Genomic DNA, 288,358 nt, shown 5'->3' with positions numbered 1-288,358 from the left:
GGATCAGTGCTGGGTCCACTGTTATTTGTCATTTATATTAATGATTTGGATGAGAATATAGGAGGCATGGTTAGTAAGTTTGCAGATGACACTAAGATTGGTGGCATCGTGGACAGTGAAGAAAGTTATCTCCAATTGCAATGGGATCTTGATCAATTGGGCCAGTGGGCTGACGAATGGCAGATGGAGTTTAATTTAGACAAATGCGAGGTGATGCATTTTGGTAGATTGAACCAGGGCAGGACTTACTCAGTTAATGGTAGGGCATTGGGGAGAGTTACAGAACAAAGTGGAGTCACAGGTGGACAGAGTGGTGAAGAAGGCATTCAGCATGCTTGGTTTCATCGGTCAGAATATTGAACACAGGAGTTGGAATGTCTTGTTGAAGTTGTACAAAACATTAGTAAGGCCACACTTGGAATACTGTGTGCAATTCTGGTCACCCTATTATAGAAAGGATATTATTAAACTAGAAAGAGTGCAGAAAAGATTTACTAGGATGCAACCGGGACTTGATGGATTGAGTTATAAGGAGAAGCTGGATAGACTGGGACTTCTTTCTCTGGAACGTAGGAGGTTGATGGGTGTTCTTATGGAGGTCTACAAAATAATGAGGGGCACAGATCAACGAGATAGTCAATATCTTTCCCCAAAGGTAGGGGAACCTAAAACTTGTTTCAGACATCTCACCTGTGACATTCGATGATTCAAATATCTCGGCTAGGGGACCCGCAATTTCTTCCCTAGCCTCCCACAAGGTAACCTCCCCCTACCCCTCAAATCTGGAACAGCACTTGGCTCCAGCTCCGACAAGAAACCCATTCCCCTTAAAACAAAGCTCCACTGGATCAGTGGAGGGTGGAGCTAACTGACAATGCTGCAGTTCCCCGTTTAAGATGAGAGGGGAGAGATACAAAAGTGTCCAGAGGGGCAATTTTTTCACACAGAGGGTGGTGAGTGTCTGGAACAAGCTCCCAGAGGTAGTAGTAGAGGCGGGTACAATTTTGTCTTTTAAAAAGCATTTAGACAGTTACATGGGTACAGAGGGATATGGGCCAAATGCGGGCAATTGGGATTAGCTTAGGGGTTTTAAAAAAAAGGGCGGCATGGACAAGTTTGGCCAAAGGGCCTGTTTCCATGCTGTAAACCTCTATGACTCTATGAGGAAAGTCTGGACAGGCTAGGCCTCTATCCACTGGAGTTCAGAAGATTAAAATGTGATCTTATTGAATCATATAATATCCTAAGGGGACTTGGACGGATGGATGTTGAAAGAATGTTTCATGTGGTGAGTGAGGCTAGAATGAGAGGACAGAGTTTATAAATAAGGGGTCTCCCATTGAAGATAAAGATGAGAAGAAATGTTTTTTCTATGAGGGTTGTGAATGCTTGAGACTCTTCCCCACAGAGGAGAGGACAATGAATATTTTTAAGGAAAACGTAGCCAGATTCTTAACTAACAAGGGAGTCAAATGTTACCGGGAATGTGTAGAATATGGAATTGAGGCCACATTCTGATCAGCCATGATCTTACTGAATGATGGTGTCAGCTTGAGGGGCCAAATTCTCCCTCAGTGTACCCGAACAGGCGCCGGCCAGAGTGTGGCGACTAGAGGATTTTCACAGTAACTTCATTCCAGGGTTAATGTAAGCCTACTTGTGACACTAATAAGTAAACAAAACAAATGGCCTACTCCTGTTCCTAATGTTAGCCTGGCATGCTGTTAGGTCCCCTGTTGTAAGTGCGGTTAGCCAAATGCAGAAATGAGGTGGCGCCACAAAGTGGGTGAGCTGACTGCCTCAACGGATGCGGGCATGGGCGGGGCACGGTTCATGACCCCACATCTGAAAAGCAGGTGAGGACCAATTTTTAGCCCAAACTCTCCCGCTCTGTGTTTGCAGAGAACGCTAAAGGAGGAAGAGAATCACAAACATTCTACACTATGATGTGATCCCAAAATAGTAAAACCTAAAAGCGCTAGGTGGCAGCATGGGCCACAAAGTTCCAGCACTTCATTCTGTCGGGGGAGGATGCAGCTGAAGGGGGAGGCTGCGAGCTAAGTGGCTTTCTTTCTTAACAGCACGGTACGTAAATTGTATTCCGGCTGAATATCCGTAACATTTACCGTCACCTCCTGGCCCTCACCTCCACCATAAGTAATTTCTTTCTGAATATGCGACACAGGATTACAAAGACCTCAATATAAATTCCCGAGAATGGAAATGCTTCATTCATTGTCTGCTCCTTTAGTTGTGTGGTAAGATTGTTCAGTGGGTGGGAAATAAGACTGACCAGCTTTCTGAGATTACAGTTTAAATGCACTGCTGGATGAATGTGCACACGGCTGGCGGGGGGGTCAGGGATATGGTTTAGTGGGGAGAGAAAGGGGAAATCTTTATTTATTAGTGTCACGAGTAGGCTTACGTTAACACTGCAGTGAAGTTACTGTGAAAATCCCCTAGTCGCCACACTCCGCGCCTGTTCGGGTACACTGAGGGAGAATTTGACATGGCCAATGCACCTAACGTCTTTCGACTGTGGGAGGCAACCGGAGCACCGGAGGAAACCCAGGCAGACACGGGGAGAATGTGCAGACTCCACACAGTCCCCCAAGCCAGGAATCGAACCCAGGTTCCTGGCGCTGTGAGGAAGCAGTGCTAACCATTCTGTCACCATGTCCAGGCATTGTAAATCTCAGGTCGAGATATACTGAAGGCAAGGGAAGTATTTCTGGATGAGACGTCATTTGTTATGATGTTTGAAATATATAACTATTTCTATAAACAAAAAAACCCTGACAGTAGTGCATATAAGGGATGTTTGTACCCCTCAATGTTCCTAATGGGGCATGGTGCTCACAGGATGTGAATCTCAGGAAATTGTGGCTGTGCCTGCCATTTCCTGACATGCTCTCTCGACACAATACAGTTTCCCTTGGGATACTAATGGTGCAATTACCTCTTTATTATGCTCATTGTGCAAGATTTTTTAAAAACTTACTTTGCTTTAACTTATTATTGAGTGGGCTCGTGATGGAGGGAACCATGGTGGTCGGGCCCACTTAATCGTGGGGGGAGCCTCACTTTAACCTCCTGGTGACATGAGCTGTCCCCTAGGATAGACTGCCCAATTGCATGTGCAAACAGCTGGTAATGTCATCAGGATGTCACTTGATTGGTTCTTTGAATGGCCCTTGTTGAAGCTAGAAACAACATGAATACACAACAGGACCCAACAAGGTACCTGGCATTGGGCAGCCACTGAAAATCATCCCCTTGCCCTTGCTCTTCCTTCTGACCCCACTCTCCCTCTCCCATGACCCTCCACCATGCAATCCCCAACCCATTTGGACTCATTGGTGGCCCGGGTCCCTCTGTGTTCTGGTGGACTCAATGTTACCAGCACCCACCGCTCTTATAAGTGGTGTAGACCAGACGAATAGATAAGTCACTTGGGAGACCTGGAATGCGCATTTCTCCCTTTGTAGGCATATGCCTGCCTTGGAAAATCGACTTAGAACTTCCTCAAGGTTCTCCTGGTGTTCCTTATTTGTTTTTCCTGTTATGAGGATGTCATGCAAATAAACAGCAAGCTGCGGTAGGTCTTGTAAAACGTTTTCCATTATTCTTTGGAAGATTGAGGAGGCTAGTGTATCGATAAAGGTCCTTATGAATACTAATTATTGAATATCTCTGGGAATCCTTATCCAGCTGTAATTATAAAAACGCATGACTCATCTCAAGTTTCGAAAATGGGAGCCCTCCTGCCAATTTCACATACAGGTTCTCGATCCGGGGGATCGGGTATATATCCAGCTGCGAAAAACGCTTTACTGTTTGTTTAAAATCCCCGCAGAGGTGGACTGATCTATTCAGCTTCAAAATTGGTACGACCGGCGCTGCCCTTTCTGCAAATTGGACTGGCTTGATGATCCCTTCACGCTCCAGTCTATGGATTTCAGTTTCAACTTTTTCCCGTAAGGCAAATGCTACTGTGTGCACCTTTCAAAATCGCAGAATCGATCCCTGGTCAACACATAAGGTCACTTTGGCTCCTTTGATAGTCCCTAGGCCTCCCTGGGAAATATCAGGGTATTTAAGCACTTACTAAGGCGGCCATTCTCGAGTTGAAAAATGTTGAACCAATCTAGGTGGATCTCTCGCAACCAATTTTTCTCCATCAGGCTTGGGCCTGAACCCTCCACGACGATCATCAGTAACCAAACCAGTTATCTTTCATGAGCAACAGGGACAGATGTTGTACCCACAATCCACAAAGATTCCCCTGATTAGGTTCTCAGTCTTGCTAAGGTTTTGATTAAAGTTAAGGGTTGGACTCCAGAGCGAATTTTATGAAACACTGACTCTCCAACCACCAATGCGCACCTGCCTCGATCTCTATGAGCACCGAATGTCCGTTTAACCATACGTGTATCTTGATTGGGTCTGATTTGGACATCACTATTTAATATTTAATTGTTCTAAATCAGATGTAGCTGGGCCTTCCAGGGTGTGACTCGCCTGGATATTGGCTGATGGGTTGTTTTTCTAAATCTAGATCTTGTAGGATTCCTTTGCTGTTTTGACTCTACATACCAGCAACAATTACAATGCACTACTGGGCGGGATTCTGAAGAGACTTCTGACTGGTCTCAGTTTAGCTTTGCTTTGGGGTTGGGCTGACCGGGAGTGATGTGTATCTGGATACTTCCTGAATGAGTCTATGTAATTGCCTGCACTCAAGCGGTGCTCTCCAAATTCAGTTGAACGGGCATGGATATCACTTCCATTGGGATACCTTGTGACTCATATGCTCCACTTGCAGCATTTTCCAATAATAAGGCCAGCTGTAGTCCCTGTTTCAAGTCCAATTGAGTTTCAGCTAATAAGCATTTTTGAATAGCTACGTTTAATCCCGCATACCAGACTGTCCCTAAGCATCTCATTAAGGGTTAAACCAAATTCACACGCTTCCGCCACTCATCTTAACCTAGTTAGGAAATCCATAACAGATTCCTTTGGCTCTCGGATTGCTGAGTAAAAGCGATAATGTCTCAGGATTAGAGGTGGCATGGAGTTATAGTATTCTCAAACTAGTTCAGTAAATTCTTGAAAGGTTTTAGTATCTGGTGCCTCAGGGAAAGTTAAACTCCAAAGGACAGCAAATGCTGAATCGCTGAAGGCAGTCAGGGGAATTCCCATTATTTTTCATCTGCCATAATGTTGTTTTCCCAAAAAACACATGCGTTCTTACATATTGGGCCTTTGATGGCAGGGTCGAATGAGCCTAGTATTCCAAATAAAGGCATAACGCATGAGAATGTTGTGAATGAACTCCTTCAGAATCATGCTTTACCACGTTGCCACTGAAATAACTCTCACAATGTTGGTGTCCCTTCATCAAGTCCAGTTTTATTCACAATAATTAGTAATACTCAGACAGGTACTTCCCAGTACAGAGTATACACCCTGAGTGCCAGTAACCTGGACACTCCATATTATATACCCCTGCAGAGCTCCTGGATTAGATAGCATTAACTGCCTCATATTCTAACAGGTCCACCTTGTGGATCTTGGAAAAGTCATTACACACACAGTCACCACTACTGTAACTCACCAGTCACCGCTATTACAACTTTCATTTTGCACACATTTGCAGTATAGCCACATTTTCTAAGCTCCTCATTAGACTGTCACTAACACACTCTCCTTTTCTGCATGAGACTGTCACCCATAGCTTAAGCAGGTGCCCGTCACCCATGGAGGCTAATTGCTTGCATTTCCTTAGAATCCCTACAGTGCAGAAGGGGGCCTTTTGGCCCATTGAATCTGCAACAACCCACTAAAAGAGCATCGTATTCAGGTCAATGACACCACCCTTCCCCCACCCCTGCGTATTTACAATGGCTAATCCATCAAATTCACATATAACTGGACATTAAGGGGCAATTTAGCATGGCCAAGCCACCTAATCTTTGCATCTTTGGACTGTGGGAGGAAACCCACGCAGACACGGGGAGAACAGGCAAACTCCACACTGATTGTCACCCAATGCTGAAATTGAACCTGGGTCCGTGACATTGTGAGGCAGCAGTGCTAACCACTGCGCCACCTTGCCACCTTAAATCTTATCTTAAAGAAAGTGTGCTGCCATCAAGAGTAAACAAAAATTGCCATGGTGATTGGTAAAGGTTGAGGAGATGGTACACAGGATTACTTCACAATCTATCCTCTTTTTCCATTATTACCTCCGTTCACCAGACCCAATGTCAAACTGTGGATTCTTTCACCAGTCACTTCTCTCTTGGTGCTCCTATTTAACACTAAAACCTAATCCTTGTCCTTCTCTTTCATTGGAGCTGTTGAAACTCTAGATGGTCGTCCATCAGTGGAGGGAGGCCAGCCTTCCTTTTGATACAGAATCACTCAATGTCACCATCAACTGCAATCACCTGTACATTGGATAGATTTGAGGTGTAGTCTCTGTGCGTCACTAGTTACAAGTGTTCAGGAAGTAAGGTGGGGGGTGGATATGTCACAGGCGCCAACTCAGCAAAGGGCGAGATCGCATACAAGTCCTGTTGCAGTGGACTCAGATGCTGATTTCGAGAGCCTCAGGCTGCCGGTGGCCATGTATCAGTAAATGCTAGATGCACTGTGTAATCTGCCAAGTGAGCTTGCCCACTGTAACACAGAGCATAGAGAAGTCAAGCTCCAAGTTGACTCAAGGAGTCATGCAAAGTGTGGAGACCTTTTGATCTGACATTTTCACCTTGCCTCACTGACGTGTGCCAATTGGCCATTTTAATTTCTGTGGCTCATTTAAACGTACAAGACCCAACTTTCTGTTCAAAGCTAGTGAGCGCAGCAAAAGTCTTGGTTCCTCCTTTGTTATTCAGAGGTAGCGATATAATGTATTTAACCCTGCAAAGATTGAAAATTGGGAAATATTTCAGATGGCATTCTGCCTGTGTGGTCAGGTTTTACTGTTGTCTTGAAGTTGGCTCGCTTGTTCTGTGAGCAGGAACCACACATTAAGAATACGTGAGTAATGTTTCAGTAGGGAGAAGCTGAAGAATCAGTTGGAGTGATGAATGGAGCCAAGTCTTTTTATTGAGCTGTCACTGCAACCACCCTCAAAGCAGGAGGCCATTTCCCCTGAGGACCAATTCCAGAGGTGCATTTAGGAGGAGGTGGCATTTTTTTTATCCACACGCATGTCCACATGCACATGCCTGCATGATGGTGCAAAGTTAAAACGTATTAATTACACACAAGAAATTCTAGACGCTGAGGGATTGTGCTCACAAACTGCTAAAGCATTTAACCGGTGCCTGTTTTAAATGAACCAACCAGTTGCTTCAACACTGCACATGCCCTTTTAGGAGAACCATCGGTATAATAAAACTGGCCCTCCCTCCAGCAATGTTTCAAAATTGAAAATGTGAGAATGGATTGGAAATCCTGGCAACCTGCCTCTCCTTGCTCCTTCACTCAGTCTGTTTGGCAGTAATGCACAGACACTGGGATTAACATAAGGCCGGTGGTAATTCTACCTGATGGCAGATGTTACTACAGGTGAGATTTGCTTTTAAAATCTGGCTTTAACCTGACGGCCCAGAGTAAAATGCAGGACATCGTACGGCACAGTATCACCGACAATTGGCACGCTGCCAGTCCAAAATGCTGACTGTAACACGCTGCAATATAAAACACATGGAATACATTTCTGTTTGTTTTACCCCCTGATGAAAATGGAAAATTCCAATCTTGTATTGACCCTCGGGTGGGTGGGGGAGAGGCATAGGTGTCTAATAAAATCACTTCAGATAGAAAACAGGTTTCAGAATAATTACTTCAGTACGTCATTTTAAATCCAAGCTTTTAGCTCTGTAGCTAACAAACCTGTGCGCCTGCAACATGATTCCTTTTTCATTAAGAAAAAAATTCCATTCCTCCTGCAAACATTCCATAGGCTGTTTGCTCACTTTTAATCACAAAATTTCCGTCTCGGTTTAAAGGCTGACTTGAGAGACAACAAAAAAGCCCTTCTCTTTGTGGTAGTGAAGGAAAATCTGACCTGCGCCTGCAAACTGGAAGATGTCACGTTGATAAATGTAGTGGAGGAGAACATAATTCATACCAGTATCAGATATCATAAAGATATTACAGAGTGCAGGGTTAGGGCCAAAAGACTTCTATTAGTGCAATGTAGGGTGTGATGATTTGGCTACCATATGGGACATTCAATGCTGCGTAGAATATTAATATACCATGCTCTGTGACAAACAGAAAGGGATTCTGTACATGTACTGTTTTGTTATTCCCATTTTATCATGGGCACTAGGATCCAAAATTACACTTAATTTACACCAGGAGTTTTCAAGAGTGCTCTCACTTTTTAAATTTTGAGTTGGTGCCTGCTTCTGTGACATATGGGGTGGCACAGTGGTTAGCACTGCTGCCTGACAGCGCCAGGGAGCCAGGTTCAATTCCGGCCTTGGATGACTGTCTATGTGGAGTTTACACATTCTCCCCGTGTCTGCGTGGGTTTCCTCCGGGTGCTCCGGTTTCCTCCCACAGTCCAAAGGTGTGTGTGTTAGGTGGATTGGTCATGCTATATTGATCATTAGTGTCAGGGGGATTAGCAGGGTAAATACGTGGGGTTGTGGGGATAGGGCCTGGGTGGGATTGTTGTTGGTGCAGACTCAATGGATCGAATGGCCTTCTTCTGCAATGTAGGGATTCTATAATTGACATTCATCTCGTATTGTCTTATTTACTCCCTCTATTCCTGTTCTAGGCTGTCATTTTTATGCGCACACAACAGTTGTTAATAAAATTTTGATGCAGGAGGGCAGTACTAATCCAGCCTCTGGGTACACAGTGTAGCACTGTCAAATACTAGACATAATATTGGCAGGCCTTCACCTGCCTTGACGTAACGGAGAGGCTTGTGCATTCTGACGATCCCTTGAGCAATGCCCATTGGGACCTCCTTTCTCCTGATGTAGGATTTCAGGGAAAGGTGGCAGACAAAGTTTAGTGTAAAAGGCCTTCAACGGTAGACCAAGTGAAGGAAGGCTGTGCATCTCACCGGCTGTGAAAGCAGATGAAGGCTGTGGTGGCACGATGGCCCTGGTCATTGTGGTTTGATATGTCACCAAAATCTGATCATCAACCCGGCAAGATTGTGTGGACAATGATGGCACCTCCAGGTCCCCATGTTAAATAAAGTCACACGCAGGCTCCTTACAAGGCTGTGTAAGAGCCCCATACTATTTACAATCTACCTGATGGTGGCTATTCACTTCGTCAACTGCCCTTTGGTGTCAATGTTCTTGGATTCTTATTCTTATTCTCAATATTCTCAGATGTTTAATAAGCAAGGGGTGAAAGGCTATCGGGGTAGACTGGAACATGAAGTTGAGGGTACAATCAGATCAACCATGATCTTATTGAATGGCAGATCAGGTTCGAAGGGCCAACTGGTCTATTCCTGCTTCTGCTGGTATTTTTGGATGTCCATATTAAATACCATCCAAATGTAAATCCCTTTAACCTCAGTCGCCTCCATACCAAAACTCAACTGACCACCAAAGAGATGTATGATTTGCAGTTTATGAATGATTGCTGTGTTGTTGCTTACTCTGCACCAGATTCACCAAGCCACTCTTGATCTTTTCAATACCGCATATAAGGAACTTGGCCTGTCTTTGAAGGAGGAGATTTGGCCCCAAAATCTCACATCCTGTATCATTCACACTTAATTCTGGCAAAAACCAATCCTAAGTCAAAAAAACGTGGATAGATGTAGCTAGTGAGTTGCAGGATGGAGATACAGAAGGAGAATTGGCAAAATTGAACCAGGTTTACTATGGGTGAAAGGTTCAAATACAAATTAAAAATAGGAAGGGAAATATGATGGAACATTTTGCTCAAAGTACAATAGAGCCGGGGAATGAGCTAAGGAGGGAACAGGTTGGGGCGCCATGGTGGCACAGTGATTAGCACTGCTGCCTTACAGCGCCAGGGACCTGGGTTCGATTCCGGTCTCAGATCACTGTCTGTGCGGAGTTTGCATGTTCTCCCTTGTCTGCGTGGGTTTCCTCCGGGTGTTCCTGTTTCCTCCCACACTCCATAGATGTGTGGATTAGATGGATTGGCCATGCCATTTGGTGTCAGGGGGATTAGCAGGATAAACATGTGGGGTTATGTGGATAGGGCCTGGGTGGGACTGTTGTGGGTTGCAGGCTTGATGGGCCGAATGGCCTCCTTCTGCACTGTAGGGATTCTATGGGGTGAATTTTCCCGTTCCGCCCACCACGGGAATCGTAGCAGGTGAGGGGTGGACCATGGAAAGATCTGTTGACATTGGGCGAGATTTTTCGGTTTCGGGTGAACGCAAGTGGAAAATCCCACCCTGTGATTCGATGAAACGTTCAATGTGGAGAAAATGGGTAAGTTTAGCTGAGTGACAAAAATGGACCGAGTAGTTGGTGTTTTCCTTTAATTCCTTAAAAGTTCTTCTGTCCTTACTTTATAAAAACTACAATGTGTATTGGAAATGACATCGATCAGGATGTGAGCAGTTTCAACATTGATTTAGTACAAAGTTGCCACACACTTTCGAACTCTATATGTTTCAGCTCGGAGCAATAATGAAGACAATCATAAATATCCACTAATTGACAACCTGGAAGCGTGATAGACTGCCATCACTGTGTTAACTGACAATGAATGTTTTGTGTTAGGAAGATTTGCAGAGAAAAACTGAAGTTGCACAGATTGCTTGTATGGTTTCAGAGCATTATTGAAAGATAAATGACATCCTCAATGCAGTTTTCACTGTTACAAAACTGAGTTAGAAGCCAACACTGATAACTTTCACCAGGCCGCGCAGAGATATTTCATGACAAAAAGTACATGATGAAAGATTAGAGGGAGAAAATGTCCTTTGAAGGATAAAATTCAGGTTATTCAGGGTTTAGCTAGCATTTCTGCTTGAATCCTCAGCTGCAATCTGGCTTGATCTATACCTCTGAACTCCTTCCAATTTATTACTGGGAATGTGTGGACCTTACCAGAGGGCTGTACCCAGTAGTACAGCTTTTCCCAGAGGAAAGCGCGAGGAAAAAGGCAGAAAAATCACTGTAAATATGAGCAAAATGTCATTTTTCTTTTGAAAAAAACCTGAGCTTGGTAACTGTAGATATGAAAAAGAAAATCAGAATCTGTTCTTTTTTTTGTTCCTAATGTAATAAAGTATTATAGATTATATATTCAATTATAAATTATTGTTCTTTTTCTTTTATTCATTCATGAGACGTGGGCCAGCATTTGTTGCCCATCCCTAGTTGCCCTTGGAGGTCAGTCGCATTGCTGTGGCTCTGGAGTCACACGTAGGCCAGACCAGGAAAGGACAGCAGATTTCCTTCCCTAAAGGACATTGGTAAACCAGATGGGTTTTCCGACAATCGAGAATGGTTTCATGGTTAATTGTAGATTTTTAAATCCAGATATTTTTTATTGAATTCAAATTCCACCATCTGCTGTGGTGGGATTCAAATCCAGGTCCCCAGAAAATTAGCTGAGTTTCTGGATTAATAGTCCAATGATAATACCACGAGGCCATTGACTTATCCAGATGCAAAATGTTTAATTTTTTCCCTCTGAATTCCCCTTTCAGGAGTTCAATGCTACTAAAGGTTTCTCACTGATGACTGCAGAGTGGCATGGACATTTTGTTCTGGAAGTCTTCATATTCTATCAGAAATAGTTAGGTTTACTGGCTGGTTCGGGAGAAAAAGTCCCATTCCTTGCTTTCTAAGGATTGGAATGATTGGTTGCAAAAGGGTAACAGTTTACTGTCACGTCCATGCTGTGGATTTGTGAAAATTTAACACAGCTTTTTAAACACAAAATGGAGATTTATGTTCTGACAAAATGGAGTCGAGAGATCAGGTGACCTCCCTTTTCTTCTGCCAATGAAGCTGCCAAAGGCTGGAAGTCAGCCTGCTTTTCTCATCAGGACATTAAAATACAAATACCCTTTGAGACTGAAGACAATGGCTTCTGTCTTCTCAATATCTAGTTGGGGGAATTTCTGATGATCTTGTACTTAATGTCAGGCCAGCAGTGTGATCATTTTTAAATACAATGGAGGAGCTAAGAGAGATGGTGGTAAGGTGGGTATCGTCCATGCACATGTGGAAACAGATGCTGTGTTTTCCAAAGAAGCCAATGAGGGGGAGTGTGTTGATTAGAAATAGGAGGGGATTTGGATAGACACTTTTTTGGTTTGATTTGATTTATTATTGTCACATGTATAAGTATACAGTGAAAAGTATTGTTTCTTGCGCGCTATACAGACAAAGCATACCATACATAGAGAAGGAAAGGAGAGAGTGCAGAATGTAGTGTTACAGTGAGAATCGTAGCGGACATGCCAAATTTCTTTAGCCTCCTGAGAAAGTAGAGGCGTTGGTGGGCTAAGGCATTGGCATGGAGGGATCAGGTCAGATTGTTGGTGATCTGGATATCTAGAAACTTGAAGCTAGTGACCATTTCCACTTCATCCCCATTGATGTAGACAGAGGTATGTCCTCCACTACACTTCCTGAAGTCGATGACTAACTCCTTCATTTTACTGACATTGAGTAAGAGATTACTGTCATTGCACTAGTTCACTAGATTCTCTTTTATCTTTCCTGCACTCCGTCTCATCATTGTTTGAGATCCGACCCACTGCGGTGGTGTCATCAGCAAACTTGAAAATTGAATTGAACGCTTGAAAATCGCGATACCAGAGGTAACAATGCAGAAGCAAATGAGGAGTCACTGCAAATGATTCCCTGGCTATAACTGGACAGATAAGAAATTAAGCATGATGGAGACGTGTTGGAGGAGGATGGTGTGCTGAACCATGTCAAAGGCTGCAGACAGGTTGAGAAGGACGAGGGGGATAGTAAACCATTGTTACTGTCACATTGGCTGTCATTTGTGATTTTTCCAGGAAGGATGAGTATGGATTTGGATGTGTTAGCATATTCAATAACTCTAGAAGAAAGAGGTTGGAGATCGGGTGTAGTTTGCAAAGGCATTTTTTGAGGAGAAGGATGATGACAGGAAATTAGAAGGAGACAGGGACAGTGCCTCAAGAGAGAGACAGGTTATCAATATCAGCTAACATGGGATGTTGGGTGGTCATCAGTTTTTCAGATGAAGTTTGAGGGATCGGGAAGTGGGTCTCAGGACCAGATGAGCTCCAAGAGGACCTAAGGGAAATAACAGAAATATGAGAGAAAAAAATACAAACTCAGGGCTGGAACAAAGGAGAAACCTGAAAGGATGTTTGTCCCGGTGGGCTAGGGGAAAAGAGGGAAGTAAAAGAGGCAGCCGATTGGATGGTCTTAATCAATGAGTTTTTTTAAATTCATGGGTATCGCTGGCTGGCCAGCATTTATTGTCCATCCCTAGTTATCCTTCAGAAGGTGGTGGTGAGCTGCCTTCTTGAATCGCTGCAGTCCATGTGCTGTGGGTTGACCCACAATGCCGTTCGGGAGGGAATTCCAGGATTTTGACCCAGTGACTGCGAAGGAATGGCAATATATTTCCAAGTCAGGATGGTGAGTGGGTTGGAGGGTAACTTGCAGGTGGTGGTCTTCCCATGTATCTGCTGCCCTTGTCCTTCTAGATGGAAGTGGTCGTGGGTTTGGAAGGTGCTGTCTAAGCATCTTTGGTGAATTGCTGCAGTACATCTTGTGGATAGTACACACTGCTACTGCTGTGTCATTGGTGGAGGGATTGAATGTTTGTAGATGTGGTGCCAATCAAGCGGGGCTGCTTTGTCCTGGATAGTGTCAAATTTCTTGAGTGTTGTTGGAGCTGCACCCATCCAGGCAAGCGGGAGTATTCTATCACACTCCTGATTTGTGCCTTGTAGATGGTGGATAGGCTTTGGGGAGTCAGAAGGTGAGTTACTCGCCACAGCATTCCTAGCCTCTGACCTGCTCTTGTAGCCACTATGTTTTTGTAGTGAGTCCAGTTGAGATTCTGGTCAATGGTAACCCCAAAGATGTTGACAGTGGGGATTCAGTGATGGTAACACCATTGCACTTACTACACTTATTCTTTGAGGTGACCTTATCTTGTGTGATGGTGGAGGAATAAGTGCGGAGGAGTGTAAGTAGATGGTTTGCAGTAGATTAAAAAAGCTGAGGATTATTTCTGCACCCCAGGATCATTCTGGAGAAGTGAACCAATGAACTGCCATGTGGTACAGGCAGATTTGGTTGAGAGTGGTTAAACCAATTGTCCACCTTTTCCATGCGGGTTGGGGTGGAGAGCAATTAAGCAATTGATCAGAAACAGCCTTATCTGTGATTGACACAATAGGAGTAGCGAGGCTACGTGAGATGGCAATGTCAAAGGGCAGCTCTGTACAAAAGTAGGAGAGTTTATTTGAAGGGTAAAATTAAGGCAGGGTAGGTGGCCTGTGGACTCAGAGGAAAGAGAGCACAATCATTTGAGATAGTGATTGAAATTGCCCCGGATGAGATGTCCTTCTGTGTTGAGGAATGAGAGCAATGAAGACATCTTGGTGAAGAAATGTTTTGAATACTTGGATGAGTGATGGAGAATGAGGATTTTGAACTGACAAAGGAAAGAGGGGTGGAACAAAGGGATATACAAGTCATCAGGATTGATTTCGCCTTGCTTTAATTCACCTGAATAAGGAATGTGAAATCCTTAAAGAAGTTGCTTGTCTTTCCATCCAATTAACATCAATGATTTGGAAGAAATAATGTAGGGAGGAGTTATACAATAAATGGCAGAGTCATCAGGAGTATAGAAACACAGAGGGACCTAGGTGTGCAAGTCCACAAATCCTTGAAAGTGGCAACACAGGTGGAGAAGGTGGTGAAGAAGGCATATGGTATGCTTGCCTTTATAGGACGGGGTATAGAGTATAAAAGCTGGAGTCTGATGATGCAGCTGTATAGAACGCTGGTTAGGCCACATTTGGAGTACTGCGTCCAGTTCTGGTCGCCGCACTACCAGAAGGACGTGGAGGCGTTAGAGAGAGTGCAGAGAAGGTTTACCAGGATGTTGCCTGGTATGGAGGGTCTTAGCTATGAGGAGAGATTGGGTAGACTGGGGTTGTTCTCCTTGGAAAGACGGAGAATGAGGGGAGATCCAATAGAGGTGTACAAGATTATGAAGGGTATAGATAGGGTGAACAGTGGGAAGCTTTTTCCCAGGTCGGAGGTGACGATCACGAGGGGTCACGGGCTCAAGGTGAGAGGGGCGAAGTATAACTCAGATATCAGAGGGATGTTTTTTACACAGAGGGTGGTGGGGGCCTGGAATGCGCTGCCAAGTAGGGTGGTGGAGGCAGGCACGCTGACATAGTTTAAGACTTACCTGGATAGTCACATGAGCAGCCTGGGAATGGAGGGATACAAACGATTGGTCTAGCTGGACCAAGGAGCGGCACAGGCTTGGAGGGCCGAAGGGCCTGTTTCCTGTGCTGTACTGTTCTTTGTTCTTTGATTGACTCATTAGCACTTTCAAAGGTGTCTGCCTACCTCTTTGGGTCATTGTAGCATTAACCTGTTGAATGATGTAACATGTACACTGGCATTCTATGACCAACAAAAGGGACTGCTTATATTTTAGGATAGAACTGGTTGTTGATGGAGCAGAGAGGACCCTGGAAAGGTAACGATTAAATTATCTTTTGTTGGGTTTTGATGAAAATATGATTGGCTATTTCCATCCTGGATTCCATTTCCCTCCCTTCCCCAATCAGTCCCTACGATTGCATCGCCATCTCTCACCCTCAACCTCTCTGTGCCCCAGACTCACTTTGCAGCCAGCCCAGAAGCTTACAGGAGACTCAATATTGGGTTACCTTGAGTTTGCCAAACTGCAGCATTACCTTAACCTGGCACCTACAGCCCGAAGTCTCACAACACCAGGTTAAAGTCCAACAGGTTTATTTGGTAGCAAATACCATAAGCTTTCGGAGCACTGCTCCTTCGTCAGATGTGAATCAAATAAACCTGTTGGACTTTAACCTGGTGTTGTGAGACTTCTTACTGTGTTTACCCCAGTCCAACGCCGGCATCTTCACATCATACCTACAGCCCACCAGTTCTACTTAAATGAGACCACAACCCTTAAGGTGGCTCTGACATCTTTTACCCTTTGAACTTTATCCTAGCATGAGTTAGACCGGACAGCAAAGGAAGTGGGAAATTGAAAGAGAAACAAGAAGACAATTACTCCTATTAATTGCTTTTTCTCCTGCAGTTTCCTAATTAAAATAGTTTCCATCCTCATCTTACACCCCTAATCCTTCAATTCAGCTCTCAGACCCCTGTGGTGGAGTCAACCGCATTCTGAAAGTTAGATACCGATCAACTTACCCTATGGCATTAAAGTTTATTTATTAGTGTCGCAAGTAGGCGTACATTAACACTGCAATGAAGTTTCTGTGAAAATCCCCTGGTCGCCGCAGTCCAGCGCCCATTCAGGTACACTGAGGGAGAATTTAGCACGGCCAATGCACCCAACCAGCACGTCTTTCAGGCAGTGGGAGGAAACCGGAGCACCCGGAGGAAACCCACGCAGACACGGGGAGAATGTGCAGACTCCACACACAGGCAATGACCCAAGCCGGGAATCGTACCCAGGTCCCTGGTGCTGCGAGGCAGCAGTGCTAACCACCCTCTTATCATTAAAAAAAAGACTGAAATCTTGTTCTTTGCACATCTTGTTTTTTTTCTAAGTATCATTATGTGTTAAGGTTATTTTAGAAAATGACATTACATTAAAGAAGAGGCATCTAGTCTATAATAAGACAGAAAATGCTGAATCATTTGGAATACACTCCATGAAACTTAATACAGTCCATTTTCTTTTCCATTTAAATTATGTGCAGGCTTTAAAGCCCTCAGTTCATTTATTTCCCCATTTGTTAATCAGCAAACTGTGCCAGTAAACATAGAATCATAGAATGACTTAATGCCATGTATTTGATGCTGATACAGGAGCAAGTTAAGGTTAAATGGGAAAATCATTTAAATGCACTGCTGGGAACATTTTGTCATCAAATCTGCCGAAATTTATGATTTCTGCTGCACTAAGACACACTCAGTCTGTCTTTTCCTATATTTTTCCATTGGCAGTCAGCACCATTAATACAATAAAGCTTGTCTCCCTCTCTCTCTCCCTTAACCTTTAAAATAGGAAGCCCTCAGACACTCATCAGAACTGAATCATTGGCTACATTCATTGCAGGAAGTTGTGGACTTTACACGGGAGTTACCTTACGTATTTATTAAAACTTGCTTGCAAAAAGGAAATGGTCTCTGGAGTATAATCTGGAGCATAATCACAGGAGTGGAAGCTTATATCCTGAGATCGTAAACGACATGGCATTCCGGTCTCTGTGTGGCAGGCTGACAATTCAGGCCCTCAGTGGAGGATACACTTCACAATTGTATTTGAACCCTTGGTAATGTTCCTTCTTTTTTCCCCTGACGGAGTGACCCTGTGAAAGCCAGCTGGATATATTTGTGTCCCCGTCTGCATTTGAATCGAGTTATCTCTTCAGCAAACTACACCAGGCCAATGAAAGAGTGGAGATTTGTATCACTGGTGCTGTCACTTGCAGCCCCATTGGGTGTTTAAACCTCTATGCAGTGTTTTCTTGATTTACAATACGGACATAACTGATTGCAGAGAGTGTCAATCATCCAAGCTGAAGTAAGCAATGTCTTTGAATAAACCGGCTGACTGATTCTGTGCGCATGCAGCCAAAGGGTCTTTTAGTTTATTTTTGAAAATCAATGCATGCAGATTTTTCTTTTAATAATCTCCTCTCCCCCACACACAGGGGTTTCATAATTATAGGCTGAAACTCATTTTCCAATTCAGTTGCAGCTGTTGGCTTAATAACTCTTTAGCCTCACAATTCTTATAAGAAAACGCAGTTTTCTATCTGATTTCATAGATCATAGAATCCTACAGTTCAGAAGGAGGCCATTTGGCCCACCGAGTCTGCACTGACCACAGTTCCACCCAGGCCCTATCCCCATAACACCAAGCTAGTTACCCTGACATTAAGGGTGAATTTAGCATGGCCAATCCACCTAACCTGCACATTTTGGAGTGCGGGAGGAAACCGGAGCACCCGGAGGAAACCCACACAGACACGGGGAGAATGTGCAAACTCCACACAGTCACCCAAGCCGGGAATCGAATCCGGGTCCCTAGCACTGTGAGGCAGCAGTGCTAACCACTGTGCCACCGTGATACTTTAGTTCTCATCTCGGGGTGGCACGATGGCACAGTGGTTAGCACTGCTACCTGACAGTGCCAGGGAGCCAGGTTCAATTCTTGGGTGATTGTGTGAAATTTGCACGTTCTCTCTGTGTCTGCGTGGGTTTCCTCCGGATGCTCCGATTTCCTCCCGCACTCCAAAATGTGCAGGTTAGATGGAATGGCCATGGTAAATTGTCCCTTAGTGTCAGGGAGATTAGCAGGGTAAATATGGGGTTACGGGGATGGGGTCTGGGTGGGATTGTTGTCAGTGCAGACTCGATGGGCTGAATGGCCTCCTTCTGCACTGTCGGGACTCTATGACTCTAGTTGCTACTGGTCACAGAAATGACAATATTATTAATGATACCAAAGCATCTGGGGATTTAAATCTTATTGGGATGTCGATGATACTGAAAATGTCAATGTGGAAAATGTTTCTCATAGCTATATGATTTATATGGTTTCTCTGTAACAAGAAGCAATAGCAGAGGCGTATCTTTCTGTCACTACTAATTCAGCAGCAGGCTAGTACAAATGATTTAACATGCAACTGTGTGGCATCAAAGTTTTGCTGCAATTCCCCTGAGTTTTCTTTATGTCATTCTTAGCTTTAAACAGTTCCTGATTCTGGGACAATGTGATGTAACAAGAACTCCCGCCTGGATAATTCTACCACCTACACTCGAAAGGATGTGAATCATTCACTGTGCATGTGAAATGGAGGGAAACATTGCTACCAGGCAAACCATACACAGTTAAAAAAAGATACTTTTTAATTAAAACACAATTGATATTTATTCAAAACATCAAATGAAGTGATACGTGAAAAATGTGATTAATATCATCCACTACCCATTGTCATAACGTATGTACTTTACAATTTGAACTATGTATAGCAGCTTCTATAAAATGTCTCCATTTAAAAAAAAATTCTATAGTTTAGAATTCAAATGCAGTCCAATGTAATCAGATACTTTTTTTTAAACAGAGGTTTACGGTGCAGTACATTGCTAAATTGACCCTAGTGTCAGGGAGTTTAGCAGGGTAAACATGTGGGGTTACGGGAATAGGGCCTGGATGGGATTGTGGTCGGTGCAGACTCGATGGGCTAAATGACCCCCTTCTGCACTGTAGTGATTCTATGAGTCTATTCTATGATTACCAAGGTTGAAAGAATATGATACACTAAAAAGTAATGGCTTTATGATAAAAGCAAATTACTGTGGATGCTGGAATCTGAAGCAAAAACTGAATATGCAGGAAAATCTCAGCAGGCCTGACAGTGTCTGTGGAGGGAGAACAGAGTTAATGTTTCGAGCCTGGATGACTCTTTGTCAGAGCTTTCAAGATATCAGTTAGGATTTTAAGCCCCATTCCGACTGGATGTTAATGTAATTGGCACTTAGAAGGAACATCACGAAAGTGTTAATGTTTGTGTTTTTATAAACATTTCCTAAAATTTAGATGAACTGGTGATATGCTAGTCGGGAGATTAATTAGGTGGGGATTTTCTGGTCTCACCACAGTGGGTTCCCCAGCACAGATGCAGCAAGCCAGTCAAATGTCCGTTGACTTCTGCAGGACCAGAAGATCTTGCTGGGGGGAGGTGCCTGAAAATTCTAGCCTTGATATCGAAGTATTTCCTGTTCTCCTATTACATAATGCATTGCTACAGAAATTCAAACTGCCTCAGGGAGTGCTATTCATGTGTGGTTTTGCCTTTGAAGACTTCTTTGTAAATGGGTAATGAGTTAAGATATCAATTTTGAAAAAAATGTCCATTTGGGACACCAAACCTACTCTTTACACTGATCTTTCACTGTCTCAGCTGAAGAGCAAATCGAGTTTATTTACCTTAAGTCTTATGTTGGAAATCCCACCAAAGGCACTTCCTGGGAGACGTCCATAAAGAACTGGCAGAGCTGCACTCATTTGATAATGAAGGAGCCGTGCTGAAGAGAGGCCCACTCAGTGTGGCGCAATGTACCCGTACAATGTGTTTAGAGCACAATGCAATCCCAGACCCATAAACAAAACTTCTTACAAGTCTGCGCAATCTCTGAAACAGGAAGCGGCAGAGCACAATGAAGCTCTCTCCCACCAGCGTTGATCTTGATTGTATAAAACTCTGCACTCGTGTTTACATTATTCACAATTGATTCTGATTCATGGCTACAGTGTTAATTTTGTGGGTTACAAATCCATTTAAAAGCTTTGTGTCTTTGCTATTACAGCTACCTTCACACAGTGGAATTAAAGCCCCTCATTTTAAGGGTGGAATAGGCTCTCGTTGCTTTACTGGAGTTCTGGGACCCAGCTATAACAGTCAATATTGGAACACCGTGGTCCATTGAAGACTAATTTAAAAAATGCTTAATTGCATTGACTGATTCCTTTTACATGAACTCCAAAAAAGTCCACTTGATTTACCATTTCTGTCCTGACACATGGAGGTAGAGATATGGCCCACCAGAGCACAAATACCTTCTATTCTGACCAGAGAATATGGGCAAAGCTTGTAAATTGGTCTGCTTTTTAAATGTAACGTTCTTCAGTGTGTCTGAGGTGAGCTGATTGTAAAGTAAACAAATAGTACAATTCTGCTCGTAATTTGGCCTGGTTTCAGTATTTTCACAGCTGTGTCAACATACTGAGCAGAATGTGCCAAGTGAGTAAAGGCTGGTTCTCGCACCTCATTACCTTATGGGACCCAGTGATCAGCGTCATGTTTCACCTAATATATTCTTCACCAGCTCAAATATCTGTGGGAAGGATCGAAATCACGCGAAATATGAGTTAGTACCACAGAGATGAATGGGAGAAAGATTAAGGGGGAGACAGGAAATACGATGCATGTGGACAACATGTAGCATCTGGACATTTTCTTTGTGACTTCATTGTCTAATCTATGATCTGCTTTCATCATCTTGCAGTCAATTAATTTGACCTCTTTTACTCCTGCTTTTGCCTTGTAAGGATCTCATCAGTTCACTTCAGGCCAGTCCAGTAATTGATGCTGTGTGGGAGTGTTCTATTGAAAGATTTATGTGGAAAGGGTTTATGATTAACCAGAGAATTCAGTGAACGTGAATCGGACTTTCAGTTTAAAGGAGGAAATCTGGAACATTATCGATGTATGTCAGAACAATTCATCATAATAATATTGGAAAATGTTACCCTCTCTCTCTCTTTCTAAGGTACACCTGGCCTCTGCAGTACTTCATTTTCTGAGTTGCAGAATTTGAAATCTCAGTTAGCATCATAAACAGAATATTACACTGTTGGTTGTGTCTTCATTGCATATTCATTTTTGATCATGACTTTGTGCACTTACTGCCAAACTACCTACCTTATATTAAGTTGGTCTTTCTCTACATCCTAGCTATGACTGTAACACTACAGTCTGCATCCTCACCTTTCCTTCTCTAAGCATGGTATGCGTTGTCTGTATAGCACGCAAGAACATAAGAACATAAGAACTCGGACTAGGAGTAAGCCATCAGGCCCCTCGAGCCTGCTCCGCCATTCAATAAGATCATGGCTGATCTTTTCATGGACTCAGCTCCACTTACCTGCCCGCTCACCATAACTCTTAATTCCTTTACTGTTCAAAAATTTGTCTATTCTTGCCTTAAAAACATTCAATGAGGTAGCCTCAACTGCTTCACTGGGCAGGGAATTCCACAGATTCACAACCCTTTGGGTGAAGAAGTTCCTCCTCCACTCAGTCCAAAATCTGTTCCCCCTTATTATAAAGCCATGTTCTAGTTTCACCTGCCAGTGGAAACAACCTCCCTGCTTCTATCTTATCTATTTCCTTCATAATCTTATATGTTTCTATAAGATCTCCCCTCATTCTTCTGAATTCCAATGAGTATAGTCCCAGTCTACTCAGTCTGTCCTCATAAGCCAACCCTCTCAACTCCAGAATCAACCTAGTGAATCTTTAAAGTTTTTAAAAGTTTATTTATTAGTCACAAGTAAGGCTTACATTAACACTGCAATGAAGTTACTGTGAAATTCCCCTCTGCATCTCCTCTGCACCCCAAAAGAAACAATACTTTTCACTGTATACTAATACATGTGACAATAATAAATCAATCAATTAATCAATCAATCAAATATTATCAGTCTGGCATACTGCAGATTGACAAAGCCAGCACAATCTCACCGGTAAGACACTGCTACTTAAATAGACCAAAGTAAGCCTTAAATAATTATGAATTGCAGTTTATACTGTCCAAAAACAATATTGAACTTCCCGCCGGTGGGATTTTACACTCCTGCCAAGGTCAATGGACTGTCGAATGGTTCACCGCATTTTTCAACCCCGTTGCTTCTGTGACAGGGCCATAAAACTCAGCCCCGTATATCAAATTGTGAACAATGGTTGGGCTTTGAAACAAAAACGGAAAACGCTGGAAACTCTCAGCAGGTCTGACAGCACCTGTGGCGAGGGAATAGTGCTAATGTTTTGAGTCTGGATGACCCTTCGTCAAAATTAAAGAGAATAGAAAATAGGGTGATATTTATACTGTATGGGTGAGGGGGTTTGACAAAGATGTTATCGACAAAGAGACAAAGGGAACATACATGGTGGTGATCATGGTTAAGAAGGGTGCTGATAGCAGCCATTAAGAGATCAGAATGTGCAAACGGCAGAACAAAGGTAAGCAGAGTGCCAAGGACAACCTGAAACATGTAACTAATGGACCTAGTGGGGTGGAGGAGGGGAGAGGGGAGACCATTGTAGGTGGCGATTTTCCAGCATTTTCTGTTTTTGTTTCAGATTCTGGCATCAGCAGTAATTTGCTTTTATATTAACGATTGGGCTTTGTTCTCATTGATTTTCAGGATGCTAGTGTTGTACCCACGCTTAGTTAACCTTGACAAGTTGGCAATGGATCTTTCCTCTTTAATGGCAGCAGTCCATGTGGGCTGTACTCACACAATTCTGTTCTAGGATTTCGAAGGGACAGTGACCTATATCATAGTCAGGGTGGTGTTCGACTTGGAGAAACAGAATTATTTCATGCATATCATGAACATTCATTCTTGCATCATGATTATTGTGGTTAGCTCAGTTGGCTGAATGGCTGATCTGTGATACAGTATGATGCCAACAGCATGGGTTCAATTCCCATACCAGCTGAGGTTATTCATGAAGGCACCCCTTCTCAACCTCGCCTGAGGTGTGGTGATGCTCAGGTTAAATCACCACCAGCCTATGGTTATCTGGGACTATGGTGGCTTTACTGTCTCAGATACGGGAGTTTTCAGGGGATTACTCTTATCTGTGACCAGATATCATCAATGAGATACCTGGTCTCATTTTTCAAACTTAAAAATGATCTAGTAACCGTTCGCAGAATTTCTCTTTATTATTTAGGGCGGCATGGCAGCATAGTGGTTGGCACTGCTGCCTCACAGCGCCAGGGATCCAGGTTCAATTCCTGGTTTGGGTCACTGTGTGGAGTTTGCACATTCTCCCTGTGTCTGCGTGGATTTCCTCCGGGTGCTGCGGTTTCCTCCCATAATCTAAAGATGTGTAGGTTAGGTTGATTGCCCATGCTAAATTGACCCTTAGTGTCAGGGGGACTAGCAGGGTAAATGGGGTTGTGGGTATAGGACCTGGGTGGGATTGTGGTCAGTGCAGACTCGATGGCCCAAATGGCCTCCCTCTGCACTGTAAGGATTCTATGATTCTATTTCACAGGATGTGGATGTCGCTGGTAAGACCAGCATTTGTTACCCATCCCTAATTGCCTTTGATCTGTGTGTCTTGCTAGGCCATTTCAGAGGGCAGTTAAGAGTTGACCACATTGCTGTGGGTTAGCAGTCACATGTAGGTTTCCTTCCCTAAAGGGCATTAGTGAACCTGATGGGCTTTTATGATAATTGACGATAATTTCATGTTGACCATTTCCGAGAATAGTTTTATATTCCAGATTTTATTATCTGAATTCTAATTTCACCAGCTGCCATAGTAGGATTTGAACCCATGTCCCCAGAACATTAACCTGGGGGCCATTGACATGCTATGGCAGAGTGCCAGTGTCTGTGAAGGGGTAGTCTCACTACGTAGCTGAGCACAAGGTTGAAATATTGCAACAGCATCAAGCACAGAGCTGCCCAACTCTGAAAGCAGCTGTCAGACTATCTCTCTTTAGATCGCAATGCGGAATTTCCAATGTAAAACCAGAAACCTCCCCAACCCCCTTTGAGGTGTGGAGCTGAGTGGGCAGAATATCCACCCATTGTGCCCCTACTGGATCCCACTGGTATTGATTTTCAATCCCATAGCTGGATGCTTACATCAGGAACTTAGTTTGATCTGGAATTTGACTGGGACTTGCAGTGTAGCCTATATCAAAGTTACCAATTCAATCGGCCATATGCATCATTTTATAATAAAACCCTTCATATTCCTAAAACAAATGTAATTGTTGAAAACTGCACACAAAGCTCTTACGTGGCTAGGTTAAGAATCAATCTGGAAATAGACCTGCAAACCAGTGGTTATTATAACCATTGCAGCATGTTTTGCGCTGTGGAGCAGGGGATAGAATGCTAATTGAAACATGAGGTTTAATCTGCTGTCTTAATCAGTTCTCAGTCCAAAACATGCTGGAATATTCATTGCACACAATTTCCGAGACAGTCTTAATTCATAACGTTTTGAATAACCTCTAAGGGCAATGTTTTGTTTTCAGTTTTGCTGCTGAAATGTTACTGTGTTCCAACAAATAGCACAGACACACACAAGGGTAATCAAACATAAAATGGAGATCTCTGTCATCTTATTTACATTTCTTTGCAACATGAAATCAAGTCCACTTTGTGTCCCAGTGTATAACTCAATGGACCTCGAGAGCGGGAAAGGCTGTTGCTGGGGCAGATGCGAATTCTTCTTTTTTGTTCTCAGCTGAAATGGGGCAATCACAAATGGAAACTCTGCCTTCCCTCTCAATGCCTAAAAATGGCACTGGGGTGATGGGGGGTGTGGGTGGGGGGTGGGTGAGGGGGTGATGTGACAATGTTCTGCGTCCTCTGAAATCCCACCCAAACACACATTTCAGTGTCTCTTTAATGTGGGGGTTCATAGAAATCATAGAAATCATAGAAACCCTACAGTGCAGAAAGAGGCCATTCGGCCCATCGAGTCTGTACCGACCACAATCCCACCCAGGCCCTACCCCCACATGGGGTTGTATGGGGTTGTAGTTCATCGGAAGCAAAAAGGAACAAGGTCAAGCATTGGAGAGAGAGACATTGTAGCAACCTCCTCCCCTTCCCGTTCATTGTTGTCACTTTTAGGATGCTTCTGCCCTTTTATTCTGTCACTGGGAATTTTCCACCATCCCACTGAATGGCTCCCGCAAAGGGTTTGCCCATTCCTTGGACAATGAAGGCATTGAGTGGGTTAAGCATCCCCTCAATGTCTAAAAAGAATGAAGAAATGATCTTCCAGAACACCTTAGTACTGAACTTAGTCCATAGGCCATCCTGCAGTACGGAACACAGCTTGGTGAGTAATAAAGGCTGTAAGATGAAAGCAAAATACTGCAGATGCTGGAATCCGAAACAAAAACAGAAAATGCTGGAAAATCTCAGCAGGTCTGACAACATTTGTGGGGACAGAATTGAGCCAACGTTTTGAGTCTGGATGATCCTTCACCAGAGCTCAAACGAAGGGTCATCCACACTCGAAACATTGGCTCTATTCTCTGTCAGAAAGGTTGTAAGATATCAGCTTTGCTCTGCTGGTGACTGTAGCTTGAGTGAGAGAAAGTTGCAAAAATAATGATGGTAGAGTTTGTTTCCCAACATAGGTACTTTCATAGTACCATTGATAGAAGCCTGTGCATGCCCGCAATCTCGATTTCACATTCTTTAAAATGACTTGGTGTTTGATACACACTGTACCTCACTCTCAGGGAGAGACCCATAGCCTGCTGAACTTAGGAAGTCCTCTTGTAGGATGGCCTGCACACCTTTGCAAAGTGGTTCCATTATAAGCATGAGTTACATTTTTATTCTGGAGCTAGACATGTTGTTGCGGGCCAAAGAGTACTTCCATGATTTGGACACATTTTGGAGCATGTCTGACAGTGCTGGGCTTTCTTGGGGGAACATACACCATTCAACCATCACAATTTTCTTTGGCCTAACGTATTTTTATGAGATTGCTTACCTTATATCAATCAGAGTCATACCTCCTGTGAGCTGATTGCATATTTATTTGTCTTCTGCTCCGAGACAATGCATGAGAGTTGCTGTTATGTCCAGACTGTCCATCCCTGTAGCAAGCAAGTAAGTCTTGAATCCCTAATTCAATCAATCCCATGGCATGGGTGGATTTCTTGGTGAAGAAATGTGCTGGAGCTGGTCATTTTAAACTACTTGAATTTTAGAATCCCTACAGTGCAAAAGGAGGCCATTCGGTCCATCGAGCCTGCACCGACAATAACCCCACCTAGGCCCTATCCCTGTAACCACACGTATTTACCCTGCTAATCCCCTGACAATAAGCAGCAATTTAACATGGCCAATCCACCTAATCTGCACATCTTTGGACTGTGGGAGGAAACCGGAGCACCCGGAGAGAACATACACACACACACACACACACGGGCAGAGCGTGCAAACTCCACACAGTCACCCAAGGGTGGAGTTGAACCTGAGTCCCTAGTGCTGTGAGACATCAATGCTATGTCCCTTTATTTATAAAAGTATGTTCTTTTTTCAACTTTCAACTGACGGGACATTCTGCAATTTGAACTGAGACAGGTAAAACTGCTTAAAAATGCTATGGCAAATTCCGAGGTGAAGGTGGGAAACAAGCAAATCACCCTTTGGGGAGTGTGAAGAGAGAGATGTTTCCTATAATCCAGACACCCATCAACACTCATAACTGTTTAAGGAAGGGACAAAATGCAAAATAATGGATATTGAAACAATGGCTGTCACAGCCAACACCTCTTGAAAATACATAATGAGTGGGATTTTCCAGCCCCGCTCACCCCAAAACTGGAAAATACTGAGGAAGGTCAACAGATCTTTGCATGGTCTGCCCCCCAGTGCCCGCTCCGACTCCTGTGGCGGGCCGGAGGGGAAAATTCCCCCCAATGGGTGAAATATTTGAAGGCAAGGCTGCCCAGCCACTTGAGAGAGATTGTAAGTGACACAGTGGTGCCAGGAAAGTCTTCAGCAGAGGAAAACAGGCTGGAGGCTGCTCATACCCTCTCTCTCTTTTGGAATAAAATTGTCACCCGTGTCGAGAAGCCAACTCTACCAGAAACTCAGTGATAAACCAAGGTCTCGTAATGATTGTAACATCTTCTACATCTGACCGCTTCCAAGAAATCCCTAAACCAAATCAGTCGCTGTGTTTTAAAATCTACGCCTCAAGATCAATCGAAGGACTTATACTTAACCGTATATTCTTTTACTTGATTTTTAAATTTGGATTCTACCTCTCCTTATTTCTGATCTCACGCAGACATGGGGAGAATGTACAAACTCCGCACAGACAGACACCCAAGGCTGGAATTGAACCTGGATTCCTGGCGCTATGAGGCAGCAGTGCTAACCACTGTGCCACCGTGCCGCCCTAATTCTTGTAGTCAGCTGTTGTGTTTTATGCCTCGGAAAGATGTCGTGATGGCACGCCACATTCTACGTGTGCAGAGGGCTTTATTTGCAACACTTCTAAAAAGTCTGCTCTCATGCTTACAGCTTCTTGCTTTCAGCTTGGCCCCTGTTTCTCATTGTAACTGCACTCAGGCACGACTAACGGAACAGTAAACAGTCAACAGACACACACAACCAAACACCCAGCAATTGAATAATTGAATACTACAGTGTCTGGATCGCTGATCTTTGCATGCAGAAGTTAAAATGCAGAATTCTACGACAGCTATGGTGCAAAATTAGTTCTACTTCAGTCTGTATGTTCCTGCTGTACTTAGTTCAACTTGCTTGGAGCACCAAAGGCTATCCAGTTGGAGGCGGGTGTCGAGGCTGGCCATCAATGAGTGGGGGGTTGGGACTATCCGGGGGGGGGGGGGGGGGGGGGGTGGTTGGGGAGATCGGGGCTGGCAAGGAGGGGTGGGGGGGGTGAGACACGGGGGCTGGTCATTGGGATCGGGGCAGATGGCACCAGGACTATCGAGGGTGGGGGGGGGTTGGGACTGTTGGGGGGGCATGGTGGCTGGCCTGGGGAGATATGGGAGGCCAATGATCAGGTGGTGGGGAGTGGGGGGGGAGTCGGAAGGCCATCAATGGGAGGTTGTGGGGCTGGCCAGCGATCGAGGGGCCGGAAATGCTGGGTCAATGCACACGCGCCGAACTCGGCACTGACAAATCGCATACAGAGTGGCCCGCTCAGCGCTATGCTGCCAGCCTTTCGGGTGGGAATAGGCTCCACTCCTTGCTTTTCAGAGGGAATCCCACCAGGGTACTCTGTGATGCACAGAATGTCAGAGATCCATTCTGGAAATCACGCTTCAAAAACCGACGGGATTTAACCCTAGAAACCCTAGAAACCCTACAGTGCAGAAGGAGGCCATTCGGCCCATCAAGTCTGCACTGACCACAATCCCACCCAGGCCCTACCCCCACATATTTACCCGCTAATCCCTCTAACCTACATATCTCAGGACTCTAAGGGGCAATTTTTAACCTGGCCAATCAACCTAACCCGCACATCTTTGGACTGTGGGAGGAAACCGGAGCACCCGGAGGAAACCCACGCAGAGACGAGGAGAATGTACAAACTCCACACAGACAGTGACCCAAGCCGGGAATCGAACCCAGGTCCCTGGAGCTGTGAAGTAGCAGTGCTAATCACTGCTACCGTGCCGCCCCGTTTACTCCCAGTTTCCCGCATGTTCAGAACTTAAATTTTTTTTGGAAGAATCCCATATGATGAATGGGTCAGAAAAAACACAACAGCCAGGTTATAATCAGATGTGCACAATGGAAGCTGAATATACTTCATGAGACAAAAAGCAGGTATTTCCTAAGATAAATAATTTTGGGGCAGCATGGTGGCACTGCTGCCTCACCGTGGCAGGGACCCGGCTTCAATTCTGACCCCGCGTGACTGTCTGTGTGGAGTTTGCACTTTCTCCCGTGTCTGTGTGCGTTTCCTCCGGGTGCTCCAGTTTCTTCCCACAGTCCAAAGATGTGCGGTTTATGTTGATTGGCCATGGGAAATTGCCCCTTAGTGTCAGGGGGATTAGGACTGTAAATATGTGGGATCATGATGTGGAGATGCCGGCGTTGGACTGGGGAGAACACAGTAAGATATTGAACAACACCAGGTTAAAGTCCAACAGGTTTATTTGGTAGCAAAAGCCACACAAGCATTCGGAGCTTCAAGCCCCTACTTCAGGCCCACTCACCTGAAGAAGGGGCTTGGAGGTCCGAAAGCTTGTGTGGCTTTTGCTACCAAATAAACCTGTTGGACTTTAACCTGGTGTTGTTAAACTTCTTAATATGTGGGATTACAGGGATGGGACCTGGGTGGGATTGTTGTCGATGCAGGCTCGATGGGCCAAATGGCCTCCTTCTGAACTGTAGATTCTATGATTTCAGTCTATTAAATCTGTAAGAGTTTATTCCCTCTCTGAACTGCATTCTCAAGATTCAGGCAAGCTACATGGTCAACAAACTTGGGATTTGCAAGTCTACCTACAACTCGGAGATGACATGTTAGCTCTTCAAAAAAAAGCTGCAAGAGTAACTTGTTTCAGCAAGTGTCAGTCAGATTGGAGGCAGCAATGCTGCCTTTGAACTGTAAGAGATCCACTTAATTATATAGTTTTGAAGAAGTGTCGGGGGGTGGTGCTCTGGCCAAAGGCAAGCCCTTGGCTCTCTGTCTGTTGAGGGTTCATCCTGAGTTCTTTACATGGCAGCTTTTTATTAATGGTGGTTTGCCATTGTCTTCTACTCTCAGAGACAGAACAAGGAGGCAAGTCCCAAACTCACCTCAGCCAGAACAGGAATTAAACCTGCACTGTTGGCATTTTTTCAGACCCACATGCTAACCACCTTAGCCAACTGAGCGAACTAAATTCACTAGAATGGAGTCAGTCTCCTTCCCAGGAGCAGTACATGTTCTGCACAGGAAAACAGTGTCCACTCAGGGTCTGTAGCAATGAAGTGGACACTGCTTTGTCCTCATGCATGGAATGTGGACAACTCAAATTGCCCTTGAGATACAACTGAGAGGCTTGCTTGGCAGTTAAGTCAACCACATTACTGTGGGTCTAGAGTCACACTTAGACCAAACAAGGTAAGCACAGCAGATTTTCTCTCCAAAATGATATGAGTGAGCATATATATATTGTCTTATTTACAGTGCTGTTATTTTTTTGTAGGGAGAAGTACTCAGTTTTGAAATGGATAATGTGTTAGGTGTACAGTGACAGACAATAAATATCTCTTTGTGTCGGAACAAGTCCCAAACATATGCCATCTCCCCATGATGTCGACACACAGCATTACGGAGAAAGACACCATCCATTTAGATGCTGTCCCTTTACATGAGGCATCACGAGCCTCTGTCCTATAGAGAGAAATTTAAGACATGTCCGTTCAAAGTGAGTGGTGTCAGACTGCACTAATCAATACCCTGGAGTCAAATGGCTTTAGGTAAATTGCAACACTGAACGGGAATTACTTATTGCCGTGGACCACATTCGCACAAGATTGAAACCCTAATCCACATCACAAATACATTAGTTATTCAATCAATAAAACAAAAACAGACATCTTCTTCTGAAACAAAACAACCAGCCTCTACAAATAATTTCAGAGATTCAAACTGACATTGCTCAAGCATCAGAAAACCACTTGACACACCAGGTCAAGTCAGTTTTCCAAACCATCTCTGGCTGTTGCACATGTAGCAGAGTGTGCCAACTGTGCGGAACGAGACATGCAGACCTGGCTTGTGCCAGTAGTCTGGGCCCAAGGTAAATCTCAAGAATAGGAGCAGAATTGGCATGCAAGCTGCTGTGTTTTACCTGACATGGGGATGCTTGACACTGACATTAAGTGCCTGAAATGCTCCAATACTTAAACTTGACAACCATTACCTTGAAAGGTTAAAAATAAAATGCAACACTTGATATTAAGGCTTTGAACACTTTGCGTGTTGATGACTCCCAGTGTTATGGTGCTCAGAGGATGAGACCTGAACAAGGACACGTAACACCTGAATATATTATTCAGCTGAATTCTTGTCCGTGTTTCCTCATTTTTATTTTATTCTTTCACAGGATGTGTGTGTCGCTAGAATCATAGATAGAGTCATAGAAGTTTACAACATGGAAACAGGCCCTTCGGCCCAACTTGTCCATGCCGCCCTTTTTTTTTAAACCCTTAAGCTAGTCCCAATTGCCCACATTTGGCCCATATCCTTCCATACCGATCTCACCCATGAAGCTGTCTAAACACTTTTTAAAAGACAAATTTGTACCCGCCTCTACTACTACACCTGGCAGCTTGTTCCAGACACTCACCATCCTCTGTGTGAAATAGTTGCCCCTCTGGACCCTTTTGTATCTCTTCTCTCTCACCTTGAACCTATGCCCTCTAGTTTTAGACTCCCCTACCTTTGGGAAAAGATATTGACTATCTAGCTGATCTATGCCCCTCATTATTTTATAGACCTCTGTAAGATCACCCCTCAGCCTTCTACACTCCAGAGAAAAAAGTCCCAGTCTATCCAGCCTCTCCTTATTACTCAAACCATCAAGTCCCGGTAGCATCCTCGTAAATCTCTTCTGCACTCTTTCTCGTTTAATAATATCCTTTCTATAATATGGTGACCAGAACTGCACACAGTATTCCAGGTGTGGCCTTACCAATGTCTTGTACAACTTCAGCAAGACGTCCCAACTCTTGTATTCAATGTTCTGACTGATTAAACCACGCATGCTGAATGCCTTCTTCACCACTTTGTCCACCTGTGACTCCACTTTCAAGGAGCTATGAGCATGTACCCCTAGATCTCTTTGTTCTGTAACTCTCCTTAACGCCCTACCATTAACTGAGTAAGTCGTGCCCTGGTTCAATCTACCAAAATGCATCACCTTGCATTTATCTAAATTAAACTCCATCTGCCATTCGTCAGTCCACTGGCCCAATTGATCAAGATCCCGTTGCAATCGGAGATAATCTTCTTCACTGTCCACTATGCCACCAATCTTGGTGTCATCTGCAAACTTACTAACCATGCCTCTTATATTCTCATCCAAATCATTAATACAAATGACAAGTAACAGTGGACCCAGCACAAATCCCTGAGGCACACCGCTGGTCACAGGTCTCCAGTTTGAAAAACAACTCTTTACAACCACCCTCTGGCTTCCATCATCAAGTAAGGAGTCTAACAACACCAGGTTAAAGTCCAACAGGTTTATTTGGTAGCAAACACCACTAGCTTTCAGAGCGCTGCTCCTTCGTCAGGTGAGTGGGAGATTTGCTAACAAACAGCAAACAGGGCATATAAAGACACAAACGCAAGTTGCAGAAGAATGAATAATGATTGGAATGTGAGTCTTTACAGTTAATCAAGTCTTAAAGGTACAGACAATGTGTGTGGAGAGAGCATTTAGCACAGGTTAAAGAGATGTATATTGTCTCCAGACAGGCTGTCATGTCTGGAGACAATAGACATCTCTTTAACCTGTGCTAAATGCTCTCTCCACTCACATTGTCTGTACCTTTAAGACTTGATTAGCTGTAAAGACTCACATTCCAATCATTATTCATTATTCTGTAACTTGTGTTTGTGTCTTTATATGCCCTGTTGGCTGTTTGTTAGCAGATCTCCCACTCACCTGACGAAGGAGCAGCGCTCCGAAAGCTAGTGGCATTTGCTACCAAATAAACCTGTTGGACTTTAACCTGGTATCGTTAGACTCCTTACTGTGTTTACCCCAGTCCAACGCCAGCATCTCCACATCATGACTTCCGTCATCAAGCCAATTTTGTATCCATTTGGCTACCTCACCCGGAATCCCGTGAGATTTAACCTTATGCAACAACCTACCATGCGGTACCTTGTCAAAGGCTTGCTAAAGTCCACCTTGTCAAAGGCCTTGCTAAACTAGTTGGACCACTGGCCCGAATATCCCTTGAGAAGGTGGTGCTGAGCCACCTTCTTCAACTGCTGCAGTCCATGTGGTGTAGGTACATGTGCTGTTAAGAAGGGAGTTCCAGAATATTGACCCCGCAACAGTGAAGAAATATAGTTGCAAGTCAACGATATAGTTGCAAGTCAGGATGCCGAGAATGGCTTGGAGGGGATTTTGTAGGTGGTGTTGTTCCCATGTGTCTGCTGCCCTTGTCCTTCTAGGTGGTAGAGGTCACAAGTTTAGAAGGTGCCGTCAAAGGTGCCTCACTTAGTTGCTGCAGTGCACCTTGTAGATGGTACAGTTGCTGCTACTTTGCATCAGTGGTGGAGGGGCTTATGTGGATAGCTTAAAGATTCTTACAGCTAAAGAAGGCTAAGGAAGGATTTAGTATCGGTGTTCAAAATTATAGTTTCAATAAAGTAACTGAGAAACTGAATTCTCCCTGGCAGAGGGTTTGAGAACCAGTGGACACAGATTTAAGGTAATTAGCCAGTCAGAGGTGGGATAAGGATAATTTTTTTTTACAGACAGAGTTGTGTAATGCACTCCTTGAAAGGGTGATGGGTACAGGTTTAATAATAGCTTCTGAAAGGGAATTGAAAAAATATTTGAAGGAAAGAAAATTGCAGGCCTGTGCAGTAAGTGCAAGGGAGTGGGACCAGTTGGATAGCCCTTTCACAGATCTGACAGGTATAATGAACCAAATGGCCTCCTCTTGTGTTGTAAGGTTCTATGATTCAATTATTCTATGACATCATAATTCATGGATTAGAATTATATGTTCTCTCGTTCCTGTACACTTCTCAACAAATATGTTTTGATGTTAAAATGTTATTCAATAAATATATTTTGTCAGACATTTGATAAGCCAACCTTGCTAGTGGAGTCAGTGGATCTGCTGAGACAATGGCTTGCCAAATGCTAGATGCTCAACATAAATGACACCTCTTTCAACAGCTAACCACTGAGATATTATCACTCCTGAAACCAAAGCCAATTCCCGACATCATTTTGGAAGTCATTGTGGAGAAGGAAGGCCACATGACCCAAGCCCCTGGCTTTCTAAAGTTTTAAAGTTTATTTATTAGTGTCACAAGTAGGCTTACATTAACACTGCAAAGAAGTTACTGTGAAAATCCCCTAGTCGCCACACTCCGGCGCCTGTTCAGGTGCATTGAGGGAGAATTTAGCATGGCCAATGCAACTAACCAGCACATCTTTCAGAGTGTGGGAGGAAACCGGAGCACCCAGAGGAAACCCACGCAGACACAGGAAGAACTCTGCACAATGACCCAAGCTGGGAATCAAACCCAGGTCCCTGGTGTTGTGAGGCAGCAGTGCTAACCACTGTGCCACCATGCCGCCATTCTAGACAGTTTAATTGCGTCTTTGGTTTTCCCAGCCAATCTGTCATTTAACATCCAACTGTAAGCGACAAAGAAGCGGGCTCCTCCAGGCAGAACAAGCAAAACATCTAACCTGACTGTTCTGGAGGATTATGTACCCTCATATACAGAACTGATTCAATCTCTGCGTGCCTACCTCACTTTGTGACATTAGCTCCATTGGATAAGCAAACCCCACAATGCTGGTGTTCAGCCAACAGAACATGAACATTTACTTAAAAGAATTCCCCATGGGGCTCTGACTTTGGACTCTGGGACTCATGTGAAGCAATATTCCTTTGTCTGTGGTTCTTGTAATTTAAAACTCATTTTCTCTTTCCCTCCCTTTATTGTTTGAATGTGCATTGCATGTTGCACATTCAAAACCCTTTCATGGGTTTTGAATGTGCAACACAATCTAACCTTCTGAGTTAATCCAGACTCCAGTTTGCTGCGGTTTAGTAGCAAAATTGGGTCACAAAACCCAAGGGGTTGGAAAAACATACCACAGCTTATTCTTGAAAAACAAATTCAAACATTCTCTGCTTATGAACGGGTAGTTAGAGGAAATCAGAGCAATTTAAACTGTCTCTCCTGTCCGTAACGCTACTTAACTTTAATAAGTAACCTTTAATCCAACAGCTCCAATTTACTTTCAAGTAATACTCAGAGTTTACCTCATCAATACTATCCAATATTTTATATCTCACCTTCTGTCTAGCTAATAAAAACTTTCTAATCTTTAAACATATCTAAATCCTTTCCATTGGGACTCACCTTGCACCTGTTCCTTCCACCTTCTGAATTACATGTATCACTTCTATGACACTGGGGCCAGAACCAAAAGCAATAATCTGCCTCAATGTTAACCTTAGCTTAACCCTTGAAGATATAGTGCTCTGGTTAATGCATCCTTGCAATTTGTTTTTAGCTTTTGTAGTTGCTTCATCCACATATTACATTTAAATTATTTTGTCATATTAAGTCAGCTTAATTTCAATATATTTATTGACTTGAATTTTCCGGCCCTTTCCGTTGGCAGGGTCTTCCGGTCCGGCCGATGGTGACCAGCCCCATCCCACGTGGCGGGTTTCCCAACAGCGGAGGGTGCAAACCACACAAAATGCCGTGGGAATCACTAGTACAGAAGATCCCGCTGGCAGCCAATGGTGAACACCCTCTGCCACCAGAAAAAACGTTGCCTTTTCTTAAATATTGTTGTTCAATGAACCAATCAGCCAGAAACAATGCGCTTGATAGCCAAACTCTGATAGCTGCACATTGAAAATAGCCTTTCAAAGACTTACCACTCCTTTCACTTCAACCATTACCTTAACTGTGCCCTTTCATTTAGGCAACTGACTCCATTGTAAATTGGTGTCCTGCGGATCATTCACTGATCAGGGGGTGGGTGTTGTTCATGAAGGCCAACGATTGGGGGAGTCACGGAAGTCAGAGATCAGGGAATGGAGGGTTACGGAGGCCAGCAATTTGGGGGGGTCATGGAGATCAGCGATGGGGGAGGGTGGGGGGGGTGGGTTGGGGATCACGGAGGTTGGCGATCAGGGGGCGGGGGGGTCACGGAAGCCAGCGGTTGGGGGGTTCACAGAGGTCGGCGATCAGTGAGGTGGGGAGTCCAGGGAATCAATTGGGAGGCCGGCAGTCAGGAGGCCGATGATGGGGGATGATGTTGGGGGGGGAGGCAGTGTGAATGCACCGATTGCCGCACTGACAGATCAACATATGCGCACTGGCCCGCTCAACACCCTGATGCTGGCCTCTCAGGCGGGTTCAGTCTCCGTACCCCCCAGCGTGAATCGCATTACAGACTCTGTGATGCACAGAGACCCAGAGATTCATTCCACTCAGTTCAACCAAAAAACAGATGGAAAAACCCCTGTATTCTCATCCTTTGGGGCACTTAGAATCGCCCCATGCTCTCTGAGCCTATGAGACTTTACCACCTACCAACACTTCTTTGTTACTCTACTGATCAGTAAATGTAATCCCTTATGAGTGAAATTTAACTTCACAAATTACACTGAGCTCCTCCTGTGAGGAAGATCCTGAGACAGCGATCGCTATGAAACAAACTGTTGTCAGAGTCTTTAACAAATTCCTGTCAATTGGGGATAATTGAATGGTGCCGAGTAGCAAGTGTTTCATGAGTTTGAATGATGTTTCTGGCTTGAAATGGATCTGGAATTGCATCCCACCCTCTCTGGTGACAGCAGGTGAGGTATTTTCCTCTTTAGTGTTACATTGTACCTGCTCAGTTCGATTTCTGCCCTCACACTGCTTCTACAAGGCATCTTGGACTCTCCCAAAAATACCACACCTGGGTCTATGTCAGAAATAGGTGCAAAGTGGCAGCAGGATGCCTGCGTTTTGTTCATTTTGTGTTTGGCAGCTGGTTTCTGAAGCACAGAGGTACTGAAATAACCTGCTAATGGGATTTATAACTAGAAAGGGTCTTAACATTCTCCCTGCTCTGTGTTCTTTGGGTCCCAGGAACTTGGAGTAGCACGGTGGCACAGTGGTTAACACTGCTACTTCACAGTGCCAGGGACCTGAGTTCAATTCTGGCCCCGGGTCACTGTCTGCGTGGAGTTTGCACATTCTCCCCATGTCTGCGCGGGTTTCCTTCGGGTGCTCTGGTTTCCTCCCACACTCCAAAGATGTGCGGGTTAGGTTGATTGGCCATGCTTAATTGACCCTTAGTGTCAGGGGGGGTTACTTTTGTACCTTTTACCCGATGGAAGAAGGTGGAAGAGAGTATGTCCGGGATGTGTGGGATCCTTGATTGTGCTGGCTGCTTTTCTGAGGCGGGGGAGGTGTAGACAGAGTCAATGGGTGGGAGGCTGTTTTGCGCGATGGACTGGGCTTCGTTCACATCCCTCTGTAGTTTTTTGCGGTCTTGGACGGAGCAGGAGCCATACCAAGCTGTGAAACAACAGAAAGAATGCTTTCTATGGTGCATCTGTAAAAGTTGGTGAGAGTCGTAATGGGCATGCCAAATTTCCTTAGCCTCCTGAGAAAGTAAAGGTGTTAGTGGGCTTTCTTAACTCCAGCATTGACATGGAGGGACCAGGACAGGTTGTTGGTGATCTGGACACCTAGAAACTTAGTAGATGTGGTTTATTTGGACTTTCAGAAGGCTTTCGGCCAAGTCCCACTTAAGAGATTAGCATGTAAAATTAAACTGCAGAGGATTGCAGATAATGTATCGAGATGGATAGAATTCTTTTTGGCAGTCAGGAAATAAAGAGGAGGAATAAACAGATCTTTTTCCGAATGGCAGGCAGTGATGAGTGAGGTACCACAAGGATTTGGATTAGGACTCGAGCTATTCACAATATATATTAATGATTGAGATGGGGAAACTAAATGTAATTTCTCCAAATTTGCAAACAACACAAAGCTGTTTGGGAAGGTGAGCTGTGAGGAGGATGCAGAGAACATTCAGTGTGATTTGGACAAGTCGGGCCCGATTTTACCAACAGGTTGCGCCCATTTTCGGGCACGAAAACTTGGTAAAGTTGGGCGAGAGACGGGTAGCACCCGAAATGGGCGTCCAGACTTAATGGGCTGGACGCCCAAACTGACCTGCATTTCCCCCTTTACCCTCGTGTTCGCCCATCCAGATTCAGCGTGAAACAGACATGGTCCGCAAAAGTCTGTTTCAGGCGCTCCAGCTTCTGAGGAGGTAAGTTCAGAGCTTCCAATGGCTCTCGAACTCAGATCAGTGTGGTGGAAGGGGGGGAAGGAGGTGGGCCAGATGGATCTCTGGTGGGGGGGGGGAGGAGGAGGGAGGCAGGTTGGATTGTTCTCTGGTGGGGAGGGGAGGGGAGGGAGGCGGGCCAGATCATTTTCTGGTGGGGAGGAGGAGGAGGGAGGCGGGAGGCGGGTCAGATGGCTCTCTGGTGGAGGGGGGGGGGGGAGGGGGGGGTTGGGGGGGGGAGGGAAGTGGGTCAGATGGCTCTCTGGTGGGGGGGAGGGAAGCGGGTCAGATGGATCTCTGGTGGGGGGGAGGAGGGATGCGGGTCATATCGTTTGCTGGTGGTGGGGGGGGGGGGGGGGGGGGGGGAGGGGGGGGAGGAGGAGGAGGGATCCGGGTCAGATAGACCTCTGGTGGAGGGGGAAGTGGGGCAGGGAATCGCGATCGGTCTGGGTAGCAGGGAGGGGGTTAGTGGATAAGGGGGACAGTTATGTTGTGGGGGTGGAACAATGTTTGTGGGGGCTATTGCCCCTGGGCCGCTTTATGCAGCCCGGAGCGATGTGGTTGGGGAGCGTTTTTCAAATTTTTGTTTTAACTGCGCATACGCAGTTGAATGTTCCAATCGGAGCAGCAATGTTTTGGGTGCGATAAGCCCAGCCACAGGCTTCTGCAGCGCGATTCAGAATCGCTGATATTTTTTCAGGCAGAGTGCGTTGGGGGCACCGGAGAACGGGTCTAAAAGTCGGATCTGAAACACTCCCAGATTCAGCATTTAGAATCAAAATGGTAAAATCGGGTCCATTGAGTGAGTGGGTAAATGCATGGCAAATGCAGTATAATGTGGATATATGTGTGGTTATCCACTTTGGTAGCAAAAACAGCAAGACAGATTATTAAATAATGGCCATAGATTGAGAGAGGAGAATGTGCAACGAGAGCTGGGTGTCCTTATACACCAGTCACTGAAAGTAAACATGCAGGTGCAGTGTGCGGCAAAGAAGGCAAATGGTATATTGGCCTTCGTAGTGAGAGTATTTGAGTTCAGGAACAGGGATGTCTTGCTGTACTTAGCCAGGGCCTCGGTAAGACCATACCTGGAATATTGTGTGCAGTTCTGGTCTCCTTCTCTGAGGAAGGTTCGTGCTATGCTTACCAGACTGACATCTGGAATGGTGGGACTGGTGTATGCAGAGAGATTGAGTTAGTTAGGATTATATTCACTGAATTTAGAATTATATTCACTGGAATTTAGATGGGGATCTCATAGAAACCTATAAAATTCTAACAGTACGCAACAGGGTAAAAGTTAAAAGTTTATTTATTGGCCACAACTAGGCTTACATTCAGACTGCAGTTAAGCTACTGTGTAAATCCCCTGTTCGGGTACACTGAGGGAGAATTTAGCATGGCCAATTCATCTAACCAGCACGTCTTTCGGACTGTGGGAGGAAACCAGAGCACCCGGAGGAAACTCACGCAGACACAGGGAGAACGTGCAAACTCCACACAGACGGTGACCTACGCAGGAATCGAATCCAGATCCCTGGAGCTCCGAGGCAGTAGTGCTAACCATTATGCCACTGTGCCATTCCCTGTGCCACCGTGCTGCCCCCTTGATGCAGGAAGGAGGTTCCAGATGGTGGGAAGTTCATAACTTGGGGTCACTGTCTGAGGATATGGAAGTAAAACACTTAGGACTGAGATGAGGAGAAATAGTTTCACCCAGAGAGTATTGACCCTCTGGAATGCACTACCACAGAAAGCAGTTGAGGCCAAAACTGTTTTCAAGAAAGAGTTAGATATAGCTCTTAAGGCTAAAGGGATCAAAGAATAAAGAGGGAAAGTAGGAACAGGTTACTGAATTGGATGATCAGCCATGAGCATAATGAATGGAGGAGCAGACTCAAAGGGTAGAATGGGCTACTCCAGCGCTAATTTTTTATGTTTCTAAAAAAAACTCTCTGCTGCTGGCAGTGATTCTCAAAATAACTCTGCTGTACAGCTTTGATTGACAGGTAAGATGGTGTAGCATCTATTCAAGCAGTTTCAATTCAGTTCATTGTTGATATTTCCCTAAGTGCTCTTCATTATGAATGCTTGGGTGAGTTTCAAAAGCTACAATTATCTCAGCAGGGGCCTCTGTGTTCACAGCTTGATTGACAGCATGAAGAGCTATTCAAAGATTATAGGTAGGAACAGAAATTTGCTTGTAATAGCTTTGATGCTTTCATGATGGGACTTTAAAAAAAATCATATTTTATAGTAAAAATTGTATTAGATGTTTAGAAGGTTTTTTCATCTCCACATGGCTCTTAAAGCCTGTCCATGGTGGATACAGAATGTGATGGCATTAAGCGGGCATGAGTGTATGAGGGACTATCCTGGATGTGTGTGGGCTTGAGGGGTGGGGTGTATGAATTGACACTGAATTGGAGGTTAGAGGGTGCAATGGCTGAGGGCAAGAGGGCATTAAAATCTTCTAAAATAGCTGGGACCAAGACCAGAGAAGGGAGACAAACCTTCTAATGAACCCAGGTCCGCCTGGCATTTTCTTCTAATGGGCCTGACTTCACCCTGCACCTGCCTGCAAATGTACCTGCATTAAAACTATCTTGAGTAGGGCACCTTTTACCAAGGTGGGTATGACAAGTCAGGAAACCTCCTGACTTGAACTCCCCACCTCAATTGCCAAAATCCATTCCTTTGCCTCTATTTATAAAGTCAAGGATCCCATGTGTTTTTTTAAGCAACCTTATCAACTTAACCTGCTAACTTTCCCCTGATATGTGCATGCCCCAACCTCAGTCTTTCTGTTCCTGCAGTCCTCTAAAACTGTACCATTTAGTTAAAATTACCTTTCTTCATTCTTCCTTCCAAAATGCACACTTTTCTGCATGAAATTCCATCAGCTCTGTGTCTGCCCATTTCACTGGTCTCTCCACATCCTCCTGAAAGGAGGTACCACCCTCTGTTAGTTACTCCATTTTCAAGTTATATGTTTTGTACAAACTTTGAAAGGATGCTGTTTTATATGTTCATATCATTAACACATATCAACAAGAGGACACTTCCCTCCAGTTGGTAAAGCTGCATAAAAGCAAATTACTGCAAATGCTAGAATCTGAAACCAAAAGAGAAAATGCTGGAAAACCTCAGCAGGTCGGGCAGCATCTGTAAGGAGAGAAAAGAGTTGACGTTTCGAGTCCAGATGATCCTTTGTCAAAGCTAAAAGGCATAGAAAGTGAGAAATATTTATACTGTGGGGTGAGGGAATGAAGGATGAGTCATAGCCACAAAAACAAGGGGAAAGGCTGCTAATGGCAACTCATTGAGAGAATAGAAGGCATGCAAGGCCAAACGGCAGAGAAGCTGAAATCAGAGGTAAGTTATGACAGATGAAGGGGGGGGAAGGGGGGAGATGTGTGGGAGAGAGGTAAAATGGAGAAAAAGGGGGAAAAGGGAAACAAAGGAGGAGAAAAGGTAAGAAAAGGGGGGGATGAAATAGAGGGAAAGAGTGGGGGGAGAAAAATAAAGAAACACAATAAAGAAATAAAAGATAGAGAACAATTAAAAATAAAATAAAATAAAAACAAAGGATTCAAAGTGGGATAGAGCTAATCATCTGAAGTTGTTGAATTCAATGTTGAGACCGGACTGCTGTAACATGCCTGGCCGGGAGATGAGATGCTGTTTCTCCAGTTTGCATTGAGCTTCATGGGAACATTGCAGCAGGCCAAAGACAGACATGTGATTTACTGCTACTCTCTGCTTTCTGCCCCTTAGCCAACTTTGTATCCATGATGCATGGGCTGCACTTTTGCAAACAAATCTATTATGTGATACTTTGTCAAAAGCCTTCTGAAAGTCTATATACACAATATCAACTGTACCGTATCAATCTTCTCTGTTACTTCAGTTAAATCTGTCAGACACAATTTGCCTCAAACAAATCTGTGCTGGCTATTATTTATTAATCCATGTTTTTCTAATTAATTTTATTCCAGATTACTGCCACTAAAGGTTTCCCAGCATTGACCCAAGGCTGGACAGCCTATAGTTACAAGTTTTATTCCTCTCTTATTTTAGAAGTAGGGAGCAAAAGGTGCAATTCTCATTTACTCCTTAAGCTTTTCTCAAAAGCCCAAACTAAGAAATCAAAAGGGAATTGGTGTCAGTTTGTGCAATGTTGTAATAGACCTTTAAGAGATATCAACATGACATCACTAGAAGGGAAATGTGTCATGTCATCCAGTCTTAGTTTTACTTTTACTTTGAGCAGAGCACACACACACCTCTGATGTCTTCAAGCTTTGTCCTCTCTGGATCTGTCCTCATGTGCCTAATCTTAATAGATGACTCCATTATGAACAATTGGTGCCTTGTGTCTTGTACAGTAAATAAGGCCATGGTATTGTATTGAATTGATTTATTATTGTCACATGTACTGGGATACAGTGAAAAGTATTGTTTCTTGTGAGCTATACAGACAAAATGTACCATTCATTCATATACCATAGGGGAGAAGGAAAGGGTAGGGTACAGAATATAGTGTTGCAGTTACCGATAGGGTGAGGAGAAAGATCAGCTTAATTTGTGATAGGATCATTCAAAAGTCTGATGGCAGTGGGGAAGCAATGGTGGTGGCAGTGACAGCAATAGCGGTGTGGCCTGGTGATCTAAGGTGCTGTATTTAAGCCCTAGTCTCTATGGAGCTGTGGGTTCAAATCTCACCACTACCAAAGTTTCAGCTGCTGTGTCTGTGCAATGAGTGGTATCTTGTTAAGAAAATGAGACGGTGTGAAAATTGCAGGGTAACTTCCTCGGGCCGAATGTTTCCTTCAGGACGGTATGGTGGTACAGTGGTTAGCACTGCTTCCTCACAGCACCGGAGACGCGAGTTCAATTCCAGTCTCGGGTGTCTGTCTGTGTGGAGTTTGCACATTCTCTCTGTGTCTGCCTGGGTTTCCTCTGGGTGCTCCTGTTTCCTCCCCTATTTCAAAGATGTGTGGGTTAGGTTGATTGGCCATGCTAAATTGCCCCTTAGTGTCAGGGAGGTTAGCAGGGTATATGTGTGGGGTTACGGGAATAGGGCTTGGGTGGGATTGTGGTCAGTGCAGACTTGATGGGCTGAATGGCCTCCTTTTGCACTGTCGGGATTTTATGATTCTAGTTGCTACTGGCCACAGCAGTGACAATATTATTAATGATACCAAAACATCTGGGGATTTAAATCTTATTGGGATGTCAATGATACTGAAAATGTCAATGTGGAAAATGTTTCTCATAGCTATATGATTTATATGGTTTCTCTGTAACAATAACAGAGGCGTATCTTTCTGTCACTGCTAATTCAGAAGCAGGCTAGTGCAAATGGTTTAACAAGAAACTGTGTGGCATCAGCAGGGCAAATACATGGGATTACAGGGATGGGGCCTGGGTGGGATTGTGGTCGGTGCAGGCTCGATGGGCCGATTGGCCTCCTTTCGCACTGTAGGGATTCTATGATTCTAAGAAGCTGTTCTTGAGTCAGTTGGTAGGTGTTTTCTGCCTTTTGTATCTTTTTCGCAATGGAAGAAGGTGAAATAGAGTGTGTCTTGAGTGTGTGGAGTCCTTGATTATGCTGGCTGCTTTCCCAAGGCAGCGAGAAGTATGGATAGAGCATTGGAGGCTAGTTTGTGTGATAGACAGGGCTTTGTTCACAACCCTTTGTGGTTTCTTGTGGTCTTGGTCAGAAGCAGGAGCCATACCAAGCAATGATGCATCTGGAAAGGGTGCTTTCTATGGTGCATGTGTATAAATGGGTGAGAGTCGTAGTGGACATGCCAAATTTCCTTAGCCTTTTGCGAAAGTTGAGGCGTTGGTGGGCTTTATCGTTATAACATTATAATAACACAGTAGGGAATGAGTGCAAAGGAGAAATGTTGAACCTGAACTTTATTTTTACAGCAGATGTTATGACCAACAAAAATTCTGAGCAACATCGCGGTCCTCTCTATTAGCTATTCTGCAGGTGCGCATTAAGGTAATGCTGGCACATTATTGGACCACTGGCATCATTAGCATATCTGGTATTTTAATATGACAACATGGTTATTATTCACTACGAGAGTGCGCTGGGGTATTCTGAATGGAATTCTGAAAGATGTTTTAACAGGCTGGCTCAGTGAAATTTGCTAATTTATCTCCATGTCATTTTACAAGGAAACGAGTATTTCCACAACAGTCTAATTTATGACTTGCAATATTCCGATGTATGTTCAGAACGTCTTTTTGCAAGATGCTTCACTCTGAATTTGCAATAAATTAGAAATTACTGTATGACAGAGATGTATTTGCACACTATTTCACCATAATGTTCAGGTTAATGTATCTAATAGGAATAGTACATTTGCAGGTACAGTGCAGGTTTTCAAACTGCATAGTGGCACTGACTGACACTCCTACAAATTATGTATTCCTAAGTTTCTGTGTTATCCAGCTTAACTGCATAGTACGAGTGTATTATCATGCTATGTTGTTCGAATGCAACAAAAGGTTCACTGGAAATGTAACTGTAAGACACTGATGTACTTACAGACCACTGTCCTTACTATAAACCATAAATTGATTGATTTACAGGTACAGTAAAATAACCTTTAAATATACTGTTATGTTAGTGTAAACCAACTACATCTACAATTATTTTGCAGTAAAGAACTCCTTGAATACTACCCCTTCCTAGTTAGGTATATTCAAAATATTTTACATTAACATAGCTTGTGGAATCACTGGCACCCCACAATATATCAGGTAGTATCGGGGAAGCAAACGCCTAAGTGGTATTATCCAGAAACTTCGCTAATATTCTGGGGACCTGGGTTCGAATCCGGCCAAGGCAGATGGTGGAATTTGAATTCAGTGAAAAAATATCTGGAATTAAGAATCTACCGATCACCATGGAACCATTGCCAATTGTGGGAAAAACCCATCTGGTTCAGTAATGTCCTTGAGGGGAAGGAAATCTGCCATCCTTATCAGGTCTCGCCTACATGTGACTCCAGAGCCACAGCAATGTGGTTGACTCTAAACTGCCCTCCAAGGGCAATTAGGGATGGGCAATAAATGCTGGTCAGCCAGCGACACCCATGTCCCACGAATGAATTAAAAGAAATGTAAATACCTTGCTATTACGCAGACGAACGCATCAATACATCGGCAAATAAAAGTTACAAGTGCCAATTATGATCTCTTACACTCACATTTTTGCAAATTTACTTAAACCATCACTTTTAGGAATTAAATTGACACCTCAACGTCCTGGCATATGCTATGTCCTGATCAATTAATGAAAGCAGAAATCAAGTTGAAAGTCTGAGCAGAAAGTAAAGACTTGTTTAAGTCAGATGGGAAAAAAAACTGGACTTTCTAATCTCCTTGGAACAAAAGGAAAGAACTTGAATTTATGTCAAGACTTTTACATCCCCGAGGCACCTCTCAGTGCATCACAGCCGGTTAGATCATTTTGAAGTGTAGAGTTTTAATTTGAAGAAACGTGCACAGCGAGAATCGACAAACAGTTAAAGACCATCCCTTTGTTAGTGGTGTGGGTGTGAGTAAAACATTGATGTTGCCGACTGAGCTCACAAGTTACTTGCTTCAAAAGTTGCCTCACGTTAATGCAAGCAGACTTCAAGAATCGTATCAGACAAACTGTACTCACAGCCCGACTGATAGCAGGACAGCAGGGAGCTGAACCAAACAAACTGTAATCAGAATGTACGGAAGGTTGTTCTTCTAATCCTACTTCTTGAAAGTCAAAACTGATTAAACAACATGATTGTCGCCTCGTGGAAAGAAATTCATTTTCACGTTTGTGTTGAAATCAGTCTACTGAGTCCTGGAATAATACATTTCCTATGGTTCCCCATTTGCCAATTTGTTTCCACTTTGTGGCAGTGAGATGGGCCTGGTTACATGAAAATGATATGATTTAGTATGCTTGATTTTTTTTTTATTTTGGAGCACTTAAGTTCTTGAAAATCAAGTAAATCGAGTTCTCTTGCTTGCTTGCTCTATTCACTTGCTTCTCCGCAATTATACCCTTTGTAATTTGACTATCAGCTCCATCTTGCATGGGGGTTGGAATCAAATAGTATGCTACTAACTGTCTTTGAAGTGGACAAGTGTTGTCAACTCATGTTATATTCACTGCAAAATACTGAGACAAGAAGGGTTAATTGCCAATCTTGTCACTTGCTATTCCTATTTGCGTCATATACAAGAGTAGTTGTCTGCTGGTGCAGACACGATGGACCGATTGGCCTCCTTCTGCTCTGTGATTCTGTATGAATCTATAGCCGGAATTTTACCATCCCGCCCGCCACGGGAATCGGAATGGCTGAGGGGCAGACCAGGGAAATGTCCGTTGACCAGAGGCGGGATTTTGCAATTTCAGGATGAGCGAGGCCATAAAATCCCACCCTATGAGTCTGTTAAGGAAATTGCCTCTTTGCTCTGGCCCCAGTATTGAGAGGAGCCTGAATTGTAATACAGGTATTATGACCACTTCTTTCAGATATGATAGAATGAAATTAGTTCAGTGGGGCAAGAACTGGCTGACGTTATGGGCTTACCAGGGCAGTCCTTTTTGTGGAATTTGGGAATAGATTTGGGACCTCTTAATGGATGCTCTTAGCACCATTCTCAGCCTTTATCATCACCGTTTCCATTCCATTTGTCTTTTTGTCCATGTCACTATTATCAATTACAGCACCCTCCCCCTCGGCCTCATAATATAAATCTTGTCTGATTTTCCTTGTCTTCAGCTCTGACAAAGGGTCATCCTGAATTGAAATGCTGGCTCTATTCTCTCTCCACAGATGCTGTCAGACCTGCTGAGATTTTCCAGCCTTTTCTGTGTTTTGATTATGACCACTTAGCGTGTTTCCAAAGACAGACACCCTGGAAAATGTTTAGTCGTGGGAGCAGTTGCGGAGGAATTGTGCAGCATGGCAATCAGACACACCAGAAATTCAGCTGGACTTGGAGCCGAATGCTTACTGGAAATCCTTTGTATTTACCACTACACTGCAATTTTAACTCCAGGGTCTTAATTCTGCTTGGTACTGGTAGGAACATAAATGCTTATTATTGGAGGTGGGCATATTTCTGGCCAAGGTAGGCAAAGTGTGGTGGATGCTGGGACAGTGAGTAAATTTAAGGAGGAGTTAGACAGATTTTCAATTTGTAATGGGTTGAAGGGTTATGGGGAGAAGGCAGGAAAATGGGAATGAGGAGCGTATCAGCCATGATCGAATGGCGGACTCGATGGGCCAAAGACCTAATTCTGCTCCTATATCTTATGAACGGATGAACTGAGCAGCTGAACTCTTCTCTGCCCGGTGGAGTACATTCCCCAGAAAAAAAAGCACCTCCCCCAGGACAGAGTTGCACGTGTACATGTCGGTGGAGAACAAGATCAGATAAGGCTCCTCCCCTGACGAAGAGTCATCCAGACTCGAAACAGGAATCTTACCAAATATTGGTGAGAAAACCAGAGTGTTTCTCTCCAGATTTTATGACACTCTGCCTAAAAAAATCAAGCGGTCGTGTTTCACTCCGTCATGCAGGGGGATGGGGCCTTTACACGCCAACAAAACACGGCTGCACTGAGATTGGGTTGCTATCACTAAAGGGCACTTCGATCATAACCTGAGTAAACCTCCCCTCAGCCCACCATGGAGGTCCCATGGGTTCCTCTCCCCATCCCCGATCGGAGTCGGCACTTCCCTGACCCCTCGATCATCGACCCCTTCCCCCCCGCCCCCCTCCTCTCCAGTCAGAGCTGGAACCATCAACCTCCCGCCAACGGCTAAGGCTAGCATCCTCTGTTCCTCTGTCTGCTCCCGGCCCACGACCACATCTAAATGAACTCTCCCCCCCCATGAGTCTCCCATTGGGACCCTTGACAAGGGTTGGCACTGCCAGGTTAGCCCCATGACCTGTGACAAGGAGCTGTGCCAGGGCATTGCCAGGGCACTGCCTGGCCATCTGCTGCTCTCCTGGGGCTATGCTGACATTATGCCCTTGGGAGACCAACATGACAGGTTCACATCTAGGAAACCTATTGTAAACAGCGCCAATGTGATATCACGGTCAGTGCAGTGTCAATATACAACGGGGGGGATCAATATCTGGTGAGGGGGCGGGTCAATGATATTAAAATCCATTCAAATTCATGTACAACAGGTTCAGGCCCATCGTGGGAGTGAATCTGATGATTCTTTTTGTTCATTCGTGGGACATGGGCGTCACTGGCTGGCCAACATTTATTGCCCATCCCTAGTTGCCCTTGAGAAGGTGGTGATGGTGAGCTGCCTTGAATCGCTGCAGTCCATGTGCTGTGGGTTGACCCACAATGCCATGAGGGAGGGAATTCCAGGATTTTGACCCAGCAACTGCGAAGGAACGGTGATATATTTCCAAGTCAGGATGGTGAGTGGCTTGTAGGGGAAATTGCAGGTGGTGGTGTTCCCATGTATCTGCTGCCCTTGTCCTTTTAGATGGAAGTGGTCATGGGTTTGCAAGGTGCTGCCTAAGGATCTTTGGTGAATTGATCAGCGGATCTTGTAGATAGTACACACTGCTGCTACTGAGCGTCGGTGATAGAAAGAGTGGATGTTTATAGATGTGGTGCCAATCAAGCGGGCAGCTTTGTCCTGGCTGGTGTCAAGCTTCTTGAGCATTGTTGGAGCTGCACCCACCCAGGCAAGTGGGGAGTATTCCATCACACTCCTGACTTGTGCCTTGTAGATGATGGATAGGCTTTGGGGAGTCAGGAGGGTGAGTTACTCGCCGCAGTATTCCTAGCTGCTGCTGGCAACGTGGGTTCAAGATCGCCCCTGCTCCACAGATGCTGTCAGACCTGCCGACATTTTCCAGCATCTCCTATTTTTGTTCAGATTACAGCATCCGCAGTAATGTGCTTTTACCTTAGGGCTCTTTCTACCTTTGGTTCTGTAGAAGGGTCATATGGTTAACTTCTATCTCTCTCTGTCTCTCCACAGATGCTGGACAGGTGTGCAGAGTTTTCCCAGCGTTTTCTGTTCTTATTTCAGATTTCCAGTGTCCCGTAGTATTTTGTTTTTCTCAGATAAGGCTGCGATGCTGGCCACGGTTGAACAGCAACAACAAATGATATTGATATGGCACCTTAAACATAATGTAACCTCAACAGCATGTTGATATCTATTGTTCAGCTTACACACACATAATGGACATTGTAATTAATGACTGCCACTGACAGAATTGAGCCCCCCCCCCACCAAAAAAAGGAGCTGACACACTCCGTGGCGAGGGGAAGCATTGCATTCCATCTGTTAGCATTTCACGCACTTCCCGGGTAACGTCTGTTGAGACAAGAATCAGCCCAGGATTGAAACTTCTCCGCATAGCAACATGCATGGTTGCTCTGATTAGGGTGGCTTATGCACTCATGAGCAAATATAAAAAGCACCCAACTTGGCGAGTAATTACAGCCGCACTTAGCAGCACCGGCTCTGCGAAAGATTTATGGCGCCCAGTCTCTCTATCCAGCCAGTTTGGTGTCAAGTTAATTTCTTAGCTGTCATATTAGTCATTTTTGGTGAGCAGGCAGGCCCCAGTGTTCCATGTCCACTCGGGTGAGGTAACCAGCAGAACTGTTAATCTTATGAATAGTTGCAGTGATACATCAGAGTGTCAGAAATAATTCGAAGCTTATTTGTCTCACTGAGGGGGTTAGAGTTTTGATTTTGTGCAGAAGGGACGACAGCAAGTCACGATTGACTTCAGTAAAACTAAAAATGGGAAGAGATGCAAACGGGCGGCGCGGTGGCACAGTGATTAGCACCGCTGCCCCACAGCGCCAGGGACCCAGGTTCGATTCCCGGCTTGGGTCACTGTCTGTGTGGGGTCTGCATGTTCTCGCTGTGTCTGCGTGAATTTCCTCCGGGTGCTCTGGTTTCCTCCCACAGTCCGAAAGATGTGCTGGTTGCCCATGCTAAATTCTCCCTCAGTGTACCTGAACAGGCGCCAGAGTATGGCAACTAGGGGGATTTTCACAGTAATTTCAGTGCAGTGTTAATGTAAGACTACTTGCGACACTAATAAATTAAGTTTAAAGTCCAAATATGCAGCTCAACGCTGAAGCTTCCTTGTTTCACTTTTGCTTCATCCACCAGTGTTGTTTTCCTATGAAATACACCTGTCACAAACCCATGTAGCCATGATGTGGAGATGCCGGCATTGGACTGGGGTGGTAAATCTCACAACACCAGGTTAAAGTCCAACAGGTTTATTTGGAATCACGGGCTTTTGGAGTCACCTGATGAAGGAGCAGTGCTCTGAAAGCTCGTGATTCCAAATAAACCTGTTGGACTTTAACCTGGTGTTGTGATACTTCTTATTGTATAAACCCATGTAGCGCGGGTTAAATTACTTGTTTGCACTTGTATTTTTGTTGGACTGATCAATTTGCAGAGTGGGATCACCCAAAAACCCCTCTTAAAAAGTCCAGGAATTCTAAAGTGCAAGAATAAAAAGTGGGATTTTAAGCTAGATCATTGCTTTGAGCTAAAAGGTATACATTCAGGGCTGAGTGTTAAAAGTCTGATGTTTCATTGTTCAGTTTTGTTTTTTACTCGATTTCTGGATCGGTGTGTACAGAGTATAAGAGAAAAACTGGCAAGGGAAAAAAGTGCATCAGATGCTGCAGCAACTGCCCAGACATATAAAAGTCGTAGACGACAGCTACAACACCAGGAGCTGCAGCTGCTGTCCCACACAATCGCATTGTGGGGATGTCTGCAATATAAATTCAGCACTTAGTGAAAATCTGTTGTTGATTTTGCCAGCGAAATTAGTACCATTGCGAGCCCATGCCCAGGGCAATTTAGATTCTGTTGACTTCCAAAGCTTTTGTCTTTGTTTTCACACCACCTGCTAATTAGACACAATTAGCAGTCTGTTTGGGAGAGTCAGCAGTTCCCCAGAATTAACAATGAACATCAAACCGACCTTCATCTTTTCAAAGAGTTACTCTCTCTCCCCCCCCCCCCACCCCCCCCCCCCCCCCCCCCCCCCCCACCCCTCTCTTATTATATTCCCTCTATATATTTGGAGTCAGGTTCCCATGACATTGCACAGGGGGCCTCCAGTCAATGTAGAGGGCCAAAAATCCCTCTGGCTCAATCCTTTCACAGTTCTGGTTGGGAGTGTGAGGGGAAGGGCCTATTTCACGTCAAAGAAGGCCATGGTCTGACATCTGCCGTGCCCATTTGAAGTGGCTGCTCTGCTCACCCTCAAGAAAAAAGGCCCCTGATGTTGGGGAGGGGGCCAGGTCAGGGGATGGCACTTGTAAAAAGCCGAGGATCGCGGAATAAGACGTGGAGACTCGGGCTGGATGAGGAGCTGCACCGTTTCCAGGTCCCTGGCAAAGAATGAGTTACCAGATGAGATGCTTCATTGAATCTTAATTTCACAGATTGGTGACAGGCGACAGCATGTAAGGAGGCGTATTTGTTGCTTAGAAGGAACAGAATTCGTAGGAGCACCGACTGTAGTCGAGATAATTAAATAGGTGAAGACTAAGGTGGAGCTGGGAGTTAGAGAAAGGGAAAAATTGGAATTAAGAGTCATATCGCTTCTCAGACTAAGTTTTGTTCTACTCAAAAATGAAGGTTGTTCCCTTGGGCCAATATCTAAGACTCAAACAAACTTAGATTGTCTAGAGAATAAGGTTGGATGGTCAGTGTGCTGTGATTGGGTCATTATTTCTAAGACTGTGGGCATGGGACTAGGTACTTCGACGGTAGACATTCTTAGATATCTGATTAACACTTCTTTAATATCACAACTTCTAAACAGGAAACAGAGCATGCTCATAGTTCCCAGACATGATTCCAACTTCGCTCTCCAGACGCTAGCATCTAACTGACTGGTATGAGTGGTATATCATCATCTGTCATATATTAACAGCACAGAGGTGCACTGGCTAACACTGCTGCCTCACAGCGCCAGGGACCCAGATTCGATTCCGGCCTGAGGTGACTGTGCGCAGTTTGCACCTTCTCCCCGTGGCTGCGTGGGTTTCCTCCGGGTGCTCCAGTTTCCTCCCACAGTCCAAAAATGTGCTGGTTAGGTGGGTTGGCTATGCTAACTTGTCCCTTAGTGCCTTGTCCCAGGATGTGTAGGTTAGCGGGATTAGCGGGGTAAATACTTGGGATTACAAGGATAGGACTGGGTACGATGTTCTGTTCGAGAATTGGTGCAGACTCGATGGGCCGAATGGTCTGTTTCTCCACTGTAAGGATTCTGTGATTCTGTTAACCTTTTACACTATAGTGAGGACATTGTTATGAAATAAACTACATTTTTGACTTCCTTCAATGTATGGTGTGGTTGGAATCCAACCTTCAGGCTCAATTGGAGGCCTGCAGGTGAAAAAGCATCAGTAAAATATGTGGGGGTAGGGCCTGGGTGGGATTGTGGTCGGTGCAGACTCGACGGGCCGAATGGCCTCCTTCTGCACTGTAGGGTTTCTTTCTTTCTTTCTTTCTTTCTTTCTTTCTTTCTTTCTTTCTTTCTTTCTTTCTTTCTTTCTTTCTTTCTTTCTAAGTGTCAGCCTGACTTGCCAGGCAATGGTTCATGGAACAGAAGAGGTTAATAACTAGGAAGGAATATAGGAAAATCATTCAGCTGCTTGAGCCTGCCCCACTGTATTCGATCATAGCTGACCTCTGTTATAACTCCCATTTTCCTGTCTTTGCTTTGTAACACATAGTACCCTGGTTATTAGAAAAATCAACCAGTCTCAGTTTAGAAATTTGAATTGAACTAACGTCAGCAGCATTTTGCTGCTGAGAGTTTCAGATCTCCACTACCCTTTGTGTGGGGATATTCTTCTTGATATGATCCTTCAACTGTTTAGCTCTAACTTCATTATACATCCCTGTTATAGCACGCCTCGCCACCTCTCTGTCTAGTACATTAAATGTTTAATAACTTCAAACAACTTAGTTAGACCATCCCTCAATTTTCCATGCTTAAGAAATACCAGCCTGGGATGGCGTGGTAGCACAGTGGTTAGCACTGTTGCCTCACAGTGCCAGGGACCTGGGTTTGATTCCCGGCTTGGGTCACTGTCTGTGTGGAGTTTGCACGTTCTCCCCGTGTCTGCGTGGGTTTCCTTCGGGTGCTCTGGTTTCCTCCCACATCCTGAAAGACGTGCTGGTTAGGTGCATTGACACGAACAGGCGCCGGACTGTGGCGACCAGGGGAATTTCACAGTAAATTAATTGCAGTGTTGATGTAAGCCTTACTTGTGAGTAATAAATGAACTTTAGTCTGTGCAAACTGACATATTCGTGCCACAATCCCTTCAAGACTACTATATCCTTGCTGAGGCACAGTGCTCAGGACTAAACGCAGTGCTCCAGATGCAGTCCAACCAGAGATTAGGAAACATTACCATTCAAAGATGTGCAGGTTAGGTTGTTTGGCCATGTTAAACTGTCCCTTCGTGTTAGTGGGCCTAGAGGGGTAAATACATGGGGTTATGTGGATAGGGTGGGATTGTTGGTGCAGGCTCAATGGGCTGAATGGCTTCCTTCTGCACTGTATGGATTCTATGATTGATAATCATTTGTATTTCAGCCACTGTGAGACAAATGCCACCATTCCATGACTTTTAAATTATTTTTGTACCTCCCCACTAGCTTTTAGTGATTTCAATGCTTGAAGCCTTAACTCTCTGCTCCTCCTCAGCCCCTAGCTTCACACCATTCAGAAAAGCTCCTTTCAATCGTCTCTAGAGCCCTCTTGCTACTTAAGTTTTCAAGTTTAAGTTTCAAGTTTATTTATTTGTTTGAACCCGGACCCCTGGCTCTGTGAGGCAGCAGTGTTAACCACTGTGCCAGCATGAGGCCCACATGAGACAAAGTGACCTGGAAAGCAAATTAATTTCTGTAAAATCCAACTAATGATCGTTAGGAAAGGGAATCTGTTGTTGGGATCTGGTCTGATGCATGTGTCCCCTACTGGATGGTTGACACTTTTTGTGCCCTTCAGGGCAACCAGTGAAGGGAAATAAATGTTGACGTGCAAACCCCAATGCCATATTTAAAAGAAAACAAACATGAGGATGTTATAAATTTTCAAGCACATGGATTTTAAGGGGGTAGGTAGGCAGGATGCTCACAAAGTGAGCAATGAACCCAGCACAGTGGCAAGCATTACTGCCTCACAGCGCCAGGGACCCGGCCCTGGGTTCGATTCCGGCCTTGGGTAAGTGTGTGGAGTCTGTTTCCTCCGAGTGCTCCAGTTTCCTCCCACAGTGCAAAGATGTGCGAGTTAGACCATAAGACATAGGAGCAGAATTAGGCCACTCGGCCCATCGAGTCTGATCCACCATTCAATCATAGCCGATATTTTTCTCATCCCCATTCTCCTGCCGTTTCCCCATAACCCCTGATCCCCTTATCAATCAAGAACCTATCTTTCTCTGTCTCAAAGACACTCAATGACCTGACCTTCACAGTCTTCTGCGGCAAAGAGTTCCACAGATTCACCACTCTCTGACTGAAGAAATTCCTCCTCATCAGGATGATTGGCCGTGCTAAACTGTCCCTTAGTGTCAGGGGAACTAGCAGGGTAAATACATGGGATTATGGGGATAGGGCCTGGGTGGGATTTCTGTCGGTGCAGGCTCGATAGGCCAAACGGCCTCCTTCTGTACTGTAGGGATTCTTCTAAAACAAATCACCAAATTTATTTCATTCACTTGCTCGACATGGCAGGGTAAGATTTAAGCTCATCCTCTGGGTTACAGTGGGTGATGTAATACGTGTCACATTTTACTAAATCCAGCATTCCTGCTCCAGCCTGTCTTTTGATAACATATCTCAAACAGGGTCGGCACGGTGGCAGAGTGGGTCACTGTCCGTGCGGAGTCTGCACATGACATTCATCCTGTGTCTGTGTGGGCTTCCTCCGGGTGCTCAGGTTTCCTCCCACAGTCCGAAATTCGTGAAGTTACTGTGAAATTCCCCTAGTCGCCACAGTCTGGCGCCTGTTTGACCATGCTAAATTCTCCCTCAGTGTACCCGAACAGGTGCGGGAATGTGGCGACCACGGGATTTTCACAATAACTTCATTGCAGTGTTAATGTAAGCCTACTTGTGACACTAATAAATAAACTTGAAACAAGGTCATTATGTTGATGTAAAATGTGGTAAAGACCACAAATTTCACAACTGAGGCAGCACAGCAATAAATGTTGGAGGAGTGTAAGACCAAGATGGTACAGGAACCACAAACTTCGTACCTTCTCCGGAAGTAACTGGGGGGAAGAAAAGAGATTGAATTTCTGTGGAAGTTCTTGCACACGCTTACCATCAATTAGTTACATATCAGCAAACCTTTGAAAAAACTCTTGCGAGGAGCATGAATCCTGTCTGTTCTACTTTAATCTGTAAAAGAACAAGACAAGGAGGCTCCTCTGTCAGAATTACTCAAAGTGGCCAAAGAAGCATGGAAATTCAAAGGAAATGGATAGTCCCAAATTCCTTTTTGCATGTCTGCACGATCAAGTCTATTCCTTGATGGGTTGGAATTTCGAGGATATTGGGCGGCACGGTAGCACAGTGGTTAGCACTGCTGCTTCACAGCTCCAGGGTCCCGGGTTCGATTCCCGGCTCGGGTCACTGTCTGTGTGGAGTTTGCACATTCTCCTCGTGTCTGCGTGGGTTTCCTCCGGGTGCTCCGGTTTCCTCCCACAGTCCAAAGATGTGCGGGTTAGGTTGATTGGCCGGGTTAAAAATTGTCCCTGAGATGTGTAGTTAGAGGGATTAGCGGGTAAATATGTGGGGGTAGGGCCTGGGTGGGATTGTGGTCGGTGCAGACTCGATGGGCCGAATGGCCTCCTTCTGCACTGTAGGGTTTCTATGTTCTATGTATTTATAATGTGGGCGGCTTGTCAGGTTAATGACTCCGCCCCCAACACCTGAAATTATTTTTGATTCTTGCTAAGGTAATCCTCACTAAAATAATTCATTCTGTGTAGTTCCACTCTGCAGAGAGGGATCTTCTGTATTTGCTTCTGCTGCACACTCTTCATTATCTTCCCAACATCCTTCTCATCCGAGGAGATCTGGCGTTTGCCCAACTCCTCCAGGTCTAGGTTGTTTCCTCTCCGCAGTTGCAGAGAATGCAGCAGACCACAATAATGCGTGAGACCCTTGGGGAGAGACTGTAATTTGGTCCAGGCACTGGAACCGCATCCTCAACAGTCCAATTGCCTACTCCACCAATATGCGCCTTGAAGCATGAGCCTCATTGTATCAATTCGCCGGTGGTGTTTGTGGCCTCCACACTGAAATCATCAGCCACTTTCTGAGTTGACACTCCTTATCCCGGGGAGCCATCCCTCCAGCCGCTGCTCTCCCTCAAACTGGTATATGTGAGCAATCCCAGATATAACTGTCATGGGTGCTCCCTGGAAAATGGGCACACACCTGCGTGAAGTGCGTTGTGTGGTCGTAATCATAGAATCTACAATGCAGAAGGATGCCATTTGGTCGGTCGAGTCCGCACCGACAACAATCCCACCCAGGTCCTATCCCCGTAACCCCATATATTTACCCTCTTAATCCCCCTGACACTAAAGGTCAATTTAGCATGGCCAAACAACTTAACCCACACATCTTTGGACTGTGGGAGGAAACAGGAGCACCCGGAGCAAACCCATGCAGACACGGGGAGAATGTGCAAACTCCACACAGTCAGTGATCCGAGGCCGGAATTGAACCTGTGCTAACCATTGTGCCACCGTGCCGCCTGCAAGTGGGGCGAGCAAGGGCCGGAAAATCCTGCCCCATGTGTCTGTGATTTCCACCTCAGTGCTTCCCATTAGTGGTGCGAATTTCTGCTCTCCTTCACAGCACCCTCTCTGATAGAGTCATAGAGGTTTACAGCATGGAAACAGGCTCTTCGGCCTAACTTGTCCATTACGCTCTTTTTTAAAAAACCCCTAAGCTAATCCCAATTGCCCGCATTTGGCCCAATAGAGATACTACAGCCACATCCCCATATAGCTTCCTCAGCACTTCAGCAGGATGAATAGTGTCGAGCCTCCATTTTCTCATGGCATCTGACCCACACATTCTGCAAATGCCCCACCCACCCCCCATCCCCAACCCTCAGTCAAAGAGCAAAAGTCCCAACCTTGTATCGCACCAAAGTGTATCACAGTAAAAGCATGACAATAAGGTCTGTATCCTGGTGGGGCACCTCAAACATAGTGCCAGTCATGATATGAAACAGAGTGAACGGTGTCTGCTATCATCATCATACCTTGGCTTGGAGTTCTCCACAGTGTGAGCTGTGCATTGCTGAGGCTTGACTTGAAAGATACCTCTACATTCTCGGGACTTGGTGTTCCAAAGTGTTAACCTTTGTCTCCAGACTGTGCAACTAGATCCAACTCTGGCTATTAAACTGGCACGCTGGACTCTTCAAGGAATTGTCAGGTAGTCATTAATGACAACAGCATTCATCTTGACGAGACAGATCTTGAGAGGTATGCAATTAGCTTTTCAATCAATTCCCTAGAGGACAGCCTCATCCTTCCAGGTCTTTCATGCTGTTCAGTTAAATAGCCTTGCATGAGAACAACAAGCACCCTTCTACTGCTCTACCTGACACTCAGAGCTCATAGAGAAGTGGATTTAAACTTCCTGTCCCGTAATCCCCTCTGGCCTCACACTATTGACAGAGTGAGGGTTTTAGGTTTCACTGCATTCACCCTCCCCCATGTTTATACCTCATGAGACAGTGTAGCTCCCCATCACTGATACCCCCACACTGCCCTTGCAGCCTGGTCTCTCACAAAGCAGGATCCCAGAACCTCATAGTCGCCCCCAATAATGCCCTTCTGTAGTGGCCGCCTCCCATTTAGTTTGCAGCTCCCAACAAGGAAGGGCACCCACTCAGCTACTGTTTGAACACTAACCCAGCATGGAGGGACTGGGAAGTGATGCTTGCTAGGCAGCCAGCACATCCACTGGGAGCAAGGGGTGACCCGACATGAAGAGAAAGTAAGGCCTGTAGGCGCCCCACCCACACCTCTCCACCGCACCCCCCCGATGGCAAAAGTGATCCTCACTTGCCCCCAAGCTGCACTTGTGTGCATCCCCAGCATTCTCCCTGGTGCCCCTTGAGAATTGGACTGTCTGAGAAGTCATGACTGCCTGAGCGCTCACCTCCAATATCCCCCTCAGAGGTGAAGTCGCCAGGTTCACGCTTATGTGGACCTGTTGTAAATGGTGCTGGCGTGAATTCACATTGGCGGCAGCTGAATATTTATTGCGGTCCTCAACGTCCGGAGTGAGGGCCTCCTGATGATAGGCCGATGCATTCCAATTAGGTTCCCACACCTATCCTTGGCATGTCCCACATCACTCTGCCGGCAAGGTTAGTTCAAAATTCGAAAACATGACCGAGATTCGTGTTTTTTCAAACTCTCTGCATTTTGCGCCCGTGCTGCCTATCCCGCGCACGGAGCGAGTGGGCTCAGGATCCTGCCCAACTGTTGAGCTGACAGAACGACAATTGTTAATTGGACTAATGTTAGTTTTCTCATGTCCAGCTCTCCCTGCTTTGGGGAATGCTTGTTGTATTTTGGAACCAATCAAGACCTTGGTGAGGGAACATCTATAAATGCCCAAACAACATCATTACCACTTTTCGTCAAAACAAGTTAACATTTGCACTTATTCATGAACAAATGACTCACTCACTGTGCAATTTTCAATCAGAACTTCCCTCCGACTAAACTTTTACAATTAATTTGCAAATTACCTTTGTTTCCCATTCAGTAATCAAAGAAACATTTGGTTGGAATGTCATTATGCTACCATGAAGAGAAGTATAAGACCATCTACCCTTTCACAATATGATTCAGATGGCCAGAACTTAATATTTGTACCCATGTACATAATCACATATCTGAATTCACAAATCATCCTCCCTACCTGTTTCCACACTTGTTGCAATGCTCTGTGATATCGATTGCCCACATACATACTGAGCTGAAGGTAATAGTGATGTATCTTTCAACAGACAGATGAAAAAAATCCCTGACAGAAGTTCAACATTTGTTTTGGAGGCCATTCTATCTATATGATCCAAATAATTTCCAACAAAGTTCAGCCAAGTATTACCACCCAAATGTTTTAAGTTTATTTATTAGTGTCAGAAGTAGGTTACATTAACACTGCAATGAAGTTACTGTGAAAATCCCCTAGTCGCCACACTCCGGTGCCTGTTTGGGTACACTGAGGGAGAATTTAGCACGGCCAATGCACCTAACCAGCACGTCTTTCGGACTGTGGGAGGAAACCGGAGCACCCGGAGGAAACCCACGCAGACATGGGGAGAACGTGCAAACTCCACACAGACAGTGACTTAAGCTGGGAATCGAACCCAGGTCCCTGGCACTGTGAGGCAGCAGTGCTAACCACTGTGCCACCAACACTAATGTCTATGTAAACAGCTGATACAGTGGGCTGAATTTGGGGGACTCGTCGAGGGCAGCAAGAGGCCTAATGATCCCAGCACTGGTCCGTGTGCCAGTCTCTTGACCCAGTTTTCGTCATCCCCAATTTTTGCTGAGGTGGGTTTGGGGTCAGCAGAGCTACCTCAGCCCAATTAGACTCTTTAAGAACTTTGTTAAATAGCCTTAGACGAGGGCTTCTGGAATAACTGCCTGGTGGCGGGCACCCAGTGGCAGGCCTGGATGCCCCCTTGGCCTGGTTGGGTGTAGGTATAGCCAGGGAGGTGGGGTGGGATAGAGTTCATAGAATCATAGAAATCCTACAGTGCAGAAGGAGGCCATTCGGCCCATCGAGTCTGCACCGACCACAATCCCACCCAGGCCCTACCCCCACATATTTACCCGCTAATCCCTCTAACCTGCACATCCCAGGACTCTAAGGGGCAATTTTTAACCTGGCCAATCAACCTAACCCGCACATCTTTGAGTCTGAGCTGCAGCACAGGTCGTCAGGTAGCAAGGTCGACAGGTTAGAACACTCATCCCCATTTACTGGGGCATCACGTATTTGTAATGATGACAGTCAGACTTTCAAACCTTTAACCCTCACTCCCCATCTACCCACATCCATCCACCTTACATGCTCCCTCTGACAACAGTATCAACAAAGGCGGGTTGAACAGGTGGCCACATTATGAATGCTTGGCTGAGTTCCAATAATGGTTAATCCAGTTGCATCATAGCAAGAAATGCAAAGTGGAGTGAAATCTTTGTTAAATTGTCAGCTCTTTGAGGAATTCCCCTTTCCCCTTAGTGATGGACTGGCTGTTGTATCTGTTTTTTACGAACAGGTTTAAAGTCTTCCTGTCGAGTGCCCTCTCTTAGCTACTTAATCCATTGTAGGTGTTCCTCTCCAGCTGAAAGGCTCCTGATTGGCCTTCCTGCTTTGAGAGCTAACCTGCCACCCATTATTGGACAGGAAACCTGTCTCCAAGCCAAGTAAAGGAGCACGGCCATGAAAATCCCAAAGAGTGACCCGGGGTGGGTTTGAGACCCAGAAACAGTCCTGACTATTGTTTCTGTTTTTGTTCTAATAAGCCCTGTAGGTTTTCATACTCTATCATCTCACAAGCCAGTGCACTTAGCAAGGACATAAAAAAATCCAAAATGTTTGTGAGAGTTCTGGTGGGAGGTCGATGAAGCTCCCATGGAAATGGTACAAACGGCTGTTTTTAATCATTGACGTACTTCTGATTGGGCTACCGCAAGTGTCCTGCCAGAGTTATGGTGGGAGAATAGGAATCGCACATGTTGCTCCCGACAACCCACCCTCCACTTCGACCTCCACACCAACAGAATTTCAGGGCTAAAACCTCTTAAGCGACCTCTGTTCATAACAATCTGTACTTAAATTGGTCATCTGAATTGGTAGGTTTCCCTAAAGGCAAACTTCAACAAAAGGATAGGTTCGATCAAGCACAGTAAATGTTAACAGTTGGCGTAATAGATATGATTCAGTGTTTAAATGGGGTGCACCTAACTATGGGCCAAATATTCAGGAAGGAGACTGGTACCGGGAGTTAGGAAAGTTCTCCATCTTGCAAACCCGCCTCTGTTGAGGAGGCCTCCCATCCACCATATTTTCATTTCAGGGAAGCAGGGTGGGATGGAGTTGAGTCTGAGGCTGCAGCAGAGGTAGTCGCGTAGCAAGGTCAACAGGTTGGAACGCTCATCCCCATTTACTGGGGCATCAACTTATTTGTAATAATGACAATCATTCTCTCAAACCTTCACCCCTCACTCCCCACCCCTGCCCATCAACCGCCGCCACATCCATCCATCCTACATGCTCCCTCTGACAACAGTATCAACAAAAGTGGGCTGAACAGGTGGCCACATTATGAATGCTTGGCTGAGCTCCAAGAATGGTTAATCCACTTGCACCTTAGCAAGCAATGCAAAGTGGATTGAAATCTTTGTTCGATTGGCAGCACGATTAACTTGTAAATAAACTGCTGATTCTTTCAGGAGTTTTTCTTTTCACTGTTGTTGTATTTACAGAGGTCTGAAGTGCAGAATAGAATCTGACATTGGTACTATTGTGTTTGATTGGCAACTTTATGAAAAGGTAAGAGGGCCAATGTAATTCAAAGGGAATGTTGAATGGTTGGTTCATGATTGCAGACTAGGAGATTCTCAACTGCTCAGAGAAAATTTAAACCTGATCTAATTACAGAAGGGACTTGATTCCACTAATATTGCAAAGGGGCAGTTGATCGACCCACCTCCGCATTGGCACCAGAAACAGCGGGTGTGAGACTTGGCTATCTGCACTGGCAAAAATTTCCAGAAATGGGAATGGGGGGAGGGGGGAGGGCATGAATTCCAGAATCAGAATCCCTCCCATTTTTAAAGAGCCCCAAGTTACCCTGAATTGGCAACAATGGGAACCATAACTTTTTTCATTTACAAGCAGAAAAATAAGTACGATCATACCTCCAGCACAATGACATTACTTTATATACAAAATTAACTCTGGCTCTGTTTCTACAAAAAGAAAGTGGTTGGCCTGTATATCTACATATACCTTCAGAAAAAAAATGTATCCTGTTTGAATAAATACAAGCCTCTAGCTCATTTTTAAATAATGTATAGAGTCTTTCTAATCGAGTAAATAACCTGGCCCTGAAATACGACAGGGGAGGACGACAGAGAGGGGGGAATTCCTTTGGGTATCTTGCCGTAACGTGGGTGGATGATCAGCAAGAATTCTCCCACTGCCGGAGCAATAGTTTCAACAACTGCATGCACTCAATCTCTGCCAGTCTCCTTCCTGACGAAAGAGCAGAAGAACTCCCCACCGCCGCAGGATTTCAGGGGCACAGAAATGTCCGTGAGTCTTTATTTTTTGTTTTCCAAAGTTTTAGGAAGAAATTAGGGTTCCACTGAAATGGCCAAGCATTTCCTTGACATTTGCAGTCTCACAGCATATTCATAACAATCAGCAGCTTGTGCCAGCAGTGGAGCTAATCAGTCAGCATGTTCCTCTGGTGGCACTACCTCCAGAATGATCTGGGCTGTCGTTGTCATCGAATCTGCCACGACAAAAAGAACAAAAGGTTACAAATGCTTTAGCCATAGACAATTAATCCTAGAAGGAATAAAGAGAAATAAAAGCACGACTGCTGTAGACCTGAAATAAAAGCAGAACATTTTGAACAATATCTACAAGAGAATAAGATAGGTTAACAATTCAGCTGCGAGCTTTCCATAGAAACCCTATGGTGCAGAAGGAGGCCACTCGGCCCATTGAGTCTGCACCGACCACAATCCCACGCAGGCCTTATCCCCATAACCCGACTTATTTTACCCTACGAACACCCAGACGCTAAGGGACAATTTAGCATGGCCAATCAACCCAACCCGCACATCTTGGGAGTGTGGGAGGAACCTGTTACAAAGCAGCACTCAGGCTGCGAATGCCGAACGGAATCAAATTTTTCCAAATGGACCCACAGGCCAGTGCCATCTTCATGAGAACATCTCTGCACTTCATGAATCCCAGAGAGAGAGGACCCATGGGAAGGAGAAAAGAGGATAGTAGGAGCTTGTGTGTTTATAAGTCCTGGGCACATACAACAGAGCCTTGACTCCAGTTGTCTTGGACCCCCTTGCCAGTGGACTAAGGCTTTGCTCCATCAAGTCCATGTGATAGCTGGTGCAAAGCAGCCACCCCACATTAAGGAAGTCACACACCGGCATCTTCCACCCCCTTAAAATGATTTGTGACCGGTAACATGAGGACCCTCATGGGGAACCCCAACTATGACAAACCATAATGGCGTACTGCTACTGTTTCCTGGAAGTTCAGGTTGAGCATTGGACTCCTCAGTCACCTGAGAACTCATTCTTCGTGTAGAAGAAAGTCATTCCCTTAGGGGGATGTGAAGAGAGAGATGTTTCCTATAATCCAGACACCCATCAAAACTCATAACTGTTTAAGGAAGGGACAAAATACGAAATAATGGATATTGAAATAATGACTGTCACAGCCAACACCTCTTGGAAATACTCAATGCGTGGGATTTTTCAGCCCCGCTCACCTCAAAACTGGAAAATACTGAGGAAGGTCAATAGATCTTTGCATGGTCTGCCCCCCAGTGCCCGCTCCGACTCCTGTGGCGGGCAGGATGGGAAAATTTCCCCCAATGGGTGAAATATTTGAAGGCAAGGCTGCCCAGCCACTTGAGAGAGATTGTAAGTGACACAGTGGTGCCAGGAAAGTCTTCAGCAGAGGAAAACAGGCTGGAGGCTGCTCATACCCTCTCTCTCTTTTGGAATAAAATTGTCACCCGTGTCGAGAAGCCAACTCTACCAGAAACTTAGTGATAAACCAAGTCTCGTGATAATTGTAACATAGACTCCTACAGTGCAGAAGAAGGCCATTTGGCCCATCGAGTCTGCTCCGACCACATTCCCACCCAGGCCCTATCCCCATAACCCCATGCATTTACCCCAGCTAGTCCCCTTGACACTAAGAGGCAACTTAGCATGGCCAATCCACCTAACCTGCACAGCTTTGGACTGGGGGAGGAAACCGGAGCACCCGGAGGAAACCCACGTAGACACGGGGAGAACGTGCAAACTCCACACAGACAGTGACCCAAGCCGGGAGCTGAACCTGGGTCCCTGGCGTTTTGAGGCAGCAGTGCTAACCACTGTGCCACTGTGCCGCCCAAGATCTTGCATCCTTTATTTGATTTTTTATTTTCAGATTGAATCTCGCAAAAACATCTCTATAATTGCACTTGCACACACAAGGGAGATTAATATTCCTTGTTATTCCCCCCTGTCCAGATAACAAATTCATCACTATGTTAACAACAATGTGCTGTAGATGCTGGAAATCTAAAAAAACACACAGCAAGTGCTGGAAATACTCAGCAGGACTGGAAGCATCTGTGGAGACAGAGTTAATGTTTCAGGTCAAACATGACTCTTCGTCAGAATGGTTCTGGTGAGTCAGTCTCGGCTTGAAACCTGAAATCCGTTTCTCTCTCCACAGATTCTGCCAGACCTGCTGAGCATGTCCAACATTTTCTATCTTTATTTCACTGACTATTTTGTTGCTACGGACAGCTTGCAAACCTTTTATCAATGAATCATGGCATACTGCAATAAAATAAAGTAACTTTGGCAATTAAGTAAAAAAAAACTCAGCTTTGCATTCCTACCACTGATGCTGTGATTAATAGTTTGAATAGGAGCATCCAGTGGCACACGGGTAACTTCATTACCTCTGAGCCAGAAGCTCTGGGTTCAATTCCCTCTTCAGGACTTGATACCTGTGGAAGGCGTATTCATAATGTGGCCAAAGAGGTCTGATCTGTAAGTTCATTCTGATATGTCTATGGCAGCTCAGTAAGAGTGTGTCAACCAGAACTGTATGGTAGCTCGAGCATAACATCCCATGCTAACAGATTCCACATTCAAGCTCTTGCCACAGACTGTACTTCATGACAAATGTCCTCCTTGTTTTGAGGAACTGCTGGATAGAGGTGTAATAATGACTGAAGATTCAAAATGTATGTTCCCTACTGGCAGACTAGCATCATCATATCCACACTCTATGGATTCCATAACGGTCTTATATCTATAGGCTTGTCCTAATATGTCAAGAAACAGTGAAGAAGTACGATGCAATCTGTCCCCATATTGGAATGCATTTTAGACCATTAACAGTGGGAAACAAATTGAGGATGAAATGGTGGTAAAATGGGGGAGTTTAACAAAAGGTATCCTATGTTAGAAGTGAACTGTTCATGTTTGAAGAGCAGGAATACAGCTGCAACGTTTTAAAGAGGTGGAACACAGAGCGGGAACACAGAGCGGGAACACAGAGTGGCAATAGTTTAAAGATGGATCACAGAGTGGGAATACAGCTTGAGAAGACAGAGCAGCAAACCTGTTACAAAGCAGCACTCAGGCTGCGAATGCCGAACGGAATCAAATTTTTCCAAATGGACCCACAGGCCAGTGCCATCTTCATGAGAACATCTCTGCACTTCATGAATCCCAGAGAGAGAGGGCCCATAGGAAGGAGAAAAGAGGATAGTAGGAGCTTGTGTGTTTATAAGTCCTGGGCACATACAACAGAGCCTTGACTCCAGTTGTCTTGGACCCCCTTGCCAGTGGACTAAGGCTTTACTCCATCAAGTCCGTGTGATAGCTGGTGCAAAACAGCCACCCCACATTAAGGAAGTCACACACCGGCATCTTCCACCCCCTTAAAATGATTTGTGACCGGTAACATGAGGACCCTCATGGGGAACCCCAACTATGACAAACCATAATGGCGTACTGCTACTGTTTCCTGGAAGTTCAGGTTGAGCATTGGACTCCTCAGTCACCTGAGAACTCATTCTTCGTGTAGAAGAAAGTCATCCTCAACTCTGAGAGACTGCCTAAGAAGAGAAGTTCTTGGTAAAAATGAGGGGGGAATGTCAAGAACTATCAGCTGAAAAGTAGGTTGCATGTGTAACAAGGACAGCTGCAGTGCTAGATCTAGTTCTGAGTCTTTTGTATGGTTTGAGGAGCAGAAATTGACATCACAGTTTTAATGTCAAGTTTCCTAACCAATCCAATGCTCTACTGGAGAGCAAATGGAACTCCAGGATTCAAACTGGAGTTGAGGGCCAGATGTGGTTTGGTTAAGGTTTCCGCAGTCGTGGCCTGAGAACATTTCGAAGTACCACTTGTATATCAGGTGACCACAATAGCCGCATCCAGCCGCTATTCTATTAAGCGCTGTCCACATGCTCCGGGGGAACTGAAGCCTGGTTGTAGAGATGTTGAGTAGGTGAAACATTCCCATCCCATTCACGGTGGGTTTGGTGGTGTGTGGGAGCAGAGAATCTAGCGGGAGTAAAAATGGCAGAAACCTGTCGGTGTGAAATCACGCTGTAATTCTCCCATTGACAGGTTAATCGTGGGTTGCTCTTCATTTGCATCTCATGAATGTTCATTAAAATAGCTGTCCCACCAGTATTCCATCTTGCCTTCCAAGCCAGCATGAAATTACATTGGCGTGAAAACCGATTGGTGAAGAATGGCATGCACAAGGCAATCCTCAGTTTGTAAGAGACTTCGAGGTGAGTGCAACAAAGCCTCTCTGCCCTGTTGCTGCACTGACCTTGATGTGCTGTACATCACTATGCCAGGGCACACTGGTTTCTGTCCTCTAGGTCCATACTGAGCGGTCTTCACGGACAGCACCGTGCTGTTGAACCCACGGACCCTCCTGTGTCATCAAGTCAGGTCAGTATAGTGCCTGGGGTGGGGGAGTACAGGTGTCTCCTTCCCCCTGATGGCACACACCGGTGTCTATCTGGACAGCACTGAATCGAAGAACATTTTTCTTCTCGAATCTGCTAGCCTTTTTCCCTTGGGTTGCTGACATCCTGACATCCATTGCATAGTCTGGTGAAGACAGGTGGGCTGGTGAGAGTGATATGAGTGAGCTGGATTGACGTTTAAATATGGTGTCGGGATCTTTGAACCCACCAGCTGACAGAGGCTGGACAAATGGTGATTCAGCGGGCTGCATAATAAATGTGGTTCCAAGAGCCAGTTAATCTCAAAAATGGAGAAATTTTCCCAATGTATTAATTTGGGACGGTGTTTTCTGCCCAAGCTTTCCTCCAGGTTTCATCAATGATGTGGAGTTGGAAAATACTCAATTAAAGTCCAGGGGGTTGCATAGACCCACGTGACAAGTTGGGGGCCTTGAAGATCTTAATGGATGGCGAGGTGCAAGTTGCTGCTGATATGAGTTACTTCCCTGCATGTTGCTGTGTCCAGTCGAATGAAAGGAGGAGAGGTATTTGAGAGGACTGGTAACCATTGAACAGGAGTTGATCTCAAGAATTCCAAAGCTTATCCTCATTACTGAGTGAAGTTTTGTGCCAAGGTGTTTGGTTAAAAAAAAACGTTCTGAGTGTTGAAGAAGGACAAGTAGCAATCTGCAAGTAGGACAGTGCATGGAGAATGGTGACATAACCTAATTAGACTCACTTTGAAAATAAGCAAAGACAAATTGAAGCTTGAAATAAATCTGTTGGGACTGGAAATTAGCTAATTTCAATGATATATGGAAGCAGACCTACCCCAGATTGATGGGTGAAAGAAAGGAAGATCAAATGGCAAAATAAGTAGTTAGAAATATTAAAATGGCAGAGGAGCAAGGTATAGATGAAAAACATTCTGACTAAGAGGACCAAAGGGAATATGTCAATAACAGAGAAATAATGGAAGTAAGTTTGCCTTTGGGTGATTGCGCAAGGTAGATGACATTGGATTCGTTGCACGTTATACACTTCCCCTGATTTTCACTTGAAAAATGTGGCTAATTTACACAAAATCGAAAGCACTCAGGATGAGTTTGAAAAAGAGGCCCAAGATATGTATAGAGGAGTTTAGAAGAAAAATATGGAAAGGGTGAAAGGAAAGAAAGAAAAGGAGAGATTAGGAAAGTTAGAATTGGGAGTATGAATCAGTGCTACAATTCAGCATGTAAGGAAAAAAGCATGAACATATAAAATTGAAGACAGGGTGAGCGGGCAACACGGTGGCACAGTGGTTAGCACTGCTGCCTCAGCGCCAGGGCTCAATTCCCGGCTTGGGCCACTGTCTATGCAGAGTCTGCACGTTCTCTCCGTGTTTGCATGGGTTTCCTTCAGGTGCTCCAGTTTCTTGCCACAGTCCAAAAGATGTGCATTGGCCATGCTAAATTCTCCCTCAGTGTACCCGAACAGGTGCCGGGGTGTGGCAACTCGGGGATTTTCACAATAACTTAATTGCTGTGTTAATATAGCCATGATGTGGAGTTGCTGGCGTTGGACTGGGGTAGGCACAGTAAGTGGTCTCACAACACCAGGTTAAAGTCCAACAGGTTTATTTGGTAACACAAGCTTTCGGAGCACCGCTCCTTCATCAGGTGAGTGCTGATGAAGGAGCGGCACTCTGAAAGCTTGTACTACCAAATAAACCTATTGGACATTAACCTGATGTTGTGAGATTACTTACTGTGTTAATGTAAGCCTACTTGTGACACTAATAAATAAATATCATTTAAAGATGATGTAGCGATTTTGTAAAATGTCAAAAGATGAATTTTGATTTGATTTATTATTGTCACATGTATTAACATACAGTGAAAAGTATTGTTTCTTGTAGACAAAACATATTGAAAGAGGCACAGGAATTTTCACTGGTTGGTGGGGGCAGGATTGGGGCGGTGTACATCTGAAATTTCCCCCACAGTTGGTGTGCTGATTTGCTAGCACGGACCAATCTCCAGCCTTCTTGGAACAGGCTGGGTTGGGGGAGAAATGGCTACCTGCCCTCAAATGTCGGGTAGATAGGAAAAACTATTATGGAGCTTATTAAAGTCCCCCTCCTACGCCAGTCGGTAGATGAGCCCGCAAGAGCTGCCAGCAAATCTGATTGGCCAGCAGCTCTTTGGTCTCAGCAGCACCTGAAATAAGTAGTGGTCACTGCTGGGATTGCAAGTAGAGAAGAAAGAAGATGTCACTCTGGCTCAAAGGTGAAAGTCCAGGGATTTTGTTTGAGGAGAGAGTGGAAACCCTAGCGAGGGGTAGGAGGAAGGGGAGATGGGGAAATGAGTTGGGTTTTAGAGACCTGGCAGGAAGGCATAATGAAGGTGAACCATCCTGTAAGGGGTGCCACTGATGGACACAGATGACTCTCCAAAGGCGGTATCCCCCTGCTTTCCCATGTTTACCTGTGCTTTGAAATTTTCTAGGCTGCCTGTTTTCCTTCCGCCTTCCCCAGCCCCATTTATGGCAGAGGCAGAATAAGGTCCCTATGTGACCATTAATTAAAATTGAACTGCACATGTGGATGCCAGAAGTTGTTGTCAAAGTTACTATAATAAAGGTAATGCTGCGAGCCTCAGTTGTTATGAGAGCAAAGTCCAGGCTATTAAACTAAGCTGCAACTGGAGCAGTAAGTGAAATCCTCTGCTCCACATTACAGCAATAAAGGTAGGCCCACAAAGGGGGTGCAGCAAAGGTTCATTAGGATTTTACTCGGATTGAGAGGTTATACTCATGAAGAAATGTGTAAATAATTGAACCATTTTCTAATGTAATAGGAAAGGTTCTGGATGGATCTAATCAAAAATTTCAAACCATTGAGGGGTTAGCTAGTTAAAGATGAATTAACCATTGTAAAGGAGAACAGGAAAGAGATAGAGAATCTGGTGAACTGGTGCGATGAAAATAATTTCTCCCTCTATGTCAACAAAACGGAGATAGTCATCGACTGCAGGAAGCATAGTGGAGGACATGCCCCTGTCTACATCAATGGGAACGAAGTAGAAATGGTCGAGAGCTTCATGTTTTTAGGTGTCCAGACCACCAACAATTTGTCCTGGTCCCACCATGCCGACGCTATAGTTAAGAAAGCCCACCAATGCCTCTACTTTCTCAGAAGACTAAGAAAATTTGGCATGTCCACAACAACTCTCACCAACTTTTACAGATGCACCATAAAAAGCATTCTTTCTGGTTATATCACAGCTTGGTATGGCTCCTGCTCTATCCAAAGCTGCAAGAAACTCCAAAGGGTCATGAACGAGGCTGAATCCATCACTTAAACCAGCCAGTGACTCTGTCTACACTTCCCACTGCCTCGGAAAAGCAGCCAGCATAATTAAGGACCCCACACACCTGGACATTCTCTCTTCCACCTTTTTCCATCGGGAAAAGATACAAACGTCTGAGGCGACATACCTACCGACTCAAGAACAGCCTCTTCCCTGCTGCCATCAAACTTTTGAATGGACCTACCTTGCATTAAGTTGATCTTTCTCTACACCCTAGCTATGACTGTAACACTACACTCTGCACTCTCTCCTTTCCATAGAAGAAGAACCATAGAAAATTACAGCTCAGAAACAGGCCTTTTGGCCCTTCTTGTCTGTGCCGAACCATTTTTTGCCTAGTCCCACTGACCTGCACTTGGACCATATCCCTCCACACCCCTCTCATCCATGAACCCGTCCAAGTTTTTCTTAAATGTTAAAAGTGACCCCGCATTTACCACTTTATCCGGCAGCTCATTCCACACTCCCACCACTCTCTGCATGAAGAAGCCCCCCCTAATATTCCCTTTAAACTTTTCTCCTTTCACCCTTAACCCATGCCCTCTGTTTTTTTTTCTTCCCGAGCCTCAGTGGAAAATGCCTTATATAACCTTACCATAACACTCCAACTTTTATACTCGATACTCCGATTTATAAAGGCCAATATACCAAAGGCACTCTTTACGACCCTATCCACCTGTGACGTCACTTTTAGGGAATTCTGTACCTGTATTCCCAGATCCCTCTGTTCAACTGCACTCTTCAGAGTCCTACCATTTACCCTGTACGTTCTACTTTGGTTTGTCCTTCCAAAGTGCAATATCTCGCACTTGTCTACGTTAAATTCCATTTGCCATTTTTCAGCCCATTTTTCGAGCTGGTCCAAATCCCTCTGCAAGCTTTGAAAACCTTCCTCACTGTCCACTACACCTCCAATCTTTGTATCATCAGCAAACTTGCAGATCCAATTTACCACATTATCATCCAGATCATTGATATAGATGACAAACAACAATGGACCCAACACCGATCCCTGAGGCACACCACTAGTCACAGGCCTCCACTCAGAGAAGCAATCCTCCACAACCACTCTCTGGCTTCTTCCATTGAGCCAGTGTCTAATCCAATTTACTACCTCCCCATATATACCTAGTGACTGAACCTTCCTAACTAACCTCCCATGAGGGACCTTGTCAAAGGCCTTGCTGAAATCCAAGTAGACAACATCTACTGCCTTCCCTTCATCCACTTTCCTGTTAACCTCCTCGAAAAACTCTAATAGATTGGTCAAACATGACGTTCCATGCACAAAGCCATGTTGACTCTCCCTAATAAGTCCCTGTCTATCCAAATATTTGTAGATCCTATCCCTTATCACACCTTCCAATAACTTGCCCACCACCGACGTCAAACTTACTGGCCTATAATTTCCCGGATTTCTTTTGGAACCTTTTTTAAACAACGGAACCACATGAGCCACCCTCCAATCATCCGGCACCTCCCCCGTGAATACTGACATTTTAAATATGTCTGCCAGGGCCCCTGCAAGTTCAACACTAGCTTCCCTCAAGGTCCGTGGGAATACCCTGTCCGGTCCTGGGGATTTATCCACTCTGATTTGCCTCAAGACAGCGAGCACCTCCTCCCCTTTAATCTGTAACGGTTCCATGACCTCCCTACCTGTTTGCCCTATTTCCGTGGACTCCATGCCCATTTCCTCAGTAAATACGGATGCAAAAAAACCCCCATCTCTTTTGGTTCCATACACAGTCTACCACTCTGGTCTTCAAGAGGACCAATTTTATCCCTCACTATCCTTTTGCTCCTAACATACCTATAGAAGCTCTTTGGAGTTTCCTTCACTCTGTCTGCCAAAGCAACCTCCTGTCTTCTTTTAGCCCTCCTGATTTCCCTCTTAAGTAGCTTCTTGCACTTTTTATATTCCTCGAGCATCTGATCTGCCCCTTGCTGCCTATACATTTCATACAACTCTCTCTTCCTCTTAATCAGTGTTACAATCTCCCTCGAGAACCAAGGTTCCTTATTCCTATTTACTTTGCCTTTAATTCTGACAGGAACATACAAAGGTCCCACCTGCCCCAGAAGAGGTCCCAATGATCCAAGAATCGGAAACCCTGCCCCCTCCACCAGTTCATCAGCCACGTGTTCATCCGCCCAAGCATCCTACTCCTACCCTCACTGGCACGTGGTACAGGTAGCAATCCTGAGATTACTACCCTTTCCTTACTACCCTATTACTTTCCTTCTCTATGTACAATATGCTTTGTCTGTATAGTGTGCACGAAACAATACTTTTCACCGTATACTGATACATGTGATAATAATAAATCAAATCAAATCAAATAAACTATCAGTTACAAGGAGAAAGAGACTCGGGATTTTCCCGTGAAGAATGAAGACTGTGAAGACACTTTTCACAGAAATGGTTAGTAGAACATGTGATGCTTTACTACAGGTGACTGTTGAAGTAGGTACTATCGGAAGTGGACAAGAGTTTGGAAAGGATGTATTCAGAAGGATACAATGAAAAGATGAATAATATTGAAGCAGACAGCTCCATTTGAAGAGTTACATTAGTGATGAAAGAGAAACTGAACGGATACCTACTGTGCCGTAAATTTTATGAATCTGTGGATTCTTCAACAGTTCAGAGGCTGTGTATGTATCCTTAATTTAGAGTCAGTTATCGTGGCTACGCACATGCTCTAATTTGCTGTCTGGTTGCATGATGTCCTTCACAATTACTTAGCAGCCTACAGCCCATGTGTCTGTTGTAATCCCTCCACAATCTATGGTGGCGCCTTGGGAATACAATGGAATCCAATAAGTCATGATTTTGTGGTGGTCTGCTGTGATGTTCAATTGTTTTTTTCAAAATTATTGGCACGCTCGATTCAATTTGTTCAACAAGGAATCATTTTTCTGAAGGATAAAATCAATAAGCCGCAGGACATACCCAAAGTAGTATTTTTAATGGGCTATGATTGCGCGATTAATCATTAAAGAATGATAGATTCTGTAGCCAGTAGCACAGAGTTAAATATGACCAGTGTCGTTAATGTGGGATCCATGCCAGATGTTCCCTGTTCTTGTGCTTCTGTGTTGATGTTCAACTGTATGGAGCACATAATGGAAAATGGAGCATGCAGGTTTTACACCAACACCAGAATCTGACTAATTCATAGATCATAGAGATCATAGGATCCCTACAGTGCAGAAGGAGGCCATTCAGCCCATCGAGCCTGCACTGACAACAATCCCACCCTATCCCATAACCCCATGTATTTACCTTGCTAGTCCCCCTGACACTAAGGGACAATTTAGCATGCCAATCTACATAACCCACATATCTTTGGAATATAGGATGAAACTGCAACACCCGGAGGAAACCCACGTAGACACAGGGAGAATGTGCAAACTCCACAGACAGTGACCCGAGGCCAGAATTGAACCATTTAAATTAATAGCCACAAAATTAGACAGGCTCCATTCTAAGGTGGTCAAGGTGGTTAATAGAAGCCAGTGGTCTCGACCTATTCATTGTTGGTGAAATTGGGAAACCAGCACAAAGTAGGTGCAGTAATGGGCCTGCAGTAAAGATGAAGGCCTGAGGCTCACTGTAAGTTTGGCTACACCCATAAAATACCAGCCAATTGAGCATTCCAATACAGCTTTCTGGTTGGGCATCTTCTCCAAATTTGGGTGGCCCACATGTAGGTAAGAGGTGGGGGAGGGGTGGTGTGTGGAATGAGAGGGAATCGAGAATGATAATGGTCAGTGGCATTGCTGCAGATCCACAATTTAAAAAAATAATAATTTGTGGGGCATGGGTGTCGCTGGCTGGCCAGCATTTATTGCCCATCCCTAGTTGCCCTTGAGAAGGTGGTGGTGAGCTGCCTTCTTGAATCGCTGCTGTCCATGTGCTGTGGGTTGACCCACAATGCCGTTAGGGAGGGAATTCCAGGATTGTGGCCTAGCGACTGCAAAGGAACGGCGATATATTTCCAAGTCAGGGTGGTGAGTGGCTTGGAGGGGAACTTGCAGGTGGTGGTGTTCCCATGTATCTGTTACCCTTGTCCTTCTAGATGGAAGTGGTTGTGTGTTTGGAAGGTGCTGTCTAAAGATCTTTGGTGAATTCCTACAGTGCATTATGTAGATAGTACACACTGCTGCTACTGAGCGTCGGTGGTGGAAGGAGTGGATGTTTGTGGATGTTGTGCCAATCAAGTGGGCTGTCCTGGATAGTGTCAAGCTTCTTGAGTGTTGTTGGAGCTGCACCCATTCAGGCAAGTGGGGAGTATTCCATCACACTCCTAGATGGTGGACAGGCTTTGGGGAGTCAGGAGGTGAGTTACTCGCTGCAGTATTCCTTCGCCTCTGACCTGCTCTTATAGTTACTGTGTTCATTAGGTGAGTCCAGTTGAGCTTCTGGTCAATGGTAAGCCCAAGGATGTTGATGATGAGGGATTCAGTAATGGTAACACCATTGAATGTCAAGAGGTGGTGGTTAGAGTGTCTCTTATTGGTGATGGTCATTGCCTGGCATTTGTGTGCCATGAATGTTACTTGCCACTTGTTAGCACTCCTGCGTCTCTTGGCTCCACATTAAACGATAAAAATTTACCTCAGCTCTGAAGAAGTCTCGTTGGACTATGTTTTTTGCTCCACAAATGCTGTTACACCTGCTGAATTTTTCCAGGATTTTTTTGTTTTTATTTCAGAATTCCAGCATCTGCAGCATTTTGCTTTTATGAAAATTTACCCTTTGTTTTGTGATGCCCGGCCATCCTTTTATGGCCTGTTGGTTAGGCTACTATAAAATAATTAACCTAAATGGAACACGTATTTACTGTGCCCAATTGTTACTGACTTGGTTACCTGAAAATAGCCACTCAATCTTCAACCTCTGATTAGCTTATTCATCAGGCTTTGTGCTTTTGAGTTTTCCCAAGGACTAATTTTTAAAATATGAATAACTCCAGAAAATCTTTCCATTCAAATGTATAATTATTGTAAGGTGATTTCGCAAAACTTTTCCGCACATACTTTTGATGACATTATAATGACTGTAGTCTTGTTGCGATCTCGAAATGGGGCCAAATGGAATGGGCCACATCATAGAAAATGGCCACTGAGTGGCACAATGCAGAAGCTCTGCTTCTGTGTCTTCCAGCAACCAGGTCGCAGGAGACAAGGAAGGGTGTGGGGTAGGAAATCCACTTGCCCTTATTAAAAAGCCCCAGGTCAGACCTTGCAGGATTTTCAGTAGGGGAGGTGGGTTGGAAACTGCAACACTGCCAAGTGAATAGAGGTGTGTATGGCCATGGACGCAATGCACGAGACCAGGAATCTTCTTGACAGTTAAGTTAGAGGAGCATGAGGGGCCTATGGTTGTCATTGGAGGCAGATTATCGCTGAGGTAAGGAAGGACATAGAGAGAGAGGGACAATTCTACATCAGGGCCAGACTTCTCTGTCCATTCACACCAGCAGGCTTCTCTGGTCCCACTGCCATGAACGGAAATTTGGCTGAGCGCCAAATTCTCTTGTCCTCACTTGTAGCGGCAGCAGGTCGTGAACAGCCAGAGAATTCCATCCAGAAGCACCACATTTTGGACAAGCATTGATTTTGACGGGCCAGCTCAAATCTGCATTTTAAAGGGAACCTTAGGTGCAGGCAGACCTCTCGTCAATTCTTACAAGGGATCGTCAGAATCCTTGAAAAAGTAACTGATGAGGCAGGCCCTTCCGCCGACCTGCTCTGAAGACCGTCCTGCCTCAGGTCTGTCGATTGAGTCAGCAGACCTGGCTCCAGCAGAAAGTGACACTTTCATCCAGAAAATTCCTTCTCCCCCATCTCGGCAATGAAGCCGGGATTGCAAAGGCGGGATTAGTCCTATTTTCTGATTCCCAACCCGACATGAAAATCTATCCGGAGATTTTTGTTTTCCCTTCTGTTAATTCCTCATGGCGCTATGATATGACATGAAGCTTTCTTTTCTTCTCTCTTCCTCCCACCTAGCACCACATGCTGATTTCTGGCAATGCTTAGCCAAATGGCCAAATTCGGTGCACTTGTCCGAAGACCTTTTACCACACACTTCCACTACAGTTGAGTGAGGCTGTTCATTCCAGAGCAGCTGGATGTGTGGCAATGTAACTCATTGTCAGGTATGGCAGCAATCTCTAAGTGCTATTTCAAGAACTCTAGTAAGCCTGCGTCTGTCTTCTACTGATACTTTTCTCTGGAATGACTTTCCTTTCAAAGCTCAGACAAAGCAATCCCTTCATGGATCATGGGGAAACCCATCAATGTCATGTTTTGCATAGTTTACTCAGCTTGCCACCAATCCAGCAACATCTTCATTATCTCTTTCCCTCCTCAAATGTAATCTGTTCCACAACTAATTTTAGGCTCTTGATCATTTGGACTAACTGGACATATGTTTGGATTTTGGGCCAGGAATGATCAGATTCATAATCAATGTGGAGGTCTGTAGATTAAAAACACAAATTGTTTTATTTTTGGAATTGATTACATGTTGGTTTACCTCAAAATAAAAATGAATTCTTTCTCCTACTTACGTCAGTTCCACCCCACTTGATGCTCTACATTTTTCCTAACTAATGCCAATATTTGCCGAGCTTGACACCACCCAGGACAAAGCAGCCCACTTGATTGGCACTACATCAACAAATATTCACTCCCTCCACCACCGACGCTCAGTAGCAGCAGTGTGGACAATCTACAAGATGCACTGTAGGAATTCACCAAAAATCCTTCGACAGCACCTTCCAAACCCAGGACCACTTCCATCTAGAAGGACAAGGGCAGCAGATACATGGGAACACCACCACCTGCAAGTTCCCCTCCAAGCCACTCACCATCCTGGCTTGGAAATATATCACCATTCCTTCGCAGTCGCTGGGTCAAAATCCTGGAATTCCCTCCCTAACGGCATTGTGGGCCAACCCACAGAACATGGACTGCAGCGTTTCAAGAAGGCAGCTCACCACCACCTTCTCAAGGGCAACTAGGGATGGGCAATAACTGCTGGCCAGCCAGCGACGCCCATGTCCCACAAATGAATTAAAAAAAAGAAATGGTGACAAAGTAGACCACAACCTATGTCACAACAAGGTCCCATAACTCACTTTTTATCTTTGTGCTGACCTTTACCCTTTTCTCCATTGTTATATCCAAATAATGGTTATCACTAACTGATTTTATTGTCAGACCTTAATAATCCCAATGAAGAATGCTAATGCGTTTACACCATCGATCACCAAGGTGCTCTGGCCTTTACAGGTGCCTCGTATACATTGCCACACAATGGAGGCCCAACCTTGGCAATAGTACAGCAAGGTAAGTGAGTGCAGTCGGCTCCCTCCAGAGATAACAAAACCTAGTCAAAGAGATGCTTTCAGCAGAGCTCATGAGGTAAATACTCTGCGCTGGGAAATCTAAAGAATGCCTTCAGTCTTATTTTATGTTTTCTTTTCCCTCTCTGGTGCTCTGCGTCTGTTCAGTGTTGGCGTCTCTTTCTCCAGCCCAGAATTCACATGGAGGCAAAATGTTTTGTGTGCAAGCCGTACAGACTGCAGTTCCACAGCCCACTACCTGCTCTTGAGCAGAGAGTGCTGTTGAAGCTCCTACTGCAAGAAAGGCAGGCAATCAGCTCATTAGAAGTGTCCTCAGCTATTGAATAAGTGTTCCAGCAGTCAGTGAGGTAACATTTAATAGGGAAGTTCTGTTCTAGTATGAGTGATGCTGTGTTAACGGCATTGAACCCACATGAGAGGAACAGTCATACAGCTGAGGAACAATGAGTCTCCAAAGTGATTTGTATCAGTGGATTACATGTCAGGTTGGAAATTGTGTCTTTATTGTAACTGCAGACCATGGGAGTGCTAGCTGAACCAAAAAGATAAAGTTTCTTCAGCAAACACAATCAGTCATAAAATATTAGACACTCTCATAATATTCCCCTTTTAACCATGTGGCCCTACTTAATATTCCATGAAGAGCTGCGATGTTCTAAGGACTGTGCAGCTTTGCAGAACAATTGGAACTGGTTTCTGGTTATTTTAGTGATGGTACTTGCCGAAATCTTGCTCATTGTATCATTGACAAATCTCTCTCTGTCCTTGTCCGCTTGTCTTTAGATGCAAGATGCTGGGTGATAAAGGCTTGGTGTAGCAGGGCGAGGAAGGAGGTGGTGGGGCTTGTATCATTGAGTGGCTCCCTTCTCATCTGCTCCCCTAAACAGAGGGGGAGGGGGCACATAAAATGGGTTGGATGCCAATCCCACTACCTTTCATTCCTATTACTAATCTATTTGCTACCTTCTCCCCCACCCCATATGGGGGGGGGGGGGGTGGGGGGGGTGGGGGGGGGGCATGCAGGCACGTGTGGAAATCAGCAATCCACCCATCATATTTAAATTAGAAATTAAGAATCAATTAGATTTGTTATCAAGGAAGGAAAAGGGAGTCATTCTTCGGGGGCTGCCCTTTGCCGATTGCAAGTCAGTCCCCCCTTATACTGAAACCCCCCCCTCCTTGCCATCTGCTCCTTCCCTCTCCCCACCCCCCCCCCCCCCCCCCCCTTACCCCCCCTCCCCCTGCCCCCCCCAGCCCACATTGTCCTTCTCCCTAATGCACCCACACCCTCCTGGCCCAAAATCCTGGACTTACCTGCTCTGGAAGCCTATGGGGTCCTCTCTTCAGCTGCAGTCCCGGCAGTCGCCACTGACAATTCCCTGGCGCTGCCGGGACTCATGAAACCGCCAGCCAATCAGCAGCTCCAGAAGGTGGGACCTGCCCAACAACGGGCAGAAGTCTGACTCCAACCTCATTAGTTCCCCCCAAGCACTTTGTGGCTGTGGGATGGGTCAGCATGGAGCATGCTGACCCCTTTGGCCTGTTCCATCACTCATCAAGAATATGACTTATCATGTACCTTCTGCACTATCTCTATATCCCTTAATGCACTCAGTCCCAATAATCCATCAACTTCTGTCCTGAAACTACTCAACTGAGCATCCACAGCTCTTTAGGATAGAGAATTGTCAAGATTTATAACTCCCTGGTGAAGAAGTTTATTTTCATCTCAATCATCTCAATCCTAAATCATCAACCCTTTAATATGAGACTGTGACCCTGCGGTCTACATTCCTCAGCCAGGATAAACATCTTCCCTGTCAAGTCCTTCACAAATTTTTTATGCTCAATTCGGCCACCTCTCTTTCTTCCTAAATAGGCCTGGTCTTCTCAATATCTTACTGTAGGCCAATCCACTTAATCCAGGAACCAGTCCAATGAACTTTTGCACTCCTCCAGAGCCACTATGTTCTTTCTTAGATAAGGAGACTAAAGCAGCCCACTTGATTCTCACCCCTTCCAAAAACATTCACTCCCTCCACCACCGCCGCACAGTAGCAGCAGTGTGTACCATTTAAAAGATACACTGCAGGAGTTCACCAAAGTTCCTTAGGCTTCATCTTCCAAATCATCATCTAGAAGGATGTGTTGTGAAATTGCCTAGCAAACCATTCAGTTGAAGGCAATTAGGGACGGGCAACAAATGCTGGCCAAGCCAGCAATGTCCACATCCTATGAACGAATATAAAAAAAATCAAACCATAGTTGATCTGCACCATTTGATAAGTATCTCTTCATTGCTTCATCCAAATTGGTAATAAATATGGTAAAATGTTGAGCACACAAAACCAATCTCTGGGGAACACCACTTGTTACATGCCATCAATCAGAGTACTGACCCTTTAACCCCACTCTCTTCACTCTCCCAGACAACTTGCAAGAAAGGTTAATCGTCAACCGATAATTCTGTGTATCCTCAATCTTACTAAAGATGTCTGCTTATCAAATCTCCTGACCTAGATTATAAGTGATCTCTTCAAAAGAAACTCAATCCGAGTAGTGGCACGTGAATTATCCTTAACAAAGGCAACCTGGCTCTCTGATCAGTTCAGATTTGTTCAAGTGCTCAGTCACTCTTTCCCTAATGAGGGATCTCAGTGCTTTCCTGTAACTGACATTAAATTGACAGGCCTGCATTTATCTGCTTTCTTTCTCCTACTCTTCTTAGATAATGGAATAGCATTAGCAATTTTACAGTTTCTCACTCAAGAGAGCTTTGAAAGATATAGCTAAGATTTCTACAACTTCCTCACCGACCTCATTCAAAATCCCAGGGTGGAAGCCATCAGATCCTGGGGATTTATCTATCCCAAGCCTAATTTTTCCTCCATTGCCACTTGGTTACTTCTATTGAATGTTCTGATTTATGTTCTAGTTTTCCGACTATTACTGCTATTTTATCTTCACAGTACCGAATTAATTGTGAGGCTTATTGGCAGCTCAACCTTTGAGGTGGCAGGTAATACTCTGGGCAAAGTCAGAAGCATTTTAAAAAGATGTGTGGTTGGGAAATGTAAATGGAACACCATTTCTTTATTCATCCTTATTAATTTTCCCATTTCTGTCCACATTCGTTTTTGTCAATCTTCTCCTCTTTACATATCTATAGAAACTTCTGCAATCAGTAGTTATGTTCCCCACTAGATTACTTTCATACTCTATTTTTCCTTTCAAATCAATGCATTGGTCCTCCTTTGCAGAATTTTAAACTGTTCCCAACCCTCAGGCCTGTTGCTTTTTCTTGCCAATCTGTATGCTTCTTTCTTGGATCTGATACTATTTCTAATTTCCCTTGTGAGCCATGGTTTGGCCACAATTCCCTTATTACTCTTGCACCAAACAAACATAAACAACTTCTCAGGTTCATCTATTCTTTGGACGTACAATCTATATACCTGGCATCCCACTAATGCTGAAATTTATATACCACAATGCTCATTGGTGCAATAGGCAGAATGTCTTTTTGGCTTGGTGGCAGCATCCTGTTCGCCACGAATATCATTTGTATTGCTAGTGCACAGTAGCGACGTGTAACCTGTTGCTTCCAGGGTAATCAGTGGCAGTCTGGGCACTTTTCAGGGCCGAATGTGACAGCCTTAGGCCTGTTCACCACCCTCTTCTCATACAGCGTAAAAGTGTCGTTTACCTGACATTGGTATTATTGCGATTGACCTGATGAGTCCAAGACAAAAAGCTTTGACAAAATATTCTTTTTCAGCAATAGTTAAGTTCGATGCTACAAAAAGGCTCTTTGTATACCTGGGGCAGAAGTTCTCAGAATGCCCTGGCTAACATGTATTCCTCAAACAACATTGTTAAAACAGAAAATAGGCTATTTCTCTCAATGCTATTTGTAGGAGTTTGGAGTCTGATGAATGTAAATTGGTCGCTATGCCTTACTACATTACAGTAAGAAATTTAACAACACCAGGTTAAAGTCCAACAGGTTTATTTGGTAGCAAAAGCCACACAAGCTTTCGGAGCTGCAAGCCCCTTCTTCAGGTGAGTGGGAATCTGGTACTTGGATCTGATACTATTTCTAATTTCCCTTGTGAGCCATGGTTTGGCCACAATTCCCTTATCACTCTTGCACCAAACAAACATAAACAACTTCTAAGGTTCATCTATTCTTTGGGATGTACGGTCTATATACCTGGCATCCCACTAATGCTGAAATTTATATAACACAATGCTCATTGGTGCAATAGGCAGAATGTCTTTTTGGCTTGGTGGCAGCATCCTGTTAGCAGCGAATATCATTTGTGTTGCGTTTTCCCACTCACCTGAAGAAGGGGCTTGCAGCTCCGAAAGTTTGTGTGGCTTTTGCTACCAAATAAACCTGTTGGACTTTAACCTGGTGTTGTTAAACTTCTTACTGTGTTTACCCCAGTCCAACACCGGCATCTCCACATCATGATTACTACATTACAACAGTAAGTACACTTCTAAAGTATCTCCTTGGTTGTAAGACAACATGAAGCATCCTGAAGTCATGAAAGGTGCTAGACAATATTTTCCCTTGTCTCTCTCTTTCTGAATTCAGTCTATTTTTCTCTCTGTCAGTTAATTCTTTTTTACAAGATTTATGTACACAAAACAAAACCAACCTCAGATGTGTCATTAGAACACTTAATTTATCACACACACACACACACACGCTTCCTGTATCATTTATCGAAGAAAACAATTTCTGAACTTTTTTCATGTAGCTTTTCAAAATTATATTAACGGAAACTACTGGGAGGCTGAAGAAAAATCAGCTAATGGATTCATTTGAGAAATTAGGTGAATTCTTTTTTTAATTCATTCGTGGGACATAGGCGTCCCTTTCTGGCTAACATTTATTGTAAGAGCTTTAACAACACCAGGTTAAAGTCCAACAGGTTTATTTGGTAGCAAATACCATTAGCTTTCGGAGCGCTGCTCCTTCGTCAGATGGAGTGGATATCTGCTCTCAAACAGGGCATACAGAGACACAAAATTAAGTTACAGAATACTATTTAGAATGTGAATCTCTGGAGCCAACCAGGTCTTAAAGATACAGACAATGTGAGTGGAGGGAGCATTAAGCACAGGTTAAAGAGATGTGTATTGTCTCCAGACAGGACAGCCAGTGAGATTCTGCAAGTCCAGGAGGCAAGCTGTGGGGGTTACTGATAACTGTGGGGTTTCACACTATCAGTAACCCCCACAGCTTGCCTCCTGGACTTGCAGAATCTCACTGGCTGTCCTGTCTGGAGACAATGCACATCTCTTTGACCTGTGCGTAATGCTCCCTCCACTCACATTGTCTGTATCTTTAAGACCTGGTTCGCTGTAGAGATTCGCATTCTAATCAGTATTCTGTAACTTGATTTTGTGTCTCTGTATGCCCTGTTTGAGAGCAGATATCCACTCCATCTGATGAAGGAGCAGCGCTCCGAACGCTAATGACATTTGCTACCAAATAAACCTGTTGGACTTTAACCTGGTGTTGTTAAAACTCTTACTGTGTTTACCCCAGTCCAATGCCGGCATCTCCACATCATAACATTTATTGCCCATCCTTAGTTGCCCTTGGAGGGTAGTTGAGTCAACCAAATTGCTGTGGATCTGGAGTCACACGTAGGCCAGACCAGGTAAAGATGGCAGATTTCCTTCCCTAGAGGACATTAGTGAACCAGGTGGATTTTCTGACAATCAACGATGGTTTCATAGTCATCAGTAGATTCTTAATAATTAAATATTGAATTCAAATTCCAACGCCTGCCGTGGTGGGATTCGAACGTGGGTCCCCAGAACATTAGCTGAGTTGCTGGATTAATTGTCTAGCGATAATACCACAAGGCCATTGCCTCCCCTTATTGCACATAGGCAGACTGCACAACCTAAATTCAGCTCAGTGTTCTGCGGAAAAATAATCTCCAATTTCATGGAGTGGTAATGTGAAAGTGAAAGGCATTACTCGATACAAAGTTAACAACTATTGTAATTGGAGAGAGAATGCTGGAAAAACTCAGTCTATAAGGAGAGAGAACAGAGCCAAAGGCCCGAGTCTGTTCAACCCTCCAGAACACACAGCATATGGATGTTGCCGTATTGCTGAGTTTTTCCAACATTCTCTGCCTTGTTTCAGATTCCAACATCCGCAATATTTTGATTTTATTTTACCTGATATAATTGGCTTTGCTATTGTAAAGTATTTGGTTTGAAAGTTATTTTGTTTAAACCCTCATATTGGGCAGTAGGAATTTCAGTTACTTAGGGAAGAATTATGGAGAAATAAATTTAGAAAACATTTTGAAGGCTTTATAGAAAGCAAGTGATCACATTTGCATAATCACACAGCGATTTGCTCTGAGGAGGTCAGCTAGTTTGTGCCACGCGGTCTAATGTCTTTAATTTTGTAAATACCAGTTACAGCGTCGCTTACAGGACTAGCATTTAATCGTTCAATGATATTATGCTGAGTTTTCAATGTAGCAATAAATAAAAGTGGACTAAGCAATGCTTTGTTTTCTCCATCCTAGAATCATAGAATCCCTTCAGTGCAGAAAGAGGCCATTTGACCCATCAAGCCTGCACCAACAACATTTCCACCCAGGCCCCATCCCCGTAACCCCATGTCTTTACTCTGCTAATCCCCCTGACACTAAGAGGCAATTGAGCATGGCCAATCCACCTAACCCTCACATCTTTGGATTGTGGGAGGAAACCGGAGCACCCAGAGGAAACCCACGCAGACACGGGGAGAATGTGTAAACTCCACACAGACAGTTACCCAAGGCCAGAATTGAACACGGGTCCCTAGTGCTGTGAGGCAACAGTGCTAACCACTGTGCCACTGTGCTGCCCTTCCTCAAAAATCCTGTTCCCAAAAAAGGGACTGTAAAATGTCCATTTTGCTGAAAATCTTTTCTCTTCAACCTAGGGGTTCAGTGTATCAGCTGTTCTAGGAAACTCTACCCACTTAGCTTCTGGTAGCAGGGATGCTCTTTCTAGAATACTAGGAAATCCAGATGCATAGTTGACCCCTCATTCCAGCAGTTCTCAGAAGCAATCTCTGTTCCAACCTACACCAGATAATGTCCATAGAGCATGCTAACAAGTAAATGACCTTATTAGACAACCAGGGAACTGGGCAAAGGTCACTGTTGGACCAGCTGAGAATTATTGGCCAGAGTTATTCACCAATCCCCCTGACCGATAATGAATATACTGGTAAAACACTGACTCTCAGTAATTGTTCAGCGATTTACCTATATGAATTGAAAAATTACTCCTTATGCAGCTCTCAATGTTGGGTTAATTTCCTCCATTCCATTGTAATTTTGGGTAAACAACTGGTTTTCCCAAGCGAACACTCAAGACTGTTGTATGAAGCTCGGGCCTGAGTAAGTTGCTCAAAGCAGGTCGGTGGCAGCTCGCTGTTGCACAGAATGTGATAATTATTTTTCTTTCAATGCTCATGAATGCGAGCAGTGCACAGATTGACAATGTCTCACTGAACCAAAATACCTGATAACTGAATGTGAACCGAGCAGACAACGCCTGAAAGAGAACGTCAGATACGCCAAATCTGGTGAAGCCCCCAACCAAAACATTAACCACTGGGATCCGTGTGATCCCATTGCCCATTGACCATTTGTATTTCTGATTTCCAGCATGTGCAGTTTGTATCATGACATCTGACTGGGTATCATACACACCATTTTTAATAGTAGCTGGGTAGAGAAAAGTGACCAGAGAATACCATAGAGTTCAACCATAGATCAGGCTCCAAAATACTAAGGGAGGATTTTACCCCTGGATTTTAGGCTCTGATATCAGAGTCAAAATGAAGGTCAGAATTCCAAACCTTGTGGAGAACTAGTCACCCAGCAGGGATTTTCCTTGAATTAGTGAGCAGGGGAATGCCTCTTCAGGCAAGAGAGAAAGGGTGGGGTGGGCACCTCAAGATGGAGGTACCTTCTCTCCAATGCTTTAAATAAAAACAGATTGAGCAGCCGGGCTATCATATTGGAGGGGGAGCCTATCGCTCCACAGGGTGGCAGCTGTGACCAGGGTAGGTGTTGGGGGAATGAGGGTCCTCCAAGCCTGCCTGGAGTGCTGACCCCTCAGTCTGCCACCGGGAGGTCACCTCCATGTAGCTGACATGTTCCCCAACAGCCCCGGAGTCCAAATGCTGACAAGAAAATAGCAGTCGGCCTCTGATAATAGGCCCTTAATTATTTTCTGAGTGGCGATCTGTCACTTGTGGAGGGGGGTAGACCTGCTGCCTATCATCCCAACTCTGGGAAAGTGACCCAGGAGGAGCAAGGGGCCGATGCTGTTTAACAGTATGAATTTTCACGCTCGCTTGCTACATATATGGCCCATAAATATCCTAGCACAGTGGAGGAAGGGGAAATCATGCAGAGGTTTACCTTGTACACCAAAACAGAGAGATATATTTACTTACTCATCAGTCTTTTGAAGCACTTTGGCTTTTTATCCCAAACCACAAACAGATAGTAGGCAGGAATACCGGTCAGAGTGATGAGAAATCCGATGCCAGTGTTGAAGGGGTCGGAGTAGAGTGACAGCGCCACTATGAAGAGACAGGTGAAGGCAAAGAAAGCTGGGATGAACAGAGGAACCTGCAACAACAAAAGAGGAATTATTGGAATGCAACTCGGCAATGTTTCACCTTCACTGTCTGGGCGATGATTTGGTTAGCCCACCCATGAGAAATGTCAACAGGATTAAAGTTGGATGGGTTTTCAAAAAGAGAGATCTGCTCCGCCAGAGTGGCACATAGGTGGGTGAAGATGGATTGACTTCTAATTCATTCTGCCACGCAGTCAGGAATGAGTCAGGTAGCTTTTAATTGAGATATTCTGCTGAGATGCAAGCTCCAATTAAGGCTAAACTTGTTCACACAATTAGAGAATGCTACGCAGAGAAAAGGACAATTTTGCCCATTAACTCAGACTTGATATTTACAAGGTTATTTCTCTATATATGGCTTTAAAGGTATCGCAGTAAGAGTTCACTCAGCTGGCAAAGACTTTTGGGAACAGATATCAGTAGTTCAGCTGTGTCCTTCCTCTGATTTTTTCCATCTAATTTAATCCCATATATTATTGAAACCATAAATTTTCATAATATATTTCCATTTACTTTTCAGCGAGTGAGTGAAGGCGTAAGAAAGGTGAGAATGTAAACGAGTAAAGCACTGAAAGAATGTGAGTGGGACTGAGAGGGAGTGTAAGTGACATAAAATTAAACAGAAAAAGAGAGAAAGAAATAGGAATAGAGAATGGGAGTCAACTGATAGAAAAAATGAAATAATAATCATAGCGCCAAAAATGTTCCAAGCCCAGAAGTAGGCCAATCCGCATGTCATATTTGTACAAGGGACTCCAACAGTGGCCTACCTATTGCCTAGATTTGAGAAACAGCAACAGAGAGCACCAATAAGACAGAGAAGAAGTGAGTGAGGCTACCTAAGACAGAAAGCACAAGGTAGATTCTGACTTTGTGTAAACTGGATGATATTGGGTCACAGACTCATTTTATGATTTTTAGTTTAGGATTTCATTGGAATTAAAAATTGGGAGTTTTACACTATTGTCCATTTTATGTTATCACACGGTGCCAAAATCTACTTCCAGTGAGTCAAGTAGAGTGCAAGTGCAAAAGAGAGTGAAAAGGACACTGACATTATGGGCAGGATTTTGCCAGCTTTCAAGAGGCAGGATCAGGGTGGGGAGGTGGGTTGGGGGGAAGGGTGAAATCGGGGTGAGCCACAGTGGATCAGCTATGTCCCGCCATCGGGAAAGTTTACTGGTGGTGTGATCGGTTTTGAACAGGCTTCCAACCACAAGGAAGTGGGAAGCAAATTTGAATATTTGAATGGCCCATCGATGGCTATTTTGCCAAGCCATAGGCATTCTGTCGAAAGTGGATTGGAGCCCCGATGAGTGGAGAGGCCATCAGTTGAATGTAGATGGCTTCCCAGCAGTAACCCAGAGATGAAGGGCGGGATTTTCTGATCTCGCCTGTGGCTGCCAGAAAGAATGGGGCTGCGTGCAGGGAAGGCAGCTCTTGTCACTGGTTTAGAGGGGTCTCCTTTCTATCATTATCATTTAAATTGTTTTTGTGACATACCTTCGGCCTACCAATATAGGCTCCAGGGCCCCTGCCTGCCTGCCTGCCTCAGCTGCAGCTTCTGATGGTGCTGCTGACCTTGCAGCCCTCTGACTGGGCCAGCAGCTCCAGAGGACAGATGGCCATCCTGCGTAAGCTGGCAGCCCCAACAGCAGTTTGTTCCTGAGCTGCCATCAGTGAAATCAAGGCTAGGTCCAGCCGGTCGGCCCATGCATGCTGAGACATACAGTACCGGCCATTGTCGGGACTCTGACCCTTTAGGGTAAATTCTGCCTTTCATAGAATCATAGAATCCTACAGTGCAGGAGGAGGCCATTCGGCCCATCGAGTCTGCACTGACCACAACACCACCCAGCCCCAATCCCCGTAGCCCCATGTATTTACCCTGCTAATCCCCCTGACACCAAAGGGCAATTTACCATGGCCAATCAATCTAACTTGCACTGTGGGAGGAAACCGGAGCACCCGGAGGAAACCCATGCAGACACGGGGAGAACGTGCAAACTCCACACAGACAGTGACCCAAGCTGGGAATCGAACCCTGGTCCCTGGCCCTGTGAAGCAGCAGTGCTAACCACTTAGCCACTGTGCTGCTTTCATCTGAGTGAGAGACAGTAGCGGACAAAGAGTGAGATCTGGCACACGTGAATGATACAGAAAGAGTGTTGAGCGTGTGAGAAACCAGAGGCGGAAGGGATGTAAACAAGACGGAAGGGCCCCAGAACTCCAGAGCTGGCCTCAGTGAGCGTGGATTTTAGGCAGAAGTTCAGCCTGACATCCCTCACCTTATTGGGAATCACGGGGTCTGGATAATTAAAATCTTATGTCCATTTGCCCACCTCATTTCCACCACATCAAGGACATCTGCCTCAGCTGTTGGTGGAAGGAGGAATTTGTGCAGCAATTTGCCACAATGTTCATGATGCTGCAATGCTCAGAAGGAATAAACAGTTCAGGCCAGTAGTCTTATTTCCCTGTTTTACTGGTGTTCCATTTTAAAGTATACAAGACCAGGTCAGGCCAGTATTCATAAAGTCATAGAGGTTTACAGCATGGAAACAGGCCCTTCAGCCCAACTTGTCCATGCCGCCCAGTTTTTACCACTAAACTAGTCCCAATTGCCCGCATTTCCCTCTAGACCCATCTTACCCATGTAACTGTTTAAATGCTTTTTAAAAGACATAATTGTACTCTCCTCCACTACTACCTCTGGGACTGGCATTGCAGTACCACCCTGCATGCAGTAGGGGAATTCCAGTTGAATAAAGTGTGTAGTGTGTGTACAGAATAAAAACAAATGAGTTTAATTTAAGACAATTATAAATTTTATGGATCAGGCGAGACCAGTACATGACATGAATGTTGCTCTACCGGTCTATGATGTCACCCGAACCGATTGCCATGTTCCTGCCTTTGCAAAGTATCCCCCTGCCACCTGATATTCCAGATTCATAAACAGTCTGAGGCAGCACCAGTAAATCAAATCGGACATTGATCGTCATGTGAATGAAGCTTTTGTTGGACCGTTGCTGCACTCACAACTGGCGGACAAAGTTCAGGAATGAAAAATGTAAACTGAGTGACATTTGGATTTTAAAAAAACATACTGCAATCAAGCAAATTGGTCGTGTGGTGTTTTATAAGATCATCTTTGGAGGGCAGCCGGCGGGGGAGGGGGAAGGGTGGGTGGGAAGAGGAATGGCAGGGAGGGAAAGGGGATGTATTTTTCTGGGAATGCTGCCAGACTTGGGTATTTGCAAATTCTGTGGCCCCGATGAATGCATTTTTTGTTCACTGTATGACTGATTAGCCCAATAATACTTCCACGGAGTCTGACTTAGGGATCTGGTAGTAACGGGGCTGATATGGTTCATGGATTGCAGGTCAGCCACCTCCAGCAATCAGCATTTGTGCGTGTGTTTTTTCCAACTTGTTCTAAATGTAGCCATTCTGCACTCATTTCCTAGCAGTTGGCTGAACATTTTCACCACTCGCCCTCACAAATTCCTTGTTCTAAAGGGAGGAAATGCAGAACTAGAAATGATGAATGTTTACTTCTCAGTTTAAAACAAAAGGCGATCTTTCTGTCTATCTTTTTCATCAACTTAACTAATGAAATCGGTGATAACTAACGAATCGAACCACCTCTCCATCATCAGCACTCTCAATCTTGAAGAACCTCAGTAAGTTACACTTATGGCAGGAAAAGCAACCTGTGTAATTTATAGGACTGCGAGCAAAATGCTAACGTGCATGTAAAATGGAATAAATAAACATAAATACATAATGCAATGCAATATGGGGTGTTATTATTTTTAATGCCCCCATAGTCGAATATGATTTTTAAGATTCAGCCTTTACTGGCGAGAAGTCATGGGATGATAATGACAGTAATTACCACGCTTTAAGCCATGGCCTAATGCTGTTTGTAAAATTTGCTGCGATCTGCTCGTTCAACTGGAGGTGCCGTTAACCCTTTCAGTGCCCCACTGAGTGCTGCTGCTGTTGGATTCTTCTTCAGTATCTGAGACATAAGGAGGGATTTTACCGCCTTGCTCGTCCTGAAACTGTAAAATGCCACCCAAGGTCAACGGACCTTTCAATGTTCCGCCCCTCACCCAATTCCCGCGGTGGGTGGGGGCGGTAAAAGTTCGGCCAAACACAACAAAATTTGACCTGTGGTACAAACTGCTCAATTTGTAGATTCCTGACTATTGACAAGTGAAAGACATTTTTGGCCTTTCAAAATGGATCTCACCTCCCCCCCCCCCCCCCCCCAACGACAGCTCAATTGCCAAGTGGAAGAAGAGAAATGTTAATCTTGCAATTCATTTTTACAATTAGAAAAAGACCAGAAAACAACATTAGATTTGGTTGCTAATAAAAAAAATTCAAGTAAAAAGAATAAGGATAGAACAGAAAGAGAGAGAACGAGGGAAGAATAACAATAAGAACTAAGCCATCAGAAAACTATTTGATTTGTTTAAAGTTTATCTTATTGGTGTCACAAGTCGGCTTACATTAGCACTGCAATGAAGTTACTGTGAAAATACCCTAGTCGCCACACTCCGGCGCCAGTTCGGATACCCTGAGGGAGAACTTAGCACGGCCAGTGCACCTGATCAGCGCGTCTTTCAGACTGTGGAAGGAAATCGGCGCACCCGGAGGAAACCCACGCAGACATGGGGAGAACGTGCAGACTCTGCACAGTCAGTGACCCAAGCCGTGAATGGAACCTGGATCCCTGGCGCTGTGAGGCAGCAGTGCTATCCACTGTGCCACCGTGCCATCCAGTTATGGAATAATACTGGAATAATAAAAGCTACACTTTTGACTAATTCAGTTATTTTAGTTTCTATTATTGGATTGGAATACATGAGGTAAATACGTACAGAACTATTTGATTTAACAATTTGATTTGTTGCCATAGCTACGGGAGTAAATTGCCACTCTTTCTTTTGTTGCAGGTGAGCAAGGATTGAGTCATAAATGGGATTTGTTACTTTAAACCTCCCAAGTTAGCTTTATATATCAGATGCAGTTTGCTAAGTTTAAGAAGGGCTGTAATTTATCTACATTGAGCAAGGCCAATCTCTCAAAATAGTGAGCCCGGAAAAGCGATGGAAATAATGAGGATACTGGCCTGAAAATTGCAGTGTGATATTGAACCCACAAGAGCCTCTGATTTTTGATGATCTACCTAACATTAACTGAGGCGGGAATTAGAATGCAACACATCATATCTGTGCCTGTCGATTTAGATGGGAGAAGGTGATCGTCATTTCTGCTGCTGAGCATTTGTGGGCACTGGGGTCCCTAACGATACAATATCCTTGGACTTTGCGCATGATGGTGTCCCACTTGGGCGAGGTACTGGAAGGTGACAAGGGCTGATTGAACCATACTCCAACATTGAAGTAACATTTCCACATGAGGAAGGAAAAAATAAAACTGGGGGGAAAAATGGGTGGGATTTACCAAACCCTCACTCCCCTCCCCCTCCTCCGTGCAGCGGAGGCGGCCCGCCATTGGCTGGCAGTGAGATCTTCCAGTCCCATCACTGTCAATGGGGTTTCCCATTGTTCGCAAGATCCTGCTGGAAGGAACGGCTGGAAAATCCCAACCAATGAAACCAGGCTGAGGCTGGGAATTAAACCCTCATTGTTATTTGATTTGGAATCGTGAAAAGGATTTCAGCGGCAGGTGAACCTATGTTCAGCCACAATGTTCCATTTTTGATGTTTTCAGAGAATGCCACACATCATTAAATACTAAGCAAGCAAAAAAGACAAGAAAGGTACAGCATCTCAATATTCATCTTTCCAAGTTGAATTGGCCAGTACTGACCTGCAGTGAACATTACCTTAAATGGTCGTGGCATGTCTGGACGCTTGTATCGCAAGTATATCAGCCCAGTTACTGCCAGTCCAATGAAAAGCCACCGGGCGAAGCTTAAGAAATTCAACAGACTGTAAATATCGCTCATAAACAGCATGAGGATAGTTAAAGGGTACTGCAAAAGATGAAAAGTTTAAACAAATGTAAGATTGGAATAAAATTAGCAGGATTTAGGATGGGATCTGACACAATACTGTATTAGTATGTTCCGTTAAGATATTGTTCCAGTCTTAATCTCCTTGTCTTTTCACATATTAAAGATCTGAAATGCTCAAGATTATTATAACTAGTATAGAAGAAGATATGTGAAGCATGTTCTCAGTTTGCAGAACTTCAGGTGTCAAGATTTTACTGCACTGTCTAAGTCAGAAGTTCCAAAGGGCAGAGTGAATATTACTGGGCTGCAGTTTTCTATTATTCTGGTGTGGGATATATTGCCCAACACACAGTTTTAGTAGCAACAATGCAAAACCACTCCTAATGATGGCACTAACCATCAGAGCAGTCACTTTGAATCTAGCTGCAGGTAAACTTCTTCCATTCCTAACCCAGAATGATCCTTCCCTGTGGTAGTTGGTTGCAAGCTTGTGACTCTGTTGCTGAATCTGAATATAATTGAGCCATTTCCAATCCACTTGAATTATGGAGGGTACATTGTTGTTGTTTATCTTCCTGCACATAGTAGCGCACAAGGCAGACTTTCATTTGTTTCCATAGCTTGTTTTTCCTGGAACAGGTAGCTGACCTGTTGCTAGAGGCTTACAGCTTGAGGGGCGCCACTCCACATCAAACAAGACTGACCAGGGAGTTTTTACCGCTCTTATTGACAACCACTGGCGTGTTGGTAAGATTTGCAGGTTGACACACTCAACCTGTTTGACCGGGTTATGGATGCACCTTCTTTGGCCATCAAGTCCTGGGGTGGGACTCGAACCCAGAGCTCCTGGCTCAGAGTCAGGGATACTATCCACTGCAACACAAGACCTCCTATGGGGGTAGGGTGGGGGGGTTCATGGAGCTTTCTATTCCTTAAAAAAAAATTGCCCTGGGTACTTAGATGCTTCAGACATTTCTCTAACCCAGTTTTGCTCAGACAATTGATATTATGTGCAAACTCAGTGAGAAACAATAACTCTCAGTTTGTAACAGGAAGCGAATGGGCTGGATTTTCAAAACAGGGTTTGGAATCCAACATCCAGATGAAGTTCTGGTTCCCAACCCTGTGCCTCAACTCTGACGCTCCCGCTGCACTGTTTTGAAATGCTCGTGCCCTAATCAGGCAGGGGACTAGTTCAGTGTCTAATCAGTGGGGCTCAACATCTCGAGGGGTGGTGGCTGTCTTCAGAACACGAGTGGCAACGTCAGATGGCAGCCATGGTGCCACTGCCTAGCTGAAGACAGCATGTGGCATCTTGGAGGGTTAGCAGCATAAATGTTTAAGCGTCCAAACGACTAGATCAGAGGTAATGTGAATGATGTAGCACAAGATCCCCCCCAGGGCTCAATAATTTTCAATTAATAAAATTAAACGTTCCCCTTGACCCAATTTGAACCTGAGCAGTTGCACACTAACATGTTCCAGATTATTTGGCTTCCCCAAATTCATCGTTGACAATTTCAGTCGCAACATCCCCAGGTCAGCAGCAAGCTCTTCTGGGAGTTTAATTGGTCATTAGTTGGAGGCAAGTGGGTTCCCCATCCCCTCACGCCTGCCCTCACTTTGAAAACTGAAGTGTTTTCCAAAGGCTTTGGAATCCAGGGGCATGATTTTTAAATCCCGCTCTCACCCTTTCCCAACTTCCCAATATTGGAGAGATATTCCTGCCCCAATATCTCGACCTGGAAAGCCTCGTTATGATGTGAAATTGACAACCAAAAGGTTGGAAGTCAGGTGAATATGCACTTAAATGACCGGAGATGCTTTCTTACCAACACAATAACAGCAGGAATAGGTGTATGTTTACGAACATGGATCATGGATAGTATTTCAGGAAGGTGACCCTCTCGTGAAGCAACATAAAACATTCTATTTGATTAAAGAGATACAACAAATTATGTCCCAATTAATGCATGCTCTCTATTAACTAGCAAATGCCAATGCAATATCTACGAGTCTGCGCAGATTCATAGTGACATTCTAAGCTCTCCTTTTAAAGCAATTATTTGTCATCAGACGTTAACGAGTTCAGCTTAAATACGTCTCATTAATCTCCTTCACCTCAGCTTCCCTCATCTCTTTCGGAGTAAAATACAACAAATAACTCAGATCACAATAAATTAACATTTTTAGCTTCAGTTGCTTACAATACGGAGGGATTTTATTGAGTACTTCAGGGGAAATTCTAATGTGGCTCAATTGACTCTCTGAGGGAATAAACACAACTGGTTTCCCCTTGATCTTGCTTCGACTTTGATGACATTATCAGATTGTGTTAAAATAAGAGGTTTCTTCACACGGCGGCAAAAAGGTTGCCAAAAGAAGATAATCAAAGTGCAAGGGATGTTAGAGCTAACTGGTTTAGTCAGATTATTATGCATGGGAAACTACACCAGAAGGACCTAAGCAGAGTGACAGGGAAAATTTTCAGCACTTGGTTGAGAAGCTTAATAGAACGCCTAGTTGCCGTTTTAAACCTGATTTTAAAATAACTTGCCCTTGTCACTTCCCCGGCACCAACTGGTCAGATCAGCACCAGTTGCAATCAAAATTAGAGATCATCCTCTCCAGCGGGTCTACTTACCACAGAAGTGCACCAAATAATCAGAGCAGTGCAAAATACATTCTTGACTGACAGGAAACGTATCAGATACTTCATAAAGAATACTTGATTTATTTCCTTTATTATGTGACTGTTGCTGCTTGATATGCAGATATGTCAAGATATATAAAGACAGATTTCTTTATTTGAATTGAGCAAGCAATGCTTCTTTATTCTAACAAAATCTGCACTGCACTTAAAGTCTCTTCCTGCACAATTTAAAGGGAACATTCGTTGTGTGTGGTCTGTTTGTTGTACCATGTGGTATGTTCTGCACTGGTGCATAGCCATGCATCCACACAACCTAGAGGGAACATTGGAGGAAATCAAAATCTTTGGAAAATCATAGAATCCCTACAGAGCAGATGGAAGCCATTTGGCCCACTGAACCTGCACCGACAACAATTCCACCCAGGCACTATCCCTGCAACCCCACTCATCTACCCTGCTAATCCCCCTGCACACTAAGGGGCAGTTTATCGTGGCTAATCAACCTAACCGCACATCTTTGGGAGGAAACCAGAGCTCCTGGAGGAAACCCGTGAAGATACGGGATGAATGTGCAAACTCCACACTGACAGCTGTGTGAGGCTGGAATTGAACCTAGGTCTTCTAGTGCTGTGAGGCAGCAGTGCTAACCACTGTGCCACCGTGCCGCCCATAGAAGGGAATGTAATATTCGTTTAAGGTAGATTTTGAATTTACGGCAAAAAACATTGTACAGTACTTGCGTCATTTGGTCTGTAATTGATGTAATTAATAAAGAAATGGAGAATTTTTAAATTGACTTATATAGACTTTTCTGCAAAAAGATATCACAGGGAAACACTTGCAGATGTTAATACGTTGTTAAAATATTTAAGTTAAATGAAAAGAAATTAATGTTTGCCAAACAAATCTACTGTGAAAATTGAATGACAATGGCCTAATTGTCGTTGAGATTTCAAGTTGTTTCTCAGCTGAATGTGAAGTGTATCATTGTACCACCCTCACATTGGCTGCATATCTAATTTGAATGCTTTACTGTCTAATGTCCATCAGATACTTGTGGAATCAGCAGAAAAACTATTTTGTAAAAACTCACTCAGAATCTTGATTACTAAAGCACATTTGCGTAACAGTTTGGCTGGTACAGTGGAAATTTTAAACCTTTTAGCTGTGCAAATCAGGGCATTAGTTAGGCATTTTCACATTTGTAGTCCAAAACAATAATTGATATTTTGTAACAAGGGAGCCAGTCAGCTATGAAACAAACTGGTAATAATAAATTTGGATCGTCGCCATTGGAAGGTGCCAGCTCGATAGATAATTCCGTACCTGGAATTGACGCGTGATTCACATTGGGCTACTGCGTTGGAACTTGCAAACTGACAAGGAAGAGTGGCAGAATCACAGCATGGGAGCAAGATATCTTCCCATTCTCTAATCTCAGAATGGTGCCTGACCTGATCGGTAGAGGGGATGGAATGACTGGAGAGGTCGAAGGTTCTGGCAGAAAACGGGCGATTAAGCAAAACATACTATGATGATATGTATCAGTTGTAAACCAGTTAACTGTTAAGTACTGCGACAGTACTGTGCTTTTAAGAAATGTATTTTAATCATGCTTCTCTGCAGGATGTTTCTGCAATCTTTGCCAATTTGTTGGCACTGTGTTGTCTGTCATCGGTGTCCTTTATTGTTGCTGAGGCAGTATAACTGATATCATGTTGATTTTAATCCAGACGAATGCAATGTTCTGTGGTTTTAATGAGTCCCCCGGGGTTGCTAAGTGGAGCTTGATTGGGGTTGATTGACAGTTTATTTCATGTGGCTAAGGACAGCTATGCTTCAAGAAAATGTCCAGTTTTAGTTTCAGTTCAGTTGCTGCCAGAAACTGGCAGAAGAAGGCAATGTCTCTGTCCAGAGGCTTTTTCAAAGTTCCAAGACTGCAGGGCCTTGGAGATTTGAGGCAACCTTCAAAGGACCAATTCACAGTGGGTGTTAAAAATTGCAAATCCAGTATCACGTGAGCATACTTGTTTCTGTGTCAAGTCTGAAGAAGTGTGTATGTCTGTGGGATGATGCTTAACTTGGAACAACAAAGATAGCTAGCTGTTAGGAATCATACTGTGTCATGTTTAAGTCTTGTAATTCGTAAAAGTGATGCTAATTCTTTTTGTTACACTTTAACTGTGTTCTTAAATAAGCTTTGTTTGATAAAAGCTCCCTAGTGGGTCACTTGAGTCATATCTGGAGTGAAACACCTTATGCTTACCATGCCAAAATCAAATGTAAAACTTAGGGCCTAGGCTAACTTAACAAAACACCTTGGAGTTTCTGACCTGGGTTTTAACAGTAGATAGATCCTGACCTTCTGCAGGATTGATCACCAGGTGTCCGACCAGTACTAGGTCGAAAATGGCTATTTACTTTGTGGGTTTTTTGAGGGCTTCTGCTTGGTCTTTTGCATGGTTGAAATGGTAATCCCATAGAATTCCAGGGTTATATAATTTTAAAGAAATGTTATTTTTAGGTATGTTATTGCACAATATACATTGATTCCAATTGCTTCAAGTCCTCACTTAAAGTTGTGGTTATGTTTATAAAAATCGCAACTTTAAATGAAATGACTTTAAGTGAACCATGGGTTTCCATAGGAATCAATGTTAAAGCCAGAGTTAGATTCTTTCAGACATTTCTTGCAAAGAAGGTAGATGAGGACAGTGCAGTTGATGTTGTCTTTAGCAAGGCCTTTGACAAGGTACCCACATGGTAGGTTGTTGCATAAAGTTAAATGTCACGGGATCCAGGGTGGGGTTTCTAAATGGATACAAAACTGGCTCCTTGACAGAAGCCAGAGTGTGGTTGTAGAGAGTTGCTTTTCAAACTGGAGGCCTGTGACCAGCGGTGTGCCTCAGGGATCAGTGCTGGGCCCACTGTTATTTGTCATTTATGTTAATGATTTGGATGAGAATATAGGAGGCATGGTTAGTAAGTTTGCAGATGACACCAAGATTGGTGGCATAGTGGACAGTGAAGAAAGTTATCTCCAATTGCAACGGGATCTTGATCAATTGGGCCAATGGGCTGACGAATGGCAAACGGAGTTTAATTTAGACAAATGCTAGGTGATGCATTTTAGTAGATTGAACTAGGGCAGGACTTACTCAGTTAATGGTAGGGCGTTGGGGAGAGTTACAGAACAAAGAGATCTAGGGGTACATGTTCATAGCTCCTTGAAAGTGGAGTCACAGGTGGACAGAGTGGTGAAGAAGGCATTCGGCATGCTTGGTTTCATCGGTCAGAACATTGAATACAAGAGTTGGGACGTCTTGTTAAAGTTGTACAAGACATTGTTAAGGCCACACTTGGAATACTGTGTGCAATTCTGGTCATCCCATTATAGAAAGGATATTATTAAACTAGAAAGAGTGCAGAAAAGATTTACTAGGATGCTACCGGGACTTGATGGATTGAGTTATAAGGGGAGGCTGGATAGACTGGGACTTTTTTCTCTGGAGCGTAGGAGGCTGAGGGGTGACCTTATAGAGGTCTATAAAATAATGAGGGGCATAGATCAGCTAGATAGTCAATATCTTTTCTCAAAGGTAGGGGAGTCTAAAACTAGAGGGGCATAGGTTTAAGGTGAGAGGGGAGAGATACAAAAGTGTCCAGATGGGCAATTTTTTCACACAGAGGGTGGTAGGTGTCTGGAACCAGCTGCCAGAGGTAGTAGTAGAGGCGGGTACAATTTTATCTTTTAAAAAGCATTTAGATAGTTACATGGGTACGATGGGTATAGAGGGATATGGGCCAAATGCGGGCAATTGGGATTAGCTTAGAGGTTTAAAAAAAAGGGCGGCATAGACAAGTTGGGCCGAAGGGCCCGTTTCCTTGCTGTAAACCTCTATGACTCTAATCTACCACTGTGTGCAGCACTGTGCATTTCCAGCTGGATTAGCTTGCAATATAAAATGTATCACTAAATATAAAAGAAGTACAATACACAATACAATTAAATTCTTTTTTTAAAATTACAGTACTCACCTCAGTATACAGTATTTTGGATTGACTAGGCTTCATCTAGTGGCAGCAGATAGTCGGTGCATGTAGCAGCTGAAGTCCTAACCTTTTTTTTACAGGATGTGGACGTCGCTGCATTTATTGTCCATTCCTAACTGCCCTTGAGAAGGTGATGGTGAGCTAAGTTTTTGAATCAATGCAGTCCATGTGATGGAGGTACACCCACAGTGCTGTTAGGAAGGGGTTTCCAAGATTTTGACCCAGCAACAGCAAAGGAACGGTGATATAGTTCCAAGCCAGGATGGTGTGTGGTTTGGACGATAACTTGCATGTGGTGGTGTTCCCACCCATTTGCTGCCCTTGTCCTTCTTGTTGGTCGAGGGCGCAGGTTTGCAAGTTGCTGCCCAAGGAGCCTCGATGAGTTGCTCTACGCACACTGCTGCTGGTCTGTGTAAGGGTGTGGCTGAAGTGAATGTTGAAGGTGGCAGATGGGGTGCAAGTCAAGTGGGCTGCTTTGTCCTGGATGGTGTCAAGCTTCTTGAGTGTTTTTAAAGCTGCACTCCTCCAGGTAAGCACTTTGTGCAGTCAGGAGGTGAGTTACTCACCACAGAATTCCTACCCTCTGATCTCCTCTTGTCACAGTATTTATAAGGCTGATCCGGTTATGTTTCTGGTCAATGGTAACCCCCCCAAGATGTTGTTTGTGACTACCTGTCATCTCTGCCATGAGATGAAGCTCAGGACTTTAGTGCGAGTTCAGCAGCGAAGCCAGAAGTCGGATGTGGCTGAAGGACAGACCCTGAAGACTAAGCTACGAACAGAGGCCAGAGGCAAGAGTGGGAGTCAGAGATGCTGGGAGCGGGAAGAAGCATGTCTCTATATAAGGACAAAGCACTGCAGGAAAAGTCATGTGAATAGACAGGCTACAGAAGAGGAAGTCTGTGGCAAATGATGTTGAAACAGCACTGGCAACTTTAAATGGATATAGTGACATTAACTATCCGAATTATGTTAAAATGAAACAACTTTAAGTGAGTTGCTGCGGAGAGGGAACTCACTGAATGCATATGAAATTCTTTGAAGGGGCATTTTTGTTTTTGTGAGCATAAATATATCTTCATTCCCAATTTATCTGGTTATATTTGTTCTTTCCCGCTGTTCTGACACATTTTCAAAACCCATAAATGGACTGTTTCCCTACCTGGCAACTGCAAAGATGCCTCCATTCATGGACCCAAAGCAGGAAAGAGCGACAAAGATTGGCACTGCTATAGAGAACTTGCCCATCAGTCGCTCTGCAAAGGTCTAAACAATGAGAGTGCAGTTAAAATCAATCCCGTACAGTAAGCAGTCTCACAACACTAGGTTAAAGTCCAACAGGTTTATTTGGTATCACGAGCTTTCAGAGTGCTGCTCCTTCATCAGGTGAGTGTATCCCGTACAATTAACCGCTAAATCAATTCTATTAATTTTCGGATTTAGATTTAAATTTTCATTTCCATGTAAACAAGAATAAGAAAAATAGCATGTGTATGCAAAAAACCCCAAAAGAAACCATAATGATTCTCCTAATCTGCCATTGGGACTGTGCAGGAGGCCACTAAAACCCACCATCAAATGGCCAAGATCTGAAGGTTCGGATACCTTCAACAAAATGGCCATCCATTCCCTGGCGAGGAGGCAATAATGCTGTCCTATTATTTTTCTGTGGCCTACTTCAGATATGGGAAGCCCCTTTCAGCACCGTTCTGACACCTCAGTGGGTGAGCACCTCTGCTGTGCCACTACAGATGCAGGCATTGCCTTTGAATATTCAAATGATCCCATCCTGGAGGTCAGAGGTAGGACAAAGCAACAGTTCACCTCCTGTCCCCCTGCACTTCCATCCCCTGATCTGAGGAAATGTTTCCCTTTTATCCATGGAAATGAGTGAAGGTCTAAATAAAACTCTATAATAAACAGGCATGCAGGTACATATGCATAATCTCAACAAGTAACAACAGTTATATGCTTAATAAGTATATTCTTCGCCAATACACACTTCAAAAATATAAACTAAGGAACAATATATTTTGCAAATATGCGCCAGGCAAATATTGCTAGCAACCACACACTGAGCTGGTGCATATTTCTTTTCACACATAAACACTTAGTAAGTATATACTTAATAAGTACAGACTTGGCAGTATCAGGGTATGGATATGTTACACCCAACTTGTGAAACTGTCCATTTTGTGACATGGGCAGTCCATTTCTTGAAATACCCAGTCTACCCGCATAATTCATGAAACAGGCAGTTTGAATTAAAGTTTAAGTTTATTTATTCGTCACATGTAAGGCTTACATTAACTTTGCAGCGAAGTTACTGTGAAATTCCCCCAGTCGCCACACTCTGGCACCTGTTCGGGTCAATGCCCCTAACCAGCACGTCTTTCAGACTGATCACCCAGTTCATGAAATGGGCATTGGAAAACTTGCCCAGTTCATGAAATGGCTGACTATTATGAATAAAATATAAAATATCATTCACAAATGCATAATGTGCTTAATTCTGTTTACTCTCCTCTTATGTTTCATCCAGTATTATATCCAAACTATTCAGATACAGCTCATATTCATTAATGATTACAAAAACAAATAAAGAAACAATTCATACATGCATAATGTGCCTTTATTCAATGCACCTTTCAGATTCAGTGTGACATCCAAATATATCAAATTAATTGCTTTATGTTCTATTATATTTCATTCAGGATGATACCCAAACCTTTCAAATAGCTTGCACATCAGTGCTTACAATAACAGCGTGAATACAATTTATACATATTTAATATGCCAGTACTGTCAGCACCGGCCAGCATTGTCACAGGACTTGTGTCAGCGGAGACCTGTTTTCAAGCAGGAACATTGTCTTGATAAGAAGTTACTCCTGCAGTGACATTTCTGGAAGCCTGGCCAACAACAAGCACTTTGAACATGTACAATCTCACAAAGACTGAGTTATTCTGGTTTACTGTCTTTTGCACTCGGTCCATTGTACTGCATAAATTCAAAATGATTACAGGCAAGTTTGCCCATCGCAATCCCCTTAGCCCCTGCAGTGCTGAAGCCAGTCCCATCTGCTGTCAGCACCACACCTTTGGTGGGTCACCTTTGCTGTGGTCAAGACACTGGGACATCTACATTGTCTCCATTGTCTGGCAGCACAGTGGCACAGTGGTTAGCACTGCTGCATCACAGCGCCAGGGACCCGGGTTTGATTCTGGTTTGGATCACTCTCTGTGTGGAGTCTGTAAGTTCTCCCTGTGCCTGCGTGGGTTTCCTCCGGGTGCTCGGGTTTCCTCCCACAGTCTGAAAGATGTGCCGGTTAGGTGCATTGGCCATGCTAAGTTCTCCCTCAGTGTACCTGAACAGGCGCCAGAGTGTGGCGAGTAGGGGATTGTCACAGTAACTTCACTGCAGTGTTAATGTAAGTCTACTTGTGACACTAATAAAATAAACTAAACAACACCCAACAGCCTGAAGTGACCTTGTGCTGCGTGCTATCATCTGCTTATCTTGCCATGTAATGCCCTGGTGTGCCAGCTTCCTTGCATGTCTGTCAGGATGAAGTTCTTCATCAGATTTAGGGTTATTAGTTGATGATCCAGATGCCTGCTCAGAATCATTCACAGAAGATGGTCCCAGCAATGTCTCAGGATTGTCTATATTGAATGACTCAGGGGCTGGCTCAGCCATGTTGGATGATTCAGGAGCCAACTTAAGGTCATCTATGGTGGATAGTCCCAGGACTCATTCAGGATCTTCCATGTCACACGGTCCAGGGACTAACTTGGAGGCATCAGTGGTGAATGGTTCTGGACCAGCTCAGATTGCCCAGAGAGGATGATCCAGGGGCCAATTCAAGACCAGGAGTTTCCATGTTCTCCTCAAGAAGTCTTTCCAGTTCATCTTCAATGGCTATGAAGATTCCATTGAAGAATTCATCTGACAACTTTGATCTGAGGTTGCACCATGGTTTGTTTCCAGTGAGTGCTTGGTAAGGAGCCAGCTTCATGGCGACCACTATTCATTGCCCAATGAACAAAGTGGGCATCCTAGCCCCACTGAGCACAGTAGTTGTCCAGTCCACTAGCTTCAGCTTCATATCACCATGACTTTGTTCCACCAAGCCTTGACTCTGGGGATGCCTGTTGACCAACACCAGTTCTTCCCACAGTGTTGCCAGTTCCTGGATGATTTGTGCTGCGAATCTGCTTCCATTATCTGACTAAAGAATATGTGAAGCTCCAATGTCTAGAAATATGAGAAGCAGCTCATGGGCAACCTTAGCTGCTGTCTTGGATTTCAGAGGATGAATGATGTGGACCTTGGTCAGGTAGTCTATGAAGTACAGTCTGAAACAATAATTTCTGTCCTTCAAAGTCTGCATATCAACCAGGTCTACTTGTCCACATTCATTCAAGTTGTTAACAGACAACATCTGCATGGCTGCACCTTTTTACTTCCCTAATGATCTAGTGGTTAGGATTTGCCACTTTCACCACCGTGGCCTGGGTTCAATTCCCAGTCAGGGCAAAGCATTTTCTGTGTGGAGTTTGCACATTCTTCCCGTGTCTGCGTGGGTTCCTTGCAGGTGCTCCGGTTTGCTCCCACACGCCAAAAGCTTGCAGGTCAGTTGACTTGCCGTGCTAAATTGCCCTTTAGTGTCAGGGGAATTAATGGGGTGAATAGATAGGGTCACGGGGATGGGGTCTTGGTGGGATTGTTGTAGGTGCAGATTCGATGGGGCAAATGGCTTCCTTCTGCATTGGAGTGATTCTACGACAGAAGTCTCACAACCACCCCTGTTGCTATCTCCTGCCTGTGATGCTTTTCTATGCATCTCTCACAATGACGAATGATTACTTTGAGAGACCATGAGCTGTTTGCATATTTTTCAGAAAGTTTCTTGTGAGTTTCCTTTTCACCACCATGGACAATTTGTTGCATGATGTCTCGGATGATTTCCTTGTTAGCCAGGTACTTACCATTGTTTTTAGTAATGTTGCATACACCACCCAGACATGCAAGCATGAAAGGTTTCTGGATGTGATATTAATTTCTTCGGAGTTTCTGTCCAGCTTTCCCATGCTTGATGACAGCAATAACCTTCTGTTCATATTCAGCAAACCACAAACTAGCACAGCTCTCAATACAGTCTTCAGTGTTTGCAAGGGTATGTTGGTTGGTGTAGATTTATATGCTGATATCCTGCTTCTGTAAGAGGTATGAATGCCATCACATTTTCATCTTGATACCACAAAGGAGAGATCAACTTGTCACCAATGAACTGTTAAGTGTTACTTGCCATATGAAGTCAACACAATGAAATAGGCAGTTTGACTGCTCATTTCATGAAATGGCCAGTACTTGGGTGGCATGGTGGCACAGTGGTTAGCACTGCTGCCTCACAGTGCCAGGGATCCAGGTTCGATTTCCGGCTTGGGTCACTCTCTGTGTGGAGTTTGCACATTCTCTCCGTGTCTGCGTGGGTTTCCTCCGGGTGCTCTAGTTTCTTCCCACAGTCCAAAGATGTGTGGGTTAGGTGAATTGGCCATGCTAAATTGACCCTTAGTATTAGGGGGACTAGCTAGGTAAATGCACGAGGTTGTGGGGGTAGGGCGTGGGTAGGATTGTGGTCGGTGCAGACTCGATGGGCCGAATGGCCTCCTTCTGCACTGTAGCATTCTATGATTCTATGATGCTTTCGTTTCCAGTATGGAATTGCACACCTCCCATCAACTGCTTCGAAGTTAGATGTGAACTGGTCCCATTACAACTTTTTATATTAAATTTTACACCTTCCACCAACCACCATCTATGTCTTTGGAGAAAAACCTGCTTTCCCAAACTGACAATATTCATGCTGTTATTTGGCTACTTAGTACATGACATTAAGCTGATAAACTACAACAGGTTTGAGTCACAATTCCACAAATAAGATTTTAAAACTCATACATAACACTGGCCATTCCATGGAATGAGCGGCCAAACTGCCTATTTCATGATCTGCCCCACAGGGTTTGCCCAGTTCATGAAATGGATTCCACCAGCATCCATTTCATGAAATGGGAGATTCATAGAATCCCTACAGTGCAGAAGGAGGCCATTCAGCCCATCAAGTCTGCACCAACCACAATCCCGCCCAGGCCCTATCCTCATAACCCCATGCATTTACCCCAGCTAGTCCCCCTGACACTAAGGAGCAATTTAGCATGGCCATTCCACCTAACCTGCACATCTTTGGAGTGTGGGAAGAAACTGGAGGAAACCCACGCAGACACAGGGAGAATGTGCAAACTCCACATAGACAGTGACCCAAGGCGGGAATTGAACCTGGGTCCCTGGCGCTGTGAGGCAGCAGTGCTAACCACTGTGCCACCGTGCCACAAATTCACAAATCAGGTGCAACACATGTACATTCAGCTTGCTTAACAGGAACACATTTAAATACAAATTACTTCAGAAAGGTTTTACTGGTCTCCTTTGGAACTTTCCCACAATAACAGACCAAAACCTCAAAAAGAAAGTGAAAACTCAACTTTTTCTGCTTAAGTGCACAGATTTGTCGGTGAGCATAATGACCACACAATCTGTTCATCAATGATCACACAGACAGTCCATCAATTGACCCATCTTTATCTTTCCAGATGCTAAGTTATTTCTTTCCTTTTACAATTTTCTTCCCTCCTTCCCCTGAAAGTGCTGATTTGCTGCCAAGGCACTGAGACCAATCCTTAATGCTGTCAAGAAATGTCGTCATCTAACACAGCATAAAGTGGAGATCAAACCTGGACCTTTCCTGATCTTAAATTTTATTTAGTAGTCACAAGTAAGGCTGACATTAACACTGCAATGAAATTACTGTGAAACTCCCCGAGTCGCCACAGTCCGGCGCCTGTTCAGGTCAATGCACCTAACCAGCACGTCTTTCAGAATGTGGGAGGAACTCGGAGCACCCGGAGGAAACCCACGCAGACACGGGGAGAACGTGCAAACTCCACACAGATAGTGACCCAAGCCGGGAATTGGACCCTTGTCCCTGGCGCTGTGAAGCAGCAGTGCTACCATGCGGCCGTGCTGATTTGTAGCATTTAGACAGTCAATGGCAAAACTGGCTGAGCCGCTGCGGAGATTTGCCTACTGGTTGTTTCCACAGATATTCGAGACAAATATTACATTGGCTTCTAGCTAAGTGTCATCCTTTAAAATGTTAAATTTATTATAAACATGTCAATATAATTAGTATATATTTATATCAATAATTAGTCTGTAAAGAACTGTGTAGAATTGATTCCTTAAATGAGAAAGGCCAGATTATCTTGCGTGATGAAATCCCAACTGATTTTAAGGTATTCCTTGTCAGTGCAATAAATTCTGTATTTGGGAGCTATTTAGTTGAGTATTCGCTTCATGCTATTTATGTAGAATATTTCCTTTTCCATCTTGAAGATCCCCTGGGTAGGGACAAAATATTAAATTCACAGGACTGCATTGAGTCAAAATAGAACACAATGCAACACTGAATAATAAACTGGGATGTGTTTTTTTTTCTAAATTGGAGGCTTGTCAGCCATGCCACAGAATATCGAAGTACGTCTGCGGCCAAATGTGTTGTCACCTCAGTGACCAGGCTTCAATCCACCTTCCCGGATATGCAACAGCCATCTCCTCTCTGCGCCGGCTATAAAGATAGAAGATTAGGGCAGTTTCAAACTCAGTCCCAAGTGGGCCTGTGAGCACAGTCAACGCTGTCTGCCTTTCAGCAGCACATAACAAGCAATCTTATTTCGCGAGGCCATAAGTGCTCTGAAAAATGGAAAAGGTCAGGCCAGTGCTCCTTCAGATTGCAGTTAAATTCGTACTTAGAGTAGAGTGGAAGGAGTTTAACTCTGCATCAAGTCCCTGATACGTCTGACCTGGATGAGCTTGAAGCTAATAACAGACAGAAAAAATGGGAAGAGTATGCGCATCTTCCATTTTGATGAGCACATCATTCACAAAAAGGACAAAAAAGGAGTGAAATATGAGTGAAATGGATGAGCTTTATTTCTGGGGAGTAAGTTAAATTGCACCCCCTTTCCCTTTGTTTCCTTAAGTCACTCTATGCTGCATACCAGTCTTTGGGCTGCTCGAGTGAGCAGGGGCTCAATTAGTACCAGACATCTATAATCTGTTGCCTGGAAAGAATGTGGGGAGGTGGTGGCCTAGTGGTATTGTCACTGGACTAGTAATCCGGAGAGCCAAGGTCCTGCTGTGGGCACCCAGGTTCAGATCCCATCGTGGCAGATCATAGAATTTGATTCCAGTAACTACTCCAGGAATTCAAAGACTAATAGAGAACAAAGAAAATTACAGCACAGGAACAGGCCCTTCGGCCCTCCAAGCCTGCACCGACCACGCTGCCCGACTGAACTAAAACCCCCTACCCTTCCGGGGACCATATCCCTCCAGTTCCATCCTATTCATGTATTTGTCAAGACGCCCCTTGAAAGCCACTATTGTATCTGCTTCCGCTACCTCCCCCGTCAGCAAGCTCCAGGCACCCACCACCCTCTGTGTAAAAAACGTGGTCATGTTGACCATGAAACCATTATTGGTTGTTGTAAAAATCCATCTGGTTCACTAATGTCCGATAGGGGCACCAGACCCACAGCAATGTGGTTGTCTGTAAAATAACCTCTGAAATGGCTGAATAAATGAATCAGTTCAAGGGAAGTTGGGGATGGGCATCAAATGATGGTCCCACCAGCGACCCCCTTGTCCCATGAAAGAATAAAGGAAAAAACAATTTAGCGATAATCCTTTCTCTAGCTTGGTGCTTTCCACTAATAATTATAGAATCCCTACGGTGCAGAAAGAGGCTATTCGGCCCATCGGGCTGTACCAACATCAATCTCACCCAGGCCCTATCCCCGTGACCCTATATATTTACCCGGCAAATCTCCCCGAGGGGCAATTTAGCATAGCCAATCCACCTAACCCGTACATCTTTGGGATAATGATGGAGTTGATTTTCGAAATGCAATAGCGTGGACATTATACCCTCTGCGAATCACACTAACACTTTGTAAGCTGCGGTGTGATCTGCACATAAATGAATTGATCCTTTTGGACAGTACATGGAGAGCAGAGGGTGGGATTTTCCGCCTACCCACTCCATTTTTTACAGCAGTGAAGGCATCTTGCCACTGGCTGTCCGCAAGATCTTCGAGTCCCACCGATGTCTATCAGAAGATCCTGCTGGTGGGAAGTGCTGGAAAATCATACCTATTGCCGCTTAATGTGTGCTGGGAAATATTTAGACTGGGTGGGAGACATTTGGCATTTGGAAGGCAAGTGTGCTAAGGGTGTTGGGAGGAGGCTGGAATTTGATTTTAAAAGCGTGTGATCTGACCTTCAGCATCAATCACAATTGCCTGATCAGTGCTCTAGCTGCATTAGGATCATGGGCCTATAGAGCCCAGTGTCCCACAGGTGAGGATAGCCATTGTACTTGCCATTTGCGATAGGTCGGACTTTGCAAGTTATAGACCTCGAGTGGAATCTTCCCAAAATTGGTTGGAGGCCGGGATTCTCCAACCTTGCCGGTGGCTGGGATTCTTCAGTCCCGCTGCTGTAAATGGAGTTTCGGCTGGGCACCAAATTTTCCATTCTCGCTGGCAGCGGTAACGAGATTGGAGAGTCCCGGCCAGAGTGTCAGGCTCTGTGTGAAAACCGGTGTGGTTCTCTCCACAAACTCAGAGGAGTGTTCAGACCAGATTCTGCACTTTGTGCACACAACATCTGGGGGCATGGTTTATGCTGTCATTCTGGTAGGGAGGGGCCAGATACAGCCAGCAAGACCGGCTCCATAGAGATCAGGATCCATCTTAAAAGGGTGCCCCTGATCTGCATTTAAAATGACGTTCCCCCAAACCCCCCTTACTGTGGACATGGAGGACCACCCTGACAAGCATCGGGTGACCCCCCACCCCGAGCCCAGAAAGCACTGGGGACACTCTCCCCTCCTCTCCCCACCCTCCCACACCTCTCTACCACATAAGTATAAGGGGGCACACTCCCCCCCCACCACCATGGCAGTATTGCAGGCACTCCCCCCTTCACAGCCATGCACAAACCACCCCCCCCCCCCCCACCACCCCCCACCACCATGTCAGCTTTAAAGAGCTCTCCCCTCTCTCTAAACCCCCTGCACCCTCACAGGCACCAGGTCTCTCCTATCTCCCCTCACTCTCCACGTCATTACACATAAAGGGAAGCCACCCCTTCTCTGGAGGAGGGTTACCTCCCCCCATGCCAGATCCCCCTTGGCACTACTTCCTTCATGCGCTCTCTGTCCACTTGGCACTGCCTTTCCCTGTGCCCCCTCGGCACTGTACCCTGGCAGTACCCCCCGCAGTGTCCCAGGGTGGGGGGGGGTTGCTAGGGTGCCGGGGGCAATGCCCATACTAGTCCCTCAACTCCCTGTGCCTCCAGGAAGCTCCGTATCCCGGGCATGGTCATCACAGCTGATTGTCACTTGATGAAAACCAGCAGTGAATCGCGCCGGGTGATGTCACACCATCAGGCGGGGGGGTTGGGAGGAGGGGGAGGGATATGTCATGGGTGGAAGCTATGGCATTAAAACATTTAATTATATTCAAATGTATTCAAATTCATGGGAATCAGGTTGACACCCTTTCAGATTTCCCCCATGGTGAATGAGACTGCTAGATGGTGCCCCTCATGTTTCCCCACTTAGGGGTACAGCATACAGATGCCTGTTGTTCGTCAGCTCACTGGGCACCCACTGTTGCAGAATCTAGCTGTAAATGCGACACATATCACCCATTTTGGCTCTGTCAACCAAACTCTATTCTTGCCATCACAATGGGGGCGGGTTATTAACGCATTTGAAATCATCCTTCCAGACAGCCAAGCCTATTTTCAGGGTATTTCCTCCCACCTTATACACAGGGTACCTGCAAGCTGTGTTAGCAATCCATTAGACTGCAGAAAAGATGGAAAATTGAACAATAATATTTTGAATTCCACTAATTCCGCTTTGCTCTGTGTTTGAGAAGGACTGCAGAAGATTGTTGGTAATGTATCGTGTCTGCAACCATTTGTAAACTGAAGCATACTCTCCATTTCAAAAGACCACTGGGTTCTTTCACATAAATTTCAGTCTTTATTACTTACCACAGCGACTGCTTCAGAGGCCAAAAGCTCCTCAGGACTCATCACAGCAAAATAGGCTACATTTGTTAACACATATCCGACTGTTACAACCGCCATTGATATGCAGATAGCAAGAGGTATATTCCTGGAAAAAAACAGAAAAACATTTTTTAATAACAGAGTATTCTAAAGACCTGTAATTCAAGAAATCCACTTTTTTTCGAGCAAGTATTGTTGCATTGTGTTTGATTACATTTTAATAATGTATGGGGTATAGTAAAATGTCCTGTACATCGCAGATGTTTACGCTATTTATCCGTGTCCATTGTATTGTAATTGTAACTTTTTGCATTCAGCTATATTGTAATGAATAATATGCAACAATACACAATATCATATCAGAATTATTTTATAATTAGTTCTGTGCTCAGATACACTGTTATTACTAATCCTGTTCAGTTGTTCTGTAGTAATATAAGACCTATTCAATCATAGTGTAATCATTATGTGAATCCAGCTGTACTGTTATAATTTTAACAGTGCTCAGTTGTATTGCAACCATTGTTACGTGTTAGGTTGTATTATGCATTTAATGTATTCATTTGTATCATACACAATTGCCTTTACTTGCTCTCCAATCATAATGTGTTTTCAATTGTGATGAAGGTATGTCTGCGAGACCAATGGGGGATTGTGTGTGAACTGCTTTCTAAACAAATGACTGTTCAAATGTTCTGTTGGGTGCACTGACCCCGGTTTTAAAGCTTGTGTTTTCTTTTGGACCAGGCCCTACCTGAAAGGAAAACTCAACCTTTGGGCTTCTAGGGAAGATTAAAAACGGAATCTGAAGCTGAGTGAAACTGGGTAAAAGATACAGGGCCTACTGAGCTTGGATCACTCTGTAATACAGTGCATGCAGGCTGAAGAAGAGAAAGGCTGGGTCCAGGAGCTGGCAATAGACAACTACCAGGGTTGCAGCAGCTGTTTCTGTTACTTGAAGTAAGTGATTACCTAGCCGTACAATGCACAGGGTTGTCACAGAGGGTTTGGACAAAGGCAATGCTGCTGGATCGACACCATCAAGATTGTCATGGACAAAGCCAAGGAGGTCCAAAGATGTGCAGGTTAGGTGGAGAAGCCATTTTAAATTGCCCCTTAGTGTCCTAAGATGTGTAGATTCGGGGGATTAATGGGGTAAACGCTTGGGGTTACGAGGATAGGTGGGGGGGGGGGGTGGGCCTGGGTAAAATGCTCTTTTGGAGAGTTGATGCAGGCTCGATGGGCTGAATAGCCTCCTTCTGCACTGTAGGGATTCTATGAGGTTCTGGAAAAGTTCGCCATTGTGGTAAGGTTGGTTGGGAGTTAATGCTGATGAGAATTAGTGGCTAAATCTTCAAAGAAAAGGAGCTGGAATTCCACTTGATGAAGACCAGAGCTTTGGAGGACTTTGTGGCTGATATAAACTGAGTGGAGTGCCCAGTAAATCAATGAAATGTATCCTTGTTGTATCTGCTCTTGAATGTGTAATTTGTAATATATATTTACCATAATTTGCTATTAGTCTGTGTTTGGTTTATGTTGATTTTGGTTTGATTGTTAAAGTAGAAGTTTTAAAAATGAAATCTTGTCCATTGGTAAATTCAGTTATTTTGGGTTTCTTTGGCCTCCACAGGAATGACAACACAGTTGTACAGATAAGCTATATTTGTTGCAATACATTTTAATCATTGAAATGTTTGCTTTAATCAAATGCCTGTTTACTGGTGCTCATACCCACTGTGCAAATCTATTTTGTGATGATAGTAGTGCAATTGATATAGATACATTTTATGTTTAAAGGGAATATTTTAAAAATCAGCTTTATGCTACAGGAATGCAGCCCAGGTTATGGGAGAGCCAGATAATTACTTATTTCAATCTTGCAAGTATTTATTTTTAGAGCTAATGGACTTTTGTTTACCGAAGTCCTTCTGGGATTTCTGATCAGAGGGATTGTCAGGGTCATGTGATGATGTGGTTTATGTGCAGATCTGGGTCTGTGGCAAAAGAAAAGAGCTTTTTTTAGAAAGCAGTTAGTTGCAGCTGAAGTTAGTAGGATGTTGCAGGCTTCGAGAACCTCTCTCTCTGAAAGCTCCAAGAATGTTAACAAATGTTAAAGCGAGTATGCCTGGGTTTGCTAACTGTATTTATTTAAAAATTGGTTTGATCTATGCATGAATGTGGCTTATTTGGAACTGGAACTGGTTTATATGGATTTTAGCAAGGCGTTCGATAAGGTCCCCCATGCAAGGCTTCTAGAAAAAGTGAGAGGACATGGGATCCAAGGGGCTGCCGCCCTGTGGATCCAGAACTGGCTTGCCCAAAGGAGGCAGAGAGTGTGTATAGATGGGTCTTTTTCTAAATGGAGGTCGGTCACCAGTGGTGTGCCCCAGGGATCTGTTCTGGGACCCTTGCTGTTTGTCATTTTCATAAATGACCTGGATGAGGAAGTGGAGGGAAGGGTTGGTAAGTTTGCCGACGACACGAAGGTTGGTGGGGTTGTGGATAGTCTGGAGGGATGTCAGAAGTTACAGAGGGACATAGATAGGATGTAAGACTGGGCGGAGAAGTGGCAGATGGACTTCAACCCAGATAAATGCGTAGTGGTCCATTTTGGCAGGTCAAATGGGATGAAGGAGTACAATATAAAGGGAAAGAATCTTAGTACTATGGAGGATCAGAAGGACCTTGGGGTCCGGGTCCATAGGACTCTAAAATCGGCCCCGCAGGTGGAGGAGGTGGTTAAGAAGGCGTATGATGTGCTGGCCTTTATCAATCGAGGGATTGAGTTCAGGAGTCCGGGGATAATGATGCAGCTATATAAGACCTTCGTCAGACCCCACTTGGAGTACTGTGCTCAGTTCTGGTCGCCTCATTACAGGAAGGATGTGGAAAAGATTGAAAGGGTGCAGAGGAGATTTACAAGAATGTTGCCTGGATTGAGTGGCATGCCTTATCAGGATAGGCTGAGGGAGCTCAGTCTTTTCTCCTTGGAGAGACGTAGGATGAGAGGAGACCTAATAGAGGTATATAAGATGTTGAGAGGCATAGATCGGGTGGACTCTCAGAGGCTTTTTCCCAGGGTGGAAATGGCTGCTACGAGAGGACACAGGTTTAAGGTGCTGGGGTGTAGGTACAGGGGAAATGTTAGGGGGAAGTTTTTCACACAGAGGGTGGTGGGCGATTGGAATCGGCTGCCGTCAGTGGTGGTGGAGGCGAACTCAATAGGGTCTTTTAAGAGACTCCTGGATGAGTACATGGGACTTAATAGGATGGAGGGTTATAGGTAGACTTAAAAGGTTGGGATATGTTCGGCACAACTTGTGGGGCCGAAGGGCCTGTTTTGTGCTGTAGTTTTCTATGTTTCAATGAACAGTCATAAGCTGGAAAGTAAAATTGCTTCCTTTCATTTCTAAATATTGTTCAACTGTTAATGGTTAAGCTGCTTCATTTGTTAGAATTATATGTAAATTGTGTGGTTAAATAAAGTTTGTTTTACTTTAAAAGATCCATACTTTGTCAATGGAATCCCTCCTGGAAATAAATATCCTATCCTCAGAATTATGCCAAAAAGAAAAAATGTTGGGATCTGGTCTGGCTTCCTAATGTAACCTGGGGTCCTGTTTATTTATTAGTGTCACAAGTAGGCTTACATTAACACTGTAATGAAGTTACTGTGAAAATCCCTTAGCTGCCACACTCTGGCACCTGTTCGGGTACATTGAGGGAGAATTTCAGAATCACAAGGGGCAATTTTAACCTGCCTAGTTCACAGAAACCAGCAGGAAGGCAGTGAAAATTCAGCTGACAGGCTCCCTTATCCCTGTCCTGCCACCTACTCGTTAGTTATTAATTTTAAGGGAAGGACATGTGTTGGAAACTAACAGGGTCCCTTCTTTAGATATGAAGATTGGCTCTGATACCACATTTGTCAATGCACAACTGTTGACATTCTGCGGTCACGGGCATTCGGCCTCTGATATTCGGGTAAGCGTTCTCCAAGGCGGCCTTCGCGACACACGACAGCGCAGAGTCGCGGAGCAGAAACTGATAGCCAGGTTCCGCACACACAAGGACGGCCTCAACCGGGATATTGGGTTTATGTCACACTATTTCACATAAATATTTCTGCTTTTTTCCTCCTGAGTCTTTATCATGCGATCCTAGAATCAGAATTTATGTCACACTATTTGTAACTCCCACAGTTGCGTGGACCTGCAGAGTTTCACTGGCTGTCTTGTCTGGAGACAATACACATCTTTTTAGCCTGTCTTGATGCTCTCTCCACTCCCATTGTTTTGTTTCTTAAAGACTGGATTAGTTGTAAGTATTCGCATTCCAACCATTATTCATGTAAATTGAGTCTGTGTCTTATAAGTTCTGTTTGTGAACAGAATTCCCACTCACCTGAAGAAGGGGCTCAGAGCCTCGAAAGCTTGTGTGGCTTTTGCTACCAAATAAACCTGTTGGACTTTAACCTGGTGTTGTTAAACTTCTTACTCTGATACCACACCCAAGCCCCGAATGCTATTTGAAGAAGTGAACTGAAATGGGAAGTTATTTGACTTTCCAGACAGGCAAAGAAATGGCCCAAAAAGGCGATTTAAAAAAAAGTATTTTACATTTTTCTCTGGCACCAGGAAGAGTAAGAGTGCTCCCCCGGGACACACCCACGAAACTTTACACCTCCAGTGTCCCACAACATAACTGCTGTCCTACTCTGTAGCCTCCTGCTGTTTGATATTCTGCTGCCTGCTGTTCAGAAGCAGGCAACTGATCAACAACTTACAGACGCGATTCAAGCATTAAAATCACCCAAGTCTCTCACTGTTAAAGTGGGGGTGGTGGGGGTGTGGGGAGCAGTTCATCACTCACCGAGGCTCCCACCTGACTCAATCCCGACCCAAGTTAAAAATCGAACAATAGAGATTCGATGTCACAAATCAAACCGGAGCTTTTGCTGGCGAGGCTCGGACAGAGAGCCAGTGATTTGTTTACCCTGATTTTTGGATGTGGGTCAGGTCACGATTCATTCTGCGCCCTTGCCTGTCCAGATTGAGGTAGGCAATGCGCAAAGTTTGTGCACCCACCTCAGCCAAATGATCATAGCTACCAGATGGTGTTCCACTGATACTGTTGGCTGCTCCAGAGAGATGTCTTTGAGCTTTGCTCAAGCAGGACGATCCCCACTAACAGATGGAATGCTGGGGGGCATTAGTGACGTCGGTGGAGAGACACCTACACGTACCTCCAGCTATGTCAGGCACTTCAGCCAAACAGAATACTGCACAACTGTTGACATTCTGCTCTCTCTCTCTTTCACAGAATAAGATTGATTGATTTATCACTGTCATATGTATTGGGATACAGTGAAAAGTATTGTTTCTTGTGAGCTATCCAAATAAAACATACTGTTCATAGAGTACATAGGGGAAAAGGAAATGATAAGGTGTAGAATATAGTGTTGCAGTTACTGATAAGGTGAATAGAAGGATCAGCTTAATGCATGATAGGACCGTTCAAAAGTCTGATGGCAGCAGGGAAGAAGCTACTCTTGAGTCGGTTGGCACATGTTTTCAAATTTCTGTATCTTTTACCTGACGGAAGAAGGTGAAAGAGAGAATGTTCGGGGTGCATGGGGTCCTTGATTATGCTGGCTGCTTTCCCGAGGCGGTGGGAAGTGTAGATGGGAGTCAATGGATGGGATGCTGGTTTGCGTGATGGACTGGGCTACATTCACAATCCTTTGTAGCTTCTTGTGGTCTTGGACAGAGCAGGAGCCATACCAAGCTGTGATATAACCAGAAAGAATGCTTTCTACCGTGCATCTGTAGAAGTTGGTGAGAGTCGTAGTGAACATGCCAAATTTCCTTAGCCTTCTGAGAAAGTAGAGGCATTGGTGTGTTTTCTTAACTATGACGTCAGCATAGAGGGACCAGGATAGGTTGTTGGTGAGGTGGTAGAAAATAAAAGAGAGCCAAGTAGATCTGGAGGTGAACAAGGAAGCCTGCATATCCTGAGGCCTACAGAGGAGAAGGCTCTTTGTATCAGGATGCTGGCTATGATGAAATCCACTGCATCCAACATCTCTGAGGACATTGAGGATGATAGCATTTTCCAGCTTGTTCCTCTTCTCAGCTCCCAGCACACATTCATCCTGCGAATTGATATGATGAGCAAACTGTAGATTGTGTGGGTTTGGACCTCCTACTGTCAACACAACCGCAGGCTCTCACGCCAACCTTCCCCTTTTGATTTCTTGCTTTCAGACGCTCACGTCCTGTTGCCTCCCAGCTGTGGAGCCCCAGAAGAGCAACAGTACTGCAATGATGCTATGGCTCCATCACTTAATTTAATGCTCACATCCACCAGCTTAGACACTGGCGCTGCACCTACACTGGAGTTGGTATAGAGCTGTGATCAGTGTACTGTGAATAAATTGGGCATGAGAGAGGCTACAGATAGGTCAGTTTTAAAGTTTATTTATTAGTGTCACAAGTAGGTTTACATTAACATTGCAATGAAGTTACTGTGAAAAACCCCTAGGGAAAATTTTAGCATGGCCAATGCACCTGTTTCAGAAATTGGAGCACCCGGAGGAAACCCATGCAGACTCGGGGAGAACATGCAGACTCTTCACAGACAGTGACCCAAGCCAGGAATTGAACCTGGGTCCCTGGTGCTGTGAGGCAGCAGAGCTAACCACTGTGCCACCATGCCGCCCACGTAAAGCATGGTTCATTTGTCAGCTCACCAGAGGGTGAAGTGGAAGCCTGCCGCATAACATCATCCTGTAAAACGTCAGGATAACACCAACTTCTCACATCCAGGCACACCAATATCCTTCAAAAATGGTGTGTGTGTCATGCTGCTAGCAGGCTCTGCTTTCTCCCAACCCCCTTGGCAAAGCCAGATAGGCTTTTGCACTGAGCGTATGAATTTCACAACCAGATTGCCTCAATAACATTGCAAAGAGCTTCAGTGGGAGGATAGGGCATGGAGCTTAAATTGGGAGGCAAACAGGAAAATGACTAAAGGGGCGGAATTTTACCAGGACGTCCGCCCGAGTTTCGTATGATCCTGCCCGAGGCCAACGGACAATGCCGTTCTCCGGAATCTGGGCGGGCGTGCCGGTAAAATTCCGGCCAAGGTGTGTTTGGCACGATCGCGTGGAGAAATTTGAAGGGGGATGGGAATAAAAAGGAGAGAGACTGTAGGGTCACCATGGCAGCAGAGTCTATCACCGACAATGAAGCAGAGAGTACCACAATGGATGGTGCGAGCTGGGGTACTGAGGTAGAGGAAGCTGCAGAATTAGGATGGAATAAAGCCATGCAGGGATTTGTGAATAAGCATAAGGAGCTTGAAATAGGGATTCACCAGTCGAGCTATGTGTAAACTGGAGTTTACTAAACACAGTGCAAAGCACAACAGATGCACCATAGAAAGCATCCTTTCCGGTTATATATCACAGCTTGAATGGCTCCTGCTCTGTCCAAGACCGCAAAAAACTACAAAGGGTTGTGAACGTAGCCCAGTCCATCACGCAAAGCATCCATTGACACTGTCTACACTTCCCATTGCCTTGGAAAAGCAGCCAGCATAATCAAGGACTCCACGCACCCCGGACATACACCTTCTCCCATTGGGAAAAAGACACAAAAGTCTGAGAACACGTGCCAACCGACTCAAGAACAGCTTCTTCTCTGCTACCATCAGACTTTTGAATGGACCTACCTTATATTAAGCTGATCTTTCTCTGCACACTATCTGTGACTGCAACACCATATTCTGCACCCTCTCCTTTCCTTCCCCCACTATGTCCTCGATGAACAGTATGTTTTGTCTGTATAGCATGCAGGAAACAATACTTTTCACTGTATCCCAATAGATGTGACAATAGTAAATCAAATGAAATGAAATGGAATCAAAATGATCTCACATTACTCTGACTTCAGCACAGTGCCTGAAGAGACACTGCCATTTTTCTTGCCAGTTAACAGCTGAAAATGTTTCAGAAGGTATTGTGGAAGCAGTTTCCAGACTATTGGTTACTGGGTTTAATACTGTAATTCTGCAGCTATTAGTTTTTGTTATTTGAACTACAAACTGATATCAAACACAGATTCATAGTTGTAGATGGAAGGGCAATCTAAAGTAAAAGTTCATTTATTAGTCACAAGTGAGGCTTACATTAACACTGCAATAAAGTTACTGTGAAATTCCCCTAGTCGCCACAGTCTGGTGCCTGTTCGGGTCAATGTACCTAACCAGCACGTATTTCAGAATGTGGGAGGAAACCGGAGCACCCGGAGGAAACCCACGGGGAGAACATACAAACTCCACACAGACAGTGCCTAGCAGGCCAAAGGTTCATCAGATTAGGAGAGGCCCAGACACTGTTCCAAATTACAGAGATGGGGTAACTCACATAAGCAGGACTTGTGCATTCGCCAGTAAGCACACATCAGTGACACCCACCTTGATACTCGACCAGGTTAATGAGAACGACCGCAAAGTTTATTTATTTTATTTATTTATTAATGTCACAGGTAGGCTTACATTAACATTGCAATGAAGTTATTGTGAAAATCCATTTGTCGCCACACTCCGGAGCCTGTTCGGATACACTGAGGGAGAATTTGGAATGGCCAATGCACCTAACCAGCACATCTTTCGGACTGTGGGAGGAAACCGGAGCACCTGGAGGAAACCCACGCAGATACGGGGAGAAGGTGCAGATTCCACACAGGAAGTGACCCAAACTGGGAATCGAACTCGGGTCCCTGGCGCTGTGAGACAGCAGTGCTAACCACTGCCACCGTGCCGCCCAGTAGGATGAGGATAAAGTAGGATAGAGGTTGGATAATAAAGTAACCCTTTGGCTCCCAAACCAACTATTGGGTCACCTTTTAAGTCTGCGCTAATTTCCTGGGTTTTGCAACACTTTTAGCTGGTCAGAATTTGGAGCCTGCAGGGTAGAATTCTGTCGTGGCCCAAGAAATCTGCCTGCCCATGCCCCCTTGCTGCACGGGTGGCAGCTTAAGATTTACTCTCCTCCCCCCTCAACTCCTTGGTTACCAAAAAATGCCAATCACCATCCTATCATTATTTCTGAGTTCAATTAGACTTCCCCCAAAATCTGACCCGACAATCGATCACATAGGTAATGGCAGATTCCTGTGTTTCGCTGCCTATTGGGAGGACGTACAAAAGGAAACAGCTGTAGCTTTTCAATCTCCGAGATCTAAAGGGCATGCATAGGCCTGCCGGCAAAAGATGACAAGGTGTATAATATTCCCTGTTGGACTTTAACTAATTGACAATTAATCACATCTAGTTCCAATTCAATAACCGTATTTTCCAAGCTCCAAATGAATTCTTCATTATCTAAATGTCAACAATTAAGTTGTAACAAACAGTCCCACTGCACAAATTATTCTGTGGCGTACATAGATAATTATATTCAGAGTTGTCATGGCAGCTGGCCCTTTTAAATTTCATTGTAAATGGATCAGACATAATCTCTGCACGTCATGAGTACAAAATCTGGTCAGAACTATGGTCTGGGTTTTTGTCGCAAAGTGAAAATGTTCCTCCTGTTTTGTTAATGTTAACCAAAGGAACATTTTGTCATGAAATCTCTGCTTAAATGGCGGATGGAACCACAGTTATAGGAGGGTAGCGATAGAACAAGGGGGAGAAATAGAGAGAAGAGAAAATACCACATTTGAAAATGTTTGTTCTCCCCATAGATACCGACTAAACTGTTGAGTGTTTCCAGCGTTTTCTCATTTTGTTTTAGAACTGCATTATCCACAGCGTTTTGCCCTTTGATCCAGGCATCAGCTGCCCGCCCAGCAAAGGTTCCACTTATGCTTGTTGTTGTTTCATATCGAATTGGTTCGAAGAAAGGCTCTGATAATAACTGTTGAGGTGGGAAGGAAGTCACAGCAGCAGATTTAGCAGCTGTGAAACACAGAGGTATGGGCTTCCTGACGCTCCTGCAGAGTTCGACCAGCAGGACATGATTTAAATTGGTTTGGAATCAAACCTTGATCCAAACTCAGTCATTTGACACCTGAACCTGGCGGATGCACAATACTCCAGGGCATTGTTGGGTGATGTACAAACATCTCTGCTGAGAAATGGAATGGTAGGCCTATTACTGGGAGCTGAGATCCTTTCTACTCACCTTCAGATTTACTCTGCAAGCCAATGCTCCTGGCACAGTGGTTAGCACTGCTGCCTCACAGCACCAGGGACCCGGGTTCGACTCCCAGCTTGGGTCACTGTCTGTGTGCAGTTTGCACATTCTCCCCTTGTTTGTGTGGGTTTCCTCCCGGTGCTCCGGTTTCCTCCCACAGTGCAAAGATGTGCAGGTTAGGTTGATTGGTCATGTTAAATTGCCCCTTAGTGTCAGGGGGACTAGAAGGGTAAATATGTGGGGTTATGGGGATAGGGCCTGAGTGGGATTGTTGTCAGTGCAGGCTCAATGGGCCGAATGGCCCCCTTCTGCACTGTGGGTTTCCTCCGGGTGCTCCGGTTTCCTCCCACAGTCTGAAAGGCGTGCTGGTTAGGTGCATTGGCCATGCTAAAATCTACCTCAGTGTACCCAAACAGGTGCTGGTGTGTGGCGACTAGGGGATTTTCATTATAACTCCATTGTAGTGTTAATGCAAGCCTACTTGTGACACTGATAAATAATCTTAAAAAAAGGTAGCTTGATCCTGGCTGGACAAGTACGAGGATGGTTTCAAGCATTCTCTGGACTTAAAATCAAGCACTGTTCTGGGTACATATGGGGCACTACCCAACTTTTGTCGAGCTCTTACCCTGCCACTCTATGATTAACCTCGCAAGATACAATTAGATGTGGATGATAGGGTTCAAAATTGAGTTCAGCAAAAAGTGAAAAACATAAATTAAAATTATTTTTATGATTACTCGGGTGGAAGGGTTGATGGTAAATGATGTACCATTGGGAACACTCAGTTGCTGTTCATCAATCTAACCTAAAAGTCATGTCTGCAGTTTTCAATATACTGCAACATAGGCCGAAAATAGATGGAAAACCCTGTCCTTTGGGTACCTGCATGGGTCACAGTTCTACCTGTCTTTTTGTAGAGTATGTGGAATATTCCTTATTCCCGTCCCACTCAGGCCCTGACCCACAACTGTTTTTCCGATAAATCAATGACTGTATCGATGCCCCTTCCAGCTCTCACACGAAACTGGGAAAATCCATCAATTTTGCTTCCAATTTCCACCCTTCTCTCACCTTCACATGGTCCATCTCCAACACTTCCCTTCTCCTCCTGGACTTCTCTGTCTCCTTCCTAAGAATTGGTCATTTACCAATATGGATTACAAGCTCACCAACTCCCAAAGCTACCCCGACTACAGCTCCTCAGACCCATGTTTCCTGTACATCTGCTCCAATGATGCTACCTTCCACAGCAACATTTAGAACATTCTTCCTTTTTCTCATCTGAATGATTCTGCGCCCCCCCGTCCCCATCCCAATTAAAGTGGACAGGGCTCTCAACACTGTCAAACCCATTTCCCACACTTCTGCCTTCAACCCTTCCCACCCCTCCCAGAACCATGGTAGCATCCTCCTCTTCCAGCATCCACCCCACCAACCTCCATATTCAAAGGATCATCCTCCACTATTTCCACCACCTCTAAGGTGATGCGACTATCAAACACATCTTCCAGCTCTGACGAAGGGTCATCCTGACTCGAAACATTGGCTCTATTCTCTCTCCACAGAGACTGTCAGACCGGCTGAGGTTTTCCAGCATTTTCTGTTTTTGTTGCATCTTCCACTCCCCTTCCCTCTCAGCATTCCAAAGGAACTGTTCGCTCTGCAACACCCTTGTTCACTCCTCTATCACCCCCAGCACCACATTCCACAGCACCTTCCCATGCAATCCCGGGAGATGTAACATCCACCCTTTCATCTCCTCTCTCCTCACTCTCCAATGCTCCATTTAAATGTACTTCTTTCAATGTAGCCTGCTGCTCAGAATATGGTCTCCTCTACATTGGGGGAGACTTAACGCAGATTGGATCTCTGCTTTGCGGAACTCCCCCACACAGTCTGAAAACATAACCCTGGCCTTCCTATTGTTTGCCATTTCAATTCGCCATCTTGCTCCCATGCTCCAAATCCTCGGCGTGCTGCAATGTTCCAGTGAAGCCCATCACAATTGGAGGGACAACACCTCATCTTCTGACTGGGCACTTTACAGCCTTCTAATCTCAGCGTTGAGCTTAACGCCTTCAGACCATGAACTCTGTACTCCAAGCTTTTGCTGAGTGTCAATCTGAATCTTATTTCTGCTTTCAGACAGAGTTGTCCTTTATTCTGCTCTTAAGATTTACTTTGGACCAATGCTTTGTTTCTTTTCTACAACCATTCCCCACTCCTTTTGCCTTTTGTTCCATGACATCCTTGGTACTTACTCTCCCCTCCCTGCAATCCATCCCTGATGTTCCCTTTTGTGCTACCTGACCCTCCATCCCCCTTTCAATAGAAGAAAAACCATCACATTTCTACCCTCCTTCACTTCCAAAGGAGAATTACACTGGACTCGAAAAGTTAACTCTGTTTTTCTCTCTCTAAAATGCTGCCAGACCTGCAGAGTTTTTCCAGTGCTTTCTATTTTTATTTCAGATCGCGATCATCTTAGAAATAGAAACCCTACCGTGCAGAAGGAGGCCATTTGGCCCATCGAGTCTGCACCAACAACAATCCCACCTCGGATTTATCCCTGTAACCCCATGTATTTACCCCGCTAATCCCTCTAACCTATGCATCCTGGAACACTAAGGGGCAATTTAGGATGGCCAATGAACCTAACCCGCACATCTTTGGAGTGTGGGAGGAAACAGGAGAACCCGGAGGAAACCCACGCAGACACGGGGAGAAAGTGCAAACTCCACACAGACAGTGACCCAAGCCGGGAGTTGAACCCAGTCCCTGGAGCTGTGAGATAGCAGTGCTACCCACTGTGCCACCGTGCCATCCAGTAGTATTTTCTTTCTATCTTCAATGGTTCCTTTCCTCATGTAGCATTCCCCTCCTTTTTAAAATTGATGTCGATATCTCCTCCTCAAAAAAGAACCTTAAACAAATCTATTTTTTCCCAGCTACTGGGTCCTGTCCAATTCCTTTCCTTCCCAAGGAAAAGAAAATGTCATCTGTGAATGGCTCTCCAGTGTAATAACACTAACCAAAGCCAATCACAGTGCTTTATCCACTCCTGTTCTCCTCAATCTTTTTTGTAGCACTGGATAGGATGGATTGTGTCATCCACCTTCACTACCTCTTATCCAGCTCTGTAGGATTGCCTTCATAGAAATCATAGAAACCCTACAGTGCAGAAGGAGGCCATTCGGCCCATCGAGTCTGCACCGACCACAATCCCACCCAGGCCCTACCCCCACATATTTTACCCGCTAATCCCGCTAACCTACGCATCTCAGAACTCTAAGGGGCAATTTTTAACCTGGCCAATCAACCTAACCCGCACATCTTTGGACTGTGGGAGGAAACCGGAGCACCCGGAGGAAACCCACGCAGACACGAGGAGAATGTGCAAACTCCACACAGACAGTGATCCGAGCCGGGAATCAAACCCGGGGCCCTGGAGCTGTGAAGCAGCAGTGCTAACCACTGTGCTACCGTGCCGCCTTCATATGGTTCCATTTCTAAAGTCAAGTGTGTCCAACAAAAGTTTATCTTCCTAATCTCACATCATCACCTCCAGAGCCGCCAAGAATCAGCTTCTTGCTTCATTCCTTTTTATTTAAATGCTGCTGCTTCAAGAGGCATGAAGTCAAAAGGTGGGCCAGCAGCCAATGCAAGGAGGCCTGGTCCTATTTTATAAGTTTGGTGACATGGTTGCCAACCTCACTGTTGTGCAGCTTTTCAACTTTAACTCTGGTCGGCTGGGTTTGCTGAATATTGGGAAACGTGGCAGTTACATCCGGGCAATAAACTTGGTGAATCCGTGAGATGAGTGTCTTACCACCCACCTCCCGAATTCAGTGTGCTTGCCTGAGAGAATCCTGCAATCAGGCAAGTACACTCCTTCTCCTGCCTTCCCCACACAGCTTGTAATCACATCCCACTCCTCTGATAACACCTGTCTTCCCCCCCCCCACCCCCCGCCCCCCAATGCATCTGACCTCCCCATACCAACTTACACTGGCACCTGGTGCTCCCATGTATCACATATAAAATCCTTGTATCTCTATTTCTGAATCTCTCCTGGGTTTTGTTCGACCATATTTCTGCAATGTTCTCAAGCTCTACACCCTTCCCAAACGATCTGTGGGTGGCACGGTGGCACAGTGGTTAGCACTGCTGCCTCACTGCGCCAGGTCACTGTCCATGTGGAGTTTGCATATTTTTCCTGTGTCTGTGTGGGTTTCCTCCGGGTGCTCCAGTTTCCTCCCACACTCCAAAGATGTGTAGGTTAGGTTGATTGGCCATGCTAAATTGCCTCTTAGTGTCAGAGGGATTAGCAGGGTAAATACACGGGACTATGAGTATAGGGCCTGTGTGGAATTGTTGTCGGCGCAGGCTCAATGGGCCTAATGGCCTCCTTCTGCACTGTAGGGACCCGAAGATTCTAAGACTTGACCCAATGACCTTCCTGTGCATCTCCGCTCCCATTGCCCCCATCACTGATGTCAGAAAGCTGCCTGAGGTGCTACTTGGGATTCATTTAAACCTCTCTAAATTCCATCCCCTTTCCAACCTTAAAGCCCTTCCCAAGATGCATCCCATTTATTGACCAATCTTTCAGTTTCTCCTCCTCTTCTCTGTCCTTTTAGTTTGGCAACTGGTCATTTGGCCATTTTCTTGCATTAGAAAGGTATTGCATAAATGAAATTTGTTGCCTGCTGATACTTCTAATAAGGTTAGAGCTATGTTACTTTCTGTGATTTACCGGAATCAATACCTTATTGAACTGCCATTAATCAAGAGGTTGTTACCAGGTACCCTGGTATGACTCTATCTATCTTTCAATTCTTGTTTATATTATATGGGGATATCCCGGGATGTGTATGTTAGAGGGATTAGTAGGGTAAATCGTGGGATTATATTCATTGGAGTTTAGGAGGTTGAGGGGAGATCTAATAGAAACTTACAAGATAATGAACGGCTTAGATAGGATGGACGTAGGGAAGTTGTTTCCATTAGCAGGGGAGACTAGGACGCGGGGGCACAGCCTTAGAATAAAAGGGAGTCACTTTAGAACAGAGATGAGGAGAAATTTCTTCAGCCAGAGAGTGGTAGGTCTGTGGAATTCATTGCCACAGAAGGCTGTGGAGGCCGAGACGTTGAGCGTCTTCAAGACAGAAATTGATAAATTCTTGATTTCTCGAGGAATTAAGGGCTATGGGGAGAGAGTGGGTAAATGGAGTTGAAATCAACCATGATTGAATGGTGGAGTGGACTCGATGGGCCGAATGGCCTTACTTCCGCTCCTATGTCTTATGGTCTTATGGTCTTAAATATGTGGGGTTTTGTAGACAGGGTCTGGGTGGGATTGTTGTCGGTGCAGACTCGATGGGCTGAATGGCCTCCTTCCGCACTGTAGAGGTTCTATGATTCAAACTGACAAAAACAAAACAGACAATTGTCTTGTAGGCAAAGGGCTGCCCTCGGCTGGAATTCTCCAGTCTCGCACACCCCACTGCCGCTGCCAGTGAGAATGGAGAATTTTGGGCTCAGCAGCATTCAGAGCAGTGGGACTGAAGAATCCCAGTCATGGGCAAGGTCAGAGAATTCCAGCCCTCATTTATTTTCCTCTATTCATCGTGCCCAGATGTTCCAACAAGTCCCAGCACTGAAATAAAACAAAATATGTCCCACTACCTCTTCGGAACAATTACTTATAATTAATTTCAAACCTTCGTATTCCAATTTTTTTTCAAGTTATTCCTTTTAATTAAAGGAGGTGGGAGCATTTAAGCAAATCAAGATGAAGGACGACTGCAAAGGAATGAGCTATTTCCCAATTTATTTTCCATCAGCATGCATTCCCTAGTCAAGCTTATCAATGGTTGCCCATGGTCCATAGCTCCCTCTATGCTCCCTCAAAAATGTTCTTAACACCTAGTTCGGTAAAGAAATCTTGACTGCTGTGGTCAAGATATACCTTTAAGGAATATCAGTATGCCATCATGCAAAGGGAAATGTGTTACGTGATCCAGTCTAAGTTTCACTTTTGCTGTGAGCAGAACATACACACACAGCTCTGAAGTTTTCAAGTTTTATACCCATGTATAAATGTTCTCATGTGCCTAGCCTTAATAAATGAACCCACAATGTGTTTACCAAATCCCTTATGAGCGATCGGTGCCTTCTGTCTTGTACAGTAAATAAGCTCAAAGTATTATATCATTAAATGTCAGCTACAACAGTTGGAAATTGCCACATTTTACTCCTTGTGTGATGATGATACATGGGTGGTTGTAATTAAGGGTCAATTTTGTGATGCAAACAATTGTTTATGTTAATTATTGTTAATAATTGAAAGCACACATACTTGTTTCATTATGATTCTCATTTTGAAAATTAATAATGTGATTTTCTTTATCTTATCTGCCAGACGGAGGGAGACCTGATAGAGGTCTACAAAATTATGAGAGGCATGGGCAGGGTGGATATTGAGAGGGTGGAAGTGTCAATTACAAGAGCACAGGTTCAAGGTTAGAGGGGACAGTTTAAGGGAGATGTGCAGGAGAAGCTTTTCACGCAGAGAGTGCTGGGTGCCTGGAACGCGCTGCCAGAGGAGGTGGTGAAAGCAGACACATTAGCAACTTTTAAGAGGCATCTAGATGGGTGCATGAATAGGGAGGGAATAGAGGACTGAGTAAGGTCAGAAGGTTTTTTTTTAGTTTAGTTAGGGCATCATGATCGGCACAGACTTGGAGGGCCAAAGGGCCTGTTCCAGTGCTGTACTTTTCTTTATTCTTTGTTCTTTTCGCACACATTTCCATCTATTCTTTGCTGTTTTCAATTTTTATTTTTAACTCCCTCACTTCACCGCTTCTATTCACCCAATTTCATCCTTGTCTCCTTCTCCAAGCTCAGGCCAAAATCTGTAGCAAAAACCCATCTGGATCACTAATGTTCTTGAGGGATGGAAATCTGCATTCCTTACCTGGTCTGGACTACATGTGACTCCAGAGCCACAGCAATGTGGTTGACTCTCAATTGCTCTCCAGGGGAAACTAGGATTGGGCAATAAATGCTGACCAGCCAGCGACACCCATGTCCCATGATTGAGTTAAAAAAAAATGGGCAAGGAGAATGTGCACGCAATTTCTGTTAATTAAAGAGCAGGAACGATGTGAACAGATTTTCTTACTCTGTAATAATATTAACTAATGATGATTGTTTCTCATATACACAGCACCTTAACATGTGGAACTTCAACTGTATCAAAATCTTCCGAAGCAGATCCCTCCCTTGCCTCGATTCTCCGGTTTGAACCTCCAACAGGCAGTCTTTGCACATTCTCCACCTTCTACTCTCAAGAGTGATAGGATGGAATTTGATACCTCGTCCCGTAGTTAAATGGAGCACTGCATTTAATTGAGTGGGAAGGTGCGGGCCTTCCTGACTCCCCCCAACTAAATCAGGGGAAGAGAAGGCTAGGGTTGAACTTCCTGCCCCTAGGCCGATGAGGTCCTTCAATGGCCTGTGAAAGACCACGTCAAGGCCTCATCCCACGACTGCTGGTATTCTGGCGGGGAGTGGGGATGCCACATGGGAAGGCCACGAGCCAAACCATGCTAGGCCTGACTGTGAGCTGGAGGGAATAGGGGAACCTCTGATTTGGATACCCTGTGTCCAATGGAGGGCCACATCAGTGGTAAGGGCCATTCCCCTGTGGGGAGGAGGATACTGCCCTCCTCCCCCACCCCCTGCCATCCACACTGATCCACCCCATACCTTATTGGTGTAATATGGACTCAAAAGCTTGAAATGATGATGTAACTGATTAATATTCCCCCGTGTGTTATGCTATGACACACATAAGGCATGGCGGCAAGATTTTCCAGCTTCTCCTGTTAGTGGAATCATCCAGCCCCACCAAGGTAAACAGAGGTTTGAATGGATTACTGCATCCACTGAGGGGAAGCCTGTCATGGTGGGGCCAGAAAATTCTGGTGACATTTTATGTCAAATCAGCCACTCTGCTCGCTTGATCTTTGTGGGGACATAAGTGTTATGCGAATGGAAAAACAGTAATGGTCAATTCATCTGTGCAAACAAGCACTTAAACAGAATTCAGTGTGGAATGTCTTGTGCCTGGTTTGCGTTGTAGTCTTAAGACAGGGTATAGGATAAAATAAAAAGGCCAATGCCTATAATTATGAGGTGAACAGACATTCCAATGATATGAAAACCAATGATTATCAAAACACTGATGGGAAAAATCTCAATAAAGACGTCTTGAAACTTCTTCTGATCTCATAGGTTGTCATTATGGTCAGGGAAGTGAGAAACTTTGAAACAGTGCGAAGATACACCTGGGTGATGCTGATCATGTGACATGTTTGGAAGTCTTGTAACAGTCAAAAAGGGCATTTAAAAAAACTATACAGGGAGGTTTTGAACGCACTGAATCACAAATTCATAGAATCATAGAATCCCTACAGTGCAGAAGGAGGCCATCCGGCCCATCAAGCCTGCACCAACCACAATCCCACTCAGCCTCTATCCCCATAACCCCATGTATTTACCCTGCTAGTCCCCCTGACACTAAGGGGCAATTTACCGTGGTCAATCAACCTAACCCACACATTCTTTGGACTGAGGGGCATAAGAAAGGCATGCCTTCCTGTGTTCCTTGTAACATGTCACAGTGGCACAGTGGTGAGCACTGCTGCCTCACAGCACCAAGGACCTGGGTTCACTTTCAGCCTTGGGTGACTGTGTGGAGTTTGCACGCTTGCCCCGTGTCTGCGTGGGTTTTGTCTGGGTGCTCTGGTTTCCTATCACAGTCCAGAGATGTGCAAGTTAAGTGGACTGGCTATGCTAAATTGCCACTTAGTGTCCCAAGATGTGTCGATTAAGGGTGATTAGCAGGGTAAATATGTGGAGTTACGGGGATAGGGTCTGGGTGAGATGCTCTATCGGAGAGTCAGTGCAGACTTGATGGGCTGAATGACCTCCTTCTGTATGAAGGAATTCTATGTAATGCAGCTGGACATTGGCCAACAGATCAGGAATTACGCGTGAGGTTCTCCGGCCTCACAGCTACGTGTTTCCTGCTGGCAGGAGGTGGCGTGTTGTTCGCTAGCGGCGGGATTCTCTGGTCCTGCCGCTGTCAAAGGGAATTCCCATTGATGTCACTCATGCTGGCGGTAAACCCGCGGATTAAGCTGTTGGCAGGACTGGAGAATCCCGCCGGCATGAACGGCCGGAGATTTCCGGCCTACATCTTTCCCCCTGGATGTCTGATCAGCGCTCCATTTGGAAACAGCAACTAGAGGAGACCCTCGGCTAGGTAAAAGGAAAGCTTATGAGTTTCACTCAGGGAACATGTAACCCTTAAATCTCCAGTGAAATTAAAGCAGAGAGCTGGAGGGGAAGTACCAGCTTTTATGTGCATTAACGATAAAACGTTGGGTGAAAGAGACCAGTTGTTTTCTAATCTGAATAAATGAACCTGCAATGTGTTTACTCGATCCCTTATGAGTGACAGGTGCCTTGTATTTTGTACAATACATACGCCCCAAGTCTTTATATTATGATATAAGGCAGAATGTTGGCCAGGATACCAGGAGAACTCTCCAATTACTTCAACTGGTGCTTTCAGATCTTCAACATCCATTGTTGTACCTTGTATGTATAATGTAGCTGTTATACAAGTGTTTAATTCAGCTGAACTGGTACCCCGTAATGAAACAAAAAGCTTTTTAAAAACATCTGTGAAAGAAAAACTAATTATCAAGAATTCAATTAAAGGCTAACAAGGAAGAGGGATGGATTTCTTGCAAGAGTCTAAAATGAGCTGAGTGCTATTGTTCAAACAGTGATAATTAGAACCTATACGTCTGCTTAAAAGAAGCACAGCTCAGGCTGACTCTGCTGGTAGAATGTTATCACAAACAAATGGGACTTGAATAAAGTTAAAGATCCAATTGAAAAACAACCAAGCTCTGGACCTTCTGGAGAGAGAAACATTGAGTCATGGCTGCACTCTCCCCAAGGCCAGAAAATCACGCCCAAGGTCAACAGACCTTTGCATGGTCCATGTCCCACCTGCTACGATTCCCGTGGTGGGCAGGACAGAAAACCTCCACCCATGGAGTCATAGAGATATACAGCACGGAGACAGGCCCTTTGGCCCAACTCGTCCATGCCAACCAGGTTTCCTAAACTAAACTAGTCCCATTTGCCTGCTTTTGGTCCATATCCCTCTAAACCTTTCCCACCCATATACCTGTCCAAATGTCTTTTAAATGTTGCAACTGCGCACCTCCTCTGGCAGCTCATTCCATATATATTGGGTGGGATTTTCCTTCCCCCTCCCCACCCCTGGTGTAATTTGTGACAGCGGGGCAGCCTGCCATTGCCTGGCGGAGGTCTTCCAGTCCCGCCGCTGTCAACAGGGTTTCACGTTGTCCGCACCCTCCACCGCCAGGCAATCCAGAGCATCAGTGATCTACATACTAAATGTTTACAGAAAGCTGCATTAAAGTCATTTGAGAGATACAGCCAAATGAGAAAGGAGACATCACTTGATTAACCTGGTATCTTGAGATTCCCTGTTTATTAAACCAATAGATAAAAGAAAATGCTTCTATGTTTTTGGCGCCTCTGTTCTCAGGGTCCCTTTTTCTAAACTTATACGGATTAATTAAATACTATCCTACCATGTAACAAATGTAGATAGTAAACAACAAGTTATTTGATGAATGTAAACCCAGACTTTGAACTCAGGATTTCAACACTGGCCCTATATTATCCAAATATCTAATCCCATAGATTTTTGAATTTTCAAGCATTTTAAGTGTTTTAATTCTTTCACTCTGTCCTTTTACATGTTTTCTCTCTAATTTTTTTTTGCGGCACGGTGACACAGTGCCTCCTTACAGCACTAGGGACCCAGGTTCGATTCCTGGCTTGGGTCACTGTCTGTGTCGAGTTTGCACATTCTCCCCATGTCTGTGTGGGTTTCCTCCGGGTGCTCTGGTTTCCTCCCACAGTCTGAAAGACATGCTGGTTAGGTGCATTGGCTATGCTAAATTTTCCCTCAGTGTACCCGAACTGGCACTAGAGTGTGGCGACTAGGTGATTTTCACAGTAACTTCAGTGCAGTCTTAATGTAAGCCGACTTGAGACACTAATAAATAAACTTTAAACTCTTTAAGTTTCTCCAATTATTCAAGTCTGATGCTGCCCTTGGTGGATATTTGCAGTACTGGACTTACAGCAGAATTATTTAGAAGCAAGGTACTTAATTTTTGCCCCCCCTTAACTCTAGGACATTGCTGCCTAACTGTGTTTCCCTTCTGTTGCTTTACTGAAGTTAACTAATTCAGTATAGACCAGGGTGGGAATCAAACGATGAACATTTCTGGTCTCTGTAGTTCTGTACTAATCCAATTGTGCTTCACCGAGTCATCAAATTTAGCATTAATTGATTATTTTAACAATACTGAAGTAACATTTTAAAATGCATCTCCAATGATTTCCTGTCTATCTTCTTGTTGATAAAAACTGAATACACAATGAGAATAAGAAAGAAAGACTTGCATTTATTTAAGAACTTTCATGGCTGTAGGACAACCCAAAGTGCTGTAAAGCCAATAAAGCACTTTTAGAGCATAGCCATTGTTGTAATGTCGGGAGCAGGAGAATGGTAAAGTGGGAAGGTTGCTTGATTATTGATTCAGAGGTCTGGATTACTGATCCAAAGAGATGTGTTCAAATACCCCATGGCAGCTTGGACATTTAAATTCATTTATTGCAGAAGGGTGATCAATTAATCAGAACGTTGACACCCCTTCATCTAACACCATTATCATAACCTTCTATTTCTTTCTCTCTCATGTGTTTATCTAGCTTTGCCTTAAATACATCAATGCTATCCACCTCAACTAATCCATGTGGTAGTGATTTTCAATTCTTGACCATTAGTCATCAAGGTTTACAGCATGGAAACAAGCCCTTCAACCCAACTTGTCCATGCCACCCTTTTTTTTTAAACCACTAAGCTAGTCCCAATTGCCCGTGCTTGGCCCATACCTCTCTTTACCCATCTTATCCATGTAACTGCCTCAATGTTTTTTAAAAGACAACATTGTACCTGCCTCTTCTACTGCCTCTGGCACCTTGTTTCAAACACTCACCACCCTCTGTGTGAAAAAATTGCCCCTCTGGACCCTTTTTTTTCTCTCACCTTAAACCTCTACCCTCTAATTTTACACAGTAAGAAGTCTCACAACACCAGGTTCAAGTCCAACAGGTTTATTTGGTAGCAAAAGCCACTAGCTTTTGCTACCAAATAAACCTGTTGGACTTTAACCTGGTGTTGTGAGACTTCTTACTGTGTTTACCCCAGTCCAACGCCGGCATCTCCACATCATGACTACCATCGACCCCTCTAGTTTTAGACATCACTTGAATAAACTGGTACCTTGAGATTCTTTGTTTATCAAATCAATAGATAAAGAAAATCCTTCAATGTAAATTTCTTATTGCATTATTAGTGATGATCTTTTATATATATATCCCTAGTTTTGACTACGGCCTCATCTGTTATCAACCCTTGAACCTTTCTTCCATCATGGTCACCATTATTGGGTTGTTGCAAAAACTCACCTGGCTCACTAATAGACTGATCTGGCCTATATGTGACTCCAGATCCACAGCAATGTGATTTTGACTGTCCTCTGAAAGGTTCTAACAAGCCATTTAACTGCATTGAAGAAGGTGGCTCATCACCATCTTCCCAAGGGCAATTACGGGTGGATAATAACTGCTGGTCTTGCTGGCGATGCTCACATCCTGAGTCATGAAGGAACACAACAGGCAGCCATTTTGCACACAGCAAGATCCCACAGAGAACAACGCGATAATAGAAATATAGAAATATAGAAGATCGGAGTAGGAGGAGGCCATTTGGCTCTTTGAGCCTGCTCCACCATTCATTACGATCATGGCTGATCATCCAACTCAATAGCCTACTCCTGCTTTGTCCCCATAACCTTTGATCCCATTCGCCCCAAGTGCTATATCCAGCCACCTCTTGAATACATTCAATGTTTTGGCATCAACTACTTCCTGTGGTAATGAATTCCACAGGCTCACCACTCATCAGAGAGAGAGAGTTAGAGAGAAGAAGGTTAAGAGGTGACTTAATAGAGGCATACAAGATGATCAGAGGTTTAGATAGGGTGGATAGTGAGAGCCTTTTTCCTCGGATGGTGATGGCTAGCACGAGGGGACATAGCTTTAAATTGAGGGGTGAGAGATATAGGACAGATGTTAGAGGTAGGTTCTTTACTCAGAGAGTAGTAAGGGCGTGGAATGCCCTGCCTGCAGCAGTAGTGGACTCGTCAACATTAAGAGCATTCAAATGGTTATTGGATAAACATATGGATGATATTGGAATAGTGTAGATTAGGGGGGCTTTAGATTGGTTCCACTGGTCAGCGCAACACCGAGGGCCGAAGGGCCTGTACTGCGCTGTTATGTTCTATGTTCTAAATGTCTCCTTATCTCCGTCCTAAATGGTATACCCCGAATCCTCAGACTGTGATCCCTGGTTCTGGACTCCTCCACCATCAGGACTATCTTCCTTGCATTTACCCTGTCTAGTCCTATTAGAATTTTATAAGTCTCCATGAGATTCCCCCTCATTCATCTGAACTCCAGCGAAAACAATCCTAACCTAGTCAATCTCTCCTCATACATCGGTCAGATAGTGGCCAGTCAGTGATATTGATCGAAGGATAAAAATCTAGGGTAAACTTCCATGCTCTTCAATCAATAGTGACTATCTGAGAGAGCAGATGGGTGTAATGTCTCTTCTGAAATGTATTGGGGTATATTTTAATCTTGACACCCAAGCAAGTCAAATCAATTGGACAGTTTCTATAATGGGCAGCGAATCTGCAATACCCGTTTTGTGCCCAGCAATTTAAAATCCAGTCCATTATTTATGGCCTGTTCAACAACATTATCAACTCATTACTGTTACTTGGAATTAGAGTGCCATTATCAGTAGCAGAGAACATCTTAAACCTCTATTGTTAAAATGATTGTGCACACCACACTGGCTTCACACTTTGATACCACCAGGTCAACCTTTGGTGACAGAAAGCATTCCTCTAATTGCTTTTTCTAGTCCAATATATAAGATCATGTAAAATTAATGCTATTCTGTGACACTTAGCAAGCATTGCTCCAGTTAACAGAAGGGCAATTGTGTAACCAACTGAATGAGTAATCTGCATTCTGGTGGTAAGTAACATCAGAAATGCATTGACTTCGATATTTTGAATCAAAATTCCCAATCACATGAAAAGGAAAATAACCAGATACTTATTAGGCTTGCACAAGTTCACCAGAGTAACTGCCTCCCCTGTGGTTTTCGCAATGAGGCAACTTTGGCTTTAAACTACCAAATATAGTTTGACCAAGTTATTTTTAATGTTAGTAAGAGAAAATATGCAAGTTACTCAATTGGTTGTTAAAAAAAAGTTTCCAAGTCATAATGGTTTGCTTATTGCTGGTATTATTTATTTTATTTTGTGTTATGCTTCATTGGATTTTCCTCACCATATATATGAGAGAGAGACAGAGAGAGAGAGTACATATATATATATATATATCTATTTGAATATTTCTGAGATAGACACAGGGGGCGCGATTTTACGATTCCCCCTCGTCCCGGAACCGTAGAATTCCACCCGTGGGCAATGAACCTTTTCATAGTCCGCCCGTCGCCTTCTCCGATTCCTGTGGCAGGAGAGGCGGTAAAATTCCAGTCGTGTTGTCAAAACTTTACGTCTTGTACTCATCATGACAATTCACAAGAATAGCAAATATAACGGGAACAACAATTCATACATCATGAGAAGAGAGTGCTGATTGGTTGGCAAGTAGATTGCTGGGGGCATTGACATTGAGAATGCACCAGTTAACTGATGACTGACAGTTAACCACCAAGCTTTGTTGCAATACAAACCAGGCAAGTTGACTGTGGTTAGTCAGGACATTGCCCTGGGGAATGAACCAAAGGAATGTTTGTTGCCTATTTTGTTCATTAGTCAACTAGTTGTTACCTTTACATTTAGTATTCTTGCGAATTGTCCTGATGGGCGCAAGATGAAAAGTTTTGACAATATATACATTTTTTTCAGCAATATTCAAGTTCTGTACAACCAAATAACTACATATCTATTTGTTCAATGTCCTTGAAGAGTTACCTGGGTCTGAGGTATTTGACCTCCCCTGGTGGTCTTGTGAAACCAAAGCATCCATGTCATGTACTTTCCTGACCGAATGTGATTTGGTGATCTTTAAGTTGCAGCACACCAGCATTCGTATGGTGTTCTTTGTTGATAGGTCAGCACCCAATCCCCATGTCTAGACTCACATTTGTCCCTTTGCACATGCAAATAGACCCCCACCCAGAAATAGCCTCTGCCCAAATTTTGACCGCCAGGACCATAATCTAAGTTTCATGGCAACCGAGCAAATCAGTGTGAATTTTGTCTTGTGTTGGTGGGTCTGAAATGGTTGGCTTCCCTGATGGTGGAGAGTCGAGAGAGTAGCTACACTTTCTGAAGAAAAGGAAATTAAATTCACTTCATTGCACCTGAACTCAAAATCAGACAAACAAAATGTTTCTGACAATTTCTGTTTCTCCAGGCTGAATAAAGTGCGCAGTTTGCATGTGTCATGCTGGCTCAGACCTGTGCCACATGTCCACCTGAAATCCTTTCCGCTTACCTGTGCTTTAGGACACAAATGAGGGATGGTCTCACACATTTATGACAAAGTCAACAAACTCCCTCACTTGAATGCATTTCAAAGTACAAAGGTGAAGCTAAATGAATGTTTTCCACCTCAGCATAATCAAGGACACCACACACCCCGGACATTATCTCTTCCTCCTTCCTCTGTCGGGAAAAAGGTACAAAAACCTGAGATCACCTACCAACCGACTCAAGAACAGCTTTGTCCCTGCTGCCATCAGACTTTTGAATGGACCTACCTTATATTAAATTGACCTTTCTCTACAACCTAGCTATGACTGTAACACTACATTCTGCACTCTCTCCTTTCCTTCTCACCTCAGTATTCTATGAATGGTTTTTTTTGTCTGCATAGCATGCACGAAATAATACTTTTCACCAATACACGTGACAATAATAAATCAAATCAAATCAGGCTGTGGTATTTCTAACAGTTTTGTATGCAGTGAGACCAGAAGACTTTGACATTCATCTTATTTGGCAAACAGATAATATACTTTGTCTTGTTTTATGAAACATTTTAGAATTAATGATTTAAGATTTCCATAATTGACTAGATTACTTAAACTACTTTGCATGCTGATGCAAATCTTGACATGGAGACATGAATGTAATCTTTCAGGAATTCTACCAGTCTTCCATATTAGACAGACCGCCAGAGAAACTGGGAGATCAGATTACACTGGGTTCATTGGTCAATGTCCCCAGCATGGGATAGTACACGACCAAAGTGGAGCTTGTTTCTGCCTCAATCCTTTCATTGAACCCCATTGATCATGCACAGTCCAGTAGAGGTCACTATTAGAGGACATCAGGTCATGTGATTCCGGCAAAACTGCAGTGGAATTTTGAGGCCTTTATTTGCAGCTAAATAAAATCCTCCTTTCTGAAATTCTACTGGTGAGTCTAACACATCTGCCTGGTTGATTCATCTGTAAGTCTGAGCTTGATGTGTCATATTTCCCTGGTGATGCAATGGCTAGGCATTCACGTGCTGTCAAGTGAGTTTGAATTGAGAATGATTCTTAGGTGTCAAAAATTGCAACCTACTTCTCCATTAGCCATAGCCCTCTTTGCCCTGTGTTTCCATGGGCCTCTTAATATGTCTTCACAGCCTGCTCAATTGACACAACTGGAATTGAGAGCACCATTTCTTCTCTTCTGGCTCTCCTAAGAGATAAAGCAGGCTACGCTATAAGGTGGTGGAATAATCACAGCAAGAGCTAAAGCTGGGACGACTGGTCCACTGCCTTTAATCCCTGCTGCTGAGACTTACCAAGGAGATCACATTGACATGTTGACTAACAGCTTGTGGGTAGAGTGTGCAGCTTGGCCAAGAACCGACTGATTTAATGCCGCAATCAAAAATAAACGGCACTCTGATTATGGGTGCGTTAATGTACAAAGTCCACAAGTTACTGTTGCTGCAAAACCCCTACCCAACTTTGCCTGAGAACAATCCTCTTTCATTATCATCAAATCATGGAATCCCAGTGCAGAAGGAGGCCATTCAGCCCATTGAGCCTGCACCCACCTAGGCCTTATCCCTGCAATCCCGCATATTTACCCTGCTAATCCCCTGACACCAAGGGGCAATTTAACACGACCAAGCAACCTAACCCGCACATCTTTTGATTGTGGGAGGAAATCAGAGCACTTGGAGGAAACCCACGCAGTCACGGGGAGACTTCACACATACACTTACCTGAGGCCGGAACTGAACCTGGGTCCCTGGTGCTGTGAGGCAGCAGCATTAACCACTGTGTCACTGCACCGCCCCATCACTGGAGCAAATTGCCATCCATGACATGTAGCTCCTACGCCTGGTGGCAAACAGACAAGTCGAGGCAAAATTGGTGCCCTAACCTCATTTAGACAGACAATAGAAAGACTGGTTAATACAAACTGCTCTGCAGGTGCTGAAATAGCAGGGGACTGATCACACCTGTGGGGGCGCTTTGGTCCACAGCATTGGCATGGTTGCTCTGCTGGCCGGATTAGGTATCACTTTCTCTGGCTTGGTGTGTCCCTTTGTTGGTTATCTTGCTGAACTGTGGTTTGGCCCCTGCTCCATGGTTTATTTTCTCCCCTGAAAATGGTTGTGTGCTGCTCACACAATTCTGACTGCCTGACTGCCGGATTGCCTTCTCCAGGGTTAGATCTTCCTCTGCTTGCTTGAAGTCAGAGAATGCCAGTGCGTTGTCTGCTGTTCCTACCACTGTTCTGTCTCTGACAAATCAGATTTTAAGTCTCCATATTCGCAATCTTCTGTCACCCTGTACAGATTGTTGATAAATGAATTAACCGGTTGATAGAATCCCTACAGTGCAGAAGGAGGCCATTCGGCCCATCAAGCCTGAACCAACTCTCCAACACAGCATCGTACCAGACCCTATCCCTGTAACCCCACGCAGCACGGTGGCACAGCGGTTAGCACTGCTGCACCACAGCATCAAGGAGCTGGGTTCGATTCCCAGCTTGGGTCACTGTCTGCAGTCTGCACATTCTCCCTGTGTCTGTGTGGATTTCCTCCAGGTGCTCCGGTTTCCTCCCATAATCCGAAAGACGTACTGGTCAGATGCATTGGCCGTGCTAAATTCTCCCTCAGTGTACCCGAACAGGCGCCAAGAGTGTGGCGACTAGGGGATTTTCGCAGTAACTTCACTGTGGTGTTAATGTAAGCCGATTTGTGACACAAATAAATAAACTTTTAACACTCTTTACTCTGCTAATCCCCATATCTTGGGGAACTATGGGGCAATTTACTGTAGCCAATCCACCTAACCTGCACATCTTTGGATTGTGGGAGGAAACGGGAGCACCTGGAGGGAACCCACACAGACATGGGGAGAAGTGCAGACTCCACATAGTCACCCAAGCTGGGAATTGAACCTGGGTCCCTGTGAGGCAGCAATGCTAACCACTGTGCACTTAAGAGAAAATGCTGAGCAAAAGAACTCTGCAGGTGGTCAATCCATTGAATTTTTTTTCCGTAAAGCATGATTACCATTGTAGCAGAAACCAGCAAGCGTGGGAAATCCCTTTGTCTCCCACTGAATGGTGATGCCATCTTGAAATTTAGAAAGCTCCCTTGCAGGCTGACCTGAGTGTTTCCAGCATTTTCTGTTTTTGTTTTAAAGATTTTTGGATCTGACATTCAAGAGAGCGACCAGGTCCCAATAAGGGCTCCAAAAGCATCAAGGAGCTGAGATTAACATTTCAATTTCAACGCAATCCTTCAATATTGTGGACACACATATCATAAGCTTCTCTTCGGAAATAAAATAAGACGAATTAATTGTGCCACCCAAACCTTCACATTTCTGGCCGAGATAGCTATGGTTTTGACAATAGCTGTGTTACTCAATAGGCTTAAAAAAAAACAATTGTTCTGTCATACTGATAACTTGATTGTAGTCATAGACAGGAGATGAATGAGTCAACAGCGGAAAAATTCAGCTTCCGTAGTTTTGAAAGTATAAACACATCAGAAAGTATATCAACTGGGAGGCAAATAAAACCTGTCCTTTGGTAAAAAGTGCTTGGAGTTTCTTAAATGCATAGAATTTATATTTTAGAAATCAATTAACTGCAGAACACCTCTGAATGTCAAAGCTGATATTTAGAATAATAGAATCACACAGTGCAGAAGAGGCCTTTAGGCCCATCGGGTCTGCACTGACACACGAGACAACAGAATTTGTAAATTCTGTTGTCTTGTGCGTCAGTGAAGACTTGATGGGCTGAAGGGCCTCCTTTGCACTGTATGATTCGATTATTCTAAGTATCGGCTTTGATAAAGAAAATGGCACCTTCCGCCTTTATTGCGGTCCCTTTCTCACAGCTTTGTATGACACCTTTACCCCCAGCTTTCTCACAACATGATGCGTAATCTATGGTAAATGAAGGGCTAGATTCTGGTGTTCCCGAAGTGTGTCCTACCCATCAGTTAGCGAACCAAGAGGAGACCTGTGCCACTTTGGTGAGAGGAGGCTCAATTGAATTAAGTGTCTGTCAAACCCTCAAGTAAGAAGTCTCACAACACCACCCCAGTCCAACGCCGGCATCTCCACATCATAACCCTCAGGTGGCCAGGTCAGGCCTTCCCCTGGATTCCAGATGCCAGCACCTAAAATCCCACCCCGAAGAGCTGCTTGCTAATCAGAAGCTGGGAGCCGTCCATTGCCCGTCGCACCATCGGGAGTGGTGACTGCCACTGATATTTTCTAAATGTCCAGCTAGTCTGAAAATGGGAGAGTTCCAGATCCATCTTTTGGGTGAGTTTTCATGTCCAATCTTATGCACTTTTGGGGGTGATTCTCCCATCCCGCTGCACTAATTTTTTAGTGCAGCGGACCAGGAGAATCGCGGGTCGGCCGATTCGCAGGATTCCCACGAGCATTTGCGCCTCCCAGGCCCAAATTTCTACATCTGCTTGGCAACGGAAATCAGGTGGGAGGCCGGGGTAGCATTTAAATAGTATTCTACATACAATTTAAATGCTATTAGCAGGCCCAGGACTGAATTCTCCAGGCCCACTAACATCTCCCACTCTGCAAGAGTGTATCACTCCAGCGGGGATTAATATAACTCCCCACTTTTGGGTAACCAGCGGGACAACACGCTGAGGGGGGCAATCAGGGCCCTCCAGGGGGTCGGGCGGTGGGGGGATGGTGTCCCCTTGGCATGGGCACCATGCCAGCCTGGGCCCCCTGCAACTGCCCAAGGGGCAAAGTGCCCATGCCTGGGGGCATTTTGGCACTGCCCATTGGGCAGGGGCAGTGCCAAAGGGCAGGGCCTATAGGGGGCAGGGCATAAGGGGTGGGGCCCGAGTTGCAGGGGCTTCTGTTGAGCCTCTTCCTGCTGGATTCACTGGCAGGAAAGCCATGTGGCTTGCCCACACATCTGATTAAAATGGCAGCCAGACCTGATGACAGTCTCAAAGTCTATTGATGGAAGAATCCTTCCATTGACTGCTATGTCCCCTTCTATCTGTTCCAAAGACCAGATTAAAATTAAGTATGTGGGATTAGGGGAGATCTTTGCACATAAACCCTAGATAAATGGATTTTCATCATAAATTGGGCAAGGTTCAAATCTTTCTTCAGGATAAACTCTTGGTTTAATTTCATTTAATTGGCGCTTTCACTGATTATCATGCCAGAACTTGCAGCTCTGACACTGGGGTGTAAAAAAAGGTGTAAATAATTTAGAATGTGCATCATATATCACCGCCTGATTCTGAAAGGTCAGATAAGGTCAATGAGATTGGGATGTTGGAGGCCCTTTAACTGCGCAGCAGTTTTCAAAGACTGGCTGGAAATCAGAACACTGAGCACTCCGACAGAAGTATTCACTGAGCACCGTTACTTAAATTAAAAATTATACAGTCATGTTTTGTGCCTGCTTGGGTTGCCTGGCCTGACTCCAGTCTGCTGGACAACAGCCGCGCTAATGTGACATTCCAACTTCCAGCGACAAGCCAGGAAAGAAAACAATCAAGCTTCTTTGATTAAAAAGCTAGTTGCGCAAAAGCATTTCAAAAGGAGTCATTTTCGATTTTGTCCTTTTGTCAGAGTCGAGGACTCACGTTGGGAAGGCTGATTAAATGCAGGGCCAGCTCTGTGCTGGACTGTAATCAGTGGAGGAAGCCTCTGCCAGCTTTCCTCCCTCACATCAGCATGGCATCTCAGCTCAACTCGAAGCTATTCCCAACACCCAGTCCCGTTTTGACAATTTGCCCTTGCCAGGGAACTCATTACCACTTTTAAAGTTTTATTTTATTAGTGTCACAAGTAGGCATACCTTAACACTGCATTGAAATTACTGTGAAAATCCCCTAGTCGCCACTCTCCAGCACCTGTTTGAGTACACTGAGGGACAATTTACCATGGCCAATGCACCTAACCAGCACGTCTTTCGGGCTGTGGGAGGAAACCGGAGCACCCAGAGGAAACCCACGCAGACACGGGGAGAACGTGCAGACTCCGCACAGACAGTGACCCAAGCCGGGAATCAAACCCAGGTCCCTGGCGCTGTGAGGCAGCAGTGTTAACCGCTGTGCCACCATGGTTGAGCTTTGGGTTCAATTCTGGATCTTGCGGCATTTTTCATTCCTCACAAGGTAAATGCCACAAATGCCGCAGGCATTTTCAAATGAGTGATTGGAGAAGAGCAGAGCAAAATGATTTGGTCGAACGTAAGGTGTACGGGAGCAGGAGCAATTTTGTTAACTTAAAGGGAAAGCCACTCTCGGAAGAGCACTTACCAAGTAAAATTAGAAGATTGCCGAAAGATAAAGATAACTTAAATGTTTCCTTCGTGAGAAGAGATTGCTTGAAGCCTAAAAGCTGCACTCATGTCTCAATTGAAGTACTTGAGATTGTGATGGGCAGGAGTTTTGCTCATCTCCACTTACCTCACGCAGTTGGCTGAAAAGGAATCTTTGGAATGTCATATAAGATGGCATCTTGTACTGGAAACCCTCAGCGAGCATATCGGCACAAGTTTGTTTTTAGACCAGGATAGGTGGGAGGTAACGATAGGAGAATTTTATGGTCAAGTTCCTCTCCTAAAGCAACAGTTCTCCATAACACACCTGTATTGGATACACCGCACAGGGGAGGCGATGGCCTAGTGGTATTATCATTAAACTATTAATCCAGAAACTCAGCTAATGTTCTGGGGACCCGGGTTTGAATCCTGGCATGGCATGTAGTGGAATTTGAATTCAATGAAAAGTATCTGGAATTAAGAATCTACTGATGACCGTGAAACCATTGTCGATTGTCGGAAAAACCCATCTGGTTCACTAATGTCCTTTAGGGAAGGAAATCTGCCGTTCTTCCTTGGTCTGGCCTAAGTGTGACTCCAGAGCCACAGCAATGTGGTTGACTTTCAAATGCCCTCTGAACAAGCGCAACTAAGGATGGGCAATAAATGCTGGCCCAGCCAGTGACGCCCATGGCCCACGAATGAATAAAACAAAACACAGAAACAGGCCATTCAGTCCAACCAGTCAATGTTAGTGTTGATGCTCCACATGAGCCTCTGCTCATCTTTCCTCATCTAAATCTACCATCATAATCATCTTCTCCCTCATACCTTTGTATAGTTTCCCCTTAAATGCATCGAATACTATGCATACCATCAATGCTATAATCTATAACCACTCTGTGGCAGCAAGTTCCACATTGTGTTTTTGCATTTTGATCCTATTCCACACTAACTTCACTGGCTCCACCATTAAATTAAATCTGATCTTTCCTATTTTAGCCTGTATTTACAGGCTGAACTGGGAATTGAACCCAGCACCTTTCATAGAACATAGAACATAGAACATAGAACATTACAGCGCAGAACAGGCCCTTCGGCCCACGATGTTGCACCGACCAGTTAAAAAAAAAACTGTGACCCTCCAACCTAAACCAATTTCTTTTCGTCCATGAACCTATCTACGGATCTCTTAAACGCCCCCAAACTAGGCGCATTTACAACTGATGCTGGCAGGGCATTCCAATCCCTCACCACCCTCTGGGTAAAGAACCTACCCCTGACATCGGTTCTATAACTACCCCCCCTCAATTTAAAGCCATGCCCCCTCGTGCTGGATTTCTCCATCAGAGGAAAAAGGCTATCACTATCCACCCTATCTAAACCTCTAATCATCTTATATGTTTCAATAAGATCCCCTCTTAGCCGCCGCCTTTCCAGCGAAAACAATCCCAAATCCCTCAGCCTCTCCTCATAGGATCTCCCCTCCAAACCAGGCAACATCCTGGTAAACCTCCTCTGCACCCTCTCCAAAGCCTCCACATCCTTCCTGTAATGTGGGGACCAGAACTGCACACAGTACTCCAAGTGCGGCCGCACCAGAGTTGTGTACAGTTGCAACATAACGCTACGACTCCTAAATTCAATCCCCCTACCAATAAACGCCAAGACACCATATGCCTTCTTAACAACCTTATCTACTTGATTCCCAACTTTCAGGGATCTATGCACACATACACCTAGATCCCTCTGCTCCTCCACACTATTCAAAGTCCTCCCGTTAGCCCTATACTCAACACATCTGTTATTCCTACCAAAGTGAATTACCTCACACTTCTCCGCATTAAACTCCATCCGCCACCTCTCGGCCCAACTTTGCAACCTGTCTAAGTCTTCCTGCAAACTACGACACCCTTCCTCACTGTCTACCACACCACCGACTTTGGTGTCATCAGCAAATTTGCTAATCCACCCAACTATACCCTCATCCAGATCATTAATAAATATTACAAACAGCAGTGGCCCCAAAACAGATCCCTGAGGTACACCACTTGTAACCGCACTCCATGATGAATATTTACTATCAACCACCACCCTCTGTTTCCTATCCGCTAGCCAATTCCTGATCCAATTTCCTAGATCACCCCCAATCCCATACATCTGCATTTTCTGCAGAAGCCTACCATGGTGAACCTTATCAAACGCCTTACTAAAATCCATATATACCACGTCCACTGCCTTGCCCCCATCCACCTCCTTGGTCACTTTCTCAAAAAACTCAATAAGGTTAGTAAGGCACGACCTACCTGCCACAAAACCATGCTGACTATCACCTATCAATTCATTACTCTCCAAATAACTATAAATCCTATCCCTTATAATTTTTTCCAACATCTTGCCGACAACAGAAGTGAGACTCACCGGTCTATAATTCCCGGGGAAGTCTCTGTTCCCCTTCTTAAACAATGGGACAACATTCGCTAACCTCCAATCTTCTGGTACTATACCAGAGGCCAACGACGACCTGAAGATCAGAGCCAGAGGCTCTGCAATCACATCTCTTGCCTCCCAGAGAATCCTTGGATAAATCCCATCCGGACCAGGGGATTTATCTATTTTCAGACCCTCCAGAATATCCTGCACATCCTCCTTATCAACTGTAATACTGTCTATTCTACTCCCCTGCAACCCAGTGTCCTCCTCAGCTATATTCATGTCCCCTTGCGTGAACACCGAAGAGAAATATTGGTTCAATGCTTCACCAATCTCCTCCGGTTCCACACATAACTTCCCTCTGCCATCTATAACTGGCCCTAAACTTGCCCTAACCAACCTTCTGTTCTTGACATACCTATAGAACGCCTTAGGATTCTCTTTAACCCTATCCGCCAAAGTCTTCTCATGTCCCCTTTTAGCCCTTCTAAGCTCGCTCTTCAACTCCCTCTTAGCCAATCTAAAGCTTTCTAGTGCACTACCCGAGTGCTCACGTCTCATCCGAACATAAGCCTCCTTTTTCTTTTTAACCAACAAAGAAACTTTTTTGGTGCACCACGGTTCCCTAGCCCTACCAATTCCTCCTTGCCTGACAGGGACATACCTATCACAGACTCGCAGTAGCTGCTCCTTGAAAAAACTCCACATGTCGGACGTTCCCAGTCCCTGTAATCTCCTAGTCCAACCTATGTTTCCTAATTCTCTCCTAATAGCCTCATAATTACCCTTCCCCCAGCTAAAACCACTGGCCCGAGGTTCATGCCTATCCCTTTCCATCACTAAGGTGAACGTAACCGAATTGTGGTCACTATCACCAAAATGCACACCAACTTCCAAGTCTAGCACCTGGTCTGGCTCATTTCCCAGCACCAGATCCAATATAGCCGTGCATTGCAGTCCCCATCCATGCATCCCTCACTTTCAGCCCCACTACTCAGGTCTCATCCAGGCACTCTTACCACATAGCCACCAGATGCTTTCCTAAGAGACTTCTCTCCCTGACTGGAAATTAAACCCAGGTCAGTGCAATGAGAGCCATTGGCTCCGAACCATGCGACAGTGACTCTGTTCAAAGAATGTTAGAGAACAAGGAGGGCGTCTAATGACAATCCAGTAGTTTAATGGTTACTATTACTGATATGAGCTTTTTATTCCAGATTTACGAATTAACTGAATTAAAATTCTTCCACTGCTGTGCTGGGATTTGAACTCATGTTTCTGAATCATTAGTCCAGGCCTCTGGATTATAAATACTGGCTTTGGGCACCCAACAATAGGCCCATTTGAACATGGAGCCAGTGTATTGCCAGTATTAATGAGCTGGCAGGGCGACCAAACTCATTTTGACGCTGTTTCTGCCAGACAAGGACATTCAAATCGACACTGGACTGTGCAATAAATTAATCTGTGCATCTAGGCGGGAAAGGAAGAGTAACATTATATCGGAAACACTTTTTATTTGTCTGTTAATATTTCTGAAGAATTGAAGTGCATACCATGATGGCATTGCAAGAATGGTAAGAAAAGCATCTCGGACCAAATATTCATTGGCAAAGTATATAATGGGGTTTATGGATTATCTGAAGAGTAAAATTCTCTTTCTATCGCCTCAACAATGACCTTGGTGACATTTTATTTTTTGCGCCACTTATTTGTTTCTTGCTCAGTTAGCTTGTCTTTTCAGATGAGCAGTGGAAGGTGTAGTGGAGCGATAGCTGGAGAAGAAAGTGGATGCAGTTTTTGTCTTCTGGAGAATTCTTGTGCTCATCAAGAATATAAGGAAAATGGAATTGCTTCTCATTCTTGGCAGCCAGTGACAGGATGACAAACAAACCCACAAATATAACAGAGTGGAAAAGACCCCATGGTTCACCTAGTCAGCTCCATATAGTTCTCATACCTTAGGGGCACATGTACATGAAGAATAAAGCTCCCTACACTCTGTCCTAACATTTGTTTTAACCTCTGAGGTGACAACTCTGTGGTGAACCATCGTTGGTTCACCACTGGGGTTGTTATTATGTTACTGTTGGGCTAGGGTGTTGTTGTTGTTATGGGGGTTGTACTATGTTGTTGGGTTAGGGTGTTTACCTGTTCTAAGTGCTGTCTTGGCACACTCCAGTGGGGTCCCGCCTCCGGTGGCAGGGTATAAGACCCCCTGCTCCGGCAGGACCCCTTCAGTCTGAACGGTTGTATTAGTGTTAGCAGTTTCGTTGTTATCTGATTAAAGCCTTCAGTTATAAAGCCTTGTTTCCGGGTGCTCATTGAGGTGCATCAATTTAATCAGATAACTTAGAACATGGAACAGATTCTAAAACCGGATCGTCTGACACTGGACCCACGTGCGGTCGGTGCAGCTAACACGTTCGAACATTGGTGGAAGTGCTTCGAGGACTACCTGGCAGCCTCGGTAGCTATCACTACGGACAGTGATAGACTCCAAGTCCTCCACGCTAGGGTAAGCGACACGATTTACCTAGCCATTCGTGCAGCTTCCACTTACCAGGGTGCCGTCGAGCTCCTAAAGAATAGGTACATTACGCCACCCAACGAGATTCACGCTCGTTATCTCCTCGCTACACGACGTCGGCAGTCGGGCGAGACCATAGAAGACTACGCCAATGAACTCCTGCAGCTTGCCAGGGCTTGTGACTGTAAGGACGTCTCCGCCGAGCAGTACATGCACGACCTCGCCCGAGACGCGTTCGTAGCAGGGGTAGGGTCCTCATACATCAGATTAAAATTATTAGAAAAGGGGAAACTCAATTTGACCCAGGCAATGGGGATGGCCGTGAGGTTGGAGGCGGCGTCGAAGAGCTTGGCGCTGTACCCCGAGGACCACGTGCAGTCAACGTGGTTGGAACAATCTCTGCTCCCTCCTCGCCCCGCGAACACGCGCTCCCAGATCGATTCGACGACGGCGGCAGCTCCAGGTGGCCAGCGATGCTATTTTTGCGGTGGGGCCAAGCATCCACGGCAACAGTGCCCGGCAAGAACGGCAATCTGCAGCCAGTGCGGTAAAAAAGGCCACTACGGCAAAGTCTGCAGGTCCAAACCTAAAAACGGCAGTGCAGCTTGTAACCCTCCAGAACGGAGACCGTCTCTTTCGACGCCGCAGTACCCACGAGGTCCGACCACGTGCGATCTCAGGACGGCGCCATCGTGGCAAACAGAGGAGCAGGAAGACCACCAGGAGTCGCTGCGCTTGGTGCCCTCGGCCACATGCTATCCATGGGGGCGGCCATCATGGTCCACGACGACTAGGAGCGACCAGCAGGGGTCCTCAGCATCCACATCGGCAGCATGCAGCAGCGACCAGCAGGGGTCCTCAGCATCCACATCGGCAGCATGCAGTGACGCCCAGGGGCCAACGGTGGCGTCGATCTCTCTGGATCAGACCAGGCATTTCAGGCTGGAACATTCTATGATGGAGGTAAAGGTTAGTGGCAGAACTGTGAATTGTCTGTTTGACAGCGGAAGCACCGAAAGTTTCATACACCCTGAAACTGCTAAAAGGTGTGGACTCCGGATTCTCCCTGCCAAACAGACAATTTCCATGGCATCACAGTCCCGGTCTGTACCGATCCAAGGACAATGTATGGTAACTCTTGAGGTACAGGGCACAATTTACGAGCAATACAGGCTCCTTGTGTTACCTCACCTTTGCGCGCCAATTCTCCTCGGACTAAACTTTATGGCCCACATGAGGAGTGTGATCCTACAGTACGGTGGGCCACTCCCTTCACTGGCAGTAGGGAATCAGCCGCAGCCTCCAAATTGCCCAAAGCGCCCCGCATGCAATCTATCCACCCTGAAAATCACTACACCATCCCTCTTTAAGAATCTGGTACCTGGCTGCAAGCCCATCGCTACTAAAAGTAGGCGTTACAGCGCTGAGGACCGGATCTTTATTAGATCTGAGGTTCAGCGGCTCCTCAAGGAAGGGATCATACAGGCCAGTGCTAGTCCGTGGAGAGCGCAGGTCGTGGTAGTCAAAAGCGGGAACAAACCTCGGATGGTCATCGACTATAGTCAGACCATTAATCGTTATACGCAGCTGGATGCGTATCCTCTCCCGCGCATTTCTGATATGGTCAATCAGATTGCGCAGTACCGAGTGTTTTCTACCATAGACCTTAAGTCCGCCTACCATCAACTCCCCATCCGCCCAGAGGACCGACAATATACGGCTTTTGAGGCGGATGGTCGTCTATACCAATTCCTCAGGGTTCCATTTGGTGTCACCAATGGGGTCTCGGTCTTCCAGCGTGCTATGGACCGAATGGTGGACCAGAACGGGTTGCGGGCTACCTTCCCGTACCTGGATAACGTCACCATCTGCGGCCATGACCAGCAGGACCATGACACGAATCTCCAACACTTTCTGCGCACTGCATCTCACCTGAATCTGACCTATAACAGGGAGAAGTGTGTATTCCGTACGCGCAGGTTAGCTATCCTTGGATACGTGGTGGAAAACGGGGTCATCGGCCCTGATCCAGACCGTATGCGCCCCCTTACTGAACTTCCCTTGCCCGCTAGCACGAAAGCACTGAGGAGATGCCTCGGCTTCTTTTCGTACTATGCACAGTGGGTCCCCAACTATGCGGACAAAGCTCGTCCGCTCATTAAGTCCACGACCTTCCCACTTACGCCGGAGGCCCAATTGGCCTTCAAGGCTTTGAAAAGCGACATTGCGAAAGCCACGATGCACGCGGTGGATGAATCCATCCCCTTCCAGGTGGAGAGTGATGCATCTGATTTCGCCCTAGCCGCCACACTAAACCAGGCAGGCAGGCCCGTCGCGTTTTTTTCCCGCACCCTTCAAGGCCCCGAAATTCGGCACTCGGCGGTGGAAAAGGAGGCTCAGGCCATTGTGGAGGCAGTCAGACACTGGCGCCATTACCTGGCAGGTAAGCGGTTCACCCTGATCACGGATCAACGATCCGTGGCGTTTATGTTTAGTAACACGCAGAGGGGCAAGATCAAGAACGATAAGATCTTGCGGTGGAGAATTGAGCTCTCCACCTATAATTACGATATTATGTATCGTCCAGGGAAACTCAATGAGCCCTCGGATGCCCTCTCGCGCGGAACATGCGCCATCATGCAGGAGGACCGCTTGAAGGCTCTCCACAATGATCTATGTCATCCTGGAGTCACCAGACTCTACCACTTTATAAAAGCCCGCAACCTACCCTACTCGGTGGAGGAGGTCAGGTCAGTTACGAGAAGTTGTAGGACTTGCGCAGAATGCAAACCACACTTTTATCGACCAGACCGGGCACATTTGGTCAAGGCCACTCGCCCTTTTGAGAGGCTGAGTGTAGATTTTAAGGGCCCCCTTCCCTCAACGGATCGGAATGTCTATTTCCTTAACATAATAGACGAATTTTCCCGGTTTCCGTTTGTTTTCCCCTGTGCGGACACGTCGACTGCCACCGTCATCAAGGCATTCAGTGAGCTTTTTACCCTGTTCGGGTACCCCTGCTATATTCATAGCGACAGGGGCTCGTCGTTCATGAGCAACGACTTGAGGCAATTCCTGCTCTCATTCGGGATTGCCTCTAGTAGAACCACGAGCTACAACCCTAGGGGTAACGGACAGGTGGAAAGGGAGAATGCTACAGTCTGGAAGGCTGTCCTACTGGCACTAAAATCCAAGGGCCTTCCAGTCTCCCGGTGGCAGGAGGTCCTTCCAAATGCGCTCCATTCTATCCGCTCCCTCCTGTGTACGGCAACCAATGCTACTCCCCACGAGAGGATGTTCTCATTCCCTCGGAAGTCGTCCTCGGGGACCTCATTGCCAGCCTGGTTGACGTACCCAGGACCCGTCCTTCTGCGGCGCCATGTGAGGGCTCGCAAGTCCGACCCCTTGGTCGAACCGGTCCAACTCCTCCACGCCAACCCTCAGTATGCCTATGTGGCATATCCTGACGGGCGAGAGGACACTGTCTCCATCAGAGACCTGGCGCCCGCAGGGGACGTAGCAACTCCTGTCGCTCCTATTCCCCCAGTCACAGATCCACTACTCCTCATTTCTTCCCCAGACGTGGCGCGGTCAGCACCGGGACCAGTGCATAACACTTTTACCCCCATGTACAGCTTGCCTGAGACTCGGAGATCGGCGCCACCATCATCACCACCACCAGCACCACCAATCGTTCCAGGATCCCCTGCACCATCGCCTCATCAGGGCCGGCCGGCCCGGGAGTCTTTGAGGGGACAGCCAGATGTTGCTTTGAGAGAGCCACCGCAAGCACCTGCTCCGGTTTCGCAACCGGTGTTGAGACGATCGCAGCGTCGGTGTGGTCCTCCAGACCGTCTGGACTTGTGAATCCTGTTATTTATTATTTTTTTTTTGTCATTATCTGTTCTCATTCACCCCGCCACCTTTGGTTCCTAAAGGAGGGGTGAATGTGGTGAACCATCGTTGGTTCACCACTGGGGTTGTTATTATGTTACTGTTGGGCTAGGGTGTTGTTGTTGTTATGGGGGTTGTACTATGTTGTTGGGTTAGGGTGTTTACCTGTTCTAAGTGCTGTCTTGGCACACTCCAGTGGGGTCCCGCCTCCGGTGGCAGGGTATAAGACCCCCTGCTCCGGCAGGACCCCTTCAGTCTGAACGGTTGTATTAGTGTTAGCAGTTTCGTTGTTATCTGATTAAAGCCTTCAGTTATAAAGCCTTGTTTCCGGGTGCTCATTGAGGTGCATCAAACTCCATCCCAAACTTCCTTCTCCATCAGTGTGATGCCTTCCATTTCCCAGATCAGCAAGGCCAGTTGCTTTGTTTTGAATCACAGAACTGCAGCAGCTAACTTGCACCGAGCAATAATGAGCCATATGAACAAGTGGCACGGTGGCACAGTGGTTAGCTCGGCTGCCTCACAGTGTCAGGAACTCAGGTTCAATTTTGGCCTTGGGTGACTGTCTGTGTGGAGTTCGCACATTCTCCGTGTCTGCGTGGGTTTCCTCCGGGTGCTCAGGTTTTCTCCCACAGTCCAAAGATGTTCAGGTTTGGTGGACTGACCATGCTAAATTGCGCCTTAGTTCCATAAAGATGTGTAGGTTTGATGGATTGGCCATGGTAAATGTGCAGAGTTACAGGGAGAGGATAGGAGAGGGCAAGGGTGTTCTTTTGAAGAGTTGGGCCAGATGGCCTCTTTCTGCACTGTAGGGATTCAATGGAAGCTTTTGCTTTCTTTTTCAAGACTGAAGGAATGACATATGTGAACCAGGGCTCAAGAAAAAGGCTTCTTCAGATAAGGTCTTTGAATTTTTAACATTCACCAGACATGAAAGAAAGAAACCTGGCTTAGTATCTCCTTCAAAAGTGGCTACTTTGGCAGAGCAGCACTCTCTCAGGTCTGTGCTTAGTGTTGGCTGCAACCACTAACCTTGCCTCCAGATTCGACTACTCTAATGGTTGCTTACCAGCCTCCCACCTCCCATAAACATTAAGGCATCCAAATCCCTGCTCCCTTTACCCTAATTCATAGCAGTCCCTTCCACCCATCATCCTGTACCTGTTGACCTATATTACTCCCAGTCAGGAAATACTTTGATTTCCAATTTCTAAACTATATATTTAAATGCCCCCATGGCCTCACTCCTTCCCATTTCTGTAGCTTACTCCAGTCAAATAATGCCACTATCAAACTCCATCCCCATGACTTCTCCTGCATGTACCCCCTGTCCCCCGCCCCCCAGATTTTCCAATTCTTAGCTCTCCAGGATCCTTGATTTTAATTGCTCCATCATTGGTGCCCATGCCTCCCGAAACTTCTCTGGCTCTCAACCTCTATCTTTCCTCTTTTAATTCATTCCTTAAATTCTAATGCTTTCAATCATCTGTTCTATCATGTCCCTTTCTGCAAGTCAGAGTAAAATGTTGTCTGACAATGTCCCTGTGAAGCGCCTTGAAACATTTTGCGACACTAAAGGTATTATATAGATGCAAACCCTTGCCGTTGCTAAAGGTGTTACCAACCAAGTTGTCAGAATGTATTTTGAGAGACAGGATCTACAGGCATTTAGAGAGGCAAGGACTGATTAGGGACAGTCAGCATGGCTTTGTGAGTGGAAAATCATGTCTCACAAATTTGATTGAGTTTTTTGAAGGGGTAACCAAGAAGGTAAATGAGGGCAGTGCAGTTGATGTTGTCTACATGGACATTGGCAAGGCCTTTGAAGGGCCTGTTTCCATGCTGTAGACCTCTATGACTCCAAGATGATGTCTGCTCAGATTAAATATGGGGTCAAACAGTTCCGATCATTGTGTCAGATGCTTTTTACTCTCTCTAATTGCTGTGGATATTTCTTATTCCAAACACTTGAGCACTCAGTGCTCATTCATTTAGTCCACTTACATAATCTTGGAAGCTATCCTGTTGCTAAATCTTGTCACAGGTTTACTATATAACTTGTCCCCTGCGGTGTTTCCCTCAGTTAAGCACAGCTTTGGTAAATATGACCCTCAATCGCACAATTCATTCCCAGTTCCCAGTATTAAAAATGTGCATCATGGCAACCTATCATGAATAAATATGTGCTTGGAGCAATAGCCTTAGAAAGTTCTGAAAACGTTACAGATAGAGTCATAGAGTCATACAGTGCAGAAAAGGCCCTTCGGCCCATCTAGTCTGCACCGACAATATCTACCACTAAAGGCGCGTGAATCCCATATTCCTGCATTTGTCCCATATCCTTGAGTATTATGTTATTTCAAGTGCTCATCCAAATATTTTTTAAAGGTTGTAAGGTTTCTGACCTTCACTATCTTCCCAGGCAGTGCATTCTAGATTCCACAACCCTCTCAAATCCCCTCTGAATCGCCTGCCCCTCACCCTAAGATTATGCCCTCTCATGATTGATCCATCCACCTAAGGGAACAGCTGCTCCCTACTCACCCTGTCCATACTCCTCATAATTTTATACACCTCAATTCTGTCCCCGCTTAGCCTTCTCTGCTGTAAAGAAAACAATCCAAGCCTATCTGGTCTCTCCTTATAGCTCAAATGTTCCATCTCAGGCAACATCCTGGTGAACTACCTCTAAACCCCCTCTAGTGCTATCACGTTCTTCCTATAGAGAGGTGACCAGAACTGCACACACTACTCCAGCTGCAGCCTAACCAATGCTCTGTACAACTCCAACATTACCTCCTTGTCTTATACTTTGTACCACGACTGATGAAAGCAAGTGTCCCATATGCATTCTTAACTATCCTATTCACCTGCTCTGCGACTTCAGGGATCTGTGAATAATTACCCCAAATCCCTCATCTTGCTTCCAAGAAACAAATGAAGAAAATTGGCAGAAATGAATTGAAAGGGATGGCTTGGCTTTTGCCCCCTGTTAATGTTTCGAGAGCAGAATTTTCCTATTAAAAAAATTCCAATTGACAATCTTCATTGTCGCTAAAGTATGAGGCAATGATCCTTCAACGTTGACAGAGACAAAACTCCAGCGGCACATATTCACTTCCAAATAAATGCAAAAAAAACCAGTCAAGTTATTGCCGAACACGCCATAGTTAATTAGGAAATCTTCGGCAGTCTATAAGCAGACGACTTGAGAGAGAAACCAAAAGAGAAAATGCTGGAAAATCTCAGCAGGTCTGGCAGCATCTGTAAGGAGAGAAAAGAGCTGACGTTTCGAGTCCAGATGACCCTTTGTCAACTTTGATTTCTTTTGGTTTCAGATTCCAGCATCCGTAGTAATTTGCTTTTATTTTTTTAAGCAGACGACTTGGCCTCTTTTGGCATGGTGAAATATTCTGTGGTGCTTCAAGCTTGCCATGGGCTGTGTTTATTTGGCTTTTATTGGTTTTATTTGGCTCTCGTTCCAGGGAAAGCTGAAAGCTATTATGAAGTCTAACATTTTCCAGGACCAAGCACATGGTCAATTAAGCTGACAGGCTCACAGCTACCAACTCGGGGGCTATGGTCTATGAGGGAGGCCTAGCTGTAAACAGGCCCAGGAAAAGGGTTGGGCCCTGACATCTGAAGAAAGACAGGAAACTGTACTTCGCTGTTGCCCCGAAGATCAGCTAGAAGGAATCCTATGTGTTGCGGCTGAATGAGTGGTCCTGATCCGTCCACTGCACTTGCCCGCATGAAAATATAAAATAGAAAACTTTGCTCTGATAGATCCAAATCATTGTTTAATTTCTTTTCAGGAGCATCATTTGGATTAGAAAACGGGAAAATATTAGTGTGTCCCATCTGTACTCATTTTCAGGCACAGATGGGACGTAATGGACTTCTAAAGGAGATGGATTGCCTCCAAATCTTGGGCCTGTGCTAATTTCCATATGGGCTGTGGTGGGTATTGGTAGTTCCTTCACTCAGTCGGTGACAAATAAATCAGGACATAAGAAAAGGGGCAGGAAAAGGCATGATTATATCTTGTGGGTGCTAGATATGTTGGTTGTCACATGCCCACACGCAGAGCGGCAGGTAGGGCATTTAAAATGCCCACAGGTAATTTTTTTCCCCTCTTTTTTTTCTTCACACATTTTCTTGATTAGTTGGACCAATTGTTTTAAAAATAATATACTTATTTTCTTATAGCTCCCCTTATTGGCACTGACGAGTTTACCAATAGTCCACGTTTCCAGTCTCACAGGGGAAGAGCCTTTGGCTGGATTCTGGGTGGGTCTCCCGACAGAACCCATGCCACCCTAACTGGAGAAAGTGGTGAAATTACCTCATGGTGCCAACAGACCTTCAGCGGCATAACTGTGAGTCTTGAATGGCTCACTAACGATTATGTTCTGATGAAGCTGAAGTGTTGATTCTATTTCTCTCTCTCTACAGATCTGCTGAGTATTTCCAGCATTTTCTGTATTAGTTAAACATTGTGCTGGTACTTTCTGCAGACATGATGTGGAGATGCCGGCGTTGGACTGGGGTAAACACAGTAAGAATTTTAACAACACCAGGTTAAAGTCCAATAGGTTTATTTGGGAGCAAATGCCATTAGATTTCGGAGCGCTGCTCCTTCGTCAGATGGAGTGGAAATCTGCCTTTCCACTCCATCTGACGAAGGAGATTTCCACTGAATCTGAGGCAGATTTCCACTCCATCTGATGAAGGAGCAACGCTCTGAGATCTAATGGCATTTGCTACCAAATAAACCTGTTGGACTTTAACCTGGTGTTGTTAAAATTCTTACTTTCTGCAGAAGCATCCCTCCATTCATGGTGTATGAGCACAGGCTTGTTGGCCTCCTCTGTTTCTGCATCACGTGATTCTACATTATCCTTTGTACATAAATATTCTACATACTTAGTGTTTCCTACAATGGGCAGGATTTTCCGGTCTGCCGTCGCAGGTTCAAAGATGTGGTTAGGTGGATTGGCCATGCTAAATTGCCTCTTAGTGTCCAAAGATGTGCAGGTTAGGCGGATTAGCCATGGTAAATGCGTGGGGTTATAGGGATAGAGATAAGGCCTGGGCCTTATCTTATCTTATCTTAAGGCGTGGGCCTGGCTAAGTTGCTCTTTCGGAGAGCCGGTGCAGACTCAATGGGTTGAATGGCCTCTTCTTTTGGTTCAATGGTACCCTCGGACGGAGCGAACAGCTGGTATCCCCATTGACAGCGGTGGGACAGGAAGACCCTGCCGCCAGCCAACGGTGGGGCGGGCCACCTCCTCCGCTGCAAAACACGCTGTGGGGGAGGGGGTGTGTGGAAAATCCTGACCTGTGCAATAATCATTACACTTCAGAAGTAGTTAATTGGCTGTAAAGCACTTTAGGACAGTCAGAGTTCCAAAAGGTGTTTTATCATTGTATGTCATAGAATCATAGAAATCATGTCTTTCTTTCCTTATTAATACAGAAGAAGGCATTCAGATGCCACCAACCTAATAGCCATCAACCTTATACCTATCTCGAATGATATGAGGTCCAACTTCTTGGAGTCTGGTCCAAGGGAGAGGTAGATGCAGGGCAGTGCCACTTTATGCAAGGTTACCTGCAATAATGTTTGTGCATGGGGCTGCCACAGACAAGGAGAGCCGGCGATGTGAACTAAAACTTTGTTGCACCTCCTTGTGAGCATGTTACAAAGATGACCATCGGGGATGGGTGCTAGGGTGGCACAGTGGTTAGCATTGCTGCCTCACAGCGCCAGGGACACAGGTTCGATTCCTGGCTTGGGTCATTCTCTGTGCCGAGTCTGCGCGTTCTCCCTGTGTCTGCATGGGTTTCCTCCAGGTGCTCCGGTTTCCTCCCACAGTCTGAAAGACGTGCAGATCAGGTGCACTAGCCATACTAAATTCTCTCTCAGTGTACCCGATGCTGTTATAAAATCATTTGAATAATTAATCACAGTGCTTGGTGCACAATATTAGACAGATCTAGGAAAGGTGCTAGGCTGCGATTTAATGGTTCCGTCGATAGCAAGTGCAAATCCCTGTACTAGCCGCTAAACATCATGCGCCGGAGTGTGGCGACTCAGAGATTTTCACAATAACTTCACTGCAGTGTTAATGTAAGCTTACTTGTGACACGAATAAATGAAATAAAAATAATCCAGTGGGTAAACCCTCTCTGCAAGCACCTCATCAAGCAACACGTTGACTTCTACAGCCATCAGGCCAGCTAGCTGTTGGGTGGTTTGTTCTTTGTTTTCAGAACTATGCCAGCACCGAGTGTTCCCTTTTCCTGTAATTCTTTTTGCCACCTTTTCACGCTCTGCTCCTTCAGAGATTGGGTTGTGATGCCCATCATTTCAACAGTGATTACATGCAGGGTGGGATTTTCCACTCGCGTCCACCCCGAGACTGGAAACTCCCACCTGAGGTCAATGGGCCACCAAATTTCCCGTCCTGCCTGTGACAATTCCAATGGTGGGCAGGACTGGAAAATTTATCCAGCAATGTTCCTAGCTCAACACTAGTGGGAGGAATCTTCCCAAAAATTCACAGACTGTTGGCTCAGTTGAGAAAGCTGGTCTGAAGTTCACAGGTTTTATAGCTGGCTTTTCCCATAGTATTGAACAACGCTCTGTGCATTTTGAAAGGGGAAGAGGGGAAGAGAGAATCAGGCAATCAGCTGGAGGGGAGGGGCCTAAAGAGGTGGCATGGTCTGGAGTCCCGAGGGCGCCCCGATCTCAGACTTAAATAAAAGGCCCTATCTGTCCCTGAAGCCCACACTCCATGGACAATGAGACCTCCCCCACACCATGCAAACATCGAGGCACCCCCCACAACATCAGGCCCATCCCCCAACACAAACATCGGGTGGGATTTTACGGCTTCACTTGTCTCAAAACCATAGAATCCCACCATCACCAATGGACCTTTCCATGGTCCGCCCCTCGCCCATTCCGTTTCCCATGGTGGGCGGGATGGTAAAATTCAGGTCATCAGGTCCCCCCTGAACAAACATCAGCCCCCACCCCCCCACCCCCCAGAATGCAAACACCGGGACACCCCCCCTCTTGACATTGAGGTTCCCTCACTCACCTACCCACCATGTATCAGTGCTCTCCCCCCGCCACCCCCCAGTCCTCCAATGACGTTATTCAGAGGACCTATCTCCTCCTGGTACCTGCCACCCTGGCACAGCCAACCCTTTCTGCGCATGAACTTGATAACTTCACCGGTGGGGAGGACTGGGGCAGGAAGATATCAAACTGAGATCTCGCCGACGCAAATGCTTCTTTTGGACGCTCACGAGGTTTAGCGGCTAGTACAGGGATTTGCACTTGCTATCGACGGAACCATTAAATCGCAACCTAGCGCCTTTCCTAGATCTGCCTAATATTGTGCACCAAGCACTGTGATTAATTATTCAAATGATTTTATAACAGCATCATTAGTACCTCACCTTTCAGGCAGCTTCACGCCCATTTTAAACATCATTGGTGTGACATAAACCCAATGGCCTCAAAGTATTACAGCCAGCCAAGAATACAGGGAACTTTCAAACTAATTAAATTACACTCAGGCAAATCTGTCACCCCTTCTGAACTTGGCAAATGTCTCGAGATTTTCCAACATTTTAAGCAAATCTAAATACTCATTCTGTATTGATCTTTCAGTTGTTTTATTATATGTTTTTTGGTAGCAGCCTCCTTCTTGACAAGTTGTTGACGGAATTTTGTAGTCCCATTATTCTGCTTTTTGAAGTGATTTGAACCACCCAGTGGAGAGGAATCCTCCAACAGGATTAAAGCCTCGTTAACATGGAAATCGAATAATCAGAATGAAGATGGAAAAATTGCGTCACCTTTCAGTGCGTCGATTGAGATGTGGAATCATCCATCTCGATGGCCATCTAAGATATATAGTATTCTCAAACAATGATAATCACTGATTACACAAAGTCAACCAACTCCAGTGATGCGCGTTATCACACATGAGGCTTGATGCTCAGGAAATAAAGGCTTTTATTTGCTGTAACAAGGCAGCTACTAATTATATACACGATCCCAGACTGAGGGGTCCCAGGCAGAGCAGAGACCTTTATACCTCTCCCAGGAGGCGGAGCCCGACTGGGATGTACCACAATACTATAATACAAAGGTGTAACAACCCCACCCTAACCCCAACAGCAACAAGTAGAACAACCCATCCCTAACCCCAACAGCAACATATATACATACTTGTAGTACTGGCCAGACCCTGGCTCAGTACTATCTAGTGGGAACCAACGATGGTTCACCACATCCAGGTGACACACTCAGTCACATGTCGCATGTTCATTCTGGTTTGCATCAAGTGATGTGACCAGGGAAACGAGCTTCCACTGCCGGAAGCCACAGCAGCTCAATCCCAGATATCCTCAGCAAAGCTTCAAATGGATAAACATGTGTAAGGGTGAGATTCTCTTGTAAATCAGCCAATGACGCATTGAGCTTGCAGACGGCAATGATAGCTTTACACGCCATATGGTGTGACATATAGGGTGGAATTTTACCGCCTGCCCGCCACAGGAATTGTAGCGGTCTTCCCTGTATTCTGTAGGTAGTGAGGATGTCTCCCACAATGTACAGGATTAGATTTACTCATTTCAATCATTGTCAATGTGTGGTCTCTGCGGCTGCCCCCCCACCCCCCCCCCCCCCCCCCCCCCCCCCGATCCTTGCTGCCTTAAACCTCCAGATCCTCAAGGGCACAGCTCACAAAGTATGTTGTAGGATCAGGAGAAATGAAACCTTCCCCACTGCATCACCACAATATGACGCTGGTCACTGAGAGTGAGTGAGTTTCCATCAGCCAGACAGGAGTCAGTCATTCAGAGAAGCTTTGTGAGGATCTATGGACTGTCTCCACTGCAAGTCATCACCCTCCTGAAATGTAGGGGCAATGGGCATTCGCTGTGTCTCCATGACAGGAGCCTTATTACAGAGAGCGTGAGCTGCCATCAGTCAGACTGGAGAGCGACACTCATAGAAGCCATGTGAAGATAATGAAATGTCCTCACTGGATATCCTTGTCACCCTCCATGAATCTAGCGGCAATGAGCTCACCCCGAGCTCGTCTGCCTCATTTGGACATCACCATTGCCTCATGGCCGAAATCCTCTTCCTCAAAGACCACCTCCGCCTCATTCCCTTCGATATCTTCCCCATCGGAGGAGAGGTGCAGCTCCTCCATCTCCTCCTTAGGCAGTTCCTCAGCGGCAGGTTGTGCAGGTGACATGATGCATGACACGCTCTGCGGATTGTATGGCAGGGCTCCACCAGACCGGTCCAGGCACCGGAACATCATCTTCCGCATTCCTATGGCCTGCTCCACCAGAGTGTGAGTTGCAGCATGAGCCCCGTTGTACCTTGTCTCAGCTGCACTCTGTGGCCTCTACACAGGAATTGTCAGCAGAAGGCATCCTCAAGAACAGTGCTTTTCTCATTTGACAGTCAACTCCCTAGACTAGGCCCATGATACCCTGGAATCAACCACCCAGTACCTAGGAGTCAAACCCCCACTATCTTCGAGTTTCACCTTGGTCTCCCTTGGTGTCTCACCCTGGTACCCGTTGAGTCTTAGCCCGGTCTCCTCCAAACCTTGCCCCCAAGGGGGAACAATTGCGTTAAGCTTTCATGCACAACTTTGCACTCCTCATGATATTTTCCGCTCCCATCACCAAATCTGCCCAACACGAACACTAATTGTGACACTAATAAATAAAAAAACTTCTAAAAAAGACTTCATATTAACCTCCATATTAGAGCAACCCTTTCTGGTTTGTAATCTGTTTAATAATTATTTTGGATCAGGGTAGTAGTTCAATTTAAAGATTATTGTTCTGAAACATATAAGATATGGAAAATTAATCAGTAGCGATGAACGGCAACACACTTTAGGGAATGCAAAATGCACATTTGCAAAAATAATGCTAATTTTTGAAAAATACTGTCAACTTCCATCACCTTTTCTAACTCCAACAGCACAATGGAGGATCATCCAGACTCGAAACTCATTAACTCTGTTCTCTCTCCACAGAGGCTGTCAGACCTGCTGAGATTTTCCAGCATTTTCTGATTTTGTTCCCACTGTTCTACAATGCTTTTTGCTTCGATAGTTTCTTGCCTCTCTGAAGCATGAGCCACAAGATGTTTCTAATCTCAAAATGTTGAGTGTTACTCTTCAGGAGAAGAAAGGACTAATGCCAGCCTGTATTTACTTGAAGTGCTTGTTACCTGGAAACAAATGGCTATTGAAGTCAAGAATGCTGATGGCTAAATTAACAGGCCCTTCAGTTCGGTTAGAAAGGAGACATAACGGCAGGTGCCAAGATAGCTCCCAAACATGCATTTAAATCAAAGACAGAAAACGCTGGAAAAAACTCAGCAGGTCTGGCAGCGTCTGTGGAGAGAGGAAATAGAGACGGTGGGTGGGATTTTCCAGCCTCGCTCGCCCCGAAACCGGAAAATCCCACCTGAGGTCAATGGACCTCAACATGGTCCGTCCCTCACCCGCTCTGATTCCCGTGGCGGATGGGATGGTAAAATTCCAGCCAATGTTTTGAATCCACGTGACTCTTCTTCAGAGCTGAAGAGAGGGTGAAATGTGTTGGGTTATATATTGCGTAAGAGGGGGTGGAGCAGCTGAGATATAGTAGCAGGTCAGTGATTAATGGGAGGTCATTTATTATACGCGGCACAGTGGTTAGCACTGCTATCTCACAGTAATGGGGACCCAGGTTCGATTCCCAGCTTGGGTCTCTGTCTATGCGGAGTCTGTACATTCTCCCCGTGTCTGCTTGGGTTTCCCCAGGTGCTCCGGTTTCCTCCCACAATCCAAAGACGTGCTGGTTAGGTGCATTGGCCATGCTAGATTCTCCCTCAGTGTACAGAAACAGGCGCCGGAGTGTGGCGACTCGGGGATTTTCACAGTAACTTCATTGCAGTGTTAATGTAAGCCTACTTGTGACACTAATAAATAAATCTAAAACTTAGCTGGGAGAGATTGCAACAGAGATGTGTATGTTATAGGGCAGAGGAAGCATTAATGGCAGGAGAAGGTGCGAGTAATTGCATAAGGGTAAGATATAAGAATATTAGATATAAGAACGTGTCAATGGGAGAATAAAGGTTAGTGCTCAGCAAAAGCAAACAAGTGACAGATAGCCTGACGGATCGAACTTTGCTTTGGGACAAAAAATGTTTGAGATATTTTTTAAAAAAGGTTAAGATGGACGAAAAGGATCACAGTCTAAAGTTGTTGAACTCAATGTTGAATCCTGAGAGCTTAACATGCAATTAAGTCATTAGGTTCAGGTGGAATCACTGGTTATTTTCTTAATCCTATCTGCTGATGTTATTACAAGGTGTATAAATTACATGTTTTTCTCCCTCCCAGCAATGTTTTCATTAATATCAATGACATGAAACATGAACTTGTGCTTTCCAATTTTTTTTTGCTCAGTGTAAGAATGAAACAGACAAAAAGGCCCTGGTTTTACTGGCACGGCCGCCCCAAATTCAGGGGCGAGGCTCGCAGAACAGCATTCCCCGTTGGCCTCGGGCGTGGTTTTACAAGCCTTGGGCAGCCGTGCCGATAAAGCCACGGCCTAAGTGCAGGAACAGTTTGAGTTCGAGAAATGCCCTCCTGACCACGCTTCAGTAATGCACCTTAGCACTAACACAAAATCCATTCTGTCATGTAAAATAACACATTTCCTTTATTACAGCATCCACTCTCAATTAAAAAGATTTAATACCTCCGAGTGTTGAACCATGGATTTGAACCACCTTGAGCTCGATGTTGGTTGCTCAAGGACATTCCAGTTAATAGGGTTAGGGTGGATATACAGCTTGTTTAGCGTCGGAATTTTACACCGACACTGAAACTTGCATTCTCAAAGCTTGACATTGCACAATAAATCCAGTCAGTTCACTGCTTCATAAACCTACCCAAATGTTACAGCATTCCTGGAATGGCATAATCTCTGATTCATACAATAGCCTAAACAGTCCCTTGTCCCTGATGTTCCCATTGTGAACTTAAACATTCCCTGGACAAGTCATACAGGTACAGCACAGCGAGTATAATGGTGAATCAGGGAACTTTGGAGCAGTGCAGCCACTGGCTTGCTCCTATTGTGGATGTGTCAGAGATTTCCACTCCATCTGATGAAGGAGCAGTGCTCCGCAAGCTAATGGTATTTGCTACCAAATAAACCTGTTGGACTTTAACCTGGTGTTGTTAAAACTCTTACTGTGTTGTTCCTATTAAACAGATCCGGGTCAGTTGCAGAAAACTCTTAAGAATTATGGACGCACTCAGCTATTGCATTCAATTTTCAGGAACATGCTCAGTTAGTAATTTAGGCTACCTAGGTCACTACCTAGGGGTTTGGGAGGGTGGGCAGAGGGGAGTACAGGGTGGTGGATGGCATGAAACGAGGTGTAACATTTGATCTCATTCCATCCATTTCACAGGTTATAGGACGAAATGTTCAAGCATCAGAGGCTATATCCTGTGTCTGAAAGGCAGCTGAGCTATGTCAGATATGATATTGTAAGAAGTCTCACAACACCAGGTTAAAGTCCAACAGATTTATTTGGAGTCATGAGCTTTCGGATGCTCCTTCATCAGGTGAGTGACTCGCCCGCTTGCAGCTAGTGGCATTAGTGAGAATCTGGTTTCCATTTGGTGCCGGCTTCTCACCAGAGATGCCACAGATCCTACAGTCTGTTCACCCAATCTTTTTATACTGGTGCTGGAATCTGAAACAAAAACAGAAAATGCTGGAAAAACTCAGCAGGTCTGACAGCATCTGTGGAGAGAGTATAGAGCCAATGTTTCGAATCTGGATGGCCCTTCATCAGAGCTTCATCCAGACACGAAACATTGGCTCTATTCTCTCTCCATAGATGCTGCCAGACCACCTGAGTTTTTCCAGCATTTTCTGGTTTTGTTCCAATCTGGTTTATGTTATTTTAAGTCCTTTCTCCCTCAGAAGTGAGTGCAGTATTAGAAACTTTTTTTTATAGCTGTATTATGCACCCAGTTTCCTTCAGATTGTCGCATCTCTAACAGGGAATGAAGGCAGATTTGTGTGTCTGGCACTGAATTTTCTGGCAGCCATTTTCATGCTAGCACTGGGAAGATATTTTTATGAAACATCTGAATTCTCTTTCAGACTATTTCCACAAAGAGAATTGTTTAAAATAAAATTGATTTCAGCCACTTACTTTTCAGGATTTTCTACTTCCTCTGTGACAAAATTCATGTAAAACCTGATGAAATAATAATGAATAGTTAGAGGACAATCTCCTGCATCATGTCTTCAGCAGCTTCAAGCAAAATCTTCAACACAATTATTTAATTGCGAATGGAAAAGTAACTGTGGACATAATCGCAGTTTATCTTTGGTGTGTTGAGGACACTTTTCAAAAAAAGACTATTTGTTCTTTATCCCATTCTTTCAACTCGTAATCTCCTGATCGACAGTGAGAGCTCTTACCATCCTGCATAAGCATACATTCCAGAGTAAAAAGCGAGCGGGACTCCCATGAGGCTAAATTCTTTCGCTTTAAATGCTTGATTGAAATGTTGCGTTTCTCCTGTGGGATGTGAGAGGAAAGAAAGTAAGCAGAGGCATCATAATATATCATTAGAGAGACTGACACAAGCAAGCAGTCTGATTTATGAAACGTGCAACCATTCATACTTAGTGATGCCATGCATTCTTTAAGCTGATTCAACAGAAAGTGCTGCATTTACATAGCACCTTTTATGACCTCAGGATGCCCCAAGAGCTTTCTATCCAATGAGGTACACTTGGAGTACAGTCATTGTTGTAACGTAGGAAACTGGGGGTGGCAAATCTGCGCGCAGCAAGCTTCCACAAACACCAATGCTATAATGTTTAAGTTTTAGAGTTTATTTATTAAATCATAATCATAGAAACCCTACAGTGCAGAAGGCGGCCATTCGGCCCATCGAGTCTGCACCGACCACAATCCCACCCAGGCCCTACCCTCACATATTTACCCGCTAATCCCTCTAACCTATGCATCTCAGGGTTCTAAGGGGCAATTTTTTTTTTTTTACCTGGCCAATCAACCTGACACGCACATCTTTGCACTGTGGGAGGAAACCGGAGCACCCGGAGGAAACCCACGCAGACACGAGGAGAATGTGCAAACTCCACACAGACAGTGACCCAAGCCGGGAATCGAACCCAGGTCCCTGGAGCTGTGAAGCAGCAGTGCTAACCACTGTGCTACCGTGACACTGCAATGAAGTCCACTGCGAAATTCCCCTAGTCGCCACACTCTGGCACCTGTCCGGATACACTGAGGGAGAATTCAGCATGGCTAATGCACCTAACCAGCACGTCTTTCGGACTGTGGGAGGAAACCGGAGCACCCGGAGGAAACCCACGCAGACACGGGGAGAACGTGTAAACACCATGCAGACAGTGACCCATGCCGGGAATTGAAGCCTGGTCCTTGGCGCTGTGAGGCAGCAGTGCTAACCACTGGATAATGCAGTTTTGTGATGTTGATTGATAGACAAATAATGGTCAGCATTCCAAGGAAAACTCCCCGGTTCCTTTTCAAAAAGGTGCTGTGAGACCATTTATGTCCACCTTCGGTTCTTTGGTTTAATGCTTCATCCAAAAGATGCATCTCTGACAGTGCAGCACTCCCGCAGCACTGCACTGAAGTGTCTGCCTAGATTTTGTGCTCCTGGGCTGGATTTTCAATCTGGCGTCAGCAAACTGACACCTGGATCTTTGCTGGGTCTCAACCCTGCACCATGTCTGCATTGCTCAGGCGATGCTGTCTTCAAATGAAGATCACCTAATTGGGCCGGAGGTGAGCCTGGCATTAGATTAATGGCACTGAGTGCCGAGCCAGGAGTGAGCTGACTCTGGACTACTATTCTCAAAGGTAGACAGCAACCATGGCGGGAATGCTGCCACCTTTCAAAATAGAGGAGGCAGGACAAAGGTGGGCAGGTTAGGTGGATTGGCCACGGCAAATTTGTGTGGTTATGGGAATAGGACATGGCGGGGAGGAGGGGGGGGGTTGGAGAGTGGACCTGGGTGGGGGGGGAGGGGGCGGTGTGGAGAGAGGACTTGGGTGAAGATGCTCTTTCAGAGAATTGGTGCAGGCTCGATGGGCCAAATGGCTTCCTTCTGCACTGTAGGGACTCAATGATTCTATGAGGACATGGAAGGCCAGCAGCCTCACGGTGCAAGGATGTGACCAAATGACCAAAAAGAACCAATCCTTTTTAACCAAAAAATTATCTTCAGCATTGACATAACTTGATTCCTCTCCGCATTTGAGCCGACAGCTGCACCCGAAAGTGCACCAGGCTGTTGGGGTTCGCCAAGCTGTGATTTCAGGGGCGGCTCGGTGGCACAGTGGTTAGCACTGCTGCCCCACAACGCCAGGGACCTGGGTTCGATTCCGGCCTTGGGTCACTGTCTGTGTGGAGTTTGCACATCCTCCCCGTGTCTGTGTGGGTTTCCTCCGGGTGCTCCGGTTTCCTCCCACACTCCAAAGATGTGCGGGTTAGATGGATTGGCCATGCTAAATTGACCCTAGTGTCAGGGGAATAGTCGGGTAAATATGTGGAGTTACAGGAATAGGACCTGGGTGGGATTGTGGTCGGTGCAGACTCGATGGCCGAATGGCCTCCTTCTGCACTGTGGTTCTAAAATTGCCTTTTGGCCCTTCAGCCCATTAGCAGAGCCCTCAAGGATCTTAACGGGTGGTTTAATTGGAGGGGAGCAGTTCCCCCTGCCCTTGCTTTGAAAGTAGCTGCACCTCCCAGAGGCGCCAGAACACTGACATCCCACTATCATCAAAGTGCGCCTGCAACCCTTCTCACCACCACAGGCAATTAGAAATGAAGGCCCAAGTCTCTGGAGTAGGATTTCGACCCACAACCTTATGACTCAAAAGATAAAGTGCTTCCAACTGATCCACTGACTTTATCACAGGTTGGCAAAAATGAATGGGTACGGTTCAGACCCACGTTGTCAGTCAACTGTTGTGGGATGAAAGGGTTTATCTAATGATTAAAATTAATGTTCCAATATTTTCCTTTGGTGGAGGAAAGTCCATGAGTCGTTTATAGATGAGGTGCAGTTGTTAATCCTCCACTATAGTTAAATGTGTCAAAACGTGGGGCCATAAAAATAGGATTATTACTATCAAATCCAACAGGGAATTGACATAGAATTACACATGCATTGTTAAAGCAGAATCTGAGTGATCTCAAATCATTATTAGTAGCGACACAGGTTAATAATATCATAAAAAAAGGCAAACAGAGCAGAGTGGTATAATAGGTAGATAGAATTGTAAAGTAGGATGCATACCTTTTATCAAAGCATGGTTAGATCTCACACGAGGCACACTGCACAGTTCTGAAATCCATATTATTAAGATATAGAGGCACTGGAGAAGATGCAAAAGGATTTACAAAACTAATACCAGAGCTGTGGGCGGCATGGTGGCACAGTGGTTAGCACTGCTGTCTCACAGCACCAGGGACCCAAGTTCGATTCCCGCTTTGGGTCACTGTCTGTGCGAAGTCTGCACATTCTCCCCGTGTTTGCGAGGGTTTCCTCCGGGTGCTCCAGTTGCCTCCCACAGATGTGCGAGTTAGATTGATTGGCCATGCTAAATTGCCCCTGAGGGTCAGGGGGATTAGCAGGGTAAATACGTGGAGTTATGGAGATAGGGCTTGGGTGGGATTGTGGTCGGTGCAGACTCGATGGGCCGAATGGCCTCCTTCTGCAGTACAGGACTCTATGATTCTATGATTCCTGTGAGATAATATGTATGGAAAGACTAAATAGGTTAGGTCTCTTTTCACTTGAAAAGGTAAGGCTGAGTGAGGATTTGATAGAGGTCTTTACAGTAATGAAAGATTTTTATAGAGTAGATGCCAAGAAAGTACTTCCACATTTAATCAACATAAGATTATGAAAGTGCTCAATAATGTTGACTTAGATAAGATGTCTGAAAATTTCTGGCCATTCCTGCTGGCGGGATCTTCTAGTCCCACCAACGGCGTCCCCTGCTGTGGGTTCCCCGGTGGCAGAGGGTACAAACAATGGGAAAACCGCTTGACAGTGGTGGGACTGGTAGATCCTGGTACCGGCCAATGGCAGACTGTCTCTCCCACCACAAAACACATCACGGAGGGGGTGTAAGCTCCTGCCCGGTGATTCGACCCATGGGCAAGATCAGAACTAGGAACCATCAATAGAAGACAGTCACTTATGAATCCATTCAGGAATTGGGTAGTTTGGTGTAATCCAGTTTGCAATTCAAACTCAATGAGAAAAGTTGTGGAGCCCGGAGAGATTCTCACTAAATTCACCCACGCTTAGAAATATTTTTTGGAGTGGGGATTAAGGATATCGGCAAAGTTGGCTCCTCAAAGATCAGGGCACCTTTTTTAAAGGGCGCCCCAGTCTCCACACAACACTACACATCACCACCTCACCACCCGCACCACCACCCACTGCTACCAGCTAGAGAATCACCCTGAATGACCCCTAGCATGTTGTAAGTGACACCACCATCAAGTTGTATTGTTGATAAATACGGGTTCTGCCAATAATTTTCAAATAATGATGTTACTGTGTTAGTCTTGAAAAGATTGCTGTAGTCTCACAGTCCACTGGTGATGTCCAATACCACTCAGCAGTCTGAGTGGACTAATAGAAACATCGAAACATAGGGCAGGATTTTTCAGCCGTGTTCGCCCCAAAACCGAAAAATCCCGCCCGAGGTCAACGGACATTTCCATGTTCCCCCCCCCGTCTTCCACTACGATTCCTGTGGCGGGTGGGAAGGGAAATTTCACCCCATAGAAACTAAAAGCAGGAGTAGGCCATTTGGCCTTCAAGCCTGTTCTGCCATTCATTTTAACCATGATTGATCATCACATTCAATATTCTAATCCTGCCTTCCCCCCCATATCCCTTGATCCTTTCAGCCCCAAGAGATATATCTAATTTCTTCTTGAAATCACACACCGTTTTGGTCCCAATTGTGGTAACGAATGCCACAGATTCACTACTCGCTGGGTGAAGAAACTTCTCCTCACCTTCGTTCTAAAATTACCCCTTATCCTCAAACTATGACCCCGAGTCCTGGACTCCCCCACCATCTTTCTGAATCTATCCTGTTAGAATTTTATAAGTTTCTATGAGATTCTCATAGAAGCTGCTCATAATCAGGAACTTCTGACTTTGAATCCTAAAATTCTTAATGTTAAAGGTCCTTTTAGTTCTTCAATTAAAAGACATCTTTCTCAAAACAGTGGAAAGTAATTGTGTCACTGAAAGTAAATGCGGTGCAGAATGATTGTATAGTTCAGCTGCTGCAGTGAGACACGTGACTTAAAATAATGGCAAAAGTAAAATATGGACAACTCTTAAGATTTCAAATGACAAATGCAATTGAAAAGAGTCATGTTTGACAGCAGCACTATTAAGAAAATCAGCAGGGAAATTTTTTTTTTGTCATTCAGGAATATTGTTTCTCTGCAGTTCTCTACAAATGTAAAAGTTGTTTTATTACTGCTTACCTTTGAATAACTGCACCATTCCAGGGAAGATGATTATTAAAATAGCAGCAAGTTTGCAGAATGTCAGAAAGATCTGTAGCCGTGCAGTCCAGCTCACGCTCATGCTGTTAATATACATTACCACAGCTGGAAAAACAAAAAAGACAAAATAAATACCGCTACCTCAGGTAACAACACACTTCACAATGCCACAACAAGGGTACCACTGACTGGCAAATAGATCGAAACCAATGCTGCACAATTTCCTTCATATTACTGTCAAACTGTGGAACATAAAAGTAACAAAGGGCCTGATAAATAATACAGGGGTCAAAGTATTGACAATCTGAACAAAGAAATCCATCTCCCACCACCCTCGTCTTCAAATGTTCCCACTTGGAACCTCTGTGGAATCGATATGGAATATGCCTATTGCGCTTGCAATTTCTCACACACCAGGTTTCCTCATTTTAGTAAGATATTGCCGAGCTGTGTTTGAGAATGAGGCAGAGGCTACGCATTGCCTCACAGCGTGGGAGAGAAATTTCAGAGAGTGAGTGAACCAGAGCTGTGTTGCTAACATCTCTAACACCTCCGAGTAGCTGTGCACAGACCTATTTTAGCACAGGCACGAGTGATAGATCACAAGTCAATTCACTACTGTGAGAGATAAAGAAGTGGAGAAAATGACTTTGTACGGACAACATGTGAAAGACCAATATGAATCAATAAATAATTAATTTATATATTTTTTATAAAATAGATATTAGGTGTGGTCATGGCTATTTCTAAAATATTAAAAACTGGAAAAAGACCTTTTTAAAATGGTTGAATCTATGTCTATTTCTGACCCTTGAACAAAAGGAACTATCTGACAGTTTCAAAGAAGCTTACACTCGTTACCTCTGAAGGGACACTAACGCACACTGTGGCTTGTGATGTTAGTGTGCCTTTAAGAAAGTTTTTTTAAAAATCGTGCTCACAGCCTTAGGTGATGTCATTAGTGGGAGGAGGGAAAGAAAAACTGAGTGCCGGTCAGGTGACTAGGGTGCTTTTTAAGTTTTGTTTTTGGTTGCAGTGTTAAAAGCATAGCTGAAAGTAGTCTCTCTTTCTGTTTTTATTTTTAAAGTTTTACCAGTTAGCTGAAAGCACACCTTGTTTGGCATCCTGCAGTAAAGAATCAGTTTTGGGGAGCTGATGACTACAAGCTGCTCTGAGTTTTCAACATCATTTGAAATCAGCATTCAACCCAGGAAACTGGAGCCCAGTATTATGTGGGCTTTAGCCTGTGCAGTGACAAATCTGTTTAAAGAGTTTTGTCTATGGGTTTTGGTTTCAATTGGAACACATTAGAGATATTCATTAAGTGTTATACATTATAGTGGTTTTGTTTCTCGTTTGTAATTGATAAAAGTTCTTGCTAATTTTCTTACTATACATGTTAACTATATTCTTAAATACACTTTGTTTGATAAAAGCTCCCTAGTGGGTCACTTGAATTATACCTGAGGTGAAACATCACATGGTTATCCTAGCCAAATTCAAGATGCAAAACTTATTCAGGTGGGCTTCATAAAACACTTTGGAGTTTATAATCGAAACCATGACAGCTGCAAAGACCAAAGTCAAAGAGAATTATACAAACACCATCTGCAGATCATATTCACCTGCAAGGATGATGAATCACACCTTTCAATTCTTAATTGTTGAGATGGTGAACCATCTCGGGGACCCAAAAAGGGATACACGTCCCTTGTCAAAGACAATGTGGCGGGATGGGAGTCATGTGACATGAACCTCCAGCTGATGGGACCAGCTGTACTAATCGCCTTGCTATACTGCAACCTTAGCCTGCCTTTTTAAATTCAACAGGCTGCCAGAAAAAGTGCTCTGTCCAGATTGGATGCACGACCCCATCTGCACTTTTTTGGCTGGAACTTTTGTGCAATTGGTTGCAATACTGAATCATCTCTGCTTGCCTGCTTATCACGTGAAGTCAATTGCATCAGAAAAGTGAATTATACAGCATCAGTCTTCAACCTGCAGATCTCCAAAGAAATATCTCTTTGGACTTTGATTCCGGATTCTTGAACCCAAGTGAGGCAACAATTCTTCTCTTTGTGATCTTTGCCCTGTAAATCTGTCTTTTCACCATCCTTTTTATGAGTTTACAGGAAGCAATGGGAGCGACCCTCCTCCCACAGGTTTAGAGTGTGCAAATAAACTAACCATTTGAGTTTATCCTATCTTGGGTTTGCTGTGGGGCTATTAATAGATTGATTAGATCACGCGAAAACTGTGGGGTTGGGAAATATGCCACTGCTTATTCAGAGGGGAAGCAAAACGAAACACGTTTCTGCTTATAAACATGTGCAAGAGGAGAAATCAGGGCTATAAACCCCTCCTCTTGCCTGCCACATTAGAAAGGTAGTTGCTAAAGATACAAAGTTCCCTCAAGTGAGAATCTCTCAAGACATGACCCACAGCACATTTTAATAAGAGCAGTGAAACAGGCATCCTGTAGAAAAAGGCAAGACACATTTTAAACCTAAGTTCTAGTATTCTCTGCTATAACGTCTTAGAAACAATAAATTCCCAGGCACTATGGTGAGGAAAAAGGAAGTATGGAGAAGAATTATATTGAGTTAAAGAATCCCTACAGTGCAGAAGAGGCCATTCAGCCCATCGAGTCTGCACTGACACTCTGACAGAGTACCTTACTCAGGCCCTCTCCTCAGCTCTATCCCTATAACCCCACAGATTTACCATGGCTAATCCCCCTAACCACTGTGCCGCAAGCTCCCTCTATTGGATCTCCCTCTCCCATGTGACATTTGCCCAGAATCTCTGGGGCTTCACGAGAGAGGCAGGCCTGGACCTGCAACTGCAAAAATGTGTAGGAATGGGAGAACAATGACTAAGAATCCAAAAGGGACATCTCCACTCATCTTGAGACCTCTCATGTCACTTTACTCTCTCTCCAACAGAGTGGTGCCCTATTTGAGGCATGTCCAAACAATCTGTTGCCAGGCCTTGTACTTGGAACCACAGAAGTCAGAGGATTTGGGGCAGCAAAGCACATAACCTCTGTTTGCAGCTTCCCAAGAGCAAATAAAAAGCCTCGAGGGTGACAACCAAGATTACACTTTCAGGCCATGCAAATAATGTGCCTCACCAAATTCCAGCCATAGACAAAATGGGGATTGGGGAAGGGAAAGGATATTGGGGCCATTGTGTACAAACATCACAGCACTTTAACTTTAATTCCTGGTGTTAACACTGCCAATACTTCACTCTTCATGTTATAAGATTGAAAATGGATTGAGGTGCACAGGTACCCACGCCCCACTATGACCAGAGGCAGGAGCCTGTAATATGTTCAAGGGCATCAAGTGTAATGCATTGAGGCTGCACTGTGCAATGGCCATAGGAGCCAGTGTATAGATTGTGCACAGGACTTGTTAAGGCTCTGATAAAGTTTAGGGCTTGGATGTCACTCCATAATGTAAATGAAACTATACCCAAGCTCCACTGTGCCTTTCAGGTTGGGATATTGAATGGATAGCACTAAATCAAAATCTCTTGCCATCTAGCTGATGGTCTTTTCAATTATCCTGGACCAATGCCCATATACAGAGCCCATTCTTCCCCTTTTAACCATAAAATCCTAGCAGTTCACAACCAGGAGGCAGCTCAATAGATTATAACAAAGCTAAAATACCGGATGCCGGATTTCTGAAATACAAACCGAAATGGATGAACTCAGTGTCTGGAATTTTACCGTCCCGCCCGCCACGGGAATCGGAGCAGGCGAGCGGCGGACCACGGAAAGGTCTGTTGACCTCGGGTGGGATTTTATGGTTTTGGGATGAGCAAGGCCGTAAAATCCTGCCCAGCAGGCCTGGCTGTATCTGTGGAGAAAGAAACGGGAGTTTTGCCTCTTCAGAACTTTTTTGCTTCCGAAGATTATATTGGACTCGAAACGTTGATGCGCATCAATTGGACACGAGGCACGAAGTTTCGGTAAAAGAAGGCTTTCATTAACTAACAATGGAACTAACAGAACTTTAACACACTATCCCAGACTGAAGAGGTCCCGCCCGAGCAGGGGGTCTTATACCTCTCCCAGGAGGCGGAGCCCGACTGGGATGTGCCACAACAGTAACAACCACAGGTGTATCAATCCCACCCTAGCCCAACAACATTAGAACAACCCACAGTGGGAACCAACGATGGTTCACCACAAACGTGAACTCTATTTTCTCCCTCCATAGATGCTGCCAGATTTTTATCCTTTGATAGGCCGCATTCATCTGAAATTCCAGACTCTGTGCTGCTTCATGCACAACACCGCCACACCCCACTGCACCCCACCACCCCTCATCACTGCCACTCGCAATGCATTGTGTGCTATGTACTTGAAGTCAAAAGCACAATGCAATGTGGGGGCAATTCAGCTTAAAAGGCAGCTAGAGTTGCATGGTGGCACAGTGGTTAGCACTGCTACTCCAAAGTGCCAGGGACCTGGGTTCGATTCCCGGCTTGGGTCATTGTCTGTGCGGAGTCTGCTAGCTTTCCCCCTGTCTGCATGGGTTTCCTCTGGGTGCTCCGGTTTCAAAGAACAAAGAACAAAGAACAGTACAGCACAGGAAACAGGCCCTTCGGCCCTCCAAGCCTGTGCCGCTCCTTGGTCCAACTAGACCAATCGTTTGTATCCCTCCATTCCCAGGCTGCTCATGTGACTATCCAGGTAAGTCTTAAACGATGTCAGCGTGCCTGCCTCCACCACCCTACTTGGCAGCGCATTCCAGGCCCCCACCACCCTCTGTGTAAAAAACATCCCTCTGATATCTGAGTTATACTTCGCCCCTCTCACCTTGAGCCCGTGACCCCTCGTGATCGTCACCTCCGACCTGGGAAAAAACTTCCCACTGTTCACCCTATCTATACCCTTCATAATCTTGTACACCTCTATTAGATCTCCCCTCATTCTCCGTCTTTCCAGGGAGAACAACCCCAGTTTACCCAATCTCTCCTCATAGCTAAGACCCTCCATACCAGGCAACATCCTGGTAAACCTTCTCTGCACTCTCTCTAACGCCTCCACGTCCTTCTGGTAGTGCGGCGACCAGAACTGGATGCAGTACTCCAAATGTGGCCTAACCAGCGTTCTATACAGCTGCATCATCAGACTCCAGCTTTTATACTCTATACCCCGTCCTATAAAGGCAAGCATACCATATGCCTTCTTCACCACCTTCTCCACCTGTGTTGCCACCTTCAAGGATTTGTGGACTTGCACACCTAGGTCCCTCTGTGTTTCTATACTCCTGATGACTCTGCCATTTATTGTATAACTCCTCCCTACATTATTTCTTCCAAAATGCATCACTTCGCATTTATCCGGATTAAACTCCATCTGCCACCTCTCCGCCCAATTTTCCAGCCTATCTATATCCTGCTGTATTGCCCGACAATGCTCTTCGCTATCCGCAAGTCCAGCCATCTTCGTGTCATCCGCAAACTTGCTGATTACACCAGTTACACCTTCTTCCAAATCATTTATATATATCGCAAACAGCAGAGGCCCCAGTACAGAGCCCTGCGGAACACCACTGGTCACAGACCTCCAGCCGGAAAAAGACCCTTTGACCACTACCCTCTGTCTCCTATGGCCAAGCCAGTTCTCCACCCATCTAGCCACTTCTCCTTGTATCCCATGAGCCTTAACCTTCTTAACCACAGTTTCCTCCCACAGTCCGAAAGACGTGCTGGTTAGGTGCATTGGCCATGCTAAATTCTCCCTCAGTGTGCCCAGACAGGCGCCGGAGTGTGGCGACTAGGGGATTTTAACAGTAACTTCATTGCAGTGTTAATGTAAGCCTACTTGTGCCACCAATAAATAAACCTGAAACACTTTAACAGTGCCTTGGTTGGAAAAAGATGGCATCAAAAATACAAGCAGGGTTAAAAAGAATATGGTGAATAATTTTGAATAGAATGCTACTACGTTGCAAAGGACTGTTCCTTCTCTACTTGTGACTCAGTACAGAAATGACGCATTCATCCTCAGGAGGTGATCAAGTACCATCTGCAATGATGTGTTAGTCATATTAAGTAACCTATGAATATCTGAGAGGCAGTGATCTCATGGTATTATCGCTGGACTATTAATCCAGAAACTCAGCTAATGTTCTGAGGACCTGGGTTTGAATCCCGCCATGGCAGATGGTGGAATTTCAATTCAATAATATCTAGAATTAAGAACCTACTGATGCCCATGAAACCATTGTCGATTGTTGGAAATACCCATCTGGTTCACTAATGTCCTTTAGGGAAGGAAATCTGCTGTCCTTACCTGGTTCGGCAACATGTGACTCCAGGGCCACAGCAATGTGAATGACTCTCAACTGCCCTCCAAGGACAACTAGGGACGGGCAATAAATGCTGGCCGGCCAGCGATGCCCATGTCCCATGAATGAATAAAAAAAAGAAATCTAATTGTGGATCCAATTGCTTTCTAATACACTAGTAACGCTAGCAACAAAACCTAGGGGTTCTTTACAAAAATGTGTATGGAATGAGGTTTGAAGGCCACTGACACAGTTTTGTCTTTGCTTGAACCTTCCGAAGTTAATATAAGTAGAAGAACATCGAAACAAGTTCTCTGTTTGTCTTATTTCGGTGCATTAAAAAAAAATTCTGATGTGATCAAGTGCCATCTGTATTAAGTAACACTATGTACATCAAAAAACATACAGATCAGTTGTTGGGTTAATGAATGAGTTTGGAATCACACTGGAGAAGTTGGCCAGTCTACATGGCTGGACAATGATTAGTAGATTGTTCTGAAGCAGTGAAAAATCTTGAAGCTGATTTAAAGACAGCACCAATCATCTCCCCCACCTCGCCACCCCACCTCCCCTTACTCTCTGAAGTACAAATCCAGCCTACACTTTCAAAAGAAAATTCTCCCCACTCTCTGGGCTGCAATGCCCCGACGTGAGATGAATGCAGTCCTTTTCAATCAAATTCTAAGTACAGAACTATTATTCAGCACGAATTGGCGGTAAAGTGACACTTAAAATGCCACAGGAAATTTTCCTCAGAAGATCGCATTAATGTAGGAGAATTTGTCTGAAGTTATGTCTAAGGCAAATTGTCAGAGCTGAGAAGAGGTAGCTTTATCCTGCATCTAGTTGCTCTATAGCTGTGATCGTTTGATGCTGACAACAGTTGCTTGGGGAGGAAAAGCCAGCACTGTTCTTCCTCACCTTGCTGAGCAGCAAGTAATTTGCGGAAAAGCTGAAAAGATAATAAAATATTACGTTAATGAGCAACGTGACATTTTATCCAGTGTCTACCTTGATTCAAGCAATGCAGAGAGTAGCAGAATACAGGGAAGTCACCGCTAAAGTTCCAGACGCAGTTACTTTCACTCCTGTTAAAGGGCGCCATCACTCATTCCCTATGAATTATAACTCAGTTAGACATGCGAAAGAACTCCCACATGGGATGCCCGGTGTTGAGTTGTCCTCTAGACACACCATGTAAATCAGTGAGGAAAAACATGACACACTTTATTTCAGGGCACACATTTCATGCCAGATTCTTCGCTATAATTTTGTTCCCTTGCTTGAGTAGCTGTTCATCTGAATGGCTGCAAAGGCACAGACACAATAAATTTGTCCCACATAATTCAAGTTCACTTTCCTGTAACTACGTCCATGCTGATAAAAAAGACTTTTAAAACTATACTGGAAATGAAAATGTGTGAAAATATCGTAGCAAGACTTAAAAGCATTCGGCTGAAAGGACTTTCGTCCATCTTATAATTCGAGGTGTCAGAAACCTCACACAAATATTTAAGCCTTTGAATTATGTCATCCTGTGACATATCTTTCAAGTCTCTACTTCAATTAATCCGAAGAACCTTTGGAAAATATTTGGAGACCACAAGAAGAGTTAGGTCCTGAAATGGTGCAGGAGGTTTGATTGGTTTTGTGTCGTCATTCAACAGGAGACTGGTAGATTCTTTGAGGAAACAGAGCAAAGGGCTGAAAGGGTTTTCTGGACTCTTTCCTCAGTATAGCACCCGTCTTGTGTGGGAGAGTGGGAGACTGAACAAACCTGATAGGAATTCAGGGGCACAATTTCACCTGGTGCGAGAGAATGAAAAATCTTCAAAGTTCCTCCCCATCTTGTCTGAGGGCATTGACTCCACAGACTCCACATTGATGCATGGATAGTGTCACTAGGCAATGCAACTTTCGGGCAGCAAAATGGCACAGTGGTTAGCACTGCTGCCTCACAGCGCCAGGGACTTGGGTTCGATTCCTGGCTTGTGCTCTCGTCTGTTGACACGAGGAGAATGGGTTTCCTGCAGGGGCTCCCGTTTCCACCCACAGTCCAAAGATGTGCGGGTCAGGTTGATTGGCCATGCTAAATTGCCACTTAGTGTCAGGGAGACTGGCAGGGTAAATATGTGGGGCGACAGGGATAGGGGCTGGGTGGGATTGTGGTCGGTGCAGACTCAATGGGCCAAATGACCTCCTTCTGCACTGTAACTTCTATGAACTTTCATTCTGTTTCCTCTTGATATTCATACGTATCCACTTTGAGAAACACTTCACAGTGACCAAGTTAGCAATTGGTAGCTATAATAAGAAGACAGATTATTACTTGAATGGGTGTAAATTGAGAGAGGTGGATACTCAGCGAGACTTGGTGTCTTTGTGCATCAGTCGCTGAAAGCAAGCGTGCAGGTACAGCAGGCAGTTAAGAAGATAAATGGTGGCAAGTGGGTTGGAGATCCTCTTTTGTGAGTCTCCTGGGCCTATCAAAGGCACCCCTTCTCAAGGTTATCCCCCCTCCCCCCTTTTAGCCCTGCCCCAGCCTCTTGACTCTGCCCCCCCCCCCCCCCCCCCCATCTTTGCTGGGACCTCCAACCCCAAACATGGGCTCCTTAAACTTTAACTCAGCATTGACCACTGACTGTAATCCCAGCAGTGGCCACCACTCCCAGATGGCACCGCGGAGCCTACAGAGCTGCAACCATCTGAGTGGCCGGCAGCTCTCCAAGACAAGACTTCCTCCTGTGACGAGTGAAAGTTTTGCCTTAAAACAATTAATGCCGCTCCCAGTGTAAAACCGCCATGGGGCAGCACTGGGTGGTGGGTGGGCTATACACCAGTTTTTTAGATGGGCAGTAGAGATTGCAGCACCTGGTAACAGTCGAGCCCATGGAGTTACCGGAATGAAACCAAAAGAGAAAATGCTCTTTTACATCCGCTGTAATTTGCTTTTATCCAGAGTTACCGTAGTGAACCTTGCGACCGGGAATCAATTCAAGGATACTCAAAAGGACACTGGAAGACTCACCCCAACATGGCAAGATGTAGCACTCGCAAACATAAAAGTAAGGCACAGTGAATACAGCAATGCGTTTCCACAGGTGGCTTTCTTTTCCCCAATATCGCATGTGTAGCTATCAGTTAAGGTTGACAAGCATGTATTATTTTTTGTTTCACTTGTTAAATATAAAGATAAATGACTACTTTGCTCACGAGCTTTGAGTGCCCTGGATTTTGGCCTCACCAGTGGCTGGCGAAAGATGGTTGGGGCAGCAAACTTCATTGCTGAGGCAGTGATGCACCATTGGGTTCATGGCCTGATATTGTGCAAAATGATTGGGAAGAAGGTGGTGCCATTGGGCTCAGATGGAAGGTAGGCGTTGGCAGCCTAGCTTAAGGAATGCAGAATTAAGGCCTCCCTCACTGCTCCATATGCCTGCTGAGGCTCCCCATCTGAGTCGCCATTGGATATTTCCTTTGCAGCACTTGCCTCAGTGTCCTTTTGGTCCAGTGGTCCCCCCACTTGAAAGAGTAAGATTATGCAGAGCACAGCAGAGAATGAAAATGAGCAGCACTCGCTCTAATGGATATTGCAGAGCCCCCACCCTTGGCCCCTCCAAGAGAGGTTTAGGCATCGGAACCTCATTTTTAGCAGACCTATGGTCCTCTCCACCACTGCCTTTGTGGTGGAATGTCTTCAGGTACCTGAGGGACGTCATGAGCCATCTTTCCAAAAGATACCCCCTTATCACCCAGCAACCATCCCTCGAGACAAGCTCGAGCCATGAACAGCCTTGGCACTTGTGAGTGGCACAGCATGTCGGCATCATGGAAACTGCCAAGGTTCCTGCGGAACAAGGTTCCGCACAAACCTGTGGAATCTGTGTCCTGTGGTCACAAACAATTTGAACATTTAAGGTGTTTACAGATACCTTGCATTAAGTTGATCTTTCTCTACATCCTAGCTATGGCTGTAACACTACATTCTGCACTCTCTCCCTTCCTTCTCGATGAACAGTATGCTTTATCTGTATAGCATGCAAGAAATAATACTTTTCACTGTTCTAATACATGTGACAATAATAAATCAAATCAAATCAAAAGTGTGATACCTCTTTTTATTGACAAAGATACCTGGCTGGTTGGCTGATACCTTGATGACTACAAGGGTGCAGTCAATGGCACTCTGGATGCAGGGTAACCCTGCAATAGCCGCAAAACGTCTGGCTTGTCCAGCCTGGCTGGCTTAATCCATCCTGAAATGGATGAATGTGCTAAACCCCCGAACAGAGCATCAGTCACCAATTTGATGCAGTTACGTACAGCTGACTGAAAAGTTCCGCAAAAGTCACCCACTGACCTCTGGAAAGATCCGGAGGCATAAAACATAAGGGCTACAGTGACCTTCAAAGGCACGGGTATTGGTTGACGACCCACACAGTTGGAGGCTATCACTGGCCCAATCATTTGGCATACGAAAGTGATGATTTCTCTTGAGAAGTGGAGCCTCCTGCGGCCCTGGACGTCAGGCACGTCAAGGTAGTTAGATCACTGTGTGTATACACTGGCAGCTGGATAGTGGCATCTTCTGCAGGCCTGTTTTCTTTGCCCTTCCTGCTCGCCCTGAATATCCTGTGCCAGCGCCTTTCCTCTGACGTGAAGCCTGCTGTTGCCTGGTTTCTTCTATCTTTGGCCCCTCTCTTCCTCCTCAGAGGAGGTACTCCCTGCTGAGTAAACAATACTCATCTGCTGAAATGCTAATACGGCAGCCCTTTGCACTGTTGGTACCAAAGAGTTGGAAATCTCAAAGGCTTGTTACAAGACTGAAATGTCTTGAAAAGTCCGGACAATATGCACAAACCTCAAAAGAAAGCTGTGAAAACATTCACAAAACTCTGGTGTAAACCCACGTCAAACTTTCACATCTCCTGCACACACCGACCTGCCTTTAATCATAGAATGTCTACAGGGTAGAAGGAGGCCATTCGGCCCATCAAGCCTGCACCGACAACAATCCCATCTAGGCCCTATCCCTGTAAACCTCTGTATTTACCTTGCTAACCCCCATGACACTATTGGGCAATTTAGCATGGCTAATCAACCTAACCCACACGTCTTTGGACTGTGGGAGGAAACCGGAGCATTCGGAGGAAACCCACGCAGATACGGGGAGGACGTGCAGGCTCCACACAGACAGTGACCCAAAACAGGAATTGAACCCAGGTCCCTGGTGCTGTGAGGCAGCAGTGCTAACCACCGTGCTGCCTTCCTTTGCTCCTATCTCCTTTTATCTTGCCCTTGGATGACAAATCAGCAAAAAATGATTGGCTGCCTGCCTGTGTGCTGACCTAAAAATTGTACACGCAACGTCAAACCCAGGTTAATTGGTGCTTAAATCATTTAAATTACCTTCTTAATTGTTGGCAGGGACACATCCAACTCACACTTGTGCCCACCAACCAAAATATCATGCCAATGCGGAATGACATTGGGCTGCATGCCAAACATCTTCTCACATGCTTCTGGGTCAAGCGTGCTTCTGAACTTTGGATGTAAAATTCTGACCATAAAGTATTTTTGGTTGTGTTTAATGTTTCCTATATTGGTATAGTGGCTTCCTATTAAGTAGTGTTTGGTCCATGTTGATTTTAGTTCGTTTGCTACAGAAAAAGTTTAACACCTGAAAACTTGTGCGATTCTTTCTATCGGTCACTGGGGAATTTTTCAATGATATTGGTCGCTACAGGGATCATAACAATTGATTTTGTATGGTGCGGGGTACAGTAACCCATACAGAGCTTTACATTGAATAGACTTACACATGACTTTACATCTATTTCTGCCCACGAGGCACGCAAAATCAAGGATTTAACTTGAGGATGAAAGAAGACGTGTAATGGGTCTTGTTTTCAACCTATAATTAATAAACTATTGGTCTCATGATAACTAAATATACCACATTTTTTTTCTCAATAGGATTATTCCCATGATTGTTCTGCAACATAATATTAGCAGTTAATATCCAATATCTAACATGCTGTGTTATTAACTGAGTGCTCCTTGTGTTGGCTAGTTTCTGCTCCCAGTAACTGGCATGTACTGTAATTTTGACAAAAATATCTGGTAATTGATCTGTGTTGTTTGACTGACACAACGCTCCCAGTAACAGGTAAGTATTATAACGTTAGCAATGTGTTCCCCGGTAACAGATACAACAGCTAATGGTATAACTGCTGGCAATGTGTCTTTAATACAATTTCTGTCATCTCGACGGTCTGTGGGTCAATTGTTTACTGCTGCTGCCCTCAACTATAATGAACATTTATAAACCATACATACAATTGGCAGTATTACATTGGCTCCAAGCCCAGTTCAATTGATTGAAGCTTTGGCTTGGAGATGTCATGGTGCTTTAATGTTCCAATCTGTCCTCCGATGCAGTTTAATATCGGGAATCAGATGGGTATATTACCACTATTCAATCTTACCTGAACATTTCCAGTGTTACAAATCAAAAACAAGTTAGAATAGACACCATATCGTAAATATATCCTCCTTCCCTGCTTCTAAAGAGAACCCAGTCTCATCTATTTTGTCTAATGCTTCACAGTGTTCATGGACAGTGGCAGCCCTGGTTTAGTGAAATCACTACCTCTTGCGATAGAAGGTTACGGGTTCAGATCCTGAGTCTAGAGGGTACCCTTGATTTTGGACATTGTGTGAAACTGTTAATATCTAATCAGCCATCCCTACTGATTTTCAGTTTCATTCAACGAAAAAAAAAGCAAAAAGGCATGAAGTCAAATACATGCACAGTTGCAATCACAACAAATTGTTGAGAAGTTGTTAATCCTCAAAGATAATGGATTTTGAAAAATGTATGTCATTATACTACCAAAAATGCTTCCACTTGTGGCAATTTCCTTAACACAGTCGCCTGCGATTGTAAAAAAATGTTACAGGGCATATGTAAAAAAATGTTACAGGGCATATTTCACATCTGAAGGGGTGATATTTAATTAAAAGAATGTAATAATCTTTCAACTCCCTAATGTTATTGTTTTTTCCCCCTGTAATTGGTTTTCTGTTATTATTCTGAATATGAAGGAAGTCATGACCAATTGTTGTCTATCCCCTTTCGAACCCGTACAATTTATTGATGCAATGATATTGACATACCCCCCTGCAGCCAGATCTATGTTTTCCCTCTGTAAAGTATACGGAAAACCCTAGTGTGCATGCGATCTTACAGTAAATGCTGGAAAATCTCAGCAGGTCTGATAGCATCAGTGGCGAGAGAATAGAGGCAACGTTTTGAGTCTGGATGACCCTGCGTCAGAGCTGAACAGAAGGAAGATTGGACAAGATTTTCCTTCTCTTCAGCTCTGACGAAGGGTCATCCAGACTTGAAACGTTGGCTCTATTCTCTCTCCACAGATGCTGTCAGACCTGCTGAGATTTTCCAGCATTTGTTTTGGATTCCAGCATCCTCAGTATTTTGCCTTCAGTCAAGATCTTAGTGTTTGCAACTAGGTTTGAAAACCAAGCAGCAATCCAACAAAAGCTGCATCAACGCTGTGTCCAGTTTGCCAAACCCTTAATTGACTCTGCTCGAAATTTCAATTAAATCATTTGCCATGAATTTGATAGCACACCCGTCAGGCAGGGGTCACTATCCTTTGGCCTTGTTATGTTTGCTGACTACACAAATTACAAGTCAAAAATGGTGAAAATGTCACCTCAGATGAGTTGATTATTTTGAGTTAGAAACTTCCGGCTGTATCTGGCTTAACTTCTGTGAAAGTGCCCAAGCATGAATGATGAAGCAAAGGCCAGTCTGTTAGCATAGGTTGGTTGAGATCATGATTTTGCGATGATGTCTAATTAACAGGATATGATTTTCAGGCCCCACTAGGGGTAGGAATGTAGGAGAACAGAATTCGAACACACAAGATCTGGCTGGCATGCCTGTTGCGTGACTCCGATTTCGGGCACAGGCCATGTTTGCTATGGAAGGCTTGGGTCTGGAAGGTCTATGCACTCTCTCTCAAGGCGGGATGCTGGCTCCTGCACCCGCTCCTTGTTAACATTACTAAGAGAAGGCCGATTGGATTCCAGTTTCTGAACTGGTGAGAGGACGGTTTGACAGCCTGGTGGTTGGCACCCAGCGACAGCTAGGCTGGTGTCCAGCCACACCTAGGCTGGGGTCCAGCCACACCAGGCAGGCCTAGCACGGTGCAAGATCAACAGCAGGAAACCCCGAAGATTGATTCCCCCATAGCTGGTGGCCTGGCTGTAGGAAACATATTCTTGTGCAAAGTTGCAAAAAGCATTGGTGAGAGAGTGCCTTAATGTTGATGCACCCTCTCAGTTACTTACCATCCATTGCTGACTGCTGCTCCTGTCAAGTTGGAAAGCCTCCTATTAGCCCTTCAGTTTCGAGAGACCATCTGGCACCCATGATTGGGCAGAGACAGGGACAGAGACAGGGTGGAGGGGTGGCTGGGGGAAGTCACCTAGGTGAAAATCTCAGAAAATATTTATTTCCTCCTCCACCCCAACACCACGAGCGGGTTCAGGGCCCAGAAGCACGGTGGCACAGTGGGTAGCACTGCTGCCTCACAGCGCCAGGGACCCGGATTCAATTCCGGCTTTGGGTCACTCTCTGTGCGGAGTTTACACATTCTACCCGTGTCTGCGTGGGTTTCCTCCGGGTGCTCCAGTTTCCTCCCACACTCGAAAAACGGGCAGGTTATGTGGATTGGCCATGCTAAATTGCCCCTTAGTGTCAGGGGAATTAGCTAGGTAAATAAGTGGTGTTACGGGGATAGGGCCTGGGTAGGATTGTTGTCGGTGCAGGCTCAATGGGCCAAATGGCCTCCTTCTGCACTGCGGCGATTCTATGAAACAGTCCTGACTCCTGCTACCGAACCCCCAGACAGAAAATGGGAAAATCCAGCACTTTGTCTCTGAACTTTGGATAAACCCCATCCTCCACCCCCAATGCCAACTGAGCAACAAGATCAGTGCAAAAATGTTTGCTACATTAAACAAAATAGCGCAGCTAGTCCAGACTTGAAACAATGACTGGCAGAAGACAGCTCAAACCACTTTGCTCACTCTTCCTTCTGAAACATCACTCAGTGTTATTGCTATCAATGACAGACATTCAAATTGTCTTCAGTATAAGTGATGTTATTTCAGTTTCTGAGTAGGAAGTCTGATCTTCACTGTAGCAGAATTCATAAAAGGACTGAGAAGTGCATGCAGAAAGTCTCGGTAATTGGAAAGTGGTAAGGAAAACTTTATTTGCATCTACATCATCATGTGCATAATTGTGCCCTAATTGAACACTCAATCTTTTTTTGGGGGGCCCACTAACTGTGTATCCTAACTTGGATCAAATCATAGAATCCCTACGGTGCAGAAGGAAACCATTCGGCCCATCGAGTCTGCATCAACTTTCTGACTAAGGGTGCGATCTTACCTGCCATTCACACCACGCTTTCGCTGCAGTGAAGTTGGAGAACTTGGCAGCCAGCCAAATCTCATTCACAGCAGCAGGATGGGAAAATCCCGCCTGCGTGAACAAGGATAAGATTCCGGCCAGAATATCCCACCCAGGTCATCTCCCTCATGGAGAGGACCTGGGTGGGATACTCTGGCCGGAACCTCTCCTTGTACTTGGCTAATCCTTCCAACATAAACATCTTGGGACACTAAGGGGCTTATTAATTTAGCATGACCAATCCACCAAACCTGCACATCTTTGGAGTGTGGGAGAAAACTGGAGCACCCGGAGGAATCCCACGCAGACACGGGGAGGACATGCAAACTCCGGACAGATAGTCACCCGAGGCTGGAATTGAACCTGGGTCCCTGGCGCTGTGAGGCAGCAGTGTTTACAATCTGCCGCCGTGCCGCAAATGCAATTAAGCTTTCACCACTTGTACTATTCTACCTTGACCAGAAAAGCCTCGGATTTTAAATTCTCATCTTAAAGTTCCTCATGAAGTCATCTCTCCCTACCTCAGTACCTCTTCCAGCCTGGCAACCCTCCAGTTCTGAGCTCTTGTACAGCCCTGATTGCCAACACCCCATTATTGATGGCCGTGCCTTCAGCTCCGAAATTCTATCTGCTCTCTCCTTTAAGATGCACACTCACATCTATTGCTTCGACCAAGTTTTTGGTCACTTATATGTGGCTCGGTGTGAAATCCTATCTGATAATGCTCTTGTGAAGTACTTTGGGTTGCTTCACTATGTTAATGGCAATTATACAAATGCAAGAGGTTGTTGTTGGATTTTGTTAACATCTCAAGATCGATTGACACATAGGAGATACTTTGGCTGACAAACTAAATGATGTGGTTTTATACTGGGATGTGTGATACTTGCTAAACATCCTTAAAAAGTAAAAGTTTATTTATTAGTGTCACAAATAGACTTACATTAACACTGCAATGAAGTTACTGTGAAAATCCCCTAGTTGCCACACTTCGGCGCCTGTTCGGGTACACTGAGGAAGAATTTAGCATGATCAATCCAACTAACCAGCACATCTTTCGGACTGTGGGAGGAAACCGGGAGCACCCGAGGAAACCCACGCAGACATGGGGAGAACATGCAAACTCCACACAGACAGTAACCCAAGCCAGGAATCGAACCCGGGTCACTGTGAGGCAGCAGTGTTAACCACTGTGCTACCGTGCTGCCCCAGTGCCCACCAATGAACATGATGGACCTCTCTTACATTGCCTTGACCATTATGGCAGTAGTGTGCACATGTACCGCTCGGCATTTCGGTACTGAGACATCTTTTAGCACCTGAAAAATGAGGGCAGCATTAACCAATTTGTAGGCCATAGTTTGCAAAGGTACATGTCTCTGAAATGAGGCCTTTAAATCTCTTTATTTCTATTTAGTAAAGCAATCAGCCGGCAACGTACGAGGGAAATGTTTCCCTGAGCACATTCATCATTAAAACTGGAGGGACATTTCTGAACGTTACAGCAGCAGATGATTGATGGCGTGCGCCATTCAGGGGACTGCAAATGTGTTATTTAACACTTCCCAAATATGTACAATGCAAACTGAATGGAGTATTTATCTGATTGGAAGAAAGTGCCATAACTATATTCTGTTCAGGATTTCACATTTGTGTTGTGCTGAAGGAAAATAAAACAGAATTAGGCTCTGAGTTCAAGAAAGATCTCAGTATTTGTTAAAGCGTTCTACCAAAAAAATAATGACCAGAATTTTACATTCCCCCATCAGCAAGTTTTTAGGAAGTGGGGGGGGGGGGGGGGGGCGGGGGGGTGAGATAGTGTGAAATTGATTGGGTTTCTTTTCCCTTTGCTTTATAATTCCCCCCATGAAGCACCCTGTTTTATTGCAAGGTGCTTTGTAAATGCAAGCAGTTGTTATTCAGCCAGGTGGACTTTTAAGGTGAATATAAGAACTAGGAGCAGGAGTAGGCCATTTGGTCCTTCAAGCCTGGTCCGCCATTCAATAAGATCATGGCTGATCGTTTTGTGGACTCAGCTCCACTTATCCGCTCGCTCATCACAACCCTTAATTTCTTTATTGTTCAAAAATTTATCTATCCTTGCCTTAAAAACTTTCAATGAGGTAGCCTGCTTCACTGGGCAGGGAATTCCATAGATTCACAACTCCTTGGGTGAAGAAGTTTCTCCTCAACTCAGTCCTAAATCTGCTCCCCCTTATTTTGAGGCCATGCCCCCCAGTTCTAGTTTCACCCACCAGTGGAAATAACCTCCCTGCTTCTACCTTATCTATTCCCTTCATAATCTTATATGTTGCTATAAGATCTCCCCTCCTTCTTCTCAATTCCAATGAGTATAGTCCTAGTCTACTCAATCTCTCCTCGGCAGGAAGTTATTTGAAGAAGAGTTAGGAGCTTTACCATTGTCCAAAGATTGGGGTAATCAGACTGTTCCAAACTCTTCTAACGTTTTGCTGCTATTGATCTTTCTTTATACTCAAGTAATTGCAACCTTTAGGTTTCGGCTGTTAATTAAGGAAGGATGAACTAAATTAGATGCAGTGACCGCTGAACTATTAAATTAAGACTGACATTAACGCTACGCTCAGTTTGGTATCTAATTTCAGATCATAAGAATGTAAATGAAGTTCTCTTCGTAGCCAACTTTCTCTTCTGTCAATTATCTTCAATCTGCATTCTCTGACTACTGAACTTCCTATTAATGGAATCAGTTCTCCCTATCTGTTTAATTAAACCCATCATCGTACTGAATACTTCTATTGAACCTCCACTTACCCTTCTCTGTTGTAAGTTGAAAACCCCAGTTTCTTTAGTTTATCTAGCTGATGTCCTTGGATGAGATTTTCTGGCCCTCCCTGCTGATGGGATCTTCCAGCCCTGCCGAACACAACATGACCCCCTCACCCCCGGCCGGGTGAGTTCTCTGGTGGGCAGGGCTGGCAAGCACGCGGACATTGGCTGGACCAGAATATCCCCCCAATAGACAGTGGCAAGCTGCCGCCACAGCCAGAAAACACGCCGTGGGGGTGCCAGAAAATTCCACGCATTGGATCTGCACCCTTCTGGAAATTATCCTCTGCACCTTCTCTGAGCCTTTGACATCCTTGTTAAGTGAAATAGGTGCAAGGGCGGGATTGGCTGAAGACAAAAAGGTCAGAATTTTCTTTTTGCGACTAAGAATATGTCCACGAGAAACCAGAAAATTACAACCCTTTTTCAGATATGTTGTGAAATGCAAATACTTCCGGTCCATTTCAAATGGGTGAAAGTATTAGAATTCCAGTAGGGAGAAACATTAGTTTTGCCTTTGTTTTACCATCACGACCACGTGCAGACTAATGCATTTATACAAGATCACCACAGCGGCCTCAGAATTTTACTATGCAATGCAGTCAGCGCCTGTAATCCACGATGAAGTCTATACTGACAAGGGGACATGGCATTGTTTGGTTATGTATATGCAAAGTGAGGAAAGGACTACGGAGAGCGGACGGTGGAGGTCGGAAAACCAATTCAAAGCGGGGAATTCCATAATGAAAAAGTCCGAATTGTCAGAGATTTCTCATTGAAAAATTGTTATTCTAAACATCCGTTAACAAGACCAAACTTCGAACTATTGATAGGCAATTTTGATGACAGATAGACTTGCAAAAATGGCCTTTTGCAGCAACATGCAGTTGATGCCTTTTCACCTTTCTCAGCTTTTCATTGTCATTTGACTGTGACGTGCTTAATTGTTCAACATTATGCACAGTTTGTAGCTCTGCAGCAGGACAATTTACTTGCAGGTAACTTCATGTAAACTCTTTTCCCTTTGAATTGTCATGTTGGGTTTTGCGGAACCTGACTGTGTGAGGCCACGACAGACAAAAGTGTCACCAGACAACTGATTTGTGAGCAACTATCAAGGACTCGTGATAATTGGTTGGATCAGGCATAATGCCCTACGCAAACCCATGAATAAACTGCACTGTTTGCCTGTTAAGTACAACCAACAAAGCTTTTTAGAGAGGAAATTTCACCGATTTTAGACCTCCTGTGGTAGCTGAAATGGAAATTGTTAACATCAGCAGCTTAGCTGGAAAACTGTGCCCTGTAGATAGACAAAAGGGAAAATAGAAAGCATGGTTACTGCTCCGGCAGCTTTCATCACTAAACGCTTTATAGGGTTGGGAATATAGTTATGAATCCCTTGTCTTGAAAGGGCTAATTAAAGACATTAACATGTATCAGTGATGCCGTGTGATGTATGTCATCATTTACAGGCTTAATCGGACCTTTTAAATATTGGTTATGGGTCACAGGTTCCCACTAATCACAGATTCTGAAGCGTGCCAACACAGGTTGCAAATCAGTTGTACAGATGCCACTTACGATGTCCAAAGAAGGGTGCAAACAGCTGAGAATTTCTTAGTGACGCATTTCATTTAGGTAATAGCGAACATAATTGGTGAAATTGGCCTGTGCCAGCTGCACGTAATGGACTCATAGCGATATATTTTCCATGTCAATGGAAAATAAAAACTCAGAGGGTGAGAAATCGCTGCTGGGATAGACCAATTTCACTTCCTACATGTTTCACAGTGGCTCTCTTCTTCATCCTCGGGACTAAAGAAATTTGGCATGTAGCTACGACTCTCACCACTTTTACAGATGCACCATAGAAAGCATTCTTTCTGATTGTATCACAGCTTGGTATGGCTTCTGCTGTGCCCAAGACCGCAAGAAACTACAAAAGGTCGTGAATGTAGTCCAATCCATCATGCAAACCAGCCTCCCATCCATTGACTCTGTCTACATTTCCCGCTGTCTTGGCAAAGCAGCCAACATGATTAAGGACCCCATGCACCCTGGACATTCTCTCTTCCACCTTCTTCCGTCGGGAAAAAGATACAAAAATCTGAGGTAACGGACCAACCAACTCAAGAACAGCTTCTTCCCTGCTGCTGTCAGACTTTTGAATGGACCTACCTCGCATTAAGTTGATTTTTCTCTGCACCCTCGCTATGACTGTAACACTACATTCTGCACTCTCTTGTTTCCTTCTCTATGAATGGTATGCTTTGTCTGTATAGTGTGCAAGAAACAATACTTTTCACTCTATCCCAATACATGTGACAATAATAAATCAAATCAAAACCAAACCGGCGTTCCCTTAAGCACAGGTATACAGAGCATTTTGGATACTGCCAATGCATGTGCAAAACTGAAAGAAACAGCATCTAAACAAACCACTGTGAGTGCCTGTCAGAAACCGAGTAGATAAACTACTCAAATCAGCCAGGTTACTTAGCTGCCATACAAGCACCCAAAACTGACTCTTCTAAATGTTACTCTGCTCAACTGAGCAGGCAGCAAGGATACTCGCTGCAAGATCTGCAGGATCTTTCTTTGTGTGTGCATGCTGCGTCTCGACGTACCTTTTTCTCTTTTGTTCCCAGGAGGTGTGCATCATTGGCAGGGCCAGTATTGTCTGTGGTATACTAAAGTAGTCAGCTCACTTTAACAGCAAAGTTAAAAGAATGAAAAGGTTGTCTCACGGTGGGTTACTTAACCAGTCTATGGAACTTTATTCGGGAGGTGTTACTTGCTTACAGTCCAGGATGGGAGAGATGAAAAATCTCCCAAATGTCTCTGATGATGTAATCATGCGACAACATCACACACAGATTAAATGGTTTACAATACATAACATCGTCTATCCTTGTTGTCCTTGCTTGTCTATTTCAGAGGGCAGTTACACGCCAATACTGCAGGTCTAAACCCAATTATAAGCCGGACTTGGTAAGGACAGTAGGTTTCCTCATGTTTGTAAATCAGTCAAGGCCTCTGGATTACTTGTCTGGTAGGATAGCAACAATGCTACCAAATGCCCAATCATGACTGTGCTACTAATTAGTAAGTTGAGAGGAGAAACTGCTCTATTGTTTTGACCAGTAGAAAATAGTGGGAAGAAGAGATTGAGTCAGATGTCAGCAAAGTCCAATTTACTCGTGGGTAAGCAGGAGTCACAAGCAAGATTTCCTTGGCGTGGGCAGTGTCATGGATCACTACCCACACAGCTTGTGTGCTGCTCTGCATTGATACCAGAAAGGGATGGTGCATTGGCCTTGAATTCAATGACTCAGTGCTGCCTTTCCCCGAGGAATCGATGTAGATTGTGTTGCAGTGTGACGCAAGCCCATTCCACCACCCCTGAGCCTGCACCACAATCCTCCTCCCCCACCCAAAGTACTTTTCCACATCATGCGGGAGGGGAGGGTGGGAATAGCAGAGTAGATCAAGCCAGTTGGTCCTCTCGCATCTTTTAGTGTCAGGCTAGAGAATGGTACCAGCAGTTTACAAATTGGTTGTGGTGAAAAGTGGAAGTTACTCAGCATGGAGTACAACAACGTGGAAAGAAAATACATTAAAAGGCAATGGTTGTGAATTTCCAGGGGAGATGGCCCAATCTCCTATCAGAACTTCAACATGAAGCCTGCAGAATCCCAGGAGATATGGTATAAATAGTTGGAGCATTCTCATATCTATGTCATAAAGAGAATATAGAGGCAGTGTAAAAAGCACAAATGAAACTTACTAGAATGATACCAGAACTGAGAAATTCTACTGAAGAGGAAGAACAGGGCGCGGTTCTTTTCTGCAGGCTGTGGGGGTTTTTAAGATCATGGAAAATTCAATGGGGCAGCTGTAAAGAACCTGTTTGTATTTGTGCGGACAGCCAGAGCTAGAGGCCCTAATTATGAGGAGGTAACTAAAAAATAGAACAGGGAATTCAGGAGAAACTTCTTTACCCAGAGCATGATATTAATGTGGAATTCACTGCCACAACTATAGCTGGGGCAGCCAGCATAGATACTTTTAAGGGGAAGCTAAGATATGGTCAGGTGGAAGAGAGGAATAGCAGGATATACTAATGAGGTGAGGTGGAATAGAAATTGGAGGAGGTTGGCATGGACCTATTGGGCAAAATAAACTGTTACCCTGCTGCAAACATCTGTACAATGAACTATTTATACCTATTTACACCATTCCTCTGGGCATTCCATCACTCTCCAAACAATCTCCAGGCACCACAGTGGCACAGTGGTTAGCTGCTGCCTCACAGCGCCAGGGACCCAGGTTTGATTTCCGGCTTGGGTCACTGTGCAGAGTCTGCACATTCTCCCCATAGGTTTCCTCTGGTTTCCTCCCACAGTCTGAAAGACGTGCTGATTCGGTGCATTGGCCATGCTAAATTTTCCCTCAGTGTACCCGAACAGGCGCTGGAGTGTGGTGACTGGGGACTTTCACAGTAACTTCATTGCAGTGTTAATGTAAGCCTACTTGTGACAGTAATAAATAAACTTAAACTTTAAACAAAGTTACAGCAGGAAACTGGGACAAAGGCAAAGATTGTTTAGGTCTTTTTTGATTCCAGGCCTTATTCATCAAAAGAAAAATGGGGTGAGATTGTTCTAGCACAGTGGCAAACAATTGGTTCATGTTAAATTGGATTCTTGTTTCATTCTGTACCCAATTTCCTTTCCCAAGGCTACTGGCGTAGATTAATATGGTCCCCAAATTCTTCACATCAGGATTTCTCTGGCTTTGTTCTATTTCTGAATATATTTGTTTAAACCATTAATATCACCAACACTGGTGGGAAGACTGGAACGGATTCTTTCATGAAGTCAGGGAAACCTTGTAGGGGTGTGAAAATGGTGGCCAGGATCACGCCCCGCTCCGCACCCCCCCCCCACCCCAATCCAAAGGTGGATCCCAGACACCCCCCCCCAATACAACGGAGATTCCCATACACTTGTAATACAAAGGAGGATCCCAGGCTCCATTCCTGCAGCCCCCAGTTTTGACTAGTGCAGGTTAAGGATAATGGCTGGTGTGGGTTGCGAGCCTGCACCCTGTATTCCTAACCTGGCTGGCTCCATTGCAGGGATAGGCATCCTTGCCCTCCACAATTTTCATGGAATTGGGTCAGCTTTTACAGGACTAGTGATTGACGACCTCTCAGAGGTGTCCACAACCATAGTCTGGCTCAGAGAACCTTTTGAAAGGTAAGTTCAAAAGATCGTCCCCATGCCCCCCATGCCAAGCTGTGCCTCTCTGCCCACCCCCGATGGACCCCATACTGTCCATGACGAGCTATGTCCTCCCACCAACTCCACATCGCCCCTCATACCTTCCAGGCCACTATGCTCCTCCACCCACCCCATGACCCCCCATGCCAAACTATGGCAGTTCCATGTCTATTCACTCATTATAGAGTCCCTACAAAACCACTCTATTGTAACTATAGGAGGTGTTAAAAAGCAGTCACTCATTCATGGCTTTCTACTTTCTTAACAAAACTAATGTCACTGTAAGTGTCAATCATCCAGACCCTTTAACATATCAAGATTGCAAGCACTTAAAACCTCTTTATCTTGTGTAAACAAACATTGTGCAATTGACAGAATAGATTCAGAGAGCAAGAACTGCCAATCAATCACACGATGTTTTGTCCTGGGGTGGAGCTCTTTCAAGTTTATGGATATCTGTGCTCACAATCAAACCTCTTGGCTGAGGCACCGTGAGTTGACATGGATTGGCCACTGTGAGTGGGAGGAGGGAAAAGGAGTGTGAAGAGTGAAGGCTAGAGGGCTTTTTTGTTTTCCTGCCATTATTATAGCTGGGACAAAGGGCGGAATTTTCCAGCTGCACTCGCCCCAAGACCGGAAATTCCCACTCAATGTCAATGGACCTTCGCATGGTCCGCCGAATTTTCTGTTCCGCCCACTATGATTCCCATGGCAGGTGGGACGGGAAAATTCTGCCCAAAGTCACAGAGGATTGAGCATGGCCTTTTTAAACAACCCATCTTAGCCCTTGGCAACCCCCGTGGCTGCCTCCAACCTCCTTCTGAGCCAGCCAGTCCTAACTAAGATAGCATCCCACACCCTACCCTGGCAACGAAAATCCCATCTTTGCCGACACTTTCCTCCTGAGGTAGCTAGGCCAAGCTAGCAATTACCTGACTCCTGCTACCCGCCTATAGGATGAAAATCTCACCCATAGTTTCAGGTAAGTTGATATACAAAAGGTCCAGATTTTTACATGTACCAGTTGACTTGTGAAAATGACTAGAACTCCTGGCTGTCTGTGAATGTTAATTCTGATCCTCTGGCATCTTTTTTGAAGGAATGTCTCTGTTGTAATGTGTAAGCATTAAAAATATATTCAAAAATCAGAGAAAGAATAGAAGTACATTGTTAAAGTTAATCACACTTCTTCACAAATGTTTGCTTTCAATAGTGAAAAATCTCTTTAAACGAGAAATTTAAAAGCATACAATTAGATTCATTTCTACAGACAGTGGCCCAGACAATCACGAGACTATTAATCCAGAAACTCAGTTAACATTCTGGGAACCTGGTTCCGAATCCCACCACGGAAGATGGTGGAATTTGAATTCAATAAAAATGATCCGGAATTAAGAATCTACTGATGGCCATGAAACCATTGTCGATTGTCGAAAAAACCCATCTGATGCACTTTTGATCTTTAGGGAAAGAAATCTGCCATCCTGATCTGGTCTGGCCTACATGTGACTCCAGAGCCACAGCAATGTGGTTGACTCTCAACTGCCTTCGGGCAACTGGGATGGGCAATAAATGCTGGCCAGCCAGCGACGCCCATGTCCACAAATGAAAAAAAAACTCATCGACTGCACTAAGCATTTCCCAGTCCAAATGAAAAATATGACCAAAGGCCTATCAACAACTTTAGTATGCATTCTGGGAAATCTGCCAAATTCCGCACCATGTGTTTGCACGAACATGATCCCTATTACCTGGAGAGGATGAAGTGTACAGAGAGGAGTGTATTTATTATATTCCTAGAATTGAATGGGATCATAAGCAAATTAAAACTATTTGAATTAGTGTCACCTCATTCTATACTACGTTCAAATCCGGAACAACATATGGCTGACCATGAATGAACGTGAGGTTTAGAGTAGATTTTCAGGTGGATGGTATACATCCAGCCTCATTAACCCCTGTCTCCAAATCACAAATGCACAATATAGTCTACCACTGCTCAAAACTCTGACAGTTAGGAAACATGCCAGGTTCTGCAGGATCCTTTGCTTTGTGAGCCTCTGGCAAATGACCAAAGATGAGGACTTGCTCAGAGGTGGAGCATCCATGCCGTGTAACAGAGGGTCAATGTTACAATCAGTACCTTATGTTGGAATCCAAAGTACCAGATTAAAATAGGACAAGACTATGCAAGTTGGCCGTATACATTTTCAGGAACCACACAGCTGAAAAAGAAACTCGATTTGGCATTTACCCTCATGAGAAGTAACCCAATAGCCTGGAAATTTGTATACACAGCACCTGTTTTCCCCATGCACCTCATGGGCATTGTGAAGTGTGGCAGAGTGCATGATCAGCCTTCCCAGATGATAGGTGCATGCCAAATTGGAAAAGGTACCTTGGAGGTACTCAGGGCATCCTTCCAAGAAGGCCATAAGGCCCATTAGCTCTGAAAATGATAGACCTAACTCTTGTTTCAGATCCTTTAATGGATGGAGAATGGCTGCACCAGATGTCATGCATGCTGTGCTCAATTTTCTTGGCCGGAAACAGTCATGCCAAGAGTCCTAAATGAGACTGCTGGAGGCTGCCACCAAAAAGAATCAAATTAAAAAATATATATTTTCCTGTAGGATTCTCATGGCTGTATGATTTTTAAAATTCTTTCAAGGGATATGAGGGTCACTGACATAATCAGTATTTGTCGCCCATCCCTAATGGTGGTGGTGAGCTACCTTCCTGACCCTTTGCAGTCTATTTAGTGCATGTGCACCCACAGTGCTGTTTGTAAGGAAAGGTTACACTCTGTGCTGCTGCCAACCACTGCTTTCTCCCTTCCCGATCTCCTTCTTCCACGAGGAACTTACCACAGATTTAATTTCAGCATCTCCACCAACCATCTTTCTCCCTCTTAACGACTTCCTCCCCTAGCACGTGATACATTTCCAGTGAACTAATTTCTATGCCAATGCCTCTTACAAATGTTATCAGATATTGCTTTCCAAATCGCTCACGTTATATCTTGCAGCATTTTATGTTTGCTGCAGTACGTTGCCTAGCTGCAGAGGAAACCATGTTAGCTCTATTGCTGAAAGACAAAGAGATGAGTCTACATGTTACAAACCTGGGGCATAATCCTTGGGTTCATTTGGAATCATAAAGCAAGACAATAAAGTTCATCTGAAGCCTCACATGGGATTGCTACCTTGAGTGCATTTGCAAATACCTGCATTATAATGTACAGTACTCACCTATATGGTTCATCGGTAGCATGCTTGCTTCAGGCCATGCTCAACAGTGCATAATCTAGGATCGCACTTCTGTGCAACACTGAGGGAGCACTGCATTGTCAGGGGTGCCATCTTTCAGATGAGACATTAAACCAACACTGCCTGTTCCTCAGGTAAAAGATCCCACAACTCAGGACAGTCTTCCCTGCTTTCATTTGAACAATCAGTTATCTTTCAATCATCGTCGCACATCACACTTGTGAGAAAAATTCTAGCTTATGGAATGAAAGGGAAAATAGGCACTTGGATAAGAAATTGACTAAGTGACAGGAAATAGAGTAGTGATAAATGGTTGTTTTTAAGATTGGAGGAAGGTTTGTTGTGGAGTTCCCCGGGGGTCAGTATTGTGGCTCTTGCTTTTCCTGGTATATATTAATGACCTAGACTGTGGGCACGATTTCAAAATTTACAGATGATACAAAGATTAGAAACATTGTGGTGAAGACAGTCTTGAACTTCAAAAGGACATGGACATGTTGGCGGATTATGCAGACAAGTGGCAGATAAAGTTTATTAAGCTGACTGGTGGTGATTTAGCCTAAGAGTAACCACACCTCAGGCAACAGGTAAGATTTAGAAAACAGGCCTTCATGAATAACCTCAGCCAGTACAGGAATTGAACCCCGTGCCATTGGCGTTGCTCCGCATCATGAACCAGCTGTCCAGCCAACTCAGCTAACCCACTCCCACCAAAGGTAACATTGAACATGTATAACATGTGGGTTAGGCCTCATCTGGAATATCACATTCATTTCTGAGTGCCTTATTTGAAGAAGGAAGTGAAGGCAGTACAGGAGAGATTCACAACAATGATTTCAGGGGTAAAAAACTATAGTTATGAGGATAGATTGAAGCGGTTAGAATTATTTTCCTTGGGAAAAAAGAAGTCTGAGAGAAGACTTGATAGAGATATTCAAGATTCTGAGGGGTATGGACAGGATAAGTAATGAGAAACTGTTCCCAATCAAGAGAGCATCAAGTACTCAGGGACATGGTGGCACAGTGGTTAGCACTGCTGCCTCATAGCTCCAGAGACCCGGGTACAATTCCAGCCTTGTTAAGTTAAAGTTAATTTATTAGTCACAAGTAAGGCTTACATTAACACTGCAATGAAGTTACTGTAAAGTTTCCCTAGTCACCACAGTTCGGTGTCTGTTCAGGTCAATGCACCGAACCAGCACGTCTTTCAGAATGTGGGAGCAAACCGGAGCACCTGGAGGAAACCCACGCAGACACGGGGAGAACATGCAAACTCCACACAGACAGTGACCCAAGCCAGGAATCGAACCCAGGTCTCTGACGCTGTGAAGCAGCAATGCTAACCACTGTGCGTGACTGTGTGGAGTTTGCACGTTCTCCCCGTGTCTGCATGGGTTTCCTCCAAGTGCTCCCATTTCTTCCGACAGTGCAATGATGTGCAGGTTAGGTGGATTGGCCACGCTAAATTGTCCCTTCATGTCAGGGGGACTAGCAGGGTAAATACGTGGGGTTGCGTAGATAAGGCCTAGGTGGGATGGTTGTCGGTGCATGGGCCGAATGGCCTCCTTCTATAATGTAGGGATTCTATGATTCTACTAGAGGGCATTCAAAATAATGGACAAAAGGAGTAGGAGTGATGTGAGGAAGTACTTATTCACCCAGTGGGTGGTTGGATTCTGCAACAATCTTCCTGAGAGGGTGATGAAGGCAGGTTCAATCGAAGTATTCGAAAGGGAATTGGATTGCTTTCTGAAAAGAAAGAATGTGCATGGTAACAGGGATAAGGCAGGGGATTGGAACGAGGTAAAATGCTTATTCAGAGAGCAAGTGGAGATGCGATGGGTTAAATGGCCTCCTACATTGCAAAGAATCAATGATCCTGATTCTGGAACATAGATGTTCAGTCCTTTATTTCAATGCTGATTGTTGTAATTGGCTTCTGCAGTTCTTACAGCGACTAAACACAGCGGCCATTGGCTGTGATGAGTTTTGAGAGGTTGAGAGGCACAATAAATGCAAGTCTTTTCTTCTGGCATTAATATACCACTGGATTTTCACTTGTGCTGATTAGCAGGTAAAATCACTTTACTCACTGCTAATAAGTAGGTGATGATGGAAAAACCTCACAAGTGCAGTGAAACAGTCTGGAATTACTCACACATTTTGACTTTCATCTGAATGTGAAAAACACATTCATCAGTCAGAGGGCGGACGTATCCCTGGTGATATCCTACGAACGCCATCTCCAGCAACTTGATGCAGACAGGCTTTGGTGAGCTTTTTAAGTTTTCATTCTAACAGCCCTGCGTTTTTGACACTGTTGTGACGATCTGTTTTCCTCACACGAAGGGTTTGGATGTAAACAGTCCCAGACAGAGGATACAAGCTATCCCCGTGTGATATCAGAGGAGGGCCGATCTTTATCTTTTGTCTGTCCTAATTTGCTTTGCGCTGCTTTGAGGCCCAATTAAATCTCAAGTGCCAGCAACACATAATTTCCTTGTTGTAACCTCAGTTGAGTAATTACGCACACATCCAGGTGCCAACTCACATAGGTCTGGGGATGATATCACTGGTGGGACATTGCATAGAAGTGAAATTTAAAGGGATGAGCTCAATTAAAGAGGTGTACCCCAAGGGGGGTAAAAAGTATCTGCTGAGCAGTAAAATTGATTGGTGGTGTTTATCAAGGCTGAAAATACAGGAAATTAAGAAGCGGCAAGCAATGGGAAGGGCAAGGTTCCCCAAGTGCTGGCATGAGTCTGCAGGCAAGTGAGTGCATTTCAGCACCTGGCATACTCTATAGGATGGTTGCTGAAGTTGAAGTGGTGCTGTATGTGATGTTTCCCTCTGCACCGTTCCATGAGCCAGCGCTACAGCGTGCCAGCGAGGCAGTGCAACCAAGCTGCAGGCCCCAGCTGACTGTTAGTGTCTCTGTGTGTGCCAACTCTTCGCCACCTTGTAGCCACAGACGTCCTTGCAGCAGATGGCACTGCTCAGCAGCTGCTCCCTTGGCTGACCCAGACCTTGCGAAGGCAGGTGCCCATAAGCACTCCTAGGTAAGTTGGAGAAGGCCGGCAGAATGTTGGCTGACATCTCGGCGAGTGTGATCAAGCAGTTAACGCTGCTTCCCGATGACCTAATGGTGACAAGGGTCTGCTGGTACAGTCAATGGGTAAAGAATCCTATTTATATATTGCATTGAAGCACATAAGGTTCTGAGAGGGCTTGGCACTGTTGACGATGAGAGACTGTTTCTCCTGGGAGTCAAAGGTTATGGGGGGGCAGGCAGAATGTGGATTTGAGGCCACAATCAGATCAGCCATGATCTTATTGAATAGTGGAACAGGCCAAATGGCCATCTCATGCTCCAAATTATGTGTTTGTATAGTTTGAGTGTCTAGAACTAGGGGGCTTGGTCTCAGCATAACAGACCACCCATTTAGGAAAGTAAAAGGAGGAGAAATCCTTCACACAGAGGGTGCGAATCTTTGGAATTCTCTACCCCACATGAAAGGTTGAGATCGATAGATTTTTGGACTCAAGGGTTCAAGCACAAAAGTAGATTTGAAGATCAGGTATAATCTGATTGAATTGTGGAGTAGGCTCCTGAGGTCAAATGGCCTACTCTTGCTTCTTATCTTTATGTTCTCACCCTGCAGACATCTGCCAAATTGAAGTATAGTACCTCTGTAAGTACAGAGATGTGGGTGTCAGTGCGAGTGCCCTCTTGGATAGCCTAAGTTGCCTGGGATCCTTCTATACTCCCTCCACTTCCTTATGCTTATTACCAACCAATGATGCCAATAACGGGAGCTCAGGGCAAGAAAGCAGAATAGCAATCACAAAAAACATACAAAGGCTCTTGAAAACCTACCTGACAACAAGCAAAAGGCAAAAATTAAAAATACAATGAAGGCCTTTGAAAGCATGAAATAGAAATCCTTAACACCTTCGGACCTATTAAAGGTCCTCCCGTCAACAATTCCACTTGAGGTCTCTCTACTGCTCAGTTGCATTATTTTGTGTTAGGGGTTCAGGGGGTTGTGGGTGGTGGGGTGCCATCTGGCATCTGGAAGATTGAGTGAGCATTCGAACAGCGCCCTCAACTGATATCTTAATTGGCCTAATTGGCTAACCCTTGGGAAAGGAACGGAAATTAATCCCTCGCTGTTCATCTTTTACCTGCCTTTCGCCGTTGATCTTTTACCCACCCCTGGCCCAAAAACCACTTCCCTGCAAACAGGCAGGAGGCAGGAACATGGTGGCAGACTGGCACATCGACAGGGAGCGAGAAACCTGCCAGCACACAAGTTTCTATAACCTCCTCTGCCTTGGGACGAAAATTCAGCCCAATGTTTCAGAACCAATCTATCCACCTCTAACTGTCCAGTTACTATCACAGAGCAGGGGATGAAAATCAGACAATTTAAATGTATTGCTTCCTGAAGCATTGTACAACTATTTTCCATGCTATTTTAGTACACAGTAGAATGCAGTAAAATTCCCCTTTTGATATATATTAAAATAATATAATTGGAGAATGGGAAAATAAGTTATAGCTTCACTGAACACAATGTTAGAAAACTTACTGATTCCAATGGTGGTGACCATCTTGATGGCAATTTCTGGGACTCCACAGGGCATAAAAATTGGCTCCAGTATGTATTGGCCGAAAGCCAAGGATATCACAGCCGTCGCTGCAGGGCTGTACAGAAAGAGAGATACAACGGTGTTAGCTGCTACGTCCTCAGATGACATATAACCAAGAAAACACCAAAAGGTCCTTTTATTCCATAGCTTTTTCCCAGAGAAACGCTGAACAAGAGGACAATTGCAAACAATTATCAATTTCAAGGTAGCACACAGGGCAGAAACTGTGAAATCAGAGCACAGGAAGGTAGGGAACAAGAAAAGACTACTCCGCCTCTTTCATACTTTCTGCTTACTGACTGTACAACTCATATTATCATGCAGTCTATCCAATCCATCAAATCTTGTGAGTAAAGGCTCTCCAAAGATTTCTTTTTTCCCTTATGTTCACCAAGCATGTTAAATCAATCAATACAGTTGTGTTAAAAAGCCTTGTTGAAATATTGAAATCTGACTCCTTGCTTGTCATAAAGACAGACAAAAGTTTGCAAAGGGAGAGTTGAGACCGAAGCGACTGGTGAGAACAATTACACTTTGTCATGCAGAGTGTGAGGTTAAAGTAGGAAGGGGAGAAGAAGCTTAAGGTGGACAGAACCCCAATGCACATGCCGTCCCATATTGTCAATCGCCACAACAATGACTCTCCCCTTGCTTTTTGAGGATTAATACAAATAATGCACAGTGGGTACTCAAATCTTTCAAGCTTTTTAATTAACCTGCTAGCAAGGAGAACAGACATAGTGAACAGTGAATTTCACTGTGCCGTTCTGTTGATTCATACAGAAAATGTAACAGTTATAGTTCACTGTATCTTGCTTTTTGGAATTTTGTTATTGGAAGAGTCTTATTTTCATCCTGTGGCCGAGGCTGGAAACTTTAAAGTTTAAATTTAAAATTTACATCTTGTAGAATTGCACTTAGCACATCAGATGTACAAGTTTCAAGTATCATTTCAAACATTATACACGTTCAAAGGTATCCCAATGCAAGCTACTTTTTTATACAGTGCATTTACAAGCACTCATCAGAGTGGAGGACTTACTCCACTGTTTCTGTTTATTCGACACTAATATCCATCAAATATTTATTTTCAGGTGTCCACTTTTAAAGAAACAGATATGTGATAAATGCTGATAATGGAGTATCAGGCTATATCTGTGCATTTATTCCCAAATATTTAGCACAGTAACACAAGGTTTAGATTCACCGCTTATCCTGAGTACGTAAGCGCTGGCCTCACTGAGGACCTTGTTTGGCTAATAATCATTTTCCGTCACTTAACAGAGTTGTTTGTCATAACTTAATTTCCACAACTGTGGTAACTTAATTTTTCCATACCAGCATCTGCAGTTTTTAATTGCTTTTAACTAAAGTTTCACTCTATTTATTGCTTTATTTGAAGTGAGCATCCTTAATCTTGCAGAACAAAGTGAATTAAATACTTGGCTACAGCTGGAATTACAACTCAATTTCTTGCTCGTGACACCCAGCACCTTTTGTTTTACAGAGGATAGAGTGTGACGGTGGACTCAATCTCCTCTGCCTGCACCTAATCGGCACAATGTGGATGTGACCTTCCACTGCAAAAAGAAGTGACGTTGTTTGTGAGGTAGTTAGTGACTGTACCTGTCATTTATGTGAGGCGTGAGATGTAAGGTTGCAATTGCAGTGAAAGTAGGATGTGAAAATGTGTGAGAAGAAAGGTGAGTAAGTGGAATGATAGGCAATGGTTGTAGGTGAGTAATAGGAATGAGGGAGGGGCGTATTGTGAGTACTGACGATGCAGGTTTTGCAGTTGTGAGGGGAGAATAAGAAGGTAGTTTTCTTACTTGATAACTCTGGTGAGGTCAGTAGACTGTATGGCAGCCATGCTCAGGGAACTAAGCTCCCAGAAATAACCCCCCTCAGTGAACTTTTCTCTCCGGCAGTGGAGATGTTTTCTGGATGGAACTGTACCCCTCATTCCTTCTGCCCTCTGAATCAGGGCCTCTGATGTTCACTGCGCCTCTCTTGGTAGCACTCTTTCCTTTGAATGAGAAGGTTGTGAGTTCAAGCCCATTAAAGCTGATACCCCAATGCAATATGGAGGAAGTCCTGTCTTTCTGACGTGGTGTTAAACTGAGGCCCAGCTGCCATCTCTGGTGGATATGAAGGGTCCCACGACACCATTTTGAAAAACAGAAGGGTAGATATCTCTGATATCTTGGCCAAAGGTTATCCCTCAGTCAACATCATAAAAACAGATGATCTGATCATCATCGTACTGCCGTTTCTGGGAGCATACAAATTGACTGCTGTGTTTCCTATATTACAACAATAACTATTCCTCATTGGCTGCAAGTTCATTTCCAACCATGTGTGGTCATCAAATGTGCCACACGGCATGGTGGCACAGTGGTTAGCACTGCTGCCTCACAGTGCCAGGGACTCAGGTTCAATTCCAGCCTCGGGTCACTGTCTGTGTGGAGTTTGCACATTCTCCCCGTGTCTGCATGAGTTTCCTCCGAGTGTGCCGATTTCCTCCCACAGTCCAAAGATGTGCGGGTTAGGTTGATTGGCCATGCTAAATTGACCCTGGTATCAGGGGATTAGCAGGGTAAATATGTGGGGTTACAGGGATAGGACCTGGCTGGGATTGGGGTCGGTGCAGACTTGATGGGGCGATTGGCCTCCTTCTGCACTGTAGGGATTCTTTAATAAATGCGTTTTCTTTTCAAAGATGCATCAGAAAACCTGAGTGTCCTCAGGGCCACTTGCAGCCAATGTTCCATTTATGAAGTTTTCTTGACCATTATAGCCAATGTGCAACCCGCAGCCTCAATCTTTTCCAACCATTGTTCTCCCAAACCCCCACCGAACAGGCAGTGAGCTAATGAGTAATGATGACTCCATGTCTGAGTCAAACAAACAAGCATCAATTTCACATGGTCCCTTTCACCATGGGAACACTGGTATCTACTTGAGAATGTGGAAAATTGCCCAGATGTGCCCGGCACACAAAAGCAGGACAAATCCAACCCATCCAATTGCTGCCCCATCAGTCGACCCTCGATCATCAGTAAAGTGATAGAAGGGGTCTGATGAAGGGTCACCGGACTTGAAACACTGGCTCTATTCTCTCTCCACAGATGCTTTCAGACGTGCTGTATTTCTCCAGCATTTTCTGTTTTCTATCAAGTAGCACTTGCTCAGCAATAACTTGCTCACTGACGCTCAGTTTAGATTCCACCAAATTCACTCAGCTCCTGACCTCATTACAGCCTTGGTTCAAACATAGACAAAAGAACAGAACTCCCGAGGTGAGGTGAGAGTGACAGCCCTTGACATCAAGGCATCATTTGACCGAGTATGGCATCAAGGAGCCCTGGCAAAACTGGAGTCAATGGAAATCAGGGGGAAAACTCCCTCCTGATTGGAGTCATGCCTGGCACAAAGGAAGATGGTTGTGTCGGTTGGAGGTCAATCTCTCAGCTCCAGGACATCACTGCAGGAGTTCCTCAGAGCAGTGTCCTGGAACCAAGCATCTTCCTTCCATCATACGGTCAGAAGTGGGGATGTTCGTTCATTATTGCACAAGGTTCAGCACTATTCACAACGCCTCAGATACTGAAGCAGTCCATGTCCGAATGCAGTAAGTTCTGGACAATATCCAGTTTTGGGCTGAAAAGGGGCAAATAACATTTTTGCCACACAAGTGCCAGGCAATGACCATCTCCATCAAGAGAATCTAACCATTGCCCCTTGACATTCAATGGCGTTACCATCACTGAATCCATCACTAGCAACATTCTGAGATTATCATTGACCAAAACCTCAACTGGACTAGCCATATAAATGCTGTGGTGACCAGAGCAGGTCAAAGGCTAAGACTCCTGCAGTGAGTAACTCAGCTCCTGACTCCCTAAAGCCTGTCCAGTATCAATAAGGTGCAAGTCAGGAGTGTGATGTAATACTCGCCACTTTGTCTGGATGGGTGCAGCTCCAACAGCACTCAAACAGCTTGACCCCATCCAGGACAAAGCAGCCCATCCACAAACATTTGATCCCCCCATCATCACCGCCAACAATAGCAGCAGTGTGTACCATCTACACGATACACTGCAGCAACTCACCAAGGCCTCTGAGGCAACACCTTTTTTTTTGGTTTAGGAGATGTGGGCTTTGCTGGCTGGGCCAGCATTTATTGCTCATCCCTATTTGCCCTTGAACTGAGGCCATGTAAGAGAGCATTTAAGAGTCAACCACTTTGCTGTGGGCCTGGAGTCACATGTAGGACAGACCAGGCAAGGACGGCAGATTTCTTTCCCTCAAGGACATAAGTGAACCAGATGGGTTTTCTGACAATTTTCAGCCCATCATGCCTGCATCGACAACAATCCCCGTAACCCCACGTGTTTACGCTGCGAATCCCCCTACCACTAAGGGGCAATTTAGCATGGCCAATCAACCTAACCTACACATGTTTGGAGTGTGGGAGGAAACTGGAGCACCCGGAGGAAATCCATGCAGACACGGGAAGAACATGTAAACTCCAAACAGACAGTCACCCGAGGCGGGAATCGAACCCGGGTCCCTGGCGCTGTGAGGCAGCAATGCTAACTGCTGTGCCACCATCCTTCACTGTGGCTGGGTCAAAATCCTGGAACTCCCACCCTAACAGCACTGTGGGTGTACCTACACCAGAAGGACTACAGTGGTTCAGGAAGGCAGCTCACCAGCACCTAAGAGAAATTAGGGATGGGCAATAAATGTTGGCCCAGCCAGCGACTCCCACAACCCGTAAATGAATGAAAGCGGTGATTGCAATGAACCCTTTCCCACCAGCTGCCTGTTTCCCGCTGCACCCAATTTGTAAACTTATGCAATCATGTTGTTGAATATATTTCAAGGTTTTAAAAACAAAGTGTTCTAACGCAATGCTCTTACTCTGCATGGTTCCTGTAGGCGTACGTCCCCTTTGATCTGCAGCTGATTTAAATGTACAATGGTGTAGTGTAGTGTGGTACAAAGTGATTTTTAACATTATTACAAGTTTAATTAAGTCTAATGATGTTTGGGATCGTAAAAGAGATTTTGCTCTAAATTTAAAGCCCCCCCAGAATGTAAAGCCCCAGAAACGGAAAATAAATTACTGAAAAATCAGTTTGCTGGATATCTGCCACTTCTGATTTAACAAAAAAAAACCACCCCAATGATTGGTCACTTACAGCTAAATGCTGCTACAGCAAGCATGGGTTGGCATCCTCCCAGCTCTGGGTGGCCATCTCTGCAATAATATTATTGGAAATTTGAGTACTGGCTAGCGCCTGGTAACTTTGGTTAATGTTTTATGAACAAGGGTGTAACTTTCGAATAACCGGATCAAAGTGGAATGCAACTTCTTCAGTTCCCTGAGGGATTCCATGTAAACGACCTAGAATTCCACAGGCAGCCTGCCAATGCCACGTGTATCACTGATACACTGTATGCCAAACAGCCGTGAATCCTGACAACATTTTTAAAAAATTCATTCGTGAGACATGGGCGTCGTTGGCTGGCCAGCATTTATTGCCCATCCCTAGTTGCCCTTGAGAAGGTGGTGGTGAGCTGCCTTCTTGAATCGCTGCAGTCCATGTTCTGTGGGTTGACCCACAATGCCGTTAGGGAGGGAATTCCAGGATTTTGACCCAGCGAATGTGGAGGAACGGCGATGTATTTCCAAGTCAGAATGGTGAGTGGCTTGGAGGGGAACTTGCAGGTGGTGGTGTTCCCATGTATCTGCTGCCCTTGCCCTTCTAGATGGAAGTGGTCGTGGGTTTGGAAGGGTTTAAATTCATCTGTGTGTTCATTGGGAGACTGTGTCTTCTGTAGCAAAGGAAAGGGCCATAGTAAAAAGGTACTATTGTTAGCAGACTCCAGGCAGCTAAAGTGTTGCTGTTAGCTAGCTCTGTATAGCTGAGACTCAGGAGAAGTCTAAGGAGCTGTTTGATAGCTCTGTGCCGTTTGGGGTCAGGAGAAGCCCTGGTGCCATTTATTGCTTTGTGCAGCTGGGAAGATTGGAACTTTGCGAAATTCTGGGCAGTGCCAGCTCACTGAAGCTAGCCGGCTATTAAAGTGTTGACATTGTGCCAGTGAGGAGAGACTGGAACGCAGACTTGGAAATGCAGGGAATGGAATTTTGGGTGACAAGGTTGAAATCCTGGGAGGTGTGCAGTCATTGAGGCAGTCCAAGTTGGAATGGTTTTATGGGAGTTCAGAGGCTTGTCTTTCAAAAGTGAAAAGTTCGAGTCTCTTGTGAGAGAGACAGGAGTTTCAACGAGATTGGTTGACTAACAGTGTTTACTGAAGTCTTTGTAAGTTGCTGAAAAATCCATGGGATCTGCATTGATCACATCTGTCACTAATTGTATAGTATAGAGTCATAGAGGTTTATAGCATGGAAACAGGCCCTTCGGCCCAACTTGTCCATGCTGCCATTTTTTAAAAACCCCTTAGCTAATCCCAATTGCCCGCATTTGGCCCATATCCCTCTATACCCATCTTACCCATGTAACTATCTAAATGCTTTTTAAAAGACAAAATTGTACCTGCCTCTACTACTACCTCTGGCAGCTTGTTCCAGACACTCCCCACCCTCTGTGTGAAACAATTGCCCCTCTGGACACTTCTGAATCTCTCTCCTCTCACCTTAAACCTATGCCCTCTAGTTTTAGACTCCCCTACCTTTGGGAAAAGATATTGACTATCTACCTTATCTATGCTCCTCATTATTTTATAGAACTCTATAAGGTCGCCCCTCAGCCTCCTACGCTCCAGAGAAAAAAGTTCCAGTTTATCCAGCCTCTCCTTATAACTCAAACCATCAAGTCCCGGTAGCAAGCTAGTAAATCTTTTCTGCACTCTTTCTAGTTTAATAATATCCTTTCTATAATAGGGTGACCAGAGCTGCACACAGTATTCCAAGTGTGGCCTTACCAATGTCTTATACAACTTCAACAAGACGTCCCAACTCCTGTATTCAATATGTGGTGCTCAAACACCTCTCCTGTTAATGCACATGTACCTCATCTTAATCCTGAACGTTAGAACAATAGCTAGATATTGTAAATTGTTTTATCTTTCTGATCTTGTATAATTTATTTTTATTTGTTCAATACCCATGGAAGCTTGTGACTTTATTCTCTTGACAACTGTTTTGAATCTCAGCTTTGCCCACTTTCAGCTTAGAATGTTTTAGTTGCTTTGATCCTCTTTGCATCTCATCCAATGGAAGGCACTCTCACAATGTGGTGCCAAGTGGCAAAAGGTCACTGGTCACTAGCTGAGACATACCAAATCCTGGGAGTCTGGTCAACACAGTAAGAAGTCTCACAACACCAGGTTAAAGTCCAACAGGTTTATTTGGAATAACAAGCTTTTGGAGCGCTGCTCCATCTTCACCAAATCACCTGATGAAGGAGCAGCATCCGAAAGCTCGTGATTCCAAATAAACCTGTTGGACTTTAACCTGGTGTTGTGAGACTTCTTACTGTGCCCACTCCAGTCCAACGCTGGCATCTCCACATTGAGAGAAAAAGAGAGAGAGAGGAGAGAGAGAAAGAGAGAGAGAGTGAGAGAGAGACTACTGAATTTCTGTCAAAAGAGGCTCAAAAAGTGTTAAGTTAAAGGACGTGGCTGCAACAATGAATGTCATCTCTTTCACCCCCAGAACTGCAGATCAATATTACAAGAAGTTTAAAAACCCGATGATGGTCAGAATGCCACCGTCTCTTTCTTTCCTTGGTTAAAATGCCATTGGGATCCGACCAAAATGACAGGACCTCGACTATCATGTCCTCATGAGGCTCCTACTTAATCAAGTGGGCATTTCAGCCTCCACCAAGGACAGTATTTTAACACCACTGGAAGTGAGAATGGGAATGCAAATACCGCTGCCAATTTTAACTTCTGATTCCACAAGGTGAAGGGAATTAACACTCTCCCTATTTAGACTTGAATTTATTCAGCAAGCTGATCATCCAATGCTACCTAGTTACAGCTATTAAAAGAGTTTAATTTGAAATGATATGGAATTAGACAGAATTTCCGTGAAATTGGTCCATGCCAGTGTTCACCCTCCACATGATCCACCTTCCACCAATTCATCTAACCTGATCAGCATGAACCAGGGGACGGTCTGCTGTATTACAGTCATAAGGCAGGATTTTCCCATTCCTCCCACCACAGGAATCATAGCGGACGGGGGCAAACCATGCAAAGGTCCGTTGAACTCGGACGGGATTTTCCGGCCTAGGGAGGAGCGCGGCCGGAGAATCCCGCCCATGGAGCGCAGAAGGAAACCATTTGGCCTACGTGTCTGTGCTGGCCTCCTGAAGGAGCGGCTCACCGAGTGCCATTTCCCTGTCTTTTCTCCGCAGCCCTGCAAATTTTTCCTCATGCCCAGGAATTTCCTCACTGATTTTGGCAGAAATCCAATTGATGCAGTCTGTCTGGGATTTCCCAGGATTTATCTTCCCTGCAAAACAAGCTGCCTGTGACTGCCGCTGCTCACACCGTGACTCCCGTTCAATCTTCAAAGGTCCCATATCTCTGGGACAAGCTCCAGAGATGTAATCAATAGCAGCTCCTCTCCAAGAATAACGTGCCATATTAGGAAGAGCACTTCAGATATAAAAGTTTTGTACCACAGAATATCTCATCCCATCATATTTATCTTCAGGTTGCGCGTAAGAGAAATAGATGTGAAGAGAGGAGATGATTAGAGGCAACAGAGGAAGCACAGTGTACATAAGGAGTAGGGAAATGTTCACTTGTGCCATGCTTTGTTATACATAGAGATTATTTCTACATAGGAAAGGGTGTGTTTATTTATACTTGAATCAATCAGATGACAATGATTTGCACAGCCAAGTAATGGCAAACATATCTGATGTACTGGGGGCGGGGAGGGGGGTGCAGCATTGAAAACTTTGTCATTTATTTGAGTGCTAATATTTACTATTTGTAATGCATTGGATTAAGGCCATTTGCAACTCCTGAGAATTTTTAGTGTTCACAGTTTTTTTATACCACTTTCCCCAGAGCAGAAGGAGCATTAAAAAAGAAAATAAAAGAGAGTACAAAGCCAACATGTTGTCATAAAGGTAAAGGGTGGGATCAAAAAATCCAGAGAACGCTGGATGTCTAGAACTTCTATTGTGCAGAAGGAGGCCATTCGGCCCATTGAGTCTGCACTGACTACAATCCCTATTCCCTATTCCCGTAACCCCACATAGTTACCTTGTAAATCCCCCTGACACGAGAGTCAATTTAGCATGGTCAATCAACCTCGCCCCCACATCTAGGTATATACAATATTGGATAAGGAAAAAAAAGGGAGGTTTATGGTTGATACAAGGGGCTCAAAACAGTGGGTGACCTAGAGGAAGTGCAAGGGGGTACAAAAAATAAATTGGGAGAGTGAAGAGGGGGCTTGAAAAAATGCTGGTGGGTAAAATAAAGGAAAATCCCAAGGTATTTTGTATGTATATTAAAGGCAAAGGATAACCAGGGAAAGAGTAGGGCCCACTAGGGAGAAAAGTGGCAACCTGTGCGTGGAACTGAAAGATGTAAGTGAGGTATTAAATGGGTATTTTGCGTTGTGTTCATTATGGAGGTATAGAAACCAGGGAAGGGAACTGTGATGTAATTGAACAGATTAGCATTGAGAGGGAGGAGGTAGTACCAGTTTTAGTGGGCTTAAAAGTAGATAAACCCTCAAGCCCAGATGAGATGTATCGCAGGCAGCCGTGTGAGGCAAGGTAGGAGATTGCAGGGTTCCTGACGCTAATTTTCAAATTCTCTCTGGCCACAGGAGAGGTGCTAGAGGACTGGAGGACAGTTAATGTGGTACCATTATACAAGAAAGGAAATATGGAAAAATTAGACCAGTGAGTCTAACATCAGTGGTAAGGAAATTATTGGCAAAAAATTCTGATGGATAGAACAAAGAACAAAGAACAATACAGCACAGGAACAGGCCCTTCGGCCCTCCAAGCCCGCGCCTCTCCCTGGTCCAAACTAGACCATTCTTTTGTATCCCTCCATTCCCACTCCGTTCATGTGGTTATCTAGATAAATCTTAAACGTTCCCAGTGTGTCCGCCTCCACCACCTTGCCCGGCAGCGCATTCCAGGCCCCCACCACCCTCTGTGTAAAAAACGTCCTTTTGATATCCGTGTTAAACCTCCCCCCCCTCACCTTGAACCTATGACCCCTCGTGAACGTCACCACCGACCTGGGAAAAAGCTTCCCACCGTTCACCCTATCTATGCCTTTCATAATTTTATACACCTCTATTAGGTCACCCCTCATCCTCCGTCTTTCCAGTGAGAACAACCCCAGTTTACCCAATCTCTCCTCATAACTAAGCCCTTCCATACCAGGCAACATCCTGGTAAACCTCCTCTGTACTCTCTCTAAAGCCTCCACGTCCTTCTGGTAGTGTGGCGACCAGAACTGGGCGCAGTATTCCAAATGCGGCCGAACCAACGTTCTATACAACTGCAACATCAGACCCCAACTTTTATACTGTATGCCCCGTCCTATAAAGGCAAGCACGCCATATGCCTTCTTCACTACCTTCTCCACCTGTGACGTCACCTTCAAGGATCTGTGGACTTGCACACCCAGGTCCCACTGCGTATCTACACCCTTTATGGTTCTGCCATTTATCGTAAAACTCCCCCGTACGTTAGTTCTACCAAAATGCATCACTTCGCATTTATCTGGATTGAACTCCATCTGCCATTTCTTTGCCCAAATTTCCAGCCTATCTATATCCTTCTGTAGCCTCTGACAATGTTCCTCGCTATCTGCAAGTCCAGCCATTTTCGTGTCGTCCGCAAACTTACTGATCACCCCAGTTACACCTTCTTCCAGATCGTTTATATAAATCACAAACAGCAGAGGTCCCAATACAGAGCCCTGCGGAACACCACGAGTCACAGGCATCCAGCCGGAAAAAGACCCTTCCACTACCACCCTCTGTCTTCTGTGACCAAGCCAGTTCTCCACCCATCTAGCCACCTCCCACTTTATCCAACGAGATCCAACCTTTTGCACCAACCTACCATAGAATTAATCTTCACTTAGAGGGGCAAGGATAGTCAGCATGGCTTTGTCAAGGGGAGATCATGTCTAACTATTTGATTTAATTTTTTGAGGAGGTCACTAAGGGCAGAGGGCAGTGCAGTTGTTGTAGGTTACACGGAATTTGGTATGGCTTTTGACAAGGTCCCACATGGAAGACTGATCAAGAAGGTAAGAGTCGATGGGATCCAGAGCAATTTGGAAAATTGGATCCACAATTGGCTTAGTGGCAGAAGACAGAGAGTGGTGGTCAAAGATTGTTTTTGTGACTGGAAGCCTGTGTCCAGTGGTGTACCACAGGGATCTCAGCTGGGTCCCTTGCTGTTTGATGATCTAGATGTGAATGTGGGGCTTGTAATCACAGATGGCATGAACATGCGTGGTGGAAATAGTGAGGAGGAAAGCTTTAGATTACAGGACGATATAGAGGAGCTGGTCAGATCGGCAGAACAGTGGCCAATGGAATTTAACCCAGAAAAGTGTGAGGTGATGCATCTTCCCAGGACTAACAAGGCAAGGGACCACATCATGAATAGTAGGATGCTAGGAAGTACAGAGGATCAGAGGAATCTTGAGGTGTGTGTCCAAAGATCCCTGACAGCAGCAGGACAGGTAGATAAGGTGATTCAGAATGGGATACTTGGCTTTATTAGCTGAGGCACAGAATAGAAGAGCAGGGAGGTTATGATGGAGCTGTGTAACATGCTCATTAGGCCACAGCTAGAGTATTGTGTGCAGTTCTGGTCACCACACTATAGAAAAGGCGGCACGGTAGCACAGTGGTTAGCACTGCTGCTTCACAGCTCCAGGGTCCCGGGTTCGATTCCCAGCTCGGGTCACTGTCTGTGTGGAGTTTGCACATTCTCCTCGTGTTTGCGTGGGTTTCCTCCGGGTGCTCCGGTTTCCTCCCACAGTCCAAAGATGTGCGGGTTAGGTTGATTGGCCAGGTTAAAAATTGCCCCTTAGAGTCCTGAGATGCGTAGGTTAGAGGGATTAGCGGGTAAATATGTGGGGGTAGGATCCCCTGGGTGGGATTGTGGTCGGTGCAGACTCGATGGGCCGAATGGCCTCCTTCTGCACTGTAGGGTTTCTATGAATTCTATGAAGATGCAATTGCACTAGAAAGGTTGCAGAGCAGATTCACCAGGGTGTTCCATGGACTGGAACGTTTCAACAATGAAGAGAGGCTGATTAGCCTGGGATTATTTTCCTTACAGCAGAAAAGGCTGAGAGAGGGACCTGATTGAGGTGTACAAAATCATGAAGGACATAGGTAGATAGGAAGGAACTTTTCCCCTTAGTACAGGGGCCAATAACCAGGGGGCATAGATTTAAGTAAGGGGGGGAGATTTAGAGCGGATTTGAGGAACAACATTTTCATCCAGAGGGTAGTGGAAATCTGGAATTTACTGCTTGAAAGGGTGGCAGAGGCAGGAACCATCACAACACTTAAAAAGCATTTAGATGAGCACTTGAAATGTCATAGCATACAAAGCTGTGGACCAAGTGCTGGAAAATAGGAGCTTGATGGCTGGCAAAGACACAGTGGGCCGAAGGGCCTCTTGCTTTGCTGTAAAACTCTCTGGGCGGGATTTTATGGCCTCGCTCGCCCCGAAACTGTAAAATCCCGCTCAAGGTCAACGGACCTTTCCGTGTTCTGGCCCGTGCCCGTTCCGATTCCTGTGGCTGGCGGGGTGGTAAAACTCCAGCCTGTGGTTTGCATTAATCCCCGCACTAATCCTGCGCTGAAGTCAGCCGACAGAAACCTAGGACTGGATCATGCATAAGCTTGAACTAATTATTTGGATCGTGTTCAGCAGTGAACTGCTTCTTCCCTTGACAACCAATGCTAAAATATGTGTAATTTTTGCTCATTTGTTGAACAGTTAAATAATTGACTGCAATAGCATTAACTCGAATCAGGTGGGCGCAAGCGAAAGCTTTGATGTGGCAGTGCACTCGCACAATGTGTAGTACAACATTGTTCAGCAAAGCAATGAGTAGGAATCAAACCAGAACAAGTATGTTTAGGCAATCCTTAGAACATTTACTTTGACAATTGTAGAGTAAATGTCAAATTGCCCAATGCTTAGTTTATGTCACTAATTATCTAACTGAAAGATTTTCTTAATCAGCAATACAATTGACTAAATCCCTCCTTCGAGGTATGTAAGCCTTAAAATTGACCATGGAGTTGATTGCTCTCAATTCTGGAGCTGTACTGAATTTATAACAAGCATTGTCTCTTCAAGATCAGAAGGGTAAGGGACCAGGGTCAGGAAAGGATGCACATTGTTGCTTGCTAATCAACAAACACATTTTCCTTCAGGTCAGTGCCGGGGTAAAGGCTGACTTTTGAGTAACCATGGATTCGTAGAAGGATTACATTGGGCCCCTTCCTGCTTGTCCCAGGTCTGTAAAAGTGCTGTTCTATTTAGTCTCATGCTCGACCTTCTCACATTTAATTCTGCAAATAAATCTTCTTCAAATTTTTTCAAAGTCCTCATGGAATTTGATTCCACCACCCTTTCAGATCTTTGCAACCCTCCATGTGGAAATGTTTCTCCTCATTCCCCCTTTGGATCCATAACCTCGAGTTCCCAAACTGGGTCCTGTGGAATCCTGTCCGCGGTCGATTCGCCTGCGGGTCCCAAGAAGAGCCGGGGCAACGAGAGAAGCCGGGGGGAGGGGGGGTGGGAATTCCTGAGAAGAGGGTGGCTGTTGGCATGGGTAGCTGACAAGAACTGAGGTGATTGGGGGAGGAGGTGTGCTCAAGAGGAGCTGGGGCTGGAGCAGGGGCCTGAGAGGAGGGTGAGTGGGTAAGGGTGAGAATGGGTGAGGATGAGAATGGATGAGGGTGGATAAGGCTGGATGAGGCTGGATGAGCGTGACGGAGGGTGAGTGGGTGTGGGTGAGGGTGTGTGTGAGTGGGTGCTCCCATTAAAAAAATTACAAAAAGAAGTTAAGGCTAGGAAATATTTGTTAAAAGCTTACTTTAAGTTTTTTTTGTATGTTTGTACCAATTGGACAATAATCATAATTTTTTGAGGTTTAATTCTTTAGCATAATGAGGATGTTTCTCAGGAGTTCCTCCAATACTCTTGGGAGGTCAGTAGGGTTCAATGGCTGGACAAGTTTGGGAAACCCGGGTCTAGTTACTGACACATTTCGCAGAGGAAGCAATTGTTCCATATTTGCTCCATCAACATCCATCATCATTCAGAATATCATGAGGGTGATTCTCCAAGGCCACTAGCCCCATGCGGGATTCCTGATGACCCATTAATCGGGAGAGAGGGCCAAATTGGGATTCTTGTGGGCGATCAAATGTATTGCGAGTCTCCTGGCCTGCTCTGCTTGACGAGATCAGCTTCTCCTAACCTCAGAGGATGTTTAGAACATGAAAGACTTGTGCTTAAGCTTCAGAAAGCCCAGAAGGCTGAGTTATTTGCAATCAGCACCTAAATGGCTAGGTACAGACATTGAATTCATACCTTCACTCCTATAAGTTACAAAAATCACCTGTTACAATCAATCAAAGAGTGGGGAAGAAAAACTACCTGTCCTCACCAGTTGTAACAATATTTGTTACAAGTCTTTTTCAGTGATTTAAAATTAGATTGTCTGCAGGTAGACGCTTGATGTGAGTTAATTTACATTTTTGTGACAAATGCATATTCAGCTGTATAGAAACTTTATCATAGAATCCTACAGTGCAAACGGAGGCCATTCGGCCCATCGAGTTTGCACCGATCACAATCCCACCCAGACCCTATTCCCGTAACCCCATGCGTTTACCCTAGCTAGTTCCCCTGACACTAAGGGTCAATTTAGTATGGCCAATCCACCTAATCCGCATATCTTTGGACTGTGGGAGGAAACCCACGCAGACATGGGGAGAACGTGCAAACTCCACACAGACAGTGACCCAAGCCGGGAATCGAACCCGGGTCCCTGGCACTGTGAGGCAGCAGTGCTAACCACTGTGCCAGCGTGCCGCCCCTATAATGAAATGCCCTATAAATAAAACTTCAACCAGCCACCACTCTTAAATTTTAAGGTTCAAGTCAATTTGTTTGGGTTTGATATGAGGGCAGAAAATTCTGGGAATGCACAGAAGGTACTTCAAAATCGGAGAAAAGATGGGTTGTAAAGTTTCAAATGTAAGCAAAAAATGGATGCTGGAATCTGAAACCAAAAGAGAAAATGCTGGAAAATCTCAGCAGGTCTGGCAGCATCTGTAAGGAGAGAAAAAAGAGCTGATGTTTCAAGTCCTGATGACAAAGGTTCATCTGGACTCGAAACGTCAGCTCTTTTTTCTCTCCTTACAGTAGTGGAAGGGTCTTTTTCCGGCTGGAGGCCTGTGACTAGTGGTGTACCGCAGGGCTCTGTATTGGGACCTCTGCTGTTTGTGATTTATATAAATGATCTGGAAGAAGGAGTAACTGGGGTGATCAGTAAGTTTGCGGACGACACAAAACTGGCAGGACTTGCAGATAGTGAGGAACATTGTCAGAGGCTACAGAAGGATATAGATAGGCTGGAAATTTGGGCAAGGAAATGGCAGATGGAGTTCAATCCTGATAAATGCGAAGTGATGCATTTTGGTGGGAATAATGTAGGGAGGAGCTACACGATAAATGGAAGAACCATAAAGGGTGTAGAGACGCAGAGGGACCTGGGTGTGCAAGTCCACAGATCTTTGAAGGTGACGTCACAGGTGGAGAAGGTGGTGAAGAAGGCATATGGCATGCTTGCCTTTATAGGACGGGGCATAGAGTATAAAAGTTGGGGTCTGATGTTGCAGATGTATAGAACGTTGGTTCGGCCGCATTTGGAATACTGCGTCCAGTTCTGGTCGCCACACTACCAGAAGGACGTGGAGGCTTTGGAGAGAGTACAGAGGAGGTTTACCAGGATGTTGCCTGGTATGGAGCGGCTTGGTTATGAGGAGAGATTGGGGAAACTGGGGTTGTTCTCCTTGGAAAGACGGAGGATGAGGGGAGACTTAATAGAGGTGTATAAAATTATGAAAGGCATAGATAGGGTGAACGGTGGGAAGCTTTTCCCCGGGTCGGTGGTGACGTTCACGAGGGGTCATAGGTTCAAGGTGAAGGGGGGGAGGTTTAACACAGATATCAGAAGGACATATTTCACACAGAGGGTCGTGGGGGCCTGGAATGTGTTGCCGGGCAAGGTGGTGGAGGCGGACACACTGGGAACGTTTAAGACTTATCTAGACAGCTATATGAACGGAGTGGGAATGGAGGGATACAAAAGAGTGATCTAGTTTGGACCAGGGAGCGGCGCGGGCTAATTGTTCCTGGTTTCTCGTTTCAAGGCTTCATTCTACGATCATCTTGCTGGTGCCAGTACAGAGTGAGACTGCGGATAGTTGGGAACCTGTCTCGGGGGCAGGGGATTCATATGGTGTTCGTGGAAGTGGAAATGACTAGGGTTGGGAAGCATTTTCCGATCGGGGCCATTGTGATCTCCTGGACTCGTTTCGATCGCCTCAGGGGGTCGGAGAGGAATTTCCCAGATTTTTTTTTCCCCATATTGGCCCTGGGGTTTTTCACTCTGGGTTTTCGCCTCTCCCTGGAGATCACATGGTCTGGAATGGGGGGGTGGGGGTAAGTTAATAGGTTGTAATGAACAAAGCATCGTAGCTGTGAGGGACAGCTCGGTGGATAGGATATTGGTATGTAGATAGGCTGGAAAATTGGGTGGGGATCCTGGATTCAGGATTCAATCCTGGACCGGGGAGCGGCGCGGGCTTGGAGGGCCGAAGGGCCTGTTCCTGTGCTGTATTGTTCTTTGTTCTTTGTTCTTTGCAGATGCTGCCAGACCTGCTGAGATTTTCCAGCATTTTCTCTTTTGGTTAAAGTTTCCAATATGCTTTGTTTATACCAATTGGCTGTGGTCCCCGGATTCTGATGAGTGGTGAAGGAGTGAAAAACAGCCCTGGATTTTAGCGTTTGCCGGCAAGTCCCACTGCTGGCTGGGCAAAAGCAGAAGGTGACCGTGCATCAGGTGACAGTGGGCAGTGGGATCTGGGATGGCAAAAGGGCAGCAGCCAGCTAACCGGCCATCCATTGGGGCCACCATCTAATTAAGGACAGTGGTCCACCCCAAGATTTGCCAACCCCAATCAAAGGCCCACACCTCAGCCTTTGCTTGCAATGGCGATGGCCACTACTGAGCAGCAACACCAGTAGATAGGGCAACCACAATGGCATTCCCAAAGAGAGTTGAGCTTGTTTGGCAGAAATCCGAGCCAGCACTCAGACCCGGCCATCAGTGGGGCCATCAGGCATCAGCCCATCCATGGCCACGAGGTTGGTCACTGCTGCTGGATGAAGACCCTCAATGTGCCCCAGAGTGCCCGCAAAGCAGAGCCCCATCCTCTGGGAGGCAAAGAGGTGCCCCTTAGTTAGCTACTTAAGAGGCTCAACTGACTTCCCAATGGGAATCTGAATTGCGTCTTTCTGGCAACGTGGTACGGTGTTGGGAAAATGTTGAGAATCCCTCTCCATGCCATCCCCCCGCTGATTTATCAGCCATCCTGCCTCACAGTCCATCCCCATTCTGCTCAAGAGGTCTCAACTATATTTGCTGCCTGTCTTGCTGTTGGGGCTGGTGCTGTTGTTGAATTACAACTTTTGATTAAAGCGTATTTTCAAAATACAGTCCCAATGCTGTATGGTGCTGTTATAACCAAAACTCCTTTACTGGCATTTGCCATTCCGTCCTTAACCAAGAAGAATTTCTACATTTCCACACTGCAGCTGGACATGGATATCAGTGGCTGGCACAAATGATGGATTGCAATGTGTTGTTATGTTTTTATGTCTTTAGTATTATCTCAGTCAACCAGCAACACACCTGTATTCAAGTCTTTTCATTATGTCAGTGAGCAAACAGCTGCAATGTGTCACATGGCAACACATCCATAGCATGAAGTAACTAATCAAATATTAGGATTGAGAATCAGTATCAGAGAATCTTTAGAAGTATCACAGGAGTCCAGGAGTAAGACCTTAAGATGTAGGAACAGAAGTAGGCCATTCAGCCTATTGAATCTACTCTGCTCTTCAATGAGATTGTGAGCAATCTGATCTGATATAATCCTCAACTCCACTTTCCCACCTTATCCCCATAACCATGGCAGGGTGGCACAGTGGTTAGCACTGCTGCCTCACAGTGCCAGGAACCCAGGTTCGATTCCGGGCTTGGGTCACTGTCTGTGTGGAGTTTGCACATTCTCCCTGTGTCTGCGTGGGTTTCCTCCGGGTGCTCCGGTCTCCTCTTACAGTCTGAAAGACGTGCTGGTTAGATGCATTGACCGTGCTAAATTGTTCCTCGGTGTACCCAAACAAGCACCAGAGTGTAGCGACTAGGAGATTTTAACAGTAACTTCATTGCAGTGTTAATATAATCCTACTTGTGACACTAATAAATAAACTAAACTGGCCTTCGATTCCCTTACTGATTAAAAATCTGTCCATCTCAGCCTTGAACATACCTAATGACCCAACATCTACAGCCCTCTATGATAAAGAATTCAATACTCCTGAGAGAAGAAATTTCTCCTCATCCCTGTCTTAAATGGGGGCTGCAACAACGTTGAGTCTGATTGTTCAAAGCACAGAACAGAGATCACTGATGGCAATTTTCAACTTTGGTAAGAGGTGGAGGGAAAGTGGCAATAACGGATTAGTTATCCATTATGTACACCGCTTGCTTTCTCTTCCTGTAAATCAAACATTTGAGCTGGTGCTGCAATTTTCCATTCCCAAGGACCTTTGGAAATTACTCTCCACACCCCAGCATTACAAGCTGGAATTGTCACGTGCTGCCAAATTCTAAATAGGTTATCAAAACACATTGCAGACGAAACCATTTAAACCCTAGCTATGAGTGACATAGGGAATATTTCTGTCTTTATTGTGCCTTTTCTGGACTCTGTACTACGTGCAGTGATATGAGGAATTTGGTAGAGATTCATTCAGCTAGATCTCTGTAGAGACCGTGTTGTAAAGAAACGGGGAACAGGAGGCAAAGGTAGATGCTTCAGAGTAATGTTATAATTGAAGGAGGTGACATAGTTTAATGCTGCACACTTGTTGCTGACATTCAGTAATGAATGACAAGGGCAATCTATGTCCAAGGTTGCAAGACGATCCATGGTTGCTAGGAGATACAACGGTATACCAAAATTAATATAAAACACATTAGAAGTAGATTCAATGAACAGAGTTTCCCATTTTCCTTTTTATTTTTGTTTGTTTCTGCTCAGAGCCCTTCCCTCCCTCCACCCCACTCCTCACCCCGCGAGCAGCTATGGTTCTCAGAAACCATTGTGGTTAATGTTATGGTACTTTATGTCCAGTTTCATAGAATCCCTACAATGCAGAAGGAGGCCATTCGGCCCATCAAGTTTGCACCGGCTCTCCAAAACAGCATCTATGACCCCACATACTTACCCCATTAATCCCCCTAACCTACACTACCTGGGACACTAAGGGGCAATGCAGCATGGCCAATCAACCTGACCCGCACATCTTTGGACTGTGGGAGGAAACTGGAGAACCAAGAGGAAATCCACGCACACACGGGGAGAACGTGTAAACTCCACACCGACAGTCACCCAAGGTCGGAATTGAACCCGGATCCCTTGGAGCTTAAGGTAGCAGTGCTCACCACTGTGCAACCGTGGTGACATCATGACATTTCTCAATGGAAGTTCCCCAATAACTGAGAATTTCTGGAGAGATAAAGAAAACAGAAAGCGAGAAGGATCAGGCAGCTCGAGTATCATTCCTTACACCTGATTCTAATGACACAGATACACATTCCTCACATCCGCAGAGGATTACTTCATGCCAATTCACAAAGGAGGCCCCGCCAGTAGCCCCAGGAGCACAATTTGTGCATATGTAGGCCTAATTAACCACAGATGCTGAAACCACAGCCTCCACAACCCTGCTACTACCCAGAGGAAACACACCGAGAATGTGCAGCTCTTTTCCAGCAGAGGAATAAGCTGCCTTTCCTATCCAAACAGAGCTAAAAGATCCAGAGAAACTCTGGTACAGACCGAGCATTGCAAGGACAGGCACCAATAGTGTAGGCAGGAAAGTTCTGGGTAAACTGTAGGCCCGTCCGACCAGCAGCTGTGTCCTTGGCTTTAGCAATCAGGTATTTCAGGCTTCAAATGATGGCCCTCATTGGAATTCTGTTAAAAATCTGCTCTCACCTGTAAATCTTCAGCTTTCGCACAAACATTCTCTGGTGCAGTGGAACTCTGGGAACATACAATGGTGCCATGTTCTTCAGATACCCCTTCTTTAATGGATGGGGCAGTTAACATCATGTTAGATAAGAAAGGTGGCAGGCTGAGCGCACCCTCCCTCACCTCATTAGAATGGGATTGTCCAACCAGCACCTACAACCAGCAGTGGTCAAGACCTGATCCTTCCTGTCCATCCATGAAAGCCCCAGGAATCCTGAGTCAACTTTGTGATAGCAGGGCCTCCGGCAACAGGTGGCGATGGTGAGGGAGAACACCGGCCTTTCCCTGCAGGGAGTAGTTCCTTTGATAAGCTGAGGGGCAGAGCCAGATACTGTGAGGTGAGAGAGAGAAAGCAGCCAGTGCAAACTTATGCCATGCGAGTGGCAGGTACCCAAGGCAGCCTGAAGGTGGCTAAAGTGCCAAGATGGGGAACTTGGAGCGATTGGCAGCACCCTCTAGTCTGAGAAGCCTCAAGGGAGGAAAGAAGAATTGTCCTCAGGAGCTGGACTGTCAGATAAGCTGGAATATGCCTGGTGAGTGCTGCACTGACAAGCCGAGGCTTCAACTAGGCCAAAGATATGGAGTTTCGGTGGTGAATATTCTCTGTAAGTAATTGTTTTCTGGAGTTTCGCTTCCCTTTGACAGTTTATACGGCTTTGATGCCAGTGGAATAAAGGAACCTTTTTTCTTTTTGACCTTTGTGCTTAAACACAATTTAAAGTTTAAACGTTTGTTTATTATTGTCACAAGTAGACTTACATTAACACTGCAATGAAGTTACTTTGGAGATCCCGTAGTCGCCACACTCCGGCACCTGTTCGGGTACACGAGGGAGAATTTAGCATGGCCAATGCACCGAACCAGCACGTCTTTCGGACTGTGGGAGGAAACTGAAGCATCCTGAGGAAACCCACGCAAACACGAGGAGAACGTGCAAGCTTCACACAGACAGTGACCCAAGCCGGGAATTGAACCCGGGTCTCTGGTGCTGTGAGGCAGCAGCGCTAACCACTGTGCCACCGAGCCGTCTGATTGGAATGGCTGAAACACAGTGCCCTGGAGCTCTGACATTTGGTTCTTGTTTTTAATGTCTGAAGAAACAAGTCTTCTTGGGGTGGCAGTGGCATTGGCCTCAGCTGGAATCTTCCCAGGCCCTCGCGGTGGAAGGCGGGGACCAGGAAGAATGTCAGACATGCTAGCATCGTGTTAGCAGGCCAGTGTGTTCCCAGAGACAAGTCATTAGGGACAGCTGAGGCCAGCCGGACACTGCACAATTTGTAGTGCCCAATTGTGGGCTCATTTGAAGACAGCAGTAGAATCAAGCCGGTGCCCTGACTACCTTCGGGACTGGGAAATGGTTCCCTACCTGGGATTATTTTTTTAAAATGCGCACAAGATTCTGTCCTCCGAGTGCTTAAAGAGTTGCGACACTTCTGAATGTTATGTTGAATAACAATCAAAAAGTAACAGCTCCACAGTGGTTCTGCTGGTCCCTCGCCAACAACCCTGAGGAAATTCTGGACCAAACTGTCTTTTTAATATCAGCAAAATTTACTGTGCTGCTCCTTCTGTCATAATCAGCATTGCACAACATGCAATTTTATGTATTACGACACGTTCAAAGAATCCTGAAGAAGCTGCAAAATAATTCCACTCTTCCATGTTGCCATTTTTCTTAAAGGCAAGACAAATGGAGTTCTTGAAATCTGTAAACTTCACGTAGATTTTAGGTTTCACGACAAAGGCAGAACTCTTTTGTTAAAAAAGTGCATAGGCTGCAACAGACCAGTGTTGATGCAAGAATGTGGCTTCACCTGTTTGCTTTGGGAACCTACTCACCGTATGACAATCAGTTCTACCCAGACTCGAACAAAAGCCGGCAGTGGACCAAAGGCTTCCAGGATGTACGTGTAGTGAGCACCCGATTTCTTTATACTTGTCCCGAGTTCAGCATAAGAGAGAGCTCCTGGCAAACAGAAAGGGACAGAGGGGAAAAAATCAGCGACTTCTCAAAAGTATCCGTCCGTACGTAGCTGTGAATGCCGAAACTGCCACATCTGGTATGTACACAGTTCAAGGTTTTGTTACAGAAGCAAAACAATCTTGGCACAAATGCAACTGACACCCTGCCCCCACATCCCCTACCCCCCATTATCAGTCATTTCCAACTGGTTTTACTAACCTTGTAAGTGGGGTAGGGGTTGAGGTACGACTGGGTTGAAACATGGACATGGGGGTGGGCTCACAGATTACTCTGCTACCAATCCAGAGACGAACCAGTGTGTCATAATCAACTTCAGAATGTGTCTCACTGAAATTAGTCAGCACAGGCCTGAGAGTGTGTCTGTTCAAAGCAACAGTTTTAAAGGGACAAGACTGGTTAACCATATAGGTTTATGTTAGCCACAAAGCAATATGCTCTGCGTTAACTTATATAATGGTCTGTAACATCTTAACTATGTTCAGGGTTGTGGGTTTAAAACAAAAAGAAAAAGCTGCAGTTTGCACACACATGTTCAACCTCACAACAACAGGTTTATTCTAGGACCTCTTGCCTGTACAGAGTACAAACTGCCAGTAAAGCAACAGCCTGTGCCACACCCTAATGACGTCACCATCAAACCATGTGATCAGCTCTTAAAGCAATCTGCAACCACTTAAAAATATACAAGATGGTCCTAGGTTTTAAAGCATTGTGGTTCACGACATTTCACAGGGGTTCCATCAGTCTTCCAGTGTAACTCCGGCGGGAGACTCGTGAATCTTCTGGCAAACCACATAAAATTCAATTTGCTGCCACTTATGTTAGGTTCCCCAGCAGATTGTTGTATGGTCAGACTTGCCATAAGCAGTACCATAGACCAGCAGATGGTCCATATATTAAGCCACTCATTCAAATGTCTGTGCTTTTTTCAACAAGAGAAAAAAAGCCCATTGATTTCTTTTGACTGCTTATTGCCCTCTGCTTGACACAAGAATCGACCTGTGTGCAGCAACAAAACTTCGCAATGGTAAAAAGAACAGATTAGATGTCAAAAAGCTGCAACTCGGCTACATTAGAAACATACTTATATAATGCCTTTCATCTTCTCAAGGTGGTCCATAGTGCTTCATCACCAATTCATTATTTTCAAAATGCAGTCATTGTTATTTTGTAGATAACAAATTATAAAATCATACAACAAGATATAAAGTAAAAAGTTTATTTATTAGTGTCACAAGTAGGCTTACGTTCACACTGCAATGAAGTTACTGTGAAAATCCCCTAGAGGCCACACTCCGGCGCCTGTTCGGGTACACTGAGGGAGAACTTAGCATAGCCAATGCACCTAACCAGCACATCTTTGGACTGTGGGAGGAAACCGGAGCACCCGGAGGAAACCCATGCAAACACGGGGAGAATGTGCAAACTCCACACAGACAGTGACCCAAGCCGGGAATTGAACCCGGCTCCCTGGCACTGAGACAGCAGTGCTAACCACTGTGCTACCGTGCCGTCCCATACAAACAGATCCACTGTTTTTGAGGGATGGAAGCTTCAGAGAAGGCTCTGCTCTACTTCTGGGAAAAGTGACATGGGATATATTACATCCATTTGAATAGGCTGATGAAGCCGCCGTTTAATATGCCATCCAGAGGACAGCATCTTTGACAACACATCATCCAGTCAATATTGCACTTGGTGTCAGCATAAATTCTGAGCTTCAGTTCCAGACTGGAGCTTGGACTCAAAACCTACAGACTCCGGAGCAAGAATATTACCACTATTCTTTGTTAAATAGTATAATTTTTTGCGCCATATAGAACAGTTTAGAATGGATGTGGGATAAATGTCTTGTGACACTGTGGATACCAAACTATGAAGGTTCAAAGTTCAATGTCCTCAACATGATGAGTTAGCTGTTTTCAGTTGGTGGCAATGAGTTGACAATTTTTCTTGGTGCCCTCAGTAGGGGGAAAAATCAGTCAGACCTCCGCCATTTTTGACTGTTACCTAGCAACTGCTGCTGAAAAAGTGCGAGCATTTGGACATTGGTGGAGAATGGGATGGAGAATGCGTTCTATTCCTGTGAGGGAACTGGCCTGGAATCTCCAGCAATTGAAGATCAATCTCCAGAATTCCACTGCTGAGTGCAATCTTGAAGGAAAAATCATTGGGAAATTAAAAAGAGGATTTTGTTTTGCACTTTCTTTGAGATTTCTCTTTACCAGTAATTAAAATATTGAAAATGGGGGTGGGGGGAGTGGGAGGAACAGCTGTTCGGCTGAGAGATAAATGTCATCCAACTGGAGAATCTGTCCTTTGGTTTTGCAGTTGATGTAGGAAGGCAATATGTTACAAAGATGGATATGTTGGCCGTATAGTGACTGGAGCATGGGGCAAATCATATGATGAAAACACCAGGAGGACAAAATGTTGTGTGATTTCAAGAAGAAACTAGATATAGCTCTTGGGCTAAAGGGATCAAGAGATTATGGGGGGAAGGCGGGATCAGGATATTGAATTCAATGATCAGCCCTGATCGAAATGAAAATGGTACAGCAGGTTTGAAGGGCTGAATGGCCTCCTCCTGCTTCTATTTTCAATGCTTCTATATTTCTACAACATTTAATTATGGTGGGCAACCCTAATTCCTTTCTCCCCAGGCACAATCAAAAGGCCTGCTTCGAGCCATTCTGTAATCTTACTGGTGGCCAGTTGGGGCTCATGGGTCTGTGAGCAGAAACAATGCAAAGCAGGGGCAAGGAGATTAAGTGAAGAAAAATAACTTCATCAACCTCATCTGAACACTAACCTGCTTTACTAGCTTGAAGTGCAAGTCTTAAAAGTTTACATTTAGATGAGGTTGTTTTCCTGTTACATTGTTGTTATCCGAGAAGAGTTAGAATGGACTGTTAGGCGAATATTGCATCCAGAGAGACACATATATCGTTACACTGTGGTCAGGTGCTGAGTAACAATGTATTAGTTCACCAGTCGAATGGAGGGCTGCAAGAAACAATTACTGGAGGTCCAGCCTTTTCGAATCTAAAAATGTGATTATTTCAAACTTATGGGAATCTGATGACCTGTAGTGGAGATTTTAAAAATCAGTAAAAGAGACAATGGTGAGTTTGATGACAAGGCTGGATGGAGAAGGGAATGAATGGTTTGGAAAGCTTCATTTTCTTCTGCCAACTGTATTTCTGGAATTCCAGCCCATTAAAGTTAATGAACCAAGTGTCAAATAAGGATTTGGAAGGTCAAAGTGCAGTGTTTTTGTTCACACAAGTATACCCATGGGCTGTGCTTTGGGCCAAGATCCAGTCTGCATCATGGTTTATGTGAAGTTTGGAATGTAACGGGTCTTGCCCCGACTGGCAGCTGAGATCATGTTGGTCCCGCTTGGGGAGAAGGTGAAGCGAGGGAAAGGACGAGAGGAAGGATAAATGGTAAACCAGAGATGCACTCCTGGGAAAGTGTTTCGGCCACTCCTCAACAGTTCATTCACCAAAAAGCAAAGGAGGGGTCAGGGCAGACGGGTTTAATCTAACTGTTGCTGCAAATGCAGAGCGGAGAATGGACCTAAGATTGGTAACTCAGCACGAGTACCGTTCTCTTCGAATTTGTTTTACAGTCTGCTGGGCTCACCTTTTTTGCCTTGTCTGATTCATAGAATAGATTCATAGAATCCCTATAGTGCAGAAGGAGGCCATTCAGCACATCGAGTCTGCGCCAACCACAATCCCGCCCAGACCCCATTCCCGTAGCCCCACGTATTTACCCTGCTAATCCCCTGACACTAGGGTCGATTTAGCATGGCCAATCCGCCTAATCCGCACTTAAAAGTTTATATTTAGATGACTTTGTTTCCTGTTATATTGTTGTGTTATCCGAGAGGAGTTAGAACAGACTGTTAGTCGAATATTGCACCCAGAAAGACACATGTCTTGCTGCACTGTGGTCAGGTGCTGAGTAACAATCTTTGGACTGTGGGAGGATATCGGAGCACCCGGAAGAAACCCACGCAGACACAGGAAGAATGTGCAAACTCCACACAGACAGTGACCAAGCTGGGAATTGAACCCGGGTCCCTGGTGCTGTGAAGCAGCAGTGCTAACCACTGTACTGCCGTGCCGCCCACTAATGATGATTTGGAAAGTTTTGTTTCAGTGTTACAGAAATCCTTATCCAATGTAGAATTGCTCTTTCCCCCCACCCCCAACGCAATAGTCAGGTTTGCAAATTTCAAGCATAATCAAATGCAGTAGGAACAGATTTCTTCATTGATAATCTTACAACTGTCTGTGTGGAGTTTGCACATCCTCCTCGTGTGTGTGGGTTTCCTCTGGGTATTCCTGTTTCACCCCACAGTCCAAAGATGTGCAGGTTAGGTGGATTGGCCATGCTCAATTGCTGGAATACATTCATAGAATCCCTTCAGTGCAGCCGAAGGCCATTCAGCCCATCGAGTCTGTGCCAACCACAATCCCGCCCAGGCCCCATTCCTGTAGCCCCATGTATTTACCCTGCTAATCCCCTGACACTAGGGTCGATTTTAGCATGGCCAATCCACCTAACCCGCACTTAAAAGTTTATATTTAGATGACGTTGTTTCCTGTTATATTGTTAGGTTATCCGAGAAGAGTTAGAACGGACTGTTAGTCGAATATTGCATCCAGAAAGACACATGTCTTGCTGCACTGTGGTCAGGTGCTGAGTAACAATCTTTGGACTGTCGGAGGAGGTCGGAGCACCCGGAAGAAACCCACGTAGACACAGGAAGAATGTGCAAACTCCACACAGTCAGGGAGATTAGCAGGGTAAATGTGTGGGGTTACAGGGATAGTGCCTGGGTGGGACTGCTGTTGACGTTGGCTCGATGGGCTGTATGGCCTTTTTCTGTCCTGTAAGGATTTTATGATTCAATTTAACTTTAAGAACATTTCATGAGCTGACAAGAATGTCATTCAGATAAGGACTGCATTGGAACTACTTTAATAGATGGATGAATAGTCTTAGCCCACAGATTTTGACACTCTTTTATGTTACGAAACACTTAAACTTCAGAACTCCAACAGCAGCTCCTTACTGGTTCAACTGCATTTCTGTCTTTGAAACTCTCCCTCCATTTTCCAAACACCTCCTGCAGACCCGTCACCACCCGGTGCGTGACTTCCTTCCGCAACAGAGAGCCTAAATGAAGCTGAGCAGTGGCACTTTGACTATCGTTTAAAAGAGGAAATGTTTGATGGAGGGAATGGAGCCAGAATCTCAGCATCACAGTTTCCATCAAAATGTATTCCGCACAACTTACTCTGTGCACAGATTTCATCCCTGTAGAGAGGATGAGTGCTCTAGGACTGTGACTAGAAGAACGTCCTCCTACATATGATTCCCTCCACATCCAGCTATCCTGAACAGCAATGGTTTAGGACAATGACACAGTGCTGTGGACGGAGAACAAACGGCTACAACAATAATTTAACAACAGTAATGGCAATAGTGGCTTTAAAATGGCTATTCTGGCTGAGAGTGAAGCATGCTGGGAATTTTGGTCAACTTGTAGATTAAAAACAGATGCAGGTCGTAAAGAGGCTCTGGTCTGGGAGCTGTGATCTGAAGGTTCCTGTGTTGGCCCAGATAAGGGGAAGTTGTTTACGTTAACCAAAACACTGTGGCTCTGATTTATATAGCTGCTATGTATGGGACATGCCAAATGAACTAAGCATCATGGCGTCGTTCAAAAGTAATTTCACTGGACGTTCAAGCCACGTGATCGGTTTCTGATCAATTAATTGGCTGGATGACAGAGAATTTCCGGAAGCGAGTGGAGAATTGTGGATAAAAGGACATGTGAGTTCTTTGTTTGGTAGCGATAACTCGGAGAGACCAACCATAACAAGAAGAAGACTTGTACCCTGAAGGATGCTTCAGAGAGAACAAGAAGATAGATTCTACTTTAAGGGTATTTCTTGGCCAAGGTTTTCCTAAACTCGGTAGTATCTATTTTCAGTCAAATAGTTAAAGTTGATGTTTAGTTAAAGTTAAGGTGCAGTTGAAGAGTTAAAGTTCAGTTGAAAGCTGATGTTCAGTTAGCGTTAAAGTTCAGTAAAGAATTAATAAGTTGCAACTGTTTATGTTTGAGTTGGTACTATAAGTGTTGAATAAAGAAATAATTGAATTGCTGTTCTTGTTTGCCTCATTAAACTAGAATTCTTGGAAGGTGTTTAAATAAAGCTGTACAACAGTACAATTCTAGAAGATCCACCCTGGTACTTGCTTCTCCAGTTCCACAAGACAGCAAATACTGTCAAAAACAGAACAAAGAAAGTCTGCTCCTCCTGGATTTGCAGTCTCCAAGCAGGGTACAAATGATGGGAGGAGTAAGATAGGGTTTTACTTGTATCTGGACGTGGGGGAGGTTTGGCTTTCTGTACATAATAGTCTCACTTGTGGGTGTTAATTTTTTTGTTTGTGGGGCCTGACGTTTTATTTGCGTATCTCACTTTTGTGGACTTTGACTTTGTTTCCGTATGCAGTCTCAATTTTATGGCAGATTGAGTTATTGTATACAGTGAAGTTCCGCCATTCGCAAGCTTTATGTTCCCATAAGGGAGGTGATGGCCTTGTGGTATTATTGCTAGACTACTACTCCAGAAACTCAACTAATGTTCTGAAGTCCCGACACGGCAGATGGTGGAATTTGAATTCAATAAAAAATATCTGGAATTAAGAATCTACTGATGACCATGTCGATTGTCAGAAAAACCCATCTGGTTCTCTAATTTCCTTTAGGCAAGGAAACATGCTGTTCTTATCTGGTCTAGCCTACATATGACTACAGAGTCACAGCAATGTGGTTGACTCTCAACTGCCCTCCAAGGTCAACAAGGGATGGGCAATAAATGCTGGCCAGACATCAATGCCCATGGCCCACGCATGAATTTTTAAAAATGAACTCATAGAAACAGTAAAATTGTGAATGGGAGTCGATTAGATAGGTTCCAGCAATGCGGGGGCAGAATAGGTTTGTGCAGTTACTGTACAGCAGATTGTGGTCCCTGTATATGACAGATGGATGGGGAGTTCTCAGCAATTTAAGACATGTATTGAAAATTTTAAAAAGAGACAATCCTCATTTTTTAAAGAAAGGGAATTACCTCAAAACAGGCAGACCAAATTGGGGAAGATTTTATAACTGAACAGAGCCACTGGATGGAATTGTCCCATCTGGGACCAGGTCCCATAGTGGGGATGGGAATGGGGAGTGATTCCCATTGCAGAGGCCAATGGGAAACAACACCATATCTTTCATCCCTGGCATTCTTAATTATGCATCCAGGAGTTTGGCGCTGTGTTCCATGATGATGCAGGCTTAGTGGCACCTGTCCCATCATCATATCTGGGTGCCATATTTAAAAGGTGCTCAACATTATGACCCGCCGTTGAAAGATGGACATCCTGAAGAAAGAAGATGGATCTCCAGCAACATTTTGAGGCAGGAAGATAGATATCCTGGATTACACTTCAATTTAAAGATCCAACTGACAGACGCTACCCCAGCCCACTGCTGTGGTGTTCCACAGTGACTGGCAACCTCCATCCTGAACTCCAGAGACAGCCCCAGATCTTCCTCTGAAAAGTCCCAACTTTTGTACACCATGTTGGTCCAGAAGTGTTTTAGATCGGCGAGTTTTCCCACTGGCCTTGCAGAGAATTGGGAGTGGGAGGAAAATTCCGGTCGAGCTTCATCTACATCCCATTGCGGGATACGTATCGATTTCACACCAGCCTCCAGCAGAATTCCAGATGCACCATGGTGGGCACTGTCAGAAGATCCTGTTGTCCTCTCATGCTGGTGTGAAACAAATTTTTGGGCCTCCTCCTGAATTCTCCTACCCCCGCCTGCCTTTGGTGCCACAGTGATGCGCTATCAATTAGGCAAAAGACTAATTGTGTGCCAATACAACTGTAGGCTTTTATTCATTACAGTACCAGGAGCACATCCCAACAGATAACCGACCCGAACTGAACAAGTGGGAGGAGACAGCCACCTTTATACTAGGTGACAAGGGGAGGAGCCGAGCTAGCAGGAGATGTGTCCAGGCATGACAAACACACAATGGTGGTCCAGGCAGGACAAAGGCACAACTGAAGTCCACCACACACTGGCAGGAGGGAATGGGAGAATTCTGCCCGTTACTGCAGCTCTGAACTGAGAGATTCGGAAATTTCGAGGTTAATCTCTCCACCTGAGCTGCACTTCAGCTGCAACCGTTCCGTAAACCATTTCTCACCCCAGTCGGAAAGGTGCTTAAAATAACAGGGAGAATTAAATGGGCGGTATGATGGCACAGCGGTTAGCACTGCTGCTCACAGCGCCAGGGACTGGGGTTCAAATCTGGCCTCTGGTGACTGTCTGTGTCTGTGTGGAGTTTGCACGTTCTCCCCGTGTCTGCGTGGGTTCTTCCGGGTGCTCCAGTCTCTTCCCACAGTCCAAAGATGTGCGGGTTAGGTGGATTGGCCATGTTAAATTGTCCCGAAGTATCAGGGGGATTTGCCGGGTAAATACGGGAATAAGGCCGGTTGGGATTGTTATTGGTGCAGGCTCGATGGGCCGAATGGCTGCCTCCTGCACTGTAGGAATTCTATGATTCTAAATGTCCAGGGCCAAGTCATGGAAGTAATCTGCTCCCAGACACCATCTCCCTATTAAAACATGCCGTGTTCTCGGCTCCATTGTGGCTGCCGTCTCCTTGAGGAAAGGGGAAAAAGGAGAGAGGGGAAAGAAAATGTGGATAAGCGAGCAATTGCTCGCAATGGGCAAAGGCTTTAGCACGGGGTAGCTGCTACACAAACAAGAAAATCACGAGAGGCAGGACTTCGCTACAGGCAAATGTGACTCACATTGGTTTCGCCACATTCACCAACTCTCAGTTCCAAAACTTTGTACGTCACTGCTATTGTTCAGTTGTAACATAAAACCTATTGCCCTAAAGCCCAAATATCTTAACATGCAAGGACAACAATGCAGGACCTGGATAATCATCTGTAGATATTAAGTCCTGAAATGTAGGTTGAGCCAATTTGAATATTATAGGGCGGGTTGTCAGTAGAACTCCAGCTACTGACCCAGGAGTTAACTCTGGGAGAGATTGGATACTTGCTGTTGTTGCAAATGAGTCTTGTAAAAAGAGAACAGCAGATTATAAGAACAGCATGTTCTTTAGGCCGCACGCCAGCATTTCAACGATATTTTATTGCCACAGACAGGGAAAGTATCTCATGCCACAGGCAAAGTTGAGCACAGCCCTTTCTACAAAGATGTGCAGGTTAGGTTTATTGGCCATGCTAAATTGCCCCTTAGTGTCAGGGGGATTAGCAGGGATGGGGCCTGGGTGGGATCGATCAGTTGCTCGATCAACTGAATGGCCTCCTTCTGAACTGTAGGGATTTGATGGATTCTTTCTGCCAGAGAGACTGAAGATTGATAGAGTGCGAGGTTTTTGTCATGGTTGTTGAGTTACTCACATCTGAAAGCTTTCAAGGAAAAGCCAAAAAAACAAAACCTAAGGACTGATAGTTGGAGTTTTCCAGCCCCCACGGATAAGATTTATTCCTATTACCCTGCCATTAATCTCGTTGCTGTATCTGGGACTTTGCTGTGTGCATTACAAGTGAAACAATATGACTGCAAGTTCTTTCTTTCTCTGCTCTTTATGCCTATACTTATAAATAGCTCTTCACTTTTTCTGCGGTTTAGGACATGTTCAGAATTTCTGAATAATTGCTACTTTGTAACATCTATTGTCAAGAGGGGGGGGGCAGTTAGTTTAGATGGCCAGTGTGGTTCAGACTAGCATCAACAGCACAGGTTAATTCTCGTTCTGGTGAGGTAGTCCTAGGACCTGTCTCCTTGCCTCGACCGTGAGAGTGGACAACAGTGGCAAACCATCACTGAAAACAGCCCAGTAAAGCTCAGCAGACAATAAGCCAAGGACCCTGCCTTCAGGCACAGCACACTTGAATGAGCACCTATTGTAATACATGTAAAGTCAGCGTCTATGAACACACAATTTGAGGTTGATTTTTCCTTCTGGAGTGGTGAGTTTGAGCATGTCTTTGACCCGTTAAACATTGTCAACAAACTATGGCTTTGCTCGACTTCTGATGACTGCTTGTTTTCTGTGAGGCCAATCTCAGGTGAAGAATGGAGCGACCTGAAGAAATATTCCCATGCACTTCAACACAATTAAGGATATCTTGAAATTATAGAGGAAGCGCTTAAAGGAATCAACTTGTCTTGCAAAAAATGAGCCTTGTGGCCCTGAAGGGACCCAGCTTCAAATCATATTATTCATGGAATCAACTGAAGTCTTTCATAACTATTTTGTTTCAAAGCTGGTTCCCGAGCACAAAGATTGCAAAGTGTTCAACAAATCTCTTTGTTCATACTGGCCACACCGCTGAAGCTTCACCTTGTCAAAGACATGATGCTACCCCCAGTGTTTCTCAGATTTATCAACTAAAAATGAAACTACATTTGTTTTGCACACCCCATCAAAATTATCACGGTGATATTATTTGCAGAAGCTTGGAATCATAGAAGCCCCTACAGTGCGGAAGGAGGCCATTCAGCCCATCGAGCCTGCACCGACAACAATCCTACCCAGGCCCTAACACTTGAACCCTACAGGGTGGCATGGTGGCACAGTGGTTAGTACTGCTGCCTCACAGTGCCAGCGACCTGGGTTCAATTCCAGTCTTGGGTCATTCTCCGTGTGAAATCTGCACATTCTCTCCATGTCTGTGTGGGTTTCTTCCGGGTGCTCCGGTTCCCTCCCACAGCCCAAGATATGCGGGTTAGGTTGATTGGCCATGCTAAATTGACCCTAGTCTCAGGGGGATTAGCAGGGTAAATATGTGGGGTTACATGAATAGGGCCTCGGTGGGATTGTGGTCGGTGCAGACCCGATGGACTGAATGGCCTCCTTTTGCACTGTAGGGATTGTATGATTCTATGATTTACCCTGCTAGTCCCCCTGACACTAAGGGATAATTTAGCAAAGCCAATCAACCTACCTAACCCACACATCTTTGGTCTGTGGGGGAAAACAGGAGCCCTTGGAGGAAACCCACACAGACACGGGGAGAATGTGCAAACTACACACAGTCACCCAAGGCTGGAATTGAACCTGAACGCTGTGAGGCAGTGGAGCCAAACACTGTGCCACCATGCCACCCCAAAACCAGAAAATCCCACCTGAGGTTAATGGACCATTGCATGGTCGCCCCCTGCCCACTACGATTCCAGTGGCGGGCAGGACAGGAAAATTCCAGTATTTGTCTTTACTTTCCCGTACATTGAGCATAAGCATAAAGTTGCAAAGTAGAAGGCATTGAGCTCCTTTGAGCCTGCTGTGATATGCCTGAAAAGACAGAAATGAAATATAGTGGAGTTAAGATACAGAAGATGATGAACTCCACTGCAATTCCGCATCCATAATAATACCCTAAACTGCCAGATCCCTTGTTAAAAGTTAATAGCTTTGTAGTTTCACATTATCTGCCAATACATCAAGCAGTTTCAAAGTCAGAAATATCTTTACTTCTTTGCTTTTAAGGTACTATTTACTATACACATTATCAGCAACATCATGTACGCATACACAGCTGCCTGCCAAATCTTGTTAAAGTCTACTCACAAAGCAGCCTCTTAAATTAAAAAAGGAGCACATGTATATGTGTACGTTAAAGTTCTTAAAGATAGCAAACACCCTCCAGTGTTTCCGTTCTTTCTCTGGCACACTTGCAGGCAGCATCCCGATTGATGTAAAACCCACAAATCTGCTGAGTCACCCTGAGTAAAACGGCGCGAAACCTGTTAGTTGCAGTTGTGAAATAAAAAATTACTGGTGAACAACAGGCAGTGGTTGAAACCTGGTATTTAAAGGCTAACAGTTTTTCTTTTCTCATGCAGGAGCGCTGTGAAGGACTTCAGCTGAATTCCTGCCTTGTAATCCACTGTCGTTCAGCGAAACATCCTTCAAATTTAATGAAGTGCAACGTCGTGCTTCGGGATAGTTCAGAGTGAGAAACGCAACCAGATACCAGCCATCTTGCCAACCAGAGGCGGAAGCTCTGGCAGGTAAGTTTCAGAAGGGAAAGCATCATTTTATCAGCTCTGAATGGCGGTCTCTAGTAATAGAAAGGATGAAGCAGTCATTCATCCAAAGCAATGTCCTGGTGCTTCCTTCTGAGTTCCTCACCAAAACATACAATAGTCAGATCTTTCATCCACTTTCCCATTGGAAACATTAATTTTGTCTGAGAAGAATTGTCAATGATACTGCACATTTAGTCAGTCATCATACACCAGTCAGACTTGCCTGAAATAACCCAGTTGGACCAATTTGCACCCCCCTTCTCCCCCCCCCCCCCCCCCGCCCCCCGCCGCCGCCGCCCTGGTGTATGCTCAGAACCTTGGAATCAGACAGAACAGAAGGAGATCAGTTTCCATTGTGCCTATGCTGGATCTTTGGAATGGATCCCATTCCCCACTACATTTTCTCCGATAGCCTTGCATCACGGTTTTGATCAGCATGGGCAAATTGTACTTAATGACGATAAATGTGAAAGATCTAATAGGTCACCTCCATTGCAGATTTTAATGAACTGACCTTGGAGAGCACAAGAGGGGAACAAGATGGTCCAGAGAATGAAATTAGGAAATAAAGCATTGTGTTAAATTTTATTTGGGGGGGGGGGGGGGGGGGGGCGGGGGGGGCGGGGAGCATATTTCTCGTTCCTCCACCTGGTCACGAAATTTAAAAAGGCTGGCTCACAAATCTTTAATGTTTCTAGCTTTTGATTTTTTTTTTAACTCATTCATGGGACATGGGCATCGTTAGTTGGCCAGCATTTATTGCCCATCCCTAGTTGCCCCGAGGGCAGTTAAGAGTCAATCACATTGCTGTGGCTCTGGAGTCACATGTAGGCCAGACCAAGTAAGGATGGCAGATTTCCTTCCCTGAGGGACATTAGTGAACCAAATTGGTTTTTCCAACAATGGTTTCATGGTCATCAGTAGATTCTTTATTCCGGATATTTTTTATTGAATTCAAATTCCACCATTTGCCTTTGTAGGATTCAAACCTGGGTCCCCAGAACATTAGCTGAGTTTCTGGATTAATAGCCTAGCGATAATACCACCAGGCCATTGCCTCTCCTAATTTAGAAAGTGTTATTTTTATTTGTTTTTGGTGCATAGTGAATAATCTTACTTTTACCTATATCAGTATTCATTGCCACAGTTATGTCCATTCGATCAATCTATTAATAGCTCTTTGTAATTTTATGCTTCCATCCACACATTTGCAATACCAACTTATCTTTGCTCCATAACCAAACACTGATATGTAGTATTTTATCTCATTGCCTAAGTTGTTAATATGTACAGTGAATAGTTGAGACCTCAACACATACTTTTGCAGGACACCACTGATCACACCTTATCAATTAATATCATAGAATCTCTACAGTGCAGAAGGAGGCCATTCGGCCCAGTGAGTCTGCACCGACCACAATCCCACCCAGGCCCTATTCCCATAACCCCACGTATTTTCCCTGCTAATCCCCTGACACTAGGGTCAATTTAGCATGGCCAATCAACCTAACCCACACATCTTTCGACTGTAGGAGGAAACCAGAGCACCCGGAGGAAACCCACGCAGACACGGGGAGAAAGTGCAAACTCCGCACAGTGACCTGAGGCTGGAATTGAACCCGGGTCTCTGGCGCTGTGAGGCAACAGTGCTAACCACTGTGCCACCGTGCCGCCCGTAATATACCTGCCTATTATCCTGACATTATTGTCTCTTGCTGCTCAGCCAATTTCCAACCAGGTCAATAATTTGCCTTCAATGCAATAAGCTACAACTTGAGCTGAACTTATAATGAGGGACATTATCTTGAAGCCCAGATAAATAACATCCATTCCCACGTCCACTTCTTCGGTCACTTCAAAAACTTCAATTAGGGTTGTTAGGCATGACTGACTCTTTACAAATTCATGCTGGCTCTTTCTGATCAGTAGAACATTTTCATTGGATAAAAGCAAATTACTGCAGATGCTGCAACATTTGGAATGCTTTTGGAACATTTTCATTGTGTGTTCACTTACTCTGCATATAATTATAGACTCCCAGAATGTCCTGCTCAACTTTCCCATTGAAATAAATAGTTCCCGAATAGAGAGAACTTTGAAAGATTCAGGGTATCTGCAATATTCTAAGCTACTTCTTTTAAAACACTGGGATAGAAACTAGCTGATCCTGGGGATTTGTCACTGCTTAGTGCCATTATTTTCTTCATTACTATTCTATTGCTTGCGTTAATTTTGATAAGTCCTTCATTCAATATTAATTTCATTATTTTTCTGGCATACTATCCTCTTCCTCTACTGTAATTACTGATTCAACATGTATGCCATTTCCTTATTTTATTTACAATATCAAAAATCTTTACAGTGCAGAAGGAAGCCATTCAGCCCTTTGAATCTGCGCTGGCTCTAAAAGAGCATTCCACCAAGTTCCATTCCTCTTATCCCTGTAACCTTGCACATTCTTCCTTTTCAAATAACAATCCAATTCCCTTTTGAATACTTTGTTCATCTCTGCCTCTACCACCCTTTCAGGAAATTTGTTCCAGAATCCAATCGCCCTCTGGTGATAAACTATTTTCCTCACATCCCTTCTACTCCTTCTGCCAATTATTTTGAATCTGTGCCCTCTAGTTCTTGATGCTCTCTTGAGGGGAAACAGTTTCTCACTACTTATCCTGTCCATACCCCTCAGGGCCTCGAATGCCACTATCAAGTCTCCTCTTAGCCGCCTTTTCTCTAAGGAAAACAGTTCCAACGTCTCCATTCTATCCACATAGCTACAGTTCTTTATCCCTGGAATCATTACTGTGAATCTACTCTGTACCCTCTCCAATGCGTTCACATCCTTCCTCAAGCATGGCACCCAGAACTGGACGCAGTATTCCCGATGAGGCCTAACTGTTGTCTTAAAGAAGTTCAACGTAAACTCCTTAATCTTGTACTCAGCGCCCCTATTAAGAAAGCCAAAGAATCTATATACTTTTTAAACTGCTCTCTCAAAATGCTTTGCCGTCTTCAATGAATTATGCACATATACACTGAAATCCCGCTGGTCCTTCATCTCCTTTAGATTTTCTCCTTTTATATTGTCTTTCCACATTCTGCCTGCCAAAATGAATCACCTCACATTGAACTTTATCTGCCACTTGTCTGCCCAATTCACAAACATGCCTATGTTCTACTGAAGTTCAAGATTATTCTTATCACTGTTGACAACATTTCATAGAGTCAAAGTTTCCAATCTTCGTATCATCTTTAAATTTTGAATTTATGCCTTGAACACCACAGTCTAGGTCAGTAATATATATCAGGAAGAGCAAGGATCTCAACACTGACCCCTGGGAAACTCCACAACAAACCTTCCTCCAATCTGAAAAACAACTATTGATAACAACCATTATCAATTTTCAAGTGGCCCATATTGCTACTGACCACCCTTTTTTTCGTAATAAAATTGGAGCTTTTCTTCTGTAGTTTTTGATATGCTTTGCATGCTTCTTTTCATCCTTTATTTTTGTTTTACTTGACATCACACTGCTTTTACTACATGCAGCAGTATTTTGATGGTATCAGGCAGGAACTTTCAACAGTTAATTGGGGGAGTCTGTGGGAAGGCAAAGGGATGTTTGGTAAGTGGGTAGCTTTCAAAAGTGTGTTAACCAGGGTTCAGGGTAAGCACATTCCTCTCAGAGTGAAAGGCAGAAGTTGGGGACCCTGGATGATTTGGGATATTGAGGCCCTGGTCAAGAAGGAGAAGGAGGCACATGACATGCATAGGCAGCTGGGATCAAGTGAATCCCTTGAAGAGTATAGGGGGTATAGAAGTAGAGTTAAGAGAGAAATCAGGAGGGCAAAAAGGGGACACGAGATTGTTTTGGCAGATAAGGCGAAGGTGAATCCAAAGAGCTTCTACAAATACATGAAGTGCAGAAGAGTAACAAATGAGAGAGTAGGGCCTCTTAAGGATGAACAAGGTCATCCTTGTGCGGATCCACAAGAGATGGGTGAAATGAATATTTACTGTTGAGAAAAGCATGGAAATAAGGGAACTTGGGGAAATAAATGTCTTGAGGAGTGTACATTTTACAGAGAAAGAGGTGCTGGAAGTCTTAAAGCGCATCAAGGTCGATAAAACCCCGGGACCTGATGAAGTGTATCCCAGGACATTGTGGGAGGGTAGGGAGGAAATTGCGGGTCCCCTAGCAGAGATATTTGAATCATCGATAGTCACGGTTGAGGTGCCTGAAGATTGGAGGGTAGCAAATGTTTTGCCTTTGTTTAAAAAGGGCTGCAGGGAAAAGCATGGGAACTACAGGCCAGTGAGCCTCATATCTGTGGTGGGTAAGTTATTGGAAGATATTTTGAGAGACAGGATCTACAGGCATTTAGAGACGCAAGGACTGATTAGGGACAGTCAGCATGGCTTTGTGAGTGGAAAATCATGTCTCTCAAATTTGATTGAGTTTTTTGAAGGGGTAACCAAGAAGGTAGATGAGGGCAGTTGATGTTGTCTACATGGGCTTTAGCAAGGCCTTTGACAAGGTACCGCATGGTAGGTTGTTGCATAAGGTTAAATCTCACGGGATCCAGGGTGAGGTATCTAAATGGATACAAAATTAACTTCTTGACAGAAGCCAGAGTGTAGAGAGTTGTTTTTCAGACTAGAGGCCTGTGACCAGTGGTGTGCCTCAGGGATCAGTGCTGGGTCCACAGTTATTTGTCATTTATATTAATGATTTGGATAAGAATATAGGAGGCATGGTTAGTAAGTTTGCAGATGACACCAAGATTGGTGGATAGTGAAGAAATTTATGTCCGATTGCAATGGGATCTTGATCAATTGGGCCAGTGGGCTGACGAATGGCAGATGGAGTTTAATTTAGACAAATGCGAGGTAATGCATTTTGGTAGATTGAACCAGGGCAGGACTTACTCAGTTAATGGTAGGGCATTGGGGAGAGTTACAGAACAAAGAGATCTAGGGGTACATGTTCATAGCTCCTTGAAAGTGCAGTCACAGGTGGACAGAGTGGTGAAGAAGGCATTCAGCATGCTTGGTTTCATTGGTCAGAATATTGAACACAGGAGTTGGAATGTCTTGTTGAAGTTGTACAAAACATTGGTACGGCCACACTTGGAATACTGTGTGCAATTCTGGTCATCCTATTATAGAAAGGATATGATTAAACTAGAAAGAGTGCAGAAAAGATTTACTAGGATGCTACCGGGACTTGATGGTTTGAGTTATAAGGAGGGGCTGGTTAGACTGGGACTTTTTTCTCTGGAGCGTAGAAGGCTGAGGGGTGATCTTATTATTTTATAGACCTCTATGAGGGCATAGATCAGCTAGATAGTCAATATCTTTTCCCAAAGTTAGAGGAGTCTAAAACTAGAGGGCATAGGTTTATGGTGAGAGGGGAGAGATACCAGAGGGGCAATTCTTTCATGCAGAGGGTGATGAGTGTCTGGAACATGCTGCCAGAGGTAATAGTAGAGGCGGGTACAATTTTGTCTTTTAGAAAGCATTTCAACAGTTACATGGGTAAGGTGGGTATAGAGGGATATGGGGAAAATGCGGGCAATTGGGATTAGCTGAGGGGTTTAAAAAAAAGGGTGGCATGGACAGGTTGGGCTGAAAGGCCTGTTTCCATACTGTAAACCTCTATGACTCTATGCAAAAGGGGCGGCACAGTGGCTCAGTGATGAGCACTGCTGCCTCACAGCTCCAGGGACCCGGGTTCGATTCCGGGCTTGGGTGTCTGTCTGTGCAGAGTGTGCACGTTCTCCCCGTGTCTGCGTGGGTTTCCTCCAGGTGCTCCAATTTCCTCCCCAGTTCGAAAGACGTGCTGGTTAGGTGCATTGGCCATGCTAATTCATCCTCAGTGTACCCAAATAGGCACTGGAGTGTGGCGACTAGGGGATTTTCACAGTAACTTCATTGCAATGTTAATGTAAGCCTACTTGTGATACTAATAAATAAACTTTAATGCTTGTCTAATTTTGGCATTTATATATTTACTGCTTTCTTGTGGCTGCCAGGGTGATTATACACAACTCCCACGACAATCTCAAATCCTTTAGTAAATGGCTTCACATCAACTGGTTTCAGCATTATAGGAATTGACAGTAAGAATGGGCTGGCTGTGTAGATAACATTGGACCTGTGGTGTCTTGTACCTGCATAGCAGCAGGTCCACAAGATATCACTTTGTCCTCATCTCCTCCATATTTGGTTACCTTTGGCCTCAGCAAAAGATCCACAATAAAATTAAAATTAGTATAGTAATAATATTCCCAGCAAATTGGGAGACTCTTTTTAACAAATAAAAATATATGTTGAATTGACAGATAACTTGCTGGGGCATGCAACCTTTTTAGGAGTTGAAAGTGGTGGTTTTAAACAGTTAAATGCTCTGAAATGTTATAACTTCTTGGTTTAGCTTGGTTTATTTATTACTGTCACAAGTAGGTTTATATTAACACTGCAATGAAGTGACTGTGAAAATCCCCTAGTCGCCACACTCCAGCACCTCTTCTGTTACACTGAGGGAGAATTTAGCATGGCCAATGCAACTAACCAGCACATCTTTCGGACTGTGGAAGGAAACTGGAGCACCCAGAGGAAAGCCACGCAGACACAGGGAGACCGTGCAGACTCCACACAGGCAGTGATCGAAGCCAGGAATTGAACCCGGGTCCCTGGCGCTATGAGGCAGCAGTGCTAACCACTGTGCCACCAAGAGTTGCATATACACAACACAGCCAAACTTAACATGTCATGAAAGAGAAATGTACAGTCCCCCAACAGAATCACTGGGACATTTCAGCCTCTACTTGTGACAGAGATGCATTCCACACCCATGGTTCGATATTGCGCAGAGTGATATTAGTAACAAACACATATAACATTTGAAATGTGAAGGTGTTAATTTATTTATTAAATGGATTAAGAAGTCTGTTAGTAACATGATTCAGCAAAATTCCAATCGTGGTATTCTATGTCAGACAAGTTGCTCCTATTTCCCGTTTTGCAACAAATGTGGTCAGTTAACTGAGGTGAAAGACAAAAAAAAGACTTCATTTATGTCGAACCTTTCACAACCTCAGGACATCCCACAGAACTTTATAGCAAAGTCAGCATTTCTGAAGCAGTCAATGCTGCAATGTAGGAAATGCAGTAGTCAGTTTGTGTATAGCTTAATTCCACATGCAGCAATTAAATAACCACTCCTTCAGTTTGTTTTGGTGTTGGGTTGAGAAATAAATATTGGGCAGAACACCAGAAAGATCTCCCCTTCCCTTCATAGTTAAATATCGTGACAGTTTTCAAAGGGAAATGAAAATATTTCGTACCTGTCAAGGATACATTTCTGAAATTTGGGGGCATGGTACACATCAATTTAAATGTGTAGAAAAGCACCTGCAGATATCGTCAAATCACCTATATCTCTGTTCTAGACCAATAACACACATTTGAAAAATGATCCCTTTGATATTTAAGCACTGACATAACACATTCTTTTTTTTTATACTTTTCCAATTCAATCAAATCAAATCCAATTCAGAGTCTCAACAAGTTGAGACATTTCAGATCCAGGCTGACAAGACAGGACGGGAGACCAAAACCACCCTGTCCTAGGCCTGATCTACATGAGTCAAGCTGATTGGAGAAGGGGGAGGATCCTCCTCCAAGTCTTGAGCTCATTTGCATCTTAGCCAAAAGGCCGAGATGCCGCTTTTAAAAATTGCCTCATATGAAACATATGAAGCCTCAGCGTAACCCAATGACCTCAACATCAGGAAAAAGATACAAATGTATGAGATCACATCCAATCGACTCGAGTACAGCTTCTTCCCTGCTGCCATCAGACTTTTGAATGGACCTACCTCGCACTAAGTTGATCTTTCTCTACACCCTAGTTATGACCGTAACACTACATTCTGCACTCTGTCCTTTCCTCATCTATGTACGGTATGCTTTGCATAGCGCACAAGAAACAATACTTTTCACTGTATACGAATACATGTGACAATAATAAATCAAATCAAAATACAGTGAAAAGTATCATTTCTTGTGCACTATACAAAGCATACCATACATAGATAAGGGAAGGAGAGAGTGCAGAATGTAGTGTTATAGTCATAGCTAGGGTTTACGAGAAAGATCAACTTAATGTGAGATAGGTCCATTCAAAAGTCTGAGGGCAGCTGGGAAGAAGCTGTCCTTGAGTCAGTTGGTATGTGTCCTCAGACTTTTATGTGTTTTTCCCAATGGAAGAAGGTGGAAGAGAGTATGGCTGGGGTGCGTGGGGTCCTTTATTATGCTGGCTGCTTTCCGAGGCAGTGGGAAGTGTAGACAGAGTCAATGGATGGGAGGCTGGTTTGCGTGATGGACAGGGCTTCATTCGCGACCCTTTGTAGTTTCTTGCAGTCTTGGTCAGAGCAGGAGCTATACCAAGCTGTGATACAACCAGAAAGAATGCTTTCTGAAGTGTATCTGTATAAGTTGGTGAAAGTCGTAGCGGACATGCTGAATTTCCTTAGTCTTCTGCGTAAACCAATATATGTGACAATCATAGATCAAATCAAATCACAAAGAATGACAACTTGAGTTCGGTATCAAAGACTTACAAACATATATATTATTGTTTGTGAGGTCTTGCTGTGCATAAATTGGCTGTAATATTTCCAATCATACAAAACAAATCACAATTCATAGAAGTGTTTTCTGAAGTTTTTGTAATCACAGAATCCCTGCAGTGCAGAAGGAAGCCACCAACTCTTTGACAGAGTATTTTATCCAGGCCCTCTGTCCCGCACCCCCCCTGCCCCCCCCCCTCCCCCCCCCCCTCCTATCCCTGTGATCCCGCGCGTTTACCATGGCTAATCCATCTAATCTACACATCTTTGGGCACTAAGGGGCAATTTAGCATGGCTAATCCACTTAACCTGCACATCTTTGGACTGTGGGAGGAAACCGGAGCATCTGGAGGAAACTCACGCAGACACATGGAGAACGTGCAAACTCCACACAGACAGTCACCCAAGGCTGGAATTGAATGCGGGCCCCTGGCCCTGTGATGCCACGGTGCTAACCAGTGTGTCACCGTGCTGCCCAAATTAATTGGTTGTAACATTCTTAAGTGGCATAAATAGTGTGTGTAACATTTTTCCCAAGTTTCCTTAACTCTTCCTTCAAAGTTACTAATTTCCACCAAAGTCTACCCATACCCTCTCCAAAATATCACTGCAGTTTCTTGTTGAAACAACAAATTCATGGGAGCAATTGGGAAGAATACCAACCCAACCAACTGATTTGTCAAAATCCAATTGGTTTACCTGTCTTTGCTTGTATGACGACTGATTATGGGGTATCAGTGGCATATAACATCTTAACTACTCATTTACATTGTGCACTACACCCAGAGAAACCATGTGTGATTAGCATTGCACAAACATGTATCATAGTCCGGAGAATGTTTCTTAATAACTGTTTTAGATTGTAGCCCATTATTACATGTGCAAAAAAACATGCACAGGTGGTCAGACAACAACAAACCCTTAAACCTCTGCCACTGTAATTAAGATAATAATAGATGGCTAGCAGTGAGACAAAACAAGGAGTGAATGAAGAGGTTACGATTGCAACCCATCGCAAAAGTGATTTTTGACACCACAAAATTAAATTTCTGTCCAAAAATAGAGGTTGTGATATCCCAGCTATTCTGTAAGGAGATAGTAGCAGTACCTTCAGCAGAATAGTCGTCACAGTGGAACCTGGTGGTTTCTCAATCAGTGGAATTTTCATCCAATCCTTACAAAGTAAATTTTGGGTAGAATTTCTACTCCTGTGTCTAGGCTGCTACCTGACATTATAACGGAGTGGAGACATTCTAGCTCAGACGAGGCACATATAGACCCCATCAGGGTAAAACCAGGAAAGATCATGGCTATAGTTGGTGGTTGGTATGGAATTGGGATTTTGAAATGCAATGAAAATGAACAGGCAGAGGCTGGATGAGCTACAACAGTTTGTCCACCTTGACCCCTCAGACACTCCACCATCCAAGGGCCTCAGAATCAGAGGTATGATGGAATTATGTATAACTGCCAATTTGCTGCAGTGCCAAAACACTCAAGAAGCTCAAGACTACCGAAGACAATGCATCTCACTTGATTGGTGTCCTTACCACTGCAATCAATAACCAATCCTTTCAGCATTGGTGCCCTGTGGCATATGGGATGCACTGCAGCAACTTACCAAGTCTACTGATAACACATCTCCCGGCCACATGAGCTCTGAATAGGCCAAAGCAACTAATAATGGGGGATACCATCACCTCCAAGTTCATTTCCATATCCCATACCATTTTTTCAGGAACGTTGATCCTTCATTGGCATTAGAGCAATGTCCTGGAATTTTCCACCTTATATATTATTGTGGAGGACCATCACTGCAACCACTGTTGCAGTTCACGGAGAAGGTCCTGACCACTTTCTCAGGGCACCGAGGGATAGGTAACAATTGCAATTCTTCCACCATTGCCCATTCTGTGGGTGGGATTTGACAGCCTCGCTCGTCCTGATACCATAAAATCCTGCCCGAGATCAACGGACCTTCCCATTGTCCGCCCTTCGCCTGCTCCGATTCCCGTGGCGGATGGGACAGTAAAATTCCGGCCCATATCTGCAAGTAGTTTTCTATCCATTTAAATAGATGTTTCACAAGAACAAAGTTCAGAATGACCTCTGAGGGTTCACAACCCTTTAAGTTTCCACTGTTATTACAGAGGCAAATGTTCCATCAATTTTTCGCAAATAACCAAAGTCTCGTCAATACAAGACACAAGTGAGAGGTGATCAATGCCAAGCTGTTCCAAAGAACTGCTTCTTCTTTTCTGCCAAAATCTCTTTTCCACTCAACATCTCTTAAATCCCATTTTATCTAAGACTGCTCCCACAAGGGCTGTCTGAACATATCTATTACAGTATTGGACACAAATTAAGATAACATTGAGTATCACTGAGAAAAGAAACATGCTGCCAAAGCTTTTTTGCCTTGCATTCATCAAGACAGATGCAAGAATGCCCAATTTAAAAGAGAGCAAACATTTATCCTGCTTGAGAAAAGGATGCTGATTGTTTGGCAAGCCAACTCTGATTGGTTGAGGCATTGCTACGGAGAATGCACGAGGGAGCTACTACAGAACCATAGAAAAACTACGAACAGCAACAGGCCATTCAGCCCATTGGGTCTGCTTTGACCACAAAAGAGAGTAAAATTCATTTTTATCTCACTCTCCAGCACCTGGAACATAGCCTTGCAGGCTGCAGCACTTTAGATGCCGATCCATCTATTTTTTAAATGAGTTGTGCACTTCAGCCAGCAACTTAGGCAGTCAATTCCAGATGCCCACCACCCTTTGGGTGAAAAGATTTTCCTCATATCTCCTCTAATCCTTCTACCAATGCCCTTATGTCTATGCCCCCTGACAATTGATCCCTCAACTAGGGGAAACCAGTTTCTATCCTATCTAGGCCCTTCATAATTTATTACCCCTTAGCCTCTTCTATTCTAAGGAAAACAATCCGAGCCAGTTCAATCTCTTCTCATAGCTGCAATTTTCAAGCCCTAGCATCATTCTTGTAAATCCCCTTTGCGCCCTCTCCACAGCAATGATATCCTTCCAGTGCCGTGTGCTTTTGTTTAATTCAAAGAGGGCGCAATGCCTGGACAAATTCCTTTTGCCTGCAGGGCACAGGTCCTTACATCTGAATATATACAGCTTCTAACAAGCGGAAGTGAGCTACATTGCGAGCCCAACTGATCATTTTAAATTGGTTGCCGATGTAATTCTTGGCACACTCAGGATTGTTCAGCAAGTGCTGCCCAATCACAGAATCATAGCTAATGTTAGACACCTGTCCTCTAATGGAAAGAAGAAGCATGAAACAGCCAGCCTATTCCTAAATTGACTTGCCACTTCTTCATCCATGTCGCCACATTGACGTGAAGGTGGCAGTACAATTGTGCCATTAGCAAAATGCAACAACAACTTCCTTTCTGTATAGCACCTTGAAAATAACCCATTGAGATTCTCGGCTGTAAATTTGTCATCAGGTCACAGATAAACATTGGAGCTGGAGTAGACCATTCTGTCCTTCTGATCTATTCGGCCATTTAGTATGATCATGGATGATGCTCTGTCTCAACACCACAATTCTGCGCACACCCTATACTTTTTGTCATGTTAAAACAGGTGCCTAAAAAGTGAGGGGGGTATTCTGTGGTGCAGCTTAAAGGAGAATTGAAGAGGAATGCTTTATTGATATCCTTTCATCATAGAATCCCTACAGTGCAGAAGGAAGCCATTCGGCCCTTCGAGCCTACACCAACCAGAATCCCACCCAGACCCTATTCCCGTAACCCCACATATTTACCCTGCTAATCCCCTGGCACGAGGGTCAATTTAGCATAGCCAATCAACCTAACCCACACATCTTTGGACTGTGGGAGGAAACGAGGAAACCCACGCAGACACAGGGAGAATGTGCAAACTCCACACAGACAGTGATCCGAGGCTGGAATTGAACCCGGGTCCTTGGCGCTGTGAGGCAGCAGTGCTAACCACTTTATTGATATAATTCCTAGATAAGTATGATGATATACATAGAAGTTAGGTGCAGGAGTAGGCCATTCAGCCTTCTGAGCCTACTCCACCATTCAATATGATCATAGCTGATCCTCTATCTCAATGTCATATTCCCAATTTCACCCCATACCCCTTGATGCCATTAAAATCTATGTGTGCAAATAGAGTTATATAATTAGAGAACAAAACATCAACATGCACGTTCCCCTTTCATCCTAGTTTTCCCTACACCTCCACTTTCTCAGAAGACTCAGGAAATTTGGCATGCCCACTATGACTCTCACCAACTTTCACAGATGCACCATAGAAAGCATTCTTTCTGGTTGTATCACAGCTTGATATGGCTCCTGCTCTGCCCAAGACCACGAGAAATGACAAAGTATTTTGAACGAAGCCCTGTTCAGCATGTAAATCAACCTCCCATCCATTGACTCTGTCTATACTTCCCTCTGCCTCGGAAAAGCAGCCAGCATATCCAAGGACCCCACTCGTCCCGAACATACTGTCTTCCACCTTCTTCTGTCAGGGAAAAGATGCAAAAGTCTGAGGTCACGTACCAACTGACTCAAGAACAGCTTCTTCCCTGCTGCCATCAGACTTTTGAATGGACCTACCTCGTATTAAGTTGGTCTTTCTCTACACCCTAGCTATGACTGTCACACTACATTCTGCACTCTCTCCTTTCCTTATCTATGTACAGTATGCTTTGTATAGCGCGCAAGAAACAATACTTTTCACTGTATACCAATACATGTGACAATAGTAAATCAAATCAAAGAGAAGTTTGGGGGCTACAACTTATAGCAAAGGGGAGCTTTGGTTGTCTCGTTGAAGTTGCACACATTGCAATCTGCCTACTTAGTCGTTTGTCCAAGAAGAGAAACAAACACTGAAACTTTTAGGGGGGTTGTGGGGCGCACTGGAGTCCAGTGACTTCCCAATTGCTGCCTGGCATCCCGCTGAAGAGTAAACTACTTATGTTACCAAAGAAAATCAGGGCCACGGCGCAAAGTTTTGTGCAAAAACTTTTTGCCAACTGAACTCACCGAATAGCGACAATACACCGCACGCAGTCCACATAATCAGCGCCATCCCCACCGTCCCGGTGTGTTTCAGGATCCCCTTGGGAGAGATGAAGATGCCAGCGCCGATAATCGTCCCGATTATAATCGATATGCCTCTCAGCAGCGTGACTTTCTTCTTGAGGACCACCTTGTTGGGGGGACGTTGGCTTGGCTGCCGGGCGCCCGCATCTGCGGGTTGCACGAAGCCGTTGGTGGCCGCATTGAGGTGGACCCGGCCGGAGACAGTGGGCAGAGCACTGCTGGACATACTGCTCAAAGTCACTGGCTCACACCAGCTAAGTGACCGAATGTGATCCTCCTGAATGATCCACGACTCTGTGTGAGTTTGCGGGTGCTGTGTCCAGAGGCAGGTGTGCTTTAAGCCGGGCTCTTGAAACTACCACTCATTTCACTCTGATTACCTGTGTGTGTCTCTGTCTATACATCAGGCTGCGTGTCGGCTTGACTCTGTCTGCCTGTACATCTGTCTTACTGCTGCACCAAAAGTAACAAGTCGGCTTCCGCCGGCTCTTTATCCAGCCTCGGGCAAACAAACACTTAATTGATGTCACTACCCGGGATGTGTTGCATCAGCCAGAGAACATTACTCACCACTGAACCATACCTAGGGTGCTTTGGCAACCCAATCCTTTCAAACATTTTCGGTGACTTTGCTTTTCTCTTCCTATTTGTGTTTCACTCCCTTTTGGTCTCTATCCCTCTTTCTCCACCTGCCCCCCCCCCCCCCCCACCCCCCCCACACACACACACACAACTATCTGTAAAGAGCAAATTCAAATACAACTTCAGATATTCAACCTTTATCAGTAGCCACCTGAAGTTTACTCAAAGGGGACAGCAGCCGATGGTCGTATGGAGGGTGGCACAATGGCACAACGGGTTAGCGCTGTTGCCTCACAGCGCCAGGGACGTGGGTTCAATTCCAGCCTCGGGTGACTGTCCGTGTGGAGTTTGCATATTCTGCGGTGTCTGCGTGGGTTTCCCCTGGGTGCTCCAGTTTCCTTCCACACTCCCAATGATGTGTGGGTTAGGTTGATTGGCCATGTTAAATTGCCCCTTAGTGTCAGGGGGATTAGCAAGGTTGAATACATGGGGATAGGGTGGGATTGTTGTCAGTGCAGGCTCGAGTGGCAGAATGGCCTCCTTCTGCACTGTCGGGATTCTATGTTGTCTGGGACTATGGCGACTTTACCTTTTACTTTATTTCTTTACAGATACTGGCTGAGCAGCTCTGATTTAATTAATTCAACTTCTCCAGCTTTTGGCTTTCTTTTCCTCCTCTTGTTTTCTGTACACAAGCACACTGTGGCGCTCAAGTTTACTGTGACACACATATTATTGGAACTGTTCACACAAATAATGACTCAATACACAAACAAAATCAAACAGAGCTTCTGCTCTTGAAAACCCAGGAACCTGATGTCCCGGCTTCAATTGTTCAGCTGGTAGAAAAGTTTTAAAGTTTATTTATTACTGTCGCAAGTAGGCTTACAGTAACACTGCAATGAAGTTACTGTGAAAATCCCCTAGTTGCCACACTCTGACGCCTGTTCAGGCTACACTGAGGGAGAATTTAGCACGGCCGATGCACCTAACCAGTACGTCTTTGGGAGGAAACTGGAGCGCCCGGAGGGAACCCACACAGACACGGGGAGAACGTACAGATGCCGCACAGACAGTGACCCAAGCCGGGAATCGAACCCAGGTCCCTGGCGCTGTGAGGCAGCAGTGCTAACCACTGTGCCGCCCATAAAATTGGCCTGCCCCCTCTGAGAATTGAACTCAGGACCTTCAGATTATGAGACTGGCGCTTTGCCTACTGTGCTAGGAAGGCACACCCATTTCCTGATTGGAAACCCACGCTCATCTAAAATTCTGCTGCTCAGATCCCATCCCACATCGAATCTTACTCACCCGACACTCCAGTCCTTCCTGAAAAAATGAACCATTGATTCTGAAGTGTTCACTCTCTTGCTCCCTCCACTCATGCTGCCACATCTGCTGAGGATCTCCAGCATTCTCTATTGTTATTCCTTGCCGAGCAACCTTGACTCTCCAATGGCAGGTCCTTGGCTGCGTCTCCTCATGCGTCACACCGAAACGGGGACCCACGTAACCCCAGGCAGGAGCTTCTAAGGGAGGGTTTGTCAAAACCGTGTGCGGGTTGCAGGGATGCTAAAAATGGGTCACCAAGTATCCTGTTTAAAAAAACATGGATGTTCCGAGGTTCTTTTCAAAACATGGCGAGATGCTCTGTGATCCAGTTCAAAAGAAAAGCAGGATGTTCTGTTTGTGGCGCGCATTTTGTACAAGGTGGGTGGGACAATGCAGATCTCTCGACTCAGACAATGAAATAGCCAGCCTGAAGAAAAAGGCTTAGCATTGCCTGATAGAATTTAAGTTTTGTACACTGGAATCATAGAATCATTGATCTACAGTGTAGAAGGAGGCCATTTGGCTCATCGAGTCTGCACCGACCACAATCCCACCCAGGCCCTATTCCCATGACCATATGCATTTACCCTAGCTAGCCCCCCTGACACCATGAGGCAATTTAGCATGGCCAATTCATAGAATCATAGAATCATAGAAACCCTACAGTGCAGAAGGAGGCCATTCGGCCCATCGAGTCTGCACCGACCACAATCCCACCCAGGCCCTACCCCCACATATTTACCCACTAATCTACGCATCCCAGGATTCTAAGGGGCAATTTTTAACCTGGCCAATCAACCTAACCTGCACATCTTTGGATTAACTGTGGACTGTGGGAGGAAACCGGAGCACCCAGAGGAAACCCACGCAGACACGGGGAGAATGTTCAAACTCCACGCAGACAGTGACCCAAACTGGGAATTGAACCTGGGTTCCTGGTGCGGTGAGGCAGCAGTGCTAACCACTGTTAATGGAAAAAGTAAGGAGGTGTATCTTTAAATGTGCAGTAAATGCTGTTTAGATTGTGACTATTGCAGCATTTTAAAGTTTCAGCCTCATCATCTTGAGGGCGACGATCTGCGAGGGCTATATGGAGGCTCAGTGCAGTTTACTGGTTCCGGAAACTGAGAAATCAGCTACTTTCTGTGCTGAACCTGCCAGCAGGCCAGGCCTGGGAGAAGGAGATGGAAGGAGGTGATCCTGGAGTGGGGGTCAGGTGTGGATCAAGGGTTAGCATTGCTGGCTCACAGCGCCAGGGACCCGGGTTCGATTCCCGGCTTGCATCACTGTCTGTGCGGAGTCTGCATGTCCTCCCCATGTCTGCGTGGGTTTCCTCCCGATGCACCAGTTTCCTCCCACAGTCCAAAAGATGTGCTAGTCAGGTGGATAGGCCATGCTAAATTCTCCGTCAGTGCTGGCCATGTCATTGTCTGAGTCGAGAGATCTGCATTGTCCCACTCACCTTGTACAAAATGCGCGTCATAAACAGAAAATCCTGCTTTTCTTTTGAACTGGATCACAGAACATCTCGCCATGTTTTGAAAAGGACCTCGGAACCTCCATGTTTTTTTAAACAGGGTACTTGGCGACTCATTTTCAGCATCTCTGCAGCTCGGAGTGTGGCAACTAGGGGATTTTCACAGTAACTTCATTGCAGTGTTAATCTACGTCTACTTGTGACACTAATAAACAAACTTTAAAACTTTTTAAAATTCCACAATGGAAAATTTTCCTGGGCAGTTTATTGAATAGCCTCCAGCAGTCCCTGTACAGTTAAGCTGCTAAAGTTTTTCTTTTTTTTTGCAGAGCCAGGAGAAGGGCAAGCATTGCTCTAGGTCCCGCAGTGATGATGCAGCCCACTCGAGTCCTGGCGGGCTCCCTGCTACACCACAGGGACTGCAGTGGTTCAAGAGGACAGCACACCACAACCTTCTCAAGGTCAATTAGGGATGGGCAATAAATGTCCAAGCCAGCGACACCCACAATCCATGAACGAATAAAGAAAAATATAAATGTGACCTGCCTGGAGGCCTACTCTCCACACCATTGAGTGACTATGATCTGTTTGATTTTCCAGAGGTTGGCTGCCAATTCCTGCCCACCTCCCATTCGGAAAAGACTGGAAGAAAACTTATGGCATGCTAATGTAAAGTAGCCTGGACCTGATTCCTGCACCAACAAGACTTATCCCACCCCTACCCCCACCAGAGTTAAAATTAGAGCTTTCATCTTTGGGAATACAAAAGCAGGGATGTACTTCTGAGGCTTTATAAAGCACTGGTTAGGCCCCATTTGGAGTACTGTGAGCAATTTTGGGCCCCACACCTCAGGAAGGACATACTGGCACTGGAGCAGGTCCAGCGGAGATTCACACGGATGATCCCAGGAATGGTAGGCCTGACATACGATGAACGTCTGAGGATCGTGGGATTATATTCATTGGAGTTTAGGAGGTTGAGGGGAGATCTGATAGAGACTTACAAGATAATGAACGGCTTAGATAGGATGGACGTAGGGAAGTTGTTTCCATTAGCAGGGGAGACTAGGACGCGGGGGCACAGCCTTAGAATAAAAGGGAGTCACTTTAGAACAGAGATGAGGAGAAATTTCTTCAGCCAGAGAGTGGTAGGTCTGTGGAATTCATTGCCACAGAGGGCTGTGGAGGCCGAGACGTTGAGCGTCTTCAAGACAGAAATTGATAAATTCTTGATTTCTCGAGGAATTAAGGGCTATGGGGAGAGAATGGGTAAATGGAGTTGAAATCAACTATGATTGAATGGTGGAGTGGACTCGATGGGCCGAATGGCCTTACTTCCGCTCCTATGTCTTATGGTCTTATTATGTTCGGCGCAGGTTGGATGAGAACTGAGAATCAAAGCAGGCCCCAGTTATATCAGGGCACCATTTCTTCTTCTTGTTATAAATTTACACACCACTTGTGGGTCCATTCTTGGCATGGAGCCCATTTTGAAATTCCTGAGATGCAAGCCCTAGTTGTGCCACTCATACCATTTAAATGTTCTGGATCATTGTATGGGATCAACGGCGAATCTAAGGTTAGAGCAGAGAACTGCCCCTAAAAGTTGGAACTCAAGGCCATTGTCTCACAAATCTTTAGATATGCTGGTGTTATTTTTAAGTTTGGTGCAGGGTAGTATCGTGGTGGAGTTATTTGCTCAATTATTGTAGAGCTTCCCGAATGATAAGCTCATAAGTTCATAAGATATAGGAGCAGAATTAGGCCCTTCGGCCCATCGAGTCTGCTCTGCCATTCGATCATGGCTGATATGCTCCTCATCCCTATTTTCCTGCCTTCTCCCCATAACCCTTCAACCCATTACCAATTAAAAATCTGTCTAATTCTTCCTTAAATTTACTCACTGTCCCAGCATCTGCACACTTTGGGGTTGCGAATTCCACAGATGCACAACCCTTTGGGAGAAGTAGTTCCTCCTCAACTCTGTTTTAAATTGATTGTCTCCACTACTAAATATTTATTTTATTTTCAAATGTATTCATTTATTCGTTTATTTATTTACTTATTTATTTATTAGTGTCACAACTGGCTTACATTAACACTGCAATGAAATACTGTGAAAATCCTCCAGTCGCCACACTCCGGCGCCTGTTCGGGTACACTGAGGGAAAATTTAGCATGGCCAAAACATCTGACCAGCACATCTTTCAGACTGTGGGAGGAAACCGGAGCACCGGGAGGAAACCCACGCAGACACGGAGAGAACGTGCACACTCCGTACAGACAGTGACTTAAGCCAGGAATACGAACCCGGGCCCCGAGCACTGTGAGGCAGCAGTGCTGCCACCGTGCCAGCCTGTAAATAATCCAAATTATCGCTCTTTACTGAACGAAGAATGGAATGAACCTGTTTCTCAAATTGCTATACTGCAATGGTGACTACATTTCAAAGCACCAAAGCACTTTGGGACGTTCTCCAGTTACGTAAAGCACTACACACAGCTCTTGCTTTATTCCTTCTTTGTGATTATCTTTAAACAACTAATTATGAATTTAATTTAGTTACAGGGAGTGCTATTTTCTTGAAATGTTCTCAGCAAACCTTTTTGCTGTTTGGCGTAGGGAGAAGAACTTGTCCTTAGCATCATAATATAGTCACCTGCATTTTACAGATTAAAATGACTTCTTAATTTAAAAAAACATGAAAACATTCATTAGGGAGATAGTGGTGTAGTGTTAATGTCAATGGAGTCGTAATCTAGAGGCCCAGGTGAAGTTCTGAGGATGTGGGTTCAAATCCCCTCATGGGAGCTGGTGGAATTTAAACTGAATTAATAAATCTGGAATTTAAAGCTTGCCTTGGTGTTGGTGACCATGGCAACTGTCATCAATTGTTGTAAAACCCATCTGGTTCGCTTCCCTTAACACTGCAATGAAGTTACTGTGAAAATCCCCTCTCCGGCCCCTGTTTGGGCACACTGAGGGAGAATTTAGCATGGCCAAAACATCCCCCTTCAGGGAAGGAAATCTGCCATCCTTTCCTGATGGCGCCTCCCTGCGACTCCAGACCCGCAGCAATGTGTTTGATTCTTAACTGCCCTCCAAAATGGCTGAGCAAGCTTCTCAATTCAAGGACAATTAGGGATGGGCAACAAATGCTGGCCTTTCCAGTGACGCCTACAACCCATAAAAGAATAAAACATAATTAAAAACTTCCATCTTGAGGCAATTCTCCTTGCTGCTGAGTGAAAATAGATAGACGTATAGGATGAGATTGTACATGAATAATTACATCCACTTAGAACCATGGAATCCCTTCAGTGCAGAACAAGGCCATTCGGCCCATTGAATCTGCACCAATCCTCAGAAAGAGCATCCCACCTATGCTCTCCCCTCCGCCCTTTCCCCGTAACCTCGTGCATTTACCATGGCTAATCCACCTAACCTATTACTGTCTCCTTTTCTATTCTTCTTCAATCAGAAAGCAGTGAAAGTCTATTTTGAGTGGATATGGGCTGTCAAGACCTGGAATAAATAAAGGTAGACCAAGTGCAGCTTCATTTTGATTTTTTCCAATCTCGACAACTGAATCAAGATGGGTATATCCATAACAGTCACAAATAGCGGAAACTTGGTCAGCAGTGAGTGGAGTGGAATGTCTGCTTTAACTGAGATTCATACCCAGATTTAGACATATCCCTGTCCTTGGAGAACTTGCAAGCGGGTGTGAATATCAGAAAAGCATGCACAACCTACTTCTCTTTTGCTTTGAAAAGAGAAGGCTGAAGGGATATCCGATGGAGGCCTTTAAAATTATGAAAGCTTTTGATAGAGTAGACACAGAGAGGGTGTTTCCATAGTTGGCAAGAACAAGAGTAGATCTATTGAGATGTATGGACACCAAGGAACCCAATAAGTAATTCAAAAGAAACTTGTTTACTAGGAGAGAGGTGAAAATGTGGAAATCACTATCTTAGGACATAGCTGAGGCAAATGGTATAGGTATATTTCAGGTCAGCATTTGGTAAAGAAAGGAATCGAGTTATGCAGATTTTTAAGTTTATTTATTAGTATCACAAGTAGGCTTACATTAACACTGCAATGAAGTTACTGTGAAAATCCCCTCGTCGCCACCTTTTTGGGTACACTGAGGGAGAATTTAGCATGGCCAATGCACCTAACCAGCATGTCTTTCGGATGGTGGGAGGAAACCTGAGCATCCGGAGGAAACCCATGCAGATCCAAGACCCAAGCCGGGAATCGAACCCAGGTCCCTGGCACTGTGAGGCAGCAGTGCTAACCACTGTGCCACCATGTCGCTAGGAGTACTGCCTCATGATGAGTTAGGGTGGGAGACTTGAATGGAGCATAAACACCAAGAGATTCGAGGATTGGTGGAAATCGATCCTTGGGCCTCATCAACTGTACTCAGGGTAAACAACTGGTGTTCAGCACATCACCACAGAAAGCTCGCCTAACAAGTGGTTTCTATTTTGGACCACCTGTGGCAGAGACACAGGTCTCCGGGAAACCTCAGAAGGGGATTTGGACTGGGTGATGAGAATGGGTGATCATGGTGCCTGTGGAGTTAGAGCGTCAATTCTGCTCCTGTGGCTTCTCAGAAAGCTTTCTTTCAAAAAAAAACATTTTTGTAACTCACTTTTCATGGGCGGCTCTAAGGATTGCAGAGGAACAGTGAGTTGGGCCAGGTTCAATTCGCCCATCACTAATTAATTTTACCAAAGGGCCCTTCAACAGGTCGGTAATTAACAAGCTGAAGGGTCCAATGCCTACAAATGTAGAAGTGAGACCAGCACCTGAATGGATGCTGACTGACCCATTACTAAACTGATAACACATTGCTCCTGTTTTGCACCAAGGAGTACAAGATTTCAACCCACACTGAGCCTATATGCTACTGTTTCCACTGCATGTTAGGTACGTGCATTCATGCTGGCCTTGGTATATATGATGTGGAGATGCCGGCGTTGGACTGGGGTAAACACAGTAAGGAGTTTAACAACACCAGGTTAAAGTCCAACAGGTTTATTTGGTAGCAAACGCCACTAGCTTTCGGAGCGGTGCTCCTTCGTCAGGTGAGTGAGATCTCCCACTCACCTGACGAAGGAGCAACGCTCCAAAAGCTAGTGGCGTTTGCAACCAAATAAACCTGTTGGACTTTAACCTGGTGTTGTTAGACTCCTTACTGTCTTGACATATATACACATTAGATGCATGCCTGGTAGTTGTGCCTGACATAAGCTTGTCATTTGGCTTCTAAGCACTTTAAAACGTTAGCCACAGAGCTGAGATTTAGCAACATATATAATGTAAAAGAAAGAAGTGGCATTTATAAAGCACTTGCCAAAATCTCAGAATGTCCCATTACTCCTTTCCAGCCAATAAAATACATTGAAATACAGAATTGTACTGTAGCAATTTAGGAAACAATTGTAACATCAAGCAATAACACCCATCTTGCATTACTTCCTGCATGTATTCTTTTGAAAGACATGTTTGTTACGTGTTCCCATGAAAGGACCAAATGTGCAATTTATTCACTTCTTTAATTTAGTTGTTAATATACATTAGGAAGTGGGAGATGTTCACAGTGCTGAGGAGGCCAGTCAGAAAACTGTGGGATGCAATCTAAAATTTATCCCACCATGTGGATTACCAACTTAGCAGTCTATGAAGAAATTTGAAGCATCACCCACTGTTATGCAAACAGATAAAAAAACAGATCAATGATGTTTATTGTTAGATCTCATTTATAATGTGGCTTGTCTTGTTTTGGGGCAAACGCCTCCTACAATCTCTTGGTGGCATGACCCCTCCCCCCCCCGAGGCGGGTAAACTGGGACATGCAAAGAGGAATTAAAAATAGACTGAAGTAACCTTCTGAAATTGCAATGTTTTCCTGTCAAACTCTTATTGACATAGCCAGGCATGAGTGAACTCATTCCGTACAGCCATAGTTTGACATGACTCAGAACATCACTGCTGATTTCAAATATAGGCTTGGATCTTCTGAGGATGAAAATCAGTGTCGGATTGCTGCCCTGCTTGAACATTCTCCCGACTCAACAATGCTCCGCATTTCTGAGCCTGACTTGCCCAGAAATGCACAGCGCAGCGTCTCTTAAAGAGCTCCATCACAGCAGAACCACGGAGAGACAGGACACGTCCCCCTTTTTACGGCACTAGCTGTCAAATGGTAACCTTTAAAGGTTCAGCTTGAATGTTAGCGAGTGGATGGAAGTGAATGGGTAGGCTGGTCGGATGGGTAGGTGAGTGAGATAAGTGCATAGTGCGACATTATTGTACCTTTAAGAGTTTTTTAAAAATCATGTTCTCTGCAGCTCTCATTGTTGCCTGTCTGTCTATAGGAGTCCTTTTATTGCTCCTTCAGTGCTTTAAATGGGGGTTGTTTATTTTTACTCTGGGTTGTTTTATAGCCCTGCATTGTTAGGAGGAAGGTCATGGGTTCTGGTCAGGGTTTTCCCTTCCTGGGGAATTAACGTTTTCATTTTCTGTTTTTGGCTGGTAGCAGTGTTCAGTTTAGAAGGGAGTGGACATCAGACTGAAAGCAGTATCTCTCTCTCTCTCTCCCTGGATTTTCGAAGTTCTGCTCGTTAGGTGAAAGTAAGGCTTATTGCCTTCCTGTTGTTGGCTTGACCAGAGTCTTTCCTTGGTGCTCTGGGAAGCTGTTCTGACTTCAAACGATCCTGAGTGTATCAAGAGAACTGCAGCATTCATCCAAAGAGTTCAGTTCCAGTCTCACATGAGCATTAGTCTTTGCTGTGTTAAATCTGTGGACGGATTTTGTTTATGGGATTGGCTTGTTTGGAACATCTTAGAGATCTTTATTAAGGGTTATACATTATTGTGGTCGTTTTGTTTGTAATTGATAAAAGTTATTGCTAATATTCTTACTATACATGTTAACTATATTCTTAAATAAACTTTGTTTGATAAAAGCTCCCTGGTGGGTCATTTGAATCATACCTGAAGTGAAACATATCATGCTTACCCTAGCCAAATTCATGGTGCAAAACCTATGATCCAGGTGGACTCCATAAAACGCTTCGGAGTTTCTGACCTGAACCATGACAGTAGGGTGGGAGAGATAGGTAAGTTGATAGGTAGGTGAGTGGGTGGGTAGAGTGGCAAGTGAGTGAGGTCAGTTGGGTGGGATAGGAGGGTGGTTTGGAGATCATTATGAGTGATTGAGGGCATCAGTCTTGCAGTTGCTCAGAATTTAGACTATGTTTTTTCTGTCTAACATTTCCTGGGTAACTATCCAGGTAAGTCCTTTGGAACTGTACCAAGTCTCCAACTCTACCTCAGAGTTGGAGACATTCATAGAGGATCCCAGAGAACAGCTTAATTGCCCATCGGGAGTTGAAACCTCCCCCGGCAATTCCTACAACAATCTGGAAACTGGAAGATTTGAGCCAATGTACTATTACTGGTAGAGGGCTTGTGCCACAGTGGGTTGAGGCCCTGGCTCTGAGTTAGAAGCTTTGGGATCTCCCCTGGGACTTGATGACCAAGAAAAGTGCAGTCATAATGCCGCCAATAGGCTGAGTATTAGCCTGTAAAATCCTCCTGTCACACACACATCAATGGCAGGCAGTAAGACTGCGAGAGATGTCTGGTCAGCCATGTTGATGCAGAGTGGTGCCACTCAAGCTATGTGTCTCTGGCGATATGCTAGTGATCGGTCCAAGAAAACCTAGCCACGGAAACAGATGAAAGTCTACCTTGTGCGCCACTAGGTGCAGGCAGAGAAACAACAAACAACCATTGCCATGAATTGATATTTGTATTTTTTGTGTTAAACAAGATGAGAGATATTCATAAAAGCACAATACTGAGGACAATGGAAATATGAAATAAAAACAGAAAATGCTGGATAAATCCAGCAGGTGCAGCAGGTAATAAGGATGGCAAATGGAATGTTGGCTAATGGAATAGAGCGTAAAAGTAGGAAGATGCTGTTACAACTGTAGAGGGCATTGGTGAGACTGCATTTGGAGTACAGTTTTAGTCCCTTACTTGAGGAAGGATGTGTAGGCAGTTCAGAAAAGATTCACTAGATTGATTCCAGGGGTGAAGGACTTGTCTTATGCAGAGATTGAGCAGTTTAGGCCTGTAATCACTGAAGTTTAAAAGAATGAGAGGAGATCTAATTGAGGTAGATAAGATGCTAAGCAGGATTGTCAGGGTAAATATAGAGTGGATGTTTCCCCTTGTTAGACATTCTAGAATGAGAGGCCATAGTTTTAGGCTAAAGGGTAGCAGGTTTAAAACAGAAATGCAGAGGAATTTCTTCACTCAAAGGGCCGTGAATCTGTGGAATTCTCTATCCTAGAGTGCAGTGGACGCTGGGACACTAAACAAATTTGAGGAGATAGATAGGTTTTTAATCAGTCGCAGGATGAAGGCTTATAGGGAGCAGGCAGGAAGGTGGAGATGAGGCTGAGATGAGATCAGCCATGATGGTATTGAATGGCGGAGCAGGTTCAAGGGGCTGAATTGCCTAGTTTGGCAGAAGCTGTGGAACAAGAAACACAGTTAACGGGCGGTATTCTCCATCCGCACTCGCCTGAAAACCGGAGATTCCCGTCCGACTTCAATGGACCTTTACATGGTTCCCCCCCCCACCCCATTCCGCCTGCTAGAATTCCAATGGCGGGTGGGATGGGAGAATTCCGGTCAATATCTTGAATCCATATGACCGCTCTACATAACAGTTTGTAGAAGGGTCAGATGGATTTGAAACATTAACTGTGTTTCTCTCTCCACAGATGCTGCCAGACTTGCTGAGTTCATCCAACATTTTCTGTTTTTATTCCCCCTGTATCCTCATCAGCATTTACCCCTCATCCAACAACATAAAAACAAAAAAACTGGTCACCCATTGCTATTTGTGGCGTTTTGCTATGTGCAAACTGGTGTTTGAACTTACACATAAAACAGCAATGCACACTTCAAAATATTTTACCGACTGGAAAAGGAGTTTAGGATGTTCTGAGCACAGAAAAGGTTTTCATAGAATCTTAGAATCCCTACAGTACAGAAAGAGGCCATTCGGCCCATCGAGTCTACACCGACCACAATCCCACCCAGGCCCTACCCCCATATCCCTACATATTTCACCCACTAATCCCTCTGACCTACGCATCTCAGGACACTAAGGGGCAATTTTTAGCATGGCCAATCAACCTAACCCGCACATCTTTGGACTGTGGGAGGAAACCGGAGCACCCGGAGGAAACCCACGCAGATATGAGGAGAATGTGCAAACTCCACACAGACAGTGACCCAAGTCGGGAATCGAACCCAGGTCCCTGGAGTTGTGAAGCAGCAGTGCTGACCACTGTGCTACCGTGCCGCCGGTAATTGCATTTATCTATAATTGCATTTATATTTTGTTTCTTTTTAGGATATTTCTGCTTTGGGACTGGATTAAGTTGACAAATTTATTTTGTGTAAAATGGTGATAGATCAGGCTTTCACCTAAGCAGTCTGGTTGGATTTGAACTCATGCCCAAAGTGTTTAGGTTGGGAAAGCACAGACACACACACCCTGTGATTTTCCATCCATAACAAAGCTTGTAAAATATACCCTTTCATTCTCTTTTTGACATTGTAAATGGTTGACTCTCCCCAGGTATTGTTCCTCTGTATTTAACTCTGCTATCATCTCCCCACCCTGGTTGGCACCTCTTCAATCTGTTTTTGAACCTGCCACAGGACGGCAATGTCTCTAATCAACGTCACAAATACAATGTCTGCGATTGTGACTATGTTGCACTGTTCCTCCGTATCATTTTCAGATCCTTGCACTTTTACAGTGAGCCCAAACAGAAACACAAGGACCAGCACCTCATTGTTGACAAATTAAGGCAGATTTTTTGCCATCCATGACATCCCCAGCGATCTTAGTGTCAGACAATGGCACAGCACTCACAGCAGAGGGGTTTCGCAAATTTGTTAAGTTAAACAGTACTTGCCACATTCGGTCAGCCCCTTATTACCCAGCTTTCCAATGTTTTAGCAGAATAAGCCGTACAAACGTTCAAATCATCTATGAAAAAGCAAGTTCACAAGCCACTGTCTTTACGTTTGGCAAGTTTCTTGTTGTCATTTTGTACTATGCCAAATGCAACCACAGGGGTTATGCCAGTTAAATTACTAATGGAACGCCCCCTACAAACCTGCTTGGATTTGGTATTTCCAGGTTTGGCAGGGAGGATGGAGGGTCAGCACACCTCCCAGAAATGAAACCACGACTCAAGAAAAAGGGACAGAGTTTTGCAGGTTGATGATTAAGGTATAGCCAGGAACTTTGGCGGAGGACCGAAATGGCTGGTCGGCAAAATTGTGGAAAGAACGGGACCGGTCTCATACGTTGTCGAAACGTAGAATCATAGAGTCCTACATTGCAGAAGGAGACCATTCAGCCCATCGAGTCTGCACCGACCACAATCCCACCCAGGCCCTATCCCCATAACCCCAGGCACTTACTTAGCTAGTCCCCCTGACACTAAAGGGCAATTTAGCATGGCCAATCCACCTAACCCACACATAAGACCATAAGACATAGGAGCAGAATTAGGCCACTCGACCCATCGAGTCTGCTCCCCCATTCTATCATGGCTGATATATCTTTGGATTGTGGGTCCAAGGACTGAAATACAAGGTCGCCGTGAAAGAAAACATATGGATCATTTGAGGAAGAGAGTTGGCCCTGATACAGGGGAACAACAGGTGTGTACCGTGGTGGACTTGTGTATGCCGGCTACTGATCCAGGAATTCCTGCGGTTAATGGGGGGGTTGAGGCAACCAGCGGTTTCCGAAGCCGAGGAGGTGAAAGCTATTGAAGAGGATGTTGACTCCGGATTAACGTGCTTGCCTTTTGCATCTGCCTGCCCAGATTCTATACTCACTGAAGGACCCCGCACCCTGTTAAGATGTTCCTCCAGAGTCCTGAAGTCTCCAGACCGATTGGCTTTGTGAATTAACTTTTCCCTTGGGAATCCCTAATGTGTTAACGTGTCAGGTACGCTGACGTATAATGATGTTTGTTTTGTTTTGACTCATACGTGGATTCGGGAGTTAGAGGTGGGAGGGTTGTGGGGAAGGAGTGTGGTAATGTGGCCCCTTTAAAGGGGTGATCCTTTGAGGGTCATGTGATCTGGGCGGACCCTATGAAGAGGAGAGCCAAGCCAATCGGGAGCAAAGACATGCATCCTGGGATGGGGAGAAAGCTCAGATGGAGCCAGGGTAGGGAAGAGAGTCGACACAAAAATAGAAAATGCTGGAAAATCTCAGCAGGTCTGGCAGCATCTGTGGAGGGAGAATCACCATGTCTACCTTTGCTTCACCTGTCTGCTCCTAACCCATGCTTTTGCTACCTCCAGACTCAACCAATCAAATGCTCTCCTCACAAGCCTGCCACAAACTTGAGCTCATCTAATTCTTGTAGCCTAACTTATATCAAATCTTCTTATGCAACAAATTTAGTATACCCTATTCACTACACATGATCTGAGATCAAATGCAAATTGGGTAATTGCTTTGCCCAAGTATTACGCTGAGCTTTTGGTCATTTGCCATTTTAATTCTCCACTCCTATTCTGACCTCTCTATTCTTGGCCACCTGCAACGTTTCAATTAAATCAACAGAAGCTCAAAGGACAGCCATTCATCTTTCGATTAGGCACTTTACTGTTAGCGCGAGTGGGCGAACACGACCACTTCGGACTCAGAGTCAGGTTCAACAGCGGTACAGCTTTATTAACGTCGACGGAGGTGAAATCAGGACATACAAACAGCACTGTCCCGAAAGCACTCTAAAAGCCCGCCGCAATGGGCTACAGTTATACTCGAACTTTGACACATTGTATGATTCAAATATTAATGTTTTGTTTACAGTATTTGACTCTGACCATTCTGTTTGATGTTTTAAGTACAGTATCGATGTTTAGGTATGGTAATCGTTTCTGTCCGATGGGTTTATCAATGGTCTAGAATCTCTGGGGTTTCTTGAACAATGGGTGTTTGGCTGATCTCAGGAAGTCTTTTGAGGCCAAGAAGGCTTCCTGATATCACTTGATTAGGTCAGTGGTGTTGATTTGATTAGATGAGGGGGGTACCTTTACTTTAGTTTCCTTTGGTGCCACCCTGTCTGGCTCCCTTTTGTGTGTTAGACCTTGTTTGCATTTTAAAAGCATGCCTTTTGCCTGCTTGTCTGGATCTGTCCCTTTTAATCTTTAATGGAGGGGTTCTGACTGCAGTTTGGCCTGTTTCATACTATATTCGTAACTTCATAAATTTGTTGTCCGCTAACATTACCAGCTTCCATACTCAACACCAAGTTCTAAAAGTTCAGATCATAACCCAGTACTCTCATTTTTTTATGGACTAAAAATTAAAAGCTTATTAGTCACAAGTAGACTTACATTAACACTGCATTGAAATTACTGTGAAAATCCCCTAGTCGCCACACTCTGGTGCCTGTTCTGGTACACTGAGGGAGAATTTAGCACAGTCAATGCACTTAACCTGCGCACCTTTGGACCGTGGGAGGAAACTGGAGCACCCGGAGAAAACCTACGCAGACATGGGGAGAACATGCAAACTCCACACAGACCAAGCCGGGAATCGAACCCGGGTCCCTGGCGCCGTGAGGCAGCAGTGCTAATCGCTATGTCACTATGCCACCCACTGCTAATGTTGGTAATGATTCTGCTGTTGCCATTTAATGCTCCTTTGGACCGATATCTTCTTTCGTCAGCTGCGATGTACCATCATACCCTTTGTCATTTAAAGCACTCCTGTCTTCCACCATCTCACTGACACTCCCATTTGTTCTTCCCGCAACCCCTTCTTTCCTTCGTTCTGTCCTCACTTTAACCGCTCACATCTGTAATCTTTTTCAGTTCTGGCATAGGGTCTGAGACATGAAATGTTAACTCTGCTCTTCTCTCCGCAGATGCTGCCCACCTTATTGAGTATTTACAGCAACTTCTGCGTATATCTCACCTTTCCAATATCCGCAGTGTTGCATCTTCTGTGTCAAAACTTGTTTACCCAAGCACCCTGTACCCATTGGTCGACACTGACTCCGAATCCATCAGCGATTCGATTTTAAAATGCTCGTCCTCGGATTCAAACCCTCCATAGTCACTTCGCTCTTTATAACTTTCTTAAACCAGACAAACCTCCAAGTAAACTACAATTCTCCAACATTGCTTCCCTGGGCATTCCTTTGTCCTGTTCTCTGGATGTCCGCCTCCTACCCGATCCCAAACCTCAATTTCAGTTTTGATAACGTTTCCAGTGAAACACTTTGGAACCAGGTTAAAGGTAAAATAAAACTCCAGGTTGTTGCTATCGGGCTTCTACTTGTTTTAAAAAGAAATAGAATAGTATCCCTTGAGCCTCAATAGTTCATGTTTAAATCCCTCAAGCCAGCAGAATGAGCATGATAAGTGTCCAAGCAGTTGAGAGAAAAATTGTCATATTTCAAACAATATGAACTAATATTTTGAAAGATTTCAGCAAACGAATGCTGTTATTTGTAACATGGAACACAGCCACCAAAAACATTGCTGATGGCCTTTCTGTTGTACAGGGGGAGATGGGAAAGGCTGAGGGTAAGACTGAGGGTTAATCTGAGCCTGACCCTTCTTTATCTGCTCTGTTATTTTTCCTGGAGCTCTATTGACTTTCTGTTGCCCAGCTGCCATTCATTCATCTCCTGCCAGGAGGGAACAATATTCTTTGTTGCAGACTCCCACACAATGCCTCTCAGAGGCTGACAGGAACTGAGACTGAAGCAGGGTGAGCTAAGCAATAGAAAATTTTGCCTCACCCCACTGGGCAACAATACATTTCATTCTCCAAACCTAGTTATGATTCTCCCTCAGCTGTTGCTGTGGTGTTGGCCCATGAGATGGCCAACAGCTCTGGAAGACCGACAGGGTATGTGACAAGAACCCTCTCTGAGACTGAAAAAGGCTACTCACAAATTTGATTTGATTTGATTTATTATTGCTACATGTATTGGTATACAGTGAAGTGAAAAGTATTGTTTCTTGTGCACTGCACAGACAAAGCATACCGTACAAAGGGAAGGAAAGGAGAGTGGAGAATGTGGCGTTACAGTCATAGCTAGGGTATAGAGAAAGATCGACTTAGTGCAAGGTAGGTCCATTCGAAAGTCTGGTGGCAGCAGGGAAGAAGCTGTTCTTGAGTTGGTTGGTACTTGACCTCAGACTTTTGTACCTTTTTCCCGACAGAAGAAGGTGGAAGAGAGTATGTCTGGGATGTGTGGGGTCTTTAATTATGCTGGCTGAGTTGTCAGGATGGCATCATACTCTGGGGAGCAAGAGTAGTCATCCCTGTACCAGGCAGAGAGCTGCTCCTAACTGAATTACACAGTGCTCATTTGGCCATCTCTAAGATGAAGATGCTTGCCAGGCGTTATGTGTGGTGACCTGGTGTTGATGCTGATATTGAGATGCTAGTCAAGCACTGTCATCAGTGCCAACTCTAACAAAGGTTTCCTGCTACAGCCCCACTGCCCCCTTGGGAATGGCCTGGTCGGTCATGATAGGAATCCATATCAATTATGTTGGTCCATTCCTGGGCACAATGTTTTTCATTGTGATTGATGCACACTCTAAATAGATGGACATTTTTGAGGTAAAGTCACCTACACCGCATGCTACCATCGAAAGATTATTCCAAACCTTTTCAACTCACTGATTACCTAAAGTCATGTTATCAGACAATGGAACAGTATTCACAAGTGCTGATTCCAAAACACCACCACTCTCATGGTATTAAACACGTTCGAATAGTGTCTTACTACCCAACAGGAGGAACCTTGGAGACCAAAATCTCACAATTCCTCCTTAACTATCATATCACTCCCCGTGCAACAGCAGGTATTTCACCAGCAGAACTACTAATGAGATGTAGTCTGGAATTTTACCGCGTCACCCTCCCCAGAATTGGGGCAGGCGAGGCTCGCAGAACGGAATTCTCTGTTGGCCTCGGGCAGGATTTTAAGAGCCTCGCCTGAGCGAGGTCACAAAATCCCAGCTGTAGTCTCAGAACGAGACTGAATGTCGTGTTATCAAATTTGCCAGGGAGGGTAGAAGCCAACCATAGTAATCAGAAAACAAGCGTGATTCACACAGCACAGCACATTTGTTGATAGTAAATGAAGACATACACATGAGAAACTTCGAAAGTGGATCAAGTTGGATTCCCCGAATTATTGTCTCTAAGACCGGACCACTTTCCTACCAGTGGACATGCAGGGACGGATCACTCATAAACACGTGGACCACTTGAGGAGTAGAGAGATGCTCCAGGAGTAAGTGTTGTCATCAAGAAATGTTTTCGAACCTGTAAGAACCGAAGTTTCTGATCAACCTGTTATCGACATAGCTGATGTCTCCATGGAAGTAAATACTCTGAATTATCTGTGTCAGCAGAGGTGCCTCTCATTGCAGTTCCTATTAACGTCGATCCTGTAGAAACATCTCCGACAACTCTACGCCACTTTACAAGAAACAGAACACCTCCTCAAAGACTAATTTATAATTGTCCAATTCATATATAATGTTTCGTTAATATTTAGGCCTGAGTGAATTAGTTATTGAAGATTGTATAAAGGAGTTAAATGGGGAGGGATGTGGTGATTTTTCCTTTCAGGAAAACACAGCAGAGTAAGAGTCACATGGCCTGTGTGACCAGTCGGGACTCAGAGGGTGGAATCCCCCCAAGATTAGGGAGATGTTTAGGGAGCAGGCTGCAGCCATGTGGCTGCTGTACATTTCTTGTTAGTAAATCCTATTTGTGTTCACTAATGGAGTCTCTGAATGTGAATCTTTACAGCACTCCAGCACAATTCAGTGTTTTAACAAATACTGCTTGTCAGAGCAGCGGTATTCACAGCAGAATCACTAGTCCGGGTGCTCCATAAACATCTATAATGGACATGGGTTTCGAATTCTATGGCTCCCTTTCAGTCAAGTACGTACACATCACCTCAGGGAAAATTAAAAACCATTACTGTTTAGCTACACCCTATACCCGACTGCGCCTGCCCCATTGCTTCCAAGTTCTGTGACTTTTTAAAATTAATTCGTGGGACATGGGTGTCGCTGGCAATCCAGCATTTATTGCCCAGCCCGAGTTGCCCCCTCCGGAGCCAAACGGAGTGTACCCGTCAAGTTTGCTCCACTATTCAACGAGATCATGACTAATCTGACATGCAATCCTCAACTCCTTTTCCCCACCTTTTCCCCTAATCCTTGATTCCCTTACTGATGAAAATTCCGTCTATAGCAGCAAAGGACTCAGACACAATGAACATTTTTTTCCCCTTTTTGCAATTAACTTGAATTTGGGTAAGAAAGTAACTTCCCACTGTATAACTTGTAATTGTGCATGGTTATGTGTGTGGGGGGGGGGGGGGGGGGTGTCTTATGAAGGCTTACCTTCTTCAGCATTTTTATATATTTGCCTGAGTGAATTTTAGAAAGTACCCCTTTTTGTTTTAAACTCAAGGTCTAAGATCTCCACCATGGCCATTTAAATTGCTGTTTACTTTAATGGGACCATAATATCTTGTTGGGCAGGAGGGGCAATAAAATGTTTGCCAAGAAAGCCTACCAGAATAGTTTATTTGCAATCAGCACATAAATAGTTAAACATAGACATTGATGAAATACCAAAACCCTGATAAATTTACTTAAAAAAACTGCCACGGTCAGACTTGGAGTGGAAGGATAGGGGAGCCATTTTTTTTTACCCCTCCTTTTGTGGTTGTAATAGGCTCGTTGGCAGCATTCTTGCTTCCCCCCACCCTTCTCTGTTCCCGGTAACTCCCCACTTGCCTGGATGGGTGCAGCTCCAACAACACTCAAGCAGTATGACACCATCCAGGATAAAGCAGCCCACTTGATTGGCACCACATGCACAAAGACCCACTCTCTCCACCACCGTAGCTGCAGTGTGTACTTTCTACAAGCTGCACCGCAGCAATTCACCAAGCTCTGTGACGTTTTTTAATTCATTCGTGGGACATGGGTGTCGCTGGCTGGCCATCATTGATTGCCTATCCCGAGCTGCCCCCAGGCTGGTTATGAGTCAACCACATTGCTGTGGCTCTGGAGTCACATGTAGGCCAGACCAGGTAAGGATGGCAGACTTCCTTCCTAAAGAACATGAGTGAACCAGATGGGCTTTTCCAACAATCGACAATGGTTTCATGTTCATCTGTAGATTCCTAATTCCAGATATTTTTTATTCCAAGGCTTTTAGACTTAAAATGGTCACATTTCCATTGCTCATCTAACTAGGTTTCAAGATTAGAATGCAGTTTGAGTGGGCCAGTTCAGTCAAAAGTTCAGTTGATTATGTTTCCGGGCAATCGGCATAAAATCATCTTGTCAAATATTTGCACAATAGTTACTGTCATGAGGGTTTGCAAAAAATATTTTATCCCATGATCTTGAGGTTGAATCCTACTGGTCATTGGCATATGATTGTAAGATGTAACTCATGGACATGTATCTTATCTGTCCTTTCAGAAAAATTAACCCTTTTTAATTTTCATTCATGAAGAGATACCCCTTTTACCTCATTATAGCTGGGTTCCTTTACGGATAGATCTAGGTTGGGCACATGCCTTTGTCTGAGTTTCAACTTCCACCGTCTGAAGACAACTTGTTTGGCTGCCTAGCAGGTGGGCATGCATTTTGAGACTTGCTGTGAACAGATTCTGATGTGGAGATGCTGGCGTTGGACTGGGGTAAGCACAGTAAGAAGTCTCACAACACCAGGTTAAAGTCCAACAGGTTTATTTGGTAGCACAAGTGTTCGGAGTGTTGCTCCTTCTTCAGGTGAGTGAAGAGTTAGGAGCGGCGCTCCGAAAGCTCGTGCTACCAAATAAACCTGTTGGACTTTAACCTGGTGTTGTGAGACTTCTTACTGAACAGATTGTGAACCAGGATTCTCAAATGTTAAAATAGTGCCATGCTGCCAGTATGCATGGTAATATTTCAAATAGCAACATTTATACAAATATAGTCCCTCTCAACTGCAGGGAATGGAGTTTTTAAAAAATATTCTTTCACGGGATGTGGGCAGTGCTGGCTGGGTCAGCATTTATTACCCATCACTAATTGTGCCGTGTGGCTCACTCGGCCATTTCAGAGGCAGTTGAGAGTCAACTAAAACGCAGAGACTCTGGAGTCACATGTAGGCCAGACCAGGTATAGACAGCAGATTTCCTTCCCTGAAGGACATTATTGAACCAGATGGGTTTTTCCAACAATCGGCAATGGTTTCATGGTCATCAGTAGATTTTTAATTACAGATATTTTTTATTGATTCAAATTCCACCATCTGCCATGGTGGGATTCGAACCCAGGTCCCCAGAAAATGAGCTGAGTTTCTGGATTAATAGTCTAGCAATAATACCACTAGGCCATTGCCACCCTCAACATGCTGCATGCCCAAGCAAACCTCTTAAAGTTAGAAAAACTGTTTGTTTGTCTGTTTTTCTGAAACAATTTTCCTGCATTTTGTTTATGGTGGAAATTCTGCAGCTTTTGCATTTAAAATGAGGGGATGAAAGAATTGTACAGCACAGTTTCCCCGTAACCACACATATTTACTTTGCTACTCCTCCTGACACTAATGGTCAATTTAGCATGGTCAATGAACCTAACCCGCACATCTTTGGAGTGTGGGAGGAAACCGGAGCACCCGGAGGAAACCCACGCAGACACAGGGAGAACGTGTGATGCGCGATTAATCCACTCGGGAGGCTAGGTCGTACCCGGGAATAAAGGCTTTTATTCGCAACAAGAATAGAGCATACTGCTTAACAATACAATCCCAGACTAAGGGTCACTAGGAAGTGCAAGTGACCTTTATACTCCTATAGGAAGGCGGAGCCAAACGGAGTGTACCACAGAACAATGCTAACAGGTGGAACACCCCAACCCTAACCCCAACAGTAACAAGAGTAACATATGTACAAGTACCCATAGTGATAACCATCTATGGTTCAGTACCCATAGTGGTAACCATCTATGGTTCACCACAATGTGCAAACTCCACACAGTCACCCAAGGCCGGAATTGAACCCGGGTCCCTAGTGTTGTGAGGTAGCAGTGCTACTGTGCCACCCATTTTGATGTAAATACACCAGTAGAGGATCAAGGAGAAAATGGTCCAATTAATGGTCTTCATTGCCAAAACTGCCACTGTAGCGAAGACCAGGCCAGTGTTTTTGATATCACCTGAACCTAGAATTCGCTATTACAATATTAGCAAACCCTTAACGTGTGTTTGACAGTTCTCTACTGTTCTAAAGCAGGCATTAACTTATTTACTTCACAGTAATTTCTTGTCTTTAGTGACCAGATCTTCTCCCAGGGGTAACATTTGTTGTCCTTTGCTCAGCAACTAACATAATCAATAAACCAGCCAATATATTTAAAGAGACGAGGCAAGCAGTCACTATACATTTTTCCGTCTGGAACACCCCAGTCTACAAATTAAGAATCTTTAAATTCTACATACATATAATTAATGACCACAAATAAAGTTGGAATGTTGGCCAGGGAGGTGAAAAATCAACATGGATTCCTGCAGTTGATCGACGTCCAGTTACCATGGATGAATTGGGCTGTACTAGGCATGATGTCCCCCTCTTTATCCAATCTCTCTGTGGCTGTGCATGATCCAAGTCGAACCTTCTGGCCAAAGCGTAGACCAGGACAGAAGCCTGAGTTTCATCGCTGCCGACTTGTTTGGAAGCAGGCTACCTTCAAACTTTAACACAAAAGCAAAATGCCGTGAATGCTGGAAATATGAAATAAAAGCAGAAAATGCTGGAAATACTCAGCATGTGGGGCTGTGTAATAAGTCTTTGGAGGCAGAAGTCCCTTCATCAAAATCCCTTTATTTACAATTCCAACAGCAGTACACAGAGTGCTCGCAGTTAGCAGTCTACCTTCGGGAGTGCCAGAGGAACTGCCACAGTCTCAGATAAGACCATAAGATGAAAGAGCAGAAGTAGGCTATTTAACCCGTCAAGTTTGCTCCACTATTCAACGAGATCATGACTAATCTGACATGCAATCCTCAACTCCTCTTCCCCACCTTTTCCCCTAATCCTTGATTCCCTTACTGATGAAAATTCCATCTATAGCAGCAAAGGACTCAGAAACAATGAACATTTTTTTCCCCTTTTTGCAATTAACTTGAATTTGGGTAAGAAAGTAACTTCCCACTGTATAACTTGTAATTGTGCATGGTTATGTGTGTGTGTGGGGGGGGGGGGTGTCTTATGAAGGCTTACCTTCTTCAGCATTTTTATATATTTGCCTGAGTGAATTTTAGAAAGGACCCCTTTTTGTTTTAAACTCAAGGTCTAAGATCTCCACCATGGCCATTTAAATTGCTGTTTACTTTAATGGGACCATAATATCTTGTTGGGCAGGAGGGGCGATAAAATGTTTGCCAAGAAAGCCTACCAGAATAGTTTATTTGCAATCAGCACATAAATAGTTAAACATAGACATTGATGAAATACCAAAACCCTGATAAATTTACTTAAAAAAACTGTCACGGTCAGACTTGGAGTGGAAGGATAGGGGAGCCATTTTTCTTTACCCCTCCTTTTGTGGTTGTAATAGGCTCGTTGGCAGCATTCTTGCTTCCCCCCACCCTTCTCTGTTCCCGGTAACTCCCCACTTGCCTGGATGGGTGCAGCTCCAACAACACTCAAGCAGTATGACACCATCCAGGATAAAGCAGCCCACTTGATTGGCACCACATGCACAAAGACCCGCTCTCTCCACCACCGTAGCTGCAGTGTGTACTTTCTACAAGCTGCACCGCAGCAATTCACCAAGCTCTGTGACGTTTTTTAATTAATTTGTGGGACATGGGTGTCGCTGGCTGGCCATCATTGATTGCCTATCCCGAGCTGCCCCCAGGCTGGTTATGAGTCAACCACATTGCTGTGGCTCTGGAGTCACATGTAAGGATGGCAGATTTCCTTCCCTAAAGGACATTAGTGAACAAGATGGGCTTTTCTGACAATCGACAATGGGTTCATGGTCATCTGTAGATTCCTAATTCCAGATATTTTTTATTGAATTCAAATTCCACCATCTTCCACGGCTTTTAGACTTAAAATGGTCACATTTCCATTGCTCATCTAACTAGGTTTCAAGATTATGCAGTTTGAGTGGGCTAGTTCAGTCAAAAGTTCAGTTGATTGTGTTTCCGGGCAATCAGCATAAAAGCATCTTATCAAATATTTGAACAACATTTACCGTCATGAGAGTTTGCAAAAAAAATTCTACCTCATGATCTTGAGGTTGAATCCTACTGGTCAATGGCATATGAATGTAAGATGTAACTCATGGACATGAATCTAATCTGTCCTTTCAGAAAATTAACACATTTTAATTTTCATTCCTGAGGAGATAACCCTTTTACCTCATTATTCCTTTACGGATAGATCTAGGTTGGGCACATGCCATTGTCTGACTTTCAACTTCCACCATCTGAAGACAACTTGTTTGGCTGCCTAGCAGGTGGGCATGCATTTTGAGACTTGCTGTGAACAGATTCTGATGTGGAGATGCTGGCGTTGGACTGGGGTAAGCACAGTAAGAAGTCTCACAACACCAGGTTAAAGTCCAACAGGTTTATTTGGTAGCACAAGCTTTCGGAGTGTTGCTCCTTCTTCAGGTGAGTGAAGAGTTAGGAGCGGCGCTCCGAAAACTTGTGCTACCAAATAAACCTGTTGGACTTTAACCTGGTGTTGTGAGACTTCTCACTGAACAGATTGTGAACCAGGATTCTCAAATGTTAAAATAGTGCCATGCTGCCAGTATGCATGGTAATATTTCAAATGGCAACATTTATACAAATATAGTCCCTCTCAACTGCACAGAATGGATTTTTTTTTAAAAATTCTTTCACGGGATGTGGGCGGCGCTGGCTGGGTCAGCATCTATTGCCCATCACTAATTATCCCCTGTGGCTCACTCGGCCATTTCAGAGGCAGTTGAGAGTCAACTAAATCACAGAGACTCTGGAGTCACATGTAGGCCAGACCAGGTACAGACGGCAGATTTCCTTCCCTAAAAGACATTATTGAACCAGATGGATTTTTCCAACAATTGGCAATGGTTTCATGGTCATCAGTGGATTCTTAATTACAGATATTTTTTATCGATTCAAATTTCCATCATCTGCCATGGTGGGATTTGAACCCAGGTCCCCAGAACCTGGGTTCAAATCTGGATTAATGGTCCAGCAATAATACCACTAGGCCATTGCCACCCTCAACACGCTGCATGTCCAAGCAAACCTCTTAAAGTTAGAAAAACTGTTTGTTTGTCTGTTTTTCTGAAACAATTTTCCTGCATTTTGTTTTTGGTGGAAATTCTGCAGCTTTTGCATTTAGAATGAGGGGATGAAAGAATTGGGCAACACAGTTTCCCCGTAACCCCACATATTTACCTTGCTAGTCCCCCTGACACTAAGGGGCAATTTAGCATGGCCAATCAACCCAACCCGCACATCTTTGGAGTGTGGGAGGAAACCGGAGCACCCGGAGGAAACCCACACAGACACAGAGAGACCGTGCAAACTCCACACAGACAGCCACCCAAGGCCGGAATTGAACCCGGGTCCCTATAGCGCTGTGAGGTAGCAGTGCTACTGTGCCTCCCATTTTGATGTAAATACACCAGTAGAGGATCAAGGAGAAAATGTTCCAATTCATGGTCTTCATTGCCAATACTGCCACTGCAGCGAAGACTAGGCCAGTGTTTTTGATATCATCTGAACCTAGAATTCACTATTACAATATTAGCAAACCCTTAACATGTGTTTGACAGTTCTCTACTGTTCCAACACAGGCATTAACTTATTTACTTAACAGTAATTTCTTGTCTTTATTGACCAGATCTTCTCCCAGGGGTAACATTAGACAGCACCTTCCAAACCCAGGCCCACTTCCCTCTGGAAGGACAAGGACAGCAAATACATGGGAGTACCACCACCTGCAAGCTCCCCTCCAAACTACTCACCATCCTGACTTGGAAATATATCACTGTTCCTTCTCTGGGTCAACATCCTGGAATTCCCTCCCTAACAGCGTTGTGGGTCAACCCACAGCACATGGACTGCAGCGATTCAAGAAGGCAGCTCACCACCACCTTCTCAAGGGCAACTAGAGATGGGAAATAAATGCTGCCCAGCCAGCGATGCCCATGATCCACATATGAATAAAACATGGTAATTATTGTACATTCATAGAATCCCTACAGTGAAGAAGGAGGCCATTCAGCCCATCGACCCTGCACCGACGACAATCCCACCCAGGCCCTATCTCTGTAATCCCATGTATTTACCCTGACAATAAGGGGCAATTTAGCACAGCCAATCAACCTACCCCGCACATCTTGGACTGTGGGAGGAAACCAGAGCACTTAGAGGAAACCCATGCAGACATGGGGAGAATGTGCAAACTCTACACAGACAGTGACCTGAGGCCAGAATTGAACCCAGGTCCCTGGTGCTGTGAGGAGGCAGCACTGCTAACCATTGTGCCTCTGTGCTGTGACATACCAATCATGAGTACTGATGAAAAATCATCAATGTAAAAGGTTAATTATATTTCTCTGTTCACAAATGTTGCTCGTGCTAAGGATTTCACTATCCTGTTTTTATTTATTTCATAATGCTCTGGGTTGAACTAACCAGAATTCTTGCAATAGATTCCTGAGCTATTTCAATATCACTTCCAGAACGCGTAGGTTGCTCAATTTTTTCCTTCCTATGTGCAATGTTTTACAGCTATATCGTATGCTGTCTGCTATCATTCTGTTTATTTCCAAATATTTAGTCCAATGCAGCCTGTAATTCTGGAGCTGTCTCCTTCAGTTTTTCTCCCCTTCCTAGTTTGCCATTATCTTCAAATTTCATACATTCCCTACAGTGCAGAAGGAGGCCATTCGGCCCATCAAGTCTGCACCGACTCTCCATTAGAGAGCATCGTACCCAGGCCCTATCCCCATGTATTTACCCCGCTAATTCCCCTAATCTATGCATCTTGGGACACTCAGGGACAATTTAGCATGGCCAATCCACCTAACCTGCACATATTTGGACTGTGGGAGGAAACCGGAGCATAGAACATAGAACATCGAAAAGCTACAGCACAAACAGGCCCTTCGGCCCACAAGTTGCGCCGAACATGTCCCTACCTACTAGGCTTACCTATAACCCTCTATCTTACTATCTTCCATGGACTAATCCAAAAGTCTCTTAAAAGACCCTATCGAATCCGCCTCCACCACCACTACCGGCAGCCGATTCCACGCACCCACCACCCTCTGAGTGAAAAACTTACCCCTAACATCTCCTCTGTACCTACTCCCCAGCACCCTAAACCTGTGACCTCTTGTGGCAACCATTTCAGCCCTGGGTAAAAGCCTCTGAGAATCCACTCTATCAATACCCCCTCAACATCTTATATGCCTCTATCGGGTCACCTCTCATCCTTCGTCTCTCCAAGGAGAAAAGACCTAGCTCTCTCAACCTATCATCATGAGGCATGCCACCTAATCCAGGCAACATCCTTGTAAATCTCCTCTGCACCCTTTCTATGGCTTCCACATCCTTTCTGTAATGAGGCGACCAGAACTGGGCACAGTACTCCAGGTGGGGTCTGACTAGGGTCCCATACAGCTGCAGCATTATCTCCCGATTTCTAAACTCAATTCCTCTATTGATGAAGGCCAGTATTCCATACGCCTTCTTAACCACAGCCTCTACCTGTGATGCTGCTTTGAGCGTCCTATGAACCCAGACCTCAAGATCCTTCTGATCTTCCACACTGTCAAGCGTCTTACCCTTAATATTACATTCTTCCATCCTATTCGACCTGCCAAAATGAACCACCACACACTTATCTGGGTTGAAGTCCATCTGCCACTTCTCCGACCAGTCTTGCATCTTATCTATGTCTCGTTGCAACTGCTGACATCCCTCTACACTATCCACAACCCCACCAACCTTTGTGTCATCAGCAAACTTGCCAACCCATCCTTCCACTTCCTCATCCAGGTCATTTATAAAAATTATAAAGAGCAAGGGTCCCAGAAAAGATCCCTGGAGCCCTCCACTGGTGACCGACCTCCATGCTGAAAAAGACCCATCTACAACCACTCTTTGCCTTCTGTGGGCAAGCCAGTTCTGAATCCACAAAGCAATGTCCCCTTGTATCCCATGCCCCTTCACTTTCTCAATGAGCCTTGCATGGGGCACCTTATCAAACGCCTTGCTGAAATCCATATAAACTACATCTACTGCTCTTCCCTCGTCTATGTGTCTAGTTACATCTTCAAAAAATTCAATTAGGCTCGTAAGGCATGATTTGCCTTGGACAAAGCCGTGCTGGCTATTTCTGATCATACGATTCCTTTCCAGATGTTCAAAAATCCTGCCTCTCAGGATCTTCTCCATCAACTTACCAACCACTGAGGTTAGACTCACCGGTCTATAATTTCCCAGGCTATCTCTTCTCCCTTTCTTGAATAACAGAACCACATCCGCAATCCTCCAATCCTCCAGAACCTCTCCCGTCTCCATTGATGACGCAAAGATCATCGCCAGAGGCTCAGCAATCTCTTCCCTCGCCTCCCACAGTAACCTGGGGTACATCCCATCCGGTCCCGGCGATTGATCTAACTTGATGTTTTTCAAAAGCTCCAACACATCCTCTTTCCTAATGTCCACATGCTCAATCTTCTCAGTCCACTGCAAGTCTGCACTGCAACTACCAAGATCCTTTTCCACTGTGAATACTGAAGCAAAGTATTCATTGAGTACCTCTGCCATTTCTACCGGTTCTATACAGACTTTCCCACTGTCACATTTGATAGGTCCTACTCCTTCACATCTTACCCTCTTGCTCTTAACATACTTGTAGAATGCCTTGGGGTTTTCCTTTATCCTGTCTGCCAAGGCCTTCTCATGACCCCTTCTTGCTCTTCTAATTTCCCTCTTAAGTTCCTTCCTACTAGTCGTATACTCTTCTAGATTTCTAACATTACCTAGCTCCCTGAACCTTTTATAGGCTTTTCTTTTCTTCTTGACTAAATTCGTTACAGCTTTTGTGCACCATGGTTCCTGTGACCTACCATAACTCCCCTGTCTCATTGGAACGTTGCTGTGTAGAGCTCCAGACAAATTTTCCTTGAAAATTTGCCACATTTCTTCTGTACATTTCCCTGAGAAAACCTCCTTCCAGTTTATGCCTCTACTTTCCTGCCTAATAGCCTCATAATTGCCCTTACTCCAAATAAACACTTTCCTAACTTGACTGATCCTATCTCTCTCCAATGCTAATGTAAAGGAGATAGAGTTATGATCACTATCCCCAAAATGCTCTCCCACTGAGAGATCTGACACCTGCCCAGGTTCATTCCCTAAAACCAAATCAAATACAGCCTCTCCTCTTGTAGGCTTATCCACATACTGTGTCAGGAAGCTCTCCTGAACACACCTAACAAACTCCTCCCCATCTAAACCCCTTACCCGAGGGATATTCCAATCGATGTTTGGGAAATTAAAATCTCCCATCATGACCACTCTGTTATTATCACATCACTCCAGGATCTGCTTCCCAATCTGCTCCTCCATGTCCCTGCTACTATTGGGCGGCCTATAGAAAACACCCAGTAAAGTTATTGACCCCTTCCTCATAGAAACCCTACAGTGCAGAAGGAGGCCATTCGGCCCATCGAGTCTGCATCGACCACAATCCCACCCAGGCCCTACCCCCACATATTTTACCCGCTAATCCCTCTAACCTACGCATCCCAGGACTCTGAGGGGCAATTTTTTTAACCTGGCCAATCAACCTAACCCACACATCTTTGGACTGTGGGAGGAAACCGGAGCACCCGGAGGAAACCCACGCAGACACGAGGAGAATGTGCAAACTCCACACAGACAGTGACCCGAGCCGGGAATCAAACCTGGGACCCTGGAGCTGTGAAGCAGCAGTGCTAACCACTGTGCTACCGTGCCGCCTGTTGCGAACCTCCACCCACAGAGATTCTGTAGACAATTCCTCTGTGGCATCCATCTTTTCTACAGCCGTGACACTATCCCTGATCAACAGTGCCACTCCCCCACTCTTTTGCCTCCTTCCCTGTCCCTCCTGAAACATCTGAAACCCGGCACTTGAAGTATCCAGTCCTGTCCTTGAGATAACCAAGTCTCTGTAATGGCCACCACATCACACTTCCAAGTAGTGATCCACACTCTAAGGTCATCCATTTTGTTCACTACACTCCTTGCGTTAAAATACACACATCTCAACCCTTCAGTCTGAGCGCTCCCCTTCTCCGTCACCTGCCTATCCTCCCTCTCACACTGTCTACAAGCCCCTTTTATTTTTAAGCTAACCTCCTCTCTCCCAGTCACCTCATTTTGATTCCCACCCCCCAACCATTCTAGTTTAAACACTCCCCCGTAGCCTTAGCAAACCTTCCCGCCAGGATATTGGTCCCCCTGGGATTTAAGTGAAACCCGTCCTTTTTGTACAGGTCGCACCTGCCCCTAAAGAGGTCCCAATGATCCAGGAACCTGAATCCCTGACCCCTGCTCCAATCCCTCAGCCACGCATTTATCCTCCACTTTATTTTGTTCCTTCCCTCACTGTCTCGTGGCACAGGCAGCAATCCCAAGATTACTACCTTTGCATTCCTTCTTCTTAACTCCCTACCTAACTTCCTATACTCTCTTTTCATAACCCCTTCCCCTTTCCTGACTATGTCAGTGGTACCAGTATGCACCACGACCTCTGGCTCCTCTCCCTCCCACTTCAGGATTTCTTGGATACGGTCAGAAACATCCCTGATCCCGGAGGAAACCCACGCAGACATGCGGAGAATGCGCATACTCCACACAGTCAACCGAGGCCGGAATTGAACCCAGGTCACTGGCACTGTGAGGCAACAGTGCCACCGTGCCACCCTTAATTTGATTAGTATGGATAGCGTTTCCACATCTAAGTTATACATGAAAAACAGTAGTGTTTGCAACACCAAGCTATGGCACCCTACTCAAAATTAAATGCAAAAATATAAGCTTGATTCTGCTTCTGCGTTGAAATCATTTCATGTTTTTCTTTAGCTGCTAACTTTACCCCATATTCCCCTAAAAGAGGGAACTCATTGCTGCCTGTACATTGTTGGGTAGCACCCCAGCAGCCAAGTTGACAGCAGAGTTCAATCTATTTCTCTCATCATCTTCTTTCGACATGCGTATTTTTTGGTGTTCACTGGATAGCGATCAGGAATGAAGACACTAATTGACATTTCACCTCTTCATGTGCCACAGAACATGGAGATCCTCGCCAATTCCCTGGGTGAGTTCAGTATATTCAGCAGAACCCAACAATCGAACTTTGGATCATATTGACTTGTATGCCTGAGCTCTTAAGCTGGACGTTGCATTGACCATCTGAGCACCAGGCACCTATCATGAATAGAAATATATAAAGATTTATGGCACAGAAGGAGACCACTTAGCTCTTTATGTCCATGCCAGCTGAAGAAAGAACTATATTCATGAACTGTCTTTAATTTATTTTTACTGGTCAGCAGTCAGGTTGTGTGAATCTGTGTGTTTGTTGGGAAGTGGGGGTGGGGGTGGGGTTTTGGGGGCTGATGATAGTGGGGGAATGGGATGTTGGTTGCACCAGAAAATGGGATGGGTTTCCTTAACATTGGAACAGGAGTAGGCCATTTGGCCCATCGAGCCTGCTCCGCCATCCATTTTGATCATGGCTGATCATGTACCTCAATGCCACCTTCCCGCACTATCTCCATATCCCTTGATGGTCTCCATAAATCTATTGATTCCCTCTTCAACATGCTCAATGATTGAACTTCCGCCACCCTCTGGGATAGAAAATTTCAAAGAGTCACTATACTCTGAGTGAAAAAAAAACTCCTCAGCTCAGTTGTAAATGGCCTATCCTTTATTCTGAGGCTGGATGCCTTGGTTGTAGACTCACCAGCCATGGGGTACATCTTACCTAATCCACCCTGTCAAGCCCTGTAAGGATTTTCTAAGTTTCAATGAGGTCACCTCTCATTCTTTGAAATTCTAGAGAATACAGACCCAGTCTTCTCAATCTCTTCTCACCATCCAAGGGATTAATCTGGTGAATTTCCATTGCACTCTTTCCATGGCAAGTATTTACTTCCTTGGAAAAAGGGACCAAAAATGTGCACAATACTTCAGGTGAGGTCTCCCCGAGGCTCTGCATAATTGCAGCAAGACATCCTTACTGAAGGGAAACATATCAATTGCCTTCCTAATTCCTTGCTGCAATTGCGTGCTAGCTTTTAGTGACTCATGGACAAGGATACTGAGGTCTCTTTGAAAAGCCACACTTTCCAACCTCTCACATTTAAGAAATATTCTGCCTTCTTATTTTTTTCTACCAATGTGAATAACTTCACACTTATTCACATGGTGTAGTTTGCCTGCCATTCTGTAGCCCATTTAGCCTGCCCACGTCCTCTTGAAGCCTTCTTCTTGCATCCTTCTTGCAACTTACTGAGCACAGGTTATCTGTCCACTATTGTGCGCGCCCAATTTCTGTCCCCGTTTTTTGGCTGGAACTCTACCACCTCGCCCGCCACGGAAACGGAGCGGGCGAGGGTCCGACAACGGAAATCTCCATTGACCTCGGGTGGGAATTTCTGGTCATGTCCGAGTGAGGCTGTAAAATCCCGCCCTTTGTGTCAGCAGGGATGGCAAATGCCATTTTTGCAAGTGGCATTAAGGTAGCAAAGACATGGTAACATAATAACTCCCATTGTCAGTTGCTTCTGTCCTGTTTCTTGTTTTGAAGGTGAAGCCAGGAGACCAAGCCAATTGTCTTTACCACATATGATCTGCAGCCCAACTCTTACAGCTGTTGGGGCAGTGTTTGGATGGTCCCTTGATGCCTGATTGCACCAAATATCGCTTACTGTTTGTCACAAGATTGGGAGGAATATGTTTTATTTCAAACAAAAGAGATGAGTGTTGGTGGCGATGATGAGGTAATTATCACAATTAGAAGGTTGTCTGGAAGTCCCATCAGTGAAGGTACTGGTATGTTAGTATTTGCAGTCTCAGAAAACTGGTTCTCTCATAAAAATGTAAGAAATAAGAGCAGGAATAAACATACAACCCCCTTGAGCCAATTCCACCATTCAACACAACTATCCTTGATCTAATTCTTCAACTTAATTTTACCACCTGCTCTTCATATCGTTTGATTCCCCAAGACATTAAAAATCTATCAATCTCAGCCTTGAATAGGCTCAACAACTGAACATCTACAACTAACTCTCCAGCTAGAGAATTCCAAAGATTGACAACAGTCTAAGTGAAGAAATTTCTCCCCATTTAAGGAGTCGATAATTGACCCATTAGCCTGAGGCTGTGTTTGAGAATCTCCTGACGTCGGATTTATTTTTGATCTTATCTAGGCTTTCTGGGTGGCCCTGACTATAAGTCAGAGAGGAAGGGAAATGAAAGCAACTAAACTTGTTCTATCAAAATATGTGGTGGGAGGAAGGAGTAATGGAGATGGGACTAAATAGTGACCCACTGAAGAACGGATATACTAGCTGTTTTCCAGGCAATATTGATTTCAACGTAAACTTAGATGTCCCTTATAACTCTAACTATTTGTCTGTTATGAAAGAAATGAGCAAAATCTGAGATTCATTGGTTGGATATTGTCTCTAGATCATAAAGAAAAATAATTGATTGCGTTTTAATTGTCCAAAAATAACCTTCTCGTGAAAGTTATGGTCAATCCATGAAGGTGGCTAACTTGGAGTGTGTGGCATCTCTTTTTTTAATTTTTACTCCATTCTTAAAGTTACAAAGCCAATGATCAGAGTGGACCAGGCAAACCCAATGGACAGGAGTTGGGACGTTTTGTTGAAGTTGTACAAGACATTGGTAAGGACACACTTGGAATACTGTGTACAGTTCTGGTCACCCTATTATAGAAAGGATATTATTGAACTAGAAAGAGTGCAGGAAAGATTTACTAGTTGCGACTGGGACTTGATGGTTTGGGTTATAAGGAGAGGCTGGATAGACTGGGACTTTTTTCCCTGGAGCACAGGAGACTTAGGGGTGATCTTATAGAGGTCTATAAAATAATGAGAGGTATAGATCAGCTAGATAGTCAACATCTTTTCCCAAAGGTAGGGGAGTCTAAAACTAGAGGGCATATGTTTAAGGTGAGACGGGAGAGATACAAAAGGGGCAATTTTTTCACACAGAAGGTGGTGAGTGTCTGGAACAAGCTGCCACAGGTAGTAGTAGAGGTGGGTACAATTTTGTATTTTAAAAAACATTTAGACTGTTACATGGGTAAGATAGGTATAGAGGGATATGGGCCAAATGCGGGCAATTGGGACTAGCTTAGTGGTTAAAAAAAGGGATGGCATGGACAAGTTGGGCCGGAGGGCCTGTTTCCATGCTGTAAACCTCTATGACTCTAAGAGAGAGAAACAAAATCCAATCTGACAAGATAAGGCCTGGCACTCCATCTTGGGCTTGATCCAACTGACGCTTGACCTTAGCCAAAAGGCCATTTGTTATGTTGCTCAGTTACGTAATGCTTGAAAACGTAGTCAAAGTTGGGAAGTGTGCAAGGCACTATATAGCACGCTCACTTAACCACCATTGGCAGCATGCGGAGTAGGCACATCACAGTGCCAATCAGCATGCAATATTAGGTGACACTGGCACTGCCATTTCCCAACTTCACACTCCAGCCAATGCTCTGAGTACAAACAGCTGAATATAATGTTAGCCAGAGTGAAGGACATCCCTACCAGTCCTATTTTGAAGGATGTTGAACTGCTTGCAGGTTAGTTGTTAAATTAGTTCTTGTGCCTATTGGTGCAATAGTTCAGGTTTTTGCTGCTTTTCTCTACTTGACTAAAGCTCGAACAATCTAAATGGGGTGCGGGGCGGGGGGGGCGGGGGGAGGTGCAATTTTGCCCCCATCTCCACCATCAGCGAGAACATGACACGGTCCCAAAATCTCACGAGAATCAGGAAATAAGATTCTCGCCAATGAGATCCCATTTCCCAATTTTTCACACCCCTCGCAGTGATGTAATGAGGTTCACGCCCAAAAATGGCAGGAACCTCATTTTAAGAGATTTACATACATTTTAATCTCATTACAGAGCCCCACCCCCTCCCCCCACCCCTGCCACCACACGATCCCCCCTCACTGAATATTCAAACCTCATATCGGTGAAGTCTACAACAGGTTTGGGAAAACAGGATTCCATCGTGGGGATCCCTCGCGGATGCAAAAGTAAGTATAGCCCGCAAGTGGAGAGAGGCATGCATTGGAAGTGCCCTGGCACTGCCCCTGACACTGTCCTCTAGCACAGGTTCCCTGTTCTAAAACCTCCCACCAATTCTTGTAGGCCCAATCTACCTTCCCTTCAAAAAGTGCAGCTTGCCTTTAAGTAACATTAGCCACTTGCAATATTAAGTTCCCTGCTGATGTATGCGGTGAATGAATAATGCTGATGGCTGCACAGAGCAAATATTCCTTGTTTAAGGCTCACCAAATGAATGTGCTACCTGCTTCACAGTGAACGGGTGCGTGTAAATCATGTACCATGATTTCCATTTTCAACTTGCGGGCTATACTTACTTTTGCATCCGCGAGGGATCCCCACGATGGAATCCTGTTTTCCCAAACCTGTTGTAGACTTCACCGATATGAGGTTTGAATATTCAGTGAGGGGGGATCGTGTGGTGGCAGGGGTGGGGGGAGGGGGTGGGGCTCTGTAATGAGATTAAAATGTATGTAAATCTCTTAAAATGAGGTTCCTGCCATTTTTGGGCGTGAACCTCATTACATCACTGCGAGGGGTGTGAAAAATTGGGAAATGGGATCTCATTGGCGAGAATCTTATTTCCTGATTCTCGTGAGATTTTGGGACCGTGTCATGTTCTCGCTGATGGTGGAGATGGGGGCAAAATTGCACCTCCCCCCGCCCCCCCCGCCCCGCACCCCATTTAGATTGTTCGAGCTTTAGTCAAGTAGAGAAAAGCAGCAAAAACCTGAACTATTGCACCAATAGGCACAAGAACTAATTTAACAACTAACCTGCAAGCAGTTCAACATCCTTCAAAATAGGACTGGTAGGGATGTCCTTCACTCTGGCTAACATTATATTCAGCTGTTTGTACTCAGAGCATTGGCTGGAGTGTGAAGTTGGGAAATGGCAGTGCCAGTGTCACCTAATATTGCATGCTGATTGGCACTGTGATGTGCCTACTCCGCATGCTGCCAATGGTGGTTAAGTGAGCGTGCTATATAGTGCCTTGCACACTTCCCAACTTTGACTACGTTTTCAAGCATTACGTAACTGAGCAACATAACAAATGGCCTTTTGGCTAAGGTCAAGCGTCAGTTGGATCAAGCCCAAGATGGAGTGCCAGGCCTTATCTTGTCAGATTGGATTTTGTTTCTCTCTCTTAGAGTCATAGAGGTTTACAGCATGGAAACAGGCCCTCCGGCCCAACTTGTCCATGCCATCCCTTTTTTTAACCACTAAGCTAGTCCCAATTGCCCGCATTTGGCCCATATCCCTCTATACCTATCTTACCCATGTAACAGTCTAAATGTTTTTTAAAATACAAAATTTTCAAGGTGTAGCCAATTTAACCTCCGCATAGTTTTCACAACCCATCACAGCATCACACACATACATAGAATACCTACAGTGCAGAAGGAGTCCATTTGGCCCACAACCACGCAAATCGCAAACAAACTGGATTCCGAAAATGTGTAGGAATCTTTGGCTTGAAAATTAGAAATCTGACAATAATGATTCTTTGTAATGTCAAATGCCTTCACCAAGATAGTCCCACTTCTGCGATTTTTGAGCACCGTAGCTGGAAGTTTTTGTTTCAGACAAAGGTTTTTTTTCTTCCTGTAACAAGTTGCAGTGCC

At 44.8% G+C, this 288,358-nt stretch overlaps 1 protein-coding gene across 2 annotated transcripts; it reads right to left on the bottom strand.

Annotated features, from left to right (window-relative positions):
- Positions 1-62,654: 62,654 nt before the first annotated feature.
- On the bottom strand, positions 62,655-251,485 carry slc7a11 (solute carrier family 7 member 11). 2 transcript variants are annotated; one of them, XM_078238448.1, is made up of 12 exons: positions 250,754-251,485; positions 224,747-224,873; positions 202,443-202,558; positions 170,646-170,771; positions 165,544-165,643; positions 165,272-165,316; positions 110,805-110,928; positions 100,780-100,883; positions 94,744-94,840; positions 92,780-92,929; positions 86,726-86,903; positions 62,655-63,251 (listed from the first exon to the last, which is right to left on the bottom strand). In XM_078238448.1, exons 1-12 carry the CDS (start codon positions 251,037-251,039, stop codon positions 63,187-63,189), a joined length of 1,518 nt encoding a protein of 505 aa, XP_078094574.1. In that variant the 5' UTR covers positions 251,040-251,485; the 3' UTR covers positions 62,655-63,186. The 2 variants fall into 2 exon arrangements, with proteins under 2 accessions (XP_078094574.1, XP_078095438.1); XM_078239312.1 differs by lacking the exon at positions 62,655-63,251 and having other exon boundaries at positions 86,718-86,903.
- Positions 251,486-288,358: the final 36,873 nt, after the last annotated feature.

The sequence above is a fragment of the Mustelus asterias genome, chromosome 1 (assembly GCF_964213995.1).
Source record: "Mustelus asterias chromosome 1, sMusAst1.hap1.1, whole genome shotgun sequence".
Taxonomy (NCBI): Eukaryota; Metazoa; Chordata; class Chondrichthyes; order Carcharhiniformes; family Triakidae; genus Mustelus; species Mustelus asterias.
This window is presented reverse-complemented; position numbering and strand designations above follow the sequence as displayed.

What these genes read in the sequence shown, in the direction of transcription:
- slc7a11 (XM_078238448.1), bottom strand. Translation starts at nt 251,039, where the DNA reads ATGTCCAGCAGTGCTCTGCCCACTGTCTCCGGCCGGGTCCACCTCAAT. An exon ending in GAAGTAGAAAATCCTGAAAA is followed by an intron (nt 110,929 to 165,271) that starts GTAAGTGGCTGA and finishes GTTTTTTTCCAG; the next exon opens with GAATATACCTCTTGCTATCT. An exon ending in GTGCTTCAAAAGACTGATGA is followed by an intron (nt 63,252 to 86,725) that starts GTAAGTAAATAT and finishes TTGTCGTGGCAG; the next exon opens with ATTCGATGACAACGACAGCC.